The 258,481-nt window shown below is 48.5% G+C and overlaps 8 protein-coding genes, 1 long non-coding RNA gene and 1 pseudogene across 24 annotated transcripts; 3 read left to right on the top strand and 7 right to left on the bottom strand.

Annotated features, from left to right (window-relative positions):
- Positions 1-2,802: 2,802 nt before the first annotated feature.
- Positions 2,803-48,968, bottom strand: PITPNA (phosphatidylinositol transfer protein alpha). The gene is made up of 12 exons (XM_073315828.1): positions 48,856-48,968; positions 42,068-42,098; positions 32,552-32,697; positions 28,641-28,732; positions 22,039-22,046; positions 16,989-17,063; positions 16,472-16,555; positions 10,721-10,798; positions 10,352-10,462; positions 7,537-7,659; positions 6,700-6,769; positions 2,803-4,509 (listed from the first exon to the last, which is right to left on the bottom strand). Exons 1-11 carry the CDS (start codon positions 48,873-48,875, stop codon positions 6,722-6,724), a joined length of 816 nt encoding a protein of 271 aa, XP_073171929.1. The 5' UTR covers positions 48,876-48,968; the 3' UTR covers positions 2,803-4,509; positions 6,700-6,721.
- Positions 48,969-49,046: 78 nt separating this feature from the next.
- On the top strand, positions 49,047-106,720 carry LOC140899780 (uncharacterized). Of its 2 annotated transcripts, none has more exons than XR_012155444.1 (5): positions 49,047-49,431; positions 53,313-53,410; positions 72,508-72,907; positions 89,549-89,668; positions 106,051-106,720. It is a non-coding gene; the product is annotated as an uncharacterized lncRNA (long non-coding RNA). The 2 variants fall into 2 exon arrangements; XR_012155445.1 differs by lacking the exon at positions 106,051-106,720 and adding an exon at positions 92,453-92,661.
- SLC43A2 (solute carrier family 43 member 2) lies at positions 67,726-143,276 on the bottom strand. 6 transcript variants are annotated; one of them, XM_073315820.1, is made up of 15 exons: positions 120,013-120,039; positions 118,675-118,746; positions 116,568-116,764; positions 105,196-105,400; positions 103,856-103,911; positions 102,688-102,764; positions 93,637-93,729; positions 91,149-91,282; positions 90,449-90,648; positions 89,737-89,883; positions 76,142-76,280; positions 75,682-75,814; positions 73,407-73,480; positions 71,636-71,759; positions 67,726-69,846 (listed from the first exon to the last, which is right to left on the bottom strand). In XM_073315820.1, exons 3-15 carry the CDS (start codon positions 116,725-116,727, stop codon positions 69,685-69,687), a joined length of 1,704 nt encoding a protein of 567 aa, XP_073171921.1. In that variant the 5' UTR covers positions 116,728-116,764; positions 118,675-118,746; positions 120,013-120,039; the 3' UTR covers positions 67,726-69,684. The 6 variants fall into 6 exon arrangements, with proteins under 6 accessions (XP_073171921.1, XP_073171923.1, XP_073171920.1 ...); XM_073315822.1 differs by lacking the exons at positions 118,675-118,746; positions 120,013-120,039 and adding an exon at positions 143,046-143,276; XM_073315819.1 differs by lacking the exons at positions 118,675-118,746; positions 120,013-120,039 and adding an exon at positions 132,795-133,640.
- On the top strand, positions 83,080-87,154 carry LOC140899778 (uncharacterized). Its single transcript, XM_073315827.1, has 2 exons — positions 83,080-84,842; positions 85,510-87,154. The coding sequence occupies exons 1-2, from the start codon at positions 84,317-84,319 to the stop codon at positions 85,932-85,934; spliced, it is 951 nt and encodes a 316-aa protein (XP_073171928.1). The 5' UTR covers positions 83,080-84,316; the 3' UTR covers positions 85,935-87,154.
- A 90-nt stretch (positions 143,277-143,366) lies between the features above and the next one.
- SCARF1 (scavenger receptor class F member 1) lies at positions 143,367-157,221 on the bottom strand. 2 transcript variants are annotated; one of them, XM_073315818.1, is made up of 12 exons: positions 157,133-157,221; positions 154,793-155,059; positions 152,525-152,586; positions 151,488-151,589; positions 150,433-150,958; positions 149,260-149,478; positions 148,252-148,380; positions 148,064-148,167; positions 146,379-146,496; positions 145,830-145,954; positions 145,410-145,550; positions 143,367-144,684 (listed from the first exon to the last, which is right to left on the bottom strand). In XM_073315818.1, the coding sequence occupies exons 2-12, from the start codon at positions 154,951-154,953 to the stop codon at positions 143,612-143,614; spliced, it is 2,760 nt and encodes a 919-aa protein (XP_073171919.1). In that variant the 5' UTR covers positions 154,954-155,059; positions 157,133-157,221; the 3' UTR covers positions 143,367-143,611. The 2 variants fall into 2 exon arrangements, with proteins under 2 accessions (XP_073171919.1, XP_073171918.1); XM_073315817.1 differs by lacking the exon at positions 157,133-157,221 and adding an exon at positions 155,808-156,154.
- Positions 153,379-154,366, bottom strand: LOC140899680 (large ribosomal subunit protein uL5-like; annotated as a pseudogene).
- RILP (Rab interacting lysosomal protein) lies at positions 156,242-175,640 on the bottom strand. Of its 2 annotated transcripts, none has more exons than XM_073315826.1 (8): positions 175,429-175,640; positions 174,232-174,355; positions 171,241-171,362; positions 170,742-170,930; positions 169,094-169,257; positions 168,116-168,238; positions 158,693-158,755; positions 156,242-157,468 (listed from the first exon to the last, which is right to left on the bottom strand). In XM_073315826.1, exons 1-8 carry the CDS (start codon positions 175,618-175,620, stop codon positions 157,312-157,314), a joined length of 1,134 nt encoding a protein of 377 aa, XP_073171927.1. In that variant the 5' UTR covers positions 175,621-175,640; the 3' UTR covers positions 156,242-157,311. The 2 variants fall into 2 exon arrangements, with proteins under 2 accessions (XP_073171927.1, XP_073171926.1); XM_073315825.1 differs by lacking the exon at positions 175,429-175,640 and adding an exon at positions 174,864-175,181.
- A 1,415-nt stretch (positions 175,641-177,055) lies between these two features.
- Positions 177,056-204,964, bottom strand: PRPF8 (pre-mRNA processing factor 8). Of its 2 annotated transcripts, none has more exons than XM_073315815.1 (43): positions 204,871-204,964; positions 204,052-204,162; positions 203,091-203,259; positions 200,941-201,105; positions 200,629-200,847; positions 199,699-199,911; positions 199,294-199,419; positions 199,107-199,212; positions 198,172-198,362; positions 197,673-197,792; positions 197,397-197,586; positions 196,838-196,957; positions 196,346-196,480; positions 196,104-196,233; positions 195,484-195,680; positions 195,186-195,392; positions 194,938-195,101; positions 194,426-194,552; positions 194,060-194,252; positions 193,463-193,650; positions 192,940-193,178; positions 191,700-191,846; positions 191,331-191,541; positions 190,431-190,547; positions 190,100-190,347; positions 189,668-189,847; positions 188,515-188,650; positions 187,728-187,897; positions 186,417-186,546; positions 186,019-186,165; positions 185,486-185,646; positions 184,610-184,801; positions 183,644-183,881; positions 183,132-183,260; positions 182,210-182,323; positions 181,781-181,954; positions 181,182-181,375; positions 180,494-180,733; positions 180,251-180,392; positions 179,742-179,882; positions 179,459-179,598; positions 178,320-178,522; positions 177,056-177,450 (listed from the first exon to the last, which is right to left on the bottom strand). In XM_073315815.1, exons 2-43 carry the CDS (start codon positions 204,149-204,151, stop codon positions 177,296-177,298), a joined length of 7,008 nt encoding a protein of 2,335 aa, XP_073171916.1. In that variant the 5' UTR covers positions 204,152-204,162; positions 204,871-204,964; the 3' UTR covers positions 177,056-177,295. The 2 variants fall into 2 exon arrangements, with proteins under 2 accessions (XP_073171916.1, XP_073171917.1); XM_073315816.1 differs by lacking the exon at positions 177,056-177,450 and adding an exon at positions 177,457-177,905.
- A 3,588-nt stretch (positions 204,965-208,552) lies between these two features.
- Positions 208,553-221,324, bottom strand: TLCD2 (TLC domain containing 2). The gene is made up of 4 exons (XM_073316061.1): positions 221,001-221,324; positions 220,498-220,580; positions 217,865-217,947; positions 208,553-214,273 (listed from the first exon to the last, which is right to left on the bottom strand). Exons 1-4 carry the CDS (start codon positions 221,180-221,182, stop codon positions 213,896-213,898), a joined length of 726 nt encoding a protein of 241 aa, XP_073172162.1. The 5' UTR covers positions 221,183-221,324; the 3' UTR covers positions 208,553-213,895.
- On the top strand, positions 219,787-238,850 carry LOC140899867 (apoptosis-inducing factor 3-like). Of its 7 annotated transcripts, none has more exons than XM_073316054.1 (19): positions 219,787-220,187; positions 227,134-227,227; positions 227,815-227,924; positions 230,460-230,569; positions 231,432-231,476; positions 231,574-231,655; positions 231,836-231,948; positions 232,924-233,010; positions 233,456-233,547; positions 233,749-233,879; positions 234,547-234,662; positions 235,168-235,239; positions 235,570-235,633; positions 236,233-236,309; positions 236,398-236,515; positions 236,962-237,060; positions 237,541-237,616; positions 238,302-238,406; positions 238,539-238,850. In XM_073316054.1, the coding sequence occupies exons 1-19, from the start codon at positions 219,953-219,955 to the stop codon at positions 238,570-238,572; spliced, it is 1,860 nt and encodes a 619-aa protein (XP_073172155.1). In that variant the 5' UTR covers positions 219,787-219,952; the 3' UTR covers positions 238,573-238,850. The 7 variants fall into 7 exon arrangements, with proteins under 7 accessions (XP_073172155.1, XP_073172156.1, XP_073172157.1 ...); XM_073316055.1 differs by having other exon boundaries at positions 233,456-233,514; XM_073316058.1 differs by lacking the exon at positions 219,787-220,187 and adding an exon at positions 225,669-225,803.
- The last annotated feature ends 19,631 nt before the right edge of the window (positions 238,851-258,481 follow it).

Here is a 258,481-nt window from a genome sequence, read left to right on the forward strand (position 1 = left end):
CCACTTGACAGCAAGGATTGCAAGTCTCTCCACCCCCACTATGGCCAGTGGATATTGGCACAAGGGTCCAGGGTAGGATGACCAGACAGCAAGTGTAAAAAGTCAGAACAGAGTGTGAGGAGATAATAGGTGCTATATAAGAAAAAGCCCCCAAAATCAGACTGCCCTATAAAATCAGGACATTTGGTCACCCTAGTCCAGGGGCTCAAGCTGCCCCCTTCCTCTGCCACAACTAGTAACAGCCCCTATCCACAGAGGACTGGGGGCTAGATGGGCTGCTGGTCTCAGGGAGTCCAGATAGCCCCCACAGTCCAAGCCACACTGAGGAGAATGGAACAAGCCTACAGTGATAGAGGGCAGAAGTGGTGTAGGAAGACCACTGTGGTATTTTTCTACATTACAAACTCTGCTGGTTAGTCCTCCTGAAAAACACAGATTCTGTCAGCACAGCAGAGTGCGGGAGCCATAGGCAAACTAGAGAGGAAGGGCTTTAGTCCCCACCAAGAGCCTCCACCCCAGCTGGGAATCATGGCTTGGCAGCATATTTCTCCATTTAAAATAGACAGGAAGAGCTTGCACTGCCCTCAGGGCCGGCTCCAGGCACCAGCGAACCAAGCAGGTGCCTGGGGCAGCAAATGTAAAGGGGCAGCAGGACGTCGGACTCTGGGGCGGCAATCCACTCTTGGCCGGAATTCGGCAGCAGGGACGCAACTCTTCTTCGGTCGCTGGCAGCAATTCGGCGGCCACATCATCACTCCGCCTCTCTGTTCGGCGGGCAGAATTCTGCCTCCCCGTTCGACAGCAAGTTGTTGGTTTTTTTGCTGCTTGGGACTGCAAAAAACGCTGGCGCCAGCCCTGACTGCCCTCCTTTTTTCAGAAAAAAATTCCTTGAGTAACACATCTTTAAACCCCAGACAGGACACCCCACCACAAACCTGTCTCCCTTTTCCAAAGACCCCAGCTCTGGTCTGAGAATAGAGCTGCCACATGTGCAGGGGTAGGGCTAGAACACCCAGAATATTCACAGAAAGGAAGAGTGGCCCAGGCCCAACCCACAGTAAGAAAACTGGCCTGTGAAAAACAACATGAATAACCCCCTCAAGTGACATATGGTCACTCTAGAACTGACAGAACCCCTACTTTAATCTAATTTTCATGCTGCCCTTACTCCCTCTCAAATATCCACTACACCAAGATTAATATTAAAGACCAGCAAGATGTTCACATAATGGACTTAAGTAATCATATAATAGTTTTACCTACATCTTCTCTCTCCACTTGTTTGCTGCATTACAGCTAATATTAGATTGTAAATACAGGTAACATGGTCAGATTCTTATCTTACATCAGTTTTACAAACAGAGTAATTACACTGGCTTCAGTGGAGTTACTCCTGATTTACATTAGTGTGAGATCAGAATCAGGCCTTGTTTGTTCTGTAAGGAATCCAGAAAACTGTAGGTCCTCTACACATAATTCTATAATCACTAAAAGATTTTACACGATAGCATATGTATGTGGAATACTAGACACACAAGGTATAAAACAGACAACAGACTCCAAAAAGCTCTGTCTAAGATTTTATTAGATTTGTTTCCAATATGCCTGTATTGGAAGATTAGGAGACAAAAGGCACAAACTCACATTAAAGAAACAACAAGATAATCTAATAAATTCTACAAAGTGTATGTTGTAAAAGAAATAGCACTATGAACCAATCAAAACTTGTCAGGGAATCCCAGCAGGGGCTATAGGAGGATAAACCCAGAAAGGTGCAAGTGTGCTGGGAGTACAGAGTGTCACTATGACCTCCTCCATCAGATAAACTCCAGCTAAAACATCCCAGCCCATAGGCCTCTCCACCAAGGCACCTGCTTCCGATCAAAACTGCAGTGTTTAAAATCCAACCAGGGCACCCGGATTGGATCTGAAGAGAATGTGACAGCACAAGGATCCCCCTAGAACAAACAAACATCTGATCATTAACCCCTCCAGAAGCCAGCAGGTTTTGGGTTCTTGCCAAAGCCAAATGCAAGAGATATACAGCACACTAACACAATCAGTGAAGATTGTTACATTTCGCCATGCTCTTACTAGTGGGAACCAAGGATCAAGACTGCCCTTGAGAGAGGTCTCTACAGGATCTCTCTATCCCAACTTTGAGGAAAACTTTCACTCGGGATAAACATGAATTTTTTTTTAAATCATGTATTTAGCTTGCAGTTTCCTGCATTTTTTCCTGGTAATTACTGCTAATCAGGAAAGCTTTGTGTTTAAATACGAGCTTTCACCCTCATACACAATCTGTTTCTGATCCCGTCTTTAGAATCTGTTTCCATGGAGTTGAAATGTCAGCTAGAAAACCTCTTGGATAAAAACACAAAGTATCTAAGAACAATCATGTTATATATATTTTCAAGGTTTTCCCCAAGTTAAGAATCCCTCCTTAAACTCTGCTACTGACAAGATGTTAACAAATCAATGTGTTAATTCTCAATTAAAATATTCTAGATTGAGGGAACTCTAGTAAGGGGCGTACACTCCTGGACTCTGCTTCTCAAACCCCTAGAGAAATAGTGCCACAAAAACAACTTTCCTGGTCCCAAATAGTCTTGAAGATTAAGGTTTAATATCTTAGACTATTATTTAATAATGAGCTGGTTTTACTTCTACCTCATGAGTATGCTAAAATCCACATCCCAAAAACCCTCTGAGGTCACTGAGAAGGATCAGCCAGAGTTATCAGTACAATTCAGAGCTTATTGCACTTAGACATCTGTAAGGCAAAAGAACAGATTTACCAAAAAAAAAAAAAAAAAAAAAAAAGGGGGGGGGGTAGGTGGGGGGAGAGAATAAACTGCCTCTTGACTGAAAACCAGCCTCTTCCTCCAGAGCAAGCCCTGTGCATCTTTCCCCTGCACCGAAAACAATTCACCCCTGCACTTTCATTCAGCATGGCATGGGATTGATTCAGAAACTATTAGCTGATGGAAGTTTGTAAGAGGCGGAGTACAAACTGGGCATACTGCATGAAGCATTACTCAAAAAAAACAACCCCCCCCCCCCCAAAAAAAAAAAAAACCAGTGTAGAGGTGAAAATGGTAACAACACAGCTGCCTTTGGCATTTACATTTCACTTCACTTCACCCCAATACAGATAAAGGGAATGAAGTTTGATTACACAGCTGCTGGCGGAAGCAAGCCAAACACTGGCCTCTACCAATCAGCCAGGAAAGCCCTTGTTTCTCCTAGTCATGTTTCCTCAAGTATTTAATAAAGTAGTGTTTGTTTGATTCGTCCAGCTTATTTGATTGTCTAAAGCTGAGATACCACCATAAGGACACAGACTAAGAATGAGTCCTAGAGCTGTTTTCTGACACTCAACAACATCCTTTGCAACCCTAGGAAATTGCAGTTGTCTTGTGCAGAGATTGCTTGGTCTTACATTTTGCCTTTTTACAGCTTAGAAAGGCAAACTAAGTTCTAGCAATTTCGTAATGGGGAGTATGCAGAGAAGTATTATTGCTGAACAGCAGCACAGATCCAGGCATCTGAGCGTGATTGGATATGGAGATTATTTATGCCTATCAGCATCACAAAATTCTGCTTGTCCTGGGACACTCATTTTCTTTTGATGGGCAAACAAAATAGTGTTAGTTTTACAAATATGAGCAATCATAATAAAGGGCTGTCCAGTAGATTGTGAGATTCATCAGGTAAGTTATCATAACAATTTTAAAAGGCTGATTTATACACACAACTATAGAACACCAACATAGTTCCAAGGGCCAAAGGAAAGACGCATATCTAGACAAAAGATGCATTCAAGGTCTCAGCATTCGCACACAAAAGGACACCTGCTGTTCAGTCCCTTTAAGTTGTGTGTGTTTAGACAGACCAAGTAATGCTGTTGCAGTAGCCACGTATGATGGTATCTTAACAGCAGACTTGACCGTGGCAACACAGGAGTGTATTGGAGCCTGTATGTCAGTAATATCATTACCTTGGGAGCAAAAGTCAGAGCCTAGAATTCTGTGGAATAGTTTTGCACTCAAATAAATACTGACAATTCCCCTCTCCATAAATGGACACTCAAAGAATGGTGAAGGGCTTGGACAGGACAAAGGCAGCAGTTTATCCCAGTTTTGAAAACAAAATAAATCTAAAATCACCACATCACAAGACTAATTCAGCTAAAAATGCCACTTGGAAATCAAACAGGGACACATGGAAATTGGTCTGAACACAATGAAAAAAGGAGGGAGGAGTCATAAATACAGCAATCTATAAGTCACACGTCTCCAAGGAGCTGCCTCCTTCACATACGTGCTAACATTGGAGTGCTTAGTACCAGACTGTCTATTTGCTCACAATATTAAAGGGCATCTAGAATTAGCTATGGGAGATTTAAAATCGCCTGCCGATTGGATATAGAAAGGCTTGATCCAGAGATGGTCCATTGGTCAAGAGGGTGGAGTCTCTGGGCCTTCCTGCTGACTGTCTTGCAAACTAGGAGAAAGAGACAACAGGAAAACATTTTAAAACCATTTCTGAAATTAAATGTGCCAGTAAAGGTGCAATATTGACAACCCTGAAGGAAAAGTCCTTCATTTAGCGACAGACTGAACCCAGCATAAGCAGTAGCAGGACAGACTACTCCATTCTGTCCCATCAACAAGCCTGACCTAACCTAGCGCAGAGTTCAATCCAGAGTCTATCTGCAAATACTGCCAAAGAGGACAATTTATAATATAGTTATCCAGCATGTTCCATCCCAAAAGACCTGTGGGACAAGGCCACTAACTCATTTCCAGATGGGATGCAGTAGGTATGGAAGAGGGAGAAGCAGAGTATGGGGTTAGGTAATGGACAGGAACTGAATTCAACTAGCAACTCAAGCGGGGGCTAATGGAAGCGAAGAGGGAGATGGAAGTTGGAGCTGCCACCAGAAGCCCGGAGACTGAGCCTGCAACTCCCAGATCAGCCAACAGGTAGTATGGCAAGGAAACAGGAGAACATTCAAGGCGGTGACAGCAGAAGAAGGAATGCAGGGCCACCAGGGCTCGGTGCCACACCCCACCATTGGTAACCCTTCGAAACGTAGCTAAAATGGGGAAGCCACACTACACCAGAAATTCCTCTGAGAATGGAAACCTTTCCTTCCTTCCCCTCACTAACCCCCATCTTAGAAAGAGTGTACAAAACAAAAACTTACCCAAAAACTTTATTAAAGCAAACAAAGAAAAAACTGGAATTAATATGATGCGAGAACATATCTTCACTTTCCTTTTACATTCTTATCCCTTTCCCTGAACCTGGGTCTGTCTTGTCTATTTTGATTGTTTGCTCATCAAGGCACAGACCATTTTCTACTCTACATGTGTACAATACCCATCACGATATTGGGCAAAGGGAGGTGGACGATTTTGAGGAGCGGTTTATCAAGGAGGCAGGGTAAGAAGTTAGGTTCATTATGTTAAGGAATGAAGGGGAAGGGCTCATAGGAAAAGAATGGCAAAGCTATGATTTTAGTTGGCTTGAATTTTTAAAATTAAATTAAGATGATTTGGATGGATTGGAACAGAATAGGCTGGAACAGAACTAATACTGTCGCCAAAGAAATCGGGAACAATTTAAATATTAACAAAGAGTGAGATTAAGAAGATATGCCTATCATTTTACTGCCCATTTGGCTTGCATGTTGAACACCTTTCCCTTTGTCTATCTCACCTTTTTAGACTGTATGCTCTTTGGGGAAGGTACAACATCTTGCTCTGTTTACAAAGCACAGAGCACACTGTGGGAGCTACTGCCATCTAGATAAATAATGTACAGGCAGCTTCTATAACCTTCTACACTTTTTCCTCTTGATCAGTAGTGCCTTTCAGACATTTAGTTTCCACCATTTCCCCACTAATATTGCTGTAGTCATGGATAAAAACATTGCTTCCTATCCTACATCCACTCAAGTTTGCTTCATGTCAGCAGTGCAGAAGTATAAAAAAAGTTGTCCCCATTACCTGTACATTGCCTAGAACACTGGCACGAAGTCTGGCCAACAAGGAAAAATTGAAACATGCAAATACTTTGGTTCCAAGGATCAAAGCACTACAGTCAGCATGTCCACAGTGATGCACACAGAGACAAGACAAAAACAGAAGCTTAAAGAAACATCATCTATATCTTCCTTCTCTGTCCTGTGACCTATGGATGTTGCCCCAGACCTTTGCCCATTGATGAACATTGTTGCTGGGCACAATCCAGGCCAATACACCCTCAAATGTCCAAAGGGCAGGGCTGCTAGACTCAAGCTCATTTATTAATTATTTGAGACTATTGAAAAGGCCTCTAACAGGGTATGCAAAGTGATGGGTACATTACACAGAAATGAGGCATCAGTGTAACTTTGTGTTTACTGTTCTAATAGGATGCTTTCCTTAACTTAACTTTCCTTACTGTTCTAATATGAGCACTTTCCTTGTGCTCACAAACAGTTTCAAATAATTCTGAAACAAGACAGTAAATTCAGTTGGCAAGGTGAAAAGTGTATTCATTATCAGGCAAAATGAGCAGCTCTACAGATTTCTGACTTGCACAATTTCTGTACCGACTCCTTGCTAACGTGAATCAATTTGATTTTTGCTCTAAATAGCATTGAATGCCAAAACAAAGCGTGTGACAGATACTCTGGGTACATACAGTGCACAAGGAGGAAGCCACGTTAGTCATCTGCAGCTGTCATTCCTTTCACAGGATCTTTTTCTCTCATCTGAAAGTAAGCAAGCATCTTTAGCTATTTGTTCCAACACATGCTGGTAATCGGCTTCCCTGTCAGCTCCACATCAAAGTAAGGGTGTGAAGGTGGGAGTTTCTTGGCCTCAGAGGTGAAGTCTCGCATCCCTGACAACTGTCCTAACGTAAAGCAGTTTGTAAAAAAAAAAAAAAAAAGCTGTGCAGGCCCCGGAACCATTTCTGGCAAAGCTGCAGCTCCTTTTAGGGCTCTGTTACCCAAAGAGCAAAAGGCACAGGGTACTACAATCAAGTACATTTTGAAGTGTGAAAAAATTACAAAGAATATTCATTGCGAGAGCATGGAAACTCCAGCACCAAACCTACATTTCTCAAAGCAGGGCCTTTTTTTTTTTTTTTTTTAAATAAAAACACACACACGAACACCCCATACCCAGAGACTGATTTTGCTGATAACCTACTGAGACTCATTGAGCTGAATACTCATTAGAGTAACGAGTGAGAAGATATCTTAATTTATTTTAAAATAGTCCGTAACAGATCTTCTAAATTACCAATGAAACCAATAAAAAAGTTGTTCCAGAGCAATATAAAGAGTCAGTGCTAACTAGGAAGCCAGAACTCAAAAAGTCAGATCCAACAACCTAAACCACCAGAAGCAGCATGACCTGTGTGGTAAGCGAGCGTATTGCATAGCAAGGGGGCAGGCCTTCTTTCCCCACCCCATAGTAGGTTTAGAGTACAGATACTGCCTCACAGCCCACACCTGCTCTCCTCCCCACTTACCTCATCCAGCTGTTTCTTGGTCTCCTCCTCCATCCTGCGAATGTCCTCCATAGTCAGATCAACCCACTTATCAAGCCAGCAAAACAACTGCCGGTGGAAATTTGTGAAAAGACGTTTCTCTTGCTGCAAAAACAAAGGTGAGGGAACAAACAACTTAAAGCTCAGGAAAAAGAATCCCAACAATTCAGCATGCAGAACAATATGTTTACAGTTAGTTAATGTGCACGGTCATAAAGATGTGTGCACTGGGAATTGCTACAGGTCTAACCTCAGTGCTTGCCATTTTGTTTTATATGGGAATGGGATCACTTTGCCAAGCATAGGAAAGCTACAGACGGAAAAAGAAAAAACCCAACTATTTCTGGTTCATTATAATTGAAATGCCCTTGCCAGAGAAACCATGGATGCTGTCATTCAGTGTTCTAGATTTTTAAACTGGACCATTTTGGGTTCTTACATATAGCCTGGGGTATGCAATAAGGTTTTCAGTGGAATTGGCTCAGCAGTCTCTTGAGACTACATAATAGGCTTAAAAGAGAAGGAATTAATAATTAGAGTTAGTGATTTGACATCTGTGATTCCTCTTGTTTAATTTGAAAGTCCATCAGCAGTGTCAGATTAAAGAATTTTGGGGCCCTGTGCATTAAGAGAACTCTCCCCCCCCATCACACACACACACCTTACCTGCCTCCAGTGGGGTCAGGTCCTGCCTTTGGGGGTGGGAGGCCCTGGGGGATGGATTGTTGGGTCCTTCCCCCTGGGCAGAGGGGGAAGTGGTGCTGGAGAACAAGCCCACCCCACACTCATCCTGCAGCAGCACCAGTCCAGTAGACCTGGCTCGGTTCCCCCCTCTGATCCATTAGCGCTCACTACAGAATCCAGACAGGGCCTTCCACCTACAATGCCCCACCTCCTTCCTGGCTCTGGGTTGGTGGATTTTTGTTTGTTTGTTTGGGGGCGGGAGGAGGGGGGTGCCCTGCACAAGATGGGGATCGTGCACATAGTACCCATTGACTAATCCAGGCTTGCCCATTAGATCGTTTCCATTCCTGGTGTAAGAGGCAACTGTTCAGTCATTTTGCCTTTATGTTCTATTCCTTTCCCTTATTCTCTGCTGTGTCTACTTAGATTGTAAGCTCTTCAGGACAGGGACGTTGTTATTGCGTTTGTTAGGTATCACGCCCAATTTGGGTTCTTGATAAACAAGCAGCACTGAAGAACAGCACTGACTCTCCCTCATCTACCTTCCTGCATGGCTGCTGCACCTGGAGACTGACAATTCCTGCCAAAGTCAACGGAAACATAACGTAATCACCCAATGTCTTGAATCCCCAAAGAAATGCATCTTTTCCAAGCGCCCCATCCAGTGACCTGCAGCTGAATTTTCATTCATGAGGCTAGGACAGTGCAATCCATTCCTTACATAAAGAGGTAAATGCCTCAGTTTGACTGGACCTTTGTGTGTGAGAGAAATTAAGTAAGAGTTCCAGGTTTGTTTTTTAAACAACAACATTGGTTTCAAGGAAGGAGTTATGACCTGGGCTTCAGGACTAGCAGGGCAGGGCAGGGCAGGGCAGGAGAATCATACTAAACACACTACTGAAGTAGAAGTGTGAGATTTTTTAACTCATCCTTAACCAGTTACAAGCACGTGAGGTTATTTTAACTGAAAGGCTTGCGTTATTTATTATGTATTATCCAGCAACATCCAAGATGAGTTAGCTGCTGTGCTCTGAAAGACAAGACACTGATGAAGAGTACAACGTAAGGCGCTCCTTTGTTCAGTTTGTTTGTTTTTTAATTAACAGTTGCAATCCCCTGGCAAGTCAAGTCATTCTCAAAACCAGAACCAAATTTTTTGGAGAAAAGTGTGGTTTATGGAACCTAATTATCCAAAGGAACCCCAGACACTAAGCCAGGGGTGGGCGAACTTTCTGGCCTGAGGGCCACATCTGGGTGGGAAAATTATATGCAGGACCATGAATGTAGGGCTGGGGCAGGGGGTTGGGGTGCAGGAGGAGTGCGGGGTGTAGGAGGGGGCTCAGGACAGGGGATTGGAGGCTCAGGGCAGGGGGTTGGGGTGCAGGAGGGGGTGCAGGGCAGGAGGTTAGGGGTGCAGTCTCTGGCCCAGCACCGCTTACCTTGAGTGGCTCCGGGGTGGCAGCAGCACGCAGCGGGGTTAAGGCAGGCGCCCTGGCCCCGCACTGCTCCCAGAAGTTGCCAGCATGTCCGGCAGTGGCTCCTGGGGGTAGGGTTGGGCAGGAAGCTCCACTACGTGCTTCTCTCACCTGTGGGTACCACCCCTGAAGCGCCCATTGGCTGCAGTTCCCTGTTCCCGGCCAATGGGAGCTGCGGAGGGTGGTGCGTGCAGGCAAGGGCAGCACATGGAGCAGGGATGTGGTGCCGGCCACTTCCAGGAGCAGCATGGAGCCAGGGAGGGCAGGGAGCCTGCCTTAGTTCCACTGCGCCATGGAGCTCACAATCCCACATACCGGATTGAAAGCCCTGATGGGCCAGCTCTGGCCTGTGGGCCATAGTTTGCCCTCCCCTGCACTAAGGCAATGGAGACACTAAGGCCTTACAAACATACATTATTAGGCCCCTCCCCTACTCTGTCTCTTCCCTCCAAGGCCCCACCCACTGCTCACACAGAGAAAGAGGAGGTGGAGATGAGCAAACGGGGTGAGGAGGAAAGGCCTGAGCAGCGAGTGGGGCCTCGGAGGGAAGAGGCCAAGTGCAGGCGGGGCCTTGGGGTGGGGTTGGGGAGTGGGGCCACGGTGCCATTGAAAACCCGATATTGACCAGGTTCACTTACCTTCTGTATAAAGTTCTCAACTTTATTTTGCAGACCCCACCACTTGAACTTGACTGTTACCAGTTTGTAAGCACACATGTACGGACAATCTGTCTGTTTCCCCAGCTCTTTCTGCAAAGAGACAAGGATGTTCATATGACGAGCTGAAATCAGAAACTCTGTAGGAACCTTTTTCTAGGACAGGACCCCCAGAACTTGTAGTCTACTCGTTCAGCACGCATACATAAGACCCTCCACTGACACAGATGAAAACACTTCCTCTCTTGTTTAGACAAATTAATACCCCAACCTCCATATGCCTGACCCATCCCAACAACCACACTCTAGTCACAAAAACAGACATGATGTGCTGAGGTCTGTGATCCACACCTTCCAGTTGGGGCCCAGAGGACCACGTCCAGTCTTGACAGATTTAAATTTTGCTGGGTCTTCTTCCTGCTTGTAATCCTGTTGTAAATATAAACATGTTTATCCATAAGAAACAGATCTTGGAGGACAGGTTAGTGTCTAGAGTAACTCAAACATCTCCTCAAGACCCATTTTTTCCATGAAGCCTTTAAGAAACTGGCCAAGAGGAAAAAAATTCACTTCCCCATGCTGTACATTAACCCTAGCTGAGTAAGAGTATTATAAAATTGATGTTACTTTTGTTACCCCACCAAATCCACTGGTATATTGTGTCTGATACTAGTTTGTAAGCTTTTCAAGACAGGGTTCACATTATCACCTGTATTGGGAAGCGACTAGAACACATGGCTCTTGTAAGAAATAACGTACACAGCACTCTAAGGCAGACATACCTTGTGTATTTCTAATCATCAATATTGGACAGTGCTATAAAAACAGCATCACCACAGTACTCATGTCAAAATGCACTCCTACACTTCCCTGCATCATAGAGAATATGAAGACACTTTGTTTAAATCCTTATTTTCAAGGCCAATCTTCCAAAACAATTGCTTTGGGATTCAAGTTCCTTATTACTCAGACGAGAGATTAATTTAGAAACTCTAACCCCAAATTTATTTATTTTTAAATCCCACGATTTTTTGGGGGGACCAACTAATTTTAAACACTTGGTTTTGCCAATACCCACAATGAGATTTTAATTGCAAAAAAGCCATGAAATTCAGATTTTAAGTAGATTTAGTGGCAGAAGAGCGATTGAGATGTGGCACCTTCTTACTGAGACTTGTTTGTTGTGCATATTACAAGTAATAGCTACACACTTTGGTGACCAAAAAAGCCTTTACTCCTGGCATCATTGTAGAGCCAATACAGTGTGGGAGAGCAAGCTGAATTGTTCTGGAGCAACAGACTAGTCCAGTTCCATTCAGAATCCAAACTGTGCCCTGATTTACACCAATGTAACCCCACTGGAGATATGGAATTAAACTGGTATCACTCAAATCTGGGTTTTGCAGTCAGTTTATTACTAGAAATAATGCAGAAACCACAATAAAACTTCAGTTGCATTCTGATGCCAGGCTAAATTAGAGAAAATACCTTTCTTTACTCCAGTTAAGTAAGTTTGACTTGAAAGGATTGAGTCACTGAACGGGGAACCCCACCATGCCATCTTTACAGATACTTTTCATTGCAGAACTGAACCTTAGGTTCCTACAGTGACTAACTCTTCCTGCAATAGGATATTAATTACATGATCACACGGCCCAAATATAATAATAAAAACACGCTATGTCTGTGCATCTAAGTTACAGGAAGAAGGCAGTTTAAACAAGATAACGCAACTTATTTACAGTCTTACTGACGCAGCATAGAAAAAAGTATTTTTTATTCTATTGCTTTCTGAATACCATGTCACCAACAGTGTTGGAACCTTGTAGTACACTAGATTTAATCAGCATATTAGTAAAACTTTAGACTTGATATTGAGGTGGAGCATTATCTATGGATTCAGATATTGAGTTTCCTTATTTATACAATCACAGAGACCTGTTATAGTAGAGTTAGTTTAAAAGTGAGGATCAGGAAACCTAGTGGTAAGCTTCAGAGTAACAGCCGTGTTAGTCTGTATTCGCAAAAAGAAAAGGAGTACTTGTGGCACCTTAGAGACTAACCAATTTATTTGAGCATGAGCTTTTGTGAGCTACAGCTCACTTCATCAGATGCATACTGTGGAAACTGCAGCAGACTTTATATATGTGTATGTGTGTATATAAAGTCTGCTGCAGTTTCCACGGTATGCATCCGATGAAGTGAGCTGTAGCTCACGAAAGCTCATGCTCAAATAAATTGGTGAGTCTCTAAGGTGCCACAAGTACTCCTTTTCTTTCTAGTGGTAAGCATTGCACATGGTTTGGATTCTTGTCTGTCTAGATTTATTTGACATGGTATATACCATATGTATGGTATATACCATTAGAAAGCAAGTGAGAGAAAGGAAAGGAATGGAAGAGGTTTAAAGTGCATAAACTTGGGAAACATTTTGAAAAATGTGAATTTAATGTTCACAATCATAAATTACCACCCTTTGGCATCACAACCATGAAACAAATCACTAGCTGCCAGTAGTATTTGGGCTAGTTTGGACTCCTTACCACTCCAACACACATTTTTGGAAAAAAAAAGGAGTACATGGATCAATGTGTTAAGAACAGTCTCTTCCCTCCCTCGCCCGCCCACCCCCATGCAGTCCTCTTCTCTTGCTCATCATCACTCATATTTCAAAATATCCAGATAAATGTGCCTCAAACACCTGTTCAAAGAATGCTTTGCATGTGTAATTTCATGCCTCGGATGTGACATGTAATTTCTGGGAATTACACTTGGAAGGTATGTGGGAATTATGAATTTTTTTTGGTGTGTGTGTGTGTGTGTGTGTGTGTGTGTGTGTGTGTGTGTGTGTGTGTGTGTGTGTGTGTGTGTGTGTGTACACGTACGTACACATATACTACTGATATGTAGATACAAGCTATAATTCCATGGAAGGGTTCTGGTGCCTAGACAAGTCACAAAGACAGAGCTCATGGAGATTTGGTGCAAGAACCTGAGATGGAATTTACTTATTACTGTAATTTAAAGGCCCTAAAGATCTGAATAGTGTGTCCATTTCAGACTATTGCATGTGTTATACTGAAACAAAAGCAACTTAATTCCCTTTAAAAGGTAAAGATACTGGAAAAAAGTTAATGTGAGGCATATAGCACTAGCCACCCAACTCCATAACCTTATTTTGTGAATTTCTTCCGGTCTCGCCTGTCCTCTTCTCCATTGTCTATTTTGTGCTGCTTTGAAATCCAAGCTCTTCAAGACAAGGACAATGTCAGTCCTTGCTAAGCAAAGTACTATGGCCAACTACAATGCTATATACAGATGAACAACACTTAACTAGGCATTTCTACCAAGCCCACCTTTGTAGTATCTAAGCACTGGATACAAAATTAAGAGTTACATCAAAATTGTCCATAAAGGACTCTACTGTTCTCTACAGTTTCCTTTAGCCCTCTGCCACGCTGAGCCAGTAAGAGTTAAACAACCAGCAGGCTGTGTGACCTGAAAACAACCCACAAGGATGTATTAGAAGAGTATTGAAATGGTAAACAGGGCTAGTCCTTGTTGAGTCATTACACAAAGTAAAACTATTTCTAAAGTGATCACTCTCCTTACAATGTGTATGATAATCAAGGTGGGCCATTTCCAACACAAATCCAGGTTTTCTCCCCCCTCCCGCACAAAACCCACTCTCCTGTTGGTAATAGCTTATCTAAAGTGATCACTCTCCTTACAATCGTTCACCTGCACATCTACCAATGTGATATATGCCATCATGTGCCAGCAATGCCCCTCTGCCATGTACATTGGGCAAACTGGACAGTCTCTACGTAAAAGAATAAATGGACACAAATCAGATGTCAAGAATTATAACGTTCATAAACCAGACTGAGAACACTTCAATCTCTCTGGTCACTCGATTTCTGATCTCAAAGTGACTATCCTTCAACAAAAAAACTTCGAAAACAGACTCCAACGAGAGACTGCTGAATTGGAATTAATTTGCAAATTGGATACAATTAACTTAGGCTTGAATAGAGACTGGGAATGGTTGATTCTTTATAAAAAGTAACCTATTTCCCCTTGTTTATTCCTCCCCCCTTCCTCAGACGTTCTTGTTAAACCCTGGATTTGTGCTGGAAATGGCCCACCTTGATTATCATACACATTGTAAGGAGAGTGATCACTTTAGATAAGCTATTACCAGTGGGGGGGGGGGGGAGACACCTTTTGTAGTGATAAACACCCATTTTTTCATGCTCTGTGTGTATAAAAACATCTTCTGTATTTTCCACAGTATGCATCCGATGAAGTGAGCTATAGCTCACGAAAGCTTATGCTCAAATAAATTGGTTAGTCTCTAAGGTGCCACAAGTACTCCTTTTCTTTTTGCGAATACAGACTAACACGGCTGTTACTCTGATACCTATATCTTGTTAGAAGTTTAACAATGTGATCTAATTAGCTTATAGACGCTAAACTTCTGTTCCAATCTATGATATTTCATTACTATATTCTATTGATTCAGAGATCAAAAGGAGATACTAACATGTAGTTAGAACTTGTGGTGTAATAATATCATTGTCTTTATTTCTCTTTAAAGTTTGTAGTAAGCTACCTATGAACTGTTTGAACAGTTAATTGCCTTATGCTAATAAATACAAGTAGTTATTGATGTGTGCTTAGGAAACACAGATTTACTTCAAAGCAACAATGTACATTACTTATTCTTGATCCATGGAATGCCCTCTGTGATTATTTGCTGCCAAGAGGTTATCAGCTGAACTTCAGCTATAGAGACAGGTTTCAGAGTAGCAGCCGTGTTAGTCTGTATTTGCAAAAAGAAAAGGAGTACTAGTGACACCTTAGTGACTAACCAAGTTATTTGAAAAAAGAAAAGGAGTACCTGTGGCACCTTAGAGACTAACCAATTTATTTGAGCATGAGCTTTCGTGAGCTACAGCTCACTTCATCGGATGCATACCGTGGAAACTGCAGAAGACATTATATACACACAGAGACCATGTGTGTATGTAATGTGTATATATGTGTCTCTGTGTGTATATAATGTCTTCTGCAGTTTCCACGGTATGCATCCGATGAAGTGAGCTGTAGCTCACGAAAGCTCATGCTCAAATACATTGGTTAGTCTCTAAGGTGCCACAAGTACTCCTTTTCTTTTTGCAAAGATAGACTAACACGGCTGTTACTCTGAAACAAGTTATTTGAGCATAAGCTTTCGTGAAATTGGTTAGTCTCTAAGGTGCCACTAGTACTCCTTTTCTTTCAGCTATAAAGAAACTTTCGAGTCTGATCCTTACTATCTCAGATCTGCTTAAAACTTTGTCAGGGAAAGTCTAAATCACAAGACTGAGGTCTCCAGGTCTATTCTGGATTAGCCCTGCAATTCTCATGGAAGAATTTGAACAAAACTATGCACACGGACTGCCTACTGGGCTATAACCTATTGAACAGATTCTAGAAGGACTTTTACAAATCAGCAGCCTCACCATCTCTGCTATGAAACTGACATAAGAACATGATTCATCGTCGTATATATAATGATCTTTTAACCACAGTAACTCTTTCTTTTCTTTTTAAATAAATCTTAGATTTAGTTAATAAGGATTGGCTTTAAGCATGCATTTGGGTAAGATCTGAAGTATTCATTGACTTGGTGGGTAATGTGTCCGATCTCACGGGATTGGTTGAGCTTTACATATGGTGAATAAGGTTTTCACTATATCAGACTAGGCTGTCTGGGTGGGAGCCAAAGCCTGGATTGATTAAAGGGAACTGTGTTTTTGCTTCTTGGTAACCATTAAGGTGTTACAGAAGCTGCTTGATGAAATCTATTTATAAAATAAACCACCAGTTTTGGGGATCATCTGCCCTATGCTTTTCAGTTTGCCCTGATGAAGCATTCTCAGTGTAGCCCCTCCAGCGACCACAGTCACGCCCCCATTAAAAAAACTCTCTCCTTCCCTCCTCACTTCTTGTCTGACTATCTGCAGGGTCATGCTAATTTTCAGAAATGAGGTTTGCATCAATCTTCCTTTTGTAATACTAATGCCATCACATGAAATGCTTTACCCACCAGCATACCTTGGAGAGCACTTGGTTCCGATCTGCAATGTCTATATAAATTGCTTCTACATTCTTCCATACATCTGGCTCTAGTTTATGAACCTGCAGTAGAAGTGGGAGCCAGATTTTTATTTCAAACCATCTACACATCATCCCCATGCCAAATTAGAATGGAGAACAGAGATAAAGATCTGAGCATCAAGCACCCATTAGCAGGGGGTCAGAGTTGAGGGCTTCACCAGTTAATGTTGAAACATAAAATCAGCTAAAGAAAAAGGTAATTCAGAAGTGAAGCTGCAAAACCCAACCAATTTCTGCACAAGAGCTACAGGAGTACAGTTTTAATAAGCATCCATTCCCACCCAGAGCAGGCAAAAGGGAGTCTAATCATAAGGGGCATAGTCTCCTTGCTAGCCTGACATGAGGTATGTTAATCCCAGAAATGTGAAGAGAATAACAATACTGAATTCAAAAACAGGACAAGCAACAGATCTAGCCACTTAATGTCACAAAGTTCCTCACTGAAAGCACTTACATTCTCCTGCATTCCAAGGTCCGGTTTGTGCCAGGTTTCAATTTTGATCAGAAAGTCATCTTTCATGTACTCATTCTGCCATAAAGAAAAATTTTGGTTACCTGTTGGGATCCAAGAGACTAACATGATCTTATTGCTGATTGACTGATATATAGCAGCAAAGTTATGAGTTACTCCCAGACCTGGGACCAAGGTTTGAATGTAGTGACAATGTGATTTCAGATTTCTATTTGCATGTACATTTCTGAAAGTACCCATGACTGGTGGCCAGGTATAAGATTAGGTCAAAGCATAAGTTGTCCATACAAGACACTTAATAAGTCTGATACCCAGAGCATTGGAGTTTGTTACCTATTTCATTTACAGGATGTTTTATTTTTTTAAAGAAAGGAATGAAGACCCAAGGGAGGAAGCCTGTTTAACAGAAGTAAACCAGACTGCCAAATACAGCTTTGATTAGATGACAGATGTGGAAGAAATAGGGCAGAAGTTGGCTTTTAAAAGACAAAATGTGGATCCAGAACTGGATTCAAACTGTCCTTGGAAACATGCACCTTAGGGCATGGCTACACTTGCAAGTTAGAGCAAAATTAAAGCAGCTCAGTGCACTCTAACTCATGACTTGTCGACACTGGCAAGGCACATAGAGCGCTCTGACTCCACGGCTACAGAGCTCCTGGTACTCCACCTCAGCGAGTGGAATAACATTTGGTGCGCCCACATTGGAGGGACTCCCTGTCTGTTAATGCGCTCTGATCGGCCTCCAGAAGTGTCCCACAATGCCTGTTCTAGCCACTCTGGTCATCACTTTGAACTCTACTGTCCTGCCCTCAGGTGACCAACCATCAGACCCGCCCTTTAAATTCTCTGGGAATTTTGAAAATCCCCTTCCTGTTTGTTCAGCCAGGCGTGGAGTGCTCTCAGTGAATCTTTGCAGGTGACCATGCCTCCATGCGCCAGGTGATCCCCAGTATGGAGCAATGGCGAGGTGCTGGACTTCAGTGTTCAGGGGGGAGGAAGCTGTCCAGTCCCAGCTGCGCTCCAGCCATAGGAATTACGATACCTTCAGGCAGATATCAATGGACATGATGAAAAGTGGCCATGACCGGGATGCAGTGCAGTGCAGGGTTAAAGCGAAGTAGCTGTGGAACGCCTACCGCAAAGCCCAGAGGCAAATAGCTGCTCCGGTGCTGCCCCTGCGACCTGCCGTTTTCACAAAGAGCTGGACGCGATACTTGGGGGCGACCCCACCTCCACTCCGAGTACCATCGTGGACACTTCAGAGCACGGTCCAACACGATAGGAGGAGCAATGCGGGAGTGAGGGTGCTGAGGAGGAGGAAGACACGCTGGCATCCCTAGATGCATGCAGCCAGGAGCTGTTCTCAAGCCAGGAGGAAGGTAGCCAGTCACAGCAGCCAGTGCTTAGGGAAGGACAAACACCATAGGAGGCTCCTGGTAAACGGCTTTTATTTTGGGAAGGAAGTTATTCGGTGCGGGTTTTTGGGGTGAGAAGAGTTAGGGCTGCATGCATGCCTAGATGCTCTCTCACACTGCGGTAATCCGCCTCAGTGATCTCTTCAAAGGTCTCATCCAGAACTCTGGCAATGCGCTTGTGCAGGTTTTGTGGGAGAGCCACTGTGGTCCTTATCCCAGTCAGGCCACTGTGCCGTGAGGGGCGGGGGGACCATTGCTACACACAGGCAAGCTGCATATGGGCTAGGGCAGAAGCCGCATTGTAGTAGAAGACCCTCCCTTGCTTCCCAGATCACCCTCAGCAGTGAGATATCTTCCAGGACAAACTCCTGGGGAAGATGTAGGGACACTGTTCAGCATAGGGGCCCCCCTGCAGCTGTTGGCTCTCCCTAAGGCACAGAAACCCAGAGGACAGTACAACCATGAAAGAATCAGTCCCCCTTGACCCTGTGCTTACTCACCATTTTGGGGCTCCCAGGGGTTATGTGCGCTTGCTTTGGGACGGGCAAATTATGCTATTGTGTAGACTGTGTTTGTCCTTCTTAAGTACAGGAGAATCATTGCTCTCTCTGGTGTGAACAATGCTGCCTCTGTTAAGTGTTACATTTTGCCTTTACAGATGCAACCTTGAGATCTCAGCATCTGTGTTATCACCGGCCAAGAGGCTGCAAAGAATCAGGAAGAGGCCACATAGAACCGAAGAGGACATGCTGCATGAAGTCATGCAACACTCCCTTAATGAAAATCAAAAAGTGCAGGAGTGGCAGGAGAGTGAAAGGAGGGTCCACCAACAGAATGCAGATCGCTGGCACCAAAAACACAGAGCGGTTGATAAGTATCATGGAGCGCTAAGCGGACTCGATCCAGGCGCGGATAGCCATGCAGGCGGAGCACTACCACGTCCACACCGCCCTGCAGCCCTTGTCGCAAAACTCTTTCCCTTGTGCCCCCATGTCACCTCCAACCCACTTTCCCTAACATCCAGGTTCTTACTGCCACCAGCTGCCTCCAACACCTGTAGCTTCACCACCCAGCCCTGAAAACTAAGACCCTTATCCACTGTGCTCAACTCCCATCACCATGCAGTATAGCACTCATTGCACAGCACTCCAGACAGGAAGGCTGAGTATGATAACAGGACATACGCAAACTTGTGATTGTACCGTTCCCCACCCCAGCCCCTTGCCCTTTCTGTTTCCCACGCAGTTGTTTCTCTTTTCAATAAATGCATTTTCTTTTCAATAAATGCATTTTTTTGCTTTGAAAACATTCTTTATTATTGCATAACGTAAAAGATACCTTAGCCCAGGAAGGAAACAGGCACTGCAAGTCAGTGTATCATATGTAGCAAACACAGATTCCTACTAACATTGGAACCACTGCACTTCACTCCCATCCACGACACCCGACATTACTGGTGGCTTTCAGCCTCAAATTGCTCCCTCAAGGCATCCCTAATCCTTGCAGTCCCGCGCTAGGCCCCTCTAGTAGCCCTGCTCTCTGGCTGTTCAAATTCAGTCTCCAGGTGTTGAACCTCCAAGTTCCATGCCTGAGTGAATCGTTCAACCCTTCCCTTCACAAATGTTATGGAGGGTATAGCACGCGGATATAACCGCGGGGATGCTTCATCGGCCAGGTCCAGCTTCCCATACAGAGAGTGCCAGCAGCCGTTTAAACGTCCGAAAGCACACTCCACAGTCATTCTGCACCAGCTCAGCCTGTTGTTGAACTGCTTCTCGCTGCTGTCAAGGCTCCCTGAGTAGGGTTTCATGAGCCATGGCATTAAAGGGTAAGCGGGGTCTCCAAGGATCACAATGGGCATTTCGATTTCCCCTACGGTGATCTTCTGGTCTGGGAAAAGAGTCCCGGCTTGCAGCTTCCTGAACAGGCCAGTGTTCCGAAAGATGCGTGCGTCATGCACCTTTCCTGGCCAGCCTGCGTTAATGTCAATGAAACACCCACGGTGATCCACAAGCACCTGGAGAACCACAGAGAAATAGCCCTTCCATTTAACTTACTTGGAGGCTAGGTGGGCTGGTGCCAGAACTGGAATATGCGTCTCATCTATCGCCCCTCCGCTGTTAGGGAAACCCATTTGTGCAAAGCCATCCACAATGTCATGCACATTACCAAGAGTCACAGTTCTTCTGAGCAGGATGCGATTAATGGCCCTGCAAACTTATATCAACACGATTCCAACGCCCGACTTCCCCAGTCCAAACTGGTTAGCGACCGATCGGTAGCTGTCTGGATTTGCCAGCTTCCAGATTGCAATAGTCACCCGCTTCTCCACAGTCAGGACAGCTCTCATCATGTCCTTGCGCCGCAGGGTGGGGGCGAGCTCCTCACACAGTCCCATGAAAGTGGCTTTTCTCATCCAAAAGTTCTGCAGCCACTGCTCATCATCCCGGACTTGCATGACAATGTGATCCCACCACTCACCGCTTGTTTCCCAAGCCCAAAAGCTCTGTTCCGTGGTGGTGAGCATGTCTGTGAATGCCACAAGCAATCTCATGTCATATGCATTACCCAAGTTGATATCATCGTCGGAGTCCTCACCATCACTTTGGATCTTAAGGAGTAACTCAAGTGCCAAACATGATGTGCTGGCGAGATTCATCAGCACATTCCTCAACAGTTCGGGCTCCATTCCTGCAGACCAAAAGGGAAGACAGAGCGCGCAGTACAAAAAATGTTGAAAGATGGCACCAATTGTGGATGGAAGCAGAGGGATTGCTGGGATCCTAACCGATGCATCACGGGGTATTGGGACAGGACCCAGAATGCCCCACACATCCCGCCCCCTTCCCACAAGCCACAGCGCCAGAATGGGAAAAGGTGCTCTGCGGAATAGCTGCCCACAATGCACTGCTCCCAATGCCGCTGCAAGTGCCGCAAATGTGGACACACCAGTGCGCTCGCAGCTGTCAGTATGGACAGACTGCATCGCTTTCCCTACTGCGCTTTACAAAGATTGGTTTAACTCAAAGCGCTCTACATTTGCAAGTGTAGCCATGCCCTTAGTGTTCAGGTAAGCACTGAAACCAGACAGTACAGTGTGCAGAGCTTTCACCACAGCTACTTGAATTTCTCCTCCCTAATGAGCAAGAGACATCAGTTTCAAGCAATGACTGATATGACAGGAAAAGAAGAGCCACTATACATCCTTGGTGGGTGGTGTGGGATGAATCAAGACTAGTGAAGCATTTGGTAAATAAAAGGAGTTAAGGAATTTAGAGGGCAGGTTACTCATGGGATCACGTTGCCCAAAGGCAGCAGGACTGGATAGACTTGCTCTATGTTTGCTCCACCTATCTGCCATAATGGTTTGTTCTGAAACATGTACAGTCAAATGCCATTGCAGTAAATAAAGAATCATCTGTGCCATTTAATATATCAGACTGTGAAGAGATGTTGAGACCCAGTTCCTCATCCATGTAACTGGATGACTGAGAAAGTAGCAACTCCACTAGCTCAGGTCAGCGACTTCCCTACACAGAGACACAGTGCCTTGTACCAGACAGATTTACACACACTTCCAAGCACCACAGATCACTGGTAAAAGCAATACTTACTGTAATAACTGCTCCAAGAAACCAACACATGAAAAGAAAGAGATACATTACGTTAATGAAAAAGAAAAGTTAACAGTTGCAACCACCTCCACCCAATATCAGCCACAAGGGGACAATTCTGGACAGTGCTCCCAGGCAGCTGCCAGTTTCATTGAAGGAAGACATCCATTTTCCCTGTCAGTGTCTATAGTCTGTCAAAAATAAACTTGCTCCACCCCACTTGAAACCCTCTATAAATTCTCACACATGGTGAAACCCAGACCACTACTAATTATGTGCTGCTACTGTTAGCTCCTGGATTTCATCCAGCTGGATGAGAAAATGGAAGAAGTTTGATCAGCTGACTGCATTTTAACAATCATTCTTCACCTTGCAGATAAGCCTCTCTCCAGTTGCAACTGAAAGAATGCTAGATTTTAAGCCAATGCAGACCTCATCACTCCTGCATGTGGTAACTGGACTCTTTGCCCTCTGCATCTCTCCTGCTTGTGGTAATCAGACTCCTTGGATAGCAAAGCTCAATTATTCAGAGAAAAATCAACTAAAGATCTTGTAACAGCCATAGACCATTCTATCTTGTGCCCTCAGAGTCTGTCAGTATTTCCATTATAAAATAATGATTTCCACTAAGTTAGAACAAGGCTGTAAAATCTGACACTAAAATGTGATTCACAAGGTGTCCACCAAGGAGACCATTTAGTCAAATCAATACTTTTTTTTTTTTTAAATTAAAGGGACAATAAGGACATAAGAGGTTTGAGGAGTGTCTAATACACAAGCCTGGGTATTATTATAGTAGGTATACTGGTCTAACCAGTAAGTTTCCATATTTAACATATATAGACATTTACAATTATTATAGCTGCATGTGTGTTATATCTGCTCACACACGCACAGATCATATGGTGACATTCATGTCATAAATTGCATGTATTTATTTAAAAGATTTTCTATGGCATTCGTCACCATAGTCCCCAAGCACCTCACATCAACACATTTAATGCCACAACACTCTTGTGAGGGAAATATTATCCCCACTGTTCAGTTAGGGAAGGAGGCACACAGATTAAATCTATGACAGGGCTAGGAATTGCACCCAGCTCTCAAATCCCAGTCCAGTGTCTTATTCACAAGACCATCCTTCTTTATCCTACCATACTCCTCTGCTCTGCTAGAATTTGGACTATTCTAAATCTCTGAGCAGGTCTGGATAATGTTCAGATATCTCAGTGATAAGTGTTGTAAACAGTAAGTTACAGATTGAGACCTGCTGCAAACTGCCATTGTACTTTTGTGGTTTTTTTTTTTTTTTTTTTTTTTTTTTTTAACTTCAGCCTACCTCAAAAATATTTAATTCTTTCCTCCAAAATTACACTTCCTCTCATGCACAAATGGGCAATATTCAGTCCTGGAACAATGGCAGGTTTCAAATCAAATACCTCATAGAGCCTGCAGAATTAGAAATGGGAGCTTTCCCAGCTTTCCACAACACCTGCTTTTAGCACTTTGTCAACGGGCTTTTCTTTGGCCCCCATCACCATAATACCAGAGTGTCTCTCAAATATTAATGAATTGATCTTCATAACTCCTCTGAAGGAGGGAAGCAGCATCTCCATTTTACACACCGGGGACAAACCCAGTTTTTAAAAACATTTCCATTAAATTTGGATGCCCAACTTGAAACAGGAAGTGCCTGAATTTTCAGAGGTTCTGAGGGACCTACAGCTCCCATTGACTTCAGCTGGAGTTGCAAGTCTTGAGTACTTCTGGAAGCTGGGCTGTAGGTGTCTCAAACTGACCCCCAGAAAATGAATACACAATTAGCTGACACTCCTGAAAATTTTTGGCAACAAGACATCCACAGACTTGCTCTGTGATGCTGGAAGAACCAAGGCTAGAACCCAGTTGTTCCGAGTGTCAGTTCAGAGCCTTAACCACAAGACTCTCTTTCTGAAGTTCCTTGCTTCTTTCTCTAGACACTTCCAACTTCTGTAGTAAATGAAGAAGTGGCAAAGAGACAAGAGCTTCAGATACTGCCCATAATACACACTGAACAAGGCAGCAGTTTTGTAAAAAATACTGAGTGTGATCACAATGCATATGCAAAAGGGGACAGAATTACAGGCAAACTTTTGAATACTTCCTTATTATTGCAACAGTAGTTATGACTAAAAATATTGTTTTACCTAAACTTATACAGGCTCTGTCTTTGGTAAAGCTTTGTAAGCGAACTTAATGCTTGTGAAAGTAATTAACTAACACCAACTTGAGACAGGCATAGTATGGGCAGGAGTTCCATTAACTTTTACATACAACTGAATTCACTTCAGTCCTAACCGTCAACCCCTTGCTACTCCAGTTCCAGTTTGACTGAGAAGCTGGTCAGTCATATCAGCCTGAACTAAACCGTTTAGCATGTTATGCTGTGTACACATGCAGAGATACAGGAGGCCATTATGTCAGTTCACTTGTGACCTAAGTACTTGATCTTTCCTGAGATGAAGTGTTAATAAAATAAGCCATCATACCAGACACAAACTAGTTCTCTTTCCTACTGCCCTGTTACTACCAAGCCAACTAATCAGAAGCCTTAGAACTGCATATCTTGATTTAAGTCAGGCCTGGCATATTACTGAAACAGACTTTTCTATCAGCCCCCGCACTGGGAGTATGCAGCTGCCTTCTGCTCCAGCCCCCTCAACAATGCAATTTCAAACCCATATTGTATTGGCATAACTGATAGTTGAGAAAGTTTTCATTGTATACCACCATTTTCAGTTTCAAAGAATCTGAAAGTTTTCCCTTTAAGATTGAAGTTTTTATTTGCTCTCAGCACACAGGTGAAAAGGTTTTGGACAGTCCAGTAAAACTGTATGACATGCTTTGAGAATCAGAGTACTGATGGGACGGAAGGGGAAATAGTTCAGGTGCTTTCTTGTTTTGTTAACTCAACAATGGCTTTGTTTTCAAATTTTAAAAAAGGTCAGTGCCAGGAAGTTTAGGCCCAATGCTAAGTTTTATTTAAGTGGAGGTGAAAATCTAATAGAAATGTTTCCATGATTTAAAAGAGTAAATGAAACAGCTGTTTGGACTTAAGACATTCCTTGCAATGTTTGAAACCCAAATACTTCAGCACTGTTAGTACAGAACCAGAAAGTGAAACCAATCCCCATTCATTGTCCAAACTGAGTGAAAGGCAAAAAAGTAAATAGCATAAAATGTGAAAGATACATTTTAAATAAGTTTTTGAGTATCTCAAACTTTTATTAGTAATACAGTTAAGACTTTTTAGAAAAAATATTTTTAACATGACAGTGTCCCTTTAAATTTGCTTTCTATATGTATGAATGTAGAAAGTGGCCCAATCACCATAGTATCTAGTACCAGCTAGGGAAGCCTCAGTATGTCTACACTGCAGTTAAATGCTTGGAGCTGGCCCATGTCAGCTGACTTGGGCTGAAGCCCAGGCTCTGGGTCCCCACAATGGGGAAAGGGTGTTGACTCACATGGGCCAGCCACTGGTGTGTAACTGCAGTGTAGACATACTCAATGAGGCTTTGTTAAGCTTGAAAAAGCTGACTGGATGCTTCTGCATTACCACTTTGACAGATGCCCACTGGATTTGAATGTCCAACAAAACAGACACGTGAAGTAAGTTTTCTTTAATTTGTGACCATTTCAATACTCACTTCATGTGTTTTGGCATTCTCAAGTATGTGAAATAACGTCAACAAGCTCCATATCCTACACATTAGTGTCGCTATATATCCAAAGCTCTATTTGTTTGAATTTGGGCTGTCGATTAATCGCAGTTAACTCAACAAAATTAATAGTGATTAAAAAAAATCGCTATTAATCACAGTTTTAATCACACTGTTAAATAGAATACCAACTGAAATTTATTAAGTATTTTGGATTTATTAAATATTTTGGATGTTTTTCTACATTTATTTTTTATATATATAGTATAGTGTGTTGTAATTGAAATCAAACCGTATATTATTTGATTACAAATATTTGCACTGTAAAAACTATAAAGAAATAGTATTTTTCAATTCACCTCATCCAAGTACTGTAGTACAATCTCTTTGCAGTGAAAGTGCAACTTACAAATGTAGATTTTTTTTTGGTTACATAACTGCACTCAAAAACAAAACAATGTAAAACTTCAGAGCCTACAAGTCCGCTCAGTCCTACTTCTTGTTCAGCCAATAACTAAGACAAACAAGTTTGAAGACATTTACAGGCGATGCTGCTGCCCTCTTCTTATTTACAATGTCATCAGAAAGTGAGAATAGGCATTTGCATGGCATTTTTGTAGCTGGCATTGGAAGGTATTTACGTGCCAGATATGCTAAACATTCATATGCCCCTTCATGCTTCAGCCACCATTCCAGAGGACACGCTTCCGATACTCGTTAAAAAATAATGCGTTAATTAAATTTGTGACCGAACTCCTTGGGGGAGAATTGTGTGTCCCCTGCTCTGTTTTATCTGCATTCTGCCACATATTTCATGTTATAGCAGTCTCGGATGATGACCCAGCACATGTTGTTCATTTTAAGGACAGATTTAACAAAACACAAAGAAGGTACCAATGTGAGATTTCTAAAGATAGCTACAGCACTCAACCAAAAGTTTAAGAATCTGAAGTGCCTTCCAAAATCTGAGAGGGATGAGGGGTGGAGCTTGCTTTCGGAAGTCTTAAAAGAGCAACACTCCGATGTGGAAACTACAGAACCCGAACCACCAAAAAAGAAAATCAACCTTCTGCTAGTGGCATCTGACTCAGATAATGAAAATGAACATGTGTTGTTTCCGCACTGCTTTGGATTGTTATCGAGCAGAACCATTCATCCGCATGGACACATGTCCCCTGGAATAGTGGTTGAAGCACGAAGGGACATATGAATCTTATGGCACATAAATATCTTGTGATGCCAGCTACAACTGTGCCATGAGAATGCCTATTCTCACTTTCAGGTGACATTGTAAATAAGAAGCAGGCAGCAGTATCTCTCGTAAATGTAAACAAACTTGTCTGTCTGAGCGATTGGCTGAACAAGAGGTAGGACTGAATGGACTTGCAGACTCTAAAATTTTAGATTGTTTTGTTTTTGAGTGCAGTATTTTTTGTACATATTTCTACATTTATAAGTTCAACTTTCATGATAAAGAGATTGCACTACAGTACTTGTATTAGGTGAATTGAAAAATACTTTTTTTTTTAACAGTGCAAATACTTGTAATCAAAAATATAAAGTGAGCACTGTACATTTTGTATTGTGTTGTAATTGAAATCAATATATTTGAAAATGTAGAGAACACCCAAAAATATTTAAATAAATGGTATTCTATTATTTAACAGTACAACTAATCATAATCAATTTTTTTAATTGCTTGACAGCCCTAGTTTGAATGTAGCCTTGCAAACACAACATCAATACATGCAGTTTATCACATATTGAAATTAGATTTCTTTAATGTTTTGTTTTTTCCCTTCTCTATCCCTTTTTTTCTAACCCTCATTTACAAAACAAGGAAATTCAATGCAGAAAAAGCCATTAATGAAATGCTGCAGTTAAAAATGTTAAGTGCAAAGGTCAGTAAATTGTAAATATTGGTTCCCACAGCAACTGTACCTCTGCCAAAGGATAAATTTAATAGCATAAAAAGTAACCCCAAATATTACATAAACACAAAGAGAATAAGTTACTGTTACCATGGGAACAATAAATGAAGAACAGATGATTTATCCCTTGAAGCTCTCAACCATAACGTTGCAGCAATGTTTTTTCTACATGAATTTTAAATACTCTATCCCATAAGAGTGAAAAGGGGTTGTGTCATCTTCATGATCCACCTCAAGCAGAATCTCAAAGTTCAGTAGTGGATTAACTCTGCACTTGCTGTCTGAGATTTTGTTTTAGAAGTGGCACACTATTGCTTTTCCAGGGAGACTCATAAAACATGCTGCTCTAGTGTTAATACACCAGTATCTAGTTGTACTTTCAGTTCCAGCTTCACCATTTTTGATCTTACTATTGGAGGAATCACTGGGGCAATGATACTGTTCCCTTCAAATTGCATTAAGCAAAAGATAACCAGGTCCTCCCCAGCTCCTCTCTTACTCCATCTCTTTCAAATGTCTACACCAAAGTACTTCCATTGCACTAAAGTACATAACAGTTTCTCTGTCATGCATTTGCTCCCAAGCCACTAGAATAACCTCTCACAGTTCTAGTCATACTGTGGTTCTCCCACTACCAAGTCTTTCTCCAAACCTACAGTATTAGGGTCACATCCATTTCTTACTTTTGCCCCTTCTCACACCCTGCCCCTAACCAATCCCCAGGCTACTTAGGTTTCCCTGTTTATTAGCAGGAGCTCTGACTGTCATTATACTGCACTGCCACTGTCAGGCAGGAACATTTCTTTTAATGCCCCCTTAGCTCTAAATTCTCATTTTCCCAAACCACAGGAAGGGGTTATGGACTATAGACTGCAGGCAGCAGCCAAATCATCAAATTAACTGCCCCTCTTTGGTTAAAAAAAAAAAAAAAAAATCATCCCAATGGTACAGACCTTCCCTATGTACTCACCAGTCCTGCAGTAGGGGTATGCATTCCAGGCTTTCTCGTGTATGTTCAGGGCTCCCTCTGGGGCCAGCATTCTCACAAATGACGGCACTTTGCTGCAGTTTGGGGAGTGGGGTGGGGGAGGAGAAGCAAGGTAAGAGTTTTTATATCCATGTTCAATTGACTGTGACTCAAACACTGTTTGAGACATGCAAGGCACCCACCCTGAAATATAGACCCCCATGCCCTGGATGCGTTTGCGTTTTCACAATTATCATCACTAGGAATGTTCATTGTTCTGTTAGTAGGATGCCCAGAAACGGAATAAATGTATATGGGCTAGGTGCCAACCCTTCCCTGCCTTGTACAGGGGAGCAAGGGCACACCTGATGTTGAATGCAGGCTGACAACTTGGAAACATTTTTCTACCCAAGCTTCTCCACCACAATGCTGGATAAAGAGGGTTATAATTAACAATCAAAACCACTACAGATTCTGGATTTCCCAAGACAGCAGCCATGTTTATGATGGGAAGCATCCGTTAGCAACACCTGGACTGCACAACTTGAGACGAGCTCTGATACTATAACCTGTCATAACCACTTAGCTCTTACCATCTTTCCCAACTATTAGTCTGCTCTAATGTTCACAGCACAACTGGTGCTACTTACTATTGTTATTCCACTAACGGTTGTGATTTCCATCTATTCCACACCCCAACCTACCAGGGTACAGAAAATGTCTAAGTCTGTCCACCACACTTTGGTCACAGCAGGATCTACAGGCTGCTGTAGGAACACCTGAGAGTCTCAAAGTTTCACACAGTATAGACCACATCCTAATAAACAGTCCTGTGGATGCCTCTCCTCATAACATCTCCATCACAATTTCATTTTCTATAAGGAGACATCCTAGTGACAAACAGTCATTGCTTATATGGAAAACTAAGGATAGTAAAGTGTTTCATCAGTTTTTAGCTCTTCACTGTTTTGCCTGTTTTGAAAAGAACAAAAAACAGCATTATGTAATTTAATTTCAAAGCCCTCTTCCTATCCGCTTGTGACACAGAGGCCCATTTGTGGTTCACTACTCTCTCAGGCCAGACATACTCAGTACACAACACATTGTTGTCATAATCTGTAAATGAAAAAAAGGTGACATGTAAAATATCATTGGAAAACTAACAATTTGCTTAATATTCTTGTTTGAGGTATGCACATGGTGTGTACAAAAAGCTATGAATATGTGCTAGAACTATATTCTTAAAATATGTTTGGCAAGCCATGCATAAGCCCAGTGTGCCCTAGACAAAGATATATATATTTGTTTGTCCGTCCAGCCTGGTCAGCAGACAGAGACAATGAAGATCTATCTAGAGAGTACACTTATAAAGTTTGCAAAAAGAAAAGGAGTACTTGTGGCACCTTAGAGACTAACCAATTTATTTGAGCATGAGCTTTCTTATTGGTATTGTCCGCAAACTTATAAAGTTTGCGGACAATACCAAACTGGGAGAAGTTGCAAGTGCTTTGGAGGATAGGATTAAAATTTAAAATGATCTGGATAAACTGAAGAAGTGGTCTGAAGAAAATAGGATGAAATTCACTAAGGACAAATGCAAAGTACTCCACTTAAGAAGGAACAATCAGTTGCACACATACAAAACGGGAAATGACTGCCTATGAAGGAGTACTGCAGAAAAAGATCTGGGGGTGATGGGATCACAAGCTAAATATGAGTCAACAGGGTAACACTGTTGCAAAAAGAGCAAACATGATTCTGGGATGTATTAGCATGAGTGTTGTAAGCAAGACACGAGAACTACTTCTTCACCCCACACTGATTAGGCCTCAACTGGAGTATTGTGTCCACTTCTGGGTGCCACATTTCAAGAAAGATGTGGACAAACTGGAGAAAGTCCAGAGAAGAGCAACAAAAATGAGGGAAGATTGAAAAAATTAGGTTTGTTTAGTCTGGACAAGAGAAGACTGGGGACATGAGAATAGTTTTCAAGTACATAAAAGCTTATTACAAGGAGGAGGAGAAAAATTATTCTCCTTAACCTCTGAGGACAGGACAAGAAGCACTGGCCTTAAATTGCAGAAAGGCCGGTTTAGGTTGGACTTTAGGCAAAAATTCCTGTCAGGGTGGTTAAGCACTGAAATAAATTGCTCAGACACATTGTGGAATCTCCATACTCGGAGACTTTTAAGAGCAAGTTAGACACACATCTGTCAGGGATAATACTTAGTGCGGAACTGGACTAGATGACCTCTACATATAAGGTAGATTTTATCTACATATAAGGTGAACAAAGCTATCAAGCAGGGGAGAAGACAGCATTGCATCTACACCCCAGTAGGCAAGAGAAATTTTATCTGGGCTATAAAGACAGGTGGTCTAAACCTCAAATAAGTAATGGAATCAACTGATTGTAAACAATATTACTATATTTTTAAAAAGTGTATTAAGTAAGGTCTTTTCTCAAAGCTAATGTCACACTGGTGATTAATATTATTGTGAAATGTATGTATTAACACGATATGAGGAAATATGAATTCTTAACAGGTTCCCTCCCAGACAGAAAGGAATTTAGCTGTCTACCTCCAATGAAACTAAGCAAGGTGTGACCAAAAACAATGGATGCCCCATTTCCATATAAATCAGCAAGGGGATCCAAAATCTACAGGAAGGAAAGAGTAACATGAGGTCATCTTGAATCTGGGAACAAAACAGTAAGTTTAGGAAGCTATAAGGATTTAGGAGAAGCCATCTTGGCATCCATCTCTGGACAGACACTGAGGCCACAGCTGTAGCAAGCTGAGAAAGATGGGTCCTTCAACCAAATGGCCCGATTGAAAGAATTGCAAATTGGTAAGGACCTTCAACAAAGACTGTAACTTGTTAAGTTAGGTCTTAGCCATTAGAAAGCGTATTTCTACTTTTGTTTGTTTGTAACGCTAGCTTTATTTCTTCTACAGTACTTGGTATCATTTAACCTACAGTCCTCTTGTAAACAGAAAACAAGTTTATCAACAATAAACCAACTCCATGCTGTGCTTGAAGGGAAGGATGTACTTATCCCCAGTTAAATTAGTAAGCTAATGTATCTTCATCTCTTTAAAGGAGCAAATAAACTAATATCTCTCTGAATGCTTCAGGAGACAGCTGATCATAGCAGAGCACAAGGTTTTGGGAAAATTTGGGACTGGAGTGTGTTGGGGTCACCTCTGCAAGAAGTAACCAAGGAGTGAGGCTACTGTGTTGTAGGCAGGCTGCTGGGGCCAGAGCAGTGAACCAGGGCTGCATAGCGTACAGTCACGGTACTACATGCTTGTATGCTGTCTGGAAGCATTCTGACAAGAGAACCACATGAGGAAAGCAGACTGATGCACTTGGGGTTACAGGGAAGGCAGTGTCACAACTCCTCACTGGTCCGGATTGCAGTCCTGAGTGTGACACCTGTAGCTCAATCTCTTCTGTTCCTTTCCACCACCTTGGTCCTCTGCAAGTGTTTGTCTATCTTATGCTGATACCCTGGGATATGTTGCTCCATCACCGAGTCCTCCTCTCTCCTGACTCATGCTACATGACTGCCCGTTTTCTTTTTCTCCCCCTGGCATTACTCCCCTGCTCAAGAGCCCAAGACCCAGTGATAGTTCTGAACTTCGCTGGTGATAGTAGGTGACAGTTTTAGTCCCACTAGTAACTGTTCCAGTCCAGGAAGCAGTTCCTAGGTTCTTCTCTTTCACTGCAACAGCAAGCCCTAGCAGGGGCAGGTAGAATGACTGTTTCCAGTTGCTGTGAATCCATGAAAACTTGCATGATCTCTAACCTGTGTAGTGGTTTCCTAAATTGTATCCTATTTATACAGTTCCCCTTATTCTTTGATCCCACTCACAGCTGGAAATAGGCCATTTCTCCATCCCACATACCTCTGTAAATGGTAGATCTTGTGTGTGTACTGACCACGTTCTCCATCTCTCTCGTAGGGTTCATTCATCAGAACCTCCACTCCTTCACCTCCACCAGTTTCATTTTTACTGGCTTCTGCCACAGAATACAGCTGTCCCACTTGATACTGAAGAAGTTAAAGACACATTATTGCAATAGTCATAATTTAGATGGTGTCAACATAATTAAACTGCAAGAAGCTGGGGACAAAAATAAATGAGATGTGTCCCACTCCTAACATACAACCATGTCAGATATCAACCAAAATATAAGCATTGGAAGATGGATACCACTTTTATATCCATTTCCATCTAAGTATCATTTCACTAATGACTTCCCTTAGGAACTCAACAGATAGCTCTCAAGTGTACAAGAAGGCGAATGGAGACAACAGTGATATTATCCTCCAACCTCTGCCTCAACCTCAAAGAAATCCAATATGTGGAGAAATTTACAGAGGAAACCAGAAGTGGGAGATGAATGGGTGTTTGGCTGCCATTTAGAAAGTGTCAGAAAAACAACAGCTCTGCAGTAGTCAAACCCACTCATTTCTATTCACTGTGTATAAAACCAGATAAGATGCATCTGCTGTTCAGGTGACATGCATAACACACACTCCACTAGTTCTCAACAGGCTCTGACATGTATACAGCACTTTGTCGTGAAGGATCCCAAGGCATCCTACAAAGGAATTTTCATTATGTGTTTACCAATTAAAGACAGCCATCTGTGGGTGGCTTCACTATTGCAGTCTCTATATAGCTCACTCCTCCCAATGTATCCAAACCTTCTCTCCTGCCGGCATCATAGCCATTTTCAGGCTACTCTTAAAATCCCTTCACTGAATCTCTATTTGCCTCCTGAACCCAACCCAAGCTCCCTGCTTTCACCTTCCAGGTTCTCCACAACCTAGCTCCTCCCCTCCTCTGCTCACTTTACTCCCACCCACATTTTCTCCTTCAGCCCACCTAAGTCCTTTCCCAAAACTCACTTCGAAGAGCCCTACAAAAAGCCTCATTCATGTTTAAAAGTCGTAATTGAACAAGTTTTAGCTTCCCAAATGACCATATGATTCATATTACCCTTGTTCTCTTCCCCACCACATGTGCCATTATCTTTTGGCTAGAGGGTTATAGTTCAAAATGGTTGAATTTGCCCTAATTACACAGGCCCATTCCTTACTACACCTTCTATAGGCAGGCTCTTTCTGCACTGCACCCTCCTCCTGGCCTTTGGCATTACACTATCATGTAGGACACAGAGCCTTAAACATCCAGTAACATTCCTGCCCAGATCTTTGAGCCTCTCGCAAACACTCAAAATCTGACAGCCTTAGCCCTCTTTCTCCATCAGTACTGGCCACTAAATTCAACACTACTTTACACTGTACGGCCTCTTGCATAAAAAGTATCTCCCAAATGCTTTAAAAAGAATACCAAAAGGAAATTCAGAAGGATAAGGGAGGTAGAAAAGAGGTTAAATGGGATGGAGTCATAAGTGGGAGGATGTTCTGGGTGGCAGAAGCCATAAAGGGATATGCTCTCTCAACATCAGTGGCATGACTATACACAGGAATGGAGAAGAGGGAGTGATCAGACTTGTCAAGAGAGATGTGATCAGGTGAAGCAAATCCATGAAGGATTTTCTGAACTTGATCCTGAAGTGGATCTGGGAGCCAGTGAAGAGGTCTGAGTATTAGGACATTGGAGTATTAGTCTGAAAGGGGATGTTCAAGATGTGGATGGAAAGTGACAGTTCAGAGAGGTGAAAGTATCAGAAGCAAAGGAGTGGTTGACCAAGGCAGTAAATGTAGAGAGCCTATTTGAAAGAACAAAAGGCAGTCGGCAAAATGCTAGGTAGACCAAAAAACATTAGCATCATAGCTGATGTGCGCATAAAAAAAAGAAATCTAAATGAAGTGAAACAGAGGGATCCACACTACCCAATACCCACTCTTCCCTTACCTAGGCAGAGAACACAGTGTAGCAAGTAAGGAAAAATTAAATTCTGAACAAAAAGGAATAGGGATTAGTCATCGCTCTGTATGCCTAAACTAAGGCCTGGTCTACTTGTACCCTGAGCACTGTAGTTAGGTCAACTTAACCTCTGGTGTAGACACAGCTATGTCAACGGAAGGTATCTTCTATTGACTTAGGTATCCCTTCTGTCAATGCAGGAAGAATCTACACCATGGCACTGCAGCGCCAGAGCTGTGCTGCTGTGGGTATACATTCCCTCAGACAAAATAAGCAGGGTGGTGATCAAAAAGCCTACAAAACAAAACCAGTAGTGACAGGGCAGCACTCTCAATTCCAGGCCCAGCAACAGCTGTTTGAAAAGAAGTATTTCCATACCTGCTAAGTTCTTTATCACGGCATCTGACATAAATGCAGCCCGTATGCATTGCAGGCTTTTTCCATCGAGTATTAACAGAACAAGAACAAATTTAGAAAGTAACAGCAAAGATCACCAGTAAGTGAAAGCTGATGGTGTGCCAAGGGTATGTCTAGGTCTCCTTCCCTTGGGTAGCCAGGGACGAGTCAGAGAGCACACCAGAGAAGATTTGCTCAAGTTCAGGCTCACTTCCCAATCCCTTTCAGCAGCACATTTAGCAGAATCGTTGACTTTTTAGAAGGCCTCTGCATAGAAGTGCCCCAGAATAAAAACATTTATTTCTGTAATGATTTCTCCCCGCGCTCAGTGAAATGGAAAGTTCAGTCAGGGCACTGCTGCATATGCTCACACTGTTGCACTGAGTTGTGCAAACCCTTTACTTCTGAAGTAATTCTGGGCAGCTCCCTCACTGCCACCAACAAACTGGGTCTCATCCCATATCAAAATGCTCCATCTCTTGACTTTTCACACACTGCATTCTTTGTGGTTTCCTGTGGCTGACCCATAAAAGCAGAACACATAGTTCTCTCCGACAGAGAACTCAGTGGAGTTATGAAACAGGAGTTTATTTCAGAGAAGAATATATTGTATTTCCTTTGCAAGAGAAAGTGTCATCAACTCAGTGACCCCAGCCCTAGAAAGAGCAGATAGAATAGCTTTGCCTGCTCTGCAGCGGGTCTCGGGGTCAGGTCTCCGGGAGGTACAAACTAATCCCTTTTAGTAACAGTCTCTCATTCATTCATTCTACCTTAGGTATACAAGTCAAAGTTCAAGCCCTAAGAGGATCAGCCCACTGGGCTAGCATCTTTACCCTTTAATCTTCCCCGATATTCCTGATCCTTTAATTCCATTAATACAAGGGTAGGACATCCAGATAAATTTGTCCATTAAATAAGAGCAGATCCCACAGATTCTGCTGGGAAATGTTAATAGAAAAACAGGCTGTGTCCTCCGAAAGTCTGAATCCTAGAACTGCTGGGAAGAGTAGGCACGACACAAAAACTTGCTTTCGGAACTCCTGAGAGCTCTTGACTTCCACAGCCAACCCACAGCAGGGTCTGTGAAAGGCCTCTCATACAGAGATCAGAGTTCACTGTATTAGCAGAATTTCATGGACGAGGTCGGAATTCAACACAGCCGGCCCCTTTGGGGAAAAAAGCTGTTCCCTAGAAGCAGCTTAGAACTCAATATGGAAATAAAAGAATCCTTTGTGTTTGGCAAGCTCCTTCCCATGTGAGAGGACAAGGAGGCGGCAGAGAACTTGTACACACACAGCTCTAATCCATAACAACGCTTTCAAAACAGCAGCTGGTCAGACACCCACACACAGCTGGCCAAGTCCGTGCACCCAGTATTGCAAATCTCAGAAATGGAAAGAGCTCAAACAGCTAGATGGATGCTGGTCCGAGGTGCCCACACCAAAGGGAAGGATTCATAGAAAGACGTAATAGATAGCTTGTCTGCTCCCTGACAATGAAATATTGTTCCTACAATCCAGATTTTTTTTTTCCAGTCTACATTCAGCAGGCTCATGGTCCAATAGATCCACAATCTGGAAGCTTTTCCTGATATTCAGCCTAAATTCTCGCACCTTATTCATACTTATAGTCCTTGAATCATCCTACTTTCTTCACCACAATTGGGACTTCCATAACTTCAGTATTCGTAGGTTGTCTCATTCTCACCTTAGTGTCACCTGGCCAAGTTATTTAATATTCAGCCATTATTCTTTCCTCAGAAGCCACAATTCCTCTCACCTTCCTGATCATTTGTTGTTTTCTCTCAACTCCCTCAAGTTTGTCAAGTTCTTCCTAATAATGAGGTGCCCAGAGGTACACAATATCCCAAGTATATCACATCAGAACCAAACAGACAGAAACTCTCTTCCCTACTCCAAGCCACCACGCCTCAAAATCACATCAGTTTTTACACTGCCATATCACACACACTGGCACTGGCCCTCAAGCAGCAGTTCATGCACTGGATGTCCAGCTGCCAGGTCTTCCAGGATAGGTTTCCATCTATTAAACCGAAGTTGGAATTAGGTTCTCGTCTCGTTAGTCCATTTGTGCTTCATATCTGCCAGAATCACAAAACCCATAAACAGTATCACGTGTCTAGTGAGAGTTTTGTGCATAAGAGTGAACCTATAATAGCAATAAAGGTGTAGTAGTTAATATACCTTACTTTCTGTAGCCTGGAAACTGAACCCTAAGAGCAGAAAACAGCCCAGCCAGCATCCTCTCCCCCAGGATTGGGAGTGCGTAGTCCACCGACCTCGTCAGGCATGAAACACAGTGTGAATTCCTTCACCTGGGATTTTGAGAGGCATGGCAATCATGTTCACTCTTCTGTGGCTTTGAACATCATCAAGTGCTTGTAAACAACAAGCGCAACATGGGCCCAGATCCCATGCCTTATCAGCTGGGCTAAATTACAGGAAACCGTTCCTCCCAATTGTGTCAGAATGCCACCACTCATCGTGAAGGGACTCCCAGCCAAGGGATAGGATAGCGAAGGTCTATCCCAGACCAGCATTTAACTGGGCAATCCAAAGACTCACCAACTTGATATTGCTTCTGAGACTTCCTAGCAGTTACATCCTATTCTCCTTTAGGGCAGCAAGGAGCCAATGGGGAAAGCACCCCTTCTGCTCCTCACATTACAGGCTTCTGAACAGGTTTATAACTGAACTCTTTGGAATTCTGGATTCCTTCACTCCAGATCAACAAGTTCACTTAAGAGTTGACTGCAGGGCATCCTCAAGCTCAGAAGACAACCTTCTCAAACGCAAAGGGTGCCCGAAAGATAAAAGTCCTTACATTGCCTGGGGCCTCCACTTTCTACACATACACAACCTACATTTCTAAATATTCATAGCACTGAATAAATCAGCAAGGGGAGGAATAAAACTCCAATAAACATTCACTTTACCCTGATGAAGCTGAATCCCAGTATCAGAGAACTTAGAGAAGCAGAAGCCTGTTAGGTTCCATCCAGTCCAGTCTCCCGGGGGCAAGGGTCAGAAAGCATGTTCTAGTGCTTTGGCTCATCTACTTTGGGATGATCTGGCTCCCCGCAGACAATTCCAGGGCTGGAGTGACCTCACTGTCAGGAAGGGTTTCCTCACATTCAGACTACATTTTCCTTTAATTGATTAAATTCCTTTGCTCCTAGTTATAGCCCCTTGGATGCTCTTAAATGACTCCCCGTCCATCTGGATGTTTACATGTTTTGGATACCTGGAGAATCCTATTTCCTGCCAGTCATTGCTGATTCAAGATATATTGCATAATTAACTCTTTCCATCTTCCCTATAACTCATTCTCTCTTCCCCTGACCACTTCTGTTGCGTTTCTGAGTGCTCTTCAGTTTGGGACTGAGATGCCAAATGTTGAGGCAACATTCTAGGTGCAGTCAGATGCCAACTGCCTTTCACAGAGGCAGGATTTCAAAGACTTCAACAGCTTTACCTTGCATAGATGTCACCCAGGAAGGAGAACAATAGAGGACGATTCTGCTCACCCTTTATTAGTTCAGACAAACAGACTTATTTTTCTTTCTTTTGTGAACTGTTTGAAATACTTTTGCCTGCTGTGATCAGCTCTCAACTGCAGGACCAGAACACACTGTGCATGCACAGCATCACCCCATTTGACCATATGGCCAAAATGTGCATATGGGGGAGGGAAGAGAAATGTGTGCCCTCTTGGGATGGTCTTTAGGGAAAGGGACTAACATGATGCTGTTTTAGCCTCTAGGGAGCGAAAAAGCTACTAGAGGGCAACAATTATGTTCTTTTACTACCAGCTATATTTTCAAAGGAATGTGCTACATTCAGCCCCAGAGTTAAGGTCAAGATCAGAGAGGAGTACAAGGGCACCGAAAGGGTTGGATTTATTATAGTAGTGACCAAATGGATGGGGTTGCTGCAGTGAGCCAATCAATCAATCATTGGTTATGCAAGCAAAACTCAGAGCATGTGCCTCTTCAAGTCTGTAGCTGTTCCATTCAGAGAAAGGAAACATACAAACGAAGAGCATGGTACTCACAGCTCTCTCACCAAAAAGCATTAGAAAATTAAAGTTAACCCTGGACCTTGACATTTCAAATGAAAGGTTTATAGTGAGGCAGCAACAGAGAAATATATCCCGAAAGGAGCCCAGGCCTGGTGAAGCATCTGCTACTGACACGCTTTGGGACTGGAGTCATTTTCACTCCAACTCCTTGGCCACTTTGTGAATGTGAAGGTAGGTCTCTGGAAAAGTATTTATTCCCTAGCAGAATCTCTCTGCAGAGGAGTGGTGCTGAGAGCACAAGGAGGGAGGGAAGATAAAAGAGGGGTGCAGTCTCCGAAGTTGGAAGTCCAGGGAGCAGAACCAGTTATTTCTCCACAGCTGTCTATTGGCCAGTGAAGAAATAATCAGATCAGCTTCTCCATTATTAACACCCATTCTCAGAATTCCATCTCCTACACCCGTTAAAACTTAATATAAACAAAGCCAAAAAGTGGAAAGTAATTTTTACAAGATCTGGAAAAGACCTGCTCAGCTGCAAGTTCTAAAAAGTGTAGATACAGTGTTCACACTATGGAGTTGGATTAAATGATTGTGGGGGGCCTTCTTAAAATTTTCACTGCTGTTGGTCTATCTAACATGGATTCAGTGCTTTAGGAATTTTAGGTTTGTTTTTTTTTTTTTTTAATGAAACCTAGCTATTTTGTTTAGAAATATGGTTTACATCCAAAGGGAGTTCACTATGCAGACTTGCAGTCTTCCAAGAAAAAGCAAAGTACATGTATGGCCCAAGAAATACATTTGAAAATAATTAGATAAGAATTTTCAAAACCAAGAAGGCTTGCTTTTTTTATTCACCCTTAATTCATTTAACCCCCTTGAGTTCTCTCCTTCCATGGTACCTAGATATTACAAGTTCCTAGAAATAATTAATTGTTTAAAATGCAAGTTATTCCTTCCTAATGTGGAGTGTCTTCTCTAGGTCAATTAGACTATGAATGTTTTTGGAGTAGAGACAGTCTAACTGTGTGAGCACAATGTCAGGACAAACATATTACTACTCTTAGGTAGACATGTATCAACCACATACCTTCTCTGCATTTCACCATGCACACAGCTCCCAATGTAGATGCTTTTGACAATGGATGTCTTAGTGGGTCACTTTAGCTAGTGCTGAGAGTGATTTAACTGCTAGAACAGATAGGACAAAACTGCATTCAGCACTGTTCCAGTAATCATGTTCTTGGAGAAGAGATTTGTCTCAACTACAATTAAGCCATTTTCAACATTACTGTGGGGTTGTGAGGGCAGGCGAAGGGAATGAAAAACAGAAGGACCCACTCAGACAATCATGGTCATCAAAAGGCCATTTTTCACAGTGTGAATAGAGCCATAATACTGTGCTGCTGTATAACTGAGAGCCAGTTCACAGCTTCAGCATTTACCTGAGCGACAATAACTCATGAGCTGCCACTCAGTGCTTGTCTACTAACATGATGTTAAAAGCCGATGCCCTGTTTAGACTAGGATTTAAGTTGTAGTAGCACACATTTATGCTAACATCACACCTAAAATCCTAAACTAGACAAGGCCTGAGGCTTTGTCTACCTGGGCAAAAAAGGTGTGTTTTTCAATTAAGGATATTTCTACATTTAAAACTCTACGGACACACAGCTGCGCCACTGTGGCGCTTCAGTGTAGACACTCGCTACAGCAATGAGAGGGATTCTCTCATTACTGTAATTAATCCACCTCCCTAAAATTCTTCTGTCAACCTAGCACTGTCTACACTGGAGGTTAGGTGATATAGCTACATCTCTCAGGGGGGTGGATTTTTCCTAAATTAACTCAATTGATTTAGAGTAACATGATTGAAAATCCTCTTAACACCTACACAAACACAGTTTAATCTCATTTGAACTCAGCAAGTTATCATCTAGGGCCTGGTCTACACTACAAAGTTAGGTCAATGTAAAGTAGCTTATATTGACCTAACTCTAAGCATCTACACTCAAATGTAGCTCCCACTGATGTAACTCACCCACCTCAGTGAGAGGCGTAGCACTTAAATCAATGTAGTTAAGTCGATGCAGTGTCAGTGTAGAAAACTTAGGGATTGTCTACACAGGAAAGTTATACTGGTATAAACTAAGGTGTGAATTTAAACCGATATACACTATTATTTCAGACTAAATTAACCAAACTTTTTTGGGGGTAACTTAAACTCCTTCCAAAGTGACATAAGCTAAATCAGCAAGCAAGCAAGCTACTGTTATTCCAGAATAAAAATGTCCACCCAGGGAGTTATACCAGTATAACCCCCCATTAGTTTAAATTCTCATCTGATCTTACATAGCTTTAACTGGGAAAATTTTCCCATGTAGACACACCCTTAATCTGAAATGTGTTACACTGTGTCTACAAAGATGTTAAGTATGTTTTCAATCAAGTTAAATTTACTTGACTGAACATTTCTTGTACTGTGATGTTTAAAAATCATAACAGCTGGTCATGGTTAACCATATGGTGGACAACAGGATTGACCATAACAAACTGACAATTTTAACAGTCCTCATCTACACTGAATGTTTAACTTTGTTAGGTAACACGTTTTAACACAATTACATTTTCTACTGTAGAAAAACCCAGATAAAAAGGAACCTCAGAGATTCATTAAAGCTTCCTCACCTTAAAAGAAAAAACAATTATATTAGACAAAGAAGGAAGCTGTGCTTTGGAACAATCTGGCAAATTCAAGTTTATTATTAACTTCTCTAGGAGTTGTAATTCATGGATCTGAAAGCACTTTACAGGAGGAGGGACAATATCATTAGCCTCATTTTAGAGATGGGAAAACCAAGGTACAGATAAGTTAAATGATTTGCCTAAAATCACAAACTGAGTCAGCAGAAGAGCTAGGTACACAAACCCAACTCCTAGTCCTCGGTCTTAATCATTGGATCATACTGTTTCACATGCATTTCTTTCTTGCATTTCCTCACTTTTGTCGGCTGGTCAATCATAAGCTTAAACATTGTTTTGTTTAATCAGAAGTCCTGAAGAGGAAGTGGCAGGAAAAGGACTTACCTCCTCCACAGACACAGGCAGAATGACACGACTGCAAGAGAACACAAAACAGGAAATGAACTACAGCCCTTATAACTTGCACCACTTAGAACACACAAATGTTTCACACTGCAGACATAGCCAGGAACAAGTGTTGCTGCCTCCAGAACTCTGCTAGCTTGGGTTTATCTGCGTGATATACCAGTTTCCTTCTAACCTACCACAGTGTCTTTCCCAGTGTTTGCTGCCTTCCATTGGTCAGGTAACTCACAAAATGGCTTAATACCAAATCCGTAAGCATAAGTGAAATAACCTAATAGCAATCTTTGTATAAACATAAGGGCTATCTTCTCAGAGTACTTTATAAATCACACAAATCACTTCACCCACCACTGAATTCCAGCAGCTGTTTAACAGTGTACAGTGACAATAGTTTGCCAAGAAATAAAAAAAGTTCCTAGAGATAGCAGACTATATTGGGGAGAGGTATTTAGAGAGACAGTATAATTATCTAAGTACATTCCAGCCCCTTATCCTTGCAAGACATTTCACAGGCTTTCTAATAAAGCAGCAAAGACCACGGTTTTATGTCTCATCCAGCACAGCACACCATGTGCCATTGCTAGAGCACTGTTTCAATGCTGGAGGAAGAGTGACCATTACGATCACAAACACCACTTCCTGTTGTACCCTCTGGCTTCCTTAGAGGTCTCCTATGGAAAAACTGATCAGGCTCAACTCTAATTGGGTTGTGAGATCTGATAAATGTGGTAATAAAAGCATAATAAGTGAACAAGACTCACTGAGAGGGCCAGCTTCCCAATTCCTCCCCCATAGTCCCTGTCTTCATGGGTCATGAGCAAGTATCACAATAATAACTAACAAATAAAATAATCAGAATAAGCTCTTGTATAACACTTTTCATCAGTAGATCTCAAATAGCTTTACAAAAGAGGTCAGTGTCTTCATCCTCATTTTACAGATGGGGAAACTGAGGCAAGTTGAGCTTAAAGAGACTTGCCCAAGGTCACCCAGCAGTCCGGTGGCACAGTTAAGACTAGAACCCAGGTCTTCTGAGTCCCAATCCAGTGCTCTAACCACTAGACTTCACATTAGTTCTTCTGTTCCCTCTATACCAATAAATATTCAACTCAACATTTGCCAGCTCCCCAACGGTGGTCTGGCTGGTGGGAATAACACTTAAGGGATCTATAGCAAAGAATAGAATAACCTTCAAAAAGCAGGAAGAGACCAGTAACTATGGGAAATCTGAAGGGGGTCTGAGGTTTCCTGCTGTGCTCACAATTTCCACAGAACTGCTGACTACACCTGGAATTCCCTCCCTTGCCCACCCACTCTTCATTCTAATTCCTCGTTCCAGGATGCCCACCAATACCAGCTCACTTCAGTAAAGGCACAGGTCACCTGTGCATTAGATGCTTAAAGAAAAAGGGCTGTGCTCTAAATTCAGACCATCCTCTGGATCTCCCAATGCACTCTCTCTCTCTCGTCTGAGTGGTCTTTCAGATTGTAAGTTCTTTTGGGTAGTGACTAATGTAAAGGTAACTCTGCATTCAGTAAAGGATAAAACAGAAATTACAGCTGACCTGAAGCATGGACAGGTAAAGATCACAGAGATATTTTCCAGAATATAATAGAGCACCAAATGAAGGAGTTAAATACAAATAGGGATATGGTCAAAAATAGAAACTACAGATGTCTATATAGCAATGAAAGAAGCTTCAAAACAAAGATAGATGAACTACAATTGCCTGGTAATGGAGTAGGAGCTTGACATAATAAGCATTACTGAAGAACGATGAGATGACCACAAAAAACCACTACCACCATCCTTAATTATGACCTGGGACACAAATACCTGAGTATAACCTATACAGGAAGCCAGATTAGGTCAGAGGTGGAGGAATAGCTTTATATCTAAAATATTCCAAAGAATCCAGTAATCTGAGTGCAGAAGACCTGTACAGTAAAAAATGTAATGTATAAAAATCAAAAGTCATAAATATACTAACAAGGTAATACCACCAGCCTCTGGATCAGGAAAAGAATATTGAGCGCACAACGTTGAAGGACACCAAAGAGGCAACTAAATCCAATAAAGTAGGAATAGTGTATGATTCCAGCTACCCATATAGAGAAGCAATTTCTTATTACCTTAAAAGTTTGCTTTTTGGAACATAACAGACTATCCTTGACTAAGTCTTAAATCACATGCAGGAGTTGATTCAAGTTTTAACCACAGTTTAGCCACTAAGTAATTATACTGTGGTTACTATTAAGTGCAACATCGCTGGGGGAGGCATTATACCAAAAATTAGTACAGTGACAAAACTCAAAGAGGGTTTCTAAAAAGTGATGATGCTAGTCAAAAAGATCCAAAAAGGTCAAAACAAATGAAGCTAAAATCCTTAGATTGATCAACCATAACAGTCAAAGAACATACATTCCCCCCCTCTAAAAAAGGAATCAGAAAGGAAGAAACCCACCACGCCATGATTGAATAGCAAGGTTCAAGAGGTTTTTCAAGCCAAATGGGTATTCTTTACTAAACAGAAATCCAACCTGAGTGAAACCAACAGAAAGGAACACACTATGGCAGGTAAAAGAGAGGAAATTTGAAGTGGTAAGAGGACATTTGAAGAGCTAGTAGCCAAAGACACAAGAAGGACCAACAAGAAATTATTTTATAGCTATAGCAGAAAGCTTGTGAGAGTCTGTGGATCTACTGCTTTATCAGGGAGAAAAGGGAATAGTTAAAGAGAAGAGGACATTGTAGAGAAGTAAAGTGATTTCTTGGCATTACTCCTCACCACAAAGGATGCTGAGGAACTATCTGTTCCAACCTACTCTTTTCAGGTAATAGAGAAGTGCTGTCAAACACTGAGGTATCAAAAAAAGAACTACTGCAACAAGCTGACCAACTAAATAAGGCACCAGACCCAGATGGTACCTACCCAAGAGGTCAGGAAAATGTTAAGAATTAAACGACTAAATATTTTTATTAGCAGTGCAATCTCTTTAAAATCACTTATTACATCAGAGAGTAATGGAGAGTGGAGAGTAGCCAATGTTGTACTTATCTTTAAAATACCTACTAGGGGTAATGATGGGAAGATCAAACAGATGATCTTTACTTCAGTACAAGGTAAATTGCCTGAAATAATTAAGCAGAATTATGAAACATATAGAGAGATGCACATAAATAGGGATAAGCCAGTGCAGCTTCTGTAAGAGGAAAACTGATCTTTCAAACCAACTAAAATTCTCTGAGTATGTCAACAAAATAGGGTCTAAAGAAAAACTGATTATCCGGCCTTCCAAAAAAATCTTTGATAGAAGTCCATCATGAGAGCTATTAAGGAAACTAGTACGACGCATGAGGTAAAGTACTATGATAACTTAGAAACTGGCTAAGTGATAAAAAAACAAATTAGAGTAAGTGGTCAGTTTTAAATATTGCAAAGAGCTGATACCAGAGTATCCCGACATTCCATAACAAGACAAGTGTTACACATATATTTATTATCCAGATATGGGGGAGGGGGGAGAAAGTGGTGAGGAGGCAAAAATTTGCAGTGACACAAATTAAGCTTAGTCAAGACTAAAAACGACTGCAAGGACCATCAGAGGAACTTAAAGATAATTGAATGGACAGTACAGTGACAGACTGAATTTAGTGTTGAAAATGTATTGTATATGTATAAGTAATGTATATTGAAAAGAATAATTTGAACAATTCAGTCACATTACTAGCTTCTAAGTTAACTGTAACTACTCAGGGAAGAGATGTGAGCATTACAGTGAACAGCTCAACGTGTAGCAGTAGTCAAAAGAGTACTCAAAATTTTAGTTTTCAGAGTAACAGCCGTGTTAGTCTGTATTCGCAAAAAGAAAAGGAGTACTTGTGGCACCTTAGAGACTAACCAATTTATTTGAGCATGAGCTTTCGTGAGCTACAGCTCACTTCATCGGATGCATACCGTGGAAACTGCAGCAGACTTTATATATACACAGAGAATATGAAACAATACCTCTTCCCACCCCACTGTCCTGCTGGTAATAGCTTATCTAAAGTGATCATCAGGTGGGCCATTTCCAGCACAAATCCAGGTTCTCTCACCCTCCACCCCCCCACACAAATTCACTCTCCTGCTGGTGATAGCCCATCCAAAGTGACAACTCTTTACACAATGTGCATGATAAACAAGTTGGGCTATTTCCTGCACAAATCCAGGTTTTCTCACATCCCCCCCACCCCCATACACACACAAACTCACTCTCCTGCTGGTAATAGCTCATCCAAACTGACCACTCTCCAAGTTTAAATCCAAGTTAAACCAGAACATTGGGGGGGGGGGGGGGAAGGAAAAAACAAGAGGAAACAGGCTACCTTGCATAATGACTTAGCCACTCCCAGTCTCTATTTAAGCCTAAAGTAATAGTATCCAATTTGCAAATGAATTCCAATTCAGCAGTTTCTCGCTGGAGTCTGGATTTGAAGTTTTTTTGTTGTAATATCGCAACTTTCATGTCTGTAATCGCGTGACCAGAGAGATTGAAGTGTTCTCCGACTGGTTTTTGAATGTTATAATTCTTGATGTCTGATTTGTGTCCATTTATTCTTTTACGTAGAGACTGTCCAGTTTGACCAATGTACATGGCAGAGGGGCATTGCTGGCACATGATGGCATATATCACATTGGTGGATGTGCAGGTGAACGAGCCTCTGATAGTGTGGCTGATGTTATTAGGCCCTGTGATGGTGTCCCCTGAATAGATATGTGGACACAGTTGGCAACGGGCTTTGTTGCAAGGATAAGTTCCTGGGTTAGTGGTTCTGTTGTGTGGTATGTGGTTGTTGGTGAGTATTTGCTTAAGGAATGGGATGGAAAAATGCTATGTTTGGTCCAAGTCACCAGATCTCAAAAAGGGTGTCACAGAAAATACCTGTACCGATGGGCAACAAAAGTTAGAGGGGCCAGAGAAAGTTCCACATTATGAGAGATTGAAAAGATTGACTGTTTGGTTTATAGAGCAAACAAATAAGAACAGGTATAGAAAACAATGAAAGGACTAAAGAAGGTAAACTGGGTGCTCCATTTCCCCTCTCTAACAATACAAAAAGAAGGGCCATTCAATTAAACTGAAAGGCAGGATTTTAAAAAAGACAGCAAAGTATAAGTAGTCTGCTGAATTCATTGCCACAAGACGGAAGCGAAGACCTTAGCTGGACTCTAAAACAGATTAGTTATTTATATGGATAACGGCCCAGATCCTCAAAGATATTTAAGTACCAAACTCCCATTGATTTCTGAGGATCTGGACTAATGAGAATATGCACACGTTACAAGATTAAAAAAAGAAGGCTTGTAAACCCTCATACTTCAGATATAAACCAACCTTTGATAGTGGGTAAAAAAAAAACCTGTCCCTATAAAGCAGTTTATTCTTTGAGTCCAGTACATGGATTCTTTTTCTTACACTTCCACTGAAGAATCTAGTTGCAACCACTGTCAGAGACGGGATAGAGGACAAGATAGTACACTGGCCTGACCGTAAATCTTCCTTTGCGTCTTGGACAGAACAGAGTTCACTAATAACGTTTTAATAGAAAGAAAAAGAGGACTTGTGGCACCTTAGAGACTAATTTCAGAGTAACAGCCGTGTTAGTCTGTCTTCGCAAAAAGAAAAGGAGTACTTGTGGCACCTTAGAGACTAACAAGTTTATTTGAGCATAAGCTTTCGTGAGCTACAGCTCACTTCATCAGATGCATTCAGTAGAAACAATTAGCTTGAAATATTCAAGACCAAGAGGGAAAAAAAACTATTAAAAGTATTGGAAAGGTAGGAGCTCTCCTGATGAGAGAGAAATGGTCAAATCAGAGTCACTGTAGGAGAAGGGCTCTCTCAGCAGGCCAATGCTGGATCGCTCATTCTGCTGCTTATATTACACCTGCAGGACCTGTCTATTGTCCTCAACAGACTCATGAATTTAAGCTACGCTCAGCTCTACAGCATCTCTCTCAAAGGACCTATAGTGTTATAGACTCAAATAGCCACACAGCCAGAAAACAAAATCTGCACTAATTTAGTGACCTTCACCTTACTCCGCCCCCAAAGAGCTGCAGCACTCACGCAGTTATAGTGAACCGTCCCCAGCTCCATTCACACTCACGCTCACACACGCGCGCGCGGATGCGTCTGAGGGTCAGTGTCACTGTTACATCACGGGGGCTCCCTGCAGCGTCCCTGCCAGTGTCAGGAGCGCAGCAAAGCGCTGAGCGGGGTCCACAGGCGAGTCCCCCTCAGCCCCTTTCGCCTCCGCCCACAGGGCCCTGCTCCTCCGAGGCCACCCTTCGCTCCGGGCGCCCCCGCCCCCCAGCGCGCGAGAAAGGGCCCAGGCGGGGGGTGGGGGGAGAAACGGAGCCTCCCCGGGTTGCCGGAGCGATCCCCCAGCGCCGGCAGAGAGGCCGGGCACTGCCCGCGGCAGGGACCCCGACGCGCTGCGCCGCCGGGCCAGCCAGGAGGGACCCAGCGCCCCGCAGCCTGCCCCAAGCTAGCCGCGCTGGCCGACCCCTGCCCCGGCCTCGCCGCTAACCGGCACCTAGACCCCCGGCCACGGGGCAGGCACCTGACCGCGGCCCGCAGGCACCCGGCTTCCCCGGGCAGCGGGCCCGGCTCGGCGGGCAGAAAGCTCCCCTCCCTCCCGGCCTCCCGACAGCCCGCGCGAGGGACGCCTGTGCAGCGCAGCGCAGCGCAGCGCCCGCCGCCTCCGCGGCCGCACTCACTACTCCTTGATTAGCACCATGGCGGCCCCGCCGCCGCGTCTCCCGCCCGCTCCGGCTCGCGCTGAAGGTGACAGGCGCCTCCCGGCCGCTCCACTGCGAACCGCACCGCGCGGGGGGGGGGGGGGGGGCGGAGCGTTTCTGCGGCAACCATGCGTCACGCAAACGTACCGCCCTCATCATCGCGTGGAGGCGCGATCCTCCGCAGTGCCCCGCCCACTCACAGCCAACCTTAAGGGGACCGTCGCGGGTGGGTGGTGTCCAACGCGCATGTGCGCGGGCGGCGCCTGGCTAGGCGGGAAGGAAGGCTGGCAGTCGAGGGCTGCCGAGCAGCCGTCTCGCGCCTGGGTTCTGGCCGCGGGAGTCGAAGCTCGAGCGCCAGCAGCACCCCGGGGCGTCACCTTGCCCTGATAGGCCCGTGGCCTGCCACGATAGGCCCGTAGCCTGCCACAGGGCTTGGTCGGGCCGGGCCTGAGGAGAGCTGGCCTCGCCCCTCAGCCCGGAAGCTACCGACAGAGATGGGGGCAGGAGGCACGCCTAGCACAGGAAGCCGGAGTCCAAGGTCAGGATCGCCTCTAGGTAAACCAGGGACAGGCTGTTCCCCTCAGGGCCAGGGCTGGCCCCGCCCAAGCTCCCTGGGGCGAGGCGGCTCTGCTGGGAGGTGTGCCAGGATGCTCCCTCGGAGGCTGGGTAGTCCCGTTTTCTGCTCCTCCGAGGGGCAGCCCTGTTGACCATGTGGCAGAAAAACGCAGTCTTCACTCTTAGGTTGTTTACAACAAGTTGGAGACCATTTATTCTCAAGCAATTGCAAGCCGGGGAGGGCACATGGACAGGGATTACCCCTTCCTAGGCAGGTCTCCGCCTGATAAACAGTTAGGGTCAGCATTTATACCTTTTGTTACATACAATAATGATCAACTGCTGCGTCTTGTTTATACATATTCCTTCCTGATATTACTTTTTTTCAGCAGTTCATGCTACAGTCTGTGTTCCATTCTTACCTAACACAAGCTCAAACAGCATCTCTTACAGTTTTCCCACTCGCCCAGGCCCTGCCTTAGTCTTGCGTTATTAGAGTTAGCCTGATTCTTGCTCTATATCTGCGTCCAAATCCCCTTTATCCCTTTTTCACTTCCCCACTCCTCCCTTTTGTGCTTCTAGCACAACTATCAGTCTTAAACCTCCATTTTCATCAAACCTTGTGCCATAAATATAAAGGGAAGGGTAAACACCTTTAAAATCCCTCCTGGCCAGAGGAAGAACTCTTCCACCTGTAAAGGGTTAAGAAGCTAAGATAACCTTGCTGGCACCTGACCAAAATGACCAATGAGGAGACAAGATACTTTCAAAGCTGGAGGGTGAGAGAAACAAAGGGTCTGGGTCTGTCTGGTGAGGCTTTCGCTGGGGACAGAACAGGAATAGAGTCTTAGAACTTAGTAAGTAATCTAGCTAGATATGTGTTAGATTATGATTTCTATAAATGGCTGAGGAAATAAGCTGTGCTGAATAGAATGGATATTCCTGTCTTTGTATCTTTTTGTAACTTAAGGTTTTGCCTAGAGGGATTTTTCTATGTTTTGAATCTAATTACCCTGTAAGGTATGTACCATCCTGATTTTACAGAGGTGATTCTTTTTACTTCTATTAAAATTCTTCTTTTAAGAAACTGATTGTTTTTTCCTTGTTCTTAAGATCCAAGGGTTTGGGTCTGTTGTCACCTATACAAATTGGTGAGGATTTTTGTCAAGCCTTCCCCAGGAAGTGGGGTGCAAGGGTTGGGAGGATTTTGCGGGGAAAGACGTTTCCAAACAGGCTCTTTCCTAATAAAATAAACCCGGTTAGACGTTGGGTGGTGGCAGCGAAAGTCCGAGGGCAAAAGGTAAAATAGTTTGTACCTTGGGGAAGTTTTAACCTAAGCTGGTAAAACTAAGCTTAGGAGGTTTTCATGCAGGTCCCCATATCTGTACCCTAGAGTTCAGAGTGGGGAGGGAACCTTGACACCTTGTATTTCTGATTTTAGATCAAATGGTTCAGCCTCATGGGCTTTGGTTGGATGCAATGACAACGCGCGGTTAGTATGAATGAGGAAGGTGTTGTTATTATTACGTCCTTTACTACTACTGCAACAACAACAACATAATCCTAAACTGAACAATAAAAGCATTAACATTCCTAGTGTAATATGATGGGGTTGTTTTATAGCCTTAGTTACATAGCACAATGCATCATAATTAGTACATAATGTAGACACTCTATAGGCTGTATGAAAGACATATTTTTCAATTTGATATATTTTGAAGCATATGAATTTGACCTTGTAATTCAGAGATTTCCTGGATCTCTGGTAGGAATGAAAGCAAATTTTGGAACCGGTCTGGTACTAAGGCTGTCCAATTAAAGGGTATCTGAAACCTAAGGGCTGATTGTAGGATTCTAGCCGCAGGCCAATAAATAATACGATTGCCCTCAGCAGTGGTGAGATTTAAAATGTATGTCTTGCAAAGTGGTGGCCTTAACATACACACAACTGTCATTAGCTTGGAAGAGCAGGTGTCTTGTCAGGGTAGTTCCTTGTCCCATACCTTCCCAACAAATGCCATGAACAGTGACAACTTCTCCTGGCTTCAGTGTTCTTACACACTGAAGCTGTGGGGGTTCTAAAGGCCAGAGTGTCCATTGACTCCCTATCTAAACGTTGGGTGTTACTCCAGGAGCACTGACTACAAATCGGTTAGGCATACCAGGTAGTTTAATTTCCCAAATGTCTCTGTGAATTATCCAATCCCACATGCATCCTCCCCACAGATCCGGCAGGATTTGGTATGTGGGGGCCCACATCCCTCCAGTTGGTCTGTATGCTTGGAAGGAGCACTCTGAACATCTGCACTTCCTTCCAGAAAATCTCCAAGTACGTCTCCATGGCCACAGATCAGATAATACTCCTGAAGTATCTGTAAGGGCAGTGGGCCAAGCCTGATGCTCCAGATCACTGCGAATGGCCATGAGCTAGTCATTCAGGAAATCCTAAATTTCTGAACAAGCCAGATCCCACTGCAGTGCCTTCCCAGCCTCAGTCATATTTAGCACCATCATCGTCAGAAGTTTCTGGGTCATTGAACTAAGGGCGGAGATAACACGTAATTCATCAACTCCAGCCTGTATCTGGGTTAACTGTGCTCCCGTAATAAGACCTGTGGCTTTTTCCAACTGTCCTAATTTTTCTTTCTGTTGTTGGCCTTTATAAATATTCCAAATTGCAGCTGCGCTATTGGCACCATCCCATAGGTGTCCAGCCAAGTCCCTCTTCTTTCTAGAGGAAACCCAGGCCCTTTGCTGTGCTAACCTAATGGCAGCCCCTTTTGAGCAATTAGGATATGTAGAGGTGACCTGAAAACTGGATAAGGGCAGCATAAATTTTATAGTCCCGAGAGTAGTATTAATCACAGTCCATCGATATCCTAACACATCTCTCTTTGATGAAGTACCATACCACATCTGTTGGCCAAACACTTTCATGTACTTCCAAGAGGCATTAGCATTAATAGCATAGGAAGGGGTATATTGTAATATAGTGCAGGTTAAATTATTAGTTACTGGGATTATTTCAGTACAGATAAAATTTCCGGTGGCAGAACAGACTCTTTGGGTATACATTTGATTATTCACTAATTGGGTGACCAAATAACAATAAGGGCCTCTTTCATCTAACATACTGCAGACTCTAGGAACGGCCATCATATCTACCTCACTATAGAACCCATTAATCTCAATTTTCAATTCTTAGTGCTCATTTGTAGTGATATCACATATTTCTATTTCCACCGACCCGTTTGTTTTCCACTCAATTGTTCGCTCATATGAACTATTCTGAACCTTAAAAAATAACTTTTCTGAACAAAAGTAAATCACTAAGATGTGAAGGCCTTGGCCATTGGGTTTCATTAGAATATACAGTATTGTCTGTATTTGGGTAAATTACAGGGGTGGTTGCAAAGTTGCAGTGGATAGTGGGGGTAATGTTCGTGGCAGCAAGGCGTCTTTGGTATTCGTCATCAGGAAGCCAATTAGGGAGTGCAGTACATTCTGATGGTACTTGTCTGTAAGCACAAAGCCCAGATCCTGGAAGAAATCCAAACCTCCACTCCACTCCACTCCACATTCCCAAGAACGGTCCCTGCAGTTCCCTCCCTGCCAATATACAATACTCAGTTTCCTCCACCTGGGCCAATTTTTAATGTCCTTTGTCATCAGGAATTCCTGGACCTCGGTGGTTTCAGCAGAGCGAGTGTTCCTTCTCTCTTGGAACAGTCGTGGTTTAGCATTATACAGGGGAGAGGTTACTAGCACATCACTCTGTAATGATTTGCTTCTTGTAGCGAAATCCAAATGCATGGTAGTTCTGTCAATGACAAGGGAGAGGTTACTAGCACTTCACCTTGTCCTTTTCTCTTGCAATCCAGAAGGAACAGCAGCACCAGAAGGAGAGAGAGGCCAATCATCAGTCGGAGAGTCATCTCGAGATGGAGGGGCCTTTTTGCAGTGAGAAGCATGGGTCCAGGTCTGATTGCCTTTTACTTGTACCTCCTGCTTTCAAAACACACAGTGATGTAAAAAGGAAAACACCTCGTATTGCAGCCCCTTGGAGCCTAATAGGCTTTTAATTAAGTAGCATTGTGTACTTACATTCCTTTCACCCCTTCTACAATATACACTGCACATGTTCTTTTCCTTAACATCCTTAACCCCTTTATACATTTTGGGTGGTTAAATTCCAATAGACACCCCTTATGTTCTTTTAGCTAATCTGACTAAAATATTCATAGCCAAATGATTTCAATCAAATAGTCTCTTTGCCTGGATTTATTTACAGACATTTCTTTGGAAAAGGGCCCATTTTTCCTTCAGAATGGCTGCAAAGAAACCAAGAATTTTTTCTTTTTAGCGTTTTTACAAAATCCAATTGATGATTCCCTCCAACAACTACAGAGTTAACCTTTCACTCTTTCCTTAAATCACTTGCTTATTCTCCCAAAACGACACCCCAGTCAACTTAGATTTTTACCATTCAAATGATTGTTCCAGGGGGTTAAATTCCCCATGCCTATACTTACTGCTTTCCCTTAGTCCTGCCACCATGCCCCTCAGGGCTTCCAACCGGGTTTTCCATTTTTTTTTCTCTGCCTGCCTGGGTCCGATCCTTTTTTCCTTGCTGCACTGTCCCTTTCCCTGGGCACAGGCTTTGTTTCACTACCAACTTAGCAAGGTGTGTGGGCTCCTCAACCAGCCCCCACCCCTACTGGTCTCTTTCCTTAAACATTCTCATTCACAAGGGCTACCTGAGTCCTCCCCCATGAAGCTTGCCACCTGGACAGAACACACAGACAATTGGTGTTTTAACTGTTCAGTTTTCTCTAGCTGCCAGGTACACATCTCTTCTTATTGCCCAGTCCTGCTATGACCAGGGGTAGACTCACCTGCACCCTTTCCCCGTAGACCGGGGGGGGAGAGGAGGAACGCTAAACCTCTCTCCGGTTCTCAGGCATACTGTGACTGAGAGTGGGGCTCACCTTTAATTATGCAGTCCTCAACGTAAAATACCACCAGTGCTAGGCAAACCAACGTGAAATGTCAAGGGCAAAACAGAGAGATGATGTGCACTCTGCAGAGCTCCCCCCTCCACAGTTCTTCACCAAAACTGTGACAGATTTCTGTTACCAATCTACCTGTGCCTCAGTTGATCAGGCTAAGACTGCAGGATCGTAGGGGCGGAGATGAAGAGAACACACCATGTGACTAAATTTTAAAGCTTCATTAATAAAATAACAAACAGTGATGAGTGTGGGAACTGCTTTCACGTCACTCAAAGGAAGGAAGAAGCGTAAGTGCTCAAACCCTGACCCACTTTCATACTCACAAACATGCTGCCCAGGCTGGCCAGGCCCGGGGGTAGGAGAGACAGAGAGAGAGAGAGAGAGGGGTGGACGGGAGGTTATCCTGTGCACAGGTTGTCCAGAGATACGCTGCAAAAATCTCCAACTTACTTCTGCTCTTGGGAGGGTTGGTTGTGTTGTGGGTTTTTTTGTTTTTTTTTTTTTACGCCCTGGGGTCTCTTGGGTCTTCCCTTTCAGAGACCTTTGCTCGGTATTCCAGTCCGAGCTGGCTGCCAGTGGCTTCTTCAGTGTCTGCAAACCACACCGGCTCCAAGGTTGCAAAGGCAGACTGTTGGGTCTCACTGGGCAGCCAACCTTTGCAAATGTAATCTCAGTCCTGCAATTTGTTTTGCCTCTGTCTATATTTTTCACATCCAGCTGGGGTTGAAAGGCGTGTGTGTGCGTGCGCTTGGCATGATCTGTGTTGATTTTTGACCTTGAACGCAGAGCAGCTCTCTCTTTATCTCTAGGCCAAGCTGACTTTCAAATTAACCCATTCCTTTCCCTCCTTGCTTTCAGCCTTAACTAATTGGGGATATAAAGGAGCAGAGGGAGTTGCTCAGGTAGGGAGGCATCCGGATGCTTTGCATTTAGTTTTCAAATCCTGTACTTGTTTTAAATTTTTCCTGGGAGTCCTTCAGACTCCGCACACGAGACTCGTGAGTCTCTTTGTGGCTTCCTCCCACCAATAAACAAATTTCTCCCACTGTATGTCAGAGGCTTTTGGTGATGTAAGGGTTCCTCTGAGGTATATGATTTTATCTAGATCGAAGGTACCTTCTAGTGAGAATTGTTTAGATGGACTATCGTGTGTAAAAATTCCAGTTTTCTAAATACCTGCAGGTCCTAGGACCATAATGCACATGCATATAGTACGCAGGGGTGCCCTTCGGTGGTGTAGGAGAATTCTTAGACTGTCCCCAATGCATTTTGCAGTCACACAGGGGAATATCCTGTCCGCTCAATGGCTCATAGGGGACCCCTGTCCATTTGGCAGCTCATAAATTAGGGAAGATTTTCACTCACACCCCAGGAAAGGGTCCACTGGGTCACAGTTTCCACCAACTAGCGGCTTAAGTCTGGACCTGGTCAGTGGCTCATAAGTAAGGAAAATTCTCTGCTGGGTCACAAAGTTTGGCTAACCCCCCTTGCTTTCAGAACTCCCACATGGGGTAGCCCTGGGGCAGCTGGAGTCGGCTTAAGTCTTGGACCTGATTAGCGGTTCATACCCGCCTTCATTCATTCATACACACACATTCGTTCCCCATACCCTGATGCATCTCATTTAACAATAACCTTAATTCTTTATGTCCGGACTTAATACAACCTTTCCCTTATTTGAGGCGGCAAAAACCCCTCAGCACCGATACATTAACCTTATTGAGGGTGGCAAGACTAAATGCTCAGTACCACTTCAAACTAACCTTATTAAGGGCGGCAACAGTTCCTCAGTACCACTTTGCATCTGATCTTGTTGCTTAATCAATAAGTTTGCATGGCGTAAGCTCCAAAGGGATAGACGGCCCCACAGGCAGTCCTCTTCTAATACCCCAATAGAGATTTCAAAGGGTCTCTTACCTCTGTTGTGATGCCATGGGGTTCGAAGGGGAACGGTCTGCAGTAGCTACCGCTGTCTCAACCAGGCATTGCCATCCAAGTCACGGCACCAAATTGTGGAAGAAAAATGCAGTCTTCACTCTTAGGTTTCAGAGTAACAGCCGTGTTAGTCTGTATTCGCAAAAAGAAAAGGAGTATTTGTGGCACCTTAGAGACTAACCAATTTATTTGAGCATGAGCTTTCGTGAGCTACAGCTCACTTCAGCGGATGCATACCGTGGAAACTGCAGAAGACATTATATACACACAGAGACCATGAAACAATACCTCCTCCCACCCCACTGTCCTGCTGGTAATAGCTTATCTAAAGTGATCATCAAGTTGGGCCATTTCCAGCACAAATCCAGGTTTCTCTCTCCCTCCGCCCCCCCCACACACACAAACTCACTCTCCTGCTGGTAATAGCCCATCCAAAGTGACCACTCTCTTCACAATGTGTATGATAATCAAGGTGGGCCATTTCCTGCATAAATCCAGGTTCTCTCACTCCCTCACCCCCCTCCAAAAACCACACACACAAACTCACTCTGCAACAAGTCAGAGACAATTTATTCTCAAGCAATTGCAAGGGGGAGAGTGCATGTGGCCAGGGATCCCCCCTTCGTAGGCAGGTCTCTGCCTGATAAACAATTAGGGCAAGCATTTATACCTTTTGTTACATACAATAACTATCAACTGCTGCGTCTTGTTTATTCATATTCCTTCCTGATATCTTACTTTTTCTCAGCAGTTCCTACTACAGTCTGTGTTCCATTCTTATCTAACAGCATCTCTTACAGTTTTCCCACTCGCTTCCCACTCGCCCAGGCCCTGCCTTAAAGTCTTGTGTTATTAGAGTTAGCCTGACTCTTGCTCTATTCCTAAGAAAACTAAGATATCTGTGTCCAAATCCCCTTTATCCCTTTTTTACTTCCACAACAAGTATGGCCCTTCCCTCTCTTGTCTCCCCCTCCCAACTCAGCTGGCGCACAGGCTGGTTCCTGGGTGCCTGGTCATTAAGTATTGTAAAAATAGCAATTAGGATAACTTTGGAAAGAGTAACTTACTTCTGTAGTTAATCTTTTAGCTTCATGTTAGCTGCAGTATCAGTAACCCCAAGCACTCAACCAAAAAAAGGCCCCAGAAATCTTCACACTTTGTGGGGGCATTTAAGCCAAACTCTGAGTATTATTTGCCTGCTGGGTTTTGAGCTTTTAGGTTACAATTGGGGTCATGTTTTTCCAGCATTTCTTCACAACCAAGAGGGCTATAAACTTTTTTTTATTTAAATGAATGCTGAGATTCTCACGTTCCCAATAGCTGGTGTATTAAGAAAAAGAGCAAATATCCTAAGAGTTGTCAACACTCTAAGAATCACTGTGAAAACCCCATGTTAAGCAACTACATACCAACTGCCAGATCCACAAAAGGGGTTAGGTGCCTAACTGCCACTTTAGGCACCTGAGACCAAAAGTTTGCACCTCCGAACCATCCACTCATCTTGCCCAACCCTATAGGTGCCTGAATTCCCCAGGTGCCTACGTTTTCACCAGTAAAGTCCCCTCAGTGCCTAGGGTCCAATCTGGTATGTGATGTCAGAGCATGGCTAACTTGAACACAGAGGAAGTGGAGGTAGTGCTCCCTTTATACCCAGTAGCCCAGTGCAGTGTTTTTCAAAGGAAGGCATTGGGTCACTCTGGTCAGCACTGCCGACCAGGATGTTAAAAAGTCCTGTCGGCGGTGCTGTCCAGCTAAGGCAGGCTAGTGCCTACCTTTTTCCACATTGTGCTGCACCCCAGAAGCAGCCAGCAGCAGGTCTGGCTTCTAGGCAGCGGGGCCCCGGCCCCGAGCACCAACTCTGCACTCCCATTGGCCAGTTCCCTGACATGATCAGGGTAGTCAGAACCTGACCACTAGCACAGAGAATCATTTTAATCTCATAAAAAATGTTAGGTTAGAGGCTGTTTCTGCAATGACGCAGCTATCATTATCAATAATAGTTATGTTTGACTCATTAAAACCCTTTTTGAAACAAAAGCTTGACCTTGGTTATTTAGTGTAAACGGACTCTGGGAAATAAAATGTTTCTCAGCAATCTGTAATGTTATTCCTTAGGAGAACTGTCCCTGAGCCTGTCCATGAGTTTCTGTTCTGTAATAGGGTTAGTGGGTACTTTGGTGTGCGGGCACTGAGAAGCGTTGTCAGTGTGGGGGTCTGGTTGTGCAGTTACTTGGGTGTAATGACTAGAATGGTCATGATGTTAACCTGGAAGAAAGGGAGTCACTGAGCAAGTTTTCCCCACACTGGTGTAGTTATTGGAATGTGCTTCTTTTGAGTATAGTGTCCCTGTGGGTGTTCTACCGTAGGATGCATACACCCAGGGCCGTCCCTACCCATACACAAAGTACATAGCTGCATAAATTTCCTGGTGCCCTACACAGCTGTGTGCTGTTCCAGCCCCTGCACTGCCTCTTCCCCGTAGCCCTTGCTCCGCCCCTTCCCACCCCCACTCCAGCCCTTCCCCTGAGGACTGTAGCAGGGGTCAGGCCCACCCTGCACTCACCAGGCGGCAGGAAGTGGAGTGACCTGTCTCCAACCCGCTCTGCTGGCTTGTGCTGGGGGGTGGGTTTCCCCTGGCCCCCCAAGCCTGCTCCTGTCCCCCCCCCCCCCCATGGAGGCTTGGGGCCCCACACAGCCCCCCCAAGGGCGGCTGCATAGGCTAGGGACAGCTCTGCATACACGTGCGCATTCTCAACCAGTGACTGCAAAGTAGCGTTTTCAGGCTAATGGCTGCACGGAACAGTGCATCATGCTGTGAACAAGGAAACATATGAGCCCACCACCAATCAGTTCCTTCTCAACCACCTGCAGTTCATAGAGAGTTCTGCTGCCTGCTGTATTCAGCTCCCTATCTTAACATGTAAATTGTGTGTGTGAGTAGTTACTTTATTTATATTTTACCTTTGTTTCAGTTTCTGTTAGTTGGGGTTGGGAAGAAGCAGGGTTCCTTCCTCTTCCCCGATTTTCGGAGTTAGGAGTATAATTATGACCAAGACACAGGGTTTAAGGCTGTGAGACTTGCCACATGTCCTTTCCCCACAGCGATGGGCATTCCAGCTGCCTGCGAGATTTGAGGCACTCCTACAACCCTGCCAAACGCAAGGTCTGTTGGGATTTTCAGGCCAGATCCAAGGAGGACAGGAAGGCTAGATTTAAGATGATAGTAATGGAGCATATCCTAGCTCACAAGGGATTTGCTCTCCCCACCACCCTATACATCAGCCTCTATGTCACAGACATCCTCAGTCACTTTTGCTGCTTCATGTGCAACCCTGGATAATAAGACTTCAAAAAAGAGTAAACACGTCTCCCATCAAGGAATTGAAGAAGAGCATTGATCACCGCATAAATCCTAATCTCAAGAGACCTCTCATCGATGAAGGTCCAATTCCAATCACTCAAGGTCCAAGGAAGACGCTCTGCTTGAATATGCCTGCTGCAAGAACGGTTACTTCAGCGGCACCATCTGATGCCTTGAGGCACAGGGCTACCACTCATGCACTGATATCTCACAGTACCTCTGAAAGGGGACATGCAAAAACAAAAGAAGGAAGCCAACCCTGGGGGGTAGGACTGACGGTAGGGGAGACAAAAGTATTCAGAAGGCATGTGTGTTTGCAGCCTGAGCCTGGAGAGCCTTTCCATTTCCCCTGCTTTTTATAATCACCCAGTATTATCCAAAGCACAGGACTTGGTGGTGATATGGGACTTCAACTACCCAGACATCTATTGGATAATCTGTGTCCTGATGTGTTATTTTTCCCAACAAATTCTTGGAACGTATTGGAGACAATTTTTTATTTCAGAAGGTGGAGAAAGCTACTGTGGGGAGGCTGTTCTAGATTTGATTTTGACAATTAGGGAGGAACTGGTTGAGAATTTGAAAGTGGAAGGCTGTTCTAGATTTGATTTTGACAATTAGGGAGGAACTGGTTGAGAATTTGAAAGTGGAAGGCAACTGGGCTAAAAGTGATCATGAAATGGTAGAGTTCATGATTTTAAGGAATGGTAGGAGGGAGAACAGCACAATAAAGACAATGGATTTCAAGACTTTAGCAAACGCAGAGTTGGTAGGTAAAATCCCATGGGAAGCAAGTCTAAGGGGAAAAACAATTGAAGACAGTTGGCCGTTTTTCAAAGAGATGTTAAGGGCACAAGAGCAAACTATTTCACTGCGTAAGAAAGATAGGAAGTATGGCAAGAGACCACCCTGGCTTAACCAGGATATCTTCAATGATCTAAAACTCAGAAGTCCTACAAAAAGTGGAAACTCTGTCAAATTACAAAGGATGAATATAAACAAACATAAGTATGTAGGGACAAAATTAGAAAGGCCAAGGCACAAAATGAGATCAGACTAGCTAGGGACATAAAGGGTAACAAGAAAACATTCTACAAATACATTAGAACCAAGAGAAAGATCAAGGACAGAGTAGGCCCATTACTCAATGAGGAGGGGAAAGACAATAACAGAAAATGTGGAAATGGCAGAGGTGTTTAATGACTTTTGTTTCAGTTTTCACCAAGAAGGTTGGTGGTGATTGGAAGTCTAACATAGTGAATGCCAGTGAAAATGAGGTAGGATCAGAGTCTAAAATAGGGAAAGAACAAGTCAAAAATTAGACAAGTTGAGGTCTTCAGATCACCAGGGCCTGATGAAATGCATCCTAGAATACTCAAGGAGCCGACTGAGGAGATATCTGAGCCATTAGCAATTATCTTTGAAAAGTCATGGAAGATGGGAGACATTCCAGAAGACCAGAAAAGGGCAAATATAGTACCCATCTATAAAAAGGGAAATAAAGACAACCCTGGGAATTACAGACTTGTCAGCTTAACTTCTGTACCCAAAAAGATAATGGAGCAAATAAATCAGTTTGCAAACACGTAGAAGATAATGAGGTGAATAAGTAACAGTCAGCATGGATTTGTCAAGAACAAATCATGTCAAACCAACTGGATAGCTTTCTTTGACAGGGTAACAAGCCTTGTGGATAGGGGGGAAGCGGTAGACGTGGTATATCTTGACTTTAGTAAGGCTTTTGATACGGTCTCACATGACCTTCTCCTAAATCAACTAGGGAAATACAACTTAGGTGGAGCTACTATAAGGTGGGTGCATAACTGGTGGGAAAGTTGTTCCCAGAGAGTAGTTTTCAGTGGTTCACAGTCATGCTGGAAGGGCATAATGAGTGGGGTCCCGCAGGGATCGGTTCTGGGTCCGGTTCTGTTCAATATCTTCATCAAAGATTTAGATAATGGCATAGAGAGTACACTTATAAAGGGTGTGAAACACTGGAAAGTGTTACCTAGGGAGGTGGTGGAATCTCCTTCCTTAGATATTTTTAAGGTCAGGCTTGACAAAGCCCTGGCTGGGATGATTTAGTTGGGAATTGGTCCTGCTTTGAGCAGGGGGTTGGACTAGATGATTACCTGAGGTCCCTTCCAACCCTGATATTCTATGATTCTAAGCAAGACAAGAAGTAATTCTTCCACTCTACTCTGTGCTGATTAGGCCTCAACTGGAGTATTGTTCTGGGTGCCACATTTCAGGAAAGATGTGGACAAATTGGAGAAAGTACAGAGCAACAAAATGATTAAAGGTCTAGAAAAACATGACCTATGAGGGAAGATTGGGAAAAAAAATTGGGTTTGTTTAGTTTGGAGAAGAGAAGACTGAGAGGAGACATAAGTTTTCAAGTACATAAAAGGTTGTTACAAGGAGGGGGGAGAAAAATTATTGTTCTTAACCTCCGAGGATAGGACAAGAAACAACGGGCTTAAATTGCAGCAAGTGAGGTTTAGGTTGGACATTAGGAAAAGCTTCCTGTCAGAGTGGTTAGCACTGGAATAAATTGCCTAGGGAGGTTGTGGAATCTCCCTCATTAGGGATTTTTAAGAGCAGGTTGGACAAACACCTGTCAGGGATGGTCTAGATAATACTTAATCCTGCTTGAGTGGAGGGGACTGGACTAGATGACCTCTCAAGGTCCCTTCCAGTTCTATGATTAGAACCACAGTCTTTCAGGGTGAAGTTTGGCCTTAAAAAGGGAGTCCTAGCCCCTATCACTCCTCAAGTGGCCAGAGGGATCATTGTTGAGGCATCAAAGCCCTCTTGCAGGGGCTAACCTTGTATGGAAGTTAGGGGTATAGCAGAAGTACTTATTACTTCAGTCATCTGGGCTACAGTGAAGCAAAAGCCCCATGTTAGAGTCTTATAGGCAGGGGTGTTGTTTTAAGGTTAGCAAATTGGACCTTTAATCAGTTTGGTATATTGTTCTCATCTAAGTCTCTACAGACAGCACAAAAGCACTACACTTCATGCACCTTTCAAAGGGCCTGTAACAGCAATGACACCTTCAAACTGTGAAGCAAACTTCAAATACTACATGGAAGATCATGGCATTCCTTTCACACAGTCACCACACAGCTGCTACATTAAAATGAACTGGTAAATATCTAGAGTCTAGTTTGAAGGGTGGGGGGGAGAGTATGGTAACAAGCCACACCTTTCTTCCAAAACAGATCATGCTTTCCTCTCCCTGCAGCTACAATAGGGTCATCTTATTTCAGACCGGTGAGGAAATCTATTACCTACCGTAGTCTTAGTTGGAAGTTACCTAGAAGAAACTTAGCATAAAACCAGCCTTCTGTGTGCTCAAAATTTATATGTACTATAAAGACTACAAGAACCACACACAGCTTACACTAATTTACCTAACCACGTTAGCCTTCCAAAATAGTGATATAGACTTACAAAAGCTTCAAGTAAACATAATGAATGTATGTGTGGGGATTTTGGCAGTTAAAGCTGGGATCAAAGCAGTGCTAAGAAATCCCTTTTTACAAGAACTTGGGGAAAGCAATACTAGAGCAAAGTCAGAGCATGGGGTGAGACAAACAAAGTTCTGGCCACACTAAAGCCCAGATGGATTCTACTACTTGGCAGTTGAGACTTGAGTTCCTACAAACTCAAGAGATATTGCTGCAGATTAGTCTGCGTGAGATATCCTCACACCCTCCAAATCTAGCACACAACACTTTAACCCAACACTCAGCCATTAGCTCAGGAATTATCTTGATAACAGCAACCTTCTATATGACACAATCACAAATGGTAGAAGGGCCAGGATCCCATTTTTTAAAAAAGTGTAGATACTTACACATCCCTCAGATTATTCTAGTTTTGAACCCAATCCCAGTCTTCTCACTAAAGTAAGAAAGCGTTGTTGTGTTAAAAAGACTGCAAGCTAGGGCATATAACTGGCTATCAGTAACTATTCTCAAAGTCCATCTGTTTATGCCAAAACCATGACCCCATCCTGCAGTCAGGCCCAGTGAAATAAAGCTATGATTTAGAATATCTTCTATAGAAGCCACATTTATTACGTTAAATTTAAAAAAAAAAATGCATGCACTTTTTATTTATGAAGGGACCAGCCTTCTAAAGTACAGGGCTCTGTTAAGTCAGCTACACAGAAAATTGTCCCACATAGTAACAGTTTATTTTGATTTTAAAATAAAAAGTACCCAAATACTTATTTTTTAAGAACATATAGCAGTAAAGGTGTGAACTACATTTCCCATTTCCTTCAAGAAGTCCCAATAAGGATTTGGCATTCAATGAGAGAACACACATATACACCCCCAGTTGTCTTGTATTTAACCTGTACCCTATTTCAGCATAGGGGACTACAGACAGAAAAAATTGCCAGAGCTAGAATTTTGCAAAAGTACTGGGGTTAACAATGCATACTCTTGCAAAAGTTGTCATCTCACTTACATGGAGGTCAGGACCAAGTCTATGTCTGATTGAAAAATGGTACCTTGAGCAGCAATGCACCCAACAGCACCATGCTGGGTCTGATGCAAACTTGACAAATTATTGCTAAACAAGATCCGCTTATGTTTCTCGGGGGGGGGGGGGGGGGTGTCCGTCCTAATTCTGACCTCAATGGTTTTGACCTTAATTTTATTTGAAGTCTGGCTTTTTTTCATTAGCTTGAAAGACAGGATGGGCAAGTACCTCTTTGGTTAAACTGCAGTACAAGCCATTTGGCAGAAGGTGTTGTGTAATGCCTATGCTTACATCTCCTGCCCCTCCCCCCCCCCCCAAGAGATCAAGGTGGTACCTTTACGATGCTCAGCCTCAAAAAGACTATACTGATTAGTTTAATACCATATTTATTATTTAGATTACTGTAAGAATACACATCACTTTACAAACACATAAGATGACACAGACCCTGCCCCAAGGAACATACAGTATAACTCAGACAAATACAAAAGGCATAAGAGGAATGCACACAGCACTGGGAGGGGATTAATGCTTCAAGGGTGAAGAGAAGAAATGGTTTTAGAGGAAGTAAAGGGAGGTTTGCTTGGCGCATGGGAAGTTGTTCCAAGAATGTGAAAAAAAGAGGACAACAGAAAGAAAAGGATTGGGTACAGTGCAGGACAGTGGGTGCTGAAGTAAGCACAGAAATGGGGTAGATAAGAATATGCATCTATAAAAGCAGTCACTGTTTCAGTTAGTTCCACAGAAGTGAATGTTGTGAAGTTTTAATTGAAAGGTGCTGTTTTACTGCCACTTCCCAGCAGAAGTACTTATCTAGTGATGTAGATTAATAAATTCATAACAATACATATTCATGTGGATACAGGCAGCCAGGAAAGTATAATTGAAAGATGTAGCTACAAAAATATTGACAGGTTTCAGAGTAACAGCCGTGTTAGTCTGTATTCGCAAAAAGAAAAGGAGTACTTGTGGCACCTTAGAGACTAACCAATTTATTAGAGCATAAGCTTTCGTGAGCTACAGCTCACTTCATCAGATGCATCTGATGAAGTGAGCTGTAGCTCACGAAAGCTTATGCTCTAATAAATTGGTTAGTCTCTAAGGTGCCACAAGTACTCCTTTTCTTTTTACAAAAATATTGTATCTGCTTTGTCCTGCATTCCAATGTTTGTCTCTATATTTTGTCTCCTAAACTAGTCAGCTTGTCAAAATGGAAGCTTTCTACTTTACCCATACTTTAGTGATGTTTTAATTATAATCTCATTATTTTGCAGTTTTCCTCTAAAAGACCTGTGGAGTAGAGGCCACTCTCACTATGTTAGGGGCTGTTATATTAATTACTGCAAAAGTGTTTAGGTCAGAATGAAACTCTCAGCAAAGTTTGCCTTTGTTTTCTGCAAAATATCCACTGGCCAATCAGTTATACATTAAAGCCGGTTTTCAATACAGCTTTTGATTTTCAGAATCCTAAATAAAAAGACCAATCATATCCAAAAAAGTACCCCTATCAATGCCAGGAGTCACCCCAAAATGCAGGCACACCTTCTATACAGGCACCACTTAAACAGACTTGGAGACACATCCACATCATAGCAACAAGCATTTGCAGACCAGGGTGGTGTTCTGTTTTCAGACATTCAGGGGACATACACTGATGAGATGAGCTGTGTCTTTTTGGATTGGAAGTGCATGGAGTTGTGAGTGATGCACAGAAAGCATCTGAACGCTAGAAAACGTTTTTTTTCTAGCAATTGGAGATTATGAAATTAATGCAACTCATTTGCTCAGAATTCAACATTAATGCATTTAAAGGGGCTGTGCACGCGTATTAGGGTTTCTTCTCTGGATCATGCTGCTGGACAGACTGAGGACAAATACCTCATTAAACTCACTCTGCTGTTAAGGAAACATGTTCATGGGCAGCTTAATTTAGGATAGCAAGACATGTTAAGTATGAGCGTCCTGGCATAATACAGTTCCATGATACACAGGTAAGGACCATATTCACCACTGTAGGGATGAGAGTATTTTGGTTGTCCTGTTAGACCTTTACATATAGACATGAAAGTCTCTTGTTTCTCAGCATTTATACCACACTCATCACCATGGTATCTGAGCCCTTTACAATATTAAATATTTTAAAGCATCTTATAAAGCTAGGGTATCAAACAGTTGTGGACAGATCTGGTCCAGGTAACTTGAATTCATGAGAGCACCGTAACTAGATTCCCCACAATCTCAGTTTAATTTTTTGGTAAATGATGTTTCTAGCCTAAATGAGTGCAGAATTCCTCTGCCTTCTATTCAAGTGAATAGGGTATCAGTTCTAAAGCCTAGAGATCACACATCAATGTCAACATACTGTATGTTAATGATTGCATTGCTGATCATTTCAGCAAATGGAATAGGGTTGGAGAGAAGCCCTCCACAGGAGGGAATTAGTCATTGCAGTGGGGATGTAAATGCAAGAATAAATGTTTAGTTACTCCATAAAGGCTGTATTGACCCGATTTCTGTGTAAGCCTCCCAGAAACATTAGTATGGTCTCTGCTGTGGATCAAGAGGAATATGCCCCCCCCCGAATTTATATCCTAGTCCCCTTACCATGATTAAACATGGAATCTTGGGCTCTCCTCTAATGAATTTGAGACCCCTGTTAAGGTTTCCATGCAGTAAGGTCATGCAGCTGGCAGACTGCGATTCTCAGACTGTCTGCATTTGTAAGGCATGGAACTAAGGATTCTGGCTGCAATTTGCAAAAGCACCCACTAACTGGATGCTCAGAGACAGTTTAAAGGGGCCTGCTTTAGGGAGGGTGGGTGTTCAACACTTTCTGAAAATTGGGCCCCTTTAAACTCTCTCATAGTGGGCATCTAAAATCAGTAGCCAGTTTTGAAAATTAGGTCTCTGTCTTTACCACATTATTCTCCAAAGCTGATGGGATGAGCTGACTGCAGTTCATGCCACAATTCCAACTCAAAGATTTTACTAAAAATCTGATGCAATATGTGAGCTGATCTTTCCTTGTTGAGTAAACAGTCCTGGAGTGAGCAGGTGTGCAATATCAGAGCATTTAGGTGTAGCAACACTTGGCAGTACAGGATGCAGAAATCTACAGAAAACCATCCAGAAATACTCTTATTACAAGGAAATTAAATTACTGCTGGTATGTCTTCCAAGCACATATGCAAATTTTTCTCTACTGTTTAAGACCTAAATTGCCAAGTTGAGCTGTGCTCCCTAATTGTTGCTTGACACGAAAAAAAAAAAAAGCTGAAAAGTGCAGTAACACATCTCCAAAGCTCCTCAAACTTATAAGAAGCCACCAGAATAGAATAAAGTACTTTTGCATTGATGCAGTATTAAAACATAAGACATGGTTACTTTTGAAGTGTGACAACTGATGAAGGCAACATGTAAAAACCCACAAGTGTTTAAAATATACTCGTTAAGTGGCAGGAATCTATTCAAAACAGGCAAGCAGATCTGAAATAAATGTTTTGTCATTGTTTTGTAAATAGCATATGGGATTTTACAATACAGTAACACCAGAGGGCGCTGCTGCTCAATCATTATGCACTGGCAACCTAACTAACCCGATGAGTCTGTTAAGGATTCTAACAAAGTGATTCTTTTCCATGGTGCCATTCAAAATACCTTCAGAGCTTACTCTTTAAATGGAAAGGGTTCGGGTAGTCTGCTCACCTGAATGTTTTAATCCTGTATAGCAAAGCTGTTAGCTTTCCATTCTGACAAACTCTCCCTCTTCCCCCCCAGATCCAAGGTCACTTCCGACAGAGCATACAGATGCACCATTGTCTCTTAATCCCAGTTTGGAGTTACTGGACAGTGACAGCAGAGTCTTGTGCTTTTCCTGCCTGGTTCAGAGGGGACGTTCAAGAAACTCTCCCCTGTGCCAGGCATTGGAGATACTGTAAGACTGAGAAAGCACCACTACTGCATTTGCTATAGAACACCAGACTCAGGGTTTTCCATAATCTCCCCACTATCACAAGTACTAGCTCAGCTCAGCCCAGCCAATAGGAGTATTAAGCATACCACCCACTGGCCTTTACCCAGGGTTGTGTAACCCTGTTCAGAGCAGGTCGAGATGGAACATAGGCAGCCTGTGTGCACTAGTGCTCCTATTGTAGAGCTGAGTCACTGATAGCAATAGCAGGAAGGTTATGGAAAAACAAAAGTCCAGTGTAGACAAGGCCCAGGAAAGGCATGGCTAGAAGAGATAAGCAGGTCAAGAATTCCCTTTGTATTCCCCTCCATGTCTGAGCAGAGACCTCCTCGGATACCCCCAAGTCCACTTATTTTTCTGTGAAGTCTACCCAACCACACAGTCAGTGATCTCTATCTGTCTTGTCCAGAAAGAGCACAGACATCCTAGGAGGCTCCTCTTGCACTGCCAACCAGAAGCTTTTGGTCAGCTACAGGTAAGTTGGTGTTCAGCAGTTCAGAGTGTTGGATTCTCTCAAAGGGGGCTGTTATCTGAGCACAGGAGAGAGGCTACTGCTGTGAGGTCCTGCTCAGACTTAGTGAAATTGTCTAACCATGTCAATCTTCCATGTGGTCACAGGATCCAGTTCCTACATGCAAGTCCAGTTCTGCACTGTTGGTTCTTTTCAACAGTAAGACAAATCAACAAAACCAGCACCTAGAAACAGAAGTTGTTTTGCACCATAGGACCCAGTTTTGAAAAAGCCTTTCAGCTCTAATCAAAGATTATCTCCAAACTACCAGCTGCTGCTCCTCTCTTAGGGCCACTGCAGGGAGAGGAGAAGAAGAAAGGCAACACTTCCTAAAGCACTTAAGACAAGGTCCAATTTCCAGCTGAATGGTTCAAGACAGCAGACATCTTACCATGTAGACAAAGCTTACAGGCTGGGGTAGAGGACTACCAGGCTGCTGGAGGGTGGTGAGGGGGAAGAGCAGTCAACTGGACCCTTCATTTTGGCACATGTGGCAGAATCCATTGCTCATTAACCATCTCTTTACATTATATGGAGAAAAAGTTTCAGCATCAGAGATTAGTGTTTAGCAATGAACTGAAAATCTACTTCTGAAGACACAGCACGAATTCCCCTTTCCAATGTTCACAGCACAGGGTTTTCAAGCAAGGGACTACAGTCCTGTAGCCAAGCTTGGTAATGGTGAGTAAAATGTCATTCTCCTGCAGCCAAGACAGTGCCAGTTAGGGCAGGCTTCAGCTCATTCAATTTGTGATCTGTGTAGCTTTTAGAAAAGGAAAGAAGAAGAGGGAGGCCTCCTCCTGGCATATACATCTTAGAAACACACTCCGTCTTCACTCTAAGGCAGCTGATCATGCTGTGTGAAGCTGGCAGAACATGGAGAGAAGGATCATGACTTGGGCCAGAGGTAGCCCCATTGAAGTGGTAGGGGAACTCATGAAGAGGAGGCAGTGTTTGAAGCACTGGCTTAAACAAAGGCTTCCTCATTGGGAGTGCCATTGATTTTGAGGAAGAGTTTGGCATCGTCACTTCTCTGCTGTTTCTCTCTTTCTAGCCTGCGTTTATAGCAGATCAGATAGACCGGCAGGCAGAAGCCCAGCATACTCACTCCAAGAAGCCCCACATTCACCTACAAGGACAGAGACAAGCAGCATTAGATAGGTAGGAAAGAGACAATCCAGTGACACACACCTAAAAGCCAGCCCCAGGGCCTCATTATTTCACCCACCCATGCTGGACGTGAGAGATGCCCTGCTCAATACATCTGCAACAGCCTACAGGGGGATTTTAGTTATACAACGTTGCCCATAGCTCTCTATGCAGATTCTGCTAGTAAATGCTGCAAAAGCAGGTCAGTCAGTGCCATGTTTGAAGAATTTCTTTGCTATACAGAAAGCCACGGCTGTGACTGCTCTGCCTTGCCCTATTACAGACTTCAGCCAGTCTACAGCACTGACATTTTCTCAATCTCTTATGCTCATGGGAAGGAGAAGGGGACTGGGGCTGTTCCATGCCAACACTGCTGGCCCTGCAGTTCAGCTAAGTGCTAGTGGGAGTACACCCAGCATCTGTAGTGGTGGCTTTCCCAAGAGCTGGCTATCATACCCAGGAATTAAGCTTCTTCCTGTCTAGCTTGACTCCACTCACTCATGAGACTGCTTGCAGGCTTCCTCTTCCTCCTGCACCTCCAACAGAGCCATGTAATCCTTCTGATGCAGTCTATCCTTGCCCCCTCTAAGCGGCTCTGTTTCAGGGCTTTAAGCAAGTTGCCTGAGGCAGGGTTGGAGTGAGAAACCCCACATAGCCCCCATCCCGGACAGATACCTGACCTTCACAATTTAAGATTAGTGCAAGCAGCAACCAAAACATAGTGCTCGTTGGGAATCCTGAGGCTTGCAGCTCACTGGTGCGTAGTTCTGCTGCATTCACTGTCAAGGGGAGAAAGCGAGACTCCCACCTAAAAAATGATCTCACTACACCTACTGCACATGAACTGGCAACAGAAATTAATGCTGCAGCTTTCCTTCCCTTCCCCTCCTTAGATCCTTTCCATTTATACTGGTGGTTGTGGTGTTTCACTGTATAAATAATGAGCTTCTAGAAAGAAAAAAATCCAGCCTGTCTTCTTGAAGGCATTTAGGGCAGACAAAGACAAAACGGACAGGTCCAAGAACATACAGAATTCCTAACACATTTGAGAGCTGCTGAATAGCCTCTGAATACCGCCATCTGCACAGGAAAGGAACATCTCCTAGAGGGGCCCAGCATCACTGCCAGCACTCCCAAAGGAAAGACATCTGATTCCTCATTTTTATGGATGCTTACTCCCGACCTCTCAAGGAAAACATGAGCCCTATGACCCTACAACCAGGTTTCAGACCTGGGTCAGCAATCCACACCAGTCTCATGCTGCTGGAAGTGTGAACAGGGTTCTCCTCATCCCCATTTCCAATATAATCACTAGTCAGATTCCAGCACTCTCACTGCTACTTGTATAAAGAATCATCTACCCTGGAATGCCCAGGCACAGGGCATCAGCCAAAACTATGGCTCGATTTAACACAGGGCTCATTAACTTTAACCACACATCTTAAAGGTAATGTGAGTTAAGAGAAGTTTAATAAGACAGTCTGGTCTGTGCAGGCATTAATTAGGAAGGACTATTAAAAAAAAAAAAAACATACCCCAGAAATAAACAGCATTGCGCTTGGGTGGGCAAGTTGCCTTCCTCTAGAGCAGTTATTGGTCACAGTCTGAGGAGAGCAGTGTATTTGACGACCATAGGTCTGCGTAGAATCCCTTTCATTTTGGTTGATTTGTGAGGAAGGGATTCCTTTTCAACAAAATGAAACTGGACCTCACCACCAACCCCTCATGCTAAGTTTGGGGCAGACTATATTTACTCTTCCCTCTCTTACCCAAAGAGGGTCTCCTTTCAATGGTCCCATCATTGCCAGGAACAAGGGCTGCTGCAGAAGAGCAAAGAGGGCACTGACCAAAGACTGCAGTCCCGTCAAGCTGCCAAACTGCGTTGAGGGGTATCTGTCAACGTAGAAAGCAACATAGTTACCACACACCACCTTGAATCTTTTGTGCTACTCAGGGGACCAGACTGGGCATCTCTCCCAGCAGCAGGTTCCTAGCTCACAGCTCAGCTGTACAGAACTCAGGAATGTCTCCTTGTGTTTGAATATTATGTGTATTAAGATTGGCATTTAAGGCAGTGCAATTCAGGGTCCAAGTGTCTCTTCTCTGGATTATTTTCCACCTGAATTTTCGAATATAGGGTTGGGGGGGTTTTTTGTTTGTTTTTTTTAAACACACAAAATTGCAGATTAAACATAGTGCCATCGTCAGCACAGGCCCGTTTGGAGCGCTTCTCAGTACGCAAAGGAAACAAAAAAGGGTGAAAACAATAGATTTTCATAGGGGCTTCTTCAAATTGTACATCCATCTGAGCCAACATCTGGGGCTGGGCCATCAGTTTCATTCCCACAGCTCATCTGGGCACAACAACTAACTCACTCTGGAAATCACCAAAACCCTGTACAACAGGTTAGTATGTGCCAGACATGTTTTCTTATTTAGAAACAAAGTCTGATCCTCTGTCAAATTCAACTATATTGTTGACTGGAAAGTTGTTGAGTAGTAGATATTACTTACAAAAAGCAAGTCTTGGGACAGGTTAATGTCTTTGTTTTTCCACGGTTGTGCAATTTTTTAATTTGACTCTTAGAAAAAGAGGTGGGGTTGGACAAAACTTCAACTTTTTTTTTTTTTTTTAAATCAGGTTTGAGAGAAAACTGTTTAAACCAGGATGTTTCAGAAGTTGCAATGGACAAGTGGACTACTGTCTACACTGACAGGTATCAACACAGCAGAGGACTCCACATCTTTGTTAAAAGCTACCATGGAACTTAAAGAGGAAGACCTCTGCAAGCAAAGCCCCAGATAGATTTACTAATGGATTTTTGAGTCCAGGCAGTTAGGTTTTTTTAAAAAAAAAAAAAAAGTTATAGCAAAAGTTATTGATCTTTTTGTCTCTCAGTCCAAGAGTTCAGGTCAGAGGAAATGGATCTTCCCATTGTTACATAAGTTTTTTTTAGTTTTGGAAGAGAACACTGATGTATATATATTGAGAACTTGTATATGTTGGATACAGAATGGATGATCCACGCTACCGGGTAAAGGTGTGTAGGTCTCATTAACTATGTATTTATTTTGAGCAATGCTCTGACAAGCTGATAAATGTCTAGAAACAGCTAGTCTGCTCTGAGACCAGAGCTATGTGCTCCAGAAGTCAGAGTGCCCTGACCAATATTTCATCAAGACATGTACCTGTATCTACTCATAATTAGGGCGAGTTAGCTAAAGTTTTCAAGCTTTTTAACCCATATGATGGTGAAGCCAGTTTAGGACGAATTGCACCTGAGGTCCACATTAAGCATATCTGTGCTTGTTTCACTGCAATAAGTAACTACAGGTCAGCATTAGGCACAAGCAAGGAAAGTAATGGACACAGCAGTCCTGCTGCCAAGTCCTGTGGTGACCCAGAGTAAGCCATAAGTAGACTCGGTTGTTCCCTCTGACAGCAGGATCTCACCATCATGTGTCCCTTCCACCCTGGCTCTTTGAGTAAGCAAACCCTCAGGCCAGTCACGTGCTGTATATGAGCAAGGTTAGACTTACACAGCTGCATAGAGGCCTCCCACTGCTGAGTGGATGAATCCTCTCACAATTGTGTGCAAAATGAAGGAAAGGATCTGAAAGAAGCAGAAAAAATGCTGAATAGCAGTCCAAAACCACCACTCCACCTCTGCAACTGCTGCTCCTCCAGTTCCTGGACAGGCCTAAGCAGCTCCAGAAACGAAGCTCCCTCACACACTAGGGTCAGCGCAAGGAGAGACAGACAGTTTGTCTTAGATGATGGCACATTGCGCTTTCTGAACCTGACTTATCTTTTTCTCTTGAAAATTGTTACATGTCAGCTGAGATGTTGACAATTGCAGCAGAAGAGCAATCTGGTTTAAAGGTTCCATATAATAGAAGCATATGGATTACACTCTCGGATCTAACTGGCTAACATGGCCTGATCCTATCTACTTCAATGGGCTTTAGATCAGCCTTCTGGTACTCCTCATGGCTGAATGCCACTTACAATTAAGATCTTTCTTCCTCTTCTCTTTAGTCAGAACCGTGGTCCAACAAATCAGTACCCTCTCCCCAACACTAAGAAACAGGACACCACGCCCTAATCTTCTGTTAACATCATGTTTGTACCCTAGAATGCTTTCACCCCAAGTTCCTAACTCTGCCTGGAATTTGTTCCCAGTTACAGTTCCCCTTTCTGCCAATGAGTATATCCCACACTTCAGTCTGTCTGCAGAAGGGAGGTTGCTGTTCTGAAAGTGTATCCTCAGGTTTTACAATGGTTCAGGTTCTTCCATTACTGGAAATGCCAAATTTCAACAGAGCAGACAGATCTGCATGCCTGCTCTCTCCTTAGCTTTATTCACTCACTTCCAATTTGATCCTCTCTAACAGCTTTGAGAGAAAAATAAAAAAGGATTCAGTGTGTGCGGGGGGGGGGGGTGAGGAGAGGAGCAGCTGGCATCCTCCCAGTGCATTTTGTGCTATAGAAACGTAGGGTTGGATGGAAACTCGAGAGGTCATCAAAGTCCTGTCTCCTGATGTCTCATGCCTCTTCCAGGTGCATACCACAGGCCAAACATTTACACATGTATAACCCCACTGACACTAAAGGGTGTAACTGAGGACAACATTTGGCCCACGACTTGAACTGTGGAGTCTGTGCAGGTATCATACTGTTCTGCTTTACAGATTTTCCAGGAACCTCCTGCTTATCTGTAGCTCAGACTTGGATTAGTAAAAGGCACTACTGACAAGAGCTGGTGCTCTAGGCCTAAATCTCAGGGTTTATTTATTTATTTTACATGAAAGTGTGTGTTTCTTTGCAAGTATGAGGACTATAAAGGCCTGAAAACATGAACACAGTACAGACCAACTCAGTGACATCTGCCTGAGCCTGCAGAGCACCTAAAGCAACAATTCTAAAAGGTGTTAACTGCCCCAATACCTTTAACTGGATTATCTCTGAATCTCACTGCTCTGGGGGACCCTGCCAAGACTAGCCCAGCAGAGGACTCTGCTTGGAGATGCATCTCTACCATTACCAACCCCTTCCCCAGTGTTGCCAACTCTAGCGATTTTAGTCATGAGTTTTCCTAAAGCTCCAGCTTCTGGACTCAGATGATTATGGAGAGTCTCAAATTTCATTTAAATATAAAAGTAAAGTTTCTAGTTTTTGTGGTTAATAAGAAAAGCTAGTAGATTGGTTTAAAACAGAGTTACAAGTAGTAAACATTGGGGGTCTGTTTATTTACCTTCTAGTTTTTGAGTCTCTGACTCAGGATTTTTGAATGTGGTGGCCAATGCTGCATCATGGCTCTACTGGAAGAGCCAACCAACCCACCACATAGAGGTAGAGCCATAGTGTAGCCATGGCATGGGGAGTCTGGCCACAGCACTAGGCAGAGCCAAGGGGGACCCAGTTTGTCTTAGCCTGTCCCTATTGTTTCATTGCACATTTAGCCCAGGAACCAGAGGCACTGACTTCCCCTCTACCCTCCCTCCACCCCAGGCCTCACCCTGACTCCACCCCTTCCCCCAAGCCCCTACTCCACCTCTTCCCCTCCTCCTCATGTGTCCTGACCCCGCTCTCCCCCCCACCCCAGCTGACCTGCTTGCTGCAAAAACAGCTGTTTGTGGTGGGCAGGAGACACTGGGAGGGCTGGCGGTGGGGAAGACAGAGGAGCTTGGCTGCCAGTGGGTGCTAAGCACTCACTAACTTTTCTCCATGGGTACTCCAGCCCTGAAGCACCTACAGAGTCGGCGCCTATGCTAGGAATCCTCCAGTACAAAACTCCTTTTCTGAAATACCCACCTGCAAGGGCAGGTTAGGAATGAGACAGGTAATTCCAAATCCAACTAGTAGTATGTTGGTGAACACAAAAGCTCTTGTGGCATTGGAAATCTTCTGAATCTGGCGATCACGTTTTTTCCTTTTTTTACCATCTCTGGAGGGAAAGCAAGGAATATATCACACAGGCAGTGCAGCAGCAACTAGAACTCTCAGCTAGGAACCTGAGAAGTTAGAGGATACAAGAAACCAAAATCCCCACATTGGCGTACCTGAGTCTTGGCATGTACCTGAGACTCCAGCCTCATCTACAAACAGAAGTTGCATCATTTAACTAAAATAATTTATGGCAATCAGTTTAGTTTAATTGGTGCAAATCCCTATATGGACTCATATTCATCAGTTTACAACAGAATTAGATCTGTTTAGTTTAACTGGGTCAATTAAAGATATCAGATTGGACCCTGCAATATGTGCTACCTACTGATTAACATCACTCTCGTCAGCCTCTTTTGAACCATCATCACACTCCTTCAGCTTCCAGTCCATGATGTATCCAATCATGGGGGCAGTCATCAAGCAGAGCAGCTGCAACACCCCAAAAACGGAGGTATAGAGACTCACTGCAGAGAAAAGAGATGACATGTCAAAGTCCCCCAATGGGACTCAGCAGTAAGAGAAAACAGCAGCAGGTCCCGTTTCATAACGACTGGTCATTTTATCCACTAAGGCCAGTCATTGCTAGCCTCAGACTAAGGGGATGATGGTGTTGTCCTATTTACTGCTCAGAGTCCCAGATCAACAGTAGCCCAGAAGGCAAAAAAGTGTGTTACAATGGATATGCCACACTTGTCCACTCTAGCCAGGATGATATTTTTCATAATTTCCAAGAAGCAGTAACAACTAACAGTAGCTAGTTCCCAGGAGGATGGTACCTGGAAACTGGCTAATTTACAGGATAGAGCAGTGGCCAAAGAGTGGCACTATATCCAGCAGAGTGCAGAGAGGCTTCTGACTGCTAAGAATCTGCTGACCCTGCTCTGAGGAGGAGTAAGTCTTCCCCTGCCTGTTAACCTCCAGCTAGGAATCTTCTCCCCTCCCTTGCCCTGGGGTTCTAGCTGTGCCTCCCTCTGCTGCTGGTTTCCAATTCTGCCCTTGTGCTAAGAACTAGTAGGGGAAGTCATCAGGGCAGGGAGGACCCAGTGTGGGAAGGTAATCATGTTTTTTGGAAGACAGGCCAGAATGAAAAAGCTAGCTGCGTGCTTAGGGAGGGGGCTTGTTTTGCTGAGGGAGAGGAAGGTGGTGGGAGGAGCAGGGGAGGAAGTAGGATTCCTAGCAAGGGAAGGGCCCAAGGGTATCTTCTCACTAAGGGCTAACTGTCAGAAGAGTAATCAGCAGAGACTGGTAATTTCCTCCCTACCTATCACTGTTTGTTAGCCACACACAGACTAGGATCAGGGATGGGTTTAGAGAAAGGAAGAGTTTTAACAGCCAGTGGTCAGCAGTCACTCACGGGAGTCTGGACCCTCAGTGCTGTTACTGCAGGGTTCCCCAAAGAAACACTTAACTGCACTGTATCTACATGTTTGTTAGACGCACTGTGCAGCCAAGCATCACTGAAATACAGGAAGGAAGGGAATGTTAGAAATGTGCTAAAAAACACCCAGCTTACCTGTATCCATCACTGCATCAGCAAAGCAACAAAGCAGCAGCAACAAGAGAGCAAATATGGAAAAGCAAAAAGATTAGCAGCAGAAACCCCAGAAGCCTACTATACCCACCAGAAAGAAAAGGAGGACTTGTGGCACCTTAGAGACTAACCAATTAATTTGAGCATAAGCTTTTGTGAGCTACAGCTCACTTCATCGGATGCATAAAAGTGGAAAATGCAGTGAGGATGTTGTTTTTATACACAGACCATGAAAAAATGGGTGTTTATCACTTCAAAAGGTTTTCTCCCCCCACCCCACTCTCCTGCTGGTAACAGCTTATCTAATTACTGGACACTATGGTGCTAATAAGCAATGGTCACATAACCACCACCCTATACCGGAAACCTACTGACCGCTATTCCTACCTACACAGAATCATAGAATATCAGAGTTGGAAGGGACCTCTGGAGGTCATCTAGTCCAACCCCCTGCCCAGAGCAGGACCAATCCCCATCCCCAACTAATCATCCCAGCCAGGGCTTTGTCAAGCCTGACCTTAAAAACTTCTAAGAAAGGGGATTCCACCACCTCCCTAGGTAATGCATTCCACTGTTTCACCACCCTCCTAGTGAAAAAGATTTTCCTAATATCCAACCTAAATCTCCCCCACTGCAACTTGAGACCATTACTCCTTGTCCTGTCATCTGCTATCACCGAGAAGAGTCTAGATCCACCCTTTTGGATCCACCTTTCAGGTAGTTAAAAGCAGCTATCAAATCCCCCCTCATTCTTCTCTTCCGTAGACTAAACAATCCCATTTCCCTCAGCCTCTCCTCATAAGTCATGTGTTCCAGACCCCTAATCATTTTTGTTGCCCTTCGCTGGACTCTCTCCAATTTATCTACATCCTTCTTGTAGTGTGGGGCCCAAAACTGGACACAGTACTCCAGATGAGGCCTCACCAATGTCGAATAGAGGGGAACGATCACGTCCCTCGATCTGCTGGCAATGCCCCTACTTATACACCCCAAAATGCCACTGGACTTCTTGGCAACATGGGCACACTGCTGGCTCATATCCAGCTTCTCGTCCACTGTAACCCCTAGGTCCTTCTCTGCAGAACTGCTGCCTAGCCATTCGGTCCCTAGTCTGTAGCTGTGCATTGGGTTCTTCCGTCCTAAGTGCAGGACCCTGCACTTATCCTTATTGAACCTCATCAGATTTCTTTTGGCCCAATCCTCCAATTTGTCTAGGTGTTTCTGTATCCTATCCCTACCCTCCAGGGTATCTACCTCTTATCCCAGTTTAGTGTCGTCTGCAAACTTGCCTCCAGCTTTCACCCAGACCACACCACACGGTTCACTGTCTACAGCCAAGCTCTGCGATACAACCGCATTTGCTCCAACCCCTCAGACAGAGACGAACACCTACAAGATCTCTATCAAGCATTCTTACAACTACAATACCAACCTGCTGAAGTGAAGATACAGATTGACAGAGCCAGAAGAGTACCCAGAAGTCACCTACTATAGGACAGGCCTAACAAAGAAAATAACAGAACGCCACTAGCCGTCACCTTCAGCCCCCAACTAAAACCTCTCCAACGTATTATCAAGGATCTACAACCCATCCTGAAGGACGACCCATCACCCTCACAAATCTTGGGAGACAGACCAGTCTTTGCCTACAGACAGCCCCCCAACCTGAAGCAAATACTCACCAGCAACCACATACCACACAGCAGAACCACTAACCCAGGAACCTATCCTTGCAACAAAGCCCAACCGTGCCCACATATATCTATTCAGGGGACACCATCACAGGGCCTAATAACATCAGCCACACTATCAGAGGCTCGTTCACCTGCACATCCACCAATGTGATATATGCCATCATGTGCCAGCAATGCCCCTCTGCCATGTACATTGGTCAAACTGGACAGTCTCTACGCAAAAGAATAAATGGACACAAATCAGATGTCAAGAATTATAACATTCAAAAACCAGTCGGAGAACACTTCAGTCTCTCTGGTCAATCGATTACAGACATGAAAGTTGCAATATTACAACAGAAAAACTTCAAAACCAGAGTCCAGAGAGAGACTGCTGAATTGGAATTCATTTGCAAATTGGATACGATTAACTTAGGCTTGAATAGAGACTGGGAGTGGCTAAGTCATTATACAAGGTAACCTATTTCCCCTTGTTTTTTCCTACCCCCTCCCCCCCTCCCGTTCCACAGACGTTTCTTGTTAAACCCTGGATTTGTGCTGGAAATGGCCCACCTTGATTATCAGACACATTGTAAGGAGAGTGATCACTTTAGATAAGCTATTACCAGCAGGAAAGTGGGGTGGGGGGAGAAAACCTTTTGAAGTGATAAACACCGATTTTTTCATGGTCTGTGTGTATAAAAACATCCTCACTGCATTTTCCACTTTTATGCATCCGATGAAGTGAGCTGTAGCTCACGAAAGCTTACACTCGAATAAATTGGTTAGTCTCTGAGGTACCACAAGTCCTCCTTTTCTTTTTGCGAATACAGACTAACACGGCTGCTACTCTGAAATCTGTATCCAACCAGGACAGATAGGGAGGCACAGATAGGATATGAGCTCACAGAGCAATTGCTTCATTCCACATCAGAACCTAAGATATAAAAAACTCCTCAGCTAACGAAGAAAAGTTTACAAGCAGCATTGTGCAACAGCGAGCGTAGGCTCAGGAGGAAACTCTGCTGCCCCCAGTTCTGGTGAGTCACTGGGGAATATTTCTCCCCAATGCTTCCCCCCCTGCCACTTCGCCACATCTCATGTGATTGTGGACTTGTGCATGACACAGAGGGACTGATTAATCAGATCCAGTGCAGTTCTGGAATAAGGATCAAGAATCTGAAACTGCCCACTTCAGCACTAAGTGCCCACAACTGCAAGCAGAACAGGACTAAGTTCAGTCCCCTCCTCCCTATATGTCTCCATCACAAAGAAATACAAACACGTGCAATGCCCATGAGGCATGCTGGAGGCATTTGAGCAGAGAACTTAAACCCTTATTCTACCCCGTGTAGTAAGAGCGGAACTCCAGCTGCCCCTCATCCCTGCCATGGTCAGGAATGTTTGTAGGTGGGATCAGAACCTGGCACACTGTCTCCAGGTATCAGTAATCATAGAATAGAATATCAGGGTTGAAAGGGACCTCGGAGGTCATCTAGTCCAACCCCCTGCTCAAAGCAGGACCAATCCCCAATTAAATCATCCCAGCCAGGGCTTTGTCAAGCCTGACCTTAAAAACTTCTAAGGAAGGAGATTCTACCACCTCCCTAGGTAATGCATTCCAGTGTTTCACCACCCTCCTAGTAAAGAAGTTTTTCCTAATATCCAACCTAAACCTCCCGCACTGCAACTTGAGACCATTACTCCTTGTCCTGTCCTCTTCTACCACTGAGAATAGTCTAGAACCATCCTCTCTGGAACCACCTCTCAGGTAGTTGAAAGCAGCTATCAAATCCCCTCTCATTCTTCTCTTCTGCAGACTAAACAATCCCAGTTCCCTCAGCCTCTCCTCATAAGTCATGTGTTCCAGACCCCTAATCATTTTTGTTGCCCTTCGCTGGACTCTCTCCAATTTTTCCACATCCTTCTTGTAGTGTGGGGCCCAAAACTGGACACAGTACTCCAGATGAGGCCTCACCAATGTCGAATAGAGGGGAACGATCACGTCCCTCGATCTGCTCGCTATGCCCCTACTTATACATCCCAAAATGCCACTGGCCTTCTTGGCAACAAGGGCACACTGCTGACTCATATCCAGCTTCTCATCCACTGTCACCCCTAGGTCCTTTTCCGCAGAACAGCTGCCTAGCCATTCGGTCCCTAGTCTGTAGCTGTGCATTGGGTTCTTCCGTCCTAAGTGCAGGACCCTGCACTTATCCTTATTGAACCTCATCAGATTTCTTTTGGCCCAATCCTCCAATTTGTCTAGGTCCCTCTGTATCCTATCCCTGCCCTCCAGCGTATCAACCACTCCTCCCAGTTTAGTATCATCCGCAAATTTGCTGAGAGTACAATCCACACCATCCTCCAGATAATTTATGAAGATATTGAACAAAACTGGGCCCAGGACCCACCCCTGGGGCACTCCACTTGACACCGGCTGCCAACTAGACATGGAGCCATTGATCACTACCCGTTGAGCCTGACAATCTAGCCAACTTTCTACCCACCTTATAGTGCATTCATCCAGCCCGTACTTCTTTAACTTGCTGACAAGAATACTGTGGGAGACAGTGTCAAAAGCTTTGCTAAAGTCAAGAAACAATACATCCACTGCTTTCCCTTCATCCACAGAACCAGTAATCTCATCATAGAAGGCAATTAGATTAGTCAGGCATGACCTTCCCTTGGTGAATCCATGCTGACTGTTCCTGATCACTTTCCTCTCATGTAAGTGCTTCAGGATTGATTCTTGAGGACCTGCTCCATGATTTTTCCGGGGACTGAGGTGAGGCTGACTGGCCTGTAGTTCCCAGGATCCTCCTCCTTCCCTTTTTTAAAGATTGGCACTACATTAGCCTTTTTCCAGTTATCTGGGACTTCCCCCGTTCGCCACGAGTTTTCAAAGATAATGGCCAATGGCTCTGCAATCACAGCCGCCAATTCCTTTCGCACTCTCGGATGCAACTTGTCCGGCCCCAAGGATTTGTGCACGTCCAGCTTTTCTAAATAGTCCCTAACCACCTCTTTCTCCACAGAGGGCTGGCCATCTACTCCCCATGTTGTGATGCCCAGCGCAGCAGTCTGGGAGCTGTCCTTGTTAGTGAAGACAGAGGCAAAAAAAGCATTGAGCACATTAGCTTTTTCCACATCCTCTGTCACTGGGTTGCCTCCCTCATTCAGTAAGGGGCCCACACGTTCAGTAAGGGGCATCCGATGAAGTGAGCTGTAGCTCATGAAAGCTTATGTTCAAATAAATTTGTTAGTCTCTCTAAGATGCCACAAGTCCTTTTCTTTTTGCGGACACAGACTAACATGGCTGCTACTCTGAAACCTACCTCAATATAGTTAAAATTACTTCTATACCACCATGGAAAAGATGGCACTTTATGATACAGACAGGCAAATTTCCTGCCTTAGACACCACAGGTGTGGACAAGAGGACCATGCAAGTCACTTAAGAGGTCACTGCACCCATCTTTGCTCTCTTATCTCTTAGAACATAAGAAGCTTTGAACCCACTGCTCTGTCCAGCTGCAGGGAGGTTTCACAGTGAGGTCTGAGTCAGCATAATCTATGCAGGAAGCAGGATTTTCAGGAAGTATCAGTGTCAGATTGTAGCTTACTGATTTTACTCCCATTGCCTACCCTACACTCAGTCCTGTTCAGGCCATCCTCTTGACTCTGAAAACATTTGGAACAACGATTGAGCCACTCAGCTCTCTCCTTGCATTATTCAGTGCAGCTGAGAGCAATTACAGGGTCTGTTCTGTGAACAAACCACAGTATGTAAAAGCAGCAGGAAAGGGTAAGTAATAAATGTATTTGTCCAGCCCTTCCCCTAACCCACATGACAAAAAAACTAGGGAAATGTGGTCTAGATGAAATTAAGGTGAGTGCACAACTTGTTGAAAGACCATACTGAAAGAGTAGTGGTTCACTACTTATCAGTGGTTCAGTGTCAAACTGGGAGGGCATATCTAGGGGAGTCCTGCAGAGGTCAGTCCTGGGTCCAGTAGTATTCAATATTTTCATTCAATCACTTGGAATAATGGAGTGGAGGATGTGCTTAAAACATCTGCAAAGGACACCAAGCTGGGAGGGGTTGTAAACACTTTGGAGGACAGGATTAGAATTCAAAATGATCTTGACAAATTGGAGATTTGGTCTGAATTCAACAAGATGGAATTCAATAGAAACAAGTGCAAAATACTCCACTTAGGAAGGGGAAAAAAAAATCAAATGCACAATTACAAAATGGGGAATAACGAGCTAGGTGGTAGTACTGCTGAAGAGGATCTGAGGGTCAGAGTGGATCACAAATTGAATATGAATCAACAATGCAATGCAGCTGTGAAAAAAAGGTTAATATTCTCGGTGTATTAACAGGAGTATCGTATGTAAGACACAGAGGTAACTGTTCCACTCTACTCAGCACTGATGGGGTCTCAACTGAGTACTGTGTCCAATTCTGGGAGAGGAACTCAAATGATAAAAGGTTTAGAAAACCTGACCTATGAGGAAAAGATTTTTAAAAATTGTTCCTGTTTTGTCTTGAGAAAAGAAGATGGAGGGGGACCTGATAACATATTTGAAAACTGTTAAGGGCTGTTATAAAGAGGACTGCGATACATTGTTCTCCATGTCCAAGGAAGGTAGGACAGGAAGTAATGGACTTAATCTGCAGCAAGACAGATTTAGGTTAGCTATGAGGAAAAGGTTTCTAACTCTCAAGGTAGTAAAGTTGTAGAATCCCCATCACTGGAAGTTTTTAAGAACAGGTTGGACAAACTCCTGTCAGGGATGGTCTAGATTTGCTTGGTCTTGCCACTACGCAAGGGGTTGGACTTGATGATTTCACCTGATCCCTGCCAGCCCTACATTTCTGATTTTAAGGGCTTGGCTACACTTGCAAGTTAGAGCGCATTAAAGGAGCCCTGGGCACACTAGCTCACTACCCATCCACACTGGCAAAGCACGTAGAGCGCTCTGACTCCGTGGCTAGAGCGCTCTGGGTACTCCACCTCAGCGAGTGGAATAATGTTTGGTGCGCCCCACTGGAGCACCGCGGCACCACTGTGGACTCCCTGGTCTGTTAGTGCACTCTGATTGGCCTCCAGAAGTGTCCCACAATGCCTGTTCTAGCCATTCTGGTCATCACTTTGAACTCTACTGCCCTGCCCTCAAGTGACCAACCATCAGACTCGCCCTTTAAATTCTCTAGGAATTTTGAAAATCCCCTTCCTGTTTGCTCAGCCAGGCGTGGAGTGCTCTCAGCGAATCTTTCCAGGTGACCATGCCTCCATGCGCCAGGCAATCCCCAGTATGGAGGAATTGCGAGGTGCTGGACCTCATCAGCGTTGGGGGGGAGGAAGCTGTCCAGTCCCAGCTGCGCTCCAGCCGTAGGAATTATGATACCTTTGGGCAGATATCAAGGGACATGATGGAAGGGGGCCATGACTGGGACGCACTGCAGTGCAGGATTAAAGTGAAGGAGCTGCGGAATGCCTACCGCAAAGCCCACGAGGCAAACAGCCACTCCGGTGCTGCCCCTGCAACCTGCCATTTCTACAAAGAGCTGGATGCGATACTTGGGGGCAACCCCATCTCCACTCCAAGTACCACCATGGACACTTCAGAGCCCAGTTCAACAAGGCAGGAGGAGAAGGTGGAGCAAAGCAGGAGCGAGGGTGCTGAGGCAGAGGAAGACACCCTGGCATCCCTAGATGCATGTAGCCAGGAGCTGTTCTCAAGCCAGGAGGAAGGTAGCCAGTTGTGGCGGCCGTTGCTTGGGGAAGGACAAATACCAAAGGAGGTTCCCGGTAAGCAGCTTTTATTTTGGGAAGGAAGTTATTCGGTGCGGACTCTTGGGGCGAGGAAGGTTAGGGCTGCATGCATGCCTCGATGTGGAATAGGGCGTTGATGTGCTCTCTCACATCGTGGTAATCAGCCCCAGTGATCTCTTCAAAGGTCTCATCCAGAACTTGGGCAATGTGCTTGCACAGGTTTCTCAGGAGAGCCACTGTGGTCCTTGTCCCAGTAAGGCTAAGGTGTCCCTGCCACTGTGCTGTGCGGGGTGGGGAGACCATTGCTGCACACAGGCAAGCTGCATATGGGCCAGGGCAGAAGCCACATTGCAGTAGGAGACCCTCCCTTGCTTCCCAGGTCACTCTCAGCAGCAAGATATCTTCCAGGACGAACTCCTGTGGAAAATGTGGGGATAGTGTTCGGTATAGGGGCCCCCTCCCACTGTTGGCTCTCCCCAAGGCACAGAAACCCAGAGGACAGTACAGCTGTGAAACAGTCAGTCATGTTTGACCCTGTGCTTACTCACCATTTCGGGGCTCCCATGGGTTATGTGCGCTTACTTTGGGACGGGCAAATTATGCTATTATGTAGACTGTGCTTGCCCTTAAGTACGGGGGAATCATTGCTCTGTCTGGTGTGAACAATGCTGCCTCTGTTAAGTGTTGCATTTTGCCTTTACAGATGCAACCTTGAGATCTCAGCCGTCCGTGTTATCACCGGCCAAGAGACTCCAAAGAATCAGAAAGAGGCCACGTAGAAGCAAGGAAGACATGTTGCATGAAGTGATGCAGCATTCAAGTAACGAAAATCAAAAAGTGCAGGAGTGGTGGAACAGTGAAAAGAGGATCCGCCAGCAGAATAAGGAGCGCCGACAGAAAAGCGCTGTGCTCTGGCAGCAAAGCACGGATTGGCTGATGAGCATCATGCAGCGCCAAACGGACTTGATCCAGGCGCTCGTAGCACTGCAGGTGGAGCCCTACCGCGCCTGCCCCCTCCCCCACAGCCCTTGTCCCAGAACTCTTTCCCTTGTGCCCCCAGGTCACCTCCAACCCACTTTCCCCAACATCCGGGTTCTTACCGCCACCAGCTGCCTCCAACACCTGTAGCTTCACCACCCAGCCCTGAAAACTACGACCCTGACCCTCTGCGCGCAACCCCTGTCACCCTGCAGTACAGCACTCATTGCGCAGCACTCCAGACAGGAAGGCCGAGTACGATAACAGGACATACGCAAACCTGTGATCGTACCGTTCCCCACCCCACCCCCTTGCCCTCTCTGTTTCCCAAGCAGTTGTGTTTCTTTTCAATAAATGGATTTGTTGGCTTTGAAAACATTATTGCATAAGGTAAAAGATACCTTAGCCCAGGAAAGAAAGAAACAGACACTGCAAGTCAATGTAGCAAACACAGATTCCTACTAACATTGGAACCACTGCACTTCACTCCCATGCAGGGCACCAGACATTACTGGTGGCTTTCAGCCACAAATTGCTCCCTCAAGGCATCCCTAATCCTTGCAGCCCAGCGTTGGGCCCCTCTAATAGCTTTGCTCTCTGGCTGTTCAAATTCAGTCTCCAGATGTTGAACCTCCAAGTTTCATGCCTGAGTGAATCGTTCACCCTTCCCTTCACAAATGTTATGGAGGGTATAGCACGCGGATATAACCGCAGGGATGTGTCATCGGCCAGGTCCAGCTTCCCATACAGAGAGTGCCAGCAGCCGTTTAAACGGCCAACAGCACACTCCACAGTCATTCTGCACCAGCTCAGCCTGTTGTTGAACTGCACCTTGCTGCTGTCAAGGCTCCCTGAGTAGGGTTTCATGGGCCACGGCATTAAGGGGTAAGCGGGGTCTCCAAGGATCACAATGGGCATTTCGACATCCCCTACAGTGATCTTCTGGTCTGGGAAAAAAGTCCCGGCTTGCAGCTTCCTGAACAGGCCAGTGTTCCAAAAGATGCGTGCGTCATGCACCTTTCCTGGCCAGCCTGCGTTAATGTCAATGTAACGCCCACGGTGATCCACAAGCACCTGGAGAACCACAGAGAAATAGCCCTTCCATTTAACATACTCGGAGGCTAGGTGGGCTGGTGCCAGAACTGGAATATGTGTCTCATCTATCGCCCCTCCGCAGTTAGGGAAACCCATTTGTGCAAAGCCATCCACATTACCCAGAGTCACAGTTCTTCTGAGCAGGATGCGATTAATGGCCCTGCAAACTTATATCAACACGATTCCAACAATCAACTTTCCCACTCCAAACTGGTTAGTGACCGATCGGTAGCTGTCTGGAGTTGCCAGCTCCCAGATTGCAATAGCCACCCGCTTCTCCACTTTCAGGGCAGCTCTCAATCTCGTGTCCTTGCGCCACAGGGTGCGGGCGAGCTCCTCACACAGTCCCATGAAAGTGGCTTTTCTCATCCGAAAGTTCTGCAGCCACTGCTCGCCATCCCAGACTTGCATGACGATGTGATCCCACCCCTCAGTGCTTGTTCCCGAGCCCAAAAGCGGGGTTCCACGGTGGTGAGCATGTCCGTGAATGCCAGAATCAAACTCGTGTCATATGTGTTACTTGAGTCAATATCATCGTCGGAGACCTCACTGTCACTTTGGATCATAAGGAATAACTCGACTGCCAAACGCAACATGCCGGCAAGACTCGTCAGCATACTCCTCAGCAGTTCAGGCTCCATTCCCGCAGACCAAAAGGGAAGACAGGGCGCGCAGTACAAAAAACGTTGAAAGATGGCGCCAAATGTGGACGGAAGCACAGGGATTCCTGGGATGCGAACCAATGCATCACGGCCCATCGGGACAGGAGCCAGAATGCCCCGCATCCCCCGCACCCTTCCCACAAGCCAGAAGGGAAGGGGTGATCTGTGGGATAGCTGCCCATAAGCCCCACTCCCAAAGTCGCTGCAAGTGCCATAGATGTGGCCACACCAGTGCAGCGCTTTCCCTACTGCGCTCTCCGAAGGTGGGTTTAACTGAAAGCGCTCTACATCTGCAAGTGTAGCCATGCCCTAAAGCACTGGTTCTCAAAGCGGGTCTGCTGCTTGTTCAGGTAAAGCCCCTGGCGGGCCGGACCAGTTTGTTTACCTGCCGCGTCCGCAGGTTTGGCCAATCGCGGCTCCTGCTGGCCGCGGTTCGCCGCTCCAGGCCAATGGGGGCTAAAGGAAGGGCGGCCAGCACGTCCCTTGGCCCACGCTGCTTCCCCACAGCCCCCATTGGTCTGGAGCGGTGAACTGCGGCCAGCGGGAGCCGCAATTGGCCGAACCTGCAGATGCGGCAGGTAAACAAACCGGTCCGGCCCGCCAGGGGCTTTCCCTGAACAAGCAGCGGACCGGCTTTGAGAACCACTGCCCTAAAGCACATTTCTACACCTCTGCATCCTTCTCAGAGCTCTTCATGTGAGCCAAGCAGACACAACCCAGACAATACTAAGACTTTGGACAACCCTACTGTTTTCCAGATACTATGGAAACTCTAAGACAGCAGCTAGCACACTGGGTCCAGGCTGCACCACAGGAGAAATCCAGACGGTGGCACATAAACAGATACCAGGTCTATGAGACACAACCCATTTCTCAGCATTTTAGAGTTTTATCTGTTCACTTGAACTATTATGGGGTCCAAGTAAGAGTTGTACCAAGAGAATAAATTAGAAATTGTCACAAAAAACTTAACACTTGTGCTTTTAAAAAAAAACAAAAAAAAAGTTGGGACTAAAAATAAAACTAGAACTAACCTCAAGCAGTAAAACAAGCAAAATGGAGGAGAGTAACAGTGAAAGAAGGTTTCAGAGTAGCAGCCATGTTAGTCTGTATTCACAAAAAGAAAAGGAGTACTTGTGGCACCATAGAGACTAACAAATTTATTTGAGCATAAGCTTTCGTGAGCTACAGCTCACTTCATCGGATGCAGTGAAGTGAAAGAAGAAGTGTTAAGTGAGTGAGAAGCATGGAACCCATTTTGGGAAAGGCATCCAACCCTGGGATTTGTACTATTTAGAGTTTAATGTCTATGTTGCCTCTTGAGCCAGAAGAGAGAGAGAGCCAAATGCTACAGTCTGTCAAGCACTGGACTGAAGAAACAAAGCAATTCATGGAATGCCGGGGCATTTGGAAATTCTTGAATTTATTCTCCTCTCCTCCCCTAGTGCCTCATGATTGTTTTTGAAAGAGTGCCTCTTGATTTATCAGCTTCACAAAATTCCAGATTTAACAAGTCCAAACCAGATCTTACTGCACAAGACAAAATTGAGCTATATTTTGTTTTGCAATTCAGGGTACTTTTATAAGTAAACTGTAAACTAAATGTACTCTTTCCTGTTGGCTTCCTTCACTGAATCAGACACAAACAAATCCCAGAACAGAAGCTGCCAGTCAGCCTCCCAGACACACAACAGTATGCACAAGGCTATCATGACATCATTTCCCCTCAGTGCTTTGGAATGAGTTACAGAAAGGGAAAAAAAAAATCCAATCTACTTTTAAAACTATCTGCAGTTGAACTCAGCTGCTCTGTATTTTGTGCTTGCTCATGATAAAAAATACCCAGTGGAACAGATTTTTGTTATGGCCCTCCCTGTCCTGCCAAACTTGGTAACCCCTGTTTAAGGACACGACATGGAAAGTATTTAATAAAAGCTTGGCTGAAAATAACTTGATATTTGAGCGTGCACCTTCTTATTTGACATCTTGTTGCCCCTCTGCTTTTAGCATTTTCCAGCCACCCATCAGACCATGACAGCAGCTGTCGGTTACACTCGGACCACTGAGCTGGTGACAGGCAGATAAACAGAATGGCATCTGGTGACTAATAAGAAACCAACATCCCTGGTAGGTGAACGGTCAGGGTCATTTCCCTGTTTCAAGGGAAGAGGTGAGAATTCTTGGTATTAATCTACCTGTCTCCAGGTCTCCCTCCACAAGGAATCCCAGGATGTTGTTCATGGCCCCCATGTAGAAAATGAGCCGCAGCTGAGTGACGCACATGGTGATGAGGCTGAGTAGCAAAATGGGGCTGAAGACACTGTGCATAAAGGACGGAGATGCTGCAGAGGAAACAGGAGAGTCTCTGAATGAGGCAGCCTCTGGTAATGGCTATTAAACATATAGGACATCAGAACAGACTTTGGATTGTTTAGATCCATAGTCTTCTACTGGCTACATTACATAAACACAATACTCTAGGGACAGTCCAGTGGGGAGTTCAGCACCAGTGACTAACTTCTACAGAAGGGACTCCCTAAAAAAGGGATGATGTGAGGAGGACAACGACGAATAGCTGTAAGAATTTAGCACGTCAGTCTTTAGCTATAGCAGTTCATACTTTATGTACTGTCTATGTAATGTTCACCAGCACCCAGACATCTGCCAGGGCAGCAACATATGCCATCAAGGTCCGTCCATGCATCTGGGGGGGTTTATGTGGTCTCAATATATACTTATCTGGACAATGATGTGTTGCACACACGGGTTAAATTCACCACATGTAAGGGCCTGCACAAGGCCTAAGTATTGCTTAGCTCCTATTTTGAGGAGTTAAGTGGTGCACTGACCTTGTCCTGGCCCTTTGCACTAGGGTGAATGACACATGTACAAATCCAGAGACAATACCTGCATCGTCTGCTTGACACTTCACTTCCAGGTCCACTGTTGATAGACAGAGTTTGTTTCCCTCTTGAGCTGCCAGCTCCTTGGAGTTCTTCATGGAGCTCCCCACACTCAGACGACGTCCCACTGTGGTCACCTGCTTGTAAAACTGTTTCCCTGTAATTTTGTGGTCAAATCCCAGCCAGCTGAACTTGATCTTCACTCTGTGTGGCAGAAGAGAGGAGGGGGAAAAAAAAGAAAAAAAGAGAGTAAGAGCTGCAAAGCAGGGCTGAGATACATGGACTGATCTAAGGATATTGGAGTCACAGGATGCAGGAAGGTTGACTATGGATTTCCAGACATTGATTTGAACCTATAAAATCCCAAAGAGCCTGAGATCCAATTACCAAAGAGAAACCTCTCTCTCTCTCTCTCTCTGCTTTATTGCCACATCAAAGGTGCCAGAGCTGGAACGGCCTCAGTAGAGAAACGAAGTTGCTGCTAGAAGGGTGTTTGCTGTAGTGAGTCCGAGAGGCTGGAACACACTGTCCTCCCTGAATATCCAGAGTCTCACTAGCTAGAAGTCAACCATAAATATTTAAGATTAGGAATACAATGTATCTTCCTCTGAAGCAGCTGATGCTAGCCTTTCTCGGAGATTGGACTCCATGACTGATCCAGTCCAGCAATTTCTACATTCCTAAGAGCAGAAGGAGACACTTACGTGTAGTCCATGTCTTCTGGTCCTGGGAATGGCTCCAGTGGCCAGTTGAAGAAACAGTTGAAGAAAACTAGCCCTGCACAGGATGCCCAGACAATCAGAATGAGGATGAAAGAGACACCAAAATCATATATAACCTGGAATTCACAACAGAATAATATCATTAGCACATAAAATATCCTACACTCTAATGTTTGCTGAAGTGGATTCAGGAAGAAGGTGGAGGGGAAAGCATGTGGCATTTAAAAACAGGGTTGCAAGGTGACATCTAATGAAGGAAGGAATTCTGTGACATCATGTAAGCACAACAAAAGTTTTGCACAAATTTATGACAGGTTTCAGAGTAACAGCCGTGTTAGTCTGTCTTCGCAAAAAGAAAAGGAGTACTTGTGGCACCTTAGAGACTAACCAATGTATTTGAGCATGAGCTTTCGTGAGCTACAGCTCACTTCATCGGATGCATACCGTGGAAACTGCAGCAGACTTTATATACACATATATATAAAATTTATGTACAATTTTATATATGTGTATATAAAGTCTGCTGCAGTTTCCACGGTATGCATCCGATGAAGTGAGCTGTAGCTCACGAAAGCTCATGCTCAAATACATTGGTTAGTCTCTAAGGTGCCACAAGTACTCCTTTTCTTTTTGCACAAATTTATGTATACAAGACATCAGTTACAAGAAAAAAAGGAGCTGCTGCTGAAATTGATACCCAGCTCTGTCAGAAACAATACAATAACTCCTCACTTGAAGTCGTCCCGGTTAAGGTTGTTTTGTTGTATGTTGCTGATCAATTAGAGAACACACTCATTTAAAGTTGCGCAATGCTCCCTTATAACATTGTTTGGCAGCCACCTCCTTTGTCCACTGCTTGCAGAAAGAGCAGCCCGTTGGAGTTGGATGGTGGGGGCTTAGAACCAGGGTGGACCGGCAGCCCTCTAAGTTCCCTGTGTGGCAACCGCCCAGCAGGCTAGCAATTGCCAGGCAGTGCAGCTGTCCCTCCCCCACTGCCCTGTGCTGCTCCTTTCCTCTGCCTTGGAGCTGCTCCCCTGGGAGCCTCCTGCTTGCTGTGTGCGAGGGGCGGAGAGGGGAGAGGAGAGAGAAGTGGTGTGCTAATGTCAGGGTATCCCCTTCCTCCCCACTCCTGTACCTTATCTCCACAGAGAAGTGGAGGGGACATGACAGGGCTCAGGACGGAGGGAGTTGGCTGGCAACAGTTGCTATTTCAACTTGCTGATCTACTTAAATAGGCAATGTACTTAGAGGGGCAATGCGCATCTCTCTCTCTCTCTCTCTCACAGAGTGTGTCTCTGTCTCTCTCTGCCATGCTGTTTCCTCTCCCTCCATTCATGCTGCCTTGTAGAGCGTGAGGCTAGATTAACAACAACACGTTAACCCTTGAGGGCTCAGCCAAGTGCCAATTTATCATTTAGCAGCAAGGCATTCCCTGGAAAATATCTCACCCTCCGACTTCGCCACCTCAACCAAGCTTCAGCAATCATCATTGCCGTGTACAGTATTAAATTGTTTGTTTAAAACTTATACTCTCTGTGTGTGTGTGTGTGTGTGTCTGTCTGTCTTTTGTCTGGCAAAAAAAAAATTTCCCTGGAACCTAACTCCCCCTATTTACATTAATTCTTGTGGGGAAATTGGATTCGCTTAACATTGTTTTGCTTAAAGTAGCATTTTTCAGGAACATAACTACAACGTTAAGCGAGGAGTTAATGTGCAGTCATTTGAGAAGTTACATCTAGATCTTCTTAGGAAGCCCATTAGGAACTTTGCTGCATGGTTGGTATAACTTGGTCTGACCTACTGTCTGGACCCATAAGAGTCTTGGATTTATAGAAGCTAAACCGTATTAATTTTGCCTCTGCGGATGAATCTTTGTCAGTGAGCACCAGTACCAATGTATTAAATAGCACAGACTTATTGGCTGTCCTTCCCTTTCAGAGCTCTCCACGAAACTCTCTAATTAGTCTTATCACTATCTGAAGGTGGACAGCCACCTCCAGATAATAATCAAAAGTTGATATTTTATTACAGTCGGTCCCATGGATTCCAGGATTTCAAATTTATATTTTTCAACTCCAGAGATTACTTATATCACTAAAGATGGAAAATGCTTTTGTTTCTTTAACACCACTATAATCCTATGACTTGTACACTTTTCACTGAAAACATCTCAGAACTTCTAAAAACCATCCTGGCCAGTTTATAGACCTATCTGAGCATCTCAAAATCTTTAATGTATTTATCCTCCCAACACTCAGGTCAGGTAGGAAAGGTCTATTATCCCCATTTAAAATGTCTTGCCCAAGGTCACACAGGAAGTCTGCGGCACAGCAGGGAAATGAACATAGGTCTCATATATCCCAGGTTAGCACCACCCTTTCTAATTACCATCATGCAGCATGGAGTCTAAGACAGCAACCTCAGAATTGAGGAGCCAAATTTGTCAGAGCTCAGGATTCCACATCCTCACCTTGATTCCAGGAAAAGTGACAGCCGAAGACGCGTAGGAGCCAATCATCAGAGCAATGAACGTGGAACGAAGATCACCAAACATGTTGGGCAGCTGAAAGGGGGGGGGGGGAGGGAAGAAAAAACAAACAAAACATCTTGTTGAAACTGGACTAGGGGAAGAAGGAAGGAAGAGAAGAACATTGCTTTGAGAAGCCCCTGGCACCAAATATTTTGGCCTCTGGATCTAGGAAATGGAAGAAAATGTTAATTATTCAATAATTTATTTGGCTTTCCACAACAGTACACTGGGATGCAATGAGGCTGTGAAAGAGCTCATCTGCTCTGCTGCCTTTAGTGTTACCCCATCAAGGCTTGCCTACATAGGGAAGTTTACCAGTATATTTATACCAGTATGTCACACACTGGTAAAAGCACTTTAATTCCAGAATAAGAGGGCCCATACAGGTAGTTATAAGTATATCACTATAGTTATGCCAGTAAATTTCCCCATGTAGAAAAGCCCTTAATAACTAGCTTTTAAACCAAAAGAAACATGGCCATTGCTGCAGCTTTTCTTGCTGCCTTTGGGAGCAGGTCTTCCCTACACATTAATTACCCTTTGCATAAAGGTGTCTGTCTTTAACTCCCCCACTGCCCACTCTTTCACGATCGTATTTTCCAACGAGTTTCCATGTCAAACTTTGTGTTCACCACCTTTCTCTACACCTCTGAATTGTATACACCTCGGTCCCGTCTACTAGCTAGAAAAGGGGAGATTAATATAGATTAATAATGCCCCCAACCTCTAACACACACAACCCACAGGATACTGATCTCCACTCACTTCCATATTATTTCTCATTCTTCAGCATCCTAACTGCATCACAGTCCCTCAAACTCTAGGGGAGTTATTCCCAGCACTTTGTACAATGCCACAATTGTTCGTAGATCATAAAGCCAGAAGGTGTCTACTTCTAAGACTGATAAATAAAGCAATATTATTATTTTATTTGCTGTTTAGGGACCTTGCTGAGCTGCAAAAAATTAGACCAAACCTGAAGAAACGAGCTCTCACATACGTGCGTTGCAATAGGAAAACAAATCAATTTTTCCCAGTAATAAGGCAGGCATGCCAGTCAGTGCCAAGGTGGGATCTCCTGCATGTTTATATTTTGAAGTCCTCCTGTAAGTGCCATCTGGCTCAGTTATGTATCATGGTTATTTCTCGTTACAAACTTTCGTATGGAATGCATCTCCAGGGCCTTGAATCATCCCAGAGCAGGAGCAGCAGTTATGATGTTTAGAGATTTAGGCCAGGTCTACATTACCACTTACATTGCTCAGGGGTGTGAATAAGCCATCTCCCTGAGTGACGTAAATTACACCGACCTAAGCACCTTTGTGAAGAGTGGAGAAGCTACCACCGCTCACGGAGGTGGATTTATTATGTTGATGGGAGATCTCTCTCCCATCAGCACAGAGCAGTAGTCTCCAACCTTTTTATGCACGAGATCACTTTTTGAATTTAAGTCCAACCCATGATCTCCCCCACCCCTTTCCCGAGGCCCCATCCTGCTCACTCTATCCCCCCTACCCTCCGTCGCTCGCTCTCACTCACTTTCACTGGGCTGGAGCAGGGGTTTGGGAGGGGGTGCAGGCTCTGGGCTGAGGGGTTCAGAGTGTGGGAGGGGGTTTTAGGTGGAGCCTGGGGCAGGGGGTTGGGGTGCTGGCTCTGGGAGAGGGCTCCGGGCTGGAGGTTTGGGGTGCAGGAGGGGGTGAGGGGTGCAAACTCTGGGAGGGGGCTGAGGTGGAGGAGGGGGTTTGGGATGGAGGCTCCAGCAGGGGGCTAAAGGCTGGGGAAGGGGGTTGGGGTGCAGGAGGGGGTACGGGGTGCTGGCTCCGGGAGAGGGCTCAGGGCTGAAGGTTTGGGGTGCAGGAGGGATTTGAGGTGGTGGCTCCAGGAGGAGGCTCAGGGCTGGGGTGTGGGCTCCCACCAGGCAGCACTTACCTTGGGCAGCTCCTGGTCGCCAGCACAGCGGGGCTAAGGCAGGCTCCCTGCCTGCCCTGGCAGCACCACCCCTACAGCCCCCATTGACCACAGTTCCCTGTTCCCAGCCAATGGGAGCTGCGGGGGTGGTTCTTGAAGGCAGGAGCAGTGCATGGAGACTCCTGCCACCCCCCAGGGGCTGCAGAGGCATGCTGGCCGCTTCTGGGAGCAGTGGGAGGCCGCGGAAGGCAGGGAGCCTGCCTTAGCCCCACTTCACCGCCCGACTTTTAGTGACTGGAGATCGCAATTGACTGCTGGAGGCTCCAGGATTGACCAGTTGATCGTGATCTATGGGTTGGTGACCGCTGGCAAAGAGCATCTTCACCAGACATGCTGCAGCTGCACCATATAGCACAGACTAGCCCTTACTCTACTTTTGGGGAAACGTGAGAAAACAACTTGGTGGCAGCAGGGCATGCTGCAATGTTCTGCAGTAGGACATGCCCACACCCAGATACCTACATCCAGAACAGCTGTCAACTGACTGTCCTAGGGAGGTGTGCATTGGAAACATATAAAGCGATCTCTTCCCAGGCATGAAATTGCAGCTCTGGGTGTGGTGGCCTAAATCTGCACCGCAACACAACACCTGTCACACTGTAACCTCTCTGTCTTACTCTAGAAAGAAGCTGGTCCTTGTCACCAGGCAGGGAATTCAGCTCCTGTTTATTTAAATTCAGTAATACCCTAAACCTAAATAAGCCTACAGAATTACAACAGCTGCTGCGGGAAGGGCTTCGAGCAGGGCAAGTACTCCACAAACACAGCTGCTTCATGGCTTGGTTTTCTTTCAAAGCAACAGAGATCACACAAAGAGCTTTTTCTACACAGCACAGAAGCAAGACTCAAGCCTAGGTGACACTTCAACCATAGTGGTTGGTGGCAATTTTTAGTAATGTGCTTGAAGAAGCGAAACAGTCTTTGCCATTATATCCAAGTCTTTTTATGGCAAGGAGGGAAGGCAGAACCTGTGCTCCTCTCTGCATTAGGGCAGAATTTTGAGAAAGGCTCACTTTCCAAAGAACATAGCTCCCATTTAAGTACTAAAACAAATAGCTGGATTTTCAAGAGAGTTCAGCATATTTGGATGAACTCTCTAGAAAACCTGGCCCCAATTGTTGGCCCTGACCACTTGATTATCTGAACCTGAGATTTTTGTGGGGGAGCGGGGTGGGGAAGGGAAGAAAGAGCTGGTCCTAAAAGGAAAACCTTCAAAATAGACCAGGAAAAGGGCACTGGTGCTATCCTCCTTCCATATCCTGTTTCCCCATCAGTGTTGCCAACTCTTGATGTTCGGTGTTTTTCTTACAGCTCCAGCTACTAGGGACCGGCAGTTACACAATCAGCAGCTTTCATTATTTAAAAAAAAAAATATATATTTTCTAGCTCTCATGGTTGCAGAAGAGGAGACTTGAAAAAGTGAACCATAAAAAGGCAGAGAGACCCAAAATTTTATTATTTTTCATATATTTTCAAGGCTATAAGGGACCATTTCATCTAGTCTGATTTCTTGCATAACAGGCCAGAGAATTTCATCCAGCACTTTCTGCATCAAGCCCTAAATTGTAGCTGAGCTACAGCACATCTTTTAGAAAGAAAGGCAATCTTGATTTAAAGGTTCCAAGTGACAGAGAATCCACCACATCGCAAGGTAAACTGTTCCAGTGGCTGATCACCCTCACCATTAAAATTTTGCACTTTATTTCTAATCTGAATTTGTGCAACTTCTCAGCTTCCAGCCACTGGATTTTGTAATGCATTTTTCTGCAAGATTGAAGGGCCTTCCTCTATCAGAAATTCTTTCCTCACATAGATACTAACGACAGTGATCATGTCACCTCTTTACCTTCTCTTGGATAAACTAAATATATTGGAGCTTCTTCCATCATGTAAGAGATTTTCCAGATCCAGAATAATTCTTGTACCTCATTTCTAAACTCTTTCCAATCTTGATGTGTGGATTCCAAAACTGGGCACAGTATTCCAGTAATGGTCTCACTGATGCTGTATGCAGTGACAAAAAACACCTACCTACCCCTACACTACATTCCTCTGCTTATGCAACCAAGGATTATGTTAGCCTCTTAGCACTGAGAGCCCATGTTCAGCCAGTCACCACCATGACCTCTATGTCCCTTTAAGAGTAATCACTTTTCAAGATATAGTCCCAATCCTGCACATGTGACTTTATGATTAAAGGCCTAACAAGTGTTTTGAATGCTTGGGGTTGCAGTACTGAGACTTCTCCATGTAAAGAGGAGCTACAAAGTAAAAACAAAGAAAAGCATGTTTGGGTCTTCTTGCTTCCCCATAGTATATGAATGTGACAGGAAAGGGCTATGTATGCTTGGGTTTTTGGGTTGTTTTTTCTTTTATTTTTTTAACATTAGAAATAAAAGTTCTGACTTCCTGGTTTTTGCTGGGAGGACTGGAGAGAATTCATGGGAAATCCCAAGAGACTGAAATTGAGCATCTGGGAGAGGCATTTTTAGTCAATGTCTAAAACTTGGTTTTCTGTTAATAGCTATTTAATTTGAACTCCTTCCAAGCCCTAGAGAAATGTTCACTATGAAAGTATCATTCCATCAAGGCCAGGGGAAGTTCCAGTTCCCCTTCTCCAGGAAAAAAAAAACAAAAACACACAACTTGATATTCCGAATACTGCTTAGTAATAAAGACACTCACAAGGCTGCCCTTCCCCATTACAGAACAGCAGCAAAGGACACAAGCTTGTTTTCTATCCTATTCTCATTTTAAAATACAGCTGTTTTTCTTCTTGATGCTCCCTGCTACAATCTATAAAAGGCCCTCTGTGGTAATTTATCACATATGTTTATCTCCCTGTGCAGAATAGTTTGGCTTGAGCTCCCTGTGCTCTTAGATTCCTGTGTTGCAGTCAGCCACCAGCATGGATTGCTCTGTGTCCATTTACAAATGCCTGCTTACAATGGCTAAATCTAAGTCACTCCCTAGAGATCTCTGCATTGCACTGTAACAGGCAGAGTCTGTCTGACCAGCTTCCCAGAACTGGGAACACCATCACCAGCCATTGTTGCCCTCCCACTCTCCTCCCCAATCTGTCAGCCCTGCAGCTCAGGACATCCAGGAAACACAGATTGAGCAGGCTCAGACATTAGCTTATCAAAGATACTATACAGCCTGCCATTTGTTTTTTATTATATCCCAAGGATTTGTTACAGAGAAGGTTTCAGAATTAGGAGGCAAATTTCATACACAGGGTCCCACATCTTATCCCCCTTTGCCCTGACACAGCTGTTCATATGAAGCATCCTTTCTCAGGCATCATGGGCAGACTTCACCCTCTACCACAGCTGACAGGTAGGACCAACTTACACTTCTCCAGGACTAAGGGCAGCAAGGAGGGTGCCTGACTCACACACATTTGAGGTCAGATAGTATCTTTATGCACCCAGGTGGGGTTCCACCCATTGGCTGGAGTTGATAAGGGTGGAGCCACAGCCCAGGAAACAAGCAACTCATAGCTCAATACCTGTGACCCATCTTGTAAGGGTTGGAAACCTCATCACCATCAGCTACAAAGGATCCACTCCTTTGAGCAGTTAGTCTGAATAAAAATTCATCTTGACAAGTTTCCATCCACTGCCTTTAAAAAACAAAAAACATATGAAGTAGCAACCTTCACCAGAACTATGGCTTCACAGAATTAGCTCTTGCAGCAGAGGGTGAGGCCCCTAGGATTTGCATTCCCAACCTAAGCAGCACTATAGGTCATTGCAATTGGAGGGGTGGTGAAGTCACTTTGTTTTTTCTCAGGACTTACATACACAAACATCTACGCACTCACCAGTCAGTTCCTGTACCAGCCAGAATGGGCTCCTCACACCACATTCAACTCATTAGGTCTGGAGACATTAGTGCAGAAGCATCTGGACTTTGGGCAATGAATATCAAGCTCTTCAGCTCTCCTTACCTAAAGCTCATCTCAGTCTCATTGTTCCCAGCTCACCTCTAAATTCCCTTCTCATTATGATCACACTGTGTATGTAACATCCACACTGCCCCAGAGCAGGAGGCATCCCCTGGTAATGGCAATACCTATATGCACAGCATTCATTCTCTGATTTTCCCCCCCCCTTCTCACACCTTTCTACATACAGCTCATGGGTCACAGCGGGAAAGGGCCCTCACACTAGTTCCCACATTTACATGTATAGCTATTACACGCCCCAAAGAGAATTTATGCAGGCAAATCAGCCTAATGTCTAACTTCCCGATCTATGCATGGAAATGCAAGTTTGGGGGCATAAAGAAACAGGTCCAAAGTTAGAGACAAGTTTTGAAATGCTGGGTCTCTGGCCACAAGATAGGGCTCCTGCTGAGATAAACTGTCATACAAAAGAACTCTGAAGACCACTGCCCCACAGCTCAAGTCACAACTCTGGGTGCAAACTCAGTCCAGATGAGCACTGGCAATCAAAGGTTTACTAATGGTTACTTTTAGAATTGTTTCAGATTCTAACCTTTATTCTTATAAGGCTTTACCTTCACCTCTGAAGACCAGTTTCCTTATTGCTTCTGTTCTCATTTGCGGTGATGAAGGTATTAATAGGCTGCTGGATTTCTCTTTCTATGAAAAGCTATAGACACATGAAATGCTCACTTGCTGTATTATAGAGTGGCAACACCAAGCAGAAAAATATCCTATTACCTGCAATTCATAAGTGTCAGAGCACATCCACTTGCAACCAATGACACTCATATCTAAGCCCCCATAGCATTCCCCAGTGCTCTGACATTGCATCACAGACCTAGCCCCACTTATGAGTGAAAGTGGATTCTGCTCTAGATCAGACTCAGAGCTGCAAGCCTCTCTCACACACCCTCTAAGAGTACTTTGAATTTGGTCATATGGGGAGGAATTTGAAAGAAGCAGAGGAGTGCATAAGGGAGGCCTGCTGTCAGCCTGGTTTATTATTACCAATGTGCACTGCAATAAGTTTGAGCTGCCAGAGAGGACCACAGCTCCTGCAGTTCTCCCCAGGCCTCACCCAGTTACAATTATTTCAGTATAAGAGGGGCCATGCGTGGCATTTTCATTGCTAGTCAGACAGAATATCAGGAAAGAGACAGGTTTCAGAGTAGCAGCCGTGTTAGTCTGTATTCGCAAAACGAAAAGGAGTACTTGTGGCACCTTAGAGACTAACAAATTTATTTGAGCATAAGCTTTCGTGAGCTACAGCTCACTAAAGAGACAGTTAAGGATGCCTACACACAGCCTCTCTCATATAGCATGCAACCTCCATCTCTCCAATAGTGACCCAGATAAACACAAAGTTACCAAACCACCACCCTTGACACTAACATGATATGAGTCACCTTAGCAGCCCCACAGGCTTATTCATGGGCCCCTCCTTGCTGGTGTTTGTCTCCTTATGTTCTGCCTGTGTCATACTCCATTTACCCTGTACACTCTTTGGGTCCAGGACTACAGCCAGGGTTTTCTGAAGTGGGTGTTTCATATGAATTTAGAAGCCAGGCTTTATACACATTTTTGAAACTTTTGGACTATGACTTTACTTGCTATCTAAAGCAGCTGCCACAATTCTGACATTACAATACATACAACAGCATCCATACCCAGCCTCTGCCCATGACAATTCACAGGAACTCAGTCTGTGTGTAACCCATAGGTTAGAGAGAAAATTAAAAACAAGGTGAAAGTGATCTGGGTCCAAACCTTTGAGACATTTTTGATCAAAACAGGTAATATAACTGCTTCTCAAGCAATTTTCTGAGAGATTTTCAGGTCAGAACACCTAGTTCCAGCCACACTAACAAGGGTAAGAGTAATGAGGTGAAAAATTCATTCTCAAATTGGTTGCTGCATCTGCTCCCATCTCTAAGCAACAAGAGCCCCAAAATGCAGAGAGGCAGCAGACTTAGCCACTGGCTGATGTTTGTGCTCCAGTCAATGGACTGAGTAAACAGACATAAGTATGCTGCACAGATGGAGCTGGGCTGGGCATATTTCAACAGCTCAGCACTTCCAAGAAAAAGTCTGTCAGCACCTTGGAGTAATTCTCATTCATATAAAAGGGAAAAGCCCGTTGTGCCAAGGAACTCTCCTTCCCTGTCTAGGGAGGGGTGGGGTAGGGGGAAAAAAAAAAAATCAATCACACAGCCACGCTCAAAAGGAACTGGTCTGTACAAGTACTTGTCCCGCACCTCAGAACAACTCCCTATGCTGTTAATTGCTTTGTTGCTGGTCAATGCAGTACTACAAACAATAGTATCTGCCATTTACAAAAGAACAGTACTTCCCCGCCTTCCTGCCCAAGATTTCATTACATCCTTCAACTTTCAAGAGCCTTGTGCTCCTCCACCTTCTCCTAAGAGTAAGCTAAAGCTAAATTCAGTGCATTACATGTGGACCCTGCTTCAGTCAGCTGCATTGCACATGTGTAAGTGAATGCAGAATCTGGTTCAAAAGACAGAAAAGAGCCTTCTCTTCCCTCTCACCAACTATCCCCACTGGTAAGGGACAGCTGAGCCCTGGGCTAACCATCCAATAGCAAGCTTTTCAAATAGAAGAGTCATAGGCCAACTACCCCATTCATATAAAAAAAATACAGGTGAGCATGAATCTATTCAACTCAGCAAACAATGAAGGATCCACTCGGCACCTTCCTGCCAGTTCAGTTCACCAGATAGCTAAGGGGTTCTCAAACTGGGGGTCATAAGGTTATTACATGGGGGTCATGAGCAGTCACTCTCTACCCCCAAACCCCATTTTGCCTCCAGCATTTATAACAGTTGTTAAATGGGTTTTTAATTTATAAGGGGGGGGCCCACACTCAGAGGCTGTGTGTGAAAGCGGTCACCAATACAAAAGTTTGAGAACCACGGACCTAGATAATGGGAAAATAATATCTCCCTATTCCCTATAGGTGGGGCCTTGCAAAGAACTGTGGGGTGGAAGCCAAAGAGGATAAATGAAGGGAGGGCAGATTCACAATTGCTCACATAACTCTCTTCACTTACCGTAAGTGAGGTAAAGGTCATGCACATTCCACCAAAGCCATTCAGAGCCAGTGAGATGAAGATCAGCACTGACAGTGCTGCAGTGGAAAAAACAAGAGCATTTACTGGATGGAATCACAGTGTCCCCAAAATCCTGGTTCCAACAAGTAGAATTTTGGCAGGACTGAGCCAACGTCCTGCACAGAGTGAAAGGCTCCATCCAAACTGGCTCATTCTAGATGCACACTGTTCATTCTAAGCTAAGGTCACAGGGAAAGAACTTCAGGTACTAGGAGAATCAGAATTCAGTGTGAGCACCAGTTTGCAGAGCCGTGGACACTCGTTTTTCTCTGGGATGTGTGGGAGCCCAAGGTCTCTTCTCCTCCCCCTGCTGAACTGTCTCACTGGTCAGCATTGGTCTCAAAAGGAAAATTTACTTTTTAGAACTGGGCTCCAGGGACTACCTCACTATCTCAGCTAGAGGATATGGCTATATTTACCCTGGGGCTGGGGAAGCCTTGAACATTCAGCATTGGTTACTGCCCCTTTCTTAATTCTGGAGGAACCTTTCAACGTTTTTTCTTAAACTTCTCACTGTGAGCTCACCACTGCTGAGGCATCTTACCCTGGCAAAAAAGAGTGAAGCTGGGAAAGACACAGCTGCCTCAGAGCCACCTTTGATACTGCTAAGCAGGGGACCGTACAAGCAGCACAGCCCAGAATCTTCCCTCTGGAGACCAGGCTTAATGCCCCCTCAACACACCACGGGGCTCTGTATCTCACTTGTCAATGGCAGGCCTGGTCTGCAGTGCAAGGTTATTAGACTTTATACGTGATACAAAGCAGGCGGGTAAGAACACTGGCAGGTTTTGGGTTTCTTTTTTTTTTTTTAAACTTTTTGCTCACAGGGTTCTTGGGATATGGGACTCTGGCTGCATTCCCATCAGTGCTTACAAGAGGAGCTGGGCCTGCCTTTGAGACACTGCACCCTCCCACAAGGCAATAAGCAAAGTTTGTTCTGTACTTCTTTGGGGTGATCTCTTTAGCTCACTGAGGACACTATAATCAGAGTATGTGCCCTTATTTTAGGGTTCTCTGCACACTACAGCCCCCAGTTACTAGCTGAACCTTTCAGAAGTGCAAGAACCCCAAGACCCTTTCAATAGAGTCTACAGAGCTCAGTACTTACAATTTGGGTTGCTAGCACCATACGCGATCATCACACAGGACACAGCAAAGCAGGTACTGAAACAGAATTGAAGCCTTTAACCGCATGAAAGAAAGTGGGTTACACTCTCCCAGTGCCTGGCTAAGGCCGAGACTTTGAGAGTTAATTGGCTGAAGCAGAATCGGGATAAGATGGAAGGGTTGCAGATGGTTTGGAGACAAAAATCTAGAGTAATGGGTGAAAGTTGTTCATGCACCTTCTATGGGTATTGAAGGGTCAACCTTTCCCAATGCAAAAAACTCAGACCTGAGGTCCTAACAGGTTCTGAATTTTCAGGCAGTGTCCCATAGGGTCTTCCCAAACTTCACCTGCATGTGACAAGGAGACTGCAACCACCTTTCCCCTAAGACATGGCTCTACTCACATCTATCCAGACTTCAGTCCCCTCCAGGTTGGTTTACTGTAAAGCAGCAGCTTGTCTGAAGAGCATTCAGAGCCTTCACCTGCCCACCTCCCAAGTGAGGCAGGTCAATGAGCACAAATACCTGCCCTCAGTGCTTTGCACAAGGTACTGGCTCAGTTCCAGGTGCAATTCACATTGTCTAGGTCTGTAAGTATTCTAACTGTCTGGAACCCAGTTACCCAAGAAAGCACTTCTCCCCTGCACTCTGTCACAGCAACTGTTAATACCAACTCCACATGATCATTTGAGACAGGAAGTGATGCATATTGTTCCTTTGCCACTTGAAAGCACAAGGGAAGCTTTAGACAGGCAATATGCAATTAACTCTGGACCAAATGGGGTAACATCCAGTTCTTGCAAGTCATGTGGGATGGGATAATTTAGTAACCACAAGCAAGACAGATCTTGTTTTCTTGTGTGATATAGCACCATGCTGGGGCATTGACTTAGTATCAGCTTGACTCCCACCCCTACTGACACAGTGGAAGAGTTCTTCTCTCCCCCCAGGACCTCGTTTCCTAGGGAATTCAGAAGTCAGAAACTCTAGGAACATGGATGTAAGTCCCCTCCTCTTCTCCTTATAGGGAGATTCAACATGCTAAATGAGTTCACCTGTCAGCCTCAGTCCTATCCTGTTCATGGCTGATGGAGCTCTGGGAGATTTCCAGTCCAGTCCAACAGCAAACAGGCTCTATTTTCCTGATGTCCATTTTACAAAGACAACAATAGTGGTCAGAGACCATGGAGATGATGAGAGCCCTGGTGACAGGCATGGGACAAGAACCTGAGTAGAATGAGCTGCTTGCTAGAAACCACTGAACTGTGGACTAAGCAGAACCTGTGGCTCAAAATTAACTTCTAGTTTTGAAACAGTTGGAACAGGCTTCATGACACCAACCTGCCAAGCAGACGCAGTTTGCGAGGACCATATTTGTCCATGACAATCCCAAGAGGCAGAGTGATTGCACTCAGCAAGAAGGATCCAATAGTAAAAGCCAGGTTCAGCATTTCGTCCTGCTCCTGGCAGATGAGCCACCCATTGATCCGAATCACAGCTTCCTGCTCTGTCCTGTTTTCATGTGCAGAGCTGGTGGTAAAATTATCTAGATGGGATAAAAGAGAAACATTGTTATAGTGTAGCGAGGAAGACAGAGCACTAAACCCAGTTACAAAAAGAGGGGCAAGTAGAACAGCCCTGCACATGGGCTGTTGCAACAAAAGGCACAGATCACAATTGCCTAGATACACAGTCAATTTACCCATCTTAATCCAGAATAAAGGTATGCACACAGATTTTCACCAAGATTACCAGACGTGTGAATTACAACCCATACAATTATTTCTGTTCTAGTCACTGGGTAGACAAGCCCTTAGTCTAAAACAATCATTTGAAAGCCTGACATTCAGATGAGCTATGTCACCTCAACTCCCTGCACTGTGATAGGAGCAGTTTAAGAACAGCCAGTCTTAATAGATGAATCTCCAGTTTTAGGCCTGACTCTCCAAGAGGGTGATTCAATAGCCTCCCAGGCCACTTATTCCATTGCCCCAATTGTTCTTCTAGTTATGAACCTTCCAAGCTCCCTGGATGACAGGGAAGGATGGCTCATCTGGGTTCTCTATATACTTGTAGACAGTTCTCCTTTCCCCAGACTTAAAATTTTCAATTCTCTTAACTCCCAAATTGTATTGTACAAAACATTGATCGTTTTTCTCTCTCGCTTTTTTTTTCCCCCCTCTCTCTTGCCTTCAGGTGAAGAACGCCAGCTGTGAACTCCCCTATAGAATGAAGTTTGTTATTTATCTTACACAAAATGGCAACTATGGAATCAGGGCAGTTCGAAAAGGAGTTCAACATAAACCCATCTCTGTTTACATGAGTGCTTTCGCTGCCTCTTTCATTCTCTTGCAACAACATCCCAGAAAGGTTTTAAAGTTCTAAAAAGAAAGCATGCTGCATGATATTTTAATTAATATAAATTGCTGATGCACTCCTACATATTTCTATTTTCTGGCAGGATCAATTTTCAAGTCAAGTAAGCTTTGTTAGCATGACAAGGGACTTGGTCTTTCCCCAGCTGGAGAAAATCAATGTCATATAGAACTTTTCTATTGTATTCAATAACTGAAACTGCCTTCATGATAGTAAATATTGCCAAAGCTGACAAAGTTTAACATTCGAAGTTTAGAAATTTTTTTTAAATGCATGAATATATAGGAGAATGGTGCCCAAAATTGAACTCATTCCTTAGTGAGATCTAATCCGCCAAGAAAAAAGGAATCATCTTGTGAGAGAGACTGCTGAATATGACATTTGCCTTTTGCTACAGCATTACCAAAACTATGCCTTTCATCATGCTCTCTAATCCTAGTGGTCCCACTGCCCAGCCACCCTGCAAGTCAGGCTTTAGTATATTTCCCTCTTACCAGAGCCTCTATACCTTTGCAGAATTTAGTTATTGAGTTCAAACTAGTTCTACAAGGTTGTGCTGTGGTTTTAGTTCTATCTGCCAAACTGATTACTCCCAGCTTTGTATCAACTGGAAATAAACTCTGCTCTACCCTCCAGGTTTCAAATACCTACACATATTTGGTGACTGGGAAGGTGCCTTCTACATGCACATACCTAATATACAAGCACAGGTGCTCCACAGAAGTACTGGAGTGTCTCTACCTTATTTCATCTAGGTTCTCTCATTAGCACTTTTACTAATGGGGTCTCAGGCTTCCCCTGGCCAGGAACAACAAGTTTTGACCTATTCTTCCTCTTTGTTATTCGCACCAATATTTATAAACCTTTATCCTGTCCCCTCTCTGTTGCCTGTTTTCCATGTCTTCATGTCCAGTTCCTTTGTCCATGTGACCCATTTTTTGTTTTTGGCCCTATCAGCACCCATTCTACAAGTGCAGAATGGAGACGGAATCACAGTGCCCCAGCAGCAATCTCACCACAGCTGGCACAGAGAAATCACCCCCTCATTTGAGATGTTCTTCACAAAAGAATTTCACATTTAGTGCAAATACTGAAGACCGGATCCAAGCCCTACCAGACTCCCATCTCCTGCATCTCACAGTACTTTATAAACTATAAGCTTTACAACTCTCCTGTGAGAGAGGCAAGGGATACAAAGGGGTCACTTCACCCAGATCCTCAATGCTTTGGGCTATCTGCAGAGATAAGGTCATAGGAAACAGATGTGGGTGAAAGGTTAAACTCAGACAAACAAGAATTAGACAAAACAGAAATGAATTCCCTGTGTCAGCACTCTATTAAGATAGCTGCAGCGCTTAGTTGTGGGCTAGGAGGGAGGGTGGGAGAAACATAGGCAATGCAGTGACCTTATAACTTTTGATTATGCATGTCAAACAGTCTGGGAGCTCTCCGCAGGAGAAAAAGAAAACAGAACAGGCAATACTTAACAACAACAATGAATGAACCACCATTAATGTTATTAGTGTTTATCCTTGCAACACAGACACTCATCATGCACTCCAATGAGAGGGACACACAAGCGTGAAGGGCAGACAAAGAGGGCAGTAATGTGGGGCACAGTCTTGGGAACAGTGGCCGGATTCCCGTTGAGATTAAATGGACTCTGTACAGGTCACTCAGCCAGAAATGTTTGGGAGCAGGGGTGCTGCACTTCAATTTGTGCCTCTGTAAATCATCTGGTTTTGTGTCTGCCTCAGAGGAAGACCCAGCTAATAGTACCAGGTAGAAACTAAGACACCACCTTATTGCAGAAAAATAGGAATTGCCCAGAGCAATTAAAGAAAACACAACAAAGTAAAATCAAAGTTGTTTAACTAGGGGCTCTGCATTTTGTTATTCAATGACCCTTTCAATGGTTTCTACACAAAAAATAGACCAGTGTATACAGGATATGCATGTCAGAAGATCAATCTGAACCTGTTCCATTTGGGAGAGTAAATTGAATAATTGAATTGAATAATGGAGAGGTCCAGATGCACTGTACCCCTGAGAGGTCTCACACTATCAATCAACAGATAGGAATTAGCACCATCACATGACAAGGAGCTAGGATGAGATTACCCTGAATAGAAACTGGATATCTACTTTTAGGTGCCTGGCTACAGCAAATACTCCAATTCTCACTCACACACAGCTCACACCCTGATGTGGACCATTGCATGGCAATATCACAGTGCCAGTCTCGATCTCTCGTGACTCTGCAGAATCTGACAGCACCACCCTTTCTGAACTCTTCAGCCAGCGCCCATTTGCACCAAACAACATTTTAGGGTGTTCCTGAGCATGAAGTTCAGGAAGCTACAATTTGAATATATCAGAACAGAGATGTAGCCTGAACTCTGTTACACACTAGAGCAGTTTCAGATCCTTATTAAGAGAAACAACCAGCTAGTATCAGCAGTAATAAGATGACTCATTGCAGCCAACAGTTATTCCATTTACAGAACCTCCAATACCAGCTGCAGAACAACAGCAGCCTCACAGCCTAAGAACCAGCTCAAATTATTTAAACTCTTCAAGGATGAGGGAACTCAGGTGCAACAAAAGCCCTGCAGTGCCCATCAGAATTTGGTCATTTCTGGACCTGCATTCCCCTCCCCACTGCAAAAAAACTAGCATGTAGTTCCCTAGACCAAAAGTTAAGTATTCCATAAGAAGGTCGTTCAGTAACTCCCCTTTGCTAACTTCTCTATGCACCCTAAGCAAACAGTCACACCAGGGATGAACTTGGCCCTCCTAACAATGGTAACTGCCATCTCAAATCTTTTGGGTCAGAAAGATTTAAGCAACTTAGTCTAGAATCCATGGTGGGGGGGAAAGCGGGGAGAAAGACAACAGCTGGGAGATGGAGGGTTCCAACACATGCAGACTTTCTAATCTCAGATTGCTTTTGCAACACATACTTATAAAAACAGGTCAGGTGCCCAACCGTCTCTCATTCCTGTTTTTGCTTCCCATATTTTCTTTGATTTCTCAGACAACGCATGTAGAAAACTAGAGTGAAGGGGCTGTGTATGGGTGAACAACTGACTTGCAATACACAGGTTTCCTGTGTCCATAAGAATTTGGCTTATCTTTTTAGTACTTTATGCTTTACACTCTAAATTTACAAAAAGAAAAGGAGGACTTGTGGCACCTTAGAGACTAACAAATTTATTTGAGCATAAGCTTTCGTGAGCTATAGCTCACTTCATCGGATGCATTCAGTGAACTGCATCCGATGAAGTGAGCTGTAGCTCACGAAAGCTTATGCTCAAATAAAGTCGTTAGTCTCTAAGGTGCCACAAGTCCTCCTTTTCTTTTTGCGAATACAGACTAACACGGCTGCTACTCTGAAACCCTAAATTTAGTTTGTTCTCCAACCCATAACATGCACTCTGTCCACTTATACCATTATGATGAGCTTCCAGTTGATAGAATTTCCCTCCACCTGGATATTCAGACTTTCAATGTTAATTTTAAAAACTCCCCCGCACAGTATGATCGTGTGTTGCTGAGACAGTTACATGGTACCAACATCTTTCTCCTTTTACTGTGATTTCAGTAACAAGTGCTTTGCAATTCAGTAAAAACAGAACATTGCCACACAAATCAAACATTTACCATGTTTATTAGATTAATCATCGCAGAGTCACATGTCTGGCCTTTCCACAAATAGGTCACTTCAAACTGCTTGATTTGTAAGAGCCACTCATGGCTGCAGACTGTGGATATGTGTACACAGCAACTAGAGACATGAGGCTGACCTGTGCTGGCTCATGGGGGTTGGACTGTGGGGCTGTTTCATTGTTGTGTAGACATCCAAGCTCGGGCTGAAGCCTGAGCTCAGGCACCCTCCCATCTTGCAGGTCCTATAGCCAAAGCTCCAGCCTGAGCTTGGAAGCCTACACAGCAATAAAAGAACCCTGCAGCAGGAGCCCAAGTCGGCTGTCACAGGCCAGCCGCAGGTTTTCCTTTGCGGTGTAGACACACCCTCACTCTGACGGGCTCCACAGCTTTAGTTTAGTGCTAAATTCCAAACATGAGTTAAAAGGCAACATTTTCCTTCTACTTTTTTGCATTACAGACCCATCAAGTTGTAATTCAATTACTACTTTTTAAATCACCTTTTTGGTATCCTGCAAACCTAACTAGCTCTTTATCTCTGCTCCTTGTGAGCAGATTATAATATACCTTGAAAAGACCTTGATCATCAGCCTCCCAACTCATATCAGAAAAAATGCAGCAATTTATGGCCCTGAACACATCAGGCTTCAGAGTCCCCAGTAACTGCCAGTAAAGGCTGCACATCCAGATAAAGCGTGCAGAATCAGCAGTCACTCAATGGGAAAAGTGCAAGTTCAAATAGTTTTGAAGGGCAATTAATAGTAAAATTAAAAGTGGAGCAAAGTGTCACTATTAGATTCCTAGCCAGTTTAGTCCAAATGCACCTATCAGAAAGTGCCCAAGGATGGCATCTAGCCCAGGACAGGAGTCCTCCACTCACCAACCTCATCACAGAACTCACTCTTTCCTAAGGCAGTTTTACACTTAAAATGCTGCAGCAACACGGCTGCATCACTGTAGTGCTTCAGTGAAGATGCTACTACTCCGACAGGAGAGTTTCTCCCATCAGCATAGTTAATCCACCTCCACAAGAGGCGGCAGCTGTGTCAATGGGAGAAGCCTTCCTGTAGACATAGCGCTGTCTACACTGGTCTGGTATAAACTGTGTTGCTCAGGGGTGTGGATTTTTCAAAGCCCTGAGTAACAGTTATACTGACGCAAGTCTATAACGTAGACCTGGCCTAAATAGTTTGTTACTTTGATTCTCTTACTTTTTCAGGAATTCCTCAGTCAGCATGGATTCACCCAGGGCAAGTCATGCTTGACTAATCTAATTGCCTTCTATGACACGATAATTGGCTCTGTGGATGAAGGGAAAGCGGTGGACATGTTGTTCCTTGACTTTAGCAAAGCTTCTGACACGGTCTCCCACAGTATTCTTGCCAGCAAGTTAAAGAAGTATGGGCTGGATGAATGGACTATAAGGTGGATAGAAAGCTGGCCAGATGTCGGGCTCAACGGGTAGTGATCAATGGCTCCATGTCTAGTTGGCAGCCGGTATCAAGTGGAGTGCCCCAAGGGTCAGTCCTGTGGCCGGTTTTGTTCAATATCTTCATAAATGATCTGGAGGATGGTGCGGATTGCACCCTCAGCAAGTTTGCAGATGACACTAAACTGGGAGGAGAGGTAGATACGCTAGAGGGTAGGGATAGGATACAGAGGGACCTAGACAAATTGAAGGATTGGGCCAAAAGAAATCTGATGATGTTCAACAAGGACAAGTGCAGGGTCCTGCACTTAGGACGGAAGAATCCCATGCACCGCTACAGACTAGGGACCGAATGGCTCCGCAGCAGCTCTGCAGAAAAGGACCTAGGGGTTACAGTGGACGAGAAACTGGATATGAGTCAACAGTGTGCCCTTGTTGCCAAGAAGGCCAATGGCATTTTGAGATGTATACGTAGGGGCATTGCCAGCAGATCGAGGGACGTGATCATTCCCCTCTATTCGACATTGGTGAGGCCTCATCTGGAGTACTGTGTCCAGTTTTGGGCCCCACACTGCAAGAAGGATGTGGAAAAATTGGAAAGAGTCCAGCAGAGGGCAACAAAAAATGATTAGGGGACTGGAACACATGACTTATGAGGAGAAGCTGAGGGAACTGGGCATGTTTAGTCTGCGGAAGAGAAGAATAAGAGGGGGATTTGATAGCTGCTTTTAAACTACCTGAAAGGTGGATCCAAAGAGGATGGCTCTAGACTGTTCTCAGTGGTAGCAGATGACAGAACAAGGAGTAATGGTCTCAAGTTGCAGTGGGGAAGATTTAGGCTGGATATTAGGAAAAACTTTTTTACTAGGAGGGTGGTGAAACACTGGAATGCATTACCTAGGGAGGTGGTGGACTCTCCTTCCTTAGAAGTTTTTAAGGTCAGGCTTGACAAAGCCCTGGCTGGGATGATTTAATTGGGGATCGGTCCTCCTTTCAGCAGTGGGTTGGACTAGATGACCTCCGAGGTCCCTTCCAACCCTGATATTCTATGATCCCCATTTTCCTTTTTTAAATAAGGCTACCAAGGAATCCATAGTCTCCCCCTTGGCAGAGCATCTGGATGGAGATCCATATCATGCCTGGAAGGATTTCTGCTATGAAAAAAGCCAGGCTTTTTCTGAATTACAGCCCCTTTCAGGACTGATGTTGAAATCTCCAGAAACAAGTCTGCAAAGGGGACAAGGTCTAACTCTCTGCCTTTAGTCTGGAGGGATCACAAGGAACAGAGTTTTTGCTGATGAGAGGGAAAGCCCTGCTAGTAATCTTTAGCTAATTAGGAAATTTTCTATGCAATAGTCACGTGTGAGCAGAAGAGTCTGAATGACAAATGTTCAAAGGTTAAAAGTTATAAATTTTATTCCCCTGCCAATCTTTAGCTAGAAATCCCTCTCCTGTTTATATCTAACTATCCTGGCAAGGGCTACTGGTTGTAAATATTACTGGGTTATGCTGGGAAAAGGGGTCACCTACAGCACTTAATTCCAGTTAAATCAATGGGCTTAGGCAGATGAGAGAAGTTGGTTGAATTCAAGCCCATCTACTGAGGCTCTTATAACAGTATCCATCACAGTAGCATAGTTCCCATCACACAGGGAAACTGAAGGAAAATGATAGGGGAGTCTGGAAGTGGCCAAAAACTAAATGAGATCTTTGGGAAACCTAATTGCCTTTGAGCTTATACATCTTTTCCCCATTTAGTAGTTGTGATTATAGGCATCAGAATAAATAATTCCTAGGATAGGAAAGGGTGGAAAGAGGGAGAGAGAAAGAAAGAGCACTGATCATAATTGATCGATGGAACTCACTGCCCCAAGATATCATTGAGACCAAGAATTTAGCAGAATTCTAAAAGGATCAGACATTTATACAGATAAAGAGAACATTAGTTATATTAGATAGTAGTTATATAAAAGATATGGCTTATGCACTGAGGCATGAGTTAGCTACTGACAAAGTGAGGAAAAAACTTCCCCTGTGAGCAAGCTATCTCATCATTTTCCATGATGGAGGTTTAACACCTTCCTCTGAAACATCTGGCATTGGCCACTCTTGGAGACAAGACTAGGTAGACCATTGTTTTAAACTAGTCTGGCAATTTCTATGGTATGGAAAACTGTCAGGACAGAAAGTATGTTAGAATATCACTGAGTTGGGAAGAATTTTGCGGGAGGAGGGGCAGGATGGGCAGAATATGGCAAAAAAAAAAATAATAATCAAAAAGGATTACTTGGGGCTCACAATAAAGTTGGGTCCTGGCTAATTTGGGAGCCTGATGCAGGGGAGAGTATAAAAATCCAATGTTTCTGCTTAAAGAAGTGGAACTCTGGATAAGTTAACTAGGTTATTCCATGTAGATCTGCTGAGCCTCAACTCACCAGCACACAGCTGAGAGAAAACTTGCAATACCGCCTGCTGTCTTTCACTATCATACAAAATGGAATTTTCTAGAATAGTTAACTCAACCCAGGAAGCTTAGAAGAACTTGATGGTGGATAAAAAAATGTGAACAGCTATCTAATTGGCAATCAACTCTTTATACCTTGTGCACAGGGAAGTACCATGGAAAACATGTAAATAATGAAAGGGCTCATGTCTACACCACAACTGAACACCAATGGCTGGCCCATGTCAGCTGAAGGACCCTCCAGTCTGAGCCTAAATGCAATTAAACAGCCCCACAGCTGACTCAGATTTGCAGGACTTGAGCTGACACAGGCCAGCCCAGCCTGTGTCGGCTAATTTTAGTCACTAATTTTAGTGGTGTCACCTAACAAATGGAGGTAAGAACATAAATATCCCAGATAAGCAACAGCTGGGGTGCGAAGCATGAATAAACAGAGCTTTATTCACACAGCTGTGATAACCACTTAACAGCACATGAAGGAGGGAGATAAACTGTTTCAGTCAGGGCCATAAGGTGTAAGTATCGGATGTGATGGATCAGACCATGGGCTAGTTCAGTACCCTGCCTCTTGAACTGGCAAATGCTAGATACTCCAAAAGAAGTCAGTCAAGCTACCCTTAATTAACCTAACCAACTGTGTATGCCAATTCCTTTCCACCCACCACAGGTAATCAGATTGTCATGAAGGATGGTATTTTACTACCTTTGTTCTCTTTATCTGCATGGTTACAGAGGTTATTAATGGTTATAAGTTTTAGACTAGAAGGCAGGAAAAATGCAACATACAAAACTTTAAGACTAGGACATCTTGCAGCATTCTACAATCATCATGTATATATAGTACATGAAATGAAACTTTAACCAGCATTGTAGTGCAGCCAAGCTAGGGTGAAAGAGGCAGATGTTTAGGGTGTAGCATTGCTGTATGTTGCTAGTTTAGGACAGGAGGATCCTTCAGCCATCCACTCTCATAGTCACCTCTTCCCTAAGTTTTGTTCACTCCCCCCAGACCGTATTCCTTCCACAACCACCAGTCAATCAGCTCAGACTGCTCTGCTGCTCTCAGCCCCAATCCGCTTCCCTGATTCATGCTTGGCCAATCGCGTCTAGAGAGACTCCAAGGATGCTGCTCAACTTGCTGCATTAAAAGTTCGTTCTTTCCTTTTGCCTCATCAACCAGTTTCCTCCCCTCCCTGACTGGCTCCACACATCTAAAACCCCCATCACAGCACTGCTGCTCCTCAAACTTGCGCCACCTCCTTCACCCATTTCTCTTTCAGCCCAAGATCCTGTCAAGTTTCTCAGAAGGTGAACAACTCTCCAAGGTGAAGGCCATCCTCCCATTCCCGCTGCTGATCCTCAGCTCACACACCCCTCCTTGCTCAGTCTAGGGGCACCTCTCCTCTCCACTCCCAATCCCATCTCCCTCCATCACAAGTGATAATCCAGCTAGCATCCTCCCCATATAACAGGGGCAGCCACCGTGTAATTCTTGGCTCATCACTTCCCTTCACCAGAGATTGGCACGCCTGGAGGAGCAGGTGATGCACTACAAGACAAGAGAGAAGTAGTAGGGAGCAGAATTGTGAAGGTACTCGGAGGTGAGGATAACAGACATGAACTTGATGGAGTGAAGCAGGGGGAGCCAGTAGAAGGATCAAAGGTGTGTGTGCGCATCATGATCAGAGCGATGGGCAAGGAAGATGACCTCAGCAGCAGCATTCTGAATGGACTGTAGCGGGTGGCATCAGCATTTTGGGATACATTTACACAGTGAGTGGCAGCCCATAGCGGAAAGTCTCACAGACCAGGTTGACAGACTCAAGCTTGTGAGGCTGGGGCTGACACGCTAAAAATAGATGTGTAGAGGTTACAGCTCGGGCTGGAGCTCAGGCTCTGAAGCCTAGGGAGTGGGGTCATCTTAAGAGCCAAGCCAAAATGTCTACACAGCTATTTTTGGCATGACCAGGGCTCCAAGACTCACTGCCATGGGCTGTGTAGATGCATGCAGGGAGACCAGTGGTGAGAGCTTACAGTAACTGGGGGAGAGAGGCAAAGGACATCTGGATGAACATTCCTACTAGCTGGACAGAAAGAAATAAGACAGATCTCAGAAACATTGTGGAGGGAGAAGTAGCAGGATTTGGCCAAAGCCTGGATGTGTGGGCAAGAGAGGGTGGCGTTAAAGGTGGGCCCAATGACTTTTCCCCAAACTTTCCTGCTCACGTGTTGCACCCCACTGGTTCTGCTTTCCTCCATTCCCTTTTGTCTCCTACCACAAGCAGCCCTGAGCTTCTCCCATATACATTGAGCATCTGCCCTGTTTTGTCACACTTTCCCCACGCCCACCTCTTTCCATAAACTCTAATCAACAGCATACCAGAACCTTCTCTCTGAAAGATCAGCAAGACCTCAGCTAGAGAGGCAAGGTAGAGGAAAGACAGTACAGAAAGGCTTAGGAGTCTTGTGTCTCCCTAGACTGTAAGATCCTCAGGACAAGGCCCAATCTTCACTCCCTCTGCAAAGCACAGGACATACCTAGGATGTTATATACAAATGTTATGCCAGCAAGTCTCCAAGGGAATCTAGGGAGGGAGAATGCATTCTTCCAAGTCTGATCAGTGCAGCAACCCGAATCATGTAGGCACTCTTCACACCAGCACATACAACTGCAAGCTGCTTTGCCGTGCCCCAGCCCTGACATATGTCCACAGTCAAATCTCCAGAACAACAGACTCATCTGAATTCATGTGAACAGCCCCCAGACTTCTTCCTTACCTGGTTCATGACATAGGTAGGAGTAAAATCCTTCAGATTTCAGCATGATGAGCAGTGATGCCCAGCCCAGAAGAACAGCAGAGAAGAGAAGATTCTCTACAACAGCTGTGCATGCCATCCACCAGCGTCGCCGATGCGCAGTAGCAAGTGTGGGAGCCATTGCAACACGTGAGGACTTATTTCTCTAGTATCTAAACCTGTAACAAATTGAAAACAGGACTCTTAAGTTCATCCCCATGTGTCAATATTTATAGAATTAGATATTCATGGCTCCTACTTGCAGGTAGACGCTACATGGAACATAATTCAAATACAGATATCTTCTCTGACAGATGTGCAAAACTACACACTAAATCAGGATCTTTCAGAAGTGGTGTGCCGAGTCTTCATTTATTTACTCTAATTGAAAGTTTTGTGTGCCAGTAATACATTTAAACGTTTGTAGAAGGTCTCTTTCTAGAAGTCTATAATATATAACTAAACTATTGTTGTATGTAAAGTAAATAAGGTTTTTAAAGTGTTTAAGAAGCTTCATTTAAAATTAAATTAAAATGCAGAGCCCCCAGACCAGTGGTCAGAACCTGGGCAGTGTGAGTGCCACTGAAAATCAGCTCGTGTGCCGCAGGTTGCCTACCCCTGCACTAAATAGAAGCCATTGGGGCATAAAACTAACCTCTGCAGAATGAAATTCAAAGAGTCAATGTCAAGCATGCTGCTCAGAAGGGAAGGGAACACAGGTGCACTTGGACCTGGCCTTATTATGGTCCCTCTGCTGCATATATTGCACTCCACGGGAGTGTTCAGCACTTCCGTTCTACCTGCTGAACAGCAGGTATGAAAGCACACCCTGGGTGAAACCATAGCAGGAGAGCTCTCCTACTGCCTGCTCAGAGTCCATTTTTATGGCAACCGCAGTGCCCTGCCTGCCACCTGTAGAGAGATGGAGAGAGAGGACAAGGCAGACCTCCTTTTTAAGAAAAGGAGTACTTGTGGCACCTTTCATCGGATACATCTGATGCTGTAGCTCACAAAAGCTTATGCTCAAATAAATTGGTTAGTCTCTAAGGTGCCACAAGTCCTCCTTTTCTTTTTGCGAATACAAACTAACACGGCTGCTACTCTGAAACCTCCTTTTTAAGAAATACAGAAGCTTGCAGAATGGAGAATCATCCAACATATCAATCTATCTGCAGCACTGATGGCAGGAGAGGTTTGGGCCCTGCAAGGGTGCTGATCTGGTTATCTATGCCTGTTGAGTCTCAGCCATTCCTGATCATTTTGAGTCCATCAAGCTTGAGCAAATGATGGATTCACCCTACACTGGAGTGCAGATCTGCTCTGAAGAGCAACTGTGAAAGTGGTGTTTTAGAAGCAGCCACTGATTTTGGCTGCCCTATTTGAGACAGCCTGGGCTTCGTCTTCAAGAACTTTGAACTCCAAAATCAGTGGCCATTTATTTCAGTTCCTAAGCTCAGGGTCTCTACCTCAAATACCTCTTGGAAGATTTGTTGGTCAGGCTAGATCAGTGGTTCTCAACATTTCCAGACTACTGTACCTCTTTCAGGAGTCTGATCTGTCTTTCATATCACAAGTTCCATCTCACATAAAAACCTCTCCGGCTGCCCAGCTCAGAAGGCAGTGCCACCACCAGCAGCAGGACAGAAGTAAGGGTGGCAATAGCATATTGTGCCACCCTTACTTCTATGCTGCTGCTGGCAGGAGCGCTGCCTTCAGAGCTGAACAGCTGGAGAGCAGCAGATTTTGGCCAGGGTGTTCATGTTGTTTGCAGAACGGGAGGACTATTTTTAAAATCCTGCTCCTGTCCCACCCTGCAACATCCACTCCCACATTGTTTGTTGAATTGTTATCCCTCTCCCACTGTTATGGCAGTGGGTCCTGCAAGACCCACTAGACCCCAGTCCTGCTGCAGGGCTCTAGAGCCAGTTGTAAACTTGGCAAAGAAGATGAATTGACCTACACCCTGGAAGACCTCTGCATACCTCCAGGGGGTACACATACCTCTGATTGAGAGCCACTGCTCTAGATGAGACTCATAGCCCTATTTGAAGAAGCCATTTCTATAGTCACTTTTCAGAGAAGAACTCACTTTAATTATGATGAGGGAGAGAAGGTCATGAGGAAAAGTCAGGAACGCCAGGGCTGCCTGTGATTACTGGATCTAGAGCAAGTCCAAACTTATAAGGTCTCTTCCTCCTGGCTCACACCCAGCATGGAGGGTCTGACCCAATTTACTAACAGGAAGCTTGAGCCTAATGCTGCAGTGACGGGCAGAACCCTGAACCCCTGGCCCCTTCATGCACTTCCCCCACTCACAGAACCCGCATGTTACCTGGCACAAGGTGCAGCCCTGCCCTGTCCACATGAGCTACCATGACCCTTCTTCACCCCACACAGACCCCCCCACTCCCCGCCCCCCGCCTCTGCAACAGCCAAAACCAGTCTGAACTGGCCAGAGCACTGAAAAGAGAGGGAAGAACAGGCTCTGGGACAACCATGCCAGCTCCAGAATATGCAGGGACTGACACCCACATTGGGGATCACAGAATCACAGACTAGCAGGGTTGAAAGGGACCTCAGGAGGTCATCTAGTCCCACCCCCTGCTCAGAGCAGGGTCAACCCCAACTAAATCATCCCAGCCAGACACTGAGCCCCCGCAGCTGGCTCCAAAATGTGCCCCCAACGCTCAGCTCTCCCCTCAGCTCCCCCTTTCCATCTGTCCCCTCCCTCCTGAGAGTACCCCCAACTCCCCCTCTTCCCACTCTGGGTACCCCACCCCCTTGGTACCCCCTGCTCCATCAGTCCCCTCCCCCCTCAGAGGGCCCCCAACTCCCCCCTCCCGGTACCCCCACCCCCTCGGTACCCCCCTGCTCCATCTGTCCCCTCCCCCCTCAGAGAGCCCCCAACTGCCCCTCTTCCCACTCTGGGTACCCCCACCCCCTCGGTACCCCCTGCTCCATCAGTCCCCTCCCCCCTCAGAGGGCCCCCAACTCCCCCCTCCCGGTACCCCCCACCCCCTCGGTACCCCCCTGCTCCATCTGTCCCCTCCCCCCTCAGAGAGCCCCCAACTGCCCCTCTTCCCACTCTGGGTACCCCCACCCCCTCGGTACCCCCTGCTCCATCAGTCCCCTCCCCCCTCAGAGGGCCCCCAACTCCCCCCTCCCAGTACCCCCACCCCCTCGGTACCCCCCTGCTCCATCTGTCCCCTCCCCCCTCAGAGAGCCCCCAACTGCCCCTCTTCCCACTCTGGGTACCCCCACCCCCTCGGTACCCCCTGCTCCATCAGTCCCCTCCCCCCTCAGAGGGCCCCCAACTCCCCCCTCCCGGTACCCCCTTTGCCCCCTTCTCCATCAGTCCCCCACTCAGGGTGCCCCCACCCCTCAGCACCTCGCCCGGCCCCGGGCCCCGGCCCCGGCCCCGGCTCACCCCGCCCGGCTGCCCGGCGCGCGCTCTCCGGGTCTCGCTCGCTCCGGTTCCACCCGGTGTTTTTTATTCGGCTCCTCAGACAAAACAGCGGCGGACGGTGATTGGTGGCGAAGGGGCTGGAAACAGGCGGTGACCAATCAGCGCCCACCCGGCATGGGAGGGGGCGGACGCTCCGCCCCTGAGGTCCCGAAGTCGAGCGCGAGGTGCTGCTGCGGCTCCGGGGGCGTCCCCGGGCCAGTGGGCCGGCTGCACCCACCGCCCCGTGCACCCACCTCCCGCTGCACCCACCGCCCCGTGCACCCACCTCCCGCTGCACCCACCGCCCCGTGCACCCATTGCCTGCTGCACCCACCGCCTGCTGCACCCACCGCCCCGTGCACCCACCGCCCCGTGCACCCACCTCCCGCTGCACCCACCGCCCCGTGCACCCATTGCCTACTGCACCCACCGCCCCGTGCACCCACCGCCCCATGCACCCACCTCCCGCTGCACCCACCGCCCCGTGCACCCATTGCCTACTGCACCCACCGCCTGCTGCACCCACCTCCCGCTGCACCCACCGCCCCGTGCACCCACCGCCCCGTGCACCCACCGCCCGCTGCACCCACCTCCCGCTGCACCCACCTCCCGCTGCACCCACCGCCCCGTGCACCCACCGCCCCGTGCACCCATTGCCTACTGCGCCCACCGCCCCGTGCGCCCACCGCCCCGTGCACCCACCTCCCGCTGCACCCACCTCCCGCTGCACCCACCGCCCCGTGCACCCATCTCCCGCTGCACCCACCGCCCCGTGCACCCACCGCCTGCTGCACCCACCGCCCCGTGCACCCACCGCCCGCTGCACACACCGCCCCGTGCACCCACCGCCCCGTGCACCCACCGCCCGCTGCACCCACCGCCCCGTGCACCCACCGCCCGCTGCACCCACCGCCCGCTGCACCCACCGCCCCGTGTACCCATCTCCCGCTGCACCCACCGCCCCGTGCACCCACCGCCTGCTGCACCCACCGCCCGCTGCACCCACCGCCCGCTGCACCCACCGCCCCGTGCACCCATTGCCTGCTGCACCCACCGCCTGCTGCACCCACCGCCCCGTGCACCCATCTCCCGCTGCACCCACCGCCCCGTGCACCCATTGCCTGCTGCACCCACCGCCCGCTGCACCCACCGCCCCGTGCACCCACCGCCCGCTGCACCCACCGCCCGCTGCACCCACCGCCCCGTGCGCCCACCGCCCCGTGCACCCATTGCCCGCTGCGCCCACCGCCCGCTGCGCCCACCGCCCGCTGCACCCACCGCCCGCTGCACCCACCGCCCGCTGCACCCACCGCCCGCTGCACCCATTGCCTGCTGCACCCACCGCCCGCTGCACCCACCACCCCGTGTACCCATCTCCCGCTGCACCCACCGCCCCGTGCACCCATTGCCTGCTGCACCCACCGCCTGCTGCACCCATCTCCCGCTGCACCCACCGCCCGCTGCACCCACCGCCCGCTGCACCCATTGCCTGCTGCACCCACCGCCCGCTGCACCCACCGCCCCGTGCACCCATTGCCTGCTGCACCCACCGCCCCGTGCACCCATCTCCCGCTGCACCCACCGCCCCGTGCACCCATTGCCTGCTGCACCCACCGCCCCGTGCACCCACCTCCCGCTGCACCCACCGCCCCGTGCGCCCACCGCCCTGTGCGCCCATTGCCCGCTGCGCCCATTGCCCGCTGCGCCCACCGCCCGCTGCACCCACCGCCCGCTGCACCCATTGCCTGCTGCACCCACCGCCCGCTGCACCCACCGCCCCGTGTACCCATCTCCCGCTGCACCCACCGCCCCGTGCACCCATTGCCTGCTGCACCCACCGCCTGCTGCACCCACCGCCCCGTGCACCCATTGCCTGCTGCACCCACCGCCTGCTGCACCCACCGCCCCGTGCACCCACCGCCCGCTGCACCCACCGCCCCGTGCACCCACCTCCCGCTGCACCCACCGCCCCGTGCACCCACCGCCCCGTGCACCCACCGCCTGCTGCACCCACCGCCCCGTGCACCCACCTCCCGCTGCACCCACCGCCCCGTGCACCCACCGCCCGCTGCACCCACCGCCCCGTGCACCCACCGCCCGCTGCACCCACCTCCCGCTGCACCCACCGCCCCGTGCACCCACCGCCCCGTGCACCCATTGCCTACTGCACCCACCGCCCCGTGCGCCCACCGCCCCGTGCGCCCACCTCCCGCTGCACCCACCTCCCGCTGCACCCACCGCCCCGTGCACCCATCTCCCGCTGCACCCACCGCCCCGTGCACCCACCGCCTGCTGCACCCACCGCCCGCTGCACCCACCGCCCCGTGCACCCACCGCCCGCTGCACCCACCGCCCCGTGCACCCATTGCCTGCTGCACCCACCGCCCCGTGCACCCATCTCCCGCTGCACCCACCGCCCCGTGCACCCATTGCCCGCTGCACCCACCGCCCGCTGCACCCACCGCCCCGTGCACCCACCTCCCGCTGCACCCACCGCCCCGTGCGCCCACCGCCCTGTGCACCCATTGCCCGCTGCGCCCACCGCCCGCTGCACCCATTGCCTGCTGCACCCACCGCCCGCTGCACCCACCGCCCCGTGTACCCATCTCCCGCTGCACCCACCGCCCCGTGCACCCATTGCCTGCTGCACCCACCGCCTGCTGCACCCACCGCCCCGTGCACCCACCGCCCGCTGCACCCACCGCCCGCTGCACCCACCGCCCGCTGCACCCACCGCCCGCTGCACCCATCTCCCGCTGCACCCACCGCCCCGTGCACCCACCGCCTGCTGCACCCACCGCCCGCTGCACCCACCGCCCGCTGCACCCACCGCCCCGTGCACCCATTGCCTGCTGCACCCACCGCCTGCTGCACCCACCGCCCCGTGCACCCATCTCCCGCTGCACCCACCGCCCCGTGCACCCATTGCCTGCTGCACCCACCGCCCGCTGCACCCACCACCCCGTGCACCCACCTCCCGCTGCACCCACCGCCCCGTGCGCCCACCGCCCTGTGCACCCATTGCCCGCTGCGCCCACCGCCCGCTGCACCCACCGCCCGCTGCACCCACCGCCCGCTGCACCCATTGCCTGCTGCACCCACCGCCCGCTGCACCCACCGCCCCGTGTACCCATCTCCCGCTGCACCCACCGCCCCGTGCACCCATTGCCTGCTGCACCCACCGCCTGCTGCACCCATCTCCCGCTGCACCCACCGCCCGCTGCACCCACCGCCCGCTGCACCCATTGCCTGCTGCACCCACCGCCCGCTGCACCCACCGCCCCGTGCACCCATTGCCTGCTGCACCCACCGCCCCGTGCACCCATCTCCCGCTGCACCCACCGCCCCGTGCACCCATTGCCTGCTGCACCCACCGCCCCGTGCACCCACCTCCCGCTGCACCCACCGCCCCGTGCGCCCATTGCCCGCTGCGCCCATTGCCCGCTGCGCCCATTGCCCGCTGCGCCCACCGCCCGCTGCACCCACCGCCCGCTGCACCCATTGCCTGCTGCACCCACCGCCCGCTGCACCCACCGCCCCGTGTACCCATCTCCCGCTGCACCCACCGCCCCGTGCACCCATTGCCTGCTGCACCCACCGCCTGCTGCACCCACCGCCCCGTGCACCCATTGCCTGCTGCACCCACCGCCTGCTGCACCCACCGCCCCGTGCACCCACCGCCCGCTGCACCCACCGCCCCGTGCACCCACCTCCCGCTGCACCCACCGCCCCGTGCACCCACCTCCCGCTGCACCCACCGCCTGCTGCACCCACCGCCCCGTGCACCCACCTCCCGCTGCACCCACCGCCCGCTGCACCCACCGCCCGCTGCACCCACCGCCCCGTGCACCCACCGCCCGCTGCACCCACCGCCCGCTGCACCCACCTCCCGCTGCACCCACCGCCCCGTGCACCCACCGCCCCGTGCACCCATTGCCTACTGCACCCACCGCCCCGTGCGCCCACCGCCCCGTGCACCCACCTCCCGCTGCACCCACCTCCCGCTGCACCCACCGCCCCGTGCACCCATCTCCCGCTGCACCCACCGCCCCGTGCACCCACCGCCTGCTGCACCCACCGCCTGCTGCACCCACCGCCCCGTGCACCCACCGCCCGCTGCACCCACCGCCCCGTGCACCCACCGCCCGCTGCACCCACCGCCCCGTGCACCCATTGCCTGCTGCACCCACCGCCCCGTGCACCCATCTCCCGCTGCACCCACCGCCCCGTGCACCCATTGCCCGCTGCACCCACCGCCCGCTGCACCCACCGCCCCGTGCACCCACCTCCCGCTGCACCCACCGCCCCGTGCGCCCACCGCCCTGTGCACCCATTGCCCGCTGCGCCCACCGCCCGCTGCACCCATTGCCTGCTGCACCCACCGCCCGCTGCACCCACCGCCCCGTGTACCCATCTCCCGCTGCACCCACCGCCCCGTGCACCCATTGCCTGCTGCACCCACCGCCTGCTGCACCCACCGCCCGCTGCACCCACCGCCCCGTGCACCCATTGCCTGCTGCACCCACCGCCCGCTGCACCCATTGCCTGCTGCACCCACCTCCCGCTGCACCCACCGCCCCGTGCACCCATTGCCTGCTGCACCCACCGCCTGCTGCACCCACCGCCCGCTGCACCCACCGCCCCGTGCACCCATTGCCCGCTGCACCCACCGCCCCGTGCACCCACCTCCCGCTGCACCCACCGCCCCGTGCGCCCACCTCCCGCTGCACCCACCGCCCCGTGCGCCCACCGCCCTGTGCACCCATTGCCCGCTGCGCCCACCGCCCCGTGCACCCACCGCCCCGTGCACCCATTGCCCGCTGCACCCACCGCCCGCTGCACCCACCGCCCCGTGCACCCATTGCCTGCTGCACCCACCGCCCCGTGCACCCACCGCCCGCTGCACCCATTGCCTGCTGCACCCACCGCCCCGTGCACCCATTGCCTGCTGCACCCACCGCCCCGTGCACCCACCTCCCGCTGCACCCATTGCCTGCTGCACCCACCGCCCCGTGCACCCACCTCCCGCTGCACCCATTGCCTGCTGCACCCACCGCCCCGTGCGCCCACCGCCAGCTAGACCCACCGCCCCGTGCACCCATTGCCTGCTGCACCCACCGCCCCGTGCACCCACCGCCCCGTGCACCCACCGCCTTCTAGACCCACCGCCCGCTGCACCCACTGCCCCGTGCACCCACCACCTTCTAGACCCACCGCCCGCTGCACCCACTGCCCCGTGCACCCACCTCCCGCTGCACCCACCGCCCCGTGTACCCACCTCCCGCTGCACCCACCGCCCCGTGTACCCACCTCCCGCTGCACCCATCACCCGCTGCACCCACCGCCCCGTGTACCCATCCCCTCGTGCACCCACCGCCCGCTGCACCCACCGCCCCCGCTGCACCCACCGCCCAGGCCCCTCGCCCTCCATCACCCAGTGCACCCACCGCCCCATGCACCCACCGCCTTCTAGACCCACCACCCGCTGCACCCACTGCCCCGTGCACCCACCTCCCCGTGCACCCACCACCTTCTAGACCCACCGCCCGCTGCACCCACCTCCCGCTGCACCCACCGCCCCGTGTACCCACCTCCCGCTGCACCCACCGCCCCGTGTACCCACCTCCCGCTGCACCCATCACCCGCTGCACCCACCGCCCCGTGTACCCATCCCCTCGTGCACCCACCGCCCGCTGCACCCACCGCCCCCGCTGCACCCACCGCCCAGGCCCCTCGCCCTCCATCACCCAGTGCACCCATTGCCCGGGCCCCTCATCCCGATCACACAGTGCACCCATCGCCCCCACTGCACCATCGCCCAGGCCCTTCGCCCCCATCACCCAACGCACCCTTCAGCCACTGCACCATCACCCGCTGCACCCATCACACACCGCACCATCGCCCAGTGCACCTATCACCTGGGCCCTTCACCCCCACCACCCAGTGCACCATCACCCACAGCAACATCGCCTGGGTCCTTCGCTCCCATCACCCAGTGCGCCATCGCCCAGGCCCTTCGCCTCCACCACCCAATGCACCCATCACTCACTGCACCCATCACACCCATCACCCACCGCACCATCGCCCGGTGCACCCATCACCCACTACACCCATCGCCCAGTGCACTCATCACCCAGGCCCCTTACCCCCACCACACACTGCTCCCATCGCCAGGGTCCCTTGCCCCCATTGTGCCGTCGCCCAGGCTACTCGCCCCCATTGCCGGCATCTCCTGGGCCTCCTGCCCCCACTGCACGGTGTGCCATCTCCTGAGCCCATCACCCCCAATATCTGGGCCCATCCGTGCACCCATCACCGGGGCCTGTCGCCCAGTGCCACCCACTGCCTGGACCCATCCCAGCATTCCCATCACCTGGGCCCTTTTATGCACCCATCACCAGGGTATATTTTATTGCCATGGACTATCCAAGCATTCCTTGCCAGGATGTAGCTAATTTCCTGTTACTACAGGATCTAGGCACCCAACACTGTGATGTATCTGGGCCCCCTTGAAAGCTCACCCCATCGCTTTATTGTTCTTATAGTCACAAAAATGTCACTACTATTTCACTGCTGTCTCCTTCTCCATCCCTCCTGAGTCACTAATGAGAACTATCACTCCCTTTCCTTTCTGTCACATCCTTTCCCCTACCTCTAGGTCTCCCACTTTTCCCAGTACTCTACGTTTTGATGGACTGACCTTGGTCCATATTCATGGTCATTTATGACTGGTATTATTTTCCAAACTTTTGGGCATTTCCCTTGCCCCTGTAGTCCACGTAACAATGATAAGATACAGGCTAGAAAGATACTGGAGAAATACAAGAGACTTATAGGCCCAGGGCTATACAGATCAGTTTAAGCACTTATATTAAGGCAAGGCCCAACAGAAGTAAGTGGCTTAACAGAGTTAGCACAAGTAAGTAAAATAGCAGTGACCTTAAGTCATAAAATGGCATAAAACTTTGTTATATTTTGCAATATTCAAAATGCTGAGATTAAGCATAAAACTGTTGAAAGCTAATGGCAAGAAGTCCAGTTGGTACCAGTTTAGGATATTTTTGGAAGACAACATTAGCAGATGTCCAACTGCACATAGACATAGTAACCAATTGACATATATGCTAATGAGCCTCAACTAATTAATATAATAACCTATAGAATAAGAACACCCCAATATTATGAGGGTGAAGAAGTTGAGATGTGGTAAAGTTGCAGTGGGGGAGGTTTAGATTGGATATTAGGAAAAACTTTTTCACTAAGAGGGTGGTGAAACACTGGAATGCGTTACCTAGGGAGGTGGTAGAATCTCCTTCCTTAGAGGTTTTTAAGGTCAGGCTTGACAAAGCCCTGGCTGGGATGATTTAACTGGGAATTGGTCCTGCTTTGAGCAGGGGGTTGGACTAGATGACCTTCTGGGGTCCCTTCCAACCCTGATATTCTATGATTCTATGATTCTAAAGGAGGGAGGAGATGCTTATACGTATGCATGAGTAGAATTGGCTTATACATATATATGAGGCCTATAAAATATCTGGTCATGGGTTAAGCCGTTGGAGTCCTCCACTGGCATGCTGGAGTCAGACTAGGATCTGCCTCAACCTTTTGAGTCCTCCCCAAGGATAGAGGGAGTATACATATGTAATGGTGCTGGACATAGTTACAGGACTGTACGACTTCACCTTACTTGGGCTGGTTTACTTATAGGACTAATCGTCATGAAAATAAAGATTTTACAACTCCAAAGTCTTCTTTCGTGTGAGTACTGTTGTGATTGTCATGCACATCAGAGCTTCCAATTGAGCATTAATTCTGATACTAGTGAGCCTGATCTTGGGGCAAGAACCCACCAGATTTCAGTGTTAATTAGGGATTCAAAGTAATCAGTATAATTAAAACATAATCAATGGATTTGGCACTACTCCCCTCTGAACTCTCCTAAATGTCTTTTGATCTTTTTAAATTGTGGTGTCCAAGTGGAAGTCATTATTCAACTTCAGGGCTGCCAAGTGAGCCAGTCTGACAGCCTTTGTTTTGCTCAGGAGACTCCCATTGCTAAAGTCACATACAGCCTTCACGTCACCTTTGTGGCAGCTTCACCTCATTGTCTCTCATTAAATTTATCATTGGCAATAACCCTTACACCCTCCTCAATGGTCCCATTTTCCCTATTCTGTATGTGTGTGAGAGATTACATACTCCTCGTTCTTTTTGCTGATACAGACTAACACGGCTACCACCCTGAACCCTGATACCCTTCCTATGTAAAGCAGGCTATAATTGTCGTTATTAGTTCTTAGTTTACTGATTTTGGGGCCATTTCTGTCTTGTACCATATATATTCAGTATTTCAGACCTGCCTTCCGGTGTATTTGTGATACAGTTTTGGGTATGGAACCAGGGAGATGGCACAGCGCAGAGAGAGGAAGGACCCTGACAGGGGTGGGAGAGAGGCAGCAGCATTAGACTGGTTGCCGTCAGAATCCACTGACTAAGCCTTTGTAGATACCAAACAAGCTGAAAACAAGAGATAGAAAAGTGTCAGTTGCAGCAGATGTAGCGTGGAAGTAACGCTTGTGGGGAGGGGCAGAGCCCTTCTAGAACTGGTTTGGGGAACTCGTCTTGTGTGCGCTGACGTAGGAGGCTCAGCTGCTCCACTTGCGGGATCTGGCCAGCACAGCCTGGCATCCTGCTCACAGAAACATTACCCAGGGACTGGCAGAGATTGCATTTCTGCAGCTGTGTGTGTGACAGGCAGGTGTAAATACTCATATCGTTCCATAAGGATTTCCACAGAACATTCCAGTTTCTTGCACCATCTCCAGGTCATCTTCCTGAACGCCAGGACAGTTAATTGACCACGCAGATCAAACACTTAGAAACATTACACAGAGTAATTGCAAACTTCCAAAGCCTCACTCAGTGTAAGAAACTCTCTCAATGGGGATTGGTTTTAAGGCAGTTTATACAGACACTGTTAGCAGGAATAGTGAATAACGCTAATTACTCTTAGGAGGGTTTTTTTCCCCCTTTTTCAACATCCTCATTTCAACTTCCATATCTATCACAGGGGTTGTCAAACTATAGCCTGGGGGCCACATCCGGCCCTTCAGATATTTTTAATCTGGCCCTCCAGCTCCTGCTAGGGAGCAGAGTCTGGGGCTTGCCCTGCTCTGGTGCTCCAGCTGGGGGCTTGCCCCACTCCATGCATGCTGTGGCTCCACACGGCTCCCAGAAGCAGTGGCATTTCCCTCCTCCAGCTTCTACACACAGTGGCAGCCAGGCAACTCAGCACGCTGCCCCCGCCCCAAGCACCACCCCAGCAGCTCCAATTCAAACCACGGCCAATGAGAGCTGCAGGGAAGGCGCCTGTGGACGGGGTAGCACGCTGAGCCGCCTGGCCGCACCTCTGCATAGGAGCTGGAGAGGGGACATACCGCTGCTTCTGGGAGCTGCTTGAGGTAAGTGCCACCTGGAATTTGCACCCCTGACCCCCTCCTGTGCCCCAACCCCCTGCCCCAGCCCTGATCCCCCTCCCGCCCTCTGAACCCCTTGGTCCCAGCCCGGAGCACCCTCCTGCACCCCCAACCCCTCATCGCCAGCCCTACCCCAGAGCCCATATCCCCAGCCGGAGCCCTCACCCCCCTGCACCCTAACACTCTGCCCCAGCCCAGAGCCCCGTCCCGCACCCTGAACTCCTCATTTATGGCCCCACCCCAGAGCCCGCACCCCCAGCCAGAGCCCTCACACCCTCCCGCACCCCAACCCCCAATTTTGTGAGCATTCATGGCCCGCCATACAATTTCCATACCCAGATGTGGCCCTCGGGCCAAAAAGTTTGCTCACCCCTGATCTATCCAATCCCTTAGTCCACCATGCCTTGCCCTTCCCTCAACATTTGACTGTAGCCTTGATCAACCCTCCAACTCAGAAATGAGTCATTCTCTTGACTTGGTCTTCACCAAGGACTCTCTCTCTCTGTTGCTGAGTTCTCCCTGTCTGGTCACCTGGTCTCTTTGAGCAGTGCTCACCCTGATCCAGCTTTTCTGTGACTTCCAATCCATCAGCACTAAGAACTTCTCTGCTCACAGCCCTCTCCTCTCTTCCTTTTCTTCCAATGACATGGTTGTTGATTTTCTCAGGCCTTCATTCTCCTCCACCCACATCACTTTTGCCCCCTCTTCCATTTTGAGGTCCACCCTGCCAGTCCCCAGAACTCACTCACCATGACATTGGCTTCCTCTGCTCCTGCTCTCACACTGTGGGGTATCACTAGAAGAAACTCTGTGATCAGGCTGACTTCCTCCCTTACAAATTCATTCTCTGGCGTCTTACTTGTTAAACAACTCTACTTCTCCAACTTAAATGGATCCCACATTAACAATCCCAGACACCTTTCCACCACCTTTGACTCACTCCTCAAGCCCTCCCCTTCTCTTGCCTTCTCTCCACACAGGATCTCACCAATTTCTTCCAGGAAAAACTGGCAAAAGATGACACGTCCTTCACACTGCCCTCCCCTTCTTACAACTTTTACCTCCCTTCTCCCATCACAGGCACAAAGTTTCTTGTCTGCTCTCCTCCTCTAACCCCTGTACTTGCCCCAGTGACTCCATTCCAAATCATTTCCTGGTCTACTTCATGCTCACTCTCATCTCCCCTTACTCTTCTTAACTTCTCACTCTCTTCTGGTTCTTTCCCTTCACAACGCAAGTGTGCTTTAGTTTCTCCTATCTTAAAAAAATCATCTTGTTCCTGCTTGCCTCTCCAACTACCACTCCTTCTCCCTGTCGTCTCTAAAAGCTCATTGAATACGCAGTCTACAATCACCGTCCAGAGTTCCTCTCCTCCAATTCCATCCTAGACCCTCTCCAAATCTGGCTTCTGCCTCTTGCACTCTGCTGAAACTGCTCTTGACAAAGTCTCTAATGACCTCTTCCTAGTTAAAGTTAAAACCAGTACAGCATCCTCATCCTCCCTGACCCGTCAGCTGCCTTCAACACCATTGATCATGCTCTTCTTCTTGAAATCTTAGCTTCCATGACTCTGCTCTCCTGGTTTTTCTCCTCTCTGATCACTCCTTCAGTGTGTCCTTTGGAGATTCTTTTCAAACACCCCCCCGGCCCCGCCACCAGTGTTCTGTGGGATTCCACAAGTCTCTATCTCTCAAGTAATTGGTCCCCTTCTCTTCTCCCTTAACAGCTTACCTCTGGATAATCTCACTTATAAACACAAACTGATGGCTCACAGACCTCTCTACAGCAGACTTGTCTCCTATCCAATCTAAAACTTCAGCCTCTCTCTCTGAAATTCTCATGGATGTCCACTCATCCATTCAACATGGCTAAAACACTTCTCCTAATCTTCCCCTCCCTCCAAGTCCTCCTTGCTACCTCATTTCTTGATCACTGCGGACAGTACCATCATCCTGCCTGTCACTCAGCCCATAACCTCTCTTCTAGGTCCTCACATCCAGATTATGTCTAAATCTTGCAGATTCTTTCTGCATAACTTTTCTAAGATAGAGTCTCTGCAGTCCATCTGCACAGCTAAAATTCTTGTCCATGCTCTCATCGTCTCATGTCTCAATTACTGCAACATCCTTTTCTCTGGCCTTGACAAATGCAATCTTGCCCCACTGATATCCATTCAGGGTCCTGCTACAAAGATAATTTTCCTAGACCATGGCTTTGACCATATCTCCCCTCTCTTTGCAACCCTTCACCAGCTTCCCCTTCTCTATTGCATCAAACATAAGCTATCCACCTAGCGTCTTTTATATGTTGTAGAGCTGTCAGTGTTTGCCTCCAATCAGTCCATGATGCCAATTTCCATTGCCCAGTTAAAATTTCAAACAAGCACCTTTGTGCTTTCTCTCATGCTGCCCCTCACACTTGGGAGGTGCTTAACCCTTTATTATGCACCCTGGGACCAGCTTTCTGGCACTGAGTTAAGAGTTCAGAACATGATACCTATCAAGGACAAAAAACTTACATCTGCTGACTGTACCATCAAAGTCCATATTAAGGTAGGTTTATTGCCATATCTACCATTCTACTGAGAAAACACCTGTTCAACAACACCAAGGAGAAAGCCTCTATAAACAGGGAAATACATAAATATCCTGGGACTTTACCAAACAATCAAGTGATTACCCTTCTAATGTTCATGTAAATCTGTTACCCCAGATGTTATTCATATCTAGTATGTAGATTTATACAAAATAACACATGTCATAGAATCATAGAATACCAGGGTTGGAAGGGACCTCAGGAGGTCATCTAGTCCAACCCCCTGCTCAAAGCAGGACCAATCCCCAACTAAATCATCCCAGCCAGGGCTTTGTCAAGTCTGACCTTAAAAATAGCTAAGGAAGGAGATTCCGCCACCTCCCTAGGTAACGCATTCCAGTGTTTCACCACCCTCCTAGTGAAAAAGTTTTTCCCAATATCCAACCTAAATCTCCCCCACTGCAACTTGAGACCATTACTCCTTGTTCTGTCATCTGCTACCACTGAAAACAGTCTAGAGCCATCCTCTTTGGAACCCCCTTTCAGGTAGTTGAAAGCAGCTATCAAATCCCCCCTCATTCTTCTCTTCCGCAGACTAAACAATCCCAGTTCCCTCAGCCTCTCCTCATAAGTCATGTGTTCCAGTCCCCTAATCATTTTTGTTGCCCTCCGCTGGACTCTTTCCAATTTTTCCACATCCTTCTTGTAGTGTGGGGCCCAAAACTGGACACAGTACTCCAGATGAGGCCTCACCAATGTTGAATGAAGGGAAACGATCACGTCCCTCGATCTGCTGGCTATGCCCCTACGTATACATCTCAAAATGCCATTGGCCTTCTTGGCAACAAGGGCACACTGTTGACTCATATCCAGTTTCTCGTCCACTGTAACCCCTAGGTCCTTTTCCGCAGAACTGCTGCTGAGCCATTCGGTTCCTAGTTTGTAGCAGTGCATGGGATTCTTCCGTCCTAAGTGCAGGACTCTGCATTTGTCCTTGTTGAACCTCATCAGATTTCTTTTGGCCCAATCCTCCAATTTGTCTAGGTCCTTCTGTATCCTATCCCTACCCTCCAGTGTATCTACCTCTCCTCCCAGTTTAGTGTCATCTGCAAACTTGCTGAGGGTGCAATCCACACCATCCTCCAGATCGTTTATGAAGATATTGAACAAAACCGGCCCCAGGACCGACCCTTGGGGCTCTCCACTTGATATCGGCTGCCAACTAGACATGGAGCCATTGATCACTACCCGTTGAGCCCAACAATCTAGCCAACTTTCTATCCATCTTATAGTCCATTTGTCCAGCCCATACTTCTTTAACTTGCTGGCAAGAATACTGTGGGAGACCGTGTCAAAAGCTTTGCTAAAGTCAAGGAACAACACATCCACCGCTTTCCCCTCATCCACAGAGCCAGTTATCTCATCATAGAAGGCAATTAGATTAGTCAGGCATGACTTGCCCTTGGTGAATCCATGCTGATTGTTCCTGATCACTTTCCTCTCCTCTAAGTGCTTCAGAATTGATTCCTTGAGGACCTGCTCCATGATTTTTCCAGGGACTGAGATGAGGCTGACTGGCCTGTAGTTCCCAGGATCCTCCTTCTTCCCTTTTTTAAAGATTGGCACTACATTAGCCTTTTTCCAGTCGTCTGGGACTTCCCCCGATCACCATGAGTTTTCAAAGATAATGGCCAATGGCTCTGCAATCACACCCGCCAACTCCTTTAGCACTCTCGGATGCAGCGCATCCGGCCCCGTGGACTTGTGCTCGTCCAGTTTTTCTAAATAGTCCCAAACCACTTCTTTCTCCACAGAGGGCTGGTCACCTCCTCCCCATGCTGTGTTGCCCAGTGCAGTAGTCTGGGAGCTGACCTTGTTCGTGAAGACAGAGGCAAAAAAAGCATAGTGTACATTAGCTTTTTCCACATCCTCTGTCACTAGGTTGCCTCCCTCATTCAGTAAGGAGCCCACACTTTCCTTGACTTTAAGGGAAAGTTTATTATGTAGAATTTGTAATTACTTTTAAATATTATTAAATTGTAAAAATAAAACTAAACATTTATGTACAGTGAGCACATTAGCTAACAAAATGTAACTCCTGTTTTCTGATATAACATACAGTGCTTTCTGAGTCCCATGTAACTATTTTCATTTATCTTGAATACATAAAATTTAAATCTAAAATGTTCATTCAAACTGTCACAGCCAGGCAGCCTTGTAAGTGCTGAGTTGCATTTCATGTTGGGAGAACTAAAATTTGGCCTATCGTTTTCTTTATATCCCTGTTTGCAAAGTTGGAATCCTTTATACATATGGAGGGGTAGAGGGTAGGTTTCAAACATAATGCTTTTATAAAGAAAATTTCAGTATTGCATCACAGCTCTGTGTAATTAAATCTATAGTGGCAAGCCAGTAGGCCAGCTCTGAACACAATCAATAGCAAAAGTCCTACTGACTTTAAAGAACTGTTCCCCCTGTACTGTTTATACACGCAAGGCCCAATCCTGAACCCATTAAGAAACCAGATTTTAATTTAAAGTTTCAAACTTTTAATCTGTCACATTATGATGGTTTAATTGTAACAAAAGAAAAAAATTGAAGGTACGTTTGTAAGATGATCAGACTTACCAACCAGGGAAGCTTCTTTTACAGCAGTATAAATGGAATACAGTAGCAGCTACCCGGCACCTACCTCTGAGTTACTGCTGCGCTTACTCCACCTGCTGGAGAAAGTCCAGAATAACAAGATAAAATGGAATTTCCTTCCAGGGTAGCTGTGGCTGGATTGAATGAGTCTGTGTATCAGCATGTGTATGCAAGTGATATACAAAAAATATATTCTATCATATTGTGAGAATCTGCTTCCCAAGATATATAGGTAGTAAATCACAGATACATGTATTCTGCGAAGGGGACCCAACATTCAACACCATGCAGTTCCACCAGCACTAGTAACAGCAAAAGTACTATGGCAAACGAGGTACATGCCTTTGTCCACTGTGTCGCCTAGCCATGGCTCAAAGCAAACCTAGGTAAGGCAGTGGTAAAGACGCCAAAGCCCTGTCTACACTACAGCTTCCAATCTCGCTGTTATCAGTGGAATTGCACCCGTGGTGAAGTAAAGGGCTTATTTTTGCCAGTGAACGTGCAGTAAGAGACCAAACTATAAACTGAATTAACAGTAACAGGGCCCACCTTAATTCTGCTGTGATTCCCTCACAATCCACCACAAGAGTCCCATAAATCTCTGCACATAACAACTGTCCAACTTTCCCTCATCCACCTGCCATCTAGTGGGTGAGAAAGCAGTGGGACCAATGATATGATGCACTGCCTTGTGGATTTATCATTTTTATAAAGATATTATCACCTGAAGTATCAGCAATTCCAGGATAAAACTTAGACAAAAACCATAATCCTTTGATCAACTCTCCCTCACATACACACAAAGCTCAGCTGGCTCTAGTCTCATACCAGCCTCATTTTCAGTCATTCTGAAGATGAGCACGTTGTAGTGATTCTCTGAGATATGCTCAGGAACAAACAAGTGGGTAATATCTTTAGACAATCTAATGAAGGGGGAGACAAACCCCTATACACATCCACCCTTGCAGGAACAGCAGCAATGTTGACTCACCAGAACATTGCTATTTTTTATATTGTCTTTTTAATTATATAAAATGTTGCAGTGTTTATATCCAAACAACCATGTCCTCTCCCAATTCCATCTCCTAGCCACCCTTGTCCATATACTGCTTCAGACATATTTTCATCAGTGACCTGTTTAATATTATTAAGTGGATTCTTCTCCTTTGTGCAGTCAGGCTCAGGACCCTGGAAGAATCACCAGGGAGGATCCCCCCACCTTCTGGTTACTTTTCTAGGGCCTTCTACCCAAATCATGTATTGATTTGGAATATTTGATAGCAGCCCAGTGTCCCCCATTGCTTGTCATTAGCATTTGTCTATGAGGAAGTCAGTGCTCCATACATGTCAGGATTGTTTCTGTACTTCGGACAAGCAGGCTGGCATTATATTCTCAATTAAGGCAAACAGGCCAGGTGGCTCTCTGCTGCAGGAGATAGTTCTGGTGCCGACCAGGTTTTCTTGGCAAGATCATCTGCCAGGCCCTGATAGCAGGTGCATTTTTGCAGGTAACTATCTGGACGTCTTTGAATCATGGATAAACCTTTCCTCATCAGTGAGTATTTTGCCCGAGAAGGGCCTGCATGACTTTGCCTGGTGGTGGTGGTTATGAGGTGGACAGTGCTGGTGGCTGTGATGTCTATTGCTCAGAGGCTGCTGTCACTGATGGAAAGAAGAAAGCAGGAGGATAATGCACTGAAATCAAAATCCCTGATGTTTTGTAACCAGTGTGAACACAGAAAAATCATTCTGTCTAGTATGTTTTCCTACCACGCTCATCACCATAGTATCTGAGAGCCTGCACAAAAGGAGATGAGTCCGCTGGAGGGTTATTCTAAGAAAGGTTAGGCCCAAGCTGCAACTCATCTTTGCTCCTTTTGTACCTCTGAGTCCCTCACTCTGTTAAAGTTATCACAGTAATGCCAACCAAATAAAAACCTTTCAATTGCTCCAATAGCAGAGAACACCAACACAGCTTTGTTTATCTGCGTAGCTACTTGTCACTGACTATCATTAAAAAAAAAAGTGTTGATGGAATTTGGAGGATCAGAGCCAGAACAACAAAAAGGAGCCACACAAGGAACTAGTACTGCCCATCCATAGATTCTGGGCCATAGGTCTCTTACATGCAGCATACAAGCACTGGCAAAATGACATTAGAACTATCTTTAGAAAGAATATGGAAAGTGTGCACTGAAAATCTACCTCTCTCCTCTCCACCATGTGCTGTTGAGACATGAGCAAGAGGAGACACAATACCTCTGTGTCCTTCCGTCTTATCTGGGAAACACCAGGCTTAGCAAATTAGATCCTTGAACACAGAACACGTTCTTATCATGGTGAAGATCTTTTAAGCTTGATAGTTGTCTGTTTGACAGGAAAGACAGTCTAACTGCTGGCAGCTACTTTGTACACACAGTACCTGCAGTGAATTAGGTCACATGAGATTAATTTCTGGCATCAGAGTAAAAACATAACTCCGCTCACGGGATATAAATATCTCATTCTGATTAGAAAAATGTCTGCATATAGAGCTTATTCTGATGCATTTCTGCCATTGTAATAAAATACCTTAAAAACAGAAGCCAATAATGTACCAAAAAGGGACTTGTTCACATGGGGCATGCGCAAAGCTAGGATTCTACTGGAATAACATTACAGCATTACATTCTATCTCCACAAACCCTAGATGATGTGGCTACAATTCTTGTCAAGCAGACTACAGGGCATATGGCAAAGGCACTTTAAACAAATACAACCATTTAGTTTCAAAACTGAAACACCCTGATCTGGATTCTCTTCAACCACCAATAAGGAAATAATGGATCCAAGGCACACAAGTATTCTCCTGTTTGGAGATGTTCTACGAGAAAGAAAAAGAACTCGAATCTCTGACCAAATCTGTTCCGCAAACTTTGACTATTTGAAAGCATTTTAACCTTGAAAGTCCAAAGACAAAATCAGTGACCTTCAGATCACTGAGATCAGCATAAGGATTAATAAAGGAGGTACAGCTGGTAATTTACTCATGCTGAGACATTCCCAACCTGTCCCTCTCTCACAGCTCTGTTGTTTACTGCTATTGTTGTCTCTGCATGTTCAGATTTATAAATGAAATTTAAAAATTAAACAAACCAGAAGCTGAAACAATGCACAGGACAGCAGAGCTGAGTCACCCTAAATCTCTGAGACTATTTTTGGTGATGTCTTTGTTTTTGTCGACCTGAACTCATTTTAGGCTTAATTAAGAACTGTTTACATTCAGAGGCCTCCGCATCACTCAGATTAACACAAGAAAACATGCAAGAACCACATTAGACAAATCAACCCAAAACCAGTTCAGTGCTATAAATGCTCTTTGGACTTGGCTTCTTGAATTACCACCAGTTTCAAGTATTCCTAAGGTGCCTAACACCAAATCTCTTCTTACTCAGGGAATCAAACTGTTTTCTGAGCCACTTTTAGCTCCCTTAGCACTGACGATTGTCTCATCCCATCTCATCTTGTCAATGTACAGGGCTAGTCCTGTCCACCCAAGCAGGACTACCTCATTACCCATAGAATCATAGAATATCAGGGTTGGAAGGGACCTCAGGAGGTCATCTAGTCCAACCCCCTGCTCAAAGCAGGACCGATCCCCGACTAAATCATCCCAGCCAGGGCTTTGTCAAGCCTGACCTTAAAAACTTCTAGGGAAAGAGAAAGAAAAGGAGTACTTGTGGCACCTTAGAGACTAACCAATTTATTTGAGCATAAGCTTTCATGAGCTACAGCTCACTTCAATCGGAAGTGAGCTGTAGCTCACAAAAGCTTATGCTCAAATAAATTGGTTAGTCTCTAAGGTGCCACAAGTACTCCTTTTCTTTTTGCGAATACAGACTAACACGGCTGTTACTCTGAAACCTAGGGAAGGAGATTCCACCACCTCCCTAGGTAATGCATTCCAGTGTTTCACCACCCTCCTAGTGAAAAAGTTTTTCCCAATATCCAACCTAAATCTCCCCCACTGCAACTTGAGACCATTACTCCTTGTTCTGTCATCTGCTACCACTGAGAACAGTCTAGAGCCATCCTCTTTGGAACCCCCTTTCAGGTAGCTGAAAGCAGCTATCAAATCCCCCCTCGTTCTTCTCTTCCGCAGACTAAACAATCCCAGTTCCCTCAGCCTCTCCTCATAAGTCATGTGTTCCAGCCCCCTAATCATTTTTGTTGCCCTCCGCTGGACTCTTTCCAATTTTTCCACATCCTTCTTGCAGTGTGGGGCCCAAAACTGGACACGGTACTCCAGATGAGGCCTCACCAATGTTGAATAGAGGGGAACGATCACGTCCCTCGATCTGCTGGCAATGCCCCTACGTATACATCCCAAAATGCCATTGGCCTTCTTGGCAACAAGGGCACACTGTTGACTCATATCCAGCTTCTCGTCCACTGTAACCCATAGGTCCTTTTCTGCAGAACTGCTGCCGAGCCATTCGGTCCCTAGTCTGTAGCAGTGCATGGGATTCTTCCGTTCTAAGTGCAGGACTCTGCACTTGTCCTTGTTGAACCTCATCAGATTTCTTTTGGCCCAATCCTCTAATTTGTCTAGGGCCCTCTGTATCCTATCCCTACCCTCTAGCGTATCTACCTCTCCTCCCAGTTTAGTGTCATCTGCAAACTTGCTGAGGGTGCAATCCACACCCATCCTCCAGATCATTTGTGAAGATATTGAACAAAACTGGCCCATGTGAAATGGTGTCATGTTTGAGGCATTTGTTGACAATGTATGGTTTAAAGCTGTAATTAAGGGAATTGGAATTACAATTTCCCCATTGGATATAAATTTATGATTTGGAGAAACTTTGGCAATGCTGCTTTCTACGTGAACTCTTCATGCTAGTCAGGAAAAATAAAATATTTTCCTTCAGCACTAAATTTACAAATCCTGTCATACAGAGGCCACTACAATTACATTTGCTCTAAGGTTCCCTCACACTTGCAGGTCAGTGCAGGTTTCCTGCTATATTAGAAACCTGCAAATAAACTCTACATTATAGCTTGGACCTTGTAATACACTGAGTGCAGCTGTAGAAATTAATATGTTTAGATCCTTCCACGTAAGCCAAAGAAGTTTGATAAACTTTTACAAACCCAGATATTCTCTGTAGATAAGATGCTAAAACGAATTCCACTAAGGCTGCTTTTGATAGTCCATGTCATCTACATGCGGTGTGACTGAGAAGAGAAATCCACTTTAGGGAAATCTCCCTGCACGTAGAGGGATGCCATTCAGCATTCTCCAACTTCTGAGAAGGCTGCTACCTGTGTGGGGGAAAAAACAGGAGTACTTGTGGCGCCTTAAAGACCAACAAATTTATTAGAGCATAAGCTTCCGTGGGCTACAGCCCACTTCATCGGATGCATTGAATGGAACATATAGTAAGAAGATATATATACACATACAGAGAAGGTGGAATTTCATACAAACTGTAAGAGGCTAATTAAGATCTTGTCCACTGTCTAAATTATCACTACAAAAGCTTTTTTTTCTCCTGCTGATAATAGCTCATCTTAATTAATTAGCCTCTTACAGTTTGTATGGCAAATTCCACCTTTTCTCTGTGTGTGTGTGTATATATATCTTCTTACTATATGTTCCATTCAATGCATCCAATGAAGTGGGCTGTAGCCCATGAAAGCTTATGCTCTAATAAATGTGTTAGTCTCTAAGGTGCCACAAGTACTCCTGTTTTTTTGCAGATACAGACTAATACAGCTGCTACTCTGATACTTGTGTGGGGTGAGTTCTGGGGGAGAGGTGACTTCAGGACTCACAAGCCACAAAGAGCTGTTTTAGATTACTGCTAAGAAATGGATGCAGAAGCAGAGCCACCATCACCCCTGTTTTCTGTTTATTAGAAAACATTTTAGTGCATGTACTCTCTGCACTGTTCCTGACAACTCAGCAGCAGGTGTCATCTGAGGGTTCCTTCACTGCATTAACACAAAAGAACTTGTGCACAATCCCCAGACTGTGAGACAGAGCTACTCTGAGCCAGTATGCCCTGCAGGAGTTCTCCCCAGTGCTGATGGGGTACAGTTACTGCTTCCTTGGCAGGAGAAGCACACATAAGCCTCTTGACTTCATGCACACACAGCCCACTTGATTGATGCCCACAGTGGCAATAATACCTTGGAGGGGAGCAGGGGAATGGAGCATTTTTTACTGCACAGCTGGTATAATGGCTACATTGTGAGATCTTGGGGGAAACAGACAGCTGCCTTCCCACCACATCTTAGCACAAAGGTAGTGTTGTTGCACCTACAGGCTGAAATGCATTGCTCAGCAAGACAGCATTGGCAAGACAGAAAACACCATGAGGTGAGGGGAAAACACTTCCTGGGGTCCCAGAATCATTCATATGTGACTCAAGCGCAACTCAGAAGAATGCTCTTTGGAAACACTCTCCCAAGTTCCTGGAGACAGCTTTTGTCCTCATAGCCCCAGTCATGCTCTCCATCTGGGGATTTTCAGGAGTCCAGTCCCAGCTCCTTTGTGACATGGCAGTCTGGGCTCAGCAGCAGAAACTGGTTGCAGGGCTGTCTTTCTGTCCCACTTCCCCACTGGCCCGGCTTCTAATTTTAGGATTTTTGGCTGGTCCTATCAGTGCTGCTGAGTCAGAAAGAGAAACTGACAAAAAACCAAGACACATCTTTGGGGAGCAACTGACAGTAGTCAGGGAGGGAGGTGTGGGTGCTGCTCTCTGCAGCACCCATGGGCTATAGGGCAGTGATGACCACAGCACTCTCAGCACCAGTCAGTCTCTGTCTGTGAGCTCCCTGAATGGGGAGCCAAGCCACTGCTCCCTGCCCTTGCAAGCATATTGATGGCAGGGGCTAGCAGTGTGTTATTTCCTCCTGCAAGGGAGAGAGATAGGGCTCGCCTGGGAGCTGCCAAGTGCCCTTAGCATGTGGGGCTAGAGGACTCAAGCCCCAAGCAGACACTTTCTTTGCTTGTGCATAAAGTCTGCTCTGCTCAGTGTGTTGCCAGATGAGGAGAGTCGGGAGTGGAGCAGGGAGCACTGATCCCTCTGTTTTCTACCAAGAGCAGTGGGAGGCTGCAGGCAAGACTCTCTTTGCAGATCTGGTTCTGGAGCCTGGCAAGGATTTGAAGAGACTCCTCTAACCAGTAAGGGTAGGAAGGCTGGTTTTAAGACCTGGGTTCAAGCCCTGGCTCTGCCACAGACTCCCTGTGTGACCTTGGGCAAGTCCCTTAGTCTTTCTGAGGCCTGCTCTACACTTAAAAGTTACATCAACAAAGCTACAGTGGCCAGGGATGTGAAAAATCCACAGCCATGAGCACTGTACCTATGGTGACCTAATTCCCAGCATAGAGGCAACTAGGTCAGTGGAAAAATGCCTCCATCACCTTAGCTACTGTGGCTCGGGGAGATGGAGGTCCTCCAGCGATGGAAAATCCCCATACATCACCATAAGCAGCACCACAGGGCCCTGTACAGTAGGCGAGCTATAGCCTGGGGAGACAGCAGGTCCCTAAGGCAGGGGATGAGAGGGAAACATTCATTAGTGATTGTGAGGGTTGAGATACAATAGTGATGGGGCCCTGTGCGGGGGTGTTCACCCACACTTGCCCTGAAAGGGTTAATGCAGATTGAGAAGGGGGCTAATTAACCCAAAAAGCCACAGCTGAGGTCTCGGTGGCTAAGCAATCCCCTGAATGAATGAGGAAGGCCAGCTGAGGAGGAAGGAGCTGGGTTGGAGCTATACAGGCAGGAAATTGGCAGCAGAAAGGGGACTGCAGGGAAGGAGTTTGCAGTCACTCCCTGGGAGAAGGGAGGTGTGTCTGGAGCTAGAGGCAAGTACCCTACAGTTACTCATAAGAGGGGGGAGTTTGGGCTGGCAAATTCAGAGCGGTAGGCAAGGCTCAGGGAAAAAGCTGCAAGGTATGAGGTTGCTCAGACTGGCTGCTAATGAGAGGGCCCCGGAGCCGGGAACCATAGTAGAGGGAGGCCCCAGGTCCCCCTTCCAGCCACTGGAAGAGTGGCACGGTTTCAGCAGTAAAGGGAAGACTGCCATTTCATATGGAGGAACTTTGATACGCCCCCCTGGAAGGGGAAACACATGGTGACTCCACTGGAGGGCCAAGTCACAAAGAAGGAGCTCCTTGAGTGGCAGGCAGCAAGAGGACAATGGGAGAGACATTGCCAGAGGACGGCATAATGCCTGGCCAGAGCTAATCCCCAGGATGGCCAGAAGGAGGCACCACTAGCAGTGAGTCGTGTCCCCCCCATGACAGGCCCATATAGATACCTGTCTCGAAAGAGAGATAACCTGTCAAGGAGCGTGACAACTCACATGCATTGGCTGTCTGTGTTATTCTGCTGTAATTCAGACTCCTGAACCTCACATAGATGGTATTTTCCTAAGATCCCTGGGTTGGTCAGCCCAGCAAGCTAAAAGCACAGTCATCAAATAAACATGCCATCAGGTACAATCACTTCTTCTGATTAATCTACTTGTATTGGAGGTGCCTGAACTGACTTGCCCGCAGCACCGTCCCTCCTTGGTAATGATTCATGGCAAGACTAATATGGAACTCAGGAGGGCATCTCTGCAGCTCCATTAGGTAACATTGCTACTCAAAGCAAGTTGCCTCATTTGAACATTAACATGCAATGCAGAACCTGACCCTGTGGGTCACAGAGATTTAATGGTAACGCTAGACAATGATCTAGTTCACATGACATGTCTGGGAGGTGAAATTCTGGGTTCCCTCTAATACCAGGCATGTTGCAGACCTAGCACTCTTCAATAGCTCGTGGCCTGCCCTGCAAGGTGCACTGCCCACTCTGGCCACAGCTCCATTGTGATGACTGTCACAGTTCTGAAACAGAGGCAGGATTTAGGTCCTGGGTGGGTTTTCAAGTGTTGGCCTCATAGTCAGGGGAGGTGGCAGGAGACTCGTCTGAAGGACAGCGATTTGGAGACACATTTTCGTATTTGGGTTCCTCCTCAACAACAGCCTGTTCATTTGTTTCTAGGCTTCTGGCCTCTTCAAAACTTTCACTCTTCTTGGGGTCCCCTGTGACCTCATCTTCTCCTTCCTGAGCCACTAGTCTTTTAAATATAGGAGATGTGTGGATGAGAGGTTCTCGCTTAACAGGAACATCTATCTGGTGTCTATGTGTGAGGAGCTCAGGTGACTCACAGGGCTCCAGATCTGTTGTCTTGGAGCTCTCCTTGTGTGGAGGGGATGGCTGGGAGAACATGTCTCTGGAGTCCCTCTCTGGGCTCAGGGCCCTGCGGGGAGGTTTCTGGATGCTCTCAGTACTTTTCCTCACCATGGGCTCCTCCCTGAAAGCCCTTTTTACTCTCTGGAAACTACCCAAACGTTTCAGTACAGCCTGAACTGTCCCCTCTCTGCTTCCATCAGCACTCTCATTGGACTTGGAGGATTTCCCTGCTGTCCCCACAGTCACGTAAATGGTTGTGACATTCTGCTCCTTTCCTCTAACATCCAAAGTGTTTGGATGCAAAGCTGCCTCAAGGGCCTCGACTCTCTGGGCCACATGTCTGCCACTTGACACTGGCATCCTGTGGCCTCCTGAGGTACCCCTGGGGGAGGGCTGGTGGCTATCCTCAGCCTCAGAGATAGGCTCTGGGTTTTCGTAACAGTCACCTGGCAACCCACCCTGCTGGGGCTGCTCCTCTGGGTCAGCATGGTGCTGGTGAGAGGGAACTTTGGTGAGACCCCAGGGGGCTTTGGGCTTCCGAGTGGTATTTGGTGTCTCCATGGAGCCTCTTTGACACTGAGGGCCAAATTTAGTTCCTTCTGCAAAAGACACCGAGGGCCTCTTGGCTCTGGCGATGCTGGATGTGCGGGGGATGGTGAAAGGCTGGGAGACGTCCTCAGAGTTAAATGCTGATGCATCAGGAAATTCATGACACTTGGAGCTGCCTTCCTGAGGCTCAAAGCCTGCCACTGCAGGAACATCTGGAGAATAAGGAAGGGAAGGGGGGTTAGGCTGCTTCTCCCTTGGCTACAGAGGCTTCCAAGAACTAAGTCACCAGCATACCGACAGGCTTCTCCTTAGCTCAGGGCTCAAGGTTAGAGCATGTGGCCTTTATCCTCTTCGCCATGACTGGGGGCTTCTAGGGACTAGAGTATCCAGAACTGGCACCATTTGGGGTTGCACTGCACTTCTTTACTCCCAAACTTGATTCTAGATTTATGAGAGTGGATGGTGGGGTAAGGTACTGAGTTAGGTTTTACGCACTGATGCCACAGGGAGCCCAGGGTGGGAGCTGTCTTAACTGCAGCAGCTATGGAAGCACAAACAGCTGCAATGAGCTCTGAACTTATTTGAGGGAGGGAGTTGTGAAATCAGCAGTTTTCTGAGGACATGTAGCTCTGGCACATACCACAGCATATTTCCATTTCACACTAAACTGATCGGAAGGCCAGAAACAGAGCTCAGCCTCCCTGTATGGAAAGGAAAATAAGGAACTAAAAATAATTGGTGCCTGTGTGTAACACAAGTCCTTTGCAAATCCCTCCCCACAAGTACACATGGAATGAAATTCACCCTAAGCAAAGGGCCTCTGTCCCATTGGGCCCTCTGCACAGGGATGACTTTCGCCCCCACAGAGCAAAGGAAACAGGGAAGGAGAGTTCAAAATGAGTCCTAAGGAGATGGTGAAGCAACTGGGCAGCGTTACCTTCTCTGGCAGGGACACAGTAAGCTGGGCCCCCATCGTCAGTGTCAAAGGAGGAGGAGAAGGAGCTGTCTGAGGCCCAGGCAGCCGAAGGCGGTTCAATGAAGCTGGGATTGAAGGGAATCTCTGTGTCATGGTGCGAGACTGGAAGGGAAGCAAGACTATGAGGAAGAAGCAATCCAGCTCTCAGGACCACATGCTGGTCTACGTGTTCTAGTCTGTACTGTACCAGGGATGCCCTAGACTGCATGTTCCATGGGGCAGTCACCTGGTAACTGGCTGGCACAGCTTGCTCGTTTGCAATTACAGTATGAATGTAAGGAGATACAGTTCCTACCCTCAGGAACTCTAAAGACACAGACAAAGCAGGGCATAATAAAGAGTGCATCAATCAGGGATCCGTGCTAATAATCCTGATCTTACCTGTGACTCGGGGGAGTCTGTAGCCACTCAGTGAGAGGCAAGGTAACGTGGAGCTGAGATTTGCCAGCACCCCCTGCACGTGATGTTTCATTCTGGAGATCGCATCACCATCAGCAACAGTCGTCCTTGGAAAGTAAGAACAGAGATGTGTGGCAGAGATGACTGGCTTTCCAATTAAACAAAGCTCACTCCTATCTTGCTGGGAAATGGAGTTGGAATCAGTTTGGGAGAAGCCTGCACATGTGGCAGCCCCATTTCTGACCAAGTCCTGCAACCTATCCGCTAATGCAGTTTGACTCATGGGCTGATTTATGGGCTACATGAGTCAAATAAGTAAAATGAAGTAACCTGAAATTTTCAAGTAATTCCCTGTCAGGCAACAGAACCCAATGAAGATGCTAAGGACTCTTTATTTGCCTTGAGGCTAATTTTAATTGGCCAGAAAAGGTTCCTCTCGGTTCTAGGGCCGTTCAGCAGCAATGGCCCATGGCAGGTGGCTCTTCTCTTTGCAGCTACATTTCTACAGCACCTGACACATTTTAGTAATACCTGTCTCTGGCATCCAACTTGCTGGTTCCACAGCAACAGCAACAGCAGGTGACACAGAGTAATAGGAGGAGTAATGGGATGAGAATGCCAGCTATCAGGGCTCCCTGGTGCTTTGATCCTGCATGGAGAAACAGTGTAGAACAAGGTGAAATTCTTACTTGGCTGGCAAGTTCAGAGCACTGGGAAAGCCATCCTGGAGGAAGGATCTCAGATCTGGGGACCTGCCTCAGTGGTCTCAGAATGTACTAAACAGATCCAGTCCTGTTCGAATCTCGTCCCATTCATACCGCTCCATATCATAAGGACAGTTGGGGAACTCAGCCCAGACCCAGCACCCAGCTCACAGAACCAGCACATCTTTTGGTATCTGCAGAGTGACAGTCTCTCTGAGTGAGCCCCAGGGTTCCAACTCCTCACCCAGGAAGAGGCAGGAGCTCAGGACAGGCTAAGATTTTCTCAGTGCTGTTTGCTCCCGTACACTCTTTCAGCATAACACTGATGATACCACATTACAGGAGAGTGTATTTCCACCAGGCACAGCCCAGTTAGCAAAGCCATAAGCAAGACGAGGTGCTGATCTCACCATTCCCAACCAAGAATGTATCTGTACATTAAAGTCAAGTGGACTCTACTCCAGACACATTTTCTATGCTAAAGAGTCTTTGACTTACTGTGGCACATTCAGGAACATAAGGACTTGCTCTCAAAGATCAGACCTTTTGGGCCATCTATTCCAGTTGTTTGCCTTCAGAAGAGGCCAGTGCCAGATGCTTCAGATGAAAGTGAAAGTCCTCTGACTGGCACTAACCAATGTGGTCAGAATCACCCTTCTTAAATCTCCTATTAAATTTCAAACTTTCCCCTGCAGTATTTTATTCAGATGCATTTCCACATTTTTTAGAACCTGGGTCCACACGGGGATGATAAACCGAGTGAGAGTGCTTCTCCATAGTGCAATTATGTCCTTCAATCAACTGTTACAAACCAAGCAATTCTTCATCTACCCACAAACAAGTGACTTTACAATCAAGGCTGGATCCATTTCTCTGCTGTAATTTCATGTGACAGACTCAGAGAAACACCTTAACTCTAAACACAGTTAATCATTTTAGTTACACTCTGACATACTCCTGATGAATGTTATGGATGAAAATATCACCCTGTGCTACAGGATGGAAACAAAGACACAGGGACAGAAATATCAAAGGCCTAGAGCAAGATTAAGGTCTTGTGAGGCACAATGAGCTTCAAACAACGTGAGCTCTGGTTTTTGGACTAACTTTGAATCCCAATCCAAACTGTTGTGGTACTTGAATCTGGCATGATAGCTGCACTCAGCTAAACAGGCTTGGGTAGTGCGGAGGGGTTATAACAAGGAAACCAAAGCCACAAAAATGAGATAGGAAAGAGCTCATTTTCCTGATCTACAGAGATGGAGGAGAAGAGGGAAGGGAGTTTCCTGGAAGCTCATGCTGTATGGCAGTAGAGGTACTGCATGACACTGTGCAAAGCGTCTTTGCTGGGAACCAGCCCGAGTCCAGAGGGCACCTTGGCTTCCACAGCAACCTTTTGGTGTCTTATGTGGTTTTATATTGGGAGAGAAGGAACCAATTCTCTGCTCTGGGAAGGAGAAGATCTGGTTAATAGGGAATGAATGAAAAGGTACAGTGCACGATATCACTTACTGAGCACACAGTCCCCAGAGTGTGGGTGGCAGGGGCCCCTTGGACATCGGCAGGGGGAAGAACAGTTCGCTCCAAAAAAACCCTCTGGGCAGGTCTCATTGCAGCTGAGGGGAGAGACAGAAAGAAATGGAAAATGCTCGTTTGGAAACATCCCATCCTCTGCCCACTGCAGCTTCCCTCGCTTTTACCTGGTGCCCCAATAGCCAGCCTGGCAGATACACTCCCCAGACACTGGATCACAGCTCCCATTAACACAGTCTGGACAGGTGAATCTGCATCCATCTCCAAATGTTCCGGCAGGGCAGGATGCTTCACAGCTGCAGAGAGAGGGGAGAATCTAGCTGCTGGCTCATGGGAGAGAGGCTGGCAATGCAGAGGGGCTATAGCTTAGTTTGAGGGTTAGCAGCTCTGTCACAGTGCAGAGCCTGCTTTGCATTTGCACTGATATTAATGTTGTGCCACAGGGCCCTGACTTGTTGCTAATCTTACTTGAGGATGGGAATGGTGATCTGGTGGTTAGGGCACTAGAGTGTGACCCAGGAGTTCTGGGTTGTGTTCCTGGTTCTGACAGACTCCATGCGTGACTGCGGGAAAGACACTTACCCCTTCTGTGCTTCAGTTCCCCATCTGCAAAATAGGGATAATCTTCCCTAACTCATGGAGTGGGAGGCTCAGATACTGAAGATACTACAGGAAAGGGAACCATAGACAAGCCTGTAAATATATGCGGCTCATTGTGTTGTAGAGTCCTGCTGGGGATGCACTGGGTGTCTCTGACCTCAGGGCTCTTTGACCTCAACAAGACAAATATTGAATAGAGATTGGTTGCTGTTTATTTTCATTGTTCTCTGGTATTACACCTGACGCCAGGATTTCTGCAGACAGCACACAGAGAGACCTCCTAGTGTGTCTGAACACGGCCTTGCTCTGCACACATTTGGCGAGAAGGGAGGCTGTACCACTGAATGCATGTTGGGTGGTCTCCACCCAGAATCCCTAGCTCAGCTGTCTGACAGCTGTCCGTCTATCCATGGACAATCATCACACAGCATCTAAGCTTCCGTACTGTGAATGAAGCTTTCAAACAAATATTTTCTACTTTACGCTCAAGGAAACCTGAGGACAGAGGATGTCTGCTACAACAGAGAATTGAGCTCCACAGGGCAAACATCACACAGAAAAAGAGGGGTCCGTACCTGGGTCCTGTCTTGCCAGGGTCACAATTCAAGCAAGCCCCTGTCTCTGGATGACAGGCCTCCCCTTGTCGGCAGCTGGGACACATCTGTGCACAGTTCTCCCCATGGTATCCAGGCGTGCACAGCTTCTTACAGAGGGTACCATTCCAGCCAGAGTCACATGCCAGGCAGAACCCATCCACAGGAGAGCAGGGCTGGTTCTGCTTGCAGTGCCCACAGCTGCACAGTCAGGGGTGTAAGGAACAATCAGCATCAGAGCTGGGGGAACAGCGGCCCCACATCCCAAACCAAAATAAATAGGGCAGAGAAATAGGGAGAAGAGAACTGTACTCTCTGCTCCACAGCCAAGACCAAACAGAGCATGCTCCCACCAGCAACAGCCCTGGGAACAAAGCAATCTGCTCTCAAAAGAGCTCAGGTCACTGACAGCCTGCACAGCCCTCCCAAACCCCATCCACAGTGCTTCCACACACAGCAGTATGGCAGAGTCATCAGCCCCCTTCTCTGAGACAGGTGTCCACTGGTGGCATTCCTCAGAGGTTTCCCTCTGTACAGCTGTGATATAGTCCCTGCACTTACCCCTGTGGAAACATGCTACAGAGTTTAACAGGAATGATGACATCTCATGAGATCTTATTGGAATTTAACAGGGTTTTGTAGCTATTACTCTAAAAAACCTATTGAATGCAATGAAGAAAGAGAGATCCTCCTCTCTAGGCCCTGAATCAGCCTACAGAAGAGCTATCTATAGTTTTCTACTGAAGTCTACAAGACTTTCCCATGGGGGACAGTCCTGTGCCTCATTCCTCAGCTGATCACAGCCAGACCTCCCTGGCCACTGGCTCAGGAAAGCCTCTCCATCACCAGCCAGGAGATGAGCTCACAAAATGATATCTCCCCACACCTCTCCCAGAGTATGAATAGGGCAGCCAATCCAAATCCTCGCTGCCCCTTTCCTCTCAGTCCCTTTATATGAAAGAGCTGCGCCCTACAGTCTAACAAGCATCAGCTGCCCACTCCCTGAGCTCCACCCAGTCTGGTCCTAAACTCCTGCATACCCAGCAGGGAACACGGGCTTCTGGGCATTGGCACTCCCTAGGCAGCCCCAGACTCATGCAGTCACCTTAGGGCACTATACCTTATCACAAGCACGCAGAGTGATATTCCTCTTACCTGTATCTGCACTGAGATCCGTAATAACCGGCAGGACAAGGATCCCCACAGCTCCTGCCCTGATAGCCAGGGTTGCAGCTGCAATGCCCATCAAGAGGGTTGCAGTTCCCATGCAGGCAGTCACAATGATGTTGGCACAATGGCCCCCAAAACCCAGCCCTGCACTCACACCTGCCTGAGTCTTGGGCACAGGGTGAGAGGTGGCAGGTGCATCTGAAGCTGCATCTCCTACCCCACCAGCCCTGGGCGCAGATGCACTGCCCTGTGACAGGGTCACAGTGGGAGCTGGCCAGCCTGCACAGACACTGCTTCTTGCAGTTCGGTGCCCACCAGCCTGGCTCACACTGGCAGGCTCCAGTGAGGGTGCTGCAGTGGCCATGAGGTCCACACTGGCATGGGAACTGGCAGAGTACTCCCCAGCGGTTGGCATTGCAAGTGCACTGGCCGCTTACAGGATCACACTTCCCATTGGGATGGCATGAACAGCTCTTCTTGCAGTCCGAGCCCCAGTACTGGTCAGGGCAGCCTACAAAGGGAACAAGACAGATACCAGATCACAACATGCAGGAGTATAGGAGTCTCTGTGCCACAGGGAGGAGAGCAATCTGGCAATGGGTTTGGTGTTCTTTCCCTATGGGGTGGTGTAAGCCATGGAAGGGCACAGGCTGGTAGGCCCTTGTAGGTCCTATGCAGTAGGGAGACTAAGGAGCGGGGACTACCAAAGAGACACCCCACACCCAACTGGGAGGAGACATCAGAACAGCATGCCCCAAACACTGTCTCTGCTATGCTGTAACATGTGGATGTAGCTGCTTGTGCTCATGGATGGGCCAAGGGGCTGCTGGGCACTTGGAGCACTTAACTGTGACCATGTGCCATCATGCTGGGACCTCTGGCCTGAGCTCACCTCCTGGGACCCAGCCAATGTCCTGATGGGTGCAGTGAGCGCTGTGTCACAGATAGAGTTTCTGAGATCACAGGGGATTCTCTGTATGTCTAAGGGTGAGAGTCTGCCCTTCCCCCCTCTTTACCAGCCCCTCCATGCCCATACTCACGGGAGTTGCAGTTGGCTCCAAAGAAGCCAGGTTTGCAGAGGCAGATCCCGGGTCTCACACACACCTCATCCATCTTGCAAGCATCCTCCCCTTCACACCACGCTGTCAACAGCAGAACAAGCTAATCAGGAGCCAGGCTCCCCCAGCACAAGGCTGCTGGCAGGCACGTGGCCAGGGAGAGGAAGTGCAGATAGGCTGGGCACCTGCAGCTTCTCTGGAGCTGCCAGGGGCCAAGGCCCTTTGGCCTCCAGGTCCTTGTCCCTGTGGATTTGGACCAGTGACCTAGCCTGTCAGTGACTCCAGTTCCCAATCAGCACCCCCCATGTGCCCTCATGTGTGGGCTCCAGAGAGAGAGAGGTTGGGGATTCTGCTCCAAGCCCTATGGTGCCTGGGACACACTTTGCTCCAACTGGCCCCAGCCCTGGCCTTCAGCCAGGAAGTTGAGACTGAGGCTAGAAATGACCTACAGGTGATGGCTTCTGGGAGGCTTTTTGAGGAGAAATGGCTGCCTCACATCCTATGGAGTGAACAGCTCATGCAGCACTTAGATATTGGGGCGGTGGGCTCTGTAGCAAATCCTGAGGAGAGATTCATCTGAGCAAGTGTTAATGGGATGGGGCGGAAAGCAGCATGGCTCCCCTTTTCTGTGAAGAGCAAACGAGAGCTTCCCACCACTTCTCCCCAGCTTGGGGGAGAAGCTCTCCCACCAGCATTGCTGGTGCTCTGAGTGCCCCCCTCCTGCTTCAGCCTACATTAACCCTGGAGTGCAGCTGGACAGATGCGATAAGGCACAAAGCTGCACTTCACGAGAGGCCTTATAGCTCTGCAACCCTTGCCTTGGTTTGCATCACGCCTCAGCAGAATATTCTGCACCTGAAATTAACACCCTTCAGCCTCTAGGGAAGAAGCAGTTTCCCAAAATGTTGTTGGATTCTGAGCAACAAAGAACTGAGATTCAGGAAATGCACACACCAAACAGCCTGAAACGGCTGGTCAAAATGACAAAGGCATGAGATGTAAAGCCACTGATGACTCACCAGCTGTGCATTCCCTGCCTTCCTGTTTCCAACCTGGGCAGCATACCAGACCTGCAGAGAGGCTGGGGAAGGGAGAGATCTGTTAGCATAGGAGCAGGGTGTTGGGCAGCAAGGGCTCATGAAAGGGGCAATATACTGGGGTTGAGAGAACGCTCCTATGTTTGCATTAAAGCCCATATAATCTAGGAGGAACTAAGGATCAGCCAGAAGCACCTCTCCCAAGGTTCAGCTTGGAACATGCTGAAGGATGGGCATGCCTTTGGAAGCATTGCCCTGGGAAGGACACCAGAGGAACGGGAGGAAGTCATGAGCAGGCTGCAGCACTAAGGCTGTCCTGACTGGTTCTGTCAGTGTTGTCTCCCTGTGTTTAACGAGACACGCAGTGTTTACAGCTTATTTTTCGGAGTCATGCAAGTCTTTAGATTCTTTCACCTTGCTGGTAGCAGCCAGCTGCATAGCAGCCAGCAGCCACCAAGTAATAAAAGACTCTACTAGACAATACCACGATGGTTGAGAAAGAGGGTACCAAGGCCAGAAGACAGGGTCTATAGGAGGCTTCTGCAGGGAGTCTCCTACTGAGTTCACAAGACAGAGCAATCCCAGGCAAAGAAATCAGGCAGTTCTAGGCCCTTTTTGTTTGATGGATAATATCTAACTCATAGCATGTAACAGAAAGTGGTGTTAGGGAGCCGGATTTGCCTCAGTTCCAGAGACTCATGAATACTGTGATACCATGAGGTTAGTTTTACGTAGTTACAGTTTAAAACTCTGTAAAAACCATGGCAGTACTCTGCCTTCTTACCACATGGTGGCCTGGTGCTCTCTGGGCTTTAATTGCTGTCTATTTTTTTTTTTAAACGTTAGAAAATTTTATTAGCATTTTTCGTAACTGGAACTGCTCATTTGCCAGGAAGGATGATCCCATTGTACTTCTGCTGGAACCAACGCATGGCCTCCTCCTTCCCAATTCTGTGCTTGGCTCCAATGGAGCTATTTTGCGTTTCTTGTCAGCAATGCTGAAGCCTGGCCTGCCCAGAACCACATAGAAGTCCAGGCCATAGATGCCAATGCTGGGATCGTATTTAATTCCCAGATCAATGTGCTCCTGGATTCCAAAGCCAAAGTTCCCAGTGTCTGAAAGGTTGTTTTTCCTCAACTCATATTCTTACACCTTCAAGCCTTTCTCCAGAATCTCCTCTGCTTTGGCCCCACGAACCGTGCAGTGAACAGCAATCTTTTCATTTCTCCTGATTCCAAAGGATCTGACAGTATATCGAGCCTTTGAGAAGACAGGAGTCTGGCCTTTGAGCTGCTCCAGCACTTTGGCTGCCCGGGTGAGTCTGTCACCACTTTCCCCAACACAAATGTTGAGACAGAGTTTGCGGATGCGCAGCTCACACATGGGGTTCTCCTTCTCACCCTGATCTTGCACAGTGAACTCCTTGGGACAGGGACTGTCTCACTCTCTCGTGGAGCACTGAGTATATTGACACCACCTGAGATATAAAACTAAAAACTAAACCTACCCACACATTCAGCTCTCTCTGTGCTATTAAACAAACCCACACCTCTGCCTGTCTCATCCCTCTCGCACACCAACAGATTTACAACTGTGCTATTAAATACACACTACTCTGCCCATGTGATCCCCTCTCACACACACACACAGAGCTATCCCTGTGTTATTAAACAAACAGGTCTCTGCTTGTGTGATCCCTCTCATACAGAGCTACCCGTTATTAAACAGTCATGTGCCTGTGTGATCCCTCTCTCTCTCTCACACACACACACACAGAGCTATCTCTGTGTTATTAAACAAACCCACACCTCTGCCTGCCTCATCCCTCTCACACACCAATATACAACTGTGCTATTAGATGCATACTACTCTGCCTGTCTGATCCCTCTCTCTCCCCCCCTCCAACAGCTATCACTGTGTCATTCAACAAACACACGTCTCCATGTGATCCCGTCTTCGCACACACAGCTATCTCTGTGCTACTAAACAAGAATATTTTCCTTGTGTGGTTACAAGGAACACAAGGTTACAAGGTTATCTCACAGAGATCTCTGTGCTGCCACATTTATCCCTGGGCCATATAGTTCCAGCTCAGGGAGCTTATTCTATTGAGTATGTTAGTCAAAAGATGACAGTGAATTAATCTCTGCAGCAGAATTACTTCTTCTTGCCCTGTTGTGGGAAGGGCGCTCTGAGACGGGTATGGAGCAAAAGGGGAAGGTGGGTAAAGAAAGGTATTGGACACCTACCTGGTAGCCTTGCACACATTCCTCCCATTAGGGTCCAGCTCTTGAGCAGAGCTCCCAATCCATGGCCAGAAATGGAGACAAAAGAGTAACAGCAGCAGCTGTGCCATCTGGGTCTGGATACAGGGTGATGCTGGCCACAAGGGGCTTCCAAGCCAAGGCATGGGCTGTATGCAGCTTTCTTGTCCGTCGGTTGGCTCTGTCTGTCGGTCTTCCTCTCAGTTTCTGCCTCACCCCCTCTTTGGCCTCAAATTTCCTCCTTGCTTTTTCCTGAGGAAATGCAGGAGGCGAAAAAATCCCTCACATCCAAGGAGCCAGAAGGGGTGGGAAGGGAAGTGGGGGCAGGGCAAACGCTGTATCCCACCGTTCACTGCAGCAGTAGAAACAGGGGAGCCCCTAGAGCCAGCATCATGTTGAGGAAAGTTACTTGCTGCTGGCAAAGCCTAATAGTTGCCACAGGAGCAATCAGAGGGACAAAGCCAAGCTCCCCACCCTCCATCCCCAAACATCACCTCAGCCTGCCCCCATCCACTCCACCGAGTATCATGTCCTCTACCCCCATCTCCTCACATCCCACCCACCCCCCACTCAACGGCAGACCCCGCCTCTCCCACTTCATGCCTCCCTCCCCCTGCCCTTCCTCCACCTGGCACCGGGCCTGGAGTACCACATGAATATCAGTAGTGTTGCCAGGCTCCAATGCCCTGTGGGCTCTACTGGGGACTGCAATCCTTGGCAAGACGAAGAGCTGCCAGAACAGAGCATGCCCCAATTCTGCCCTTTTAACTGGGCAGGAGCCAGTTTGCGGAAAGCACAGAGCAGGGACCGGAGCGTTTCCGGCAATCGCCCATCCTGCTGTCTCACAGGCTCATTTTGTCAGCATTTTCACAGGAAACACCTTTTCCCTGCACGGTGACCTAGAGGGGGTCAGGAGGTTCATTCAGTCCATGGGGAGACTCCTAGCTACAAGGGAAGGAGGGAGGGCAGGGCACTTCCAGGCGCTGGCCTAGACTTTTACCTCCTCACAGAACAGGAGCCGAGGGAACAACAAATCCAAACCACCCAAAACCAGTTCTATCCCAGAATGGTGGCTGGGAGCTGGAACATGGTCTGGGGGCTCTGCTGTGCACCAGAAGTGGTGACCAGGTAAAGCAGTGCTGGCTGGACTCCTGCAGCCTCCGAAGTTGATCCCTGACAGAGTTCCCAAGGAAACAGGAGCATAGAGCAGTGCGGTAGGCTCAAGACCATGGAGAGCAGAGATGGCAAAACCATTAACTCCCGCCCGGGCTATGTCTTCAGCCAGGAGAGGACTGTTCTTTATTGGAGATTTCTTAGTGCTGTGTGCAGTATGGTTTTCAGTCTCCCGAGGGAGGGGCCTCCCTCTGGACACTGCCAGTCCAGTCAAGCTGGGAGTCCCTACACGAGCAAGAAGAAAGCACAGGCCATGCCAGGTGCTTTGAGCAACACTCAAAGGATTTATTTCTGGTGCTGATCTCAATTCTAAAGCCAGACAGTAATATATCCAAGAGAGCTCCCCATCACCCCAATAATAGAGAAACTCCCAGAGACTAAAACACCTCCATTTCCTTAGCACTTACCAGTGCCATGCACTAGTCACTGTTACATGTTCCTAGTGAAACACAGAAAAGCCCTGACCAGAGGCTCTATTGCACTTTTTCTCTGGGGTCAGTGCATTGCAGTGTCCTGCCGTGAGATCATGAAGCAAATACATCTACTGAGCCATAGTTTGGATACACTTATGGTAGAAAAATTAGTGCCTGCCTGAGAGCAGCAGCCAGCAATGAGGGAGCTGAGCTGCAAGTGCAGCCTGGCTGCAGATGCAGGTGCTGGCTAGGGCAGCCCAGCTGGGGTGTGAGCATAAGTGCTGGCAGCAGTGGCCAAGGCATGAGCACAGGTGGAGCACGGGTGACTGGCTGGGGCAGCTGGGGTGAAAGCACAGATAAGGCGCAGACTTCAGGTGGGGCAGCCAAGAGAGAGCATGGCCAAGCACCGGCTGCGGTGGCCGAGCCACGAGCACAGAGACAGTATAGGCATTGGCTGAGGCAGCTGGGGCATGAGCACAGGTGCAAAGCAGGCACTGGGTGGGGCAGCCAAGCCACAAGCAGATGGGGAGTGGACATTCAACAGGGGCTGAGCCACAAGCACCGATGGGGCACAGGCATTCGATGGGGGCTGAGCCACAAGCATGGATGGGCTACAGGCATTTGATGGGGCCAAGCTGCAAGTGTGAATGGGGCCTGGGCATTGACTGGGACATCTGAACTGCGAAAACAAATGAGGTGCGGGCACTGGCTGGGGGCAGAGCTGTCTAACCCTACACACATCAGGCTTTCACCGCATCTTGTGCAGCTGCATCTCCAGGGCTGACTGCTGCAATGGGGGACCAACGTTTCTAATGGAGCTGAGGCTACCGATCCTCCCATGAAATTGTCTCTGAGAGAAGGGCTGGGAGGGGCAGGTGCTGCTGATGTGCCATAGGCTGGCATCCTGCTCAACTGAGGTCAGGGAGGGGGCACCACTTTGTTAGGGGAGCCATGTGTGGGTTTGTTCTCTTCCTCCTGCTCAAAATGCACATCCTGTGAGTCAATGATTTCCCACACTCCTGAGCAGCCTGGGTTGTGGGGGTCTTTGCTGCTGCTGTGATACCACAGACCAAAACTGCAGGAAAAGCAGAAAGAGAGTAGATGAGCAGGGGCAGTGAACTTCCCACAAGAGAGCGCGACATCCCCAGAGCTGCTGCCAGAACCACTGTCCATTGGAGACACCTGGCAGCACCAAGGACAGGTTCATCTGTGAACACCTGGGGCCAGTATGTAACGTCCAAAAAAAGTGAGGGGCCTGTCATAATCTGGGAGCAGCAGCTTTGCTAAGACGGTGCTTAAGTGTGTCCCTCAGCTAGATTTAATTTTTTTTTAATATTTTGCCAGGTCTGTGATACCCCTCCCTCCCCCTCACCTACACACATATTTTAAGCACTGCCTAGCACTCCAGAACCTGTGTGATATAGGCTGGGGCTGCTTTGTGACTGTCACTGACCCTGGAGGAGGCAACAAATCACACTAGGGCTTGAGAATCAGAATAGTAAGTCTGGAGCAGGCTTCTCAGAGCACTTGACACACACACCAGCCCCTGATGCACTGCTTGTGCGCAAGCCACTAGCTCCTCCGTACGAAGGTGCCGACTCTTCGGGGCAGGGATTGCACCTCCTCGTACAGTGCTCAGCCCACTGTGCTCAACAGATAAAGCCTCACGGGTACTATAGTCATTTATAATGCCCTAAGGCAGTGGTTCCCAAATTTTTGAGGGCTGTACCCGTCCTCTCCGCTCCCCCTCCCCCAGCCTGGGGGCCATGGGTCTGAGCGGGAGGGGAGTGGGGAGGGGAAAGGGGCTGAGATTGGGGCCACAGATGGGGATGGGTCTGGGGCCAGGAGCAAAGCCAAGAACTGAGCCGCAGCCAGAGGATGAGGCTGGGGCAGGATCGGAGCCGCAGCTGGGTTTCTGTGGGGGCCGGCAGCCGGATGTAGCTCTGCTCCCGACCCCATGCCCTGGTCCAGGGCAGGAACAGAGCCACTGCAGGGGCCAAGGCTAGGGGCAGGAGCAGAGCCGCAGCCAGGCCCCCAGTTGGGTGTGGAGCCATGCCGAGGCTGGGGATGGAGCCAGGTGCAGGGCATGGCTGGGGGTGGGGCCATAGCAGAGCTCAGGGGTAGGGTGGGGATGGCACTCCCTCCCCACCCCCTGTGGAGGCTGGCCCAGACCCACCGTGCCCCTGGAAGGTCCCTGGGGGGGGACACCCCACACTTTAGGGACCTCTGCCCTAAGGGCTAATTATTCCTCTAACCATACGGATACCTCCCCAGATCAGCACATCGGATGCAAACTTACAAGCTCTTGATTTTGGATTCACGTGGCTGAGAGTCCACACAATCTGCACTCTCATCTTCATCACTAGGGTGCAAAAGAGAAGAGAACTGGTAAGTCAGAAACCCTCTGATCTGCTCACTTACGCTTCATACCATACCAGTAGAAAGGAGAATGCCAGATCCCTCTACCCAAACCACAAATGATACGCATATGGGGGAGAGGAGGGCAATAGCCCTATCACACAAATCATCATGGGAATCCTGCCCAGCTCACAGGATACCCTAAGCCAGATTCAGCTCCAGAAGGGTTTGATTTCTGGAAGCTGTTCCCTAGAAAAGCCCCCAGTGTGTCCAGCATCGGACACTGCCTTGTGGATGCAGTGCAGAACTGAGGCCCTGACCACGTGTGCCCAGTGCAGATCCCAGGGCACTCTGCAAGAGTAAAGGTGTTGGATGTGATCCAGGATCCTGGCCAAGTTCCAAAGAGCAATCACCTTCTCCCTCCTCCCTCCCACGTGTTCAGCTGGACAAGGATTCTCCTTCATTTTCTGCCCTAAACTGGTGGGCAGGGCTGCTATGTGACTATTAAATAGCTACTGCAGTCACAGTATTTGAAAAAACTAGAGAAGATATCCTGGGTCCCACCCAGTCCATTTCTTGGAGCCAGGGCAGGATTGTTTCCTACAGTCTAGGGCAGAGGTGGGCAAACTATGGCCTGCAGGCCACATCCAGCCCGCGGGACTGTCCTGCCTGGCCCCTTAGCTCCCGGCCGGGGAGGCTAGTCCCCGGCCCCTCCCCTGCTGTCTCCCTTCCCCCACAGCCACACGAGCAGTGCTGCTTGCACCCACTCACCTCCCAGGTTTTCCAACAAGCCTGTCCTGCCGCTTTGAGCAGCATGGTAAGGGGGCAGGAGGTCCCGGGGGGCAGAGGGGGTTGGACAGGGGGTGGGGTCCCCGGAGGGGGCGGTCAGGGGACAAGAAATGGGGGGGGGGTGGTGGATGGATCAAGGGTCCCGGATGTGGCTAGGGGTCAGGGCAGTCAGGGGACAAGGAGCAGGGGGGGTTGGATGGGTGGGGAGCTCTGAGGGAGGTAGTCAGGGGGCAGGAAGTGGGAGGGGGCGGATAGGGGGCGGGGCCAGGCTGTTTGCAGGGCACAGCCTTCCCTACCTGGCCCTCCATACCATTTCGCACCCAGATGTGACCCTCAGGCCAAAAAGTTTGCCCACCCCTGGTCTAGGGTCTCTAGCAACAGAGCTTCCACTGCCTCTCCTGGAGGACCATGGCAGAGCCCAATGCTTCTCATTGACCGGGACGTTCTTCTTGCCATTAAGCCTATGTTTTTTCCCCTTTATTATTTTTCTCCCCTGATTCCTAGCTACTCCATCTTCTACCACCCCAAACAATCCACAGAAGTTCATCAGGGATGGGAAAAGTCAGGAGCTGCTCTTTCCTTACTCCAGGTGATCTTTCAAAATGAACAGTCAGCAGCACCATTGTTCCACTCTCAGCAATGGCTGCATGTTAGTGGTGGGTACGGAAATTCTTTTCCAAAATTTCATACAGAATCACAATTTACACTCAGCACAATTACGCTCAGTGCTCTTCACCTACAAAGCACTTTGCAAACGTTAAAACTTCATCTCCTGAGTGCCTCCGACAGCAAAGCACTTTCAGACTCTTCAGCGTTCACGTTGCTGTATAGATGTATGACAGTGATGGTCACAATGTTTTTATTTTTTAAATATTTAAACACATGTAAGCAAATGAGCCAGACACTGTAGCCCAGTGGGCCAGCTTACCTGTATTATATTCATTGCTTTGTTATCCTGCTTTATTATATTTAGTAGTAATGCAAGGAACCTACAGGCTTTTATCCTCTAAGATTTGGCTTTACTGGATAGTGTGAGGCTTGAGCCCTATAACCTTTGGTATAGATAAACTTAACTAACTCATAAGTTACAGGAAACTGAAAGTAGCACGCAAGAGGGAATTTTGTCCAGAATACGGACACCAGCCACCCACAGAACATAGCTGACACCAGCACAGAACATCAGCATCCAGAAGATTCTGAACAGAACCTCCAACCACAAAGGTGCCATGACAGCAAACTGATGTGTATGCTAATAGGGTAACATCATACATATACTAACCTATAAAAAAAGGACACCTTAAGGGAGGAAATACAAATAAGGACCTCTACTGAATATGCACTGGACGTGACAGCATGAGCATAACCTACTGTAAAAGTAACATCCCAGGGGCAGCAGATGGGCTGGAGAGATGTAGACCTTGGGAGGGGACAGAATGATGGCCACTGGGGAAGATGAGGATGATGACAGTGATGAGAAAGATAATGGTTAACATTCCAGAGTGTAAGTATGGCTGTCCAAATGTACTTTCTGTATTATCTCTCTCTGCCTTGTTGAGTTTAAGTGAGTATATAACTTTGCTAAATTTTTAATAAATTATATATTTGTAAATATATAGAGAGCGTTCCTATCGTGTGAGTGTTGCACCTGTGCACATCGGGGTTCCCAAATTATATGATAATTACTAGGCCTGATCTTGGGACAACAACCTGTTAATCCTCACATTACAATTATACGCACCCAACTTTGGGTCAGAATACAACACACACATTCCTCCACAGGCACAGCTTTGCATTTTCAGCACCTGGGCAGTTTGGCTCTAGGGTGACTAAAAGGGCCTTCCCATGATCGCTGTGACACTAATGGCAAAGGGGTCCTATTCAGGGCTCACCCCAGAGCAGAAGCCAGTGTCCTCTCAGTCCCCAATACTTTCTTCTAACCACTCCACACAAACACACACACACACCCAGCTTTCTACTAGCTGAGCCAGCTGAACAGTAAGTGACTCCAGGTAGTGAGGGACTGGGCCTTGGACTGCCCCATGATGGCAGGTAAAGCACCAGAGTACCTCCTTCCTTGGTGAGCTGGAGAAATTCTGAAGAAATTTCTTACCATTGTTAGTGTTACACTAGCAGGTGAGATGCCATCTCTTGCCCAGGCTGCAGGCATTAGCTAAGGACTGACAACAACCTCATACCTGGAGACCAGATCAGGTCACCTATATGTTAGTTGTGCTCCAAATAGGGATTAGTTTTATAAGAATGTATTTAGTTTAGACTCTATGAAATGCTTGTATGTTGCTTCATGTATTATTCTCACTTATAGTATCTATAGCCCCTGTTGTAAAGGTAATATTTAATTCCGTAACTAAAAATGTTTGCTCTGAAACTGTAACCCCCCCCCCAGTCAGGAGAGAAACGTTAGCAACTGAAATACTAGTTTGCCGCATGAGGTGTTATCTCCAGCCCAACAAAAGAAGGCCCATAGCATAGATACCAGACAAACCATGGTGGACCATCAGAGGATAAAAGACTTTGTTGATTGTTCCCCCACACTCATGAAGGGGAGACAAACTCTCCCCATCCTGTTGAACTCTGCAGGACAGGAACAAAAATCCCTGACAAAAAGAAATTCCATTTTTTGGCTGTTTGAACTCTGAAGGGCCAGAGATCTAAACTAAAGCCAGAGATCCCCAGAGGCTGCCACCTGGGTCTGCCTGGAAAGACACTTTGAAAAGAGATCACTACAACTCTGTCATTCTTAGGATTTAGATGGTAACTCATTTGCATGTATAAATTTGCTTGTTTTAACCTGTAAATAACTCTCCTTTTTTCTTGTTAATAAGCCTTTAGATAGTTTATTACAACACTATAGGCGTTGTCTTTGGGATAGAATCAAGAGTACCAGTTGATCTTGGTAAGTGACTGGTCTCTCAGGATTGGAAGCAACATAAACATGGTGTGATTTTTGGTGTAAGTGACCATTTACCACTAAGTCCAGTTTGTCTGGATGGCAAGATCGACTGGAGAGGGTAAAGGGACTGTCTATGACTCCACAGTAAGACTTTTAAGGTGATCCAGTTCATCGGTGCGTCCGATGAAGTGAGCTGTAGCTCACGAAAGCTCATGCTCAAATAAATTTGTTAGTCTCTAAGGTGCCACAAATAATCCTTTTCTTTTTGCAGTTCACATTTGTTACTGGCTTGGTAAAACTGCACTATAGAACACACCACCAGTTCGGGGTGTCTGCCCTGATATAGGCGCTCTCAGTCATGAACCATTCCAGACAGCATGATAGTTGGCACCAATTCTGCTTCCCTGGAGTCAGCTCTGCAGGGTGCCGTACTGTAAATGGGCCTCTGTATGCAACAATGAGTGTTGCTCTGTGCAGGGTTCAATCACACAGTGCTGAAAATGTCAGCAGCTCAGCTGCACCGGGCCTCGCACTGCTACTAGCAGGGCCCAATACAGCATCATGGGGGTCCGTAGGAGTAGGAAAGGATAACTGTCAGATGGCTAGTGATGGGCACCACCACTGGGGTTCTCAGCAGCATCCACACTTGAAAATCCCACTCTCAGTGACTGTTTCAGAGGTCTACACTGACAGCAAAGGTAGACATCTAGCTGGCACAGCTCACCCTGGCAGTGAAGAGGGGACAGCATTGGCTTCAGCACTCACTAACCACCAGAGTACAAGTGCAGAGAGGAGCCTGGGTATGTACTCTGGTTGCTAGCTTGCGCTATCACATCTTCACTACTGTTTTAACACCTGTTAGCTAGATCAAAGCTGGGGTGGGGGAAGATGCCTATCTGTATTACAATCACACCCTCACTTGCAGAATGAGGGTACCTTTAAGGGCTAAGTCTCCTTGCTTTTCAGTGGGACTTTGACTCAGGTCCCACTGAAAGCCAATGAAACTTATGCCTTTGGGCTCTTCTGAAAATCCTGCTGTTCTCCCTATGGCACACTAGGAGGGTGGCTACAGATGGCTCACAGGCATTTGTTTAGTTAACATGGGCCACCTGGCTTCTCCAGAAGTAGACAAAGTAACAAGGCACAGTAAAGGCCAGTGCTGAGTGTAGGGAAAAGACACCATGCTCCCTGCTGCCAGCAAGCAGAGAACAAGAAAATGCAAACCGTCAGACAAACAGATTCCCAACCCTTGGAAATCACCAGCTAGCACATAAAGTGTGCAAGATGGCAGACAGCCATTGATGAGATTGCTTGTGTGTGTGTCTGGCACAAAAGGGACACAGTGGAAAGAAGCATTAAGGGAGCTTTTCCAGTCAGCCAGACAGAACACTGCAACATCCATTCATGCAACTGTCCCCACTTATTCTGCTACTCATTCTGCTACTCATCACCCAAACCTGCTTTAAACAAGATGAACTGGAGTCTGGTGACCTCAAGATGCGTTAATCAGCCACACCAAGGCATCCCCAGAGAAAAGAGGAGTCCACTTTAGCCCTTCGCAGGGCTGCCCAGCTACACAGGGCACCGCAGACCCTGGAAGCAATTAGGGGAAGGGTGGAGGCTTGGCTATAGGACACTGAGAATTCACATGCTCAAGCTTCATAGATGGGCCTTCCTCTTCCACATTCATCATCACCCAAAGCTGCTCATGCTTTGGGCTGGCCTAGCCCCACCCTGCTGGATGTAACTATGAGGCAGAGGATTCTATCAAGGCTGGGATTTCCCCACGGTCAGGAATGGCCTCTTCTGCACTTAACAGCAGGAATGACACTAATGGCAATGGGGTCCTATTCACCCACCTCAGCTGCAGGGAGCTGGGAAGAGGGACACAGAGTCAGCACCTAGTTACTTGGAAAACTCTGTGCTTCGTAAATACTCCAAGACACAAGTCCTGCCCCCAGGCTCTTACAGTCATAAGATAACATAAGAGTGGCCCCACTGGATCAGACCAAAGGTCCATCTAGCCCAGTATCCTGTCTTCCAACAGCAGCCAGTGCCAGGTGTCCCAGAAGGAATGAACAGAACGGGTAATCAAGTGATCCATCCCCGTTGCTCATTCCCAACTTCTGGCAAACAGAGGCTAAGGGCACCATTCCTGCCCATCCTGGCTAATAGCCATTCATGGACCTGTCCTCCATGAATTTATCTAGTTCTTTTTTGAACCCTGTTATGGTCTTGGCCTTCATAACATCTGGCAAGGAGTTCCACGAGTTGACTGTGCACTGTGTGAAGAAATACTTCCTTTTGTTTGTTTTAAACCTGCTGCCTATTAGTTTCATTTGGTGACCCCTAGTTCTCGTGTTATGAGAAGCAGTAAACAATACTTCCTTATTTATTTTCTCTACACCAGTCATGATTTTATAGACCTCAATCATATCTCCCCTCAGCCATCTCTTTTCCAAGCGGAAAAGTCCCAGTCTCTCTCCTCATACGGAAGCCATTCCATACCCCTAATAATTTTCGTTGCCCTTTTCCAATTCCAGTATATTTTTCTGAGATGGGGCAACCACATCCGCACACAGTATGCAAGATGTGGGCGTACCACGGATTTATACAGAGGCAACATGATATTTTCTGTCCTATTATCTATCTTCTTCTTAATTATTCCCAGCATTCTGTTAGCCTTTTTGACTGTCACTGCACATTGAGTGGATGTTTTCAGAGAACTATCCACAGTGACTCGAAGATCTCTTTCTTGAGTGGTAAAAGCTAATTTAGACCCCATCATTTTATATGTATAGTTGGGATTATGCTTTCTAACGTGCATTACTTTGCATTTATCAACATTAAATTTAATCTGCCATTTTGTTGCACAGTCACCCAGTTTTGAGAAATCCTTTTGTAGCTCTTCGCAGTCTGCCTGGGTCTTAACTATCTTTAGTACTTTTGTATTATCTGCAAATTTTGTTTACCCCTTTTTCCAGATCATTTATGAATATGTTGAATAAGACTGGTCCCAGAACAGACCCCTGGTGGACACCACTATTTACTTCTCTCCATTCTGAAAACTGACCATTTTATACCTACCTTTTCTTTCCTATCTTTTAACCAGATACCAATCTATGAGTGCACCTTCCCTCTTATCCTGTGGCAGCTTACTTTGCTTAAGAGCCTTTGGTGAGGGACCTTGTCAAAGGCTTTCTGAAAATCTAAGTGCACTATATCCACTGGATCCCCTTGGTACACATGCTTGTTGACCCCCTCAAAGAATTCTAGTAGATTGGTGAAGCATGACTTCCCTTTACTAAAACCATGTTGACTCTTCCTCAACAAATTCTGTTCATCTATATGTCTGACAATATTGTTCTTTATTATAGTTTCAACCAGTTTGCCTGGTACTGAAGTCAGGCTTGCAGGCCTGTAATTGCCAGAATCACCTCTGGAGCCCTTTTTAAAAATTTGGATCACATTAGCTATCCTCCAGTCATCTGGTACAGAAGCGGATTTAAATGATAGGTTACAGACTACGGTTAGTAGTTCTGCAATTTCAGATTTGAGTTTCTTCAGAACTCTTGGGTGAATACCATCTGGTCCCGGTGACTTATTGCTGTTTAATTTATCAATTTATTCCAAAACCTCCTCTAATGATACCTCAATCTTGGACAGTTCCTCAGATCTATCACCTAAATAGGATGTCTCAGTTCAGTCTACAGGGGGTAGAAAGCTCCCCTTCCCCCACTGGCCATGACAGTGCAGAGCCACAGAACAGAGAGGGAAGGGCTCTTTGCTAGTGGAGATAAGTGAGACAGGGGTGCTGCTGACACCAAGACCAGGCCTTGGCAGAAGGAAGATTAGCTCACACACTGCAGAGCACAGCTTCATGGTCAGCATAGGCAGGGACAGACTGCATCGTGCAGCCCTGCTCATGGGAGGGTCGGGCCAGGGCTCGCTCATGACAATGATCATAGCAATAGGGACAGCCGTGTATGCTAACTTGATGGGTAACAATCCCATTCAAAAAGTAACAGATCTAGCCACAGGCAGAGCTAGGGGCTAACCAAATCCCAGAGGCTGCAGAGATTAGGAACCAGCAGCCTGCCATACTCAGCCAAGACACAGGCTTTGGAGTCTACACTAGGTTTGTCAGGGCAGGTCAATAGCCCAGCCGCTGCTCTGGAGAAGCTGTTAGGGACACAGCCGTGTTAACCCTAGACCATTGTTTGCCCGCATAGGGCTCTGGAGGTAGCTGCTGCTGCCCTATTTATTAAAGGATAAGATTCTAACACTACAGGGGTGGCTAAGCAGGCTGCGGGGAAGGGTATACATGCAGCCAGGACAACTTTCCTTCTTGCTTTGCCAGAGACCTGGCCAGAGCCAAACCCTCCCTCTGCACTCAGTCACGAGGGGACTCCCTCTAGACTTGCATTAGGGAAAGTCCCACTCACACTACAGTACCCCATGGTGAGTCTTCAGCAGGAAAAATGTGTTAACTTGCATTAAGAACACGAGGTAAATCCTACTAAAAGAGGAGGCAGCTTGTAGTTTTCACAGGAGTGCAGATGTTGATTTAAAGCCTAGGGGGGAGCCAGAGGTTGACCTTGACTTCTTAATTCAATGAGCACTATGAGCTGCTTTGTCTTTGCTAGGCTTTCACCTGTTAACTGGAGCTAGAACACACTTTCTCCCTGGTGAAGAGAAGACCTTCACCTGCACAGGCTCAGAGGCCTAACATGTAGGTTCCAGTGCTCCATGACAAACATTTGTTCCAGGGCACAGATAAGGGGGTAGGTAAGTCTCTGCTCCCAAAGATCTGGTCACCCACTGGGAGTCTAGTCCCCATGGGCACTATGATGCTTCCTTCCATCACATGCAGTTATGTTAGCTCCTCCCTTCACTTCTGTGGATCTCTCCCCCAAGCCAAGAGTCACCCCCCTGAAGCAGAGGGTAAGGGAACAGCAGTTATCAAAGCCCTGTAGAAAAGCTAGGACCATTTCAGATCTTTATTCAAGACAGCTTAAAAACCATTGAGCTGCATTCCACACATACCCCGGCCAGTCCGTTCTGGGGTGATGAGGACGCAGTCCACAGAGCAGGTCATGGAGCTCGAGTTATGTACAGTTTACAACAGGTAACCTTGAGTTGCTATGTACTTGCAGGAGTGGGTGCTACTCCTGTGAATCCTGCAGACCCTCCATGGAACGTCCCAGCTGCCATCTTCAATAGCAGCCCTCTGGACAGCTTCTGACAGCATCAGGCAGGACCCTGCTCATTGGCCAGTCCTTCCCCAGCACTTCTATCTGCCCCAGCCTTACACCCCCTTCACCAGACTCCACTGCAGCAGTGAGTGGTGTCCAACAGCCCTGCAGGCTGCATATGACCCGGTGACAATGAAACGTACTGAGTGCCCTGTGATTAGGAGTCCCCTGGTGCCCAGGCATGGGGATACCAGGGGCTCCTGTGCTACGCAGCAATGCTCCTCCTTGAGTCCCAGCTGGCACACGAGGCAGCACTGGAGGCCCTCCCCAGGCAGAGGCAGTTCTCTCCTTCCTTCTGAGCAGCAGGAGAGGTGTTGTACCATGGCCATCAGTGTCCATCCAGCTGTGGAATGAGCAGGAGCTACCCCAGCCCGAGCACCCAGGCCCCTGCAACCAGCTGCAGACTCACCTGCTCACTGGCTCCTCCACAGTCCCCAACATCTTGGCTCGGATTTTCCCCCGCTGTTTTTTGATGGTGGATTTCATGGTATCCAGCAGGAAGCTTGGGATTCGGTTGTCATTCAGCAGCTCCCTGGGGAAACAAAACAGCCAGTGCACAGAAGGGTTGAGACACACCCAGCTCCTCAGCCTCCTGGGAGCGGGCAAGGAACATCCCAAAAGTAAAAGGTACCTCCCCAGGACTCTCCGTCTTCAACAGAGATGGAAACAGCGACGCCCTCCCCTGAGAGGACCTCAATCCTGGCACAGAGGAATTAGATTCCAGACAGACCACACTGTAGGCCTCTCAGCCCAGGCAGAAAAAGATCACAAGGCAGGGTGAGATGAGACAGACTAGCACATCGCCCATCTCCGGGGAGCGAGGGGCAGCAGGGCAAGGTTGTAAGGACTCCAATCAGAGACCTTAACCTAGACCATCTACAGCCACACAATTCACCCCTGCCATGGGTGGGGGGTGAAGCATGTGAATCCACCTCAAGGGTACCCAACCCGCTGGGTGAAACAAAAGGGAAGGATCAATCCCTCCTCTCCCCCAGGGACCTGTGTCTAGTTGCCCAAGGTTACAACCATGTCAAGGCAGCCCTGCACTCAAATGCCAGTGCTGCAGATCAGAATCTTAGTAGATCTGGATGGCACAGATGCAGCTTACCATGGCCACAGGATCCCCTGCAGCAGGAGGAGAAGGTGTTTTGTTCTTTTTTGAACTGTCTGTGGTTCTGGTCACCCAGAAACATGCTCCCCCTTCCCTGTAATCAGGCTGCTCTAGGTATGCTGGATGGTGCCCTCTCCCACGCTCTGTGGTCCTACAACATCCCTAGAGGTGCTTGCTGTCTGTGGAGACTTCCCTACAGTCAGCGCCATGCCCCACAACCTCCAGTCTGATGCAGGGCTGTGGGCATGCCAGCTCCCTGCCTGCTGCAATGCTCACCGTTGGTAATAGGCCAGCTCCTCCTGCACCAAGAACAGACTGGTCTTGAGTTCATTCCGCTCCTGTAGGATTTGTTTCAACTCTTCTTTAGAGAAGCAGCTCACAGCAGAGTTCCTCCCCCAGTCCTGGTGCTGCAGCACCTCCCCAGATGCTGCTGCTCCATCCTAGGGATTCAAAGAGAGGGAAAAGCTGAGCAGACCCTGGAAAGACAGGTAAGTCAGTGTAAAGGCCCTGGCAGCCCCTCTTGCTACGAGCAGGGTACAAGCCAGGTGAGGAAGCTTGGTTAAGATGCCACAGGTTTCAGGGGAGATGCCACCGCTGACAAGACAGTCAGGTGCAGGTGGGAGAGCACATGCAAGACGAAGTCTCCTTCCCCGTGTGATCATTGGTTAGATATATAACTGGACTTCATTAGCTAGCTATATAATGGGGTCTAGTCTAAAGCTGGGATATTTTAAAGCTAAGGTTGTTTGGTTTTCCAGCACCTATCTAAAATGTAGAGAAACTCTAGTTGCAAAGTGGTCTCATGTGCATCACACCTAGCCATCAGGGATCTCTTGAAACACCCTCTCTGCCCCCTCTCCTTCACAAATACACACTGACAGCTTGAGATACAACAGACGCTGCTCTGGCAAGCACAGCTCTTCAGAGGTCAGGAGGATTCTTGCTCATTTCTTTGTATCGGAGGGTCTCAAGGATAAAGTCTACAGAGAGGCAGTGATGTGCATAACCACACAGCAATGCCATCTCATGTGAGAGCCATCTCATAAGGACACTGAACATGATCCTTTACGGTTTACATCTTTCTGAAGACAATGAAATCCAGTGGGGGCACAGGGAGAGCAGAGGGGAGTTCACCTTATTCTGCTGCATCACAAGCCTGTCCCAATAAGGCCCCACTCCCTTTCCCGAGGGGCAGGAAAGGTGACAATTCAGTCCAAGGCAAAATGTTAATGAGAAGCTATTAATAGGGAAATTGATTAGCTCATAGAGGGCTAAATATTAACTCTAGGAAACCATTTCCACAACAGAGTTTAGACATGGTCTGCGATTCCCAAGATGATCACTGATGCCTCTTAAAGATAGGTGTGTTTGTTTCCCTCCAGCACCCTAGGATATTATCAGATTTTAATGCTTTTTCAGTTTCTCCAGAATTCTTGGGTATGAGCCATCTGGGGCCTGGTGACTTGTCCTTAACTGCATCAATTTGTTCCAGTAGTTCTTTTGATACATAGGGATCTGATAGCACCTCTACTTTATTACCTGAAAAGAATAGGTCTGGAGCAGATATCTTGCCAGCATCCTCTGTGGTGGTGACTAAAGCAAACAAGTCACTTTATCACTGCACTTAACTTCTCCTTTTACTACTAAAGCAAACAAGTCACTTTATCACTGCACTTAACTTTTCCTTTTACTCCCTGCTAAAGCAGCAGACCCACTGATTCTCTCAGGCTTCCTGCCACCAACATCATGAAACAATCTTATCGGTCTTTGGCTAAGCCCTTAAGTTTAGAGACTTAGAACAATGATCACTCTGACACATCCTGACCCATTAGTGATTTACTGCAGCCTTATGCAGTGGCTAAAAGAGTTTATTCTGCACTAGAGTCCCTGTAGAGTGGATATTGCAGGGCTCTGACTCACTCACCATATTGAGCCTGGGGGATGCTCCAGATGCAGCCCTGGTCAGTCTGTCGATTTCTCTCTGATTTTCCAGCACCATGGTCTCCAAACCCTCCTTCTTCTCCAGAGCGCTCTTGAGCTGAACCTGGACCACAGCCAGTTTATGACGCAGGTCCTCATTCATGGACATGAAACGATTTAACTGCTCCTGCAGCTGAGAAACCAGATACAGGCAAGTGTGAGACAGCTGTGCATACAGCTGCAAGCTCTGCTCTCACACAGGGGGACACAAGTGTGTCCAAGGCCACACCCAGGAAAGGCAGAGAGGTATAGACATATATAGGTGCTCAGATACTACAGTGCTGGGGATGGTATAAGAATCTATATAAAAACAATCTGCTCTTATAGTAAAACACTTTGGCACATATTACAGGGGGACAACGGTGTGTGCAAGAACAGATCACATAGCATGGCTCCCCCACCCTCACAGCACTGGAATAAGCCAAAGGCACCCTGCCTCTTACCGCCTCTGTGTCATGGTTCTTGCAGACTATCTCGTGGGCTTGGGCACGAATCTCATCCCTCTGCTTGTCCACCACCTCCTTCAACCGCAGCATCACTTCTCTCTCCTTCCGTAAGGTACTGTCTAAAACCCAACAACAAGAGAACAGGCATCAGTTGCAGCTCTGCCCTCCTGCTGAGCTCCATGTTTACAGACATGGCTACTCTAGAAAGTTTCACAGAACCCCCCTCCAGCACCATTGCTAACACTGTCTCAGCTGAACTGATGTTTGCAATGCTGGGAGCTCCAGAGTAAATGGGCTCCTGCCTCCCACAGCCATTTTATGGAGCACTGCTAGACAGGCTGCCAATAGGGTTAGATGACAAATTTATGAGAATGGCTGCTGAAGCCAGAGCCATCCACACTGGGGCTCCCAATGTGGCTAACCCCAGTGAGACTGAGCCAGGGCTCACTACCAGGGGAGTCTGCAAGGTCCTTTACTGAAGGTGAGGCCGTAGTATCTGCTGCTGGAGTAATTCACAGATTAAGGCCAGAAGGGACCATTATGGTCATTTGGTCTTACCCTTCCGCATAACACAGGCCAAAGCACTGTAAACCCCCTCCTTATGAAGGAGCCAGACTGCCCCCACACCATGCCTCATCACCCAGTGGAGGCGGAAGTCACTTTATAATTTACTCAGGCACCAGTGAAAGATGGCAGCTGAACTGTAACCACAGCCTAAGCAACTCCTTCCTCTCCCCCTTCAGGGGAGGACATTACTGGCATTGCCCCCACTTAAATAACCAACTTATAGAATCTAGAGATCACAGAGACTCTCAGATCACCCACTCCCAGGGTATATACCTTCTTGGTATTATCCAAATGTTTCCCCCTTTATTTCCTCCCATTGCTCCTTGCACTACCCTCACACCACCCTGAATGCCTCCTCCCTGGTGCACCCCCATGTTACATGGATCTAACTCCCAACGGGCCCTTCTAGTTCCCCGCCACTTAGTTGGTCCTCTCCTAGCTACTTCTTTCTCACCCACTGTATCTTTCTTACACTGGGGTAGTCAGCAGAGAACATGCCCTTCTACACTCCACCTGGATATGCAGAGCAGGACCATCGCCTCCCTCCTCCATGACAGGCCAGGCAACACTACACTCACCATTCTTCTGCCATGTCACATTGCCAACTCCTTCCTGACCCTAACCAGGCAGGTAGACAGCAGGGACTGACACCACTGAGGCTTCCCGCTTATTTATATGTTAAAGGCTCCCAACCGTGTAAGCGCCAGCCCATATAACATCTCCCCCTCACAGTTACCCTTGTCCTCCCTGTTTTTTTAAACACACTTATTACTTCTTTAAGCTGTTAGATCTTTGGAGCAGGAACCATCTTTTACTATTCATCCAGATATAGTGGAGTCTTAATCCAATTGACTCCCACAACCTCCAATTTGATAGTAACAGCCACCACCTCTGACTCTAATTTCAAGTGCATTGCAGTAGAGAAGCAGGTCCTCTGCTAAGTCACACTAGTGGCTGCTTCCTCTTGTACTATGACTATTTCTTCTTTTTACTTACAATTTTAAGAGTTGGTTAGTTTAGATTCTGACTTATTCATCAATTACTAGACTCCCTGGTCACACAAAGTGTGGCTTTACCAAAGGAAATACAGTCAACCACCGACACTGAAAGATGCAACTGAAACAAACAAGCTAGTATGCACAAGTGTAAAATTCCCAAACAGTAGCTGAAGTTTTCTTGGGCAAAGGACAATAGTCCAGGAGTACATTCAGTGCATAGCTACTACAGTGATTGGTGCTCTGGAGCTGCCCATGACAGAGGGACACTCATCCTGAATTTAACATGTCTAATCCTAAGGGTATGTCTACACTGCGAAGTTGTGGACAAAACTTCTGTCTTTCATGGGTACTTTAAAAAGCCCCCCTCCCCCCCCACAAAAGACAAAAGTTTTGCCGACGCAAGTGGCAGTGTGAACGCAGCTTTGTCAGCAGGAGTGATCTCCTGACAACAAAGAACGCTGCTCGCAGAGCTGAAAGTATTTGTCGGCAAAAGTGGCGACAAAGTACCGACAAAGAGTGTTTACACACGCTGACTTTTAGCGATAAGGTTGTGTCGACACAGCCTTGTCGCTAAAAGCTGCGTGGTGTAGACAAGCCCCAAGGAGGATTTGGCGTGAATACCTCAATTAGGGAAAAGGTAGAAGTAGCTCCAACCTCTGACTAGAAACCACTTCCCCAAAGAGCAGGCAGAACGGGTTTTGGAACAAGACATGAAAGGGACAGGTTGGGGCATGTTTTAAAATACAAGTTTTACATTTGTAAAAGACAGCCAGATTCACACAACCAGCTCCCTGAATAACTTAAGGGGAAGAAGGTCTTGTGGTTGAGGCACCAGTTGGGACTCTGCAGACTTAGGTTCTGCTCTCAAGCTCTGCTGCATGCTTTCTGTACAATGACAACTTTAGTGTGGGTAAAAGGTGTGTTTAGTAAGAGATCTTACAACCCATGCACCACTGCAAGCACCTCTGGGAGCCCTAATATATATAGACAAGGCTTGTAGTTAAACTTACTAGAAACTGCCCCGCCCTGCCTAGTTCAGAACTCCCCACTGCTGACAGCTGAACAAGGAGTATTTTTCCTAAGGTCCCTATTATAGACAGCATTACTCTGTGCCTCAGTTCTCCACCCATGAAGTGGGATAACACCACCCTGCCTCTGAGGCATTATGTGGACCCATTGAAAGTTTGCAGTTGCTCAGAAACCAGAGTTAAGCCTTTATGCAGATATAACCAGAGAATCCCAGTGGCCTGTAAGCCAGGGCACTAACTTGATTTCTGTAAGCAAGATAAGCATTCAGGTAACTACAGCTTCACCAGCGCAGAAGGAACATCACTGCACTCACTGGGCCGACTCCCAGCAGCACTGACAGGAGTGGGAGGGATTCAGCAGCAGCTCTCCACCCTCCTTCCCCAGGCACACCCACCTTCCTGGGGCTGGCTTTCTGCAAGCTGTGCCAGAAGCTTTTGGTTTTCTTCCTCCAGCTGGGCCAACCGGTTCTGGAGAACATGCTCCTTCCTCTGGGCTTCAGACAACTTCTGCTCCAGATCCTGAAGGGCAGACCCAGAGAGGTCAGCTCCCTCCCTATGCCACGCCAAACCTACAGTGCCTTTAGCTGATGGGGAAGCAATGGGGAGCACACTGCTCCCACGGCCGCTTTGCTCTGCGGCCAGACCGCCACCGCGGCGCAGCGGCCAGCCGAGCCCGGCGCAGCAAGCCCCACAGGCGGTCGCTGGGAGGCCCGAGGACTCGGGGAGAAGCCGGACTCTGCTCCCGGAGAACCACCAGGACTGGGGACTGGGCACTGGGCAGGGAGGGAGTCCCGGGCCTGGCGATCACCGGGCGATCCCCTGGCCAGGCCTGGCGGCAGCCGCCAAAACCTGGGCTACATGGACCTTGGTCGGCCCCGCTCTCCCGTCGTTATGGCGGACACGACACCGGCCCGCTCCCGGGCCCAGAGCCCGGCCCGCTCCCGCCTCAGGCCCGCGCCGCGGCGCCCGCCTCGGCCCCGGGCGCCGCCGCTTCCTCGCGCCGCCGCTCCCCGCGCGGGCTCCGCACCGTCCGCGGCGGCGTCTCGGCCGGGTCGCGGCCGCTGGCCTCGGCCTCGGCCTCGGCCGGGCCCGCCAGCGCCTCCAGCCACTCCAGCAGCCGCACCACCTGCGGCACCAGCCCGGCCACCGCCTCCGGCCCGAAGCGCCCCGAGAGCCGCTGTAGCTCGGCCCCGAGCGCCCCGGCCATGCGGTACACGCGCTCCGGGGCCAGGCGGCCGGCGGGTGCCCGCCGCAGCGGCTCCTCCATGGCGCCGCGGCCGCCCCGGCCTCCAGCCGCCTTCAAGCCGCGGCGCCGCGCCCGCGCCCCGCGGGAGGGGAGGAGGAGGGGCGGGGCGGGGCGGGGCGGTGAGCCGAGCCGAGCCGAGCCGGGGGCTAGGGGGAGTTTGCTCCCTCCGCCCAGGGCGCGTGGGGCGGAGCCGGGCGGCAGCGCGTCCCTCGCGCGGCCCTGAGGCGTTCGCGCCCTTCGCGCGCCAGCTCCGCCCGCAGCGGCCTCTCGTGCGTCCCGCCGCGCGCGGCGGCCCCCCCGGCAGGGGCTGGGGCCTCGCGGGCGCTGGCCCCGCGAAAGACGTTACCTCGCAGGCCGGGGCTGAGCGCGGCCCATTCCCGCCAGGGCGGTCGTGCCTGACCCTCTCCCCGTCACCCCACAGCGGCCCCGCCCCTTTTCCACAGGGGGGCAGGGCCCCAGCCGTCAGCGGCGGGGGGGCCCTTTCCAGGGGCAGCTGCGCCGTGCTCTCATCCCCGTAGGCCACTTCTTTCTGGAGCATCCTCCTCGCTGGGCATCGTGTCCCGCTCAGCTCCCTTCCGAAGCTGCTCCAACGACTCTTCTCCCAGCCCCAGCTGGGACCACCTCTTTCGCTGCCTCGCCTGGCTCCACAACAAACTGCCCCTGTCCGCTTTCAGGGGCCCTTCATAGCAAATCCCACCCCATCGCTTCTCGTTCCCTAAAGCGCCGACACGGTTTGCCTCTGACCAGGCCTCTGCTTGCCTCTCACACTGCCCCACATTTGGGAGGATTGAGAATAAATGTGAAATTAAAGAATGAGTTTTCTTTACCACATATCCTCTTTATACCCAATTCAAGCAAAGGCCTTTCTTCTACTTGTTAGGGCCTGAAAATAATGAGTTACAAGACCAGAAGAATGGAGTAGGGAGGATGTCTGGTTTAAAAAATAATGAGATAAGGGAAAGTTTCTAAAACAATAGGGATGACTGCAGATGGTTTAATTTTAAAATAAGACAAAGAATCTAGTCTTAAAAAGCCAACATGGGCCTTCCCACCCCAGAGTTATCTTTAAAGTAAAGCTTATGCAAACCCCAATATAAGGCAAACGCTATTGGTCAGCAGGAAGGAGGGGAAGAGGAAGAGGAAAGACTTTAGGAGAAAGGAGGTTGTAAATCTTATCTGGATTAAAATTGAAAATTAGAGTAAACTGTCTCAAATTAGTTAAGAGTGGTAATTGGCTATGACATAATTAGTTTGTAGAAGGGTACGAAGGATTTATGAATTTGAGGGTTCTTTGTCAGACCCAACCTACTCATGCTGGAGCACACTCGGGTGAGATGGTTTGCCTGAAGTCTGGCTAATGTAAGTGTACAGATCACATGCTCACGAATACTTTCTCTGTATTGGATGTAGTGACTGCTGATTTTTTAGGAAGTTTAGAGTAATTGTATAAATATCATTCAGCCTTTGGATTTAATAAAGGAATTTATGGTTAAGTTAGTGTTGTGGTAATACCTTGCATAAATAATGCGAACACAGGAGCTCCCCCTAAATATCCATAACTCTACCTCACCATTATCCTCCTCCAAATCCCTCTTTAAAATTCACCTTTGCTGGGATACTTACAAAAAAATTGACAACAGCTAAGTTCCTACTGTGCTGAGATCACATACTGTGCTGATCAATATGGTCTCAGTGTTTCCTTGTACTCCTGTCTGTCCCCATCTATTGTCTCATCTTTTACTTAATTGTAAACGCTTTGGGACAGGAATAGTTTCTCCCCCCTTCCCCCGTTTGCACAATGCCTAGCACAATGGATTCTAGGTCCATGACTAGGGCTCCTAGATGCTACAATACTTAACATTGCTTAACTTTGCACAATTAAGAATCTTTGCATGAGTGACTTCCAAGGTCACCAGAAATTGGTGGCAGAGCCAGAACCCCACTTCCTGATGAGGCACAAGGACAATGAAGACTTCCCAATTATATAAAATTTATTAAGCCATTCTCCAAAATCACAAAATACATTTGGACTGACACTTTACACAAATCCTGCCATCAGAGACTAGAGACAGAAGCATCTAAAGCAATGAACACCAAAAGCAACACAGAGGAATGCCTGCAGATCACTAACTCTTCTGGGGCAAGGTACACACTGTTGAATATCAACAGTATTAAGTCTTTTCTATGTCTGGGTGAGTTCTGGGAGCCCAGGTCTATGCATAGAGATCCTCTCGGTCTGCAGAGTAGACTTCCCCTTCCTGCAACAAGGCGAAGTTGAGGAAGTGAGATGGGCGATGGACCTCATGGTAGAACTCCTTAGGATTCGCTAGCTGCAGCTCGTACTTCATGTTGGGATCATGACGAACACCTGGAATTAAGCAGTCCCATTTCAGTCCCCATGCCTGAGGCTTCTGCCATTTCCACCTACACAGCTTACCCTGTTCTTCACAACTCCCTGCAGGAAGCTACTAATCATGTTTAAGGGACAAGACTGCTGTGATTAACACATGATAAGCTGGACAGGCTTCCTTCCTCTTTAGCTTTCCCAGAATCATTGCAAGCCCCTACTAGAAAAGAAATCTCACCTGCAGTTGGGTGGAAGTATCAAGAGAATTGAAACCGGGGGAGGGAGGCATGTTCCCACACACCCAGTTTCTTTAGGCTGAGCTCTTGGTCAGGCACTCCCTGCAAATCCCAGCCCCCTTCCTCATGCCAAGTGTTGTGTTCCCCATTCTTGTGCCATGCCAGGGGCTGTATGCACCCCTATTATTGTTCTGTGTGTGGGAAGTCATTCAAGGTGGAGGAGACAGGGATACTGTTATGCTGGAAGGCATTAAATGGTACCATCAGCCAATTTGAGCTACAGACAATATCACAGATGTGCTTGAAACTGGCTCTCCTAAACAGATAGAATAGCAGGAGCTCTGTGTCCCATTTCTCCCCTTCCAGTTTTCTAATTTGCCTTAAAAAAAAAAAAAGGATTCTGCCCACTGATGCCTAGAACATTCCCTGTAATTCTGGCCTTCATCAGCTGAGGGCATTCAAAAGTTACCATATCACAGACAGACACCATGGAATTGAGTGTAGGGCTTTCAAAACTCAGTCAACAAGCTGCTCAGATGTGATACAGGGCTCAGAGCACCAGTAACATTCCCCTTCCCCTAACTGCCTGAGGAGGCACACAGCCTTCACTTCTCCAAGGAAAGTCAGCTATGATCTGTGCTGGCAGGGACTCACCCATGAAGTTGTAGTTCCAGGATCCCTGTGCTGGTACCATGAAGAAGCCAAGGAAGCGGTCTGACAGCAACATCTGCACCCTCTCATAGTGGGATGGCAGGTAGCCCTTAGGGTTGTTTCCTTTGTCTGTGTTCTGCCTGCCCCACTCATAGCCACTGGGAGTCAGCTTGTAGGCAGTCAGAGTACAGGAGCCTGGGGTAAAACTGAAAAGAAGGAAAGTGGTAGTGATCAAAACTGCAAATCAGCTTCCTCCCTTCAATCTCAGGGTTCACCTAAGTGCTAACATTCCCCGCCTCTTCAGCTGAAAGAATTCTACCTCTAGCTCAGGGATGGGCAAACTTTTTGGCCCAAGGGCCACATCTGGGGATGGAAATTGTATGACAGGCCATGAATGCTCACAAAATTGAGGGGTTAGAGTGCAGGAGGGGGTGAGGGCTCCGGCTGGGGCTGTGGGCTCTAGGGTGGGGCTGGAGATGAGGGGTTGAGGGTGCAGGAGACTGCTCCAGGCTGGGACCGAGGGGTTCGGAGGGCGGGATGGGGATCAGGGCTGGGGCAGGAGTGGGGCAGGGATGCAGGCTCCAGGCAGCGCTTACTTTAAGCAGCTCACAGAAGAAGTGGCATGTCCCCCCCCCTCCTATGCAGAGGCTCGGCCAGGTGGCTCTGCGCACTGCCCTGTCCGCAGGCGCCGCCCCTGCAGCTCCCATTGGCTGCAGTACGCACAGAGCAGGACAAGCCCCGGACCCCGCTCCCCGGCTGGAGCTCGAGGGCCGGATTAAAACGTCTGAAGAGCCAGATGTGTCCCCCGGGCTGTAGTTTTCCCATCCCTGCTCTAGTTTATGGTGGAAGTGGATCACTTCCACAAAATGAGTGCGACATGTTGAGTCAGTCTCCTACACCATCCCTCCCAGTCTTACCTTACTTTAATCTATGTGCTAAACCTGCAAACACAAAACAGACTATGATATCCACCCGTACTCCTAAAGATAGGCAGCTTACAGCACGCACATTCCACATCTGACCACAGCAGCTAGTCCTCAGAGACCTGGATTTAGATTATTCTTCCTTTACCTGGCTCAGGCAGCCCACAGAAGCCAGGACCCAGGAGATATTTTTAGTGAAGGCCTGGCTGCCTTGCGCACCTGCAGGTGATGATGATGGTTTTCTCCCCATCCCATGAGGGATTGTCAGCCATGACCTTGGCATGTGTGGTGACATCCTGCGGCGAGAGCTGAGGGGACTCGTTTGGTTGTGTGTGAATCCATCCCAGGGGCTCCATTTCCTAATGAGAGAAGACTCAGAGGTAGTGACTGGTAGGTGAGCTCACACACATATTATAGCCTGTCTATAAATCATTTGAGTAAAAGCCTTCCTTTTCCAAAAGGGGAATGGACACCAAGTGAGGGACACAGGAATGAGACTCACCTTGAGGTACTCATGTTGTGGCAACTGGCCAGGAAGATGCACCGTCTGATGAGTTCCCCACTGGGGCACCATCACAATGCACCGGATCTCCTTCACTTGAGGATTATCTGGAGGGCTCACACCATACAGGTACCCTGCAATCTAGAAATACGCACAAACATCAGTAAAATCGTTGCGTATTTTCCCTGTAAGGCCATGACAACAGGGTGCACCCACTCTACCTTGTGTTTCCAAGGTCAACAACCCTTTGTTTGGGGACTTTCACAAGCAGAGGGAACAGCCCCATTTTTTTCAGTGGTAGAAGCAACTTCTACACAAGAGTGGGGACATGGAGTTTTTGGAGCTGAACTGGAATTCAGCTAGTGTGTGTAACCCCATCACTGATGCTCAGTGGAATTCTCCTCCACCTCTGGGCCTTAGAGAATCAGAGGCAGGGTTGAGCCTCCAGGATTGGCATGCCCCAGTGTGATGAGCTGGCTTTTAAATGTAAGCTTGCTGCACAGACTCACTTGGGCCCTGAGGTCTGAGATGCAGATGAATTTCTTCAGCACATTCTTGGGAAGGATGTAGGTGTAGCCCGTTTCCTTGATGTCATCAGACGAGACATAGATGTGGTTTGTTCTCAAGTGGAGATTGGCAGCAGAGATTGCTCTGTCAATAGGAGATATTATCCAGCAGCTCAGTAACAGAGCTCACCTGACTGCACTCGTCCTTCCCACCCAGCACAGCAAGCCCCAGACCCCTTCCATTACCTGACTCGCCACTCCGTCTTGGAGGAGAAGGTCTGAGTTTCATAGTTGCTGGTGGTGGAGGTGATGATTTCATCACCATGCTTGTTGACAGTGCGGGTTTGCGTGGCCGTCAGCTGCGACTGCTCCTTGGTTTGCTTCTCAATCTCAGCAATCTGTTGTCTCTGCTGAGAGGGGGCAGAGATCTCCATCCCCAGGATAATATCTCGGATCTCCGACTGTGTCAGAGATGCCACGTTCACACTGAAAAAGAGAACTCACCTGTGTGGCTAGATGTTCTAAGATGTATTCCTGAAACACTCTCCCACACTGAGACATGAGCTCACAGAACACTAGCTAGGGGGAGAGTGGAGCAAGACCCAGTTGGGGAGAGGAAAGTGGCTCACAGGGACTTATTGAGTGCAGCGTCCACCTCAACAGCCCTTCAGCGGATGCAGAAACAAATGCTCACACTGTACACATGCCATGGAAGTTTTGATGCAACACTATCTTCCTAGCTGACAGTGATTAACAGAAATAACTAGCTTCCCTGTTGGTCCAGGACTTCCAACTATTTGTGGAGGGAGAAAGCAGGGGCCCCCTTTAAGCCTCCCTCTCTGCCAGATGGAGGAGTCTGGTAGGACAGTTGTTACTGTGGGAGGGAAAGGGGTGGTAAGGGCTGGTCCTATTCTGACATATCTCTGCAGCTTACTTGTTCTTTTTTCCATAGTCTGCGAGGATCAGGTCCTTGAGCTGCACCTCCACCTTGATCCACTCCTCATCTGTCAGGGTGGGCCAGATATGGTGAGGCTCCGTTATGGTGGTCTTGTCTGGTTTCAGGATCACTTTGGCACGGTCATTGTTTACATGCAGTGCCCGGAGAATCAGGATCAGACGCGAGAATGCCTATGGAAAGACAGATGCAGCCATTCAGCAAGGAGAAAAGCCTGACATACAGGAAGATATTGGTGATTTACTCCTGCCTCAGGGGACAGTTATGTTGCAGATACAACACAGAGACAGTTCTGAAGTGAACGGTCATTGACTTGGAGAAAAACCAAAGCACAGGCTGGTGCCACTGCTGTGACTGAGGCTTCCTGGTACAGAAAGTCCCTGAACAAAGGATGGAGATCCCTGCAGCGTTGGCTTTTGCTGCATGTACCTGGCAGCAAAGCAAATTATGTCTAGGAAAGCATACTGCACTGCTTTGATATGCAACAGTTAGAAAGGGGACCCTCACCTAAGACTATCAACTATAATACAAATAATTTGCAAAGCAGCCATTCAGGGTGGGTGGACTCCAGACCTTACCGTGTAGGAGGAGATGGTTTTCAGCCAGTCATCATAAAGGTTGAAGAGAACCATTTGGGGCTCAGTAGCCTTCAGGATGAGATCTCCAAACTTCTCAACTTTCAGGCAGGCCTGGAAGGGCAGCTGCAGCTCTGATCCTTTGATCACAATGTTTGGGAAATCCAGCAAGTGCACCTGGAGTTCAGAGAGAGAACGAACAGGAATAAAACCACACAAATTCTTCAGTATCTCCACCTGCCCCTACAGGTCGTAGAATCCACCGTGGAGCTGCTTAAGGGATTAATGCCTGGGCAACACCATATTTAGTGCATTGATACAGAAAACTCACCCCTCACTTGCCCACTCTGAAGTAAAGCAGGTAACCCCCTGCTCTACAACGTAAAAGGGATTTTATAATGGTGCCCATCCCCATAGTATCTGATCCTTTACCTCAAGTGGGTCCAGCATGCCCTTCCTGGTGACTATGATCTGCTTGGGCTGCTCCTCCACAGGGAGGGAGCGAATCAGGGCAGCCACTTCCTCAGCAGTCTTCCACTTGGCCAGCTACAAAGGAAGAGAAGGTTAGAATATGATTGCACACACCACCCGCCCCTTCACAGGAGAAAACAGCCTGACCTTTGGGGATGAGAGGAACCCTTGAGTAAGCACCACTGCTTGGGTCAGTACAGTGAAACACTCGTGTTAATAGAAAAGGAGTACTTGTGGCACCTTAGAGACTAGCTAAGATGCCACAAGTACTCCTTTTCTTTTTGCGAATACAGACTAACACAGCTGTTACTCTGGCTCCTGTTAATGAGCATGCTGGGCAACTACACCACCTTGCTGTGCTCCACCAGCACTTCCCCAGTCTGGCTGGGGAAGTGAACTGATTATAAAGCTTAAGGGGAGCCAATTCAACCAGTCACTTTGAGATGAGCCCTCTCAGCCTCATGTCACTGGCACTCTCCTCTCTCTGGGAGGGCCAGAGGCACAATCCACTAGAGCAGCTGCTGTGACAGTGAGTATACTATTTGCCAAGCCTTGGTGCTGAGGGAAGGCTGTAGACAAGTTAGGATTCCAGCCCGTGGACCCTGCTTAGGAGTGCAGACTCTTTACACTTCCAAAAAGCCCAGAGCCCTGACAAAAATGCACCCATTAATAGTGAAACCAAGGAGTCCTGTCCTATAGCAGAGATTTGGCTTAGATCTCACTTTATTGGGACTTCCCAGTGCTCCAGGCTGGACAAGGGCTCCAGAGACCTATCAAGGTCCCACATGGAGAAGCCTCCTGCTCACTGTTACTAAACAAGCCTCCAGAAGCACCTAGCATGATTCCCTGGCCCACTATCCCCAACATGGTCCCTGACTCTTACCTGGCCCAGACGCTTCTGTCCTGCCCACACAGATGTATGGATGATCTTTAAGAAGAGCTGCCCAGTCCTGGGATTGAAGATGAAAATGGCCCCATTGATGGGCTTTGTGGTCAAGTTCCCTTCAAAGGTCTGTAAAAAACACCAAGGTGAAAACATTAATGTGAGTTGTATGTGCTGGGACCAAACAGTGACAGGACAGCAAACACCTGTGTAATGAGTTCTGGTTCCCAACCCCACATAAACGTAACAGCTTCTGTGTATGCATTGCACAAACTTCCATGTCCATTAGAATCATAGAATATCAGGGTTGGAAGGGACCTCAGGAGGTCATCTAGTCCAACCCCCTGCTCAAAGCAGGACCAATCCCCAATTAAATCAAATCAATTCCCAGGCTCACCAGAATCCAACAGATTACGACATTCCTGCCCCAGACTCCTCTAGGCACAGTATGCTAGCAGACAGCCCTCCTTCCTATTCACTCATCAAAGGTTCCTCCCACTCGCCGCACTCACCTTGTGAATGGTAACTCTGTACACGTTGGTGTCATCTACAAACCAGATGATCTGATTGGAGAAGAGCTCCCCATAGTTCTGGGAGGAGAGATAGGGTTCTGTGGGCTCTGATGAGTAAAGCTGTAGCCCCTTGCGGATACGTTCCCTCAGTACGTACAGTGCAGGGTTTGCCTTCATAATCTTGGCCATAGCCTGCTGAATCAGAGGCTTGCTCCCAGGGAACCAGTTCCCATAAGCACTGGGGAGGAAGCAAACACAGCATTGGATCAGTAACAGATTTCACCACAATTCCAGCTCACGATCTGAAAGGCAACAATAGCCTTTTTCTGGAGAAGCAGCTTGGAGCACTGCCCCTCCCCACACAGGCAGGAACAGATGCTGCAGCAGTCAGCATGTCCCGTAGCTGAGACGTGGTCCATCTCTGGCCCCAGTGCACTGCTCTCCTCACAATGTCCTTGGGAGCTGTTCATCTGGCTACCCCTCCCTTGGCTTTCCCACACAATGTCGGGGGAAGCCACAAAGACCACAGCTGTAAGTAAGTATACACACACAACAGTCCCCAGAGCGGATACTCCACTGGTGCTGGGGATCACCATGGAAGCGACCTGGCCTTCAGAAACCGCTCCCCATCCCCTTAGTGAACAAACAGTTAACACTGTAGCGAGACATGGCTCCATCTTTCAGGCCCAGAGTGAGCCTACAGAGAAATCCCCCAGTTAAGAATGCAAGCAACCCCAGGACTGGGCCAGTAAAACAGATTTGCTGTGGCCCAATCCACCACTATTAAAAACTTAAGAGTTAGCTAGCCCTCACCCCATTCATTGTGTGTATCCTTCCTGCTCCACCCCCTTCCTCTGCTACCTTTACTGGCACAGGGACTGCTCTATTTGTTCTGACACATGCCCTTGGCACTGGGAAAGTTTTGGCAATAAAGACGTTGCAGTCCCAAGGCTAGGGGGGTCTCACCTATGCAGGTTATAGGCCAGGTCAATAGCAATGAGCACTCCAGTGGGGGAGGGGTAGATACTCATGTTGTCCGTGGTGTAATCCAGGAACTTGGCTCTTGCATAGCGCTCAATGTCATGGGAATCATAGTCGCCCCAGCGCAGCTGGATATCAATCCAGTATTTTTGAGTGGTGGTACTGTCCATCACATCCCTGGGGAGTGGAAAAGAAAAACAGTCATCAACTCCTGCCTCCCAAAGGGGAGCTGCAGCCAGACCCTGCTGCAGTTGGGGCAGCGTCACTTTTGGCAAATAGCACTTATTGCCAAGTCTGAGCACTAAAGCCAATTGTTAATTATCCAGAGGCAGCAAGACCCAAGTTTAGGGAGACTTCATTATCACACCGGTGCAGAGGTGCCTGATGGGACAGTGATCTGAAGGAGAGCTACTGTTCTTACATTTAACTGGAAGGGGTCACCTCCCCCTGAGGAAAGTCTCAGGTGGGGGCTCAGCCGCATGAAATCTGGGGTGAGGTGCACCTGTAAAGGGACTGACTCCAGTTCACATCTTAGGCCCCCAGGGAAGCAGGGTCACCAGCAGCACTACGTTTAGTGCTGTAGCTCCTTTAATGTTGAGTGTTAGAAGTGAAGTGCTTTAGGGAGGAGGGACAACAGCAGAAGTGGCACACAAGATGCTTCTGGCAGTGCCCTCCCTAGAAAAGCCAGTACAGATGCAGAGGAGGAGGAACACTGAATGTCCTGAACCAGGGCCACAACAGTCACCAAGTCATTGTTCGTGGGCAGGCCTCTGATCTATTAGGAACCCAAAGAGACCCCTGAATGCCTGAGGGGCTCTGCACCCCCACAGGAACAGGGAGGAGATACTGGACAGCACTTACTTGGAGTCTGCAAGCAGCGACGGCCGTGACACATTCCATTTATAGGAGGCAAAGAGGAGAATATCTGCACAGGAGGAGTTCATCTTATAGGACTTCCTGGGATGGATGGTCTCCTTCTGCACGGTCTCAATCTCTAGAGCATCCAGCTCCTGATCGAACACCTAGGGAGACAACAATCTGAATGAGGCAGAGAGCAGTGCGCAGGAGGGCGGGAAGAACCCCTACCCCAGCAACAGCAGCAAGCAGAGCACCAGGGAAAGCCAGCTGTGTCCCCTTGCCATCTCCTTCTGCTTGAGGTCACTGGGGGAGGGTGCAGCCCCGCTGTAACTCCCATAGCAGAATAGATGCTAAATGATGGGATCTCCCTGGGCAATCTCCACTGCAAGAGGCAGGCTGTTGTAGGTTAACCCCTTGTTTCCCAAGAACTGGAAAGGGGCTTCCTGGGGGCACTGCTGGTAACAAAAAGCCTCCTTCCAGCACTGCAGAAACAGAATTACACATATCTGCATCCCCTTCCTCAATGCCCCACTCACTTGACACAAATCCATTACAATGCTCTCGTGAATCTTTTGCCACAAGTGGGCTCGGAAGATCTGAATGAGGGAAATCTTCAATGTGGGGATCTTGCCATGCATGAAGATACCTGTCAAATCCAGTTGCACCTGAAACCCGACATACACCTGAGAAGAGAAGAGCAACCATGAGAACATGTCACAACACAACCAGCCCCAGGCCTGGGTGAGCCCAAGATCAGAGGATTAAGCCAACTGCTGCTCTAAGGAGACATTTATTTTTACCAGTATTAGAATCTGAAGTTACTCTTTAGAATGTGCTTTGAAGGACGGTAAGAATTAAAGAACTTGCTTCAAAACACAACTCATCTAATTGTCTTCTACAGAGATACAAGTCCATGGAGAAGGACTTCACTTACATTGGCTCTGTTAATGGTAGGAGACCACCAGAGGGTGAATCGTCTGTTGGGGATCTGATTCAAACCCGATCTTTGGGCATTTGTCAACTTCTTCCACTTCATTGACTCCTCAAAGCCACTGGCCTTCTCCCTGAAAGGAACAGATGCAATCAGCTCTGTAAGAAAGCCATCCCTCCTCAGGAAGGGGGGGGGGGGGGATAGTTTTCAAGTACACAAAAGGTTATTACAAGGAAAAGAGAAAAATTATTCTCCTTAACTTCAGAGGATAGGACAAGAAGCAATGTTCTTAAACTGCAGCAAGGGCAGTTTACGTTGGACATTAGGAAAAACTTCCCAACTGTCACGGTAGCGAAGCACTGGAATAAACTGCCCAGGGAGGTTGTGAAATCTCCATCATTGGAGATTTTTAAGAGCAGGTTAGACAAACACCTGTCAGGGATGGTCTAGATAATACTTAGTCCTGCCATGAATACAGGGGTTTGGACTGGATGACCTCTCGAGGCCCCTTCCAGTCCTACAAGTCTATGAGGTGGGATCAAGAGTACTTAGATCATCCCTGACAGGTTCTTAAAATCCTCCAAATGATGGGCATTCCACAATGTCCCTTGAGAATCTATTCCAGTACTTAACTATCCTTAAGAGTTAGAAAGTTTTTCCTAATCTCCCCTGCTGCAGATTGCTTTTCATCCTACCTTTAGTGGACACAGCCCTTAAAATAGCTGAAGATTTAGCAGGTCCCTACCTCAATCTTTTCTCCAACCTAAAATCCTGTCCCCACTCCATCCCTTTTTAAACTTTTTTCCCCCCCATGAGAGGTTTAGAAAACCCGACTTATTTTTGTTGCTTTCCTGTGGACTCTCTCCAATTTGTCCACATTGCAGTATTCTGTCTGGTTTTGGGCAATCAGAGGCCTCACCAATACTGAGTAGAGCGGGACAATTGCCTCCCTGGTCTTAAATACACCACTCCTGTTCATACACCCCAGAATACTACTACCTTTTTTTGCAACTGCACTGCTTTGTCATCTCAGTTTGTCTTTGCTATGCTATAGTGAGACTGTGCTGGGGGAGAGGGACAGCATTAGCGCTAAACAGGAGAGAGTAAGGTTTCTGCAGAAAGTCTCCAGGGAATAAGAGCCCAACCCACAGGCTGTCTACAGGCACTCAGCTCAGATACATATGGTTCAGGTGCTTTGCTGTAAACCAGTCAGATGAGGACCAGCGAAAAACCAAGATATAACCAGGGACTCTTCTGGTGTGTCAGTGAGATCCTACATACATGTGACTCCACCAGAACAGGGCTTTTCCTCACCAGAAGAGACCCTCCCAGGTTGGGAAGTAGGTTCCCTTGAAGAGGGTGTGCTCCAGGATCCCCTCCACTCCACCTAGTGCTTGGATCATATCTGTGCGGTAGTTGTTCAAGTTCCAGAGCTTCCCATCATGGCGCTGATGTGTCCACCAAAACGGGTTCTGTTTCAGAACCTGTATACAACAGGAAAAGGATGTCAGGGTAAAGAGGTTCTGCATCCAGCCCAGCTATTTAACCCTGCAGCACCCACACTGGAGATCTCACTAGTGCTAGGAATCAAGATGCCAGTGTTAATAAGTAAATTATATGACGCACTGGTGGAAAAAGGAGGGCTGACCCAGAACGTGAATTCACAATGGACAAATCAGTCTGGATTCAAAAGAAGATATTTAATGGCTTCCTACTGGGTCAGTATTTTAAAAGTGATAAATAGGGAGAATTTATATTTGCAAAATATTGGCTTTCTAAGAGTGCCACTGAGTCCACATGCCAATTCTCAAGATCTGGTCACTTAGCACCCAACAGAGCTGGGTTCTGTATGCCCCTGCACACTCCCAGCAAGGAGAGTGCTGTTTAAGGATGGGGTAGGTTACATTTCCTGACTTTTTTCATAAAAGGCCTTTAGCAGTCCCAGCTCATGGATCTAGTTCCTTCCTGAAGCACAGAGACCAGGAAACTGCACCTGCTGTAGTACAAAGAGGAGAGGACAAATAGGCTCCTCCGCCTTGGCTGGCAGGTGCCTGCCACCCAGCAAGTGTCAGAGCTTCCAAGGGCAATTCCTTGTTGGTACCTGGTACTGTTTGAAGTCTGTCCTGACCCTCCAGCCTTTATCATAAGCAAGGGTGTGCCGGTCTTTCTGGAAGAGGGTATTAATGCGAGGAATCCCTCTGTCCCATGAGTCCTCTAGATCCTCCAGAGTCAGACGCCTTGAGAGAGAAAGATTTATTTCATAACAATGGATTTAAGCCCAAAGACTCCAGCCAAATAAGGTCCTGGCTTCAGGAGTTCTTAGCCAGGGGGCCTGGCGCAACGCAGGCACAAAGCAGTGGCCCCTCTCCCAGGGACGCCAGCAGCAGTTGGGCCCTGCCCGCCTCCAGAGAGGCAAACTCTGGAGGTGCAGGCAGCTGGTGAATTCCCCACTTTCCCAGGGTAAGGGAGGCCTGCTTCAGCCACACGGTGGCAGGCTGTGGTTCCAGGCTCACCACCCCCACCATCGTCCCTGGGCCCCGCTGCCTCCCTGCCCACCTCCCCATTCAGGGCTTAATTTGTCCTGGGGCTGATTAAGTCTGCTGTGGAAAGTGATATTAAACATACAAATATCACTTTTCACAGCAGAAGACTTACCAGCTACCAAGTCTTAGAAGAAAAAAAAAAGCTCAACCAAAAAAGCAAAAGAAACAACAACAACAAAAAGACAAGAACATGCAAAAAGAGCCTTATTTGTGTTTCTATTGTGTTTAGGTCCATTAAAAATAAAGAACTGTAAATTTTTATTACTGAGTCTGAAAAAACCCTACCTAAATAAATTACAATGATTTGGATATGTATATGTGCATATTTATTTGTTTTTCCTAAAGTTAATTAAGTATTTTAGGAAAAATTGTCAGCATGGCCATCAGCAAGATTTAGTGGCCACATTCTGAGGCCACCAAAAAATTTGCTGAGAGAACCTGTGCTCTAGACTGTCTTTCCGCTAAGAAGCATCATCCATGTCCCAGTTACCCTGCAGAGACTGTCCCCACCTCTACTGGGAGATGGAATGTGCCATTACAGAAACCCAGCAGTGCTTGGCCCTTCGTAAGAAACTTGGGCTCAGCAGGGCCTTTATGCTCATAGTTAAGCGGAGTTCTGAAGACCAGCAGGGTCTCCAGGATTCTGCTTGCACACCATACCATTCTCGCCCCCCGACAACTAACCCATCTGAGTGCAGAGTGGAAACACACCTGTTCTGGGCAATAGCCTCCTGCCTCTTGAGGGCATATTCTGCCCACACTCTCTGTGAGTCAATGAACTCACTCTCCCATGGCTGGATGTAGCGGTACAGATTTGGGATCAGTTGGTCTTCCTCATGGCTCATCCCCGAGCGGAAGTGAGTGATTCCGACATCTGTCTGCTTGGACCATCTGTAGCAAAGAGGCAGAGGCAACAAGTGAGGGAGGGCAGTGGGTCTGTCGTGGCTAAGTTCACCACCAAGGTCGTGATGGAGATGACAGACCCCTATAACAGGGCACAAAGGTTAAACAGTAATGTACAGGGCGGAAGGTCCCAGTAATACCCCACAAATCCTGTCAGAGCCCCCCAAACGCTAGTGGCATTCTTGGAATAAGTATTTCCCTTCCCATTCTCAAAATCTTGTACAGAGCACCGTGACTCACCTCAGGTCAGACTGGGGAATGAGAACATGGCCCATGGACAGCATGCCCAACCCCCCCAGTTCTTTGGGGGTGTAGAATACCACTGGCGGGAAGCGGCTTGGCATCTTGGAGTTCAAGCCAATTTTGATTCGGGTCTGAATCTTGTTCTCACACTTCACAAGCAGGTCAAGCAGCTCCTGCGTGTTCACAACAGCCTCCCGGAAATATGTCATCAGGCCAATCAGGGCTGTGTTCCATTTGTTCACAATCTAGAGACAAAAGCAAAGGATTGTCATCCCAGCAACTCCAGCCAGTGCCTAGGGATAGCCACATCAGACACCCTCCTTGTTACCTTTGTGAAGGTTGTGGAGCCGGAGGCCATGAGTATCTGCCTCACTCGGTTGTGAAACCTCTGCATAGACTCATCATCCACACGCAGAAAGCACTGAGCTGTGCGCTCCTTGGTCACCTGCAACAGAAGCACATGGACAATCAATTTAACTTAACTGGGAGTCCCCTATCCAACAAACGTAATGAGGTGATTTCCACCCCTCCTACACCATCATTGAAAGGTGTCACACACACCCCTCTCTCCGGAGGGTGTAGGGAGATGGGGCGAGAACTTTAGGAGCCTTCTCTGCACTCATACTGCAGTTAAGAAGTTACCTTTCATGGTACCAGCACAGCTTCTCCGCTCTTCAGTCTTCATGCCCACCCACTTTTTAGTTTGCGCCAAGATCCATTCATAGACCCTCGATCTCTTCTGGACAAGAGCTAATCCAGCCAGCCACTCGGCTCTAGCATAAGCGCTGAACACAATTAAACTTAGCACCCAATGCTCTAGGCCAACAGTGCCAAACCGAGAGCCCACCAGAGTATTTCATAAGGTCTCCTTCAACACAGTATTCTAATGGCCGAATTATTAGCGTCTGTCATCATGTTTACATCATTTTAGCTTACACACTTGTGTAAATAGACAATGCTGTACATAAAAACAACCTAAATACATACGAAACAAACTAACTTAAAACAGAATCTGTTTGGTCCACACAAAGTTTATTTGGCCCTCCTGCGTAATAAGGTTGGGCACCACTGATGACTACCTCTATTACCATCTCCAAGGGCAGCATGAGCCCAGCAAATCAATTCTACTCAATCCACATTAATACAGGGCATGACCACCATCCACTCTGAGCTCTGCTCTGATCTGGGCTAGACTGCTGTTCCCAATCCCGCCAGCCACTTTCCCTACCTCATTCTGCAGGTTCCACACACCATCCTTGTGGGTGAACTCCTCATAGCTGGTGCGGCACTTGGGTAGGATGCGGCACTCAAAGCCACACATGTTGAACAGCAAGTTGGGATTGTCCTTGCTATAAACAGACACAAAGCTGTTCTCCCACTGCACTGTGGTGACTGAGCGAGGCAGACGGTTCTTAATGTCCCAGAATACGGCACGGCCACTGAAAGGCAAAGAACACAGCATGAGCCCTGGGTGACAAGGTACCCAATTAGTGGGGTGAAACAGAGACACGGGTTAGTTCCTCAATCCCTTTCTTCCCATGCAGAGCTGCACAGGCACCCAAATCCTCCTTGACTCTCAACATGTCAGATGACTTACAGATTCACATCATGTTTCATGAGCCGCATCCGGGCATCTCGGGGCCAGCACTTCTTGTTGTTGTAGCCCACAATGTTCTCATTGTTGGGATCTGGATGCTCTGTCAGGTAGCGCTGGATCAAGTCCCTTGCCTCATCTGCTGTAAACCTGGAAATTCACATTAAGGGAGGAGTGGGTTACAGGATTGAACTAGCAGGGAAATCCCCATTCAGCCTGGACAGGAAACGAGAACCCCTGAAAAGATGGTGAATAGCAAGGGTGTGTTTGTGGATCACACTAACAGACGCACAATTCCTCCACAATTCCTCATCCTCCCGCATGAGGTGCATTCAGAAACTGCATTAGCACAGACAGTACATGTCATGTTTTTTCATGCATGTTTCTGTGACTACACATCCAGAGGTCAATGCCTGCTAACTGCAAAAATCAGAAAAGCTACACCCAGGGCATGCTAAGCCAATTTTAAAAAAATGTGATTTCTCACATAACTATGGACCTGCCATGCCTGAGCTTTGAGAAGCTGGAAATGGCCCACCTTGATTATCACTACAAAAGGTTTTCTCCCCCACCCCACTCTCCTGCTGGTAAGCGCTCATCTTAAGTGATCACTCTCCTTACAGTGTGTATGACAACACCCATTTTTTCATGTTCTGTGTGTATATAAATCTCTTCACTGTATTTTCCACTGAATGCATCCGATGAGGTGAGCTGTAGCTCACAAAAGCTTATGCTCAAATAAATTGGTTAGTCTTTAAGGTGCCACTAGTACTCCTTTTCTTTTTGCGAATACAGACTAACACGGCTGCTACTCTGAAAACAGTTCAGTTACTGCAGCTCAAGAACATGAACTGAAATGGGGCCAAAACTGGCGTTACCAGACAGGCTGAGAAAGAGCAATCTCAGCCAAAAGGGTCATTTCTCAAATGTATAAGCTCCTTTTAAGAGCTTAAAATAGAAGTAGCCCCGCATTTGACAACACTGCTACTGCACTGCACCCATGGAGCTAGATAAAAGATTTCCTTGTCTCAATACAGCTGGAGAGCCCACAGAACAGTATTCCAGGAGGCAGAACGTGCTATAGCACTAGCCACTTCATTGCATCTGCTGGAAGGGAACAGGGATATTCCTATGTTTGGACTGGAGAAGAACCAGAGCCATTGCCCTGTGGATCAGTACCATCTCAACTGGCACACGAACGTGGCTGGCAGAGAAGGGAAGGCACCCAGGCAATGGTTCCTACCTGAAGAAGATGTGAATGCGGTCAATGTATCTGCAGAAGAGGCGGATGGGATGGGCCACCTCAGTGGCAATATCTTGGAAGCTAAGGAAGTCATTTGGCATCTGTGGTGGGCCGGCCATCTCGCTGGCTCGGTGAAGGCCCAGCACCAACAGGTCCATCACCAGCCCATAATACTGAACGATGAAGGAAGCAAACTGTAACCCCCGAATAATCCCATAGGAGTTGGTGTGGTTCATGTCCTGAGGAAACAGAAGACAGCAGTGAGAATCTGACTCAACTATGCCCCTGCAGACCTTTCAGCAGGGCTCTCACTCACCTGAAGCAATTAAGTTAATGACAGTTCAAGGGCTACTCCAACAGTCGCTCCTAAGCAGAACTCTGGTAGTGCTCTTAGCTCCCCAATCCTTCAGCCTGCCTCCCCTCTCACCCTGGCAAAGTCTCGACTTCCCCAAGGAGATGTGGAGACAGCTGAGGACTCTGTAGCCTTCCCACTCCCCCCCGTTTCCCACAGGCTAATTGTTACCTTGTAATTGATCACCACGTTGTTCTTAGCTGTCATGTAGTCAGCAATGTTATGATCAACGATAAGACGCAAGAGCCTGTTGAGCAATGTCAAGTCAATCTTCTCATACATCTTCTCGAATCGGGACTCCAGCATCACATTACATTCACCCTCACACGTCTCCCAGACGTCCTGCAGATTGTTAATGCCTGAGGCGACACAAAAAAAGCCCGTTGCACCATCAGCAACCGTGCTGCTCCCTCACGCCATTAGCACCATCCTGCGGGGGGACAGAACGCTTTCAAGCTCTCCACTGTCACTCTGTTTAGTCGGCCTAGTTTTTTACTGAAGAACCCTACAGAAAAATGGGGACTAGGGAGGAATATAGCAGTCAGGACTCTTCAGAGAGGGTGCCCTCACTGTGTATAAAGGTGTTTTTAAATTTACTGAATCCAGTTTCTGGCAGAATATATAGCCACTGGGCTGAAAGCAAGCTACAAGCTACTAAAAGAAAGACATTTAAAGCACTTCCCAGGGGACACTCTAGGACAGAGAGCTGACCCCCACCTTCACCCCAAAGAACTCCTACCTACGTGAAAGACGGATGCCTGCACTGACCTTGGCACCACTTGTACACCAGCAGTGGAGGTGGCTCAGTGTCAGCAGGTTTGATCCAAGGAGGGAAGAGTCTTCGCTTGTCAGCCTCATACCACAAATACTGATCCAGGTAGGCATCGGTAATCTTCTCCAAAGGTTCAACATCATAAACAGGAACCAAGTGACTGTAGAGGTCCATGAACTCAATACCAACCTAATCAAGAGTAGACACCAAGCTGGCTTACACCGAGGACAGGGAAAGTAAGGGGTTGATCCAACAAGATTCTAGGTACAAATTAATCTCTGCATGCAAAGATGTAACTCAATCCTAGGCACTCTGAAGATACTGCTAGTGGTCTATACTCTGGCTCTAGCCAAGACATTTACCTCTTTAAAGGCTCTCTGAGTCAGAAGATGTCGTTTGATTCTGGACAGAGCTTCATGGGGATTATCATACGCCTGCTCAATAAGGCCCAACTCCTCTCTTTGAGACTGATTCAGACGGGATTTCACACTGAAAACAAAAGAGAATTACTCCTATGTCCAAACTTCAACAGAATGACAACTACCCATGACCCTCAAGGAAAGATTCTCCACAACCAAACTGGACTGTAAGGCACCCTCTGATTACAACTTCTCCCATACGCCCATGCTGCACACGACTCCTATGAGATTATCAATACCTGTTCCACGCACCAGGAGAGCCTGTATGAAAATTCCAATAAGCCACACTAAAGCCTCAGTAGTACAGTATAGGCTAGAGCCTTCATTAGTCTATCAAGAGACACTACTATCTTGTTGAAGCTCCGATATAAACTGATAACCTGACAGCTTCCAGTGCATTACCCAGCACAGGTATCAGCCCCTCGGCAGCCAGCCACACCCTTTCTTCTCCTTACCTGTAGGCTTCCTTCAGCCTTTCCAAGGCCAATATGAGCAGCTTGGTGTCATGCTTGTAGGAGAGTGGAGGGAAGGGGATGGGCGAGAACCTCCTGCTTTCCAGCCAGTGCACGGTGGTGGTATACACTGCAACAGCCTCCTCCGCAGTGATGTAGGGGCCATCCTGTAAACAAACCGCAGCAGCCATCAAACCCCGCTACAGAAAGTCCCAAGCTCTGGCCACCCCTAGCCAGCATCCCAGCCCCACCTTCAAATAATTATGCTGCCTCTCCTGCTCAGCTTTCAGGTAAAGCCTGGTCAGCCGACCCAGGTTCTTCTTGCATACAGTCTTGTCCACAGTGGCACCCCGGCGGATCCGCTCTCTGTTGTAGTGAGCTGTGTTAGTCCACCAGTCAGCTTTCGCCTTCACGTATCTCAGGATCATATTTTCAATAGGAGTTGGCAGCCCAGGAACCTGGGGAGGAGTGGTAGAGTTAGGAAGACAGGAGTTCTCCGCATGGCTGACTGAAATTAAACTGAGGAGAAAGACCATGCGAGGTACTTGCCTTCCAGGGGATGTTGGCCTTCCAGCACCTCCAGGCCTCACTCAAATGCTGCAGGATGGTCCTAGCTTTGTTCTGCTTGATTCCCTCTGGCATCATGTCTAGAATGTCATGCATAACTGCAGCTCTCAGCTCCAGGTCAAAGTGAGATTCCACACGCTGCTTGGTTACAGTCTTTGCAACGCCCTTTGAGTGTCGGCCTGGAAGTGAAAACACACTTCAGGAACCTAGAGACCAATGGGGCAATGTCACTTTGCCTCCCATTGAGAGATCCACACATAAAAAGGTGCTACAGAGAGCTGGAGTCCAAGCAAGTGGCATAGAAATGAACTGCACAAACAGCAGAAGTGAAACACCCACAAGACCCCAGGCCACTGTGCTGAGAGGAGGACAATTAATAGGCTATGGGCTTCACAGAGAACTCTCTTAAACCTCAGCTCCATTGGGAGTCTATATGGGCTCCTAAAAAAGTAGTGAACTGCTCTCACTATTAACAATTCATGCCCCGGTTCCATTTTAAGTGCTTTTCTTGGACAAGGAGGCTGGTGTTAGAGCTGACAAAGAGATAGCATTTATCTTCACCAAAGCAGCCCCTCCATCTCAGTTTCACTTATTACACATACCTTCAAACTGCCTGGCCAGCAGGTTGCCCAGCCACCGCTCCAACAGTGGGGTAATGCCTCTCATGAAGAACAGCCATACCCTCCAGCCTGGAGCCCAGAAGCCACAGCCGGGCCCCTTCCCCACAGGCCCCTGAAGAAGAGAGGCACAATAACTGCATGTTACTTAGTGACATTCCAGGAGGCCTCCCTTCTCACTGAGCTGCATTGGGGCAGTCACTAATCCATGGGGAAGCAGTACTTACGGTGTTAAATCTGTAGTAGATGAGATGCTTCAGGTCCTTGCACATACGAATCTGCCTCATCAGTTTGTACTTATACCTGTACATTCCTGTCAGCTGTCCCACATGGGCAAAAATATACTGCAAGCCATCTGCCAACTGAAACACAGTGTGCATGATTAGGAGATGGCAATGCACATTACCTAGAGGCACTCTCTGGAAGCCACGCTCTTTACGCTGCCAGGAGTAAAGAGTGGACTGTGCTGAGCAGAACTCCTGTGGGTCCTCAGCCCTCACTACAGTAAATAAATCAGGAATTGAAGAAGTATGATTAAACTGTCTCAGTCTGAGCTATTCCTTAACTGAGCTTCAGTCCACTCCCAAGCCTCTCTCATACTGCTCCAATTGCTTCTCCAGAGCAATGCACCAGTCGATGGCAATCATCCATTCCATAGAAGTTAGCCACCTGGTTCCCCTCACCCAGCTCCTAACCACTTATTCCCAAATTAGGCTCACCTGAAATGCATCCACATTTCCCAGTCTGTACTGAACATGGCTATCCACCACCAGTTTGGTCAAACGCAGAACCTCACGGCACAGATGGAAAGCATTACCAAAACGAGACTTCTTTCTTTCCTGGAAAGGGAGAGACCAGGGTACAGGGACTAGAAGCCATATTGCTATGTAGCGACCAGGCAGCTTCCAGTCACTCAGACAGTTTGCAAAGTGAACAGCTCAGGGTCAGCAACAATAGCTCTTTATAGCATTTTACCTCAAGGCACTAAACAAATAAGCAGCTTGAAGTAAACTTAACAGGTTTGCTATCTCTTGCTGCACAAAGACCACGAAAGCCAGTTCTCCCCAGCCCCTCCTTAAGAAAGGAGCAATGGCCCAGGAATCCCCCCTAATCACCAAAAAGGTGGGTTCTGCAGAAAGATAGGGAAATAGGAGGATGGATGGCGGATGCTGCTACACTAGCCATCCAAGACCTTTACTATAGAGACTTCAGTCCCAAGTCAATCTGTCTGGTGCTGCAGGAGAACATCACTTCAGAGGGAAGGACATGGACTAGTACCTTGGTGGTGAGGGTCTTGACTGGTTTGAGATTGAAATTGTAGTCCAGATGGAGATAGTTGAGGTTCTTCCTATGAATCAGCAAGTTCAGCATATTGTAACCCTGGCGGCACACCTGCAGCCCAACCTCCACCCAGTCCAGCTTTGTTGACTGGAAGAACTTTGTTGCCTTGAAGGAGCGGAACAGGTACCTGGAGATGGGGAGAGAACAATGGAATCAGCTGCATCCCCAAAATAAACCAGAGAGAAGCTCTCAAAGAAACAGGGCATCACTTACCTCTTCTTCTGAGCCTTGGGAGGTCTGTGTTTGAGTGCATTCAGAACATAGTACTTCAGCAGCTTCTGGTAGGAGACCCTCACTTTTACCGGCTGCCCTGCTGGGCAGTGCTCTCGGTACCTGAGGACAAAGACCAGAAACCTCAGGGCTCCAAGGAACACTCATTCTCATTTCCCAGATTGGAAGTGATGTCCCTCACAGACAGGCTAGCCAGAAAAAAGCTTTGCAAGGTCTCCAGCAACACTGTTACCACCTGTGGCTTCTTCTGTATCACCTTCACCATACAGAAAGAGGCTGGCTCGGAAACTGTGCTATTTGGAGCCTCTCTACACAACCTCCACGCTTAGGAGAGCAGTACGGCCCCAGTACCATGGAATCCAACCAAGTCAGATTCATCGAGGAGCTGGAAACTGCACTAGTTCCACTACTGTGGCTGCACAGACATCTCCCTTAATGCCAAAGGCACTAAACCACCAATGCCCCCAATAAAGAATGTTACCAGTTCTTGACCAATGGGATGTCTAGAGCTCTGCGTGTCCTGCCAGATCTTAAGTTAAAGGGTCGAGGGGCCCACAGCAGTGCAATGCCATTGGCCGTGTTGTCCGTGTACAGCGGGGTGTCCTTCAGGAAAGGCTCCACAAATTCTGGTAATTCAAACTCTTCGTCATCATCAGGCAAGGGTTCCTGACTCTAGAGTGTGGAAATGCCAGACATAATCAGCCCCACACTTGCTTCAGCTCAATCTCCCAAAAGTCCTAACCAAACAATGGAATTGGGATGGCTACACAATGGCAGAGGAAGAGCAAGAGATAAACCGACAGTGCTGACTAATACAGGGGACAATGCAAGCTTCCCTCCCCCCCCCCCCCCCCCCGTAACTCGACCTAAGGTACATCGACTCCAGCTATGTTATTCACGTAGCTGGAGTTGTGTAGCATAGGTCGACTTACTACAGTAGTGTAGACATAGCCTTAGTGAAGAAGTGTAATTTGGTGTCCCTGCTCTCAAGTGCTAGGAGGCAATAAGAGGATCCTTGAAAGAAAGGCAACAAGTTTAAATGGAAGAAAGGAAATGCTTTACATGCTTTTAGTTAAGTTATGGAACTTGCAGCTGCAAGGTATTACTGAGGAACAATAAGATGCAGAAAGGATTAGAGATTTATATGAAGGACCTAGTCTCCAGACTCATCTGCAGTGCCACAAGAGCTAGTGATCCTCCTGCACTATAGGTCTGATCACCAGCTGGGGTCAGTCCTTTTACAGAGGAGTTTATGCCTTCCCCGAAGTACCCATGCCAATCACTGTCAGACAAGGTTACCACACTGAGCTGGAGCACCTACCCGCAACATATGGTCTATGCTAGATCAAAAAGACCCTCTTCCATCACTCCAATGCAGCGCATCCCTGGCTCATGGGCGCTCAAGCAGTAACTCACCTTGACAGAGTGCCTGTGAGAGATGGGATTGATCAATGGATCGAAGTAAAATGCTGGCAGGTCAGGATCCTCTGTTTTAATGAAGACCACATTAGGAGTGTGATACCTGCAAGATACAAGTATTAGAGCATCTTACTGAGTACAGCAACTTCTCCACACCCCTGCCCGCAGTGGACGCTGTACTCACCAGGTCAGGTGCACATGGTGCGGCAGATTGTTGTACAGGTATGGGAAGGCAATCTTGTACTCTGTCCTGATTGGCTGTCTGATGATTATTTTATTGATGTCATTGAATTCATTCCAATCTTCATCCCTTAAATCAGAAGAAAAGACGTTGTTAAATGAAAGTGCAGAATGTGGCAGGAAGGCAAAGGTCTTGGATCAAAGATGCAGGGCAGTGTCCCCAGACATCGTTCTAAACTCCTTCAATACAGATTCAGACTCTAAAGCAGCATATTATGAAGACCCACTAATGCCACTTCATCGGGATCTAACCCACCAGCATTTCACTTGGGGAAGACAACACACTGAAGCGCCCACCCCCAGACCAGGCAAGTACTTTTTCCCCTCCCCACCAAAACCTATCACTTACTGCAGGTTAATATCTCGGACCAGAGGCTCAAACTTGGGCCCCCCAGGAATAGCCATGTTCAGAGCCTTAGAAGTGAAGAAGGCCTTCAGATCAAACAGGTAGAAGTAGTTGTCATCCACGAGATCTGTCAGCAGCTGATTAGCTAGCCGGTATAATGTGGACATCATGGGAAGAGTGAATTGCCACCGCTGGTATGTAGAACCGTTCACATACCTGCAAAGGGGACAATGTACAGATCAGCACTGCAGGGCTAGAAGGCTACAAAGCTGCTGAAACCCATCCCTCTCCCCATCCCCTTAACAGGAAATAGGAAAGAAACAGCTCTCTCACAGGTCCCTCCCGAACAGAAGCAAAGGCTGCATGGCTATTCAAACCCACTGCAGACAACAATTCAACTCCACCTGCTACTAACCTGGTGCTAAACTCAGCTCCCTCCCCCCAAGACAGTTTTCCCCCTAATATCCAAGATTTAGATATGAATATTTGGGATCGTACACAGCAGTCCCAGGCAGCACATATTACCACCGAAATTTCCCCCAGAAAACTTAGTTGTCAACAGGAGAGCTTCTGGTATGCTCTAGTCAAGCATCATGTATGAAATACCCATAGTCCGGGTATGGCTGACTCAGTCCTTCATGCTTCCAGGGAGATAAACAATGTTTCATTCAGTTGACTGTGCAGAGGTTTTTCAGAAGAGACCTCAAAGGCTGGAGACCTGCAAGCTCTGCATCAACACTAAAGGTCCCAGACCAGTTTTCATAAGAGTAGAATTTCCCCAGGTTTCCTTGGCAAAATATCTCCCCGTATTCCACAAGCCATCTAATATCCTTCTCCCCAAGGCTGCACAATTCTAGGCTGCTGTGTACACAGTTTATACAATGCTCTGGAACACTTTACAATGAAAAAGTGCTACCAGAAAAGGGTACCCACTTCCTGTTGTCTTTCAATGGCTGGTGGTCATAGAACCAATCCAGGACAGGGGCATCTTCCTCTGGGTCCAGCTCAAGCTGTATTGCCTCCAGAGGCTCCACATCCAGGATGTTGTCAGCATAGTCAAGAGGGGGCTCTTCATCATCAAATGGAGGGAACCTCATCCTTTTGAAGTGACGTCTGTCTCGCTTCTCTCGTCTCATCATGATCCACATTGACCTGGAATGAACCAAGAGCATTAGATATAGCCTATACTGCAAATTCAAGAGATCAACCTGCAGATCCCAATGCGCGATTACTGCAAGTGCTTACCCCCACTGTGAGATGTAGACTGGTTCTATGACCCATGGAATCTCATTCACAAAGGAGATAGCACCAGTGATATGGTATAAGACCGGGACATCTCGGATTTGTTCCCAGGGCATTGGCATGTTCTCCAAGAGCTTTAGGACAGCATGGGGCATGTACTTCAGGGCACTGCAGAAAAAAAAAAAAAATCACTTGAGCTACAATCAGTATTCTTATAAACAGACAGCATCCAGTCTCCCCCATCCTTATTGAAACCCAAATTCAAGCTGAGAGGGCACTGAAACTAGATGTTTCACAGGCCTCCCCAACTAACATGAGATTACACCAATGACTGAGGGTGGCTGGTCACTAGACATCACTGTTTTACGTCACAGAGATGCAAACACTCATGTGCCTTCATTGCATACAGTAACCCTGAGCTGGGGCTTTAGAGCAACTGTTTAATTCTAGGGTGGCTGCCTGGGTTTCTCTTTCTTAAACTTAATAGGCAAACATAGCAGTCTCACCTCTCTGAATATCTAGAGCTCCAGATGATTAAACAACTCATTTCTTATGTAGTTTCACTGACAAGCAACTGAAGTCAGACTTTAAATGTGTGTTGGCTCCTCTTCCAGTGGGGACAGTTTGTCCCATTTTCAAACCCTGTTATGAGAGCCCAAATGGCAAGAGCTTACGGTTTTCCAAGTCACCTGAGGAACTGATCAACCGCACCTTCAAGGGAATTGCAGCTCCTTGTCTTTCCTTACAGTGTATTCGCAGCAGAGAAGTTCCCATGGGGAACCACCTGCCTGCCTCTACTGCACAAAATGTAGTTTGGGACTTTCTAAATCCCAGAATGCTCTGGCTCACCATCATTGCTTAGACACACCAAGTATGCACAAAATTCACTGGGGAGACTGGCAGTTAGTTGGGCAAGGCAATGAGGCTTAGCATGGGGGAATAGTTGGGCAAGGCAATGAGGCTTAGCATGGAGGCAACTGGGACCAGAAATCTGTAATGTTGGTGAGGTGCTGTGGTGAGGATGGAGGGAGGAGCCATTCAGCTAGATGATCAAAATATTCATTGTGATGGTCAGGACATTAGCATGCTTCCAGAAATCCCATGGTAAACTAGGATATTAAACAACCTAGTGATGGGGAGGTGGGGAAAGAGAAAATCCAATATTTAAGAATTACTATGCATTCCTATGGTGATAAGTAAGCTTGTGCTAGGGAACATACAACTATTTGCATCTTTAGAACTTGCTGCTTCATTCCTGTGAACATCCTTCCAAAATTAATGGACCATCCAAACACTGTTCTGCTATGGATCAGCAAGGAAAGCGTTTATGTCAATATTAAAATAGTTAGGCCAAAACACTCACCACAATGAGTGAACTACCCGATTCATCTCAATGGGGTGTTAGCTCTGCAGGCTGTGCAGGCTCATGAAGTCAGACATTAGTTATATGTGAAAGGTTTTTTTAAACCAAAAGTCATTGGCTGTAAGTATTTATTTGCATTACTGTAGCACCTAGGAGCACATTCAGGAACCAGGACCTTGTGCATACACAGAACAAAAAGATGGTCCTTCTTTGAGATAGGTACCAACATCTTGGGGACACCGCACATCCACAGAAATTCATCTTGTGAATTACTAGGGCCTCTGCATATCGCCAGGAGTTAGCAATGGATTACAACCTGCTAGGACTGGCCCTGAGTCTGAAAGGCAGGGAAACCCATCTCTTGCATTTGGATTACCCAACCACTGCGTAATGGGCATCCTTCTCTGCTCCTTCAAGATTTTTAAGGAGCTACTTCTGCACAGTAGCATTTACCCAATAACTCAAAACACAACCTCCTCCCCATCTCCCACTATTGTATTTCTGTTCCACTGAATACTTAGTTAGCTCACATAGTCCATCTTCCAAACGCTTTACAAGAGCTCATACATTAGCATTCTATTCTATGCACACAAAGTTAAAACTGAAAGCTCTCCAGGGAAGGTCTCATATCTCTCAGTGGTCTCTACCAACGAGTGGATACCTGTGGCACTGGTGTAGTGTACTGCTTACAATTCCACCCCTCAGGAACTGAATACCTGTAACCACGTGTGCCCTACCCACCACCCACCTTTCCCTGGACATGGATTAGGATTCTCATTGCTCTCCTCACCCCAAATAAACCCGTTTGTCATGCCGAAACTTCCTGTTAGTCATGTCACCATGGTCCCGGATAATTTTCCTCACGTGTTCTGGGGGCATGTCCTCCTTCTGGGCATCCACAAAACCAAACTTCCTCTTCTCGGCATACCGCTTTGCCTGCAGCTGCTGCCATTTGCGGGCTGCACAGACAAGAACACACACAGTCCATCTCAAGCCATAGCACTACGACATAAGAGGGGACTCCAAACCAACATGAGCCTAAAATTATATGGCTAAATATCCAGAGCTCTACTAGCACGATAATGCAAACAGTGTTTTGTAGGGGATTAAAAGGTTCATGTTTCAGGGTTTATACCATGTCTAACTACCAGGGATCAGGAAAAGGCTATCTCACACCTGCCTACAGTTGAGTTCTTCCACCTTCCTCTGAGTTATGTAGTACTGGAAACAGGACACTGGCCCAGGTGGACCCCAAACATGATCCAGTCTGGCAGTTCTTTGTTCCAGTGCAACCTTCGCATTAACATTCTCCTCATGTTATATTGGCCCTGGTGTATCTTCACTGTTGATAGCAAAGAGGTGCAGGTCATCGCAGACTGACTACTGTGATTTTAGTTGCTATATTGTTTACGCTGAACAGTGTTAATTTAACTGTTAAAATATATGCAGCTGACAGTACCCTGTTTAGGGCAGCTCTCACAAGTTGTAATATAATAGTGGGAAAAATCTAGCAAAACAAAGACAAGTGCAAATACTCATTCACCACAAATGAAATGAACTAGTGAGCAGAATACAATGGCTGACAATGTAACAATGATGGAGAATTCTCTTTGGGGCGCACAGGCTACCCCGGTCTTTGGATGGTTAGTACAAGGACCAGGGACTTCTCTGTCATGGCTGACAGGACTGCGTGCACACACACCCCAACCCCACAAAGGCCCTTCTGTGACAAATTTCAATAGTTCTTGCACCTTTCTCCTGCAGCTTCTCTTCAGACATGTAGTCAGGCAGCGGAGCCAAGGGACTGGGCACTGGGGCACAGCCCGCGCGGTAAGGAAACACCCCAGCCATGGAGAGGCAGACTAGGGACCAGACAGAGAAAGTAAGGCAGGCTCAGGTCAGCGTCTGCCACAGAAGAGAAACACTCCTACACCCCACCCCCCTTCTTCTTCCCCACGGGCCCCCGGGGCGCACCCCGCCCGCCCCCCTTCTTCTTCCCCACGCGCCCCCGGGGCGCCCCCCGCCCGCCCCCCTTCTTCTTCCCCACGCGCCCCCGGGGGCGCCCCCCGCCCGCCCCCCTTCTTCTTCCCCACGCGCCCCCGGGGGCGCCCCCCGCCCGCCCCCCTTCTTCTTCCCCACGGGCCCCCGGGGCGCCCCCCGCCCGCCCCCCTTCTTCTTCCCCACGGGCCCCCGGGGCGCCCCCCGCCCGCCCCCCTTCTTCTTCCCCACGGGCCCCCGGGGGCGCCCCCCGCCCGCCCGCCCCCCTTCTTCTTCCCCACGGGCCCCCGGGGGCGCCCCCCGCCCGCCCGCCCCCCTTCTTCTTCCCCACGGGCCCCCGGGGGCGCCCCCCGCCCGCCCCCCTTCTTCTTCCCCACGGGCCCCCGGGGCGCCCCCCGCCCGCCCCCCTTCTTCTTCCCCACGGGCCCCCGGGGCGCCCCCCGCCCGCCCCCCTTCTTCTTCCCCACGGGCCCCCGGGGCGCCCCCCGCCCGCCCCCCTTCTTCTTCCCCACGGGCCCCCGGGGCGCCCCCCGCCCGCCTTCTTCTTCCCCACGGGCCCCGCCCCCGCGGACCTCTCTCCTTTCAGGCTCCCCCGCGGCCTCTCTGGCTTCTACCCGCAATGGCGGCCCCAGATCGCCGCAGCCGCGCTCCAGGGACCCGGATAGGCTCAGGAGGCGGGACATAGCAAAGCACATTGACCAATCAGCTCTCGGGATGGGGACGGATAGGATCCGCAGCCTATCACAATTTGATAACCGGCTAGGAGGTGGGTCCAGTCACCGGAAAGGGCAGGACTAGCTGGGTCAGGCACGCGGATATTCTTCCGGTCGGAGATCTGCCCGTCACAGCTCACGTAGAGCCACGCCCCCTATAGGCCACGCCCCTCCATGCGTAGCTGACCGCTCCCCCCACCTGCGGGCGTTGACTCGGGATCCTAATGATGATGCCGCAGGCGGCGCCACTTGGCTGCTGCTCATCAGGGAGCGAGGTCGGGGCCTACAGCGGCAGCCCCGCCCCCACAGCCAAGCCCCTCACCATGCCCAGGGCTGGGACTCAGCAACCCCAGCGGGTCAGACCGCGGCCGCTCCCTCGCCCCCGGGCTGGTGCTCGCTGCTTCAGGGAGAACGAGCAGAGCCGGGCGCTCAGGGCGGGATCCGCTCCTTGTCCAGTCCTAGCTTCTGTCCGGCAGCAGCGTAGGGAAACCCGGAGCCTGCGGTTGGCCCATGACCCCTGTGGCTGGCCCATGACCCCTGTGGCTAATAGCCGTGGATGGGTCTCGTCTCCGTGAGCTTAGCGCCTCCCGTTTCGAAGCCGGGGGTCGCTGTGTCCTTCCCAACTCCTCCGGCAAAAGCGCCACAAGTTGACTGAAAGAAAAGGAGGACTCGTGGCACCTTAGAGACTAACCCATTTATCTGAGCATGAGCTTTCCTGAGCTACAGCTCACTTCATCGGATGCATACCGTGGAAACTGCAGCAGGCTTTATATACACACAGAGACCATGAAACAATACCTCCTCCACCCCACTGTCCTGCTGGTAATAGCTTATCCAAAGTGACCACTCTCCCTACAATGTGCATGATAATCAAGGTCAGCCATTTCCAGCACAAATCCAGGCTCTCTCATCCCCCCCCCCTTTTTTCCTGGGGACGGACGGACACACACACGCACAAACTCACTCTCCTGCTGGCAATAGCTCATCCAAACTGACCACTCTCCAAGTTTAAATCCACGTTTAACCAAACGTCTGGGGGGGGGGGGGTAGGAAAAAACAAGGGGAAATAGGCTACCTTGCATAATGACAAGTTGACTGGCAGGTGTGAAGTACTTCCTTTCCTCTGTTTCAAGGAATGTATCTTTTTTGAGATAGGGTGACCAGAACTGCACCCCCTATCCAAAATGTGATCATAAAATAGATTTGTACAGGGGCATTAGGATATTTTGTGTCTTATTATCTGTGCCTTTCTTAATGGTTCCCAATGCTCTGTTTGCTTTTTTGACTGCTGCTGCACCCTGAGCAGATGCGTTCCAAGAACTAGTATCCGCAACAATCTCATACAGTGACTCCATGATCTCTTCCTAGAGTGGTAACAGCTAATTTAGACCCCCTAATTTTGTAGGTAAAGGCACGCAGTGCCCCTAGGAGCAGCTGCCCCCTCATCATCACTGGGTTGCACTGATACATTCATTATGGATGCAAACACCAGAGGCAAGAAACCCAGCCCCACCGCTGAACCTCCCCTCCCGTTGTGAGCTTCACCTTTGTCTGATTCATCCTGGCTTACTGTTCCAGTTTCCTACTTGACTGAGTAACCCAAATAGAAGTTGGGCTTTCTGAACAGTAATGAACCCTCCCATTATTTTCACTCTACAGTCCAGCAGCTGCCTAGAGAACAAAGGAGTACTGGCCAACCCAGTAACCAGGCAGGTGGCTGCATGCTGGAGCCTTTGGGGCACTACAAGACCTTTAGAGGTAGACCTAGATGCAGCCTGTCTGTTACAATAATAAAGCCTAGAGGTAACACACAAGGTACAGCTGTGAGGGGTAGGGGTTCTCACTTTAGGAGCCTGGTTTCTTAGAAAGTTTCCTGGATGCTCCTGTGTGGTGCTGCTGTCTCTGGTGCTAGAATCCCATAGGCCAGGGTGTAAGAAGGATGTTGCATGTGGAAACTGGAGGATGATGCTGGGGGAGGAAGATACTGCATTGTGAACAAAGCAGGAGCTGCAGGGAACCAAAACCTTTTCAGCTCAATTATTCCCCATAAACAAAAGGGAGTGGATCTGTCTCCCAGCACTCACCCCTGGGGCAGATCCCACAAGATGGATGCATACAACAGTTCCTCCCAGAAATGTCCACTACTACAGAACACCCACGTGCAACTGTACCTACCAGAGCCAGAATCCCACAAAATATATGCAGAAAAAGAACACTTGCCAGAACCACACCCATCCCCATAAAACTTCAATATATGTAATGACCCAGCCACTCCCAGTCTCTATTCAAACCCAGGAAAAGATTTAAGGGTGGCAATTTTGCAACAGAAAAGCTTCAAAAACAGACTAACAAGAAACTGTTGAGCTTGAATTAATACCATTAACTTGGGTTTGAATAGAGACTGGGAGTGGCTGGGTCATTACACATATTGAATCTATTTCCCTAAGTTTCAGAGTAACAGCCGTGTTAGTCTGTATTCGCAAAATGAAAAGGAGTACTTGTGGCACCTTAGAGACTAACCAATTTATTTGCTCACGAAAACTTATGCGCAAATAAATTGGTTAGTCTCTAAGGTGCCACAAGTACTCCTTTTCTTTTTCCCTAAGTTGAGTATCCTCACACCTTCTTGTCAACTGTCTAAATGGGCCATCTTGATTATCACTACAAAAGTTTTTTCCTCCTGCTGATAATAGCTCATCTTTAATTAGCAAAAAGAAAAGGAGTACTTGTGGCATCCTAGAGACTAACCAATTTATTTGAGCATGAGCTTTCGTGAGCTACAGCTCACTTCATCGGATGCATACTGTGGAAACTGCAGAAGACATTAGATACACAGAGACCATGAAACATATTGTCTTCTGCAGTTTCCACAGTATGCATCCGATGAAGTGAGCTGTAGCTCACGAAAGCTCATGCTCAAATAAATTGGTTAGTCTCTAAGGTGCCACAAGTACTCCTTTTCTTTTTGCGAATACAGACTAACACGGCTGTTACTCTGAAACCCATCTTTAATTAGCCTCTCACAGTTTGTATGGCAACTTCTAACTTATCTATATATCTATCTTCTTACTATATGTTCCATTCTATGCATCCGATGAAGTGGGCTGTAGCCCACGAAAGCTTCTGCTCTAATACATTTGTTAGTCTCTAAGGTGCCACAAGTACTCCTGTTCTTTTTGCAAATAAGATTAATGTATTTCTTAAATCCACAAAACACTGAACCTTCTAGAGCAGGTCCTCAGCACACAAGGTGTTGAGCACATTAGGGAGGCGCTCAAGGTGTCAGGGCTTTGCCGGGCAATGCTCTGGAACTACTCCCTACGAAGCCAGTCAGGACTCTGGGGGAGCCTCCTCGCTGTGAGCAGACTGTCTCCAGGGCCAAAAGCTCACATAGCTTCCACCTTCCTGGGTCTGACCTCGGAGCATTCAGCATCCCCTTGCACACCATGAGCTTCCCACAGCGAGTTTGCACATGCAGGACTCCTGGGGAAGCCAGAGGGTCCTGCCCCCCAATTCCACAGTCAGACATGACTCTCAGCCAGCCAGTAAAACAGAAGGTTTATTAGACGACAGGAACATGGTCTAAAACAGAGTTTGTAGGTACAGAGACCAAGACCCCTCAGTCAGGTCCATCTTCGGGAGCAGGGAGGCCAGAGGCCAATTTGGCCCTCCCTCCATTTCCCCAGCCAGCTCCAAAACTGAAACCCTCTCCAACAGTCTCCCACCAGCTCCTCTTCCAGCCTTTGTCTCTTCCCCAGGCCAGGAGGTCACCTGATCTCTTTGTTCTCCAACACCTTCAGTTGGCACCTTTGCAGAGGAGAGGGGCCCAGGCCATCAGTTGCCAGGAGATAGGGTGTCGGCCATTCTCTGTGCAGCCCCTCTACAGCTCTGGAACAATCACACGCCCTTATTCCACCACCTAGATACTTAAGAACTGCATGGGGGAAACTGAGGCACCCACACAGTATTCAGAGAAAACATTAAGAATGTTCCTGCTTCGTCATATCGGGAATTCAGGTCATTCAGCATCTCACCAGATCAGGACCTTAGTCCTTAACACAGTACAACAGAGGAACCTTGGAAGCAGGTGTGAAGTCAGTGTTTCTGAATGAATCAGAAGGTATGAGGCAGCGAAAGCAAGTTTGGCCCCTGCTCTCCCTCTAGAGCTGGCAATCGTCACAAAGATGGGTTCATGGCAGAGATCCCAGTCCTGGTTCTTACAGGTCCCAATGCACTGTTATCCTTCTCACTGGGACCAGGAGTCCCCATCCCTGTAGCTCTTCATCCCAGGACTGTCAACTTGGAGCAGGACCAAATAGCATCAGAGTCTGCTTGTAGGTAGCAACTGGCCACATACCAAACTGAAAATCCATCATATCACCCACTCCTTAGCATTCCCATTGTAGATGATCTGCACACACTTATTAGATGAATCTCTCAGAATATCACAGTATCTTTGGTTTCCCCAGTGTCCAACAGAGGGTCCCAAGCCCTCTACAGAGACTTCCTGATTTCAGTGTCCCTACATTTGAGGTACCCTAGATAAATCCTGGGTGCTCTGCCAGGGAAGATGTTGAGATCCCTTTAGTCTATACAGGGATCTAGCCAGAGCATAGAATGCTGTGAGTAAACAATGCCACATGATTAAAGGGAGGTAACAAACAAGAATCTGACTCAACAAAATTACATTCTCCAGAGATTGGGAGAATAGAAAACAAATTACTATAGAAAGACTAATAGGTAGTGTGATACAGCATGGCCAGAGGGCAGCAGGAGAGTGTCAGAAAGGAGCCTTCTTCCTTGTAGAGGGAAGAAAGTTTGCTATAGATTAATTAAAGCACCTGACGCCAATTAGAGCACCTGAAGCCAGTCACCTGATAAAAACCCCCTGCTTCAATCAGACAAGGGGAGGAGTTGAAGCAGAGTGGATTGACATTGGAGCAAAGAGCAGTTTGGAGGGAAGCAGAGGAGAGTTTGGAGAAGTGCTGCGGTGCATTAAGATGACCAAGACCACCCTAGGTAAAGGGACACCTGGTTTGTGCAGAGAGAGGGCAGGAAGCCCGTAAACTGAAGAGCAGGAGAGGGAAGTAGCCCAGGGGAAGGAACCACTAGTTCAAGTGGTTTACTGCTATCCCTAGGGTCCCTGGGCTGGGACCTGGAGTAGAGGGCAGACCTGGGTCCCTCCCTCTCCACTAGGAGAGTAGTGGGGCAGTTAATACCCCAGTTCAGGGGCAAGAAATGGTGCCCTGAATCCCCCCCCAAGAAGAGAAAGCATGAGACCCATCATAGTAGTGCTGGCAATTTGCCACAGTAGGTAGAATACATCACAGAACAGGATTGTAAGGATTGAAGGCAGGCATGTGAGATAGTATGGAAGGCAGAGTCAGGAGCAAGGGCTGAATTGGGGAAGGAAATAGTGAAACTCTTCCAAGTATCACCCACTTGGGGACCAAACTGAGATCACTCCCAGATTGCACAGACATTCAAAGTGATTATGCATGCTCTGCTGGGCTCAGTACTGCCTTACAGCTTGGTGGCTCCAGGGATTAAATACAAAAAACAAGGGGTTGCAGTCTCCTCAGCTCTAGGCACATCCCAAGCTCCCTCATATGTGAAACCAAGATAAGTTATCACTCACAGCAGATTGTACAGATCTTCACACTAGGATATTCCTCCTCCTTTCTTACATGTGCTGATCTGCAATTAAACAGTTAAGTTTTGGTATTTAAATTATTGGTCAGTTTTAGAGCTAAAATAGCACTGAAAAAAGAGGGCACTTCACACTTCTCTGACATGCTGTTCCAGGCTGTCTGAAGACTTGGACATTGCTGCATTCAGTTCACATTCAAAAACAACATACCAGCTTGATGAACTGGCCCAATTCAACCCATGGTTGAGGAACAGGATGGAGAGAACGGGAGTGGTTAGGAAAGGCTTTTAGTCAAAACAGAGCATGGGGGGGGAGGAAGGAGAGAAGATAGGTAGGCAGGAGATGAGTTGTGATGAAGTTTGAGCTACATGTAGAAGAAAGGAAGCCGTACCGAAGGAAGATGTGGCTGGAACAGCAGGATAGTAAATGATTCTCAGTTGCCACTGCTGGCAGTCTTTGGAGTGATTACAGTTGGGAAATACAGGAATCCAGGTTATGGGGCCAAGCAAAAACCTCTGAGCAGCTCTGCCAGAGGGGAAGGGGAGGACATGATGAAGGATCACTCAGAGGAGCACTGACCTGCAGGCACCCAGGAAGGAACGATCATGTGTGTCAGGCCACTGGCCTGAGGAGGTGTCACGAAGGACTTGGGAGAGGAGTTGCAGTGCAGTGAAGTGGGGAAGTCAGACTGGAGGAGAGAAGAGGCAGCATGCTGCCCTGAAGGGCAACAAAATACAGTTTAGAACAGAACTCAATCCAGGATGTAGGCCCATCTAAACCTCTGGCTCTGCGTCTGAGCACACGCTGGCAAACGCTAACTCAGACTTTATTGGTATTTAGATTGGAACCTTTTTGGGGCAAGCACCATCTTTTTGTTCTGTGTTTGTACAGCACCAGGCGCGGTGGGGTCTTGCTCCACAACTGGGGCTCCTAGGTCCTATGGTAATTCAAATAAATCATTCAGCAGCTAGAGCAGAGTTCACTTGCTACACAGAACTGGACACAGACAGGGCGAATCCAAGGAGAAAGGGCTGGCCGCCATCTCCGCCATGGGTGCTGTAAGTGGCGCTTACATCACATCATAGGTGGTGGCACTTCATCACATCATGACTTCTATGGGGACACCAAGAGTCACAGGCTCACATGCCCAGTGGGGTGAGATTATCTGCTGAGCAGTTTTCCTACTGGTGACAAACCAAAACCCTAAACTCGAGATTCTTGCCTGCACCTGCAGGCTTTGTTGCACTTCCCAGCCTGCAGAACAAATGGAAACCAATGCAGGTCTGGCCACACTTAGTTCCCAACTGATGGTTGCCCCCACACAGAGTTTGTTTTCTCCCCACCATGGAGGGGAACATACCTGGATTCCTCAGATTTTTCTGCCTTTTAACTTGCTGAAATTCCACACGCCTTCCTAGAAGACGGGGGTCTCAGTCTCAGCATTTCATAGCCAGTTGTTTCAGACTGTCCCCCTGCACTGTCAAAACCAAACAAGGGATTTCAAGTGAAAGGAGAATGGTTGTGAGCCCTTCAATTCAGGACTGCTGCTGGACCTAACAGATTTCTCAAAGCTGGTACACGTGAGCCTGGGCTCTCCCTTCTATACAGAGGGCTCATCTAGAGAAGGGGTTTGGTCAGAAAACTACACTGAGATCAAAAACCACTGCCACACATGGGACCCAGGGGGAGTGGAGTTCTGCCCCAGGGGACATCTAGCCCTGTAAAGATTTTACCAGGATCTGAGAGGCTGACCAGAGGGCTGCTGTGTCACCTGAGAGTCTGATGAACAAGGATGGATGTAAAAAGGGTTGAAAAACTTAAACAGGAAAAACTTTAAAGTCCTGCCAGACTCCACCTCCCTCCCCTCCCCCACAACTCAAAGTCACTCAAAGCAAGGGTGGCAGGAGCACATGGGGCAGGATGCTAGGGCTGGGAGGAGTCCATGACAACTTCATACCACCACCACCACCCCCCTACCCACACACCAACTTTTCTCTGAGGTTCAAGAAGTCCAAGTCACTTCTTTTGCCCACTTTCCTCCTGTTTGTCCTCATGGCAAAGGCTGCTCCAAGACAGGAGCACAGAATGGCACAGAAGTCTGTCCACAGATTGTTAATTGGGTTCACAACCTCCAGAGCCTGCTGGACTCTTTACTCCTTTTAGATGCCCAAGAGCCACATCTGCAAGACATCCACTTCCTCTCTGCAGCTGGTCAGAAGATTCCACACCATCCTCTTAGACACAGACACAGTGATTCAAGACTTAATTACTGCAACTTATTACATCTAGGAACGAAACTGAAAATTCTGATAGAGCTCCCTCAACCTCACCCCTTTGCTCTGCACTAGCTCTCTTCCAAAAAGCATCCAATTAAAGCTTTCTGTCCTGATATTCAACTCCCCCCTCCCCCCCATGGATTGACTGAACCTACCCAAGAGTTCATCTCACTCCATTACCATGACCTCCCATCACAGCTATGTTCCTCTGGGACAATTAACGTGTCAGCCCCTAAGAGGCTCATAAGTGCAGAAGAGAACTATCACAAGGGCAGGAATTGGAAGGTGCCCCTCAGGCCTGCAAGAGATGAGACCACAGGCCTCACAGGTTAAGAGCCAAATGCAAACTGTAGCCGTTCAGCTTAGCCCTCCCTCTGAGATTTCACAAACAGCGTGGGGCTTGGGAGAAATTGTTCTGATACTTTTAACTCTTATGAATTATGGTGACAGACCATGCAGGTACCTAGAGAGCCCATAGGATTTCCAACCCAGTGCGCAGAGACAAGGAGCTAGAAAATCCTCATAGCTTTTTGAAAGTTCACACATCACTACTATAGGAAGGACAACCCCCTCCTCTCTCTTCTCATCTAGGCCACTGCCCCATGCTGCTGCAGGATCCTCTTCAGAGCTCCCTCAAGCAGCCACCTGTCAACCAATCATCCCATCAGAGGGTGCAGGGGGAAAACAAAGCCCTGAATTCTGGCCTGGAAAGGCCTTCCTTCCCTGCAGTGTCCACTCGGTCTCCCCACAACTGTCAGGTGGTGTTCTAAAGTAACTGCGACCCCAGGAAAGCCCAAGAATCTCATCTAGAAAGGACTGTAATTGTCCTCCATTCCTTCAAACAAGATAGTGACACGCTCCTGTCCACATCAGTGCTTACTCTCCATTGGCTGCAGTCCCTCCTCTGTCCCCTGGGCTGCTGATTTCCTGGACAGCCTGCTGGGGGTTGGGGACAGGACTATTTCTCCTTCTCCCGCCATGCCTCCCGGCTGGACTTAAGAAAGTCACTGCGCAATAAGCGGTAGAAGAGGATGATGTTCATGGGTGTCATGATGGCCATGCCCACTGTGCCCACAGTATATGTTGCCAGTGGTATGTTTTCACGGTTTAGGACCAGCCAGCGTGTCATCCAGGCCAGCGTGGTGATGCGAAACACTACGTAGGTGCCCAGATTTATGATACTGTTGAGGCGGTAACAGGTGGTGTGCAGCAGGTTGGCCATTAGAAGGATCTGTCGCAGATGCAGGAAGATGGAGTTAATCTCTACAAGCAAAGCCACAAGAGCGAATCCAATATACTGATGAACCACCACTGCCACGCTAAAGCAGATAATCACCTGAATATGAGAGAGAAAAAGGGGTTAGCCAACCGTCTGATCACCTGCCCCAGGGCAGGGAAACGGTGAAGTTACCTGTCAGAAACTAGTTCTCGTCCACCACAGTCAACAAAGAGGCACTGATGCGGACGAAAGACGCAGTGGCTGCCATGCAGGACTACACCCCCCAAAGTCTTTCGTGCCTGCTGGCAGGCCCGGTGCTTCCGGGGGCAAAGGGGTCATTTGCCTTTCCCAACTGTCTTCCAGGGGCCCCAAATCATTGTCAGAAAGGCCAAAACATGTACAAAGTTACCCACTGCTAAGCAGTGGAACAGCAGCAGTTTGGTGAGTCCTCATCCTTTGTATAAATCAGTGCAAAAGACTGAAACAGCAGCAAAATTTTACTTTTGTAAACTCTTAAAATCCAAGATTTGTCAAGGGTCTAACTAGCCCCTGGACTCCTGGAAAGTTTCTTGTTTTTAAAATAGAGACATCCAGGGACCCAAAATACCAACTGCCCCTGAATAAGGGACCCTATGACAGTCCTCCCTGCAGGGCTTAGAAGCTCTGTTCTCGTGCTGTAAACCCTGCAGGACCCTGATCCCCATTACTTTTCCATCAAGTCAATAGCCTGCTGGTATCATCCCATCCCTTTGTACAGCGCCAGACAACCTCTTCTGATGTAAGCTGAACAAATGAATGAGGAAGGGCAAACTGAGGTGCTAGGCCCTCAATACGTAAGACAAGAAAGGAACACCAGGAGCAGCTATTGCAGCCAGAGACCTAGCCCTGCATTTGTGGCCTGAGGAATGTCATTTGGGCCCCAAGTAGGGAAAGTTGGCCCCACTCCAAACAGGAATTTCCTAGCACTCAGCAAACAGGAAAAACAGCTGAGCAGCAAGATGAGAAGAGAAAATTCATAGCCTAGGGTAACAGTTAGTGATCAAACTAAACAGCACACAGAGGAGCTCAGGGAGTTCCCCCCAACGACCGACTCACTCTCTCAAGGGATTAAGGAACTTTTGTGCACTCCGGACAGCCCTGCAGCCCCCTCACTGAAAAGTTACAGCCACTCAAGGAAGGAAATGCCAGGCACAAGTCACACACAGTGAGAGATGCCCAATAGAAAGGGCAAGACTGAGCACTGCACTCTTCCCCAGGGGACTGGGATGAGAAGCTGCAAGGGTGGAGAAGTAGGAAGGGTTTCATGCTCCCTGCTCCCTCCAGAGGTCATGGGGAAGAGAGCTCTGTGTGCCTGAGAGAAAGAGTTAGGACCCCTACCTGTCATTTATTCCATCAATGCTGCCCTCTGCACGGGCTCTTTAATGAGATTATTTGCTCCCTGCTGGTTAAGCTCCCTGGCTTGGCCTGAATTAGATGTATTATTGCAATGACCTTTTGACCCATCCAGCAGCAAGCCCAGATGACACAGCAGACAGGGCCCATGCTGGAGCCTGTGAGAGGAGTAGGTCTAACCACTGCACCAAATCACCCTCACCCTCTGGAGCGCCCCCAAGCTCCTCCCATAGATTCCAGCACAGGACCTTTCTCACATCTGCCTGCCACACCTTGCCCCCTACCAGATACTCCTGCTTCTACCCTGCACCCATAGAGGGAAATGAAAAATGTTCATGAGCTGTTATTCAGTCCATTCCTCAGCACCCTCCCACTACAGTCAACAGGGACTGAGGCCCCAAACAGCCAGGCAGGCACCATGGTACAGTTACTGCCCAGGCTCTGGTTCACCCTCACTGGAGCTCCCCACTGCCCTCTGCATTTACCTCTGTTTTCTCTCCCCTACTGCTGGGTAAGAAGTGCAGACAGGGCTTAAATTCTCAGAGTATTTCCCAGAGTCCACCATGCCCCCGCTCCCCCCATTCTCCACAGGGGGCACCATGGGGCTAAGGGGTTCAGCTCCACAGAGGGTGCCCCGAAGCCCCACAACCCCCCTGAAACTGACTTGTGCCCCCCCCAAAGGGCCACAGACCCCCCAGTTGAGAACCACAACAGCATCAAGCTGGAGTCACGGTTTGAAAATATTTACCAGAGCTCCACTCTGGACAGCTCCAGCTGAATTTAAGCCCCGAGTGCAGGTTTTATTGGCTCCTGTGTGTTCTGGGCACAGCCTGAGCCCATAGCCAGTGTAGGAAGGGACTGGTAGGGGTGAGATATTGGGGGACAGCTGATGAGGAGCAAGCAAGTTGTTTGGATTTTGTTCTGCAGTTCACATCCTGGAGTCTGTCAGCTTACAGAGACCCCAAGCCCCTTTACTAAGTCGCCCGTGCCTAGGGAGATCAGTGCACTGAATGGAAAGAGCAGAGTCCCCCACACTGGGAACCTGAACTCACTCAGAGGTTAAGAAGTGAGATTCCAGGAAAGGTATGCGGAGGGAACTGGTGCAATGACCTCTCTTGGCAGAAATTCAAGTTGTGTGAAGCAGATATGAGATGGGATGGGCTGCCTCCCATCCTAGCAGAAAGCTCGGGTCACTGTTTGCGTAACACTGGATTTATTAGTTATGAAACAGCCTCAGCCTGGGAGTCTGCAATGAGAACAGGCTTCCAGCCTTCTACTTGCTCCGCCCCATGGCATCACCCTCGGCTCCTTCTGTGAGCAGAAGGGGCTGCTCCCCTGGCACTAGAGCACCCCCAGTTTTACCAGAGAGAGTGGGACTTGGGTGAGAGTGATGCAGAATGCGCACAGATGACACAGGCTCATGCGCACATCAAAATTAGCATCATCAGCTTTAGTACCAGGAGGGACTCATGGTAAGAAAAAATTACTGTCAATTGTCTCCCTCACTTTTGTTCTTCCTTCTCTTGCCTTCCGCCTTCCCTCCACTCCTCTCTGCCCCTTCTCCTCTCTTTCAAGGGAACACTTCATACTGGCAGTTGACTTTCGCTGTCCCCTTTTCCCTTGGACATTCTCCTCTCTGCTGATTAAGGACCTGAGGGGCACATTCTCCACCCCGCTTATTGGCTCTTTGATAGTTAATAGCTGGAGGATTGAGACTGGCACATCCCTTTTTCTCCTCACTTCATCTCACTATTTCCTCTGTCTCACTACTGTCTCTCTCTCTCAGCCCTCTCAAGTTTATATGCCCCCCTTCTACCTTGCCCAACTCAGCAGAATGTGTGAGCGGGCGCTGCATATTCTCTCACTTCCCCCCATGCAGAGGTGGAGAGGGAATTCAGGGGTACATATTTTAGAAACTAATGGGGGCACCCCTCCTCCCCCATCCTGTTCCTCATGGCTGCCATTAGCTGTTAACTCAGAGTGAGGAAAAGCCCTAGCCCAGGAGACAGCAATTGTAATTACCCTGATCATCTCCAGCCACAAGGATCCAGGAGCGTCACGCCTAGTTTCAGAAGTAGTGAAACCAAATGCAGACATTTTGCACCAGATAGAACTAAACTAAAGTATTCCAGCAGAAGCTGAACACAGCTCCCTCCAGGCCTCGAGGACTGTTCACAAGAGGCCAGTGGTGATCAGGCTCTGCCTCAGTGAAGTGGTCAGATGTCCAGTCCCTGCCAGCCAACTGACTGACTTGTCTTCAGAATAGTAAGGCCTTGCATCCTGAACTCCTTCCCATAGTGACAAGTGGAAACTCACCACCGAGTGATGGAAAAGCAGCTCCCAGGACTGGTGAAGCTTCTGATTACACAACATATCCACAAAATCTTGGAGAAAATATCCTGCGAAAGAAGAGAGTTCCCATCAGCAGGAATCGCCACAGCAACTCAGTGCCACTTACCACTCCAGAGGAGAGAACTGGGTGTGAGCTCAGCGTAGGAGTCCTAGAAGGCCTAAGTGCTGAGATATCATGGTGATGAGCATGGTATAAAAACCCACACTAGAGCCAAAAAGCTCTGCACTTGAGGAGCTCTGGGGCCCTGCGTGAGCTCTGTGCTACCTTCAGGAGTGCTGGGACCACAGACCCCAGGATAATGAAAAACTTATTTTGCATTTCAGGTACCTCCCATGATTCAAAGATGTTGGAAAGGAAGAGACCTACTTGATCATCCCGTTCATCTCCCTTGAAATGCATGATCGCTCCCTAACACACCTCTGCTAGTTTCTTAAAACTGGACTAGACGTGTTCACGTATGTTTAATGGCTTTCCTAGCCTTAGTCTGCACTCTGCCAGGATTGTTCCTGGGAAAACCATTGGCCTCACCCTCCTCCCCACACAAATCCCAGACCCAGCAGCTGCACCTAGCATCCTTCTCTATTTCCTGGGCCATAGCTTCCATTGCCTGGCTGTCACAGTCCCTCCCTATCCTCAAGCGTTTATGAACAAACAGAAGTATATGACACACACTCTTGAAGGAGTATGGTCAGTTTCAGTAGTACCTCCTGGAAGGGCTGGGGAGAGGAGACCCCAGGGTCCCATCCCAGCCTGGGTGTTTTTGGGGAGGAGTGTCCCAATGAATAACTTTTCATACAAGTAATTCTGCCCATCTGGAATGGCCAACCTTTGGGGGTAGGCAGAGGAGAACTAGACACCCTAATACACAATCCCTCCCCACCCAGCAAAAGAGTTTGTTACTACAAAATGCAGGGTTAACGTAGCAGGAGAAGACGGGGGACCCGTAAGCCACTTGAAAGTCTGCTGGGTCCGCGTTTGACTTCAAGGACCACCTCCCATTAGAAAGTGTGAGTGGAATCTGAGTGTAGAGCCCCAACACACTAAGACCCTGCAGGCCTTGCCACCAAGCTTGCAGCCCAGGAACCTCGGCCTGGAAGTCAAGGGCACTTTGACACTTCACCCACTCCAAAAACATCAGACACAGAAATACTGAGCAAGCTGCAACCTCAATTTTCTCCACCCTCGCACAAGGTCTGTGTTAGCTTCCTTTGTGGATGAAGAAACGACCGAGAGGCGAAGTGACTCCAAGGCCAAAGAGAGAGTCCAAAAGTCCAGGATCAGAAACAAGTTCTGTGCTCAGTGCCCCTTTCGCCATACACACACAGAGCATGCAACATCAGTTCAAAGCTGCCCCAGCTCCCCACAGTCTGAAAACACAGACAGCAACAGCCCTGGTGTGACCTTACAACCTAGGAGGGCATTAAAGCTGCCCTCCCACTCTCTCCCCACATTGACTACAGGCATCCCTTTCCTCGATGAAAGCCCACAGCTGATGGGACTGCTGAACTCCTCCCCACACCTGGTCACTACCCTCATATAAAGAAGGGCAGCAATCAGGATTGAGGCTTCTTGCCTAGGGTCTCTACCCCATCTGGAATCAGTAACTTTCGTCTCTAGTTCTTTAAGGTGCAATGCTTTGGTAGTAGCTATTCAGACAAATGTTCTGGGTCTTGCAGTTAGCATCCGTTCCACAGGCAAAGCACGGAATAGGGAGCAGTGCTGCTGCTCCCTAACCACATGGGGGAGGGAACAGGGATGGATCAGCAGAAGGAACACACTGTCCCCGCTGAGAATGGGGCAATTGTTGGCTTAGGACGATCATATGCCTAGAGCAAGAAAGAGACATCACCAGATCAGGGTGGCCCAGTACAAGGCAAGTCCGCGTTTACTTTTTTGTTCTCAGAGATTCAGGGGCTGTTGGGATCTCACCAGTGAAAAGAAAACCAGATCAGTTACAAGTCAGAAAACACTGGACCTGAGGACAAAGGAGGAACTTTCAGGCCAAACAATCACAACTTCTTACAGTGGAAAACAAAGGACTGTAAAGAGACATGCTCTGTTCGCAGCTCCTGCCTGCACACCCCAGCAAGAATTGCTTTGGGCCAGTCCAAGGGATTTTGCCCTCCAAGGAACAAAGATCTATCCAGACAATTAAAGCCTGTACACAAACTTGCAGCCAGGGCTGGCCTTCCCCAAGACTCCCAGTTCCTGCAGCAGCCTGGACACAACTGGCTCTGGGGCCAGGTTCCAGCGCAGGGTGGGGACTCGCTTGGAATCAGCTTTCAGGTTGGTACCCAGGACCCCTGTTTTGCTGTGGGGCCACTCGGCCAGCCCCCTCCCCCAGAAACGGTCTTCAGATTCCCCTCCAGCCGGCGAGACTTGCCTTGCTCCAGCCCAGGCGCCCTCCACAGTGGTCCCAGCACTCCCCACGCCGCACCAGGAAGCCCGGAAAGTCTCCCTGGGCCAGGGCATTGCCCCAGCCGGTAGAAAGGAGAGCCCCCAAAACCCACCGCAGAGGGGGAGTGGGGCTGCCACACGCTGCCCTAGCCTAGCCCAGAGCCAGGCCAGGTGCGGGATGCTGCGGGGACTCGCTCACCTATGGACACCGAGACCACGCAGTGCGCGGCGGGGGAGTGAGTTCCGATCAGGTCCTCCGCCATCTGGGGGTGGAGATAGAACCTGCCGGGGAAGAGAGCGCAGGGTAAGAGCCGAGCCCCCCCCCAGCGGGGCCCCCCCCCCGGCGGGCCCCCCCCCCAGCGGGGCCCTCCCCCCGGCGGGGCCCCCGGCCCCCCCCCAGCGGGGCCCTCCCCCCGGCGGGCCCCCCGGCGGGGCCCTCCCCCCGGCGGGCCCCCCGGCCCCCCCCCAGCGGGGCCCTCCCCCCGGCGGGCCCCCCGGCGGGGCCCTCCCCCCGGCGGGCCCCCCGGCCCCCCCCCAGCGGGGCCCTCCCCCCGGCGGGCCCCCCGGCCCCCCCCCAGCGGGGCCCTCACCCCGGCGGGCCCCCCGGCCCCCCCCCAGCGGGGCCCTCACCCCAGCGGGCCCCCCGGCCCCCCCCCAGCGGGGCCCTCACCCCAGCGGCGCCCCGGCCCCGCGGGCCCTCACCCCAGCAGCGCCCCGGCGCCGCTCAGCAGGCTGTGCGCGAACGAGGTCCAGATGTTTCGCCACTTCCAGCGGTTGCGGAGCGCGGGGCGCGGCGGGGGCACCAGCCGCTCCAGCCCGCGGTTCAGCAGCCGGAACGCCGCGAAGGAGCCGCCGATGAGCAGGAGCCCCGGGCTCGGCCCCATGGGGGCAGCAGCCGGGCTCGCCCGAGCCGGCGAGGCTAGTGCGGGCCCGGGCTCCCCGCCGCGGCTGCGGCTACGTCTCCTTCCCCGCGCTGGGACGCGCCCGGCCGCGGGCAGCGGCGGCTTCGAGCCTTGTGTAACTTTCTTGTAACCACCCAACAAACTCCCGGCCCCGCGGCCTCCCATTGGCCCGGAGCGGCCCCGCCCCTCCACGCGCCACGCAGGCCCCGCCCCAGGGTGTGCCCGGGCCGCGCCCGCGGGGCGGGGCAGCGCGGGGCAGCGCGAGCCGTGGCGGGGTCCGGGGTCCGGGGCCCGGGCGCTGGGGCGGGAAGGGAAGCGCAGCGCGTAGCCTCTCCGCGTCCCCCTGGCCGCCAGCCCCGGGGCAATGCTGACATTCTTACTGGCTGTGGCGCCGCAGGGAGGGGGGAGCCGAGAGCCTGTCCCCTGAGCCGGGAGGGGGAGGTGACACCTCTGCCCGGGAATGTGGACAGAGGCTGCAGGAGGGAGCCTGCTGGGGGGGGTTAGTTTGCAGTTTGGGGCTGGGTGGAGGAACGCAGGGAACCCAGGGCTGGGGTCTAAGCTCCCTGCTCCCCCAGAAGGACGTGACTGAGGGGTCCTGGGGGTACCCACAAGCTCTGTTGTGGACTGTGTTCCTGTTGTCCAATAAACCTTCTGTTTTACTGGCTGGCTGAGAGTCTCAGTGATCCCAGGAAGAGGGGTGCAGGGCCTGGACTCCCCCACACTCCGAGACACTCCTGTCCACCAGCTGTGCCCAGGGACCGACCAGAAGCGGGGCCTGTGGTGCAAGGCGCCTGGCCCAGGGGGTTGCTTAGGGAGTCTCCCATCCTCGACACAGGGAGCGCAGAAGGGCTCTAACAGACACACGCACATTTTATTGACATTTGCAGTGTTGCCAACTCAGCACTTTCTTATGATCCTCCTACTCCCTAGTATTTTTCTTATAGCTCCCTTGCCTGCAGCCAAATGAGTCAATGAGAACTTAAACTTTCCCATACAGACACTGTGGTTCTAGCCCTCATAGGCATGGGGAAATAAATTGAAAACATGACTTACAAAACCAACATTTTTATTTTACTAAACTTCACAAGTTTTAAAACAAGCTTATGATGTTTGGGGGCGTGGCTTTTTTTTTTTTCACACTTAGGATTGGCAATACCATAGGGATTGGGAGGACCAGCCAGGGGCACAGTCAGAGTCAGGATTCCATTGTAGCAGGTGGTCTACAAACACCTAGACACAATTCCCAAAGAGCTTTATGAGCTAGGAAGAAAGAGAAACTAGCAAGAGTATCTGATGTTGAAGGGCTCTTTAGCTATGTACAGTTACAATGAAGTACTTTCATTTAATCTGTCAGCCTGCTCCATTGGCCTTTACGACAGCTCTAACACCCACACCAACGTATACAAGTAGATTAGAAGAGAGGCCTTGGGGTAGCAGCCTAGTATATTCTGAGTCACATCTCCGTACTCGTGCTTGTGGAAAGGGGAAACATTCCATGGCTAGCAGCTTCCTCCATATATTACTGCCTTCTTTTAGTATATTAATAGAAATACGAGGCACTGGAAGCATTCGTCCAGGTTTGGCTAAACTCTGTTACATGTTGAAGTGAGACTTGGGGGTAAGTCACCTTTTCTGGAAAGAGATGTGGGAAGATGTGATTAGATAGGGAAACGTTGTGCTGTTCCAGGTATGGACTGAAGACCCTGGCACATATCTACCTGGAGTGCACCAGGTTACAGCCCCTTTTCCGTCTCCTCCAGAACCTTCTCCTCAGGTTCTGGCTGCACTTTTCCCTGCATCTACTGATTTGTGCACTCCCTGTCCATGTGCTTGGAGTTGGAATAATAGTAAGTTGCTTCCATATGGAGAATTCCCATCCTTCCTTGACCTAGTTAAGGACGCTTTTTCTTTCCTTACCATAACCAGTACTCCTCTTCCATCTTCCCCAGTATCCAAGAGAGGTAGCAAGCAGATCTGATGTCTTCCTCACTGGAATGCCACATTGTCTATCTACACTCAAACTGTATCAAATGAGTAATTCTACTGAGGTTGATAATAGCTTTGGGTCTGGAAGGCCCATGCCTTTTTCCTTGTGGGAAGTCACTGCTGCAGAATAATCATTGATACTTAAATGGACACATCCTGCAGTAAAATTGCTTCACACCTGGGATCATAGCCAAAGGGAAGAGCCCCAAAGCTGTTTTTGTTGGCACTGTGAGGAATAACCTCACACCTATATCCATCTCCTGGGCTTATATAGTCTGTGGACCAGGATCATTAGAGCAGATGTGGAATTTGTCTTGGAACTCTTGAGACCAAAAGAAATTTGTACTTAAAGTTTTGCACATGACTGTGCACTTGCTCTCTCCATGGTAAAATTAGTGATTGTTCACAAATGGAAAATATGGGGCCAGATCCTCTGGTCCAGCCAAGCTGAGCTCAGTTTAGGATAGAAGTAGGGAAGGCCCAAAAATGACTTTAAAGTGGGTGCTAGTTTGGTCCCTGGTGTAAAGTAGAGCAGAGTGAAGGTATGCTGGAAGGGCATAATGAGTGGGGTCCCGCAGGGATCAGTTCTGGGTCCGGTTGTGTTCAATATCCTCATCAATGATTTAGAGAATGACATAGAGAGTACACTTATAAAGTTTGTGGACAAAGCCAAACTGGGAGGGGTTGCAAGTGCTTTGGAGGATAGGATTAAAATTCAAAATGATCTGGACAAACTAGAGAAATGGTGTGAAGTAAATAGGATGAATGCAAAGTACTTCACTTAGGAAGGAACAATCAGTTGCATCCATACAAAATGGGAAATGACTGCCTAGGAAGGAGTACTGCAGAAAGGAAGCTGGGGGTCATAGTGGATCACAAGCTAAATATGAGTCAACAGTGTAATGCTGTTGCAAAAAAACAAACATCATTCTGAGATGTATTAGCAGGAGTGTTGTAAGCAAGACACGAGAAGCAATTCTTCTGCTCTGATTAGGCCTCAACTGGAGTATTGTGTCCAGTTCTGGGCACCACATTTCAGGAAAGATGTGGACAAATTGGAGAAAGTCCAGGGAAGAGCAACAAAAATGATTAAAGGTCTAGAAAACATGAGCTATGAGGGAAGATTGAAAAAATTGGGTTTGTTCAGTCTGGAAAAGAGAAGACTGAGGGGGACATGATAACAGTTTTAAAGTACATAAAAGGTTGTTACAAGGAGGAGGGAGAAAAATTGTTCCCGTTAACCTCTGAGGACAGGACAAGAAGAAACAGGCTTAAATTGCAGCAAGGGCGGTTTAGGTTGGACATTTGGAAAACCTTCCTATCAGGGCGGTTAAGCACTGGAATAAATTGCCTAGGGAGGTTGTGGAATCTCCATCATTGGGAATTTTTAAGAGCAGGCTGGACAAAGACCTGTCAGGGATGGTCTAAATAATACTTAGTCCTGCCATGAGTGCAGGGGACTACACTAGACAACCTCTCAAGGTCCTTTCCAGACCTGTGACTCTATGCTCAGGTGCCCAGAGCCTCCAGATGCCAGCAGAGGATCAGATGGAGGCCACAATGTAGCAGACATTCTTCCCTTTTTCCTGCTAATGCCCCTACACTGGTGGGCGAGGGATGTGATTGGGTGTAGGTGAAAGTGGGCCCTGTAGGGCCTAGTATCTGAATAGTGGTTATCAGAAACATTCCGCTGGAAACTTTGGGTTTTGAAAGTTAAAGGCTTGGGGACACATTGCCTCTCTTTCTGAGCCAAATAGTTTTCTACTCCCCCTCCACAGAGGCTAACTGCTACACCAATGTGAAAGGAGAACACAGCCTGGCCTGCAGCTGGCATGGTGGGGTCTGTGGTATGTTGGTGCCCAAACTCTCCCTCAGCTCTTCATTGAACACCAGTCACCTGGAGCCAGGGGTCTCATCCAGTCAGAGGCAGCATTTGGTACCTAGTGCTTGCTGGTCAGAGGTGCTGAACACCTGAGACTCTCACTGCATTCAAGGGGAGCTCGCAGAGGCTCAGCACTTCTGGAAAATCGGACTGCATGGTTATAGGTGCCATACAAATACCTCAGATACCAACAGCTTGTCAAGCAAAGTCCTAGGTAATACAGTATACCGTGCTAGGTCTTTGCAAAGGCTCAGAAAGAGGCTAATGTGACCCCAAGAGATGGAGAGAAATTGCATTTGCACAGTCTTGTTTTCTGAACTATTTTGCATATGATGAAATATCAAGATTTTATACCACACCCCGGCACAGCTAGCCGATAAGCCTTTGTACTTCAGTCAGCCCTTTTCATCTTCAAGTAAATGAATTTAATTAGCAACAGAAGCAGAATAATTATAGAAATTGCACTTGAACTCTTGCTCAGTCATTCCCCCTCATTATCCATTAAACCAATGACACACTCCCCTTCCCAAAGGGGGAGGAGCATAACTCCTCGTTGCCAGGATACAGACCTCTTGTGACTGACAGAGATATTGTGTAACTTGTTGAGGGCAGCAATCCAGATGTGCATTCGCTGCAGGAGACAGGGACAGACTTGTCTCTCTTGACACACACCAGGTGCAATACAGGAGGTTTCAATTTCTTAATTCTGGTGAGGAAAAACACTTCGGAGCTCATGTGAGTATTTATGATTCCTTTCTGCAGGGTAAATGGAAATGATAATGACATCCGTGTGGGGTGGGTGCTCCATGGCCAGGCTTTTGAGGTAGAAGTTTCAGGAGTTAAATTGTTGTTCCTGTAAGAACTAGTTGCACCTTTTTGTGGTGAATCAATCTGCTTCTGTTTATGTTTCATCTCCCTTGATGCACCAACCACAGACCTCACTTTGAAGCAGCTTCACTGCCTGCTCCAGGGACTACTCACCAGAGGAAAAAAATTGATTTAATTCCACAGGTCTCTGCTATCTGCTCTCTGTCTCTAGTTTACGGATTACCAAGACAGCATCAAAACTAAACAGGCAAGGCTCCTAAGTACTGCTGGGCAAAAAATTCTGACCAAAACTTTTTTTTAACTGAAAAATGCATATTTGGGTTGACTGAAACATTTTACAAATTTCTGCAAGTTGTGCCAAATTGTTTTGGCCCCCCAAAAGTCCAAACGTCTCGATTCTACATTTTCAAAATGAAATTTTTTCCCCCTATTCAAAATGACTTTTTGTTTTGAATTTTGCTTCAATTGTATTCTAAAAAGTAAAAAAAACAAAACATGAAACTAAACAAAATGAGTCATTGAACCAGAATTAAACAGAGGCCTGGCTTTCTCCCAGTTCCCAGGTACCCTCTCCTCTATCGGTACCATTACCTCAGGCTGTGAGCGAGGCCCCAGCCCCGCCCTGCTCACCAGGGCTGAGGCACTGGCCTTTCTCACCCACGCTCTCATCCCAACTGCCTCTGCCATGAAGCTTTCTGGGCTCCAGACTTGGGGGCCTGCCTGCTCTGGTCCCAGAGCTGGGGGAGCCTACCTGCTCCGGGCTGTCGAGCCAAGTCACTCCTGCACAGAATGGCTATGCCTGCAGTTCTGGCCCCTCTGTTTCCAGAGGAGGCCATGCCTTGGGGCAGGGCCAGTGAGCAGGGTGATTTGCTGAGCACTGGCTTTAGGAGCCCCTCTGTGGGGTTCTGGTGCATTTTGGGGGGGGGGAAAGTGTAACAGAGGGTGGAAGGGGAACAGGGCCTGGCTGCCAGCCCAAAGGGCCCGGGGCCGCAGTTGTGATGTCACACTCCCACGGTGCACCATCAGGCTGAGACAGGTCTGCAATCTGCCCGGCAGCCTAGGTCACTCTGGGGCCTGTGTCCTCATGCTGAGGTGCATTGTCACATGGTGCTGAGATCATAACACAGATGTCCCGTCAGCAACTCCGAGAGCAAAACAACCGAGCAGCAGCCTTCCCAGAATGCTCTGCTGCAGCACCCCATTCCCCATCCCTAACTCCTCTATGCTCTGTCTTCAGCCGGCCAGCCGCTGAGACGGGCACCCACAAGCATGGACACTGAAGACAGCGTCACGGAGCAGGTCTGCCAGGAGTCAGAGGTCCAGGATGGCGAGTGAGTGTCAGATCATGGCAGGTTGGGGGTAACGTGAAAGGCCAGTTCCCATCACCTGCACTTGCTGACAGACCTGACCCAGGCCCTCTCCAGCTGAACTCAGCTCAACCTGTGTGACATCCAGTAAACCCCCCAGCCCCACCTGCATCCCCTGCTGGCACCCTGCATTAGCACATGGGGAGAGTGGGTCCTGCCTCAGCAAAGCAGGCCAAAGAGGTGGGTGTGCTGGGGGCTTCTGTTCCTGTTCTGCGCCTCAGCAACAAGGCTTCATTTAAGAGGTGGCTTGGTTGGGACTCCTGTGAACCAAGGAGGAGGAGGCAGGTTAGGAAGAAGCCAGCTCCGCAAAAGCCCACTGAGAGAGGCTGTAGGGGGCCTGGAGCCAAAGAAACACCAGCCCCATTGCCGTGGTTATTGGAGGCTCTTGTGGGACAAGCGAGGAGTCAGGTATGGCAGCCTTCTCCTCCAGCTGCCCCCGGGTGGGCTGATTCTGATCCCACTGCTCCCTGTGGTTGCCCCACCGTCCAGGCATTGCCTCCACCGTCCAGGGGTCCAGGCTCGCCATGTCGGCTTGTGCTTGTCTCCTGCAGGCTGCGGGAAGTGGAGGTTGCAGGCCACAAGGTGTTGCTGGCGAGGAGTAAGATGGAGTTCAGTGCTGTGGGGAGCAAGTGCACACATGCAGGAGCCTCTCTCAGCAAAGGTAAAACCCGGCGGGTATCTCCAGCTGCCAGGCAAAGCTCAGGCCATGGGCAAACGCAAGGTAGAGGCGAAGGTGTCAAAGGAGACACTGTGCAGAGGACGGGCAGCATCCCTCCAGGAGCTGCTGCTTTTCTAATGCTTCCGCCTAGCAGCCTAGCTTCTCATTCCCTTTCTCACTGCACCTGCCTTCTCCTCTCTGTGCGAAAGGGCAAGGGAAGCCCATGCTGTCACCCCCAAGTCAGGGACAGCCCAGCTCCACAGTGGGAAATGAACCAGGATTCACCTGCTTTTCAGGGGGCTGCCTCAGCATGGTGCCATTGGCCTTGTCTCAAGTCACTGCTCTGGCCAAGCGCCCCCTGCTGGACTCTCACCAGACTGTTGTGTTTGGCTCCCTCCCCACACATACCAGGGCGCTTTACAGCAGGGGTTCGCACAAGAAATTTTTTGGTGGCCTCAGAGTGCAGCCACCGACTATTGCTGGTGGCCACTCTGACAATTTTTCCTAAAATACTCAATTAACTTTAGGAAAAACAAATAAATATGTCCAAATCAATGTAATTTATTTATGTAGGGTTTTTTGCAGACTTGATAATAAAAATAATGTACCATTTTCTTTAAACAGAACGGAAACAAATAATGTGTTTTGCACGTTCTTGTCCCTTTCTGTTGTTGTTTCTTTTGCTTTTTGTGGTTGCTTATTTTTTTAAGACTTGCTAGGTAGTATGTCTGTTTCTGTGAAAAGTGATTAGTATTTTGTTAATATCACTTTTCACATCAAGAGACTTGCCAGCTAGCAGGGAGGCAGTGAAAAGTGATATTAACAAACATACAAATATAACTTTTCACAACAGACTTACTCAGCCCTGGCAAGCTGAGGGACAAATTAAGCCCTGGATGGGAAGGTGGGTAGAGAGGCAGCTGGGGATTGGGGGCGATGAGGGGGGGTGAGACCGGGGACCAGAGTCCTTCAGTTCCGCAGCCAGGGACTGGGGCTGGGGGCTGCAGTGGGGGCTGGGGGCTGCAGAGGTCTGTTGGGGGGGGAGGTGAGCTTGGGGCTGGCAGTCACTGCCGCATGGCTGCGGGCTGGATCGTGTGGCCCCATGGCTGAAGTCTGAAACCCTGCAGCTGGGGGTCAGAGCCCGCTGCCACACAGCCACAGCCCGGGGCCAGACGAGGCTGCATGTTGGGGGGGGCTGAGTCTGGAGCCAGGGTCAGGGCTCAAAGCCTGTGGCCAGGGGATGGAGCCTGCCACCACATAGCTGAAGCCTGTTGCCCACCACCTCAGATCTGAAGCCCAAGCCCCACTGCCTGCCTGCTCCTCCAGCATTTGTGGCTCCAGAGGGGTACAGGGCCCAACCCCTGCTTGCAGCCCTGGGGGAGGGGCCACTGCTTTGCCCCCCTCATCACCATGCAGGAGGCCATGGCTGCACAAAGAGCCCCTGGTGGCCACATTTGAGAAACGCTGCTTTAAAGCCTCCCTTCTTCTGAATAGGCTGCAGCACTGGCTCTGTTTGGCCTCTTGGGGTTGCTTCCTGGGCACAGACTGTGATACCCCTTCATGGAAGTGGGACCCCATGCCTGGCTACCCTAGCCTCCCAGGACCCCCTTTTTTCAAGAGCTCCCACCTTGTGGGCACTTGGGTTCACAGCTTACCCTTTTAGAGACATGTGCCAATGGACTCAAACAGATACCTTGTGCACAGGGATTTTTGAAAACAATCACTCTTTACTAAGCTAAAAAGTAACACCAGCATGCCATATCCTGCCTCAGTTTCCTCACCACTCGCAAGCATTCTTTGGGAACTGGGTAGTCTCCTAAGAAGTCCAGGGTCTTTCCTCTTTCCATTCCCTCCTGCACATGGCTTCTCCTCCAGAACATAGAGTCTCTCTCACTCCCTCCCTCCCTCTCTCTACCCCACAAGCAGTAGCTTTCAACACCCTGAAATGTGAGAGGCCCTTCCTTTTATAACTTTCCCCTTTGTCAGCTGACCTCCAATCAGCTTGAATTCTGCTCTACCAGATGATCAGTTGCCTTGTTACCAGCCCACCAGGCAAACTGGTTCTTCTGGGCAGTAGTCAGCTCACTGACCTAGGGGGCCTCCACTTGAATAGAAGGCCTAACAGTTTAACAACCCACCATTGTTAGTCCTGGGTCATCACCTCTGGAAATTTCAGCCCAAGCTGGAGGTAAAAAGACAGCAGAGGAACTAGATCAGCCTTGCACTCCAAATGGAGTTTGCAGTTCAGTCTAGATACATGAAGAGTCCATAATATCAACCAGAATTCATAAGTTGTACACAGGATTCCCCAAATGATCTCACCCATACAGTACTTCTCAAGGATAGTGAAGAGGTACACAGTGCTGCTTCACAACACCTAATGAGGTGGGCAAGAATCCTGAACCCAGTTTGCAGAAGTGAACAACTTACCCATGGTGCATCACATTACAGTCCAAGATGGGAATAGACTCCAGGAGTCCTGACAACAAGTTCTGTTCTACTCACTAGACAACACTTTCCTTGGTGTGTGACTTGCAGGAGTCTTGGCGGGTAACAGGCTGCGCTGTCCCTGGCATGGTGCCTGCTTCAATATCAGAACTGGAGACATTGAGGAGTACCCAACTCTGGACTGTCTTCCCTGCTTTAAGGTGACATTATCCTTGTTACTTTTCATTCTACATCTCAGCTTGTTCTGTCTACTCTGTATTTGCTCCCCTTTTTGCCTCATCCATTCCAGTACCTGCCACTTTACATCCAGCTTGGGCCCTGGCCTCACCAGCAATTCTGTGGAAATGTTAGAATTCTCTTCCCTGGCCACCACTCTCCACAGTGGTTACTGAAGTACTGGTTTTCGGGACCATATGGCTCTAGGACCTAAATGCCTTTTCAGAAGCCTTGTTAGCCCCCTTGCCCCACATTGATGAGTAGAGCTTTTGAAAGGAAGAAGGATTTTCACAACTCTCTGAAAACAAATCATGTAATACTTCTGTAAGTGCTAGCAGGGTCTGTTTGAGCTGCTTTGGCATTGAAAGGTGCCTAAAAGTCACTCTGAACTTGTCAGATGGAGCGTGGTATTCTGTGGGCTTGGGTGATCAGCTGGACAGAAGCATCCAAATGTGACCTGCCCAAACCCACCTTCAGCAGAGAGGCACTAGCGCTCCTCACTCTTTAGAAGAGTGAAACATGAGACCGTCCAGCACGCTTTCTTTCCCCCTAGGGCTGCTCTAGCTTTTTGCCTTTGAGAGACTCCTTAGGCTGAAAGCCCTGGGTTGCTTCTTTGGCATCAGGGTGCCTTATTAGTTCCACATACTCATTGTGCCTTCACTGAAGACCACCCCACCTCCAGTGCCCACCCTCCTCCTCCTCAGTGCCGCTTGGCCCCAGAGTAACCCAGGCTTTGGTAGCAGCCTTCTCTTGCAGGACACACACACTCCAAAGCAAAGGCTCCTCAGTAAATTCCCAGCAGCCTCAGCTGTGCACTGAAATCCCACTCTCCTTCGGTTTTTGCAGGTGCGAGTGGAAGACGGGAAGGTATTTATTACTGCAAAAAAAAAGGTACTGATCTCACCTACTCTCACTGAGTAACCACAGCAAAGGTGGTCCAGGGACCAGTTGCCATTGTTTGAATAATTTCTTCTTTTCTTTCTACCAGGACCTTGAAAGTGACCGAAGGTTGAAGGCCATGAGTGAGCGATGCAAGAGCAACGAGAACACAATGCTGCTCCTGGGTGGAGGTCAGTGAATCAGAAGACAGTCTGAACACAAGCACCTGTGCTTTGGTTATGTAGCTTGTATGTCAGCCCCTCGGGCACATGCTGGGTCTGCTGGGCTCTTCTCCAGGGGTGCCAGGAGCGTTCCTCCTGTGTGGCTAGTAAGTCGTGCCAGAAGGGGTGAGACTCATGTTTCTCTCACAGGTACAGCTGCACTGGTCTGTGCAGAAACACTTCGTCAGGAAGGCTTTACAGGCAGGATCATCATGGTAACCAAAGAAAAGCATGTCCCATATGACAGGACCCAACTAAGCAAGGTTTGTGCATGGCCAGAGCTTCTCTTAAGAACTGTGATTGAGGGGATGGACTGGGGAGGGTGGGGGGAAGGTCAGGAATTAGTAAAAGCTTCAGTCAGTGAACCACAGTCAGAGCTCCAGCTGCTTCAGCAGAGCCCAGTTACCCAGGGCTGTGAGCAGAGCCTGTCTATAGGGAGGTTACATTGTTCAGCAAGTTTCAGAGTAGCAGCCATGTTAGCTGTATCTGCAAAACGAAAAGGAGGACTTGTGGCACCTTAGAGACTAACAAATTTATTTGAGCATAAGTTTTCATGAGCTACAGCATTTGATGAAGTGAGCTGTAGCTCACGAAAGCTTATGCTCAAATAAATTTGTTAGTCTCTAAGGAGCCACAAGTCCTCCTTTTCTCATTGTCCAGCAAATCATAGAATATCAGGGTTGGAAAGGCCCTCAGGAGGTCATCTAGTCCCACCCCCTGCTCAAAGCAGGACCAATCCCCAATTTTTGCCCCAGATCCCTAAATGGCCCCCTCAAGGATTGAACTCACAACCCGGGGTTAAGCAGGCCAAAGCTCAAACCACTGAGCTATCCCTCCCACCCAACTGTCCCTACCCACTCCCTACAGTGCCTCCTCGTGGGACAGCCTTGGCCAGAAGCAGTTCTGAGCCAGTGATCTTACCCCATTCCCTGCAGCCTCTCCTGCTATAGACATGGTTGGCTTGGGGGAGGGCAGTTTGGTTTACTAATAAGAAAACACATTGCCCATGGTTTCAGAGTAGCAGCCGTGTTAGTCTGTATCCGCAAAAAGAAAAGACTTGTGTTAGTCTCTAATGTGCCACAAGTACTCCTTTTCTTATTGCCCATTGCGAACATTTCCCATGAGGAAACTCCAGAAACCCAGATCCAGGTTGCAGCCCATGTGCTGTTAACCTCCTGCACAGTGCGACTGGCTTTGTGGAGCTGCTCCTCATTCCTGGTGCTTTGCTTCGCTTCCAGGCGATGGATAAGACACTAGAGAGCATTTACCTGCGGCAGCAGGACTTCTTTGAGGCTCATGGAGTAGAAGTTTGGACCGAAAAAGAGGTGAAGGAGCGGCAGCAGCTCACCTTTATCAAAAGATCAGTCCTTGTCCCAAACACTGGCCTGGGAGCAGGGGACCATTGCTGCAGAATACTGTAGTTCTCCTCTGGAATGGTGGGTTGATTAGTCACTCTGTGTGGGCACACACAGTGCATGTTGGGAGTTGCACACCAAAGTCAGGGTTACCTGCTGAGCATTGGTACATGGGGGTAAACTAGTGGCAGACAGGCAGCACTCCCATGGGAGGGAGGTGACTTTAGAAGGGGGCATATGGCACACTGGAGCTTTGGGTTCCAAACTGGGAAATGTAGCACTCTCCCACCTTGTACTTGGGTGCAAAGAGCAGACTGGGCTGGGGGCACACAGGTGCCTGTGTGGCTATGCACTAAGGCAGGCTGTGGAATGGAGGAGTGAGCAGTACGCTGCCCCGTGCCTTTCCTTGCTGCAGGTGGTGTCCGTGGACACACAGGGGCAGAAAGCCCACTTCCAGGATGGGGCCTTCCAGAGGTACGACCAGCTCCTCATTGCGACAGGCAGCAGGTGAGAAAGCGAGGCAGCCACGTGTGCCTGGCACAGGGGCCTGAGATGGGCTGAGTGCAGCAGGCCTTTGACCTCTTCAGGGCGGTCAGCTCCCTGAGCCTCTGGGTGGGGTGGGTGCGTCTCTGTGCACGCAGCGGATGGGCAGACACAGCTGTCTTTTAAGATGCATGGCAACTGTAACTGACGTCTCCTCTCCTGCAGCCCCAGGCAGCTCCAGTGCCCCGGCTCAGACCTGGAGAATGTGTGTTCCCTGCAAACCCCAGAGGATGCTAACAGGATTCTCCACCTAGCAACTGGCAAGAGGGTGGTGATTCTAGGCGCGTCATTCATTGGTAGGAGACTGGCATAGCAGCTGCCTGACTGCACATAACAAGTCAGAATAGGGGTGGGGTCAGATCACTAATTATAAGCAGAGCCTTGAAATTTATTTTCACCATGTGTGCTGATTAACCAATGGCCATTTGCCCATGGGTGGCCGCTCCCTGCTATTCTGGGCTGTGCATTACTCCATGGGGAGTGCCCGCCAAGCCGTTCCTCTGGGAGTGCTAAGAACTGCAAACAGCACTTAGACCTGGAGGAAGGGGATTTATTTTATGGAGGTGTCCCTTCATCCTTCAGGAGTGCAGGCTGCCTCGTTCAGCACCACCTGGGAGAGTGGGGAAGGTTTGCTGTGCCCTGGGGAGGGAAACAGGCCAGACGTGCAGCTAGTGGGGTGCATAGGGGGATGGAGAAGTCTTTGCCCTTCCTGGTAGTTGGATCCCTGGTGAATCCCAGAAAGATTCAGGATACTAGAGACTGATACTTGAGGAGCCCCATGGCTGTATAAAAGCAGGCAGCAGGGGCAGCATCTCTGACGCCCTTCCCACCCCCCCGGGTAAAAGGTTTCCAGCTTCATCCCTATTTCTAGGGAGAAGGTTGGTGCTGGGGAAGGGGTGTGTGTGTGTGCGTGTGCGTGCATGCTTGTGCCAATTTCACTGCAGGTGTGTCCATTGTGTGCAGGGATGGAGGTAGCTGCCTTCCTTTCAGACAAGGCCAGCACCATCTGCGTGGTGGAAAGAGGGGAGTTCCCCTTCCAGGCAGTGCTGGGGCCTCAGGTCGGAGGCGTTGCCATGAAGGTATAATTAATAGCAGACAGAGAATGCACACAAATCCAAGTGGTGGGGAAGCCCTACGCTGACCTCATGAGCGCAAACCTCCTGCCCCCTCTGTGCCCGAGGCAACACTTACCCCTCCCTACCTGCCTTGCCCACAGCTCCCTCACGTGCGCGCACACACAGGGGCTATTCCCAGCCACCCCTCCCTAGCCACACTGGTCTCCTCTCATCCCCACATCTCCCCCAAGCTAACAGTCCCACCTTATGTGCAAGGGCTCCCAGCACAGGCTGGGGGCCCAGAAGGGGGCATGGCTGTCCATCAGCTGGAGGAGATGCCAGCTCTCTCATCCACAGGACCAACTTGGGGGGTACTTGGAGAACCCTAGTGGGCAGAGCTGGCCAGTGGCCCCGCTATTTGCCTGGGTTTCTGGAAGGGGAGGAATGTGTAATTGTTGAATTAATCAGGAATAGAACACTGATGAGAAGAGCCATTTTGGGCCAGGGTAATTCCTCTTCCTTGTTTCAGATGCTGCAGAATAAAAGAGTGAAATTCTACATGAAGGCTGAAATCTCTGAGCTGCGAGGAGAGAACAGAAAGGTTAGCAAGTCTTTAACACCAGCTCCACACCTGGACTGCTACCAAAATCTGCTTCTAATCTGGGCCTATACCATTCCACTCCCGTCCCGTGTTCCTTCCACAGCCCGTGTAATCTCCAGGCTCCCAGGCCACTAAACCCTACATTTGTATTGCCTACAAAGGCACTAGCTTGCTCTCCACTGCCCCTAGGGTCAGAGTCTCGTGGGCCCGGAAAAATGGATTGGGTGGTCCAGGGAAGCAAAGTGCCGTAGCGAGGGCAGGCTGGGGGTGTCTCTGGGCGGAGGAGGTTCTGAGGCACCGTCTCAGTGAATGGTGTTGCCTGTTTCCTAGGTTACAGAGGCTGTTTTGGCCAGTGGAGAGACGCTACCTGCAGATGTGGTGGTGGTGGGAATAGGTAAGAGACTAAACAGTACGCCTTTGCTCTGTATAGACACCATCGTACTGATGCTGCCCCTCTCCTTCCAGGACCTCTGCGTATCCAACCCTAGCTAAAACCCAAAGCACTGCCGCCCACCGTAAAACAGAGCCTGGCTGGCTCACATTCCAAGACTAACTCCCAAGAGAATAATTACTCCCTCTACCCTAGCCCCAACCAACTCCAGCCCCCCGAGATACCCTGAGCATGGCATGCTGGCGGCTTGATTGCCTTACACTCTCCCTTCCTATAGTACTGCTCCAGCAGTCCCCCTCCAGGGATCTGTTCTTACACCTATTGCGCCTGTTACCAAAATACCTTGCCCCGCTTAGAGCTGGGGTTTGGCTACCCCTCTTCAAGCTCAACCAGCCCCTGGCCTGTACCCCTCATGCAACTCTCACTGTCACCCTCACCTCCATATGCTGCTGTTTGTTCTTACTGCACTTTGCCCGACTCCAGCCCATGCTGGATTGAATGATACTTAAGCAGCTGTGCTCCCTCCTGCACTGGCCTATGTCACTCCTGCCACACCCCTTGCTTGGAGCCCAACTCACAAGTTTCCTCATCTTTCCCCAAAGGTGTCGCCTCCAACTCAGGGTTCCTGAAGGACACTTCAATTGCTCTGGACCGCAGAGGTGCCATCCTGGTGGATTTGGTGCGTAAGTTCCTGTGAGGCATGCACACATCACTTTTAAGGTGCCGCGCATGTTAGTTCATTAATCGCACTCTTTCTCCCCTCTTAGTTCATGCAAACCAACGTCCCAAGAGTCTTTGCTGCTGGGGATGTGACTTCATTTCCAGTCACACTGTTCGGTGGGACGACCGCCACCATCCGTCACTGGCAGATGGCACAGGCTCATGGTGAGGGACTGCAGGAGCAACAGCACTATCTGTGTCTGCCTCCCGTCCCAACACAGCTGGGAAAACAGGCTTGAGAAGTGGTCACTCAAGGCTGCAAGGGCTGTAGGACATGAAGAGCCACTGTCTATGCACCAAACCAGCTCAAGCCCCACTGATCAGCCCCAGCTCCACTGACCAGCTCACGTGCCATGCAATGGGGCCAGCTCTGACCAAATGGCAGAGGGAGGGAAGGGAAGGGGTCATGCACGTAGAGGTGGGTAGCTGCTCCAGCCAACCCAGCTGCCAGCACGAGTCAGTCGTTGGAAGCAATATCCTGCTTCCCACCTTGAGCCAGGACAGGAGACAGGCTTCATAAGCTGATGAACCTGAAGTTTTAAAAGTCTCCCCTGAAACTATCTTCTGGAAAAATACATTTTCCCCTCCTGGGGTTTTCTGGGTCGTTTCAGGTCACATTGCTGCTTTAAACATGCTGAAGAAGCAGAAGGCATTGCACACAGTTCCCTTCTTTTGGACCTCGCTGCTCGGAAAAAGCATCCGCTATGCAGGTGGGAGGGGAGCAGAAAAGCTGGGACAACCGCTATTCCTCTGCCCCATACCTCTGCAGAGCTAGGTGCTCAGATACTGCAGGGATGGGGACCTAATAAGCACCCAGAGAGATGTTTGAACCATTCTCCAAGTCAATCAGAGAGAGTGAGGGTGAGAAGTCCCCCACCCCAAGCCCCTTTTTTAATTTGGGGAAGCTATAGCTGAAAGTAGAAAACCCAGTGTCAAGTCATAGCCCAGGACACTAGAGTCAGAGGTCATGTCCCTGGGGCCCTGGAGACAAGGGTCACCCTCTCTCCCCTTGGCCACGGCCAGAGCCCTCACTGCATAGAGCATGCAGCCCAGCTCCCGCCTCAGGGTCTTTCCACTGGTCTACTGAGCAGTCTCCTCCCCCCACCCCCAAAGTTATTTGGTCATTAAGCTTAAGGGGCATGATGGCATTCACCCAGACCTAGGCCCCACTGCATCTTCTGCGTTTGCAGGCTATGGGAAAGGATACACAGATACTGTTGTGAAGGGAAATCTGGAGCAGCTGAAGTTCTTGGTCTTTTACATCAAGTGAGTGAATCTGTAACCCAATTAGCTTAGAACTCTTGGCAAGTCAGAGCCAGACCCGACCAGCATATCTGCCAAGAACTTACTCTTCCTGCGCAGAATGCAGCACAGACATCCGTGGTGCTCTGGGGAACAGCCTGTATGTAGCTCCTGGGGATGGTCCTTGGCAGTACTGCAGGGGCACGCTCCACACCATCCTTCCAAGGGTGTGTGCAACGGGGATGCTGTCCATCCAGCTTCTGCACTGTGGCAGGGGCATGCACAGGAGGGGGGAACAGGCCCCCAAAGAAGAAGATTGGCAGATCTTTCAACAGCCTCCCTGATTTATAGAAAAGCTTCCTTTTGAGGTTCAATATTAAAACTGCAGGGTCCCAGGATTCAGAGACTGAGGCATATCAGCCCTGGAGAGAGGAAGGGAGAAGCAGGAAGCAGGACAGCATCTGTTTGCTCTGATTCATATTCAGTGCTTGATCCCCATGGGCACTGGGCACGTTAACAGACCCACCCTTCGCCATGGACCAGCCTCCGCTGTCACTGCACATGGGGGATGCCAGCACCTGCCCAGCTCAGAGCCTATTAAAGCTGGCCCTGGGCCAGCAGTCCCTCAAGCTCTAGGAGGCTGCAGTGCTCTGTCACTCAAGGGTATGGAGGGGAGAATCTCTCATTTGCTGAGGCTTTTCTCTTTCAGGGATGATTACGTGATTGCAGTAGCCAGCCTGAACTTTGACCCCATGGTCTCCCTGGTAGCTGAGGTCATGTACTCTGGCAGACAAATCTCAAAAGCAGAGGCCCAGTGAGTAACTCAGCTGACCCACTAAGTTCATGCCCCATGAGGTTACTGCTGCCTTGTTAGCATCAGCCCTGCCTGACCCAGAGCACTCGGTCACAGGCAGCCTTTTCCTCAGTGTCCTGTCTTCTGTTGCAGGTCCTCGGATACAACCTGGATGAAGCAAGCCTAACCTGAGACTGCCTAGGGGCTCAGTAAGACCCCCACAGGCATAATCATTTCCCATACCCCGTCGTCCCACTTAGGAGAAATAAAAACCAGCATGAAATAGAGCAGGAGCCCTGCTTTTCTTGTCTGCAATCACAGCCACAACATCCCTTCTCTTTACTTGGGGGCAGCAACCAGGAAAGTGTATTATTGGGGGCGGGGCGGGGGAGAGAAGAGAAGTGCCAGATCAACCAGACATAACTTGTCTTCTCTTCTGTAGCGGGAAAGCCGCTGGGCTGAAGAACAGCAGGCTGCCACGTTCTCCTGGAACTCAGCTGAATGGTGGCCAGGGCCAGGGCCTGAGCAAACAGGGGAAGCTCATATCCCCACCCTGCCGTCAGTCTGACAGCTCTATTTTAAAAAATGCCCCTGAATAGCGGCCAGTAAGAGAGAAGAGATTTCATGGAGATTAGTAGCACGTCTAACAGCAAAGCAGAGAGGCACCTTTTCTCCAGCAAGGGGCGCTGCAGCCTAGATAAAAGTCTTTCACGCAGCTAGAATCCAGCCCCATGCTCTCTGTCCAAGAGCTAAAGCGTAATGCAGTTTCACTAATACTGCACCTCCTCTCGTGAGCAGGGGCACACGGTGCCAGAGCAAGTTAGAGGACATTAAAGGTTTCCTAGGCTGAGGCCTGCCTGCTACAATAGCATCGCTTGGGAACTTTAAATATTGCATTAGTTTCCTCAGTGTTTCCTACCTCTAGTGATTCATGTCAGCCCCTCCCAGCCCTAGGAATCTCAACCCCCAGCCTCGGTTATGTGCTACTTCCCCCCCCCCGCAGCATGGAATGTTATCAGATCTCAGGCTACATCTCTGCTTGGAGAGGAGACGTTACAGGAAGAGCCAGATGGTGCAGGAAGTGCTCTGTGCCTGAGGGAAGCGTTACAGAATCTCCCATGCCCAGACTGGCTGGTAGGTGCTGCTTTCCACAGGCAATTTAATGCACTGGCTCTTTGGTGGTCACAGGGCAGGTTGCAGAGTAGGGTCAAGCTGTGTGAGCTGGTCATGCTCAACTTTGGGCAACTGCATTCTGCTAGCCTAAAATCATGCTGGCTTCAATTGGATAGAGCATTCAATCACTTTCTGGCCTAAGCTGCCTCAGTGTTCCTCCCCAGTTGCAGCTGCATTTTAGCAGTGGCAAAAGTAGTTGTGTGGTTTGCAGAGCACAGTGGACTCCTGCATGATGAGAGGGGCACTAAAAATGGTTAAGATTGAACTGTGCTAAACAGTGTGGGGATGACAGCAGGGGCAAGGGGAAGAGGGAAGAGCTGTCCCATTCTTTAGTGCTACATGATTCGCAGCACCTTGTATTTCAAGAGATGTCTGAGGAGGCCCCTTCCAAGGTAGGAACAGCTGAGATGGAGGAAGTGGAAGCAGAGCAGAAGGGTGGCCCGAAGGGAGAAAGCTGCTCAGATGGCCCCATATAAAGCAACTGCTTCTACCTCATTCAAAACAGCTTTTTGCCCCCCTAAGCACTTCACCACATGCTCAACACTGAGCAGAAGCCAGATGCCACGTCTGACCTTACAAGACAGAAAACCCAGCCAGCTGCAATAGAAGGGACTGACTATGGATCAAAGGCACAGAGGGTGTCGTTCCCCCCCCCGCCACCCACATGGTCACCTAACAATGATTGAAGATCAAATAAATTCAGCTCTGGCCTGACAAGCTCCAACCAAAACCAGCTGAGTTAGGGACTAGGCGGAGCTTAGCCTGAAGACCATCCATGGACAAACTCCAGCAGCCAGGAAGCTCTGTTTACTTGTAAGTTGATAGTGAAACGCCTGGAACAGAAGCACCTACTGCTGCCCGTGCTGGTCCCAGACCGAAACGAGTAGCCCAAACCAGTGGAAGGCATCCCATGGCATATCATCCCATGGTATTCCTGCCAAAGACCCATTGCTGGAACCACTCCATTGCCATGGACCATGGCCTGGCAGACCACTTTACAACAGCTCAGCCTCCTAGCAGCGAGAGTCCCACCTGGCTCAGCCTTCAGAGGGCCTACCTGGATCCTCAAGTCTGGCTCCCTCAAGAGCTTATTGTGCCACTGAAGCTTCTTTCAACCATGTGACCGTTAGCCATGTAGCAGCATCCCTTGGTGAACATGCTTCGTAACCCATGGGTCTTCCAAAGTACAGCTTGAGTGAACATAAATCCATCCAGGGAGCAGGTGGTTCCTAATTCAGGGGCCAGTTTCTCCTCCCCACCCACACTTGCAAGGCAGGGAGAAACTAGTCTGGCAGGCTATGCTGAGAAGAGGCTACACCATTGCTTTCTAGCCTCCATGTGAGGGCCGCTCCCTGGGAAAGCCTGTGTGATCATTGCACAGCCCATGCCGCCTTCATTTTAGCAGGCCTGCTGGAAAGTAGCACCTCCAGGCTGCTTCTGCTGCAGCGAGGGGGTCCCGCCTCAGGAGGATAGTGGCTTGCACTTGGCAACAGCTTGGCTGGTCCCTGACCAAAACCACCACCTGCCAAGCTGCTTTCTGGGGCTGCTCTATGCTGTAAATAGGGAGGCAGACTGTAATCGCTAAGGACAAAGGCCTGGCCCCAGACCTGAGCAGAGCTATATATGGCAGAGCATGGGGGCACATGGCAGGGAGTTTTCATCTTGCCCCAGGCTGATCAGTGTCTGCTGTGGAGCAGAAAGTCCAAGAGCCCTCTCAGCATGGCCAGAGTTGTTTTTGCTGCACATATATACAAATGCCTCACCCTACAGCAGCAAGTTCCATGGGTTACTTGGGGCAGCTGTGATGCTGCCAGTGTCATGGCCATATGCATGTCAGTTCCCTCCCCTATGGGAGCAGGGCAGGGAGTAGACAGCAACTACCTTCTCAGCAGCTGTGATGGTGAAGCTATAGCACTTTCATTCTTCTTTCCAAACTAGACAGCCTTCTCTCGGAGCACAGGGATTCTCCACTAGCATGCCTCAGAGAGCTTGCAGTTCCCACTCCCCTCATGGGCCCTTCTGCTCGCCATGACTAAAGCGGAGCACCGTCATCTGAGCAATGACATTCCAGTAACATACACAGGGGCACCTACCTGCTTACATAGCTCGAGCAGGCAGGGTGCCTGAGTGGGGAAATAGTCACTGATCCCACATTCCCCAGGCTATTCAGCTATTGTCAGAAGAACCTAAAACACAGGCAGTCACATTCCTCCCATTCCATTGTGCTGAGGGGGTCCTGCAGGAGTGCAACCCCCCACCACACTACCATACATGTAGGGCAGGCCCTGGCTGTCCCTCACAACATGCTTTTCCCCCAGGAACCAGCATCAACACTCCACCCTATGTCCCATTATCTCTCCAAGCACTTCCCCTGCCATCTCCACATCAGTACTACAGTGCTCTACAGCAGTGGTTTTCAGCCTTTTCTCATTTGCAGACTCCCAAAAAAATTTCAAATGGAGATGCAGACCCCTTTGGAAATCTCAAAACAGGGTGCAGGTCCCCAGGGGTCCAAGGACCACTGCCCTATAGAGGGGCTGGCAGCACATCCCTTGGAGGCCAACTCACTCCTATCCAACAAACCGCCATTACCTATCAGGACAGCACAGCTGTGTGAACTCACAAGTCATCAGGGGGTGAGGAAGAGCAGCTCAGGAGAAGCCTGGAGTGTGGTTTCAGCAGTCCTTTGCTGACTAAACCCATCACAGTTGGTGTGAAATGGACCCCTGCTTGGCAGCTATAGTAGAAGTCAAGGACTGAATGGACCACAGAGGCCAAACTGTCCTCATCAGTCCAGGTCAAGGAAGCCTCCCACACTGCCCCTAGCAATTAGGCTCCAAGGCTGTAACCAGCACAGAAAGTTGTCTTAGAGTCAGGTGTCCATCAGCAAATTAGAATATGAGGTTCTACCAAGTCACCCAGGGCTAGCCCAGGTCTACTGGGTGAGCCGAAGTGCACTCCCTCCTGTGACTGGAAGCAGGTTACAAGTCCAAATTGCTGGTGAGGTGAAGGCTGCAAAGATAATCAGTGAGAAAAAGCCGGGCTTGGGCCCTTCTGCTTCTCTGACAGTGGAAGGCAGCATGGAAGGGTTGGCAACTTTTCCTGCATGTTTTAACATTAGGCATCAGGCTCTCATCTACCATGGAAGCCTACAGAGGCTGGAGAGCTGTTAGACACCACATCCCATCTCTCCAAGGCGAGAGCTCCCAGTCCAGTTGAGACCTCCACCATGTCCCTCTACTCTAGACGTTTAATGGTTCAAACATGACCTCTGTACATCAAGGACAATTGTTTAAGACTCTTTTGCAGGTCTTCACATTACCAGGGTGCAAGAACTGCACCTCTAGCATGGAGACATACTTACTCCCCTTTATGTTCTACCTACGCCCCCCTGCCAGGCTCAGAGTATCCACTGGCAAGAGACTTTTCCCGAGTGTCACACACAACCCCAGGGCTCTGCTTTCAGTACAACTTCCAGATCAGGATCAAGGAGGGCTCTTCATAGTCCAGCAAGGTGGTCAGCCCTCAGCCCACAAAGTGGTTAATCCAAATTAGTTGAAGACTCACCCATCCTGCTCTCCCAACGTGTGCATCCAGCTGACATCAGACAGCCCAAATGACAAGACGAGAGTGGCTACATTCAACAGTTCTTCAACTGGCAGCTTTAGCTGCTAGACAGGGACTTAAAGCTTGCCACTGAAGAACTGGTGCAAGTTAGCCAGCAGCGCAAGTAGCTGGAGTAGCAGCTGAGGAGGAAGCAAACCAGTCAGAACCAGGACTCAGCACTTAGAAATGAAATCAAGTCATACTGGAACGAGAACTCAAGTTCTTATACCAACGGCTGACAGTGCTGGGTACTTCCCTTCCTGACACACCCTCTAACCACACAGCCCATACAGAAACCCTTCCTCCCACCACGGCACCTGCTGCGTGCAGCGTTCCCTACCACTGTTGCTCCTGCTCCTGGCAGAGGGTCCTTGCGGAGTGGAGATTCTCATGTGAGACTAAAAACTGGAGTGGGTATGACTGAGGGATTCCTAAGATTGCAACTGACAGGGGTTTCACTCTTACAGGAGAGATCTGCCACACAGGCTTATGACTATGCCAGCTGTGCTTTATCAATCCCTGCCGCACCAGGGCTGGAAGCTCCTGGCTATGTTTGACCTGGAGCCAGGTGTGACCTAAACTCCTCCCCAGGACTTGGCACCAGCTGTTCCTCTCGCTGCCAAACCAGCTGGTGCATTTGCTCTTATGCACAAAGTAAATCCAACAAGACTGGCTGGGTGCATGCTAGCGGTGTGTAAAGAATGAAGGCATTTATGTGACGGAGGAGATTAGACAGCTCATTATTATGAGAGCCTTATAAAAGTAAGACTCGGAGGAGAGTTTGGTGTATTGACTAAGGGGGCAGCCTGTGTCCCCAGCCAGAGGCATGGCAGGTTTAGGGCTACCCCACTGAAGGTGATAAAGCATTTCCCCAACTGCCCCCCTAGACTGATGTCAGAAACTCAGCCTACCAAGGAAGATACTTCAGCACCCAGCATTCCTGCTGCCAAGTTACTAGCAGGGGAATTGAAAGACTCTGGAGCTTTTGAGAACCTGAGCAATGCAGAACATTAGCTACCTTGGGGACACCATCACCCAGCTTCCTGGGCTGGTCCTGAACTATGAGCACTTCCAGTCTAAAGATGGAACTTTCCAGGAATCAAACACAGGCAATCAAGTGCCTAGACCTCCTGAGGTGCTGGCCTAGCCTGAGAGCACGGGGGTGGAAGAAGTGCCCTGTTTTGTCAAGAGGTCCCAGGCATCAAGTCTATGGGACATCGTATACAATCTCCTGGAGACACTTTCCTTTTCACAAGGCATTCATGTGGCAAGGGCAGCAGTGTGAACAACAGAACACCATGACCCAGGACAAGCCACTCCCTCCCACCAAGTCCAATGGCACTGGGATTTCAAGGGGCTGCAGAGGAAGCCCCAGGGAAGTCTGTGCACTGGCAATGACAGAAGCTATCTAGGGCATAGGCTGTTTGGGACTACACAGATGCCGTCACAGACCGACCACTCATCTATCCTGCAGGAAGGCTTCCACCAGCGCTCACCAGAGCACGAGGCGGCAATCCTACAAGCTGCAGGGATCACAGAGCAGGGCCCAACTCTTCTGTACAGGCTGCTCTGGCCCAGCCAAGATGCCAAACATTCCACTCATGCCTGGTACATATGGTATAAATTCCAGCCCGTCTGCCGGCCCCTTCATGTCTGAACTTTGTTCCAAGTGCTGAGCTCCACCCCCTCCTTTCTTCCATCATGGGGCTTGAATGCATGAATCAGCATGAAAGGAAAAGGCCCTCTCCATGCCCTAGCTCCAGCCAAAAGCAGAGTCCTTGAGATGGAGGAGCTGCCAGACTGCTGAGTGGGAGACAGAGAAGAGACGTAAATAGTGCACAAAAGAATAATGTCTCTATACAGCCCCTCTGTCCATCTCAGACATTCACTCTCCCCTGAACCCCTGCATGGGGCATGAAAACTCAGTGTTAGTCTGACAGTTACAGACATGTCCCTGGAACCACCAAGCAGAGGACAAACTTCACTAGGGGCAAAGCCTTGAGATACTTTGTTGTGATCTAGTGACAGAAAGAAGTCTCCAGTAACGTGCACAAGACTGGATGTACAATGCCCCTTCTGTTTGATTCTGCAGCAGGGTGGACCCTGAAGGTCCCCCAGTGCACTGCCTCCAGCTGGTCCCTATTGGATCCCATTACAGCTTTTCTGGGAGGGGGTGTGGGAAGCGGATGGCTGCTAGTGCAATGCCTGCTCTTCGCTTCTAGCGATAGGGAACTTCATCCCATGAACTGGGTCTCCACCACGCTCCCGATTACTACTGAGCTCTTCAAGAGATCCACTCTCTCTCACTAGTATCAGAGGGGTAGCCGTGTTAGTCCGGATCTGTAAAAGCGGCAAAAAGAGTCCTGTGGCACCTTCTAGACTAGCAGACGTATCAGAGCATGAGCTTTCGTGGGTGAATGCCTACTTTGTCACATGCATCCCACGAAAGCTCATGCTCTGATACGTCTGCTAGTCTAGAAGGTGCCACAGGACTCTTTTTGCCGCTTTTACAGATCCGGACTAACACGGCTACCCCTCTGATACTAGTGAGAGAGAGTGGACTCTTTGCCGCTTTCTCAAAATTAGGAATCACCCAGCCTTGAGGAGTCTCGCTCTTCTCCCTAGGGCACTCCATGCACCACCAGACACTAGTATAACATGGATGGCAGCAGCCCATCGATTAGGAGAGCCAGACAGGCGGCAATAGGAAAGCCAAGAACAAGAGATGGAACCCAGCAGCCTCCAGTACACCCAAACAAACCCCCCAAGACTGTGCAGGGCGGGCAGCTCCTCTAGGGCTGCTCTGTAGCCAAGGCCGCTTTCCCAGGCTGCACCAGGACAGGGAGAGGTTGGAAATCACCCAAGCCTTGACCCAACCCAAATCTCTGGCTCGGGTCAAGGCTCAAGCCCTCATCGCCACAGAGCGCGGGGAGGGAAAGGTTCTGTCTCCACCTACCCGCAGTGCCGCGGGGCTAATGCACCCAAAGGGGGCAGGAAACGAGCCAAGAGCCCTGAACCCCGCAGCTCAGAACGGCCTGACCCGAACCAGGGCTGAGCTCCCGAGACAGCCGACGCCAAGAGCCGACAAACTGCGTGTGCTGCGGACTGAAGCAACATCTGCCCCACCCAGCGGCGGCCGGGGAGCAGAGCCGCGGCCTGCCTGGGAAGCCACGGGACCAGCCTCGACACCAGGGGGAGGGAGGCGGGTGGGCGGCTGGAGCCCCGCGGGGGCCGGGTCCATCCCCTCCGCACGCCCCAGCAGCCGGCCCCCGCCGCCCCGACTCCAGCGCCGGGAACTTCAGGGCCAGGGCCGAAGTTTCGGGGCCGTGGCCTGCGCCGCTGCCGGAAGGTGACCTTCCCCCGCGGGCGCCCCCGGGCAGAGGGGCTGGCCGGGGGGAGGGTGGCGCTGCTGGAAGTTTCCAAGCCCCCGCCCCCGCCCCGCGCTGAAACCCTAAACTGCAGCTTGCATAAGCAGGGGCGGCTGCCTCCCCTCCGCCCCTTGCATAACCCCGCCCGGGGCGGCGGCCGGGGTCCGGGGGGCCCGGGGCGGCGGCCGGCCGCGCCCCCGCCCGCAGCCCCCCGGCCCGGCACGGGCGCAGACCCCGCCCGGGGCCCCGGCCCCGCTCCTCCCGGCCCCGCTCCTCCCGGCCGTGCCCGGTGGCGGGCTGTGGGCCCCGGCCGGCTCCCCCGGCCGGCCGGCCCCCCAGCGGCTCCCCCGGCCGAACGGCTCCCCCAGCCCGCCCCCCGCCCCCCGGCCGGCCGGCCGCCCGCCCCCCGAGCGGCTCCCCGGGCCGAGCCCGCCGACACCCACCTGCCCGCGCCCGGCCGCTGCGTCCTGCCCGGCCAGCCGGCCGCACTCACCGGCTCCTGGCTCTGATCAGCTGGCGGCGTCGTGACGCAGCCACCCACCGGCTCCTCCCGCGGCCAATCACTGCCCGCCCTTGACAGGGGTAACCCCGCCCTCGTGGGGCCACCCAGTGCGCCATGGCCGCCCCTTCCCCGCCCCGGCGCTGGTTGGCATTTCAGAGAGCCAGTCAGAGGCCAGAAGACCTGCCCGGCCCGCTCGTCATCCAGCAGCTTGACCAATGGAGTAAGAGCATCCACCGCCTTGCCCCGCCTACGTAACCGAACAGACACTGGCATCAGGTTCATCCAATCAGCAGTGGAGAGCTAACTTAGAAACTATCTGGACACCGCCTTACGCGGAGAATGCCGGGAAGTGTAGTTTGGCGCGGCAGACGCTCTCCCATCATGCATCGCGCGCTGTGAGTTGGCATTTTCAGCTGAGGGACGTTGGGGAGGGGAGGGGCGCGGCCCCTTAAAGGGCCAGAGACCTCCCTGGTACCCAGCCCCGCCCTCTGCCCCCGCGTCCCCAGCTCTCTCCCCCCTCCCAGCTTCCCCCCCCCGGGCACCAGCACTGGCCCCTGGAACCCTTTCCCAGGCCTCCGCCTGCACCGGGCCCCCAGCCCCCCGACAAACAGGCCCCAGGCAGGGCACCCCAGGCCCCCACTCCAGCCCCCAGGCAACCCCCCCCAGGCCTGAGCACTGCCCCCCCCAGGCCACCTGCCAAACAGGCCCCAGCCCTGCTCCCAGCCAGGGCACTCCAGGCCCCCCCTCCAGACCTGCCCCCAGGCCACCCCCATCAACCCCCCCCAGGCCCCTGCATTGCCCCCCCAGGGCCCCCTGCCAAACAGGCCCCAGTACAGCTGCACCCCAGGCACCCTGCCCCACCCTGGGCACACACACCCCAGCAATCCCCTGCCCCAGGCACCTCCCCACTGCACTCCAAACTCCAGCAGTCCCCTCCCAGGATATCAGAATCACATCAGGGGTATATCTGGAACTGAAGGCACTTCTGATTAATATTTCACTGTCTAGGATTGGCTGGTGAAGGGAGCAGTGGGAGGGGGAAGAGAGCAAGGAGCAGAAGGAAATTTGGAAAGAAATCAAGGGCCAGTATCTTGTCACTTTCCTGAGGCAAGTGCAGACAAGGGCATATGTGGAAGGGGCCCCTTCCGCCAAGAACAGATCCCAGGGCACAACCACAAAATAAACAGCATGTAGGGGTGAGGTGCATGGAACCCAGTAGCACTGAGCCACCTGGAACAGTCTGAGCTTCCCCACAGCCATGCCCTGCTGGTACCAGAGGAAATATTGGCCTGTGACCCATGACCTGGGCCTGCCCCTCTGTGACAAGCTGGGTGTAGAATTTGCAGGATTAGGCATCTGCCCACTGCGCTGCCCCCACAGCAGTCAGTAAAGTGCAACCTGCAGCTTTAAGAGCTCATGCTAATGACAGAATGATTCCGAGAAGTTGTTACAACTGGGCCACCAATCAAAAGAAGATTTTCTCTGAAACGCACCAATCACAGCCAGAAAAGGGGCTGGTCTAAAGAAACTCATCTGAACCCAATGACTTGGCAATACCAGAGCCGGGTGCATGATGACTGAACAAGTTCTTTAAAGGGCCAGGGACTTAGCTGCTGGTGCTCCCCATGCTGCAGCAGAAGCTTCAGGGAGTGGCTCTGGCTTGGAAAACAAGGGCAAGAGACCAGAAGCAGCTCGCACCACACTTCTAGGGGGTCAGGAGGGCGTAGAGATTAATTTGTGAGGAACAAACCCACTTTCTGCTGGAGGATGGAAACCTGAGGGGAACAATGGACTCACGCTCTGACCCACCATCACATGGACTAGAGCCACCTCTTTAATGCTGAAGCTTTGTGGCAGTTAGCTTAGTTTGGCTCTTTTCTGTTTGGCTGGGGGAAGGAGGATTCAACTCCACTTCAAGACAGACTCCACTTTTCCTCTCCTCAGGCTTGCTCCTAACAATAATGCCTAGCTCTTCCCTAGGGCCTGTCATCCTTAGACCTGAAAGCACTTTACCAAGGTCAGTATCATCATCATAACATGTCCTCCAGATTAGGAGGGTTGCAGCTGGCTGCATAAAGAGTCCCTTGGGAAGGGTGTGAAGCACCCCTGTCTCTGGAGGGGCACCCTAGGCCAGAAGAGAAGCATGCTGCTTTTTGCCCTGCAACCCCAGGGCCTAGAGCCTGTGGGGCTGCCCTGCTCCCAAAGTGTTCCCACTTTTCACCCTCACAGAATTGAATTATTTCTGTACCTAGTTTTCTGTCTCAGACAAGAGGTGAGTTTGCTAATCAGAGGTTTCAGAGTAACAGCCGTGTTAGTCTGTATTCGCAAAAAGAAAAGGAGTACTTAGGTGCCACAAGTACTCCTTTTCTTTTTGCTAATCAGAGTCTCTCTGCGGAGGGACTCAGGGCCGGTTTCCCTTCCACGCTGCTGGCTGGCGCATTAGGAACCCCCATCTAGGAACCCCCATCGGGCTGTCTCACACTCATCCACAGATCTCAGCACTTCACTCAATCAGGCACAAATGAGGACTTGAGGGAGCGAAGAGCTGTGAGCCTGGCTGCTTCCCCTCTCCAAGCTGCAGAGGAGAGAAAAGCAGAGCAGAGGCTTGGGACGAAACAGGCTGCTGCAAAGGGCGCTGTGGAGCTTGCTGCAGAGGTCCTATTTCATACCAGAGCCTGGGACAGGCTGGCATTTGTCCCCATTATCCACATCTGCTTTGCACCAGTGTCCAGAGAACCCCTCAGATGGAGGTCTCTGGTGTGCTGGGCGCTATACAGGTACACACGCCCCTTTGCTCATGGCATTAGATGCAGCAGATACTGACTATCAGAGGCCATGGGGCTCCCTCATACTGTAACTACTCAGGAAAACTGGCCCTGCACAGAATAAGACCAATAAGGCATCTTGCCCTACTGGGCCCTCGTAGCCAGAGTGCTTTTCCAGAAACATGGCTCTTCCCCACTCCACAAGGCCAGCTCTGCACCCTGCAGGGGGCCCGCTGTTCTCTGTTAGCCCATAGATCCCACAGGCCAAGTTCCCCTTCCTCTGTCTGTTCATTCTGTGGCACATTCCAGTTTGTGGAGGAAGACAAGAAGCGGGGCACACTGACTCTTCCCTACATCCTGCTTGCTGGTGCTGTGGGTGGTCGGTGCTCTGCACTGCAGTCTGGGGAAGAGAGGCTCCTAGACCTCCCAGAGGGTTGAGAGAGGGGGCTGGGGGTTATGTTCTGCTGCCACCCCCCTTGTTGTGCCCTCCCAGTGGCATTGGGCCAGTGCTGTGTGCCCATGGTGCCCCCCCGGCAGCTGTAGCTGGGTTGAAGCAGCGGTGCGGCACAGGGTGCTGCCCCTTTAAGAAAGTTTCCTGCCCTTAGCCCAGTAACAGCCGATTGATGTAAAGTGGAGGCCTCGGGGGACGAATCAGCTGTTGCCACATCCCGCTCACGTGACTCCCACAGGCTCAGGAGATGCAGGAGCTGAGGCCGAGCCATGTGCGCATCTCTGCTGGCCCTAGGCGTTCTCTTAAAGGGGGCACTGCCAGGAGGCCACTGGGCCCTGCGCCACTCCCTGGCTGGCTGTGGAAGCGGGGCTCATGTCCTGTTCCTGATGACAGCTGGGATCCAGCCTGCTCGCCCACCCACTGTCTAGGCCAGGAGAGGGGCACTTGGGGAATGAATGCACCCCTGGGAGGGGAGCAAGGCCTTAGGCAGCTTGGGCTGGGGACAGGGTGTGCAGCCCAATGTACCCGAGTCCAGCTCCAGCAATTCCCCTGACCCATGCGAATGGGTCAGATGAGACCTTAGCCTCCGATTTCATAATAAAGATGTCAGCACAGATGCTTTTGTGACTGTAGTGTTTGGGCATTAATAAAAGTTTACATCAGGCAGCGCAGTGCCATTTTGTATCTTCAAGAAGCTTTCTGACTGGAGAACTTAGCTGTTACAAGTAAGGATGAATTTGGTTAGAGTGTTAATGTCACCATAGGTGGGAGAAGTATTAATAAGAGCATTGTTAGAACATCCCATACCCAGTTTAAGGTCACAGTTGGTATGGCTAGAACATTTTTCATGTTTTGTGTGTGTGTGTGTCTGTGTCTTTCTACTGTATTTTCCATTGCATGCATCTGATGAAGTGAGCTGTAGCCCACAAAAGCTTATGGTCCGAATAAATTTGTTAGTCTTTAAGGTGCCACAAGTCCCCCTTGTTCTAGTTACTTCAAAGACTTCGTAGACAGAAGAACAGAAACTTTAGTTTCAGAGTAGCAGCCGTGTTAGTCTGTATCCGCAAAAAGAAAAGGAGGACTTGTGGCACCTTAGAGACTAACTAAATGCATCCGATGAAGTGAGCTGTAGCTCACGAAACCTTATGCTCAAATAAATTGGTTAGTCTCTAAGGTGCCATAAGTCCTCCTTTTCTTTTTGAGAAACTTTAGTAAGACTATCTAGCATGATTCTTGAGCCGCAGACAACCCTGCAGTAGTTACAACAGAGCTATATGTCAAGCAACTAGAACAGAAGTAATATTAGGACAAGAGTGTCAAACAGTTACCATTACTGTAAGTAAAAGAATGTTAGAGGTCACACAAAGTCATAGGTAGCAACTACACCGTTCACACCAGCACCATGCATAGTCTAGGATAATAGGTCTTGCTCTGAAGTGTATTCGCTAGCACATTTTAACTAACCCAATTTAAAATGCAACTTGGCACTTAGAATTAGCGTGACCAGATAGCAAGTGTGAGAAACCAGGATGGGGTGGGGGTAATTGGTGTCTATATTTAAAGACAAAACCCTGGATATCGGGACTGTCCCTATAAAACCAAGGCATCTGGTCACCCTACTTAGAATAGACAGGGCAACTCATCTTTCAAAACATGTTAGCTGTTCATAGTCAGCTCTAGTGGGGTGCCAGCTTACTAAGGGGAGCTTGTGCACTCACAAGAACACACACCAGGAGCAGCAAACAGGCATGGGGTGGGGGATCCAGCTCAGTGACTGAATACCCTGCAGGAGGAGCTGTTTTGAGAACTAGAAGTGCCACTGGGATCAGAAACAGGAATGACTGTCAGGTGCCCGGGACAAACACCCATCCATCATGGCTGCATCTATCTGTGGCAATTGGTTTTAGTTGCCATGAGGTTTTATCAGCATTTGATTTTCCAAAGCAAAAAGAGACTCTGTAACAGCTGCCCCTTGGCTTAGCAGATACTGGCTCCTGCCATGTGACAGCATGTTGACCCTTTGTAACACTGATCCATGTCATCTGACTAGGTCAGGTGTCATTGCTGGGAATCAATCAAACCTTTATACACCAGGAGAGTTTTAATGGGAGCTGGACTCATTGTCTTCTAGTTCTAGCTTCACATTTATTGGCAGATGCAGTTGAGCACCCAACACTGATTTTCCTTCTGAAGCATCTAATCTCACCTGTGACCAGGCTGCAGCACCAAGGAGCTGCCTGGCAGCTGTCTGCTCCAAGCTCAGAATTCACTGGCAGCAGCGCCCTGCTGCTGTCTGAGCTCATAAAGGGCAAGATGACGAGGCAGAACCCGGCAGCAGATTTTAAATGACTCATCATTGCTCTTCTTTCCAGGGAACGGGGCTTAGTTTTGTGGCTGTGTGGGAAGCTCTGAGTAACTAGGGGTCTACATCAGTTCCAAAGGAAGGCTGGGTCCCATGCAGGGGAATTTGAACATGGGGAGTGAATTCCCCTCTTCCCCCAGGAGCAGAGTGAAACCCTTCATCCCCATTCTCTCCCTGCATCCCTGGAGAGAAACACAGCTCAGTTTGCTTGTTCCTTTCCATTAGCACTTACTCCATTACACAGTATTTCAGAGGAAGGACAGAGGCCCTTACAGCTCAGGCAAGACTGGGATGGGAGCCATCCAGCAAACTGAGCCATGAGCCTATCCTACAAGAATGTCAGCTATTTGGCTACGCCCTTCCTGCAATGCATGGGCTGGGATGGCTAACGTCTTCAGGGAGGTGCCAGACAGCAAGTACACCTGGCCTGTGGTCTTGCTCCCCAGAAACGGAGTGAGCAATCAGAAAGGGCCATACTGCACCAGGAGGCTGGGGGGGGCAACAGCCCACCAGGGCATTGGGATCTCAGCAGGGAGCAGCTCTCTCTGGCAGGGGGAGGCATCCAGGGAGCCCTTTTCCAAGAAGGAAACATCGTGTACGTACTTTCTCTAGTTTTATGCTAATTCTGTTGGCTCAGGCATGATGCGATGACTTTGCTGAGCAGCACAAGGGCCTCTGGCTGCCAAGGCCCTAGGGGGGAGGCATCACCAAACCAGGTTTCCTTTGCACATATGTAGATGCTTGTTCAGTCTCAGAGTCACTGTGACTCCAAAAAACCCAGTGAGATGGGAGCATCTGCAAACCCCACCCCCATTATCAACCCTGTAAATCAGTGTTACCTCTGCAGCATAAGCCCACAGCAGTCCACAGTGTACAGAAAAAATAACCATGCAGCCATCTGGCCAGCACCAGCCGTTCCCGGCTCCCAGGCCCAGCTCCTGACCTTTGTAAGGCATTTAATTGATTCTATCCCTCAACTAGAGACAAGTCTGAATGGGAACAATGGGTCCAACTTTGAGGACGTTTAGAGTCAGACCAGCCCCGGTCTAAGGTTTGTGACTTGGGCATTAACACTGGTGAAGTTGCCAACTGGAGACTGGGCTCAGTCTGTAGCTCTTAGAAACCCTCCTGGAGGGTGCCTGGATCTCTCCATCGGGGTGAGCAAGTAGAGAGCTGTGAGAGACTCTTTAGAAGGACAGCTCTCTGCTCAGGGAGGATAGAGTGACCCCTACTATGACAGAGGGACTCTGCTCATGTGCTTTGATTTTCCCAGTCGCCTAGTCAGGCATTTATCTCAGATTTGTTCCTCTGCAAGTTCTAACCGGGATGCAGCGTGTTCAAGGAGATACGTCTGCACTTGGAGCTGGTGGTGTGATTTCCAGTGCACGGAGAGATACGCATTGTCCTGGGGTGCTGTACTCACCAGTGGGGTGCCTCCTTGTAGCCACACCTGGGGATTCACTCAGCCAGTCTGACCCCCTCCTGCAGGAACTCACTCTGTCTCAGGACTTGACAGCTCCCTCTTTGTGGCTTGACCCTCTGGCCAGGTCACTATACTTTTCCTCTTTGGCGGTGGTTAGGTGGAGGGAGAGCTACGTATCAAGCTCTGTCCCAGCAGCCTTCCAATTCACTGCCCCTCAATGGTGCCATTTGCCATAGGCTGGTAGGGGAACCCACACCTTGCTGCTGTTGTCCTGGACTGCTTCCTACGCTGTCCCCATCAGGCTCCTTCTCCACCTCCAGGCACACCCTGTTCCTGCCTGGGTGAGCTTCATCTTTAATTAGTCCTCATTGCTCCCTGGCTTCTCCTCCAGGTGCTCCTCAATTGGCCCACCTGACCACCTTAATCAGGGCTGGGGTGGGGCGAGACCCCATCACACTCGTGCTATCTGTCATTGAGCTGCAAATAGAAACGGACTGTAGCTGCGGGAGGGCCTAGCTGCCCTAAGCTGTGCTCAGTGTCTCAGACAGGACAGCTGGCCCCCCCTCCCACCACTGCGTCTACATTTAGTGCACTAGCTTGATGCCAGCTAGCATGAGTATGTCTCCTCGAACTGTGAATCACACCCCCAGCTCCCAATGCAGCCGTACCCACAGACCGAGAATCTCTTTGCTCCTGCTCTGAGCTGAGCTGCTGGCCTCGTTCTTTCTGAGTTTCCTGGCTGGGGAAGTTACACTGGTTGGCAGCTGCCCATTCAACTTTCCTTTGGAAATCCCATGTTTGTTACTGCACCTGCAGCCCTGTCCATGGTCATAGATGTTCCAGACAGAAGGGACCATGCTGGGCAGTGCGGATGCCAAGACAGGTGGCCACCTTGTGTGGGCAGCCTGGGAGCCATACACCTGGACAGCATGGTGCACGCTGTGCTACACCCCATGGGTGACACAGCAGGAGGGCGTCCAGCCCAGCTCAATGTTCTCAGCACAGCTGCTCAGGGTCGGCACTCCAGGGCAATGCCCTGGAAGGGATGCGGGCTCCAGAGTGACCAGCGCTGTGTCCGTGGGAAGTGAGGGCTCCTCTGACCTCCTGCTCTGACTTTCAGGGCTAGAGTCACACCCTGCTCAGCCAAGAGGGGAAGAGGAAAAGTCTGCTCTGGCACCTGAAGGGTGGTGGCATGGGGAATACAGGCAAGTGGAGGGACAGGGCAGGAGGTGACTCTTAGGACTTGCCTCCCAATCTCATTACAGGGTTTAAACCGCAGCAATCTGAGCTGGGATTAGGTCTGGTGGACAGAGCGGGACTCATTTGTTAAAATAATCACTTCTCAAACTACCTACTTTCAGGGCCCGGAACCCTTCTCTGGCCTCTCTGCCTAGGCCTGCAGAGGAGCAGTTCCCTTGAGCCACTGCACAGAGCCTTCACCAGAAGGGAACTCACCTATCTCAGGTCAGCTCTGTGGGGTCCACATTTCCCCTCTGCCTGCTGCTAGGACCCCTTTAAGGCTGGATGCCTCATCAGTTTGGATTGCCAGATTTCAGCTGACAGCCTGGGGCTGCTTTGACGTCATTCTGACCTCAGCAGAGCCTGCCAGCTGATTGCAGTTCCCTGTCACTCCAGCAGCAGGGCCCGAAATAACAGCAGCCTTGCCATGTATAGACACACCCTGCCCTGAGCAGCGGCCCCAGCTTTACGCAACTCACATTTACTGCTGCGGGCTGCGCGATCCCCAGCACTGGCTCCTGCCTGCCCCCGCTGCCACATCCAAACGGCGCGCCTGGTCCAGACCCGAGGCCTGCCACCGCCCTCTGGCTGCACCTACCCCCTACCCAATATGCCGTCCATACCGAATCCTGCTTCCGGGCACCATCCATACACGCAGCCACACGCCCCGTCCCTACCCACCGCCCCACAGCCCCACGCACCAGCCCTGCCCACCGCCCCGCAGCCGCACGCCCCGTCCCTGCCCACACGTCCCTGCCCACCGCCCCGCAGCCCCACGCACAGTCCCTACCCACCGCCCCGCAGCCCCACGCCCCATCCCTGCCCACCGCCCCACAGCCCCACGCCCCGTCCCTGCCCACCGCCCCGCAGCCACACGCCCCTTCCCTGCTCACTGCCCCGCAGCCGCACGCCCCATCCCTGCCCACCGCCCCGGAGCCCCAAGCCCCGTCCCTGCCCACCGCCCCAGAGCCCCAAGCCCCGTCCCTGCCCACCGCCCCGGAGCCCCACGCCCCATCCCTGCCCACCGTCCCGCAGCCGCACGCCCCATCCCTGCCCACCGCCCCGCAGCCGCACGCACAGTCCCTACCCACCGCCCCGCAGCCCCACGCCCCGTCCCTGCCCACCGCCCCGGAGCCCCACGCCCCATCCCTGCCCACCGCCCCGCAGCCGCACGCCCCATCCCTGCCCACCGCCCCGCAGCCGCACGCACAGTCCCTACCCACCGCCCCGCAGCCCCACGCCCCGTCCCTGCCCACCGCCCCGGAGCCCCACGCCCCATCCCTGCCCACCGCCCCGCAGCCGCACGCCCCATCCCTGCCCACCACCCCGCAGCCCCACACACCGTCCCTGCCCATCGCCCCGGAGCCCCACGCACCGTCCCTGCCCACTGCCCCGCAGCCCCACGCACCGTCCCTGCCCATTGCCCCGGAGCCCCACGCGCCGTCCCTGCCCACCGCCCCGGAGCCCCACGTGCCGTCCTTGCCCACCGCCCCGCAGCCGCACGCCCCGTCCCTGCCCACCGCCCCGCAGCCCCACGTCCCGTCCCTGCCCACCACTCCATGGCTGCATGTGCCATCCATGCCTCTCCGCCCCGCATGCGGTCCATACCTTGCCCCACCGCCCACACTGCACACTCTGTCCGTACCTGTGCTGTGCCATTGGGTGTGCCCTCCAAACCATGCCTGCTGTCCATGCCCAGGCCCTCCTGCCACGCGTGCTGTCCCTGCTCACACACTGCACTGGGCACGTCCCCGCTGCCTGCAGCTGCACCCTCTTGCTGCACATGGTAAGCGCAGATCCCCACTCACGCCCACACCCTCTGAGCGGGTCCCTGGCTGGAGTGAGCGGTACCAGACCTACCCTCTTTTCCTTTCTGGGCACGTGTATGACTTACTTATGTCACCTTCTGCAGCTGGGGCTCCCTTGTTCTCATGCCCCCTGGTTGCTGAGCTCCCTGGGGATGTGGGGGGGCTTCCTGGGTGGTCCTGTCCCCACTGGCACAGGCATGGTATTGGGTGCCAAACTCCCCAAGGCACCTGAAGCTGCTCTCTGTCCCTCTTTGAGGCTTTTGGTGCTGTGGTGAATTTATCCCTTTTGTCAGACTAGTGCCTTGCCTCTCTCTTCTGACCCTTGGGGCTCCCTTGGCCTAGGGCTGGTCCCCAGAGGGGCTGGGGGCTGTCCCCAATCACTGCACCATCCCTCCCTAAGGGTCTCTCTGGTTAATTGCTGGGCTCTGACCAACTCCGGAAGTTGCCATGGGAACAGCCCTGTCTAGCCTCCTGTCTGCTCCGAGCCAAAGGTCGGTAGGAAATCAAGGTCCGTTGCCCAACCTTCAGCCCGGAGAGCAGGAAAGTTGGTGCCAGGAGAGAGCAAGCCGGGGGCTCCTGCAATGCCCCTCTGGCCAATTGCTCCCTCCCAAGAAGTGGGGTTGGAGCGGGACTTGGAGGCAGAAGTTACTCCTGAGTTCTGTTTCTGCCCCGCCACACACTTGCTGTGTGACCTTGGGCAAGTCCCCTGACCTCTCTGTGCCTTTCCCCTCTGTATAATGGGGCCGGGGGGGAGCGCTGGCAGAGCTTGGGTTCAGTGCAATTCCTGATCTATGTGCATTCAAACCACAACCGGAGCATTGCGCTGAAAACCACTTCCCAGCACTCAGCCATCTGCTGGGCAGAGTGGAGCCAGCCCGTCCGCATGCAGCTCAGGGAGCCACCTGCCGGCCATGGCGGGGTCCCACTGAGGAGACAAAGGCCCTGTTCTGGGGAAGCAGAGGGCCTGAGGGGCAGCCCTGGGCGGCAGAGGGCCGGGTGGAGCCCCAGGCGGGCACTGATGGGGAAGCTGGGCTGGGCGTCCGCTTGGCGCAGCAGTTCTGGAGCGGTGCCACACCCTGGGAAGAAGAGACTCCCCTGCCCAGTGCTCGGGGCCCTGGTGGGCACAGGGCCCATGGTAGCAAATCCCTCCCCAGGGCTCAGCCCCTCCAGCTGAGCTGCCAAGCGCAGCATTTCCTGGTCGCTGAGTCCCAGCTCAGAGTCCCCTGAGTGGGAGGGGGGCAGCCGGGCCAGGGGCAGCTAGGATGGAGGGTGGCCAGTTTTGGTTGGGTGTATTCCTGGAGATTTCATCACATGACATAATCTTTAATTCTTGAAGACTTCAGGACAATCCTGGAGGGTTGGCAACCCTAGCCACTGTTCCCAGTAACCTCCCTGGCTC

Source organism: Lepidochelys kempii, chromosome 17, assembly GCF_965140265.1.
Source record: "Lepidochelys kempii isolate rLepKem1 chromosome 17, rLepKem1.hap2, whole genome shotgun sequence".
NCBI lineage: Eukaryota > Metazoa > Chordata > Testudines > Cheloniidae > Lepidochelys > Lepidochelys kempii.

Bases quoted from the DNA above. Each gene is read 5' to 3' on its own strand.
- PITPNA (XM_073315828.1), bottom strand. From the start codon at position 48,875: ATGGTGCTAATCAAGGAGTA. The intron at 28,733-32,551 runs GTATGTGGGATG...CCCAAACTGCAG, and splicing joins AAGATCTACCATTTACAGAG to CAAAGTGCCGTCATTTGTGA. The intron at 16,556-16,988 runs GTAAGTGCTTTC...CTTCTACTGCAG, and splicing joins ACCTTGGAATGCAGGAGAAT to GTTCATAAACTAGAGCCAGA.
- LOC140899778 (XM_073315827.1), top strand. From the start codon at position 84,317: ATGCCTCCATGCGCCAGGCAATCCCCAGTATGGAGGAATTGCGAGGTG. The intron at 84,843-85,509 runs GTAAGCAGCTTT...TTGCCTTTACAG, and splicing joins AATACCAAAGGAGGTTCCCG to ATGCAACCTTGAGATCTCAG.
- SLC43A2 (XM_073315822.1), bottom strand. From the start codon at position 116,727: ATGGCTCCCACACTTGCTACTGCGCATCGGCGACGCTGGTGGATGGCA. The intron at 105,401-116,567 runs GTAAGGAAGAAG...TATCCCATCTAG, and splicing joins CTACCTATGTCATGAACCAG to ATAATTTTACCACCAGCTCT. The intron at 102,765-103,855 runs GTAAGTACTGAG...TTTCCACTGCAG, and splicing joins TGGTGCTAGCAACCCAAATT to CACTGTCAGTGCTGATCTTC.
- SCARF1 (XM_073315818.1), bottom strand. From the start codon at position 154,953: ATGCCTTGGCTTGGAAGCCCCTTGTGGCCAGCATCACCCTGTATCCAG. The intron at 152,587-154,792 runs GTAGGTGTCCAA...TCCCTTCCCCAG, and splicing joins AATGTGTGCAAGGCTACCAG to CCTCTCTGCAGGTCTGGTAT. The intron at 148,381-149,259 runs GTACGGACCCCT...CTCTCTCTGCAG, and splicing joins CCTGGCAAGACAGGACCCAG to CTGTGAAGCATCCTGCCCTG.
- RILP (XM_073315825.1), bottom strand. From the start codon at position 175,103: ATGGAGGAGCCGCTGCGGCGGGCACCCGCCGGCCGCCTGGCCCCGGAG. The intron at 174,356-174,863 runs GTGCGGAGCCCG...TCTGCCCTTCAG, and splicing joins CCGAGACGCCGCCGCGGACG to GATCTGGAGCAGAAGTTGTC. The intron at 168,239-169,093 runs GTGAGCATTGCA...TTGTTTCCCCAG, and splicing joins GAGCTGGCCTATTACCAACG to GGAGCTGCTGAATGACAACC.
- PRPF8 (XM_073315815.1), bottom strand. From the start codon at position 204,151: ATGGCTGGGGTGTTTCCTTACCGCGCGGGCTGTGCCCCAGTGCCCAGT. The intron at 183,882-184,609 runs GTGAGACCCCCC...CTTCCTCCCCAG, and splicing joins CTGGCCTATAACCTGCATAG to TGCTTATGGGAACTGGTTCC. The intron at 179,883-180,250 runs GTGAGTCTGTGC...GCGTATTTCTAG, and splicing joins TCTCAGACCTCAGGGCCCAA to ATTGCAGGGTACCTGTATGG.
- TLCD2 (XM_073316061.1), bottom strand. From the start codon at position 221,182: ATGGGGCCGAGCCCGGGGCTCCTGCTCATCGGCGGCTCCTTCGCGGCG. The intron at 217,948-220,497 runs GTGAGCGAGTCC...CTTCTTTCGCAG, and splicing joins CGTGGTCTCGGTGTCCATAG to GATATTTTCTCCAAGATTTT. The intron at 214,274-217,864 runs GTGAGTTTCCAC...TCTCATATTCAG, and splicing joins TGCTTTTCCATCACTCGGTG to GTGATTATCTGCTTTAGCGT.
- LOC140899867 (XM_073316053.1), top strand. From the start codon at position 227,402: ATGGGGAGAGTGGGTCCTGCCTCAGCAAAGCAGGCCAAAGAGGTGGGT. The intron at 231,949-232,923 runs GTTTGTGCATGG...CTTCGCTTCCAG, and splicing joins ACAGGACCCAACTAAGCAAG to GCGATGGATAAGACACTAGA. The intron at 237,617-238,301 runs GTGAGTGAATCT...TTTCTCTTTCAG, and splicing joins TTCTTGGTCTTTTACATCAA to GGATGATTACGTGATTGCAG.